We start from the raw sequence: 282976 nt of genomic DNA on the forward strand, positions 1-282976 counted from the left end.
CCTGCGGGGTGGGGACAGGCTCCCTGCGCGGAGAGTCACAGCACAAGTACTTTCCTCTTGGCGGACGACAAAGACAAAACCGAGGCAATCCTGCAGGTGCTCAGAGGACTAGAGACGCAGCCAGTTCCCGCGTGGCCCGGACACCGGAGTTTCAGAAACAGGTTTTTTCTTTTGGTTGTTCTTCCCCCTCTTTAAGGGCCGTAGACACCATCCCCAGCTCACGGGCTGCACAGAACAGCTGGCGGGCCGGCTGGAGTCCGCTGACCCGGGCAGGAAGAGGGGTGCAGAGCAGAGGGTCTGCAGGGGGAGCGGGTGCGGGGCTCGGGGCCCGGGCTCTGAAGGCTGCCGCTGTCTCTGGCACGAAGCCCTGTGTGGCTCCCAGCTCCCTGCTGTGGGGCCTGCGCACAATTCATGCTCGCTTATAGCAATTCTTGCTTATAAATAAGTCTCGTTTATGACTAAATTACGCTCAAAAAGTTTTTTTTTTTTTTTCGGTTGCAAACCCTGGCTGAAAAAACATAACGGGGCTGAATCAAAATGGGGCAGTCGTCTGTCCCTCACAGAACATGCAGGGAACCCTTGTCCCAGGCGGGTTCTCACCTGGCTGAGGGGCAGACCGAAAGCAGGGAGGGCTCTGGGTGGTGGTGGCCGCCGGGGGGCGGAGGTTAGTCTGGAGAAAGGCTCATCTCGCTCCCATCCTGGGCGTCAAAGGAGAGAAAGAGTCGCACGTCATGCTCAGCTAGTTTGCAAGTGAGTACGCAGAGCGAAGGGGGAGCCCCAGGCGTGGAGGGCCCCCGGCGGCCCTGCCTTTCTAGAACCCGGATGCTTCCACAGTGAAAATGCACAGAAACGGTCTCTGGTTCTCCTGGTTCTCCTGTCCCCTCACCCGGCTCTGGGCACCGCTACTCCATCACCGATAAAGCTGCCGTGACTTATGACAAAGGACACGTAGAGTGCACTTTTGTGTTTACTGTGATGTGATTTGTAAGGAGAGTTTGAGGCGCTTTGCAATGAGGTAACACGGTTCTAGAACTGAACAGAAAAACCTTGTCTGTGGCCTTTCCCAGCCCACCAGGGAGCAGGGGCACCACGCAAATGACTTGGATCTTTAGGCATAAAACCTCGAGTACTGCTCAGAAAGACGTTGGCCAGAGTTGGCTTCCCTTCCGGACCAGTGCTTTGCTCTTTTCCTGCCTTGTGAAGATTCTGGATGCTGGGATGTCTAAGGCTGTAGGTAGAACATTGAGCCCCATTTCCTGATGTATGTCAAGATGAGTGAAGACCAGGGGGTAGGCAATGACCCAGGGGCACAGGGGGAGCCATCGAGCTGCTCACGGTTCAAGGACGGAGAAAGCAGATGATCCACAGGACTTGAGAGTAGGAGGCTTTCCCTGAACTTCTTTGGGAACATGGATATTTACTTGTGTTCCCGCTGGCCACTTAGAGCATGTGAACACGTCAAAACTCCAGAGATAAGTGGTTTTCTTTAAAACGAAAAATTATTCTTTTTCTGTTTAAAAAAATTTTTCTTTATGTTTATTTATTTTTGAGAGAGACAGAGCATGAGCAGGGGAGGGGAAGGCAGAGAGGGAGACACAGAATCCAAATCAGGTTCCAGGCTCTCAGCTGTCAGCACAGAGCCCGACGCGGGTCTCGAACCCACAAACCGCGAGATCATGACCTGAACTGAAGTCGGACGCTAAACCGACTGAGCCACCAGGTGCCCTGAAATGATCCTTTTTCTACCAGAACAATGTGATTGCCGGAAATTCTAGAAGTGGACTTTTAAAAATATACTTCTTTAAAAATAAAGGAATTATGTCATAACCCCGAGATATGAAGCTACTTTAAAATTGAAGATTAACATATGCTCCAGGAGAAAAGTTCCTGCATCATGGGCAAGCTCTGGGTCTGCTTGGCTTTTCCAGAAGGAATTTGTAAAAGGCTTTGGGGAAGCCTTTGGGGAAGAAACGATGCCTCCCCCGGCTTCACGTCCCCAGCGCTGAGCTCATACTGAGCGACTGATGCTCAGTATGTTCGCTAAGACGAAGAAATGCTTGGTGAATAAATGCGTTAGCACTTGTCACCTGGAGGGGATGCTGTACTCACATCTACGGCTTGCGATATTCTGTGGTTGTAATTATCATCTGCAGGAGCGTGCTGTCACGAGTCATTTCATTTAAAGCTTCACAAGAGCCCCAAGAAGTAGGAGCGGGCGGTATTCTCACCTCCTTAACAGGTGCAGAAACCAATGCAGAGGCACTTCTGCGAACATCTTTGTGTATCGCAATGGCTCCACAGTTGGGATTTTCCCCTGAGGTGGGTGTCCTCAGAGGGGACTGTCGGGCCGCTCTCCAGGCCCAGCTGTGGAAGAAGCTGTCCTGCTAGGACCCCAGGGCTGGAAACCGCTGGCCGTCCCCTGCCCAGAGAGCATTCTGTGTTTTCCAACATTTTCCTCATCTGAGACTGAACATCGATGCCCTGCCTTCACGTTGTGTCTGTTTCGCTTGATTCAGAATGTTGGGTTTTCAGAGCGAAGAGAGCAAGCAGGGGTCTCGCCCGAGGGTGACACCTGTGGCCGGAGGTGACACTCGGGGGGGGGGGGGGTGCGGGGGCCCGGGACCCTCCCTCCTCCTCTGGACGGGTCTTCCGCCCCTCCCCGGGAGACAAGGGCAGACGGTTCTGATGTGTTGGAGCCCCCGACAGGCTCGTTCTGAAAATCAGAGCAGGTGGGAACTGCCAATGTTTGGAGTCAGGCGGAAGCCCGATGTGGCTCCCGCCCTCCCTTCCAGACTACGGGCCAGCGGGAGGCCCGCTCCTCTTAGCGTGGGCACGGCGCCCCCTGGCGGCGCGCCGGAGGCTGCAGGCGCCGCCCCCTGGGAGGAAGGTTGGAGATGGCCTGACGGACCCCACCTCACCCCACTCACTGCCTTGTGCCATCAGGCGCGGCCGGTCCCCGTGGGCTCCCCTCCCCGCGCAGCCTCTGCAGAGGCCGCCTGCTGACCACACGTGGCCCTCGGCCTTCCTGCCGCCGCCTTGCCTCCACTCCTTCTCCCTGCAGGTTGGGACCCAGGACCGGGGGTCAAGCTCAGGCCCGGGAAGAACTTTCCCCCGACTTTAGACCCGTTGCTTCGGCTCCTCAGGCCTCCGGCCCCTCACTTGCGGGCGAGTGAGCATTATCCGTGTCTGTGCCACGCGATGCTGTGCCACGCGCCGGTCGGTCAGCCTCGGGGCCTGGAGGAGGCGGTGTGCGCTGACCTCTCTTTCCCTTTGTTCCACCTCCTTAGAGACCCTCCCCCTGCAGGAGGGGTAGGGGGCCCAGCTGGGGCGGCCTGCAGGTGACAGCCACGGAGACCCCCACTTGCCACGGCCGCGTGGAGCAGCTTGCCTGCGGGGTGCGGGCCCGGGGCTGGGACTGGGGTGGCCCCTCGGAGTCGCCCCGCGGGCGTCGTGCCCGCGACAGCAGCTTAGAGCGCCATCTACGATTGTCCCCGTTTTTGACGGGCAGCGTCCCTGCAGCTGACCGCCTTTTCTTTCCGATAAGAAGTTAGCTCGCGGTGGAAAACCGGCGCGAGAGATGAAGCCAAGGTGATCGCTCTTCTGGACTCACGACGCTCCTCTTCCCCTTAACCTCCCTGAGCCTGTTGCGGTTTCGGGAGAGGAAACGGCCACCGGGCTGGCTAACGGGCGGGTCCCTCCGTCCTCCGTGAGCCCCTGCTGGGGGTCAGACACTGTAGGAAGGAAAAGGAAGCTGTCCCTCGGCCACACGGCTTCCCCAGGGCTGTCCTGTCGCGCCATTTTGTTCCCTGTCTGCGTGTTTATGGTCCACCCCTCGGCCCGCTGCTCTCGGTGGGGTCCCTCCCCACTGCCTCACGCCTCTGGTGCCCGGGCCACCTTGCCGGCCACGGCTCCTGTCCCCGCAGTGCCCACACGACAGATGTGCTCCTGTCTTGCAGGGAGAGACCAGCTCATGAGGGCGGTTATGATGGGTGGTCACTCCCCATGCTCCTTCCCAGGTCATTGTCCCCTAACAGCCCCCTCCGTCCGTGCGCCTGCTCACGCGGGAGGTCCTGGGCATGGAACCAGGTGGCCCCGAGCGCAGGCGGGCCTGTGAGGGGCACCTTGCCTGTCACACCGGAGGGGACGCATTACTCAGGAGTTTGGCCTTCACCTGTGGCAACGGGAAGCCGGTGGGACAGCATAACAGGGCTGTTTGGGGATGGGACACCCCACGGGGCCCTGTGGCGCTTGGCTGTGAGTGGGGGCGGGTGCAGCCGGCGGAGGCAGGGGGCTCGCGGAGATTGTTAGGACAGCGGCGGGTGCGGGCGTGACTGAAGCGTGGCGAGGGGTGAGGGAGCGGGCAGACCCAGCCGTCGGTGGGGTGCGGATGTGGATTTCTGGCTTCTGAGATGGGCGGCTGGAGAAACGCACAGTCAGGGTGCAGAATGGCGACGTCAGAAAAGGTTGGAGGAAGAAAGTACTGGGGAGTGTTGTGGGGGGTGAGGCGCGTCCAGATGCGGATGCCCGGCCCGTGCTCGGCTGTGCGGCGTGGCTGGAGGACAGGGGTGCAGACCGTGATCGGGAACCCGTCAGCCCACAGGGCGCGATGGCCAGGATCCAGGAGGACGCCGAGGACCAGGGGAGGTCGGCCAGGGGAGGGCGGTAAGAGGGGGGGAGTCTGCCCCGCAGGGGGGAGGGCAGAGATGGGGGTGGCCGGTGGTCAGTACAGGAGACAAAGACACGAAGGCCAGAGGCACTGGGTCCCCACACACAGCATCAACACCCCTGGTCACCTCAGGGTGAGCACTGTCTGTGGGGTGAGACCACCGAGCAGCGGGCGAGGGGGTGAACCGTAAAACACGCAGACGTGGGACAAAACGGCGTGGACAGGGCAGCCCTGGGGAGGCCGTGCGGCCACGGGACGGTTTCCTTTTCCAGCCGGCCCTCCCCTCTCCGGCTGGTGGGTAGGAGGGTCTCCGTGGCAGAGTGGCTCGGGGCGGGGGGAACACATGGGACCCCGGCAGGGGCAGTCCCCACTTGGGGGAAGAGCTGAGGACCCCGGCAGGGGCGGGTGGGAGCCGGGAGCTCTGGGCAGCTTGTGGTTCCTTTCACAAGACAAAATTCTATTTCAAAAATCTCAGTGTCACTTTTCACTCGCGTGCCACTGAAATCTAGACGGTCTTCACCTCCGATGCCGGTTTACGACAAAACGCCACCCGCCAGAGCTGGTGCCCGGCATTACCTTGGCTTTGCGGCTCCCGCCCTCCTGGAGGCAGGTGCCTTCCCAAGGTGCTGCTAACGGGGCCGTCCTCACGTCGTGCAGCCAAGGGCGTCTGAGCACAGGTCTCTGAAGTTCACACTCTTCTCTGGATTGAGCCGGGGCCGTGCGAGAACACGCTTGGAAAATGCGCAGATCACAGGTGCCACGTCTAAGACTCATGGGATGTGGTGTTTTCCAGGCTGGTGATACCTCTTTTAATATGAAAATTCAGCGTGGGGCGCCTGGGTGGCTCAGTGGGTTGAGCGTCCGACTCTCGATTCTGGCTCCAGGTCATGATCTCATGGTTCATGGGTTTGAGCGTCAGGTTCCACACTGCTTGGGATTCTCTCTCTCCGTCTCTCTCTGCCCCTCCCCTGCTTGCACGAGCTCTCTCTCTCTCTCTAAACAAGTAAATAAATAAACTCAAGGAAAAAAGCTGTGTTTTTAAAAAGCATTCAGCAATTGCCTAGTGATCCAGTCAAAATAAATAGCCAACGTGTACTAATCAGACGCCAACGTTTTACGAAAAAGGAGAATACTGTGAATTTACTCAGTGAGTACCCACATTAGCCATTTCTGTTTGCCTCTGTTTTATACGATTTGGTGACCACAGATAAATGCTCTTTTTTTTTTTTTTAAAACAATCTGGTTTTTGCATGGTTGTTAACGCTATTCAGTTGCCTTTGTATTCTAGAAAACACATACCATATTATTAATGACAACGTATTGCTTCCTTACGATATTAGTTATCTACTCTGTACAATTATTTCTCATGCAGAGTTTGGTTGAGAAGCTGGTGGCTCCGGCAGGTGGGAGAGCCTCTGTGATTCACGGAACGGAGTTCACATCAGCAGGTGTTTCCAACCTGAGCTGGCTGCTGAGAGGACTCTTCTCCTTTGTGAGCTGGTGAGTGCTGGGCTTCTCGGTTAAACCACCCACCCTAAGGTCTGGGGTTGGCTGAGGGCAGCTTAGGGCGATCGATACCTACATTTTAACACGAGCTGTTCTTTTATGCTGACAAGGGGCCTTCCAGTGATTTCTGCGTTGTTCCCCAGGTGCCCTGAGGAGGGCGTGTGTGCACTCCATGGTCCTGTGATGTCCTCCGTGTAGAGGGGAGTGCTCTGTGCACCTGCTGTGTCTAGGGGGTCTTTGGAAGGAGTCAGCCCGTAATAGGAGAGAGAAATGACTATTATAAACTGCTGTTGGACATCAGGACTTTGGAAAAGCAAGGGAAAAAATGACGTGCTGGTTTAAGCAGGGCACACACGAGGCTCGGGGGACAGGTGGTCAGCACACGCCAGAACCAGCAAAGAGATGCCCTTCTTTCTTCTTCCGGGACAAGAGAGTTGGCTGGCTTTTTTCCAGAACAGAAGGCGGATGCATTCAGGAATCCCAGCTTTTTGGAGAAAGAACAAAGTGGCTTTTTTAAAAATGACATTTAATTTTAGGGGCACCTGGGTGGCTCGGTCGGCTAAGCGTCTGACTTCAGCTCAGGTCATGATCTCACAGCTCATAAGTTCGAGCCCCACATCCGGCTCTGGGCTGACAGCTCAGAGTCTGGAACCTGCTTGGGATTCTGTGTCTCCCTCTTTCTCTCTGCCCCTGCCCTGCTCACGCACTGTCTCTCGCAAAAATAAATAAACATTAAAAAAACCGAAATTCTTTATTTTTCAAATAATGACACAGTTACAGGAAAGTTTTACCATGCAAAGAACCGTTCATTCCTGAAAACAAAGTTGCCAGCCTGAGCCCCTCCTCTCACCCCCCATATGCTCATCAAATGCCCACCAGCCCGGACGAGCCCCCGAGTAGCCACGATCCCCGTAGCACCAGTCAGGAGACGGGCACCCACCCGCCCCTGAGCCACGGACCCAAATGGAGCTCTGTCTGCTGCTCGACCGCGTGTTTTCCAGCAGGGGATCCAGGCTGAACAACCTCGGGGTGGCTCGTCATTTTCCCGGAGCCTCTCCTTGGGTCCAGAGCAGTTCTGAATCTGTCTTCGATTTGTGACTTGGGCACCTGTGAGGATCAGAACGCCGTCACCTTGGAGGACGCCCCACGGTGCAGGTTGGGCTCAGGCCCCAGGTCACAGGCAGTGACGCTGTGCCCCTGCCACACCTCAGGGACACACCATTTCCCTGTCTCCCTGCTCGTGGTGCATTTCACACTTGCTGAAGGTGCTGGCGGCCGGGCTTCCCCTCCGTGAGGTTTCTTCTTTCCTGTTTGTAACTAATTAGTAAATCAGGTCTTAATGAAGTAAAAATCTTCATTGCTTTGTACATTTGTATGCTTGTGCAGAACATATTGGTTTCTTTTTTTTAAATTTTTTTTTCAACATTTATTTATTTTTTTGGGAGAGAGAGAGACAGAGCATGAACAGGGGAGGGGCAGAGAGAGAGGGAGACACAGAATCGGAAACAGGCTCCAGGCTCCGAGCCATCAGCCCAGAGCCTGACGCGGGGCTCGAACTCCCGGACCGCGAGATCGTGACCTGGCTGATGTCGGATGCTTAACCGACTGCGCCACCCAGGCGCCCCAAAACATATTGGTTTCTAACGAGATTAACAGGATTACTTTTTGTTTTAGCTTACGATGTACCTATATTTGTTTCAAAATTATATTACCAATAATTTTCTAACAATACGATGACTGAGTGAGTTTAAACAAAACCCTTAGGGATACATGTGACAAGCCATGTGAAAAACCTATACAACTAAAACTGTAACACGTTGCTGAGGGAAATCAAAGATGATGTGAATGGACGGCGAGATAGATCTTGTTCCTGGGTCGGAAGAGTCACTATCGGTAAGATGCCAACTCTCTCCAAGTTGAGCTACGTCTTTCACGCAATTCCAGTCAAAATCTCTGGATTTTTTCGGTAGAAACGGACAAGCTGGAAATACAAAGGGTCTGGAACAACAAAACAGATTGGAGAGAGGAGAACAAAACGCAGAAACTCACACGCCCTCCTTTCCACACTTACTACAAAGCTACAGTCATGGACGCAGCGTGCTGTCGCTAGAGAGGCGGGCAGACGGGTCGATGGGACACAGTCAAGACTCTAGATGTGGACCCACGGATATGTGGACATTTGCTTTTTGAAAAGCGTTTAAAGACCATTCAGTGAAATAAGGAAAATCTTCTCAGTCAACAGCGCTGGAAAAATTGTACATCACGTGCCCCAAACAAGAAAACTTTGACCCATGCCTTTGCACCGTATACAAAAATTAACTCAAAATGGATCAGAGACTTCGATGTAAACACTGAGACTACAAAACTCCCAGATGAGAACAAGAAAATCTGTACGACCTTCGGGGAAGCAAAGATTTCTCAGATGTGGTACAAAAGTGTGATCTCAAACAGAACAAAGTAAAATATACCCACACGTGCACACACACACACACACACACACACGTTGATAGACTGCGGGAGGAAGGAGGTCACTTCCGGCCCGGCCGCCTGGACGCCAGGGGCCGCGGAAGCTGTGTTGGAGGAAAGCAAAGGCCCAGGGTTTCTCTGTTCAGACGGAGCCGTGGGCACGAGCCTGGCAGGGCTGACCCTTCCCAGGGTCTATCCAGGGCTCCCGTGGGGGGCAGGGGAGGGGGCAGAGGGGCTCCCTGGAGGTTGCTCGGAGACGCAGACTATCACCGACTCCCTTTTTGGGGAAGGATCTGCTCCCTTTTTGTGCACCCACTTGGGTTTCTGGGTCAGAGTCCAAACCCAGGGCAAAGGTAAGAGCAGCGACGAGAGACAGGAATAAGGCCGCCGGGCAGACGCGGTCCTGCTTCCAGGCCTATTCTGTGTCATGGTCTTAATCCCCGGAGAGCCGACTGGCACAAGGCCAACACAGTCGCACTGCGCCGCCTGCCTGGAGAGACGGCCGTCTTCTGCCCCCACTTCTCTCCCTACGGGGGCTGTGGGGGGAGGGACCCGGGGACTGTCGGTCTCCCCGCGGCCAGAGCTGGCTTCCGTGGCTGCCTTCCCCGGCCACACACTGAAGCCCACCCTGGCTAACCCTGCACCTCACTCCTGCCCCCGGCTGGGCACCACGTCCTGCCGCTTGTGACGCCGGACCCTTCTGGCCCTCCACCCCAGCGGGGCGCTTCTCCTGCCCGTCCACCGCAGGCCGCCTGCCCGCCCTGCCCGGACCCCCCCAACGTCCCCTGCAGCCTGCCCGCGGCCACACTCCCGCCCCACACTGTGCAGGAGACGCCCTGCTGTCTGCTTCTCACTGTCCCCCTGTGTCTGGAGCAGCTAGGCCGTGGGGGCCTTGGGCTCTTCCCTAGGTGGCCACAGGAGCCGCAGCTTCCTTCAGTGCTGTGCCCCGGAGCTCCTCCGAGGCCCCGTGGGACTTACCTTAGGACACGTGTTCACTGTGCTACTTGCTTGCACTTTCCAGGGCCCGGAAAAAGCACCCATGCTTCCGTGGCTATTGACTCCCGGGCTCCTCGGCTGAAAGCAGGAAGGGGTTCGCAGGACGGATAAGCCCCCCGTCTGCTGAGACACTGAAAGCTGGTGGGTGGGCCCCAGGTTCCTCTAGTGAGCTCGGTGCGCACTAAACACAGACTGTGTGTTTCCTTATCACATCACGTGCATCAGAGTTGGTACAAAGACGTTTACACTCTGTGTTGCGGCCGAGTCTGTCCCCACAATATGAAATTAGAAACAGCATAGGCTCTAAATCATTTATGTAAGTGAACCATCAGTACGATGTTGTATCTGATTGCTGGCAATTTACGTGTTTCTAGGGTAAATATATTTTCAGTGCAACGGGAAATGAACAGAAGCATGAGCAATACCTATAAACCTGTTTAATGCTTGGCATTATTTTAACTTCTTGATAATATGAAATACCGCGTTTTTTTTAAATGTCTCAGGGAAGGGTACGAGAGAATTTTCTGCTGCAGGCCTCATGAATTGACATCAGCCCCTGAGGAGCTGCGGTCGCTTCGTTAGAAATTCATCAAATTGTTTGCGTGCGGGTGGTGGGATCCAGAAACCTCCGTCAGATGCATGATCACACGGGATCGTTACTTTTAACTTTCTGAGGACCCTCCACGCTGTTCTCCAGAGCGGCCGCAGCAGTTTGCATTCCCACCAGCAGCGCACGGGGGTCCCCCTCTCCGCATCCCCGCCAACACCTGTTTCTTGTGCTGTTGACGTTGGCCAGTCTGACGGGCGTGAGGCGCTAGCTCAGTGTGGTTTTGGTCTGTATTTCCCCGATGGGGAGTGACGGTGAGCGTCTTTTCACGTGTCTGTTGGCCATTTGTGGGTCTTCTCTGAACAAACGTCTTTTCGGGTCCTCTGCCCACTTTTTCATGGGATTTTCTTGCTGTGGAATTGTTTCTGAAAAGATACAAGCACCCCTATGTTTATCGCAGCATTCTACACGACAGCCGAACTATGGCAACAACCTAAGTGTCCCCTGATGGACGGACAAGGTGTGGCACAGATACAGTGGAATATGGAGCACCATGAAAAGGGAGGCGACTGTGCCATTTATAACCACATGGGGAGACCGGAGCGTATCACATAAGTCAGACAGAGAAAGACAAACACCGTGTCACTCACGGGTGGGACCTTTAAAACAAAACAGATGAACAGACGAACAAAAAGCAGAATCAGACCTGCAAACACGGAGAGCAAACCGATGGCTGCCAGGGGCTGGGGGAGGGGGAGGGGCGGGGGGGGGGGACACGGGCCTCCAGTTACGGGGTGGGTGGGTCACGGGATGAAAGGCACAGCATGGGGAATAGAGTGAGTGACACTGTGACAGCGTGTGCAGTGACAGGGGACGGCTCCCCTTGGTGAGCACAGCGTAACCCATACGGTTGCCCAGTCACGACCTGTGCGCCTGAAACCAATGTCACGTGTCTGGAGGCTTGATTAAAAAGTTCAAAAACGGCAGGATTCCCAGCCCTGGACGGTGCAGTGCCGCCGCCTGCCACCAGGGGGCAGCCCCGGACCGAGGGCCTGACCCGTGGGCAGAGGCCCAAGACGCCCCTACTCCGCAGCTTATTCGGGCTGCCATTTCTTCCTGGCAAGGAAGCGCGGCACCGGTTTGTTCCTAAAGTCACGTGGGGCCGGTGGCGGGCGGGGGGAAGCCAGTCCTCCTGATTCTGGGTCCACGCAGCCCGCCCCCGTGTCGCTCATCACGGAGTTCCGCCTTCGTCCTGAGTCCTCGACGCGCTGTGCCAAGTGTCCCTTGTCCCGACGGTTGTCTTCTGGGCCCCGCGCTCCTCAGCCCGGTCCCTGCCCCGCGTGGGGCTGTGTGGCCCCACAGCCGGTTCCTGCTTTGGCAGGACGGAGGGGAGCACAGCGGCGTCGTCCCCTGGCAGCCGCCTTCCGAGGCCAGGAAACACCCGCAGAGAGAGCGGACTTGCCCGAGGCTTTGGAAAGCTCTGTGCCGACGGCGGCGCTGCTCCGTGGCTGTGGGTCGGTCACGCTCCGTGTCAGGGGTGCTGCCTGGGTCCTTCCCCGCGTGGTGCGCCCACGCGGTCCCCGGCGGTGTTCCCGGTCCCTGCGCACCCCGGCCGGCCCTCCCTTCTCCGCACGCCGGCTCCCCGCCGCCGCCCCGTCTCCCCCAGGGGCCCGCGCCCACCGTGCGGGTCAAGCTCCCTGCCCGGGAGGGCAGACACGCAGGCTCCGGGGCCCAGCTCGCAGGTGGGCAGGGCCGTGCTCCCTCCGAGGCTCCAGGGAGGGTCCGCCCCGCTGCCTCCGGCCCCGCGGGGCCCCGGGTCCCGGCTTGTCGCTCACGGTGCCTCTCCCGGGTGCGCCTGTCTCTACCCTGTCTCTGCCCTTCCCGGAAGGACGCCGGCGCTGAATTCGGGCCCACCTCCTCCAGGGTGGCCCCGTCTTCACCCGGCAGCGTCTGCGCACATAGAGTCGCACTCACAGGCACCGTGCTGGGACCTGGGCACCCCTCTCTGGGGACACCGTTCGCGCCATAACAAGAGAGAGGCTGCGTGCACGCGCTGGCGGGTGTGTCCCTCCCTCGGACTTGGTTTCAGGGTCAGAGCCTGGGGAGGCCCTGCAGGAGGAGTCGCCACCTGATGGCGCTGTTGTCCAGGGCTGTGTGGCCGCTCTGGGCCGGTTCCCGCCCCGCCGTCCCTGGGACACTGGTCCGGGGGAGGAAGGGCCCCGCCCACCTCCGGCTGCGCTCAGCTTCCAGCCACTGGCCGTGGCCTAAGGGCCCGCTTTCCTCCCATCTGCTCGGAGCGCCCGGTGCTGCAGACCGTGGCCTCGGTGGGGGCCTGGTGCCCGCGCGTCTCCGTGCCGTGGGTGCTGGAGGAGTGACCCGGGGCGGCCCCTCTGCCAGCTCACTGGACACGTGGGCCGGCCAGGGTGCAGGGAGACTTCGGGTCCCCAGGAGCAGCCTGGGTCAGCAGCCTGGGTCACGGACGGGGCTGCAGAAGATGACCGTGTCTGAGGGCACAGCAGCCAGACGGTCAGAGGCACGCAGGTGCGACCGTGCACACACCTATGCTCACACACCTGTATCTATGTGCGTGCACCCATTTACAACGTCCACGCACGTGCACACACGTGCCCGTGCGTCAGGAGCAGACCCCCCGCCTGGGGCACACCACAGTGCAGCTGTTTCCCTGGGGCCACGGTCTTTAGGCGATGGAGGGAGAGGAGGCCGGGCCCTGGTTCCTGTCCCCATGGCCTGACATGTGTGTCTGGGGTCCTGAGTCCATGGCAAGCATTCTGGAATTCTCCACCGGCCCCCTGGGGCATCCTGAGTCCATGGTGAGGGTTCTGGAACGTTCCACCGGCCCCCTGGCACACTTGCGCCCCTTTCTCAGAGCAGCTGGGTGAACGTCCACGGCCGACGCGGGCTGCCTGTCGAGGTAACAAAGCCTCATTCACCCCTCGCATTCACTTTTATGGCCGTCGTCGGGTTTCCTGGAGGACGCCGCGGCTTTGATGTGAACGTTTGCTCCCTGAGAGCAGACGCCGTTGATCTGGAGCCACGGCCCGGTGGCTGAGCTCCCGGGGCGTGTGCGGTGGCCGTCCCAGCAGCCTTTATTGCTTTACAGGTGCCTGCAGCCGGATACGCCGGGCACAGGAGGCAGTTATTGATAAGGAGGTTTAATGCCTCCCGAGCTTCCTTCCCGATCCAGGCGGGCCGGGCCCAGATGTGCGCCAAGCAGCGGGAGGCCTGGCTCGAAGGGAAGCACCCCCAGCTGCCTCCCGCCCTGAGGGAGCGCCTGTGTGGACTTGTTCCCCCGGGAGTGCCCATCTCTCCAGCAGCGGGACGTTGCATTTACCCAGAAAGACCAGTATCTGCGGCTACCCTTTTCATCAGAAAACTAACAGCGTCAGAGAAGATGACTGTTTTTATTCCCAAGTTAGGCCCGTGGTTGAAGGTGTCCCTTCAAGGGAGGCGACTTTAGTTGTGGCTTTAGCTCAGCCCTCGTCACTCAGGCTGAGACGGGCACTGAGGGCTCCCGATGGGGCCCCGAGCCCGAGCTCTGGTCCGCTGGTCCCCGGGAGAAAGGGGTGGGGGCAGCAGGTGCTTTCCTGTCCTCCTCCGTCTGGAGACCCGCTCTGGGGGCAGCGGCTCCCGAGGGCCACTTCTGGGGGGCCCCGTCCCCTGAGGCTCCAGCCGCCTCTTTCTTCGCCTCCGTGTGCCCGAGCGTTTCCCGCCTGTGACGACCCAGGACTAGTTTGCAAAGCAACTATTTCCCCTTTTTTTTGTTATACACTCTGGGACTAAATTAAACACACGTTAGAATGGAGACGACAGAAATCCTATGCTTCGAAACCCACTCTGACAGTAAATTAGGGGAATGTTTTCGTGTGAGAAGTGGTTGAAGTTGTTCCTTCTCGCACAGTTGTTCAAGTCTAGGACGCGGCACGGATTTCCAGGTGGCGATGCGGGCGGTCTGCGGGGGGAGGACTGAGCCACCCGTGCCAAGTCACAGACGCGGACGTGGGCTGGGAGCCGGGCTGTGGGAGGCACCGGGAGCCAGGAAGGCCCACCTGCTCGGGGCCTGTGTCCCCACCTGTGTCCCCACCTGTCCCGGATTGGTGGGCACCGGATGTGGACGGTTATGGGCTCTTTCTCTCTCCTGTGGCTCCAGCCCCGGGACACACGCTCCGTGTTTCCAGAGGTAGCTTCGTGGCCGCTTCCCCCAGAAACTGCTCAGCCTGACGGGAAGGCATAAAGCGACCGGCGGCCTGACGGGGAGGGGAACCAAACGCGGACCTTCCTAGCAGGCCGCGCTCCAGAGAAGTGGAATTCGGAAGAAACTTGACTCCTTCCCACGACTGCCCGTCCTTCCAGCTGCATGGGCTGCCGGCGTCCCACTTCCTGTGGCCTCTGGGACAGCGGCTCAGTCCAGCACAGCTGGGCGGACACGTGATGAGCTGGGTGTGGCACGCGGAGCCAGGGGACAGAGCCGCCAAGGGGGACTCCAGGCCCTGGAACGCCCCAGGGAGTGGACGTCTCCTCCCTCTTCTCCCAGAGGCCGAAGTGGAGAGGGATTTTGTTGCAAGGGGATCCCTGCCGTCTGCGGAAGGTCCCCCCTGCCCCCAGCGCCTCCGCGCCGGCTGGAGAACTACCCCCACACTGGGGCGGCTTCGCTCTGATTTGGGGGACTTGGGGCGCGTCTTTCCTCAGGCCGTTTGTGAGGACAGAAGCCTGGGCATGTCACTCCTATGTCCTCCTCGGTACGACGTGCCAAACCCGTGCCCTCCCCGGCGGCTGCCGAGATGCCAGACCATGCGGGGCTCCGAGGTCCTCTGAACTCCTGCACTTCCCCAAGTGTCTCAGGTGGGGCCCTCGGAAGAGGTCCGCCCATGCCCCCAACCGGAGCGGCTCGCCCCAACTAGATCTCTCTGCCCCTGCATGTTTATTTTTGGGGTTTCAAAGAATAATGTTTGCACAGAAGACTCTGATGCCAGGACCCTGTGAGTCACTGGCCGAAGGGCTCTCGCATCAGAGGAAAGCCTGGGTTGCCCATTCACAGAACCACAGGGCAGGAAGGAACCCCAGACTGACCCTCCGGCCAGCCAAGCAAAGCCACCAGCTTCCCTGGGAGAGCAGACAGGGCCCCACACTCTCCCCTGGCCCAGGCTAGCGGTCAAAGCCACGGTCCCGCCCGGGTGCTGGGTCAGGCCATGGCGCTCAGGGGCGGGGTCAGGCCAGGTGGATCCGAACGTCGTCGGTGCTGTTGCTTTGTAGTTTTGGGAACTTGGACAATCACCTGACCTCTGGCGGGTTCAGTCTCCTTATCTGGGGAACGAACGTCATAGCCGGTCCTTCACAGCACCGTGCCTCGCAGGTGCGGGGGTGGTAAGGGTGACACACCTGCCAGCTGAAAGCAACCCCGGGAGGCCCCGAGCAGGAGACCGCAAGCCTGCTTCCTTTCTCCGGTCTCCTGACGCAGACAGCCCCCGGGGGGAGCCTGGAGCAGCCGCTTTCCGGAGCCTCCCCCCTCACCCCCCCCTCCCCCGCCCCCGCCAGGCTCATGCTGCTGTCTCCTGCTTCGTGGGCTCAGGGCACCTGTGCTTACCCCGAGGCCCATGTGCACCGGGGAGTCTGGGGGACAGGGGTCTCCAGCCTCTGTCTTTCTGTAACGGAAGTATGTTTTAAGACGGCATTATTATCTGACGTCTATGTGAGCTTGTGTGCGGAGCAGCAATACAGAAGCCGTGGGGAATGCTCCGCCGAGACTTTCTGCCTCAGGGTCAGAACGAGGGTGACGTTCTGTGGGTGGTCAGAGATAAGGTTCAGTTGTGAATCCGGTGTTGTCTTCAAAGCCAGGCTAACCACGGTTCATTTTGAGCTGCCTTTTAGATTTGTAAAGGGTGAGCTGTCCTGGGGTGACGTGACTCAGGCGAGCCCCCCGCGTGACCTGCCTGCCTCACCCGGCCTCCGTCCGTGGCTGGCTCCCTCTACCAGGTGGCATCACTCCTAACAGAGCGACTCTGTGCGAGAGCTCATCACCCTGACGATGAAGAACCAGAATAAGTGATCTTCCCTGCTTTTCAAACCCTGCTCTCCGTGTGTCTATCTGTAAAGTCTTTTTAAAAATGTTTTAATGTTGACTTATTTTTGAGAGACTGAGAGAGACAGAGCGTGAGGGGGGGAGGGGCAGAGGGAAAGGGAGACACAGAATCGGGAAGCAAGCTCCAGGCTCCGAGCCCGCCACGGGGCTCGAACTCACGAACCGTGAGATCGTGACCTGAGCCGAAGTCGGGCGCTCCACCGACTGAGCCGCCCAGGCGCCCCCTCCCCGTGTGTCTATTTGTAAACATACGTTCGTCAAGTAATGGTGTGCTCGCACCGATGATTTACGATATCTAAGCTAATACAGCTTTCTCCTAGGGCCTCATAAAGCCTGACATTTATAATCTTTCTGCAGTTACAATTTCAAAATGAAAGGCTGGTGCCATCACGGTGGTCCTAGCACATGTGCACATGGTTAAATGCATTATTTATGTTTTTTAATAAAGGCATCTCTCTGGGTTTTTTGTTGTTGTTGGTTTTGTGTTTTCATACCGCAAGATGCTAAGTACTCTGTTGAATTTAGTAAAGTACCCATTTAATCCCCAAAGAAAACTCTAAAAGCGTTTGTGTAAAAAGTGGCAAGGGCGTGGGACTGAATGGAGGAACAACTGCCCCAGGCCCCCTGCCTTTCCCTTAGAAGTGTGGAGAGTGCGGAGTCCCTGGTGCGTTTCCTGGAGACCTAGAGACGATGTGTGGCTTCACGCAGGTGGCTTTCCCCACGCTTCCTTAATCCTGGACGGCCGGGAGGCCCCGTGTTCCAGGAGGGCCGGGGGCAGACCAGTCAAGGTCCCTCAGAACACGTGGGGTTTATGACTCTACGTTCCTGGTGTTCTCTGTTCTTCCCGGCAAACTTCCGTGCAAACGTAAGAGGAAGAAATCAGTGAATTCTTAAATACGATGGGCGCTTAACAACGCCTTGTTGTGCCCCGGGATCCCACCACGGAGATACTCACGTGCCCGGCCGGGGCTGCGGTCCAGACACTTCTGACCTCCGGGCCGTCTCACCCGCACGCGCTCGCGGAAACTCAGCATCTGCCTGGCTTTGCCCCTGACGACGCCTCCCCCAGGCTGGGACGATGTCGCGTTGGGGGATGGGGTCCCTGCAGCACTCGGGGGCCGTCCCCTACAGGCCAGGCGGCGGGCTTGCCCTTTCTGGATGGAGGCGTGAGCCCCTCTGTCCCGAAGTCCAGTCTGACGCGCAGGTCGTTGGAACTTCCTCCTGCCCTCGAAGTGACACTTCCTCCTGGTGCAACCGGCCAGATCCCGCCAGGACTCGGGGGGCGAGCACCTCCACTCCATCTCTGACCCCTGGCCATCCGTGGACCCCGGTGCCTCCGTCCCCCTGAGGGCGAGGGCCTCTCCAGGGCCACGAGAGCTCGTGGTGCACGTCCTCTCAGGCAAGCCCACCGCCCTGTCGCCGACCCCCCGCTCGGCGGACCGGCGGCAGAACCGGAGGCAACCGCGAGGTGCTCTGCCGCCGCACACCCTCCACGTCTCCGTCCCGACAGGATGTGATTTGCTCCGACGCCCCTGGAGTGCGGGCGTGTCGCTCAGAAGAGGCGGAGGCGGCTCAGCAGCAGCCCAGGCGGCCCCGGCCTGTGCGCAGGAGCCCTCGGCGTAAGGCAGCCGCCGGTCTGTAGCTCGTCCGGCAGCACCGTGGCCCCTCCGCCCTCTGGTGCCAGGACCAGCCCGCCCCCCACCTGCACCCCCTGCAGAGCCGCTGGGGACAGAACTGAGCCCTGCTGAGAGCCCCGGTCCCCGCCGACCGTGACAAGCCAAGCCTCCTTTCAGAGATCTTTCTGAATGTGCCCGTGACCCACGCCGGGCGATGATAGGCGAAGACAGCTTGCTGGGGGTGACATGCCAGAAGAGGTCCCCTCTGTCCCCTGAATGTTGTCCAATTCTGTGCGATGCGGTGCCCAGGAGAGCCGTCTTGCTGCTGGCCTGATAGACACGGAATGGGGGCAAAGCCAGTGAATCCAGGGGAGCGGAGTCTGAGTGGCCAGGGCCCCTCCTACGCGTGGGCGTCCTGGTACCTGGGCCACCGGAGTCTCTGGCTTCTGCTGGAACAGACCCGAGGGCTGAGAACAGCACAGGCGAGCTCTGTACAGTCCTGGGGGCCGGGCCTCTGGGACCCGCCTCGCCGGGTGGCCGGCAGTTCCCCCTGGAGGGCCCAGGGGACAGCGTGCGCCCTCCCACCTTTGGAAAGGGGCCGTGGCCCTTCCCCGTCGGCAAAGCCCAACCCTTCCTTCGCCGCCTGGCCAGCACCTTGCCGGCTCTCTCCCGTGATCACGTCTTGTACGGACTCCCGACGTCACAGTCACAGACTGCAGGGCCGTCCAAGATGAAGTCCCCGCCTCGGGACCCCTAGCCCGGTCGCAGCTGCAAAGCCCCACACCTTCACGGTTTCAGGGATCGGGGTGTGGGCACCCTTGGGGTCCTGACTCAGCCTACCGCCCGGGGTCAACTCCTTCCTCAGTGTCTACACGGAGGCTGTGCGTGGCTGATGATGTCCCACCGCAGACCTTCCATGTTGATGCTGTGCGCCCGGAAAATTCCAGCGGCGCCTTCCCAGCCATTCGCCCAGGATGCGCAAGGCAGGCTCTCCGAACCTGGCCTCGTGCCACTGGCGCCTCGAGTCCAGGCTGAGCGTGCCCATTTCACGTTAATTTTTATTTTCACTTGAGTGTAGTCGACACACGATGTTACCTTCGTCACAGAGGCACAGACTGTGACCCGGCAAGTCATATGTCATGCTGCGCTCACCACACTGAGGCTGCCCCCGTCACCGCACGACACTGTCACAGTACCATCGCTCCGTTCCCTGTGCTGTGCCTTTCATCCCGTGACCCACCCACCCCTCCCCTCTGGCAGCCATCTGTTTGTTCTCCGTATTTACTGGTCTGATTCTGCTTTTTGTTCATTTATTTATTTGTTTTTAAAACTTTTTTTAATGTTTGTTTATTATTTTGAGAGAGAGAGAGAGAGAGAGACAGAGCACGAGTGGGGGGAGGGGCAGAGAGAGGGAGACACAGAGTCCGAAGCAGGCTTCAGGCTCTGAGCTGTCAGCACAGAGCCCGACGCGGGGCTCGAACCCACGAACTGCGAGACCGTGACCTGAGCTGAAGTCGGACGCTTAACCGACTGAGCCACCCAGGTGCCCCAAGTTTATTTAAATTTAAAGAGAGAGAGAGAGAGAGAGCACAAGTTGGGCAGGGGCAGAGAGAGAAGGAGACACAGAATCCAAAGCAGGCTCCAGGCTCCGAGCTGTCAGCACAGAGCCCGTCGTGGGGCTTGAGCTCACGAACCGTGAGATCATGACCTGAGCCGAGGTTGGACGCTTAACCAACGGAGCCACCCAGGCGCCCCTATTCATTTGTTTTATTGCAGCATTATCTACAACAGCCAACATATGGAAACGACCTAAGTGTGCACAGACAGACGAATGGACAAGGAACATATGCTACACACACACACACACACACACGCGCGTGTGCACACACTGAAATATTACTCAGCCATAGAAAGAATGAGGCCCGCCATCTGTGACGGCAGGGATGGTCCTGGAGCGTATTATGCTCGGCGAAATAAGCCAGATCAAGGATTCTCACCTAGAAAGTTACCTGCCTCCAGGGTGTAGACTGGGGGCACTTACGTGACACTGAGTGATATTCACTGGAGGGAGTTTAAAGGGTCAAATAAAGGGGCCACGAATCACTTGCTGTTGTCACACGTGCACCGGACATCCTTGGGTGAACAGGCGGCCTACTGAGCAGGAACTGTGCTCGTAAGTAACAACGCCAGTAAGCGCCCCGACTGGTTTCTTCCGGAGTCTCCATGGGCACCCAGCCTGATGACCACCGAGGGTGTTTGTGTGGACTGCTCATGTCTACGTGGATTGTGCCTTCACGGGACACTGATGGGTCTTCAGATTTTTCTTATTAAGTTTGGAGACGGACCAAGAACCACCTTTGCCGCAAGGCTGGGTTGAGGCCCCAGGGAAGAAGACAAAGTGAGGACGCCCCCGGTCTCTTCTCCCTCTTTGTGTCTGTCCTCCAGGCTGCGTGCGCTTGCTCTGTGTCGTTACTGATTTCCGACACTTTGTCAGGTAACGTCTCCGGGTTGTGGACGTTTGCAAGTACCGTCCGGAGATCTGACTCAAACCCGCGGGCCCGTGCCGGGACCTGGCCGTGTCCGGCCGCCGAGCTCTCCACAGGGAGTCTGCTGCCCAGTTATTTTTGATGTCGCCGTTCCCTCCTCCCAGAATTGTGACTGGGTCTGTCCGTTCTCCGAGGAGCCTCCGCTCCTCCATCAAAGGCTCTTGACGGCTCCCTCCCGTCAGCAGGAAGGCACTGGCAGCGCCACTCAGGGCTGTCAGTGGTCGACCAGCACTCGGGTCCTCGGGGCGGTTCTCGGGTCCACGTCTCCACCTTCACCTGGACGATGTCTGACCGTGCCCCAGGCTCCAGGAAAGTCTCACCTCCTCCTTCTCGTGTCTCTGAGCCCCGCGACCCCTCACCATGTCCCTCCACGGACGGTGAGCTCCGTGAGTACGGGTGTCTGTCACCTTTGCTGTCCCGGGGCCGGTGCCCGGCTCCCAAGGGGGCGTTCGGTGATGGTGCGAGATCGAACAAATGGGTGAGGGGAGACGGCCCACGTGCAGCCTTCTCCCTGGGCCGTTTTCTCCTCTCCTTGCCCGGCACTCGTCCCCCTGACGTGACCGCTCCCTGCCGTGAGAGCTCAGGACGCTTCACCTGTTTCTCACCCCTCAGGCAGCACATTCTCGGGTACATGTCCTCGGGCACCTGGGCCCCACTGGGAGCCCTTTGAAGGGGAGCTATGTCTTAGCTGTCTTGTAACCGCTGGAGCCACAGCAGTTCTTGGCCACGGTGGACATTTGGTTAGTGGTTCCGGAACAGACGGGCAAGAAATGAATGCAAAAGTACCAGGTGCTTTGATCAGAGGCTCAGTGAAGTTCACCTGACGCTCAGCCCACATTCTCCGCGTGTGTGTGCACTGGGCACGTGTGTGCACACCCTCGTGGATGCCGCGAGCTCTTGGAGTAAGATTCCTGTTAACCCGGTAAATGTGACGGAAGAGAGATCTGGCATTATTGCAGAATGGCACAACTTTCTGTCCTAAGTTCTCGGCTCCTGGGGACGTGTGGGAGGAGGGAGGCAGGCTGACCATGGCTCACCACCCACCTTTTGGGTTCCACAGTCCTCTGCCTCCAAGATTAAACCCGCAGACGTCATCCTCGAAGCCGTGTATGAAAGTCAAAGCCCTCAAGCCTGGTGAGTGGATGCGCAATGTAAACTGTGGGACAAAATTCTGGAAGGGACTTCACCTGAGGTCCGTGAACTCACCCATTTGGGAATTAAGTCTGTCCAATGGACCATGATGGCCCCAAGTCATATGCTGCGTGCAGGTGACTGTGGGAGGCCACGCTGCAGGTGCCACAGGTCTGGACAGGCCCGACCTCTTCTTGAATGTGCCCCGTGGGGATTCTGTTAGCCAGGCATGCAGGGCACTGAAGGCAGGCGGAGGCAGATTTTAGGAGACAGAGGCCACGACCGACATAGAGTGGGCCCACCCCTTGGAAAACGCCAGAGAAGCCTATCCTGAACAATGTATTTTGCAGCATCCCTGCCCATCCCCCTCACTGCCAACCCGTGATGATGGCCATCACCTGGCAGTTACATAAGGTGACCTTCCCCTCAAGGGACACACCCCTCAAGTGTGTTAGAGGACAGAGGGTCCCAGCCCTGAGCACCAGAGCGGAGCTCTCCGGGAAAGGCATCTGGTGGGTTTCCCAGGGATCGAGCCAAATATTTGCTTTCACGCCCGGGAAGTAACCCAGCAGGTGGAGTTTGGACACCGAAATATTGGCACCCGTGGGGCATTCAGGTGATTTTTGCGTGGGCGCAATAGCACAGGATGGTGAAAATATCAAACGCACGACCAACAGAAAACATGGCCGTCAGTTTTGGCAACGTGTACAAGTTCAAGTAACCGGCAACCTCTGCTTCTACGGAAGAACGGGTGGACAACACCCGCTGAAAGTCTGGTCAGTGTTGAGGTGGTCCCGGGGGAAGGCTGTCTGAGCACCAGGCCCCGCAGGATGAGGCAGCCTCAAGTGTGGACGTGGGGGGGGGCATTGGCACGGGGCCCCTTGGACGGCCTGGACGCTGACTCAGCCCCTTCACTCTGTGTGGATTCCCTGGCCCCGAACCTCCCCTCGAAGGAGAGCCAGCCGCAAGGGACAGGGTGAGGAGGGCCCATCGCTGGGGACGCCCCCAGCCCCCCTGCGGCGGCCACAGCCCTTCCCCGGCCTTGCCTGGCCTCAAGGGAGAGGACTCGCGTCTCCCTTGTCTGCTCTCCCTCCCTCAGCACAAGACCCTAACCCTCACCTGCAGCGGGAGGAGGGGGCCGGCGCATGGGGTGCGGGGCACACACGTCCCTCCCAGCCTCTGTCCGACCTGAGCTTTCCGTCCGTCAGGGAGGGGAAAATGTGCTTTTCCAAGTCAGAAACCGCTCGAAAATCATGGGTTCTAAGTTACAACAACAACAGTTCAATGCCGCTCAGATCTGGGAGGCATGTTCACCCTGCACATATTATAGATATTACAGACTCTCTGCAGGGTCAGTATGTCCCTGGGCAGGACTGCTTCCTGCGTGTCCCCACCAGGGCCCCGGGGAGGGGCGGCAGGGTCACTCTGGAGGAGCCGGGGCCAGCCCTGGGCACCCGAAGAAACCCCCCAGCCCCCGGCAGCCAGCGTGGACGAACAATGAGTGAATCAGAAATGCATGGCTTAGATTTCCCTTAAAATAAATATATGCTAAAAAATTAGAGGGAAATGCAGTTGGCCAAATGCATTTGGGGTTTTAATCAAACCGAAGCTATGTGAAAAACATGCCGAAACACTCGAGTAACAGGGGCCACAGAGGAGCCACGGACGGTCTGCATCGACGTGGGTGCCTGTGTGCGCAGAGGACACCCGGCTCGGGTCTGAGCTGCCCCCCCCCCCCGACCCTGGCGCCTCGCCCTGAAGCACGGGAGACAAGTTCATAATTCTAAACCGGAAATAAACACACCCACGATAAATGTGGTTGTGTTTTCCCCCAGCTTTCCCTTTTCGGGGAGGCCCCAGACGATGGTGGGCACGGCTAGCCGTCAGGAGGAGGTGGAAGCCGAGTGGCCCACAGACCCGTCGCCGTGGACCTGGGTGAGCGTGGACCCGGTACCACAGATGGGCCAGCTGTAGAATGGGCAGACGTGGCCCCGCAGAACGGACACCTCGGAGAACATCTCGGGGCCCGCCCCGCGTTTGCCCTCGGATGCGCGGCCGGGCTGTGGGGAACTCCGAGGCCGCGGCCGGCCCCCGGCGCTGCGGGGAGGGCTGGGATTCGGTGCCCCGGCGGCTCTTGGAGCACAGCCCATGCCAGCCCCAGCCGGGCCTCCGCTGGCCGCTTCGGGGGTCCAGGTGTCTGCAGGCCAGGCTCAAGCGGGGAAGCCAGACCAGTCTCCGGATTCAGGTTTGGGGAGACGAGGACCGTTCTTGTGGGGAAGTCGTCTAAACCCACCCTCCCGGCAAGCAGGAAACAGCTGGCCACAGCTTCAGACCTGAGAGGCGGGCGGGGAGGGCACCGTCCAAGCTGCTGGCGAGGCCCCGAGGCCCGGCCGAGGCGGCGAGGTGGGTGGGCCGGCCCGGCGCGCGGCGCGTCTGGCACGGCCCTAGGGATTGCTCTCCCCCGTCCTGCCCCCTTTGGAAACCCACAGGGACAAAGGGCCCTGGACCTGGGGGCTCGCCTGTCTGTGAGCGGAGCGCCGCGGTTCTGGGGAGACACCGAGCCCGCGCCCGTGTGCCGGGCAGGGACAGCAGCCCTCCCAGAAGCCAGCAGTGTCCTTAGTCCTGGGTCATAAAAGACCCCAAACCCGGCTGCGGCTCGCGGGGCTGCCTGCCAGCCGTTGGCCCGGGTTTCCCGGTGGATTCCTGAGCCTGGATCCTGCGTCCTCGGAGGCTGGCCCGCTGCGGCCTGGCAGCGCCGGGGAGGCTGGTGGGGCCGGGAGCGCACCTGGGCTGATTTACAGCCCCGACTGGGAGCCACGCCGGAGCCACGGCTTTCCTCTCTCTCTCAGGGAGGGTGAGGCCGGGAGAAAAGACGGCTTTGGTTTAAAACCAGGTGAACTTTCCGCATTTCTTGTGTCCCCAGGATCCAGAGGTGGTTCCACGGAGGCGAACACATGGTTCAGCCAAACCCAGAGAACGGGGGGCACAGACGCGGGCCCTGCGCCTTCCCACCCCGTGGAGAACGGCTTCATGATTGCACGTAAGGGAGCGTTTTCTGTCTGACTTCTCAGGCTTCCCGGAGCAGCACGGCCTCCGGCATTCTTCTGTCTAGTTTTAACTTGTCGTATGTACTTTCCTAAATGACACAACCGCGGGCACATTTCGGCCTCCCACTGTCTGTAACGCTGTGCACGTCCGAGGTCAGGGCTGGGCATGAGCCGTGCGGATGCCTGGGGCCCGGGGCCCCATTCCCCCACACCCTCCCATCTCCGGCACCAGCACATTCCGGGAAGGTGCCCGTGCACCGCAGCCTGAATGCCAACGCGGCCAGGTCCCTGAGCGTTCCTTGTCTAATGCACAGGTTGCTGGTGAGTGCCCCCTGCGTGGCCCCCTGCGTGATGTGGCCTGGCTGCCAGCTGTTGACCGAAGCCTGGGAAGGACATCGGCACCACCCTGCCCTCCCAGAGCTGCCGGGGACAGCGAGGCGAGCAGGCCAGGATCGGGCACCTTCCCGTCGCTCTTGTCTGCGGCTCACAGGGCAGTGGGACCAACAGACGGCCCACTGACGGGCCCGGTGGGCAGGACGCCCTGGGGGGTGGCGGCCTGGCCCCTCGGTCCCGCGGGCTTCTGGTCTGGTTAGTGCCGGCCGTGCGGCTGTCTCCGCAGAGGCTCTCAGAGCCTGTGTCCACATCCCTGCATCCCCTCAGAGCCTTGAGGTCCCCGGCAAAGGCATACGGCAGCCAGGCCTCCTGTGCCATCACGGGGGACAGCCCTACACTCTCTGCTCCTTGTGTCTGCCTTTCTGGGTGAGATTTCTTTTGAAGAAAGGAATCTGAATCTGAGGCTAAAGAAATGTCTGGAAACCCCTACTTTAGTTTCAGATGGCTGCTGTATACTTACTGGGCTAAAATAAACGCTGTTTGCTCCATTGTGTTTCGGCTGCACATACATCAACTGACCGCTCGGTCTCCCTGACAGTTGCTGGCCTCACGGGAGGTTGGGTTTGTGCAGCGGCCGCCAGGCCTGGCCACCCCAGGGGCCTGTGTGGCCTCGGGACACTGCCCAGGAAGTGAGTTGTGAGTGGAGAAACCCAAGCTTGAAAGCCAATCTAAAATATTACAGACAGAATATGCTGGAACCATGTCCAGGGGTAAATAAAAACCTGGGCACATCCGACTAACCTACTTTTTAGAACACATCCATCACATTCAATCTTTGCTGGCAACACAAATCGAAAACAGGTTTGGTCCCTGCCCTCAAAGTAAGACAGATGAAGATACTATTCTGTTCTTGCCAGTATTTTAATCCCCGATCCTGGTGCGTCTGAAAAGGAAGTTATTGCCGACAATTGCTACACAGTGACATTCTCTCTGGGGAGGCCTCTTCCCTGCTGGCCTGTGCGTGCTGACGGACGTAGCCGGCTTCCCGGGCTACCCCACAGATGCCGTGTCTGCCTGGGGCCGCCCGTCTGCGGGGGCCGCTGCCCCGGCTGGAGGCCCAGGCCCTGGCCCGGGAGCGCCCGAGAGGCGGGTGGCGGTCTGTAACCCCCCCCCCCCCCCCCAGTCTGCTTGCCCGGGGCTGGGAGCTCGTGGGACACCTTGCGTCCTGCTCCCAGAGGCCCCGGCGGCACGGGGCTGGCGACTGGAGACACCCCTTCCTTCCTCCTGCTTGGGCTCACCCCACACCCTGCGCGTGTCTCCTGGAGTCACCTCCCAAGGTAACCACTCGCCCCCCCCCCCCCTTGTTTCTGGGTCCGCCCGGCAAAGCCAACTAGGACACACGGGCTCAGCCAGCCAGGCGAACGCGCGTAGTCCGCGGCTCGTGCGGGTGAGCCAGCGGCGTTCCTCGCGGAAGTGCAGGCACCAGGCCCAGCCCCCGCCCGTGGGTGGCAGATGCGCAGCTCCCCGCGGAGGCCGTCGCCAGCACCGCTCATGGGGCTGGACGCCGTGTCCCGCCTCAGAGCGGACTCCGGAGCGACACGGAGTGGCAGAGGGCAGCGGCCCCGGGTGCCCCCTCCGGCACTGCTCGGTGGAGTCACATGCTGACCACTGTCCAGGCTGGAGGGTTTCAGGGCGTGCCCGCAGCCCCTCGCCTGGCCTGGGGGGGGGTGTCCCGCTCCTGCTCCCGGAAGCCTTCCTCCCCTGCGTCTGGGGAGAGTGCTCCCAGCATCAGCTAGAGGGCCCAGGTCTCTGTGCCATCACGCCCACGGAGGTCTCCAGGACAAGATCTGGGCTGATACCCCCGATGCAGGAAACCGACCAGAAACCAACCCATCCCGGCCCAACCAGGCCCCTCACTGTGGGGCCGGAAATTTAAGACGATCGTCACCTTCCCTTTGACGAGCAACCTGCTGTCTGATGACAAAACAATGCAGTCCTTTCCTGTAAGAAAAGGAGAAGTTAATACAGGGCGGGAAGGATAGAAGGAAGAAAAGGAGGTGGGGGGAGAAGAGGGAGGAGGGAGAAGAGGGAGGAGGGAGGAGAGGGAGGAGGGAGAAGGGGCAGGGAGGAGGGAGGAGAGGGAGGAGGGAGAAGAAGGGAGAGAAGAGGGAGGAGGGAGAAGAGGGAGGAGGGAGGAGGGAGAAGAGGGAGGAGAAGAAGGGGCAGGGAGGAGGGAGAAGATGGAGGAGGGAAAAGAAGGGGGGAGAAGAGGGAGGAGGGAGAAGAAGGAGGAGGGAGAAGAGGAAGGAGGGAGAAGAGGGGGAAGGGAGGAGGGAGGCCCTTCCATAATATGACACCTGAGACTTGAAGTTTATCCCTTTTGCTACAACTCACACGTGCACACATGCACACACTTGCACACACATGCAAACACACACTCCCACATGCATGCACCCAACACACACAAGAACACAGGTGCATGCACACACTAACACATGCACCCACGCAGCACACATGCACACACATGCTCACACAGCACAAATGCACACGTGCATACACACATGTGCACACGTGTTCACATGCACACGTGCAGAACAAGGCACACACACTCACATTCACACATGCACGTGCAGGCTCACACGTGCACACACATACGCACACACACGTGCAGGTGCAGCACGCTGGAGAGGCACTGCACTCACGTGTCATGGTCCCCTGGGCTGAACTGAGGGGTCAGAGTAAAGAGCACTTTGGGCTCCGGGGCTCGTTCTGAAGCTGGGCTGGAATTAAGTGAATAGTGAGAACGTGAAGTGTCGAGAGATGAGAAACGTGAGGAAAGCACGCAGGGTTGCACGGGGCCCGTGCTCGCGGTGAGCTGTGGGCGCGGACACGTGGGTGTGCAGTGTAAACACGCCTAACACAACGGCACGGAGAACACCCTTTTTCTCATCGCGGTTTGAACATTTCTCTGCGCTGCGTGCGGGGCGTTTGTGGAGCCAGTCCCCTGTCGCCCAGGGCAGCGGGAGTTTTCTCCGGTAAGCAGAGCTCTGAGCTTCCGTGAGGGCCTTCCCAGTGAACCACTGTGCATTCTCTGGCTGTTTCCTCGGCCGCTCGTTCACAGCCTTCCTGTGTGGCGGCGTCGTGGCACGGGCCCGGGAGGTGCGTTTCAGGCGCGCGTGGTCCGGCGACGCTTTGGGAAGCGGCGACGTCCCGGCATCTCCTGCCGGCCGCACACCTTCTCCGCTGCCGTCCTGTCCCCCTGCCGGCGGTCCCCTGGGCTCCTGCGATGACGGGGACCAGCGTGCACAGGGGCTTCAGAACGGAGCAGGGTGTCCCTTGGTCCAGGGAGCACCACACGGAACTGAAGGCAAAGGGCTCGATGAGGCAGCTTCCCCGAGCTGAGCTTCTGGACGGGCGGGGACAGAACCGAGAGAGCAGCAACCCAGCATAGCTTCGAGACGGACCTTAGTGTGTTTTATTGTGTGCGTGTGCCTGTGTGTGCATGTGTGTGAGTGTGTACACATGCACACGTGTGAGGGTGTGCACGAGTATGATTGAGTGTGGCCGTATGCCTGGGTATGGGAGCATTGTGTGCACGAGTGTGTGCATGTGTGTGCACCTGTGTGAAGATGTGAGTGTGCATGAGCCTGTGTGTGCATGTGTGTGTGCATGTGTGAGGATATGCATGAGTGTGAGTATGTGCATGAGTATGTGTGAGTGTGCACGTGTGCCTGGTGCATGTGTGTGCACGAGTGTGTGCATGTGTGTGCACCAGTGTGAAGATGTGAGTGTGTGAGCCTGTGTGTGCGTGTGTGCATGTGTGAGGATATGCATGAACATATTGCATGTGTGTGTGTGTGTGTGTGTGTGTGTACACATGTACATTTGTGAGGGTGTGCACGAGTCTGAGTGAGGGTGCACATGTGCTTGGGGCATGGGAGCATGTGTGTGCACGAGTGTGAAGATGTGAGTGTGTGCACGACTGTGAGCATGTGTGTGCACAAGTGTGAAGATGTGAGTGTCCGTGTGTGTGTGGGGGGCGGTGAGCTCTGCACCTCGGGAACGTCCAGGCGGCTCTCGGCAAGGTGAGTAGTCAGGACCTCCGTGGGGAAGTTGGAACCGGGAACACATTTGCCACATTTATAATCTCCCTCACTCATTGCAGACTTCTGGTTTAGGGCCAAAAATGGACTTTTTTGATGTTTTGTGTTTGTTCACACTGGGCAAATCACAAGCTCCTGCTCTCAAGAGAAAAGGATTAAAAGGCCATTAAAGGGCTCTTTGACATTAAAGAGCTTTAGTATTTCGAGGAGGTAAATGCAGATAAATCGGAATCAGACGCGAGGCTTCGGTCAGATCCGCCACACTAGACGCGCAAGGGCCGCGCGCCCGGAGGGGGCAAGATGCCTGCTGAGGCCTCAAGCCCCCCAGTGAGATCAGAATTCAGAGCTCGGGACGTGCTTGTTCTCTGCGCGTCCACGCGGCGCTCTCACGCGGCTCCGGGACAGACGCGGTCACCGCGCCTGCCAGCGGCCCTCCCGGGGCCCCAGTGCGGCCACGCGGAGCCGGGCCCGTGCCAACGGCTCTTCGCCCCGCGGTGTGAGACCACGTCTGTCCCCACGGAAGTTAGGAGCAGATGAGCTTTCTCTGTGAGTGTTCCTCGTTCATAAAAACATTGCCAAGTTTAGGCAGAAAGGAGCCGACCTCAGACAGGAAGGCAGGCGGCTATCGGATCCAGGCTCCTCGGCCGTGCGGTCCCCGTCCCGGCTCCTCAGACGGTGGCCCACGCGCCACCTGCCTCCAACCTGCCTGGGGCTTCGTCAGAGGGCCACCCCAGCCCCCTGCCCGCTCCCAGAGTCTGGAGGTGAGGGGTCCCAGAAATGCCGTCTTTAAACAGGTTTCTTCGGGGACAGACCCAACAAAGTTTAAGAACTGCCTTTTTGTGGGTAGCTCTGTGCCCGAGGGAGGAAGAGAGTGTCCCAAGTGCCTCTGAGTCCTTAAGGGCTGGGGCCAGTCTGATGAGGTCAGGCCCACCCAGGACATTTTTCCTTTTGTCTGATTCACCGGATCAGGGACCTAATCAGGGGAGTGACATCCATCGTGTTTGCAGGGTCTACCCTCATGCAAGCGGAGGGCTCATCCGAGGGTGAGGTTCCAGGGTCACCTTAGATCTCGGCCGCCCTGATGGTGTCCACAGGAGTCTGAATGAATGAAGGAGAGAATCAGTGATCATTCTCATGTTCCTGGTGGCCCACTGAGCCCCCGCCCCTCACCTGCCCCTGGCTCACTCTCACCTTCTCCTCACCCTGCCCGGACTCACCCCTGCTCAGGTCCCATCATCTAAGCTGAGCTGTTCAGATGCTTTAGCAACTGGGATGGCGGGGCCACACCCCATCTAACCCCTGGCAGTCGCCTGTGCCCAGGGTCAGCGGTGGGGACCACCCGGTCCTGCAGGCAGTTCTGTGCGGTTGCTGGGGGTGGACGGCAGCGCTGGCTCGTCTGGAGCCTCTGCTCCCCCCCTCCAGAGGGGCCACACGCCCCCGACCCCCTTGCTCCCCACCGGTGCCCGTGCTCCTGTCTTTTCCCCATAAACCCAGGGTGCCTCCCTCTTCACCATGGCGAAGCTCCAGGCTGGCAGTCTGTGGGACCTGGGAAAGACCACAGAGACCCTGGGCGACCATGGGGACCCAGGACAGACCAGTGAGACCCCGGGAAGACCACAGAGACCTGGGGCAGACCATGGAGACCCCGGGAAGACCAGGGAGACCCTGGAGACCCTGGGTGACCACAGAGACCCAGGACAGACCACAGAGACCCTGGGCGAACACGGGGACCCAGGACAGACCAGGGAGACCCCAGGCAGACCACAGAGACCTGGGGAAGACCATGGAGACCCCGGGCAGACCAGGGAGACCCTGGAGACCTGGGTGACCACAGAGACCCAAGACAGACCACGGGGACCCAGGACAGACCAGGGAGACCCCGGGAAGACCACAGAGACCTGGGGCAGACCATGGAGACCCCGGGAAGACCAGGGAGACCCTGGAGACCCTGGGTGACCACAGAGACCCAGGACAGACCACAGAGACCCTGGGCGAACACGGGGATCCAGGACAGACTAGGGAGACCCCAGGCAGACCACAGAGACCTGGGGAAGACCATGGAGACCCCGGGAAGACCAGACCAGGGAGACCCTGGAGACCTGGGTGACCACAGAGACCCAGGACAGACCACAGAGACCCTGGGAAGACCTTGGAGACCCCGGGTGACCACAGAGACCCAGGACAGACCACAGAGACCCTGGGCAGACCATGGAGGCCCTGGGCGACCACGGGGACCCAGGACAGACCAGGGAGACCCCGGGCAGACAAGCCAGTGGTGTTGGGCCAGTGTTAGGAGCACCCAGCTATGGTTTTGTCCAAACCCTCCACTGTCCCCATTACCAGAAGCATCCAGGGGGCCACTGCTGGACATACTGTTGTGGGATACTGTGGGCGGGTCCTACTTAAGCAGCAGGGACACGAGGCAGGTTCTGAGATCCTTTTAAGTCTAAGACCCTACAGTTATAGGAACCCAACCTAGAAAGGCTCTTTTACATCTTTGGTTAGGTTTATTCCTAGGTATTTTATGATTTGTGGTGCAATTGTGAATGGGATCCGTTTCTTTATTTGTCTTTCTGTTGCTTCATTGTTAGTGTATAAGAACGCAACTGATTTCTGTACATTGATTTTGTATCCTGCAACTTTGCTGAATTCATGTATCAGTTCTAGCAGACTTTTGGTGGAGTCTGTCGGATTTTCCATGTATAATATCATGTCATCTGCAAAAAGCGAAAGCTTGACTTCATCTTTGCCAATTTGGATGCCTTTGATTTCCCTTTGTTGTCTGATTGCTGATGCTAGAACTTCCAACACTATGTTAAACAACAGCGGTGAGAGTGGGCATCCCTGTCGTGTTCCTGATCTCAGGGAAAAAGCTCTCAGTTTTTCCCCATTGAGGATGATGTTAGCTGTGGGCTTTTCGTAAATGGCTTTGATGATGTTTAAGTATGTTCCTTCTATCCCGACTTTCTCGAGGGTTTTTATTAAGAAACGATGCCGAATTTTGTCAAATGCTTTTTCTGCATTGATTCACAGGATCATATGGTTCTTATCTTTTCTTTTATTAATGTGGTGTATCACGTTGATTGATTTGCGAATGTTGAGCCAGCCCTGCAGCCCAGGAATGAATCCCACTTGATCGTGGTGAATAATTCTTTTCATATGGTGCTGAATTCAATTTGCTAGTATCTTCTTGAGAATTTTTGCAGGAGTGCTGATGCATAGGGGCGCTTGTACCCCAATGTTTATAGCAGCCAAGTTATGGAAAGAGCCTCAATGTCCATCCACTGACGAATGGATAAAGAAGATGTGGTTTATATATACAATGGAATACTACTTGGCAATGAGAGAGAATGAAATCTTTCCTTTTGCAGCAACGTGGATGGAAGTGGAGGGTATTATGCTAAGCGAAATAAGTGAGTCAGAGAAGGACAGATACCACATGTTTTCACTCCTATGTGGATCCTGAGAAACTTAACAGAAGACCGTGGGGGAGGGGAAGGGGAAAAATAGATACAAACAGAGAAGGAGGGAGGTAACTGGGGGGGAGGGGCAAATGGGGGATGGGCAGGGAGGAGGGCACCTCTTGCGATGAGCACTGGGTGCTGTGTGGAAGCCAATTGGACAGTAAATTATATTTAATAATAAAAAAAAAAAAGAACGGCCCTGTTGCTCTGACCCACGGCACCGGTGGCTCATCCCCTCGCCCCTGCCTCGTCTTCTGCACGTCCACGTCCATCATAGCCTTGCTCCGCGCCCCCTGCCGCCAGTCCAGTCACGTGACTGCGCTCCAGTGAGTCAGGTGTGAGCAAGGTGCTGTGTGGGCTGTCGGGGTGCTTTCCTAAAAGGCAAGGGTAGGGTCCCTTGTCCTTGGCTTCAAACCTCAAGCCTTCCAGGGTGCCGCGTAGCAACCCACTGAGCACAAAATCCAACCGCTTCGGCCAGAAGTAGCCGCCCCCCAAAATTCGTGTGTTGCCGTCGCAGCCCCCAGCCCCTCAGATCCTGGCCTGACTTGGAAAAAGGGTCAGTTCAGATGCAATTCAACGAGAAGAGGTCACGATCGGGTGGAGTGTCCTTACGGGATGAAGACTCAGCTGCCGGGAAGGCACCGTGTGAACGTGGAGGCAGAAAGGCGACGCCCCACCCACCGAGCACGCCCAGGAAGCCAGCAGACCCGCGCCCAGAAGGGACCGCGTCTGCCGCACCCCCGTCCCGCACCTCGGCCTCCAGGCTAGGAGGGAGGGGAGTCCTGCTGTTCAAGGAGCTTTGTCACACGGCCCTGGGTGCCCCACGCGCTGTTTCCCCACCAGCTCCGTGAGCACACGTTGAATTTCCCACGACCTTCCGGACACAGTCGGGGATTTGCCCTCTTGCTGAGCTCTAGATTTTCCTCTTCTATTTCTCCACCCGTCAGCCTCCGGTATCCTCAGATACCGTATCTGCTTATCTGCGAAGTCGGACCCAAAGTCTCCGGGCAGGTGTGGTCCGTGGGTTCCCGCCACGACTTTTCATCACATGCGGGCTGAAGCCTAATTTTGTCAACCCCTTACCCCTGCCTCCTCATCACGCGGTTCAACAGACATGCTCTGGTCACAAGGACAACGGGGGTAGCCCTGTCCTGCGGTGTAGACGGAAGGGGACCATCCAGGCAGCTTCAGACCAGGATGACCGAGCCAGGCTCAGGAGGCGACCCCTCCAGCTCCCTGTCCACAGACCCTGAGGGTCCTCTCCTCGCCCCCAGCTGGACGGCCCCCTCTGGTCCCGCTCTGGAGAAGCAGACGTACTAGCACGTGTGCTGGGGACCTCCGGAGCCAGGCTGAAGCCCGGGAGCGTCCAGACCACCGGCCAGACGGCCAGGTGTGGGCCTGGACGGCGAGACCCCCCGGACCCGTAGTGTCCCGGTCGGGGGACTTCACCCCGAGCGGTGCCGGTGACCATGTCGCATGAGGCGTGGGCATGGGGACGAGGCCGAAAGCCAGCTGCCCAACGTCATCATCTCAGGAAGGTGGCCTGGCGGAGTGATCACGCTCAGACCACTGTGTCTAATGCCACGCTGCCTCTGGACCACGTGGTCTTGGGCAGGCGACCTCGTGTACGAGTTTTCTCTGGCTGACGTAACAAAATACTTCAGAGTGAAGAGCAAATCGAACCACGTAAGCGTATCCCCTCACTGTTCTGGAGGCTCTGAGCGCGAGAGGTAGCTGTGGGCAGGGCCGCGCTCCCCGCAGGCTCAGGGAGGGGTGCTCCGGGCGCATGGCCTTGGCCCGGATTCTGCATAGGGGAGCACTCCTCTCCCTCCCCGTGTGGCTGCCCCCAGTTCCCCTTCGTACGAGGCCACCAGCCCTGTAGGGCCCCGAGTGGCCTCATTTTGACTCGATCGCCTTTTTCAAGGCGACCTATTTCCAAATAAGGTCGCGTTCAGAGGAATGTACGAGGGTCAGGGCTCCAATGAGCCTTATTTGGGGGGGTCACATTCAGCTCACAACACCCTCTAATATCCAGTGACTCCCCCCCAGAAAGTGTAAGTGACGGTCTGTAACTCACACGATTCTTAGAAGCATTTAATTAGATAATGGGTATAAAGTACTTAATTCTGTTCTGAACACAGGGAATCTTAGCCGTTCTCTTAGAGACGCTCACATGGGGCGTGGGCTTGTCAGCACAGGCCACTCAGGCTCTAGCACCCACTTTCTACCACGAAGACCCAAACTCTGAGCCCCGATGCCTGACCAAGCTGAGAGGAGAGATGAACGCAAAGAAGCTCCTATAATTTAACGTCCAGAAGCTGGACCCTCGGCGTCCTCCTCGGGGGATTTCTGCTCAAGAAGTTCCTGACGATGTAACTATTCGCAGGCGGGACAGTCATGGACATGAAAATCTGATCGTGGCTAGGACTCCCGGATAAAGGTAGACAGATTGGGGGGAACGTGTGTCGTTACACCAAAGCGGGGGGACTGAACAATAGAGACGTGCGACGAACCAGACAAGGCAAACAGACGTTCTTCTGTAAACGGCGCATCTAAAGGTCTTGCAGATAGAGCCTGTGGAGTGTCGGTGTGGGAAAACTTCCAAGTGATTTTTGTATCCAGTGCTGTTGAGGTCAGGCACTGGCTATTTCCTGTTAAATAAAAACCCTGAGATGTGCAACCGATTTAGAGCAAACCAAAGAAGTTATTGAAGCTGATAGCTAATTCTCTGAAGGCCGAGTTTCTGCATAGATGGGATTTCGGCCTCAGTAAGGTCAAGGGCAGCCAGGCGGCCAGGGCGCTTGGCTTTGGTGCCAGAGGCGCGTAGACACCACTGGGGACGATGCTGTCCTTGTATTTCTCCACACTCACCTCCCGGCAGAGCCTTTGGAGGGTGTTTGTCTGATGTCAGCGGCCTGGACAACAGAATATATTTTGGCACAAAAATACCCTAACTTTACCTGCCGACACAGGCGACCAAGCCGCAAACAAATGTGCCCTCGATACGCTGACGCAGATTCATCTTCAAGCTGGCATGGGCGTCACGGGTTTTTCCAACAGCAGAAATGCATAAATCAATCTAGCTTCATTTTCTCAACTTATGATCAGTAACGTGCACTTTGCAGGTGACTGCCTGGGGTCAGGAGAGTCAGCTGGGAGCAGAGGGAATCCACCCACCCGTCTACAATGCATTCAAGATGTTGCAGGAAATGAGCAAATGCGGATTCGCCTACTCAAAACGACGAGTACTCAGTTCTATACTTTAACCAAGGAACAGACTGACAATCCTTCTGTGGAATGCCGTCATATGCATTTCCAGAAAGAAGGGAAAACACTCGCGCCTCCAGGCTTTGAATCCCTTTCTCTAGATTAAACCAAGGTGAAGCATCTCTAATTCGCTCGCTCTGGGCCACCTTTCGGCATGCTTTAGCCAACGAGCCAATCAGACTGTTAGAGTCCTTTCCAGCTCCCCGAGCCATAGCATTAATCTCTGCTCCGTGAGCTCACGTCCGTGAATTGGACCTGATCCAACTTTATGTTCTTTCCACCCTATCCCACGTGTTCCCTGGATTCCTGTCTGTGTAATTAGAAAACTCAAGGAGGGAGGAAGGACGGGGGAGAAAGACACACACACACACACACACAGAACGATAGAGACCGGGAGAAAGACAGAGACTGAGACGACAGAGGGTACACAGAATCAGCTCCTGTGATGGAGGCTGAGAAGTCTCACGGCCTGCAGCCCGAGGAGAGCTGATGTTTCCATCTGAGTCTGCAGGGAAAATATTGCTGTCCCAGCTCAAGGCAGTCAGGCGGGGGGGGGGGGGGGGGGGGGAGGGGAAGGGGTCTCCCTTGCTTGAAGGAGTATCCCCCTTTTTGTTTTATCCAGTCCTTCAACTGATTGGCTGCAGCCCACCCACAGTAGGAGGGCAGTCTGTGTTTCTCAGTGTACTGATTTAGAGGGTGCTGTCACCCCAAAACGTCCTCATAGACACGCTCAGCGTATCTAGGCTTCCGGTCAAGTTTATTCATAAAATCAACCGTCATAGTGACCTTATTTAGCCTCTTGGCTTTAAATACCACTGGATGGGACAACTTCCAAATTCATAGTTCTAGCCCAGACCTCACTCAGCTCTGAATTACGAATTCATGTATTCAGCTGATGGCTCAACATTTCTCCTCACATGTCTAATAGGCCCAACCCGTGATCTCCGTCACCCCACGTGCTGCTGCTCCCACGGGCTAACCTGCACCATCAGTGGACAGTCCCATCATGCATCGGCAGCTCCATCGACCACGGACAGATACATCATCCATGGACGGCGCCATTCTTTGAGTTCCGTAGGTCGGAAATCTCTCATCCGTGACTCCTTGCTTTGTCTTATGTGCCACATTCCATCAGTTTGGATGTGCACTTGGCTCTTTCTTTAAAACGTATCCAGGCTCCAACCAACCTTCATGCCTTCACCGCCACATGGGCTAGAGTCACCATCAACTTTTCTGGAACACCGTGGCTCCTCTTACTTGTACCCTCACTTGCCCCATGCCCAGGCCACTTGCCTTCCGTTCACCCGGCTTTGTTATCTACACAAAAAACAGGATGATATTTTAGAAACAGAAGTCGCATGATGTCAGTGCCCTGGTCAGAGCACTTCAGTGAGTCTCAGTACTGTAAGAATCAAACGCGAAAACCTTAACGTGGCCTCTCTAGAAGCCTGAGTGGGCTGTGTTCTGGCCGCCGGTCACCACCTGTCCCATCACTGCCCCTCTGCGGGGTCCATTCCAGCCACAGTGGCCACCTTGCGCTGTTAGCAGGCAGGAAGACTCCTGCCTCAGCACCTTTGCCATTTAAAAAAATATTTTTTTGATGTTTATTTCTGAGACAGAGAGAGACAGAGCATGAGCAGGGGAGGGGCGGAGAGAGGGGGAGACACAGAATCCGAAGCGGGCTCCAGGCTCCGAGCTGTCAGCACAGAGCCCGACGCGGGGCTCGAACTCACAGACTGTGAGATCGTGACCCGTGCCGAAGTCGGACGCCCAACCGATCGAGCCACCCAGGTGCCCCAACGCCTTTGCCCTTTCGGACCCAGGGGCTGGAAGGCTCTTTGCCTGGCGTCCGAATGGCTCTTGCCTTCGCCGTCATCATCGGGTCTTGGCTCAGATGCCACCTTCTAGGTGAGACCTTCTTGGCTGCCTACTCAACAAGCAATACTCTTGCCTGTGGCACCTTCTTACTCCTTTTCCAGCTTTCCCCCCACCTGAGTGCTCTGTGTGGTCTGTGTACCCCGTCCGAAGTCAAGTCCCAAGGTGGTGAATCTGTGGCCTCCAGCACGTCCAGTTCCGGCTCATCAAAAACGCACCATTAATATTTGTTGAGCAAATAAGCGAACGCGTGTCAAGCCAGCCACCGTTCAACGTGGTCTGTGCAGCAGTAAGAGAACACGGAGGAATGTCTGTCTCACCTCGACGGTGGACCCGTGTACCTGTGAGCAGCCTCGCTGCTTCCCTCAAGCTGCCCGGCCCAGCAGCGAATATGTTGTATAAGATGGCAAAATACGGAGGACCTACATTTTCCAAAATTCAGAATCACGATGGCAGGGAAAGGGGTGTAATGGGTACAGTGCGACCACACGAAGGGGCGAGAGTCGTGCCAGGTGCCGGCGGGCGGGAGAGGAGAAAAGGCGGGGCGTCCGGATGGGCTCGTTCCCTCAGGCTTAAAGGGGGGGACGCGACAGGCTCCACATTCGCGGCACCGAACACAGAAATTATCGAACGTTGGTAAGCGACGGCTGAGGGGGAGTGGGGGACATGTGTTAAACTCCTTCGCCTCTGTAAGCCGTTAGACCGCTGGGTAAAGTTGGTATGTGGATAAGTAGGTGTGCTCACCCCCTTTAGCGGCCTTTAGAGCCCCGTCTGTCACAGTACAGAGGCGTGCCGACAGCCTCGACCCGGTAATTCCGAAAATCCGTGGAATTTACCCTGGGTCCTTCCGCACGTGCTACGATGCATGACGGCGGGCTCTCCGTGGGGCTCGGGACGGGGGGGCCGTGCCAGTGCACGCGGGCCCCAGGGGGGCAGCCCAGGATCCCGGATGCCAAGGCCTTCCCAGAGCTGCCGTGGGTCCTTCAGAGGGCGACGCGCCCTCACTCCCTCCCTCAGAGGCGAGGCCGGCGCGGGGAGGTAGGTCTGCTCACACAGGGACTCAGACTCGAATTAAGGGGTGGATTTTCAGATTTATACAATAGAGCAATTGTCTCTTATTTTCTTCCAAGAACCCCAGTTGGTGGCTGACCGCTTAGCAGAACATCACCCCACATCACCCGGGAGTGAGGCCGCGTCCGTGCAGGGAAGGGGGTGGCCTTGCCTTCCCGCCCCACAGGTGTCCGTGCCAGCCACACGGCCACCACGTGTTTCCTCGGACATGGGGCTCAGACCCCTCGGGAGCGAGTGTTTATGGAGCCCGGACAGGCATGTGGACGCTCGGCGAAAGCGGGGGCTCCTTCAGGCCCTAGAGGACAGCCAGCCTGGCGCCCACGCCTCTGCGGCCAGGCCATTAGCTCCTCACCGAAGTGTCCCCTCTGCGCGCGGCGACGGTTCCGGCTTCAGGCGGTTCGCGCTGGAGTGCTCCTCCCGGCATCGGGCTCCTCCCTCCCTCCACGCTGTCCAGTCCTCCCTGAGGGAAGCGGCTCCGACGGCCAGCGTGGCTCTTGCTCTCGTCGCGGTGACCCCAGGCAGGGCGTTGCTGAGGTGGCCCAGCCTGGGACGCGTGGGGCCGGAGGGCCCGGGCTCAAACCCCTCTGTGAGTCGGGCAAGCACGCTGTCCTCCGCGGAATGATAACCAGGCCCTTCGCTTCCCGTATTTTCTTTCCTGACGGTGAGATGGCGCACCTGAAGGGCTCAGGACAGCTGCCGGCGAGGCCCGCGCTCGGCGACGACAGCGACACAGCCGTGGTGGGTGCCGGAGGCCACGCGCGTGGGGCGTGGGGTCCGGGCGTGTGCGCCCACCTGCTGCCCACCTCACACGGGGGCGCGAAGAGAGGCCCGGCCGCAGAGCGCACACAGGGGGAGACGGCTGCGGGGCAGCAGGCCACGGGGCCGCCTTCCTGGCCCGGGAGCAGGGGAGGGGGTGGCCGTGGGCAGAGAGCGGCATCACCCCTCAGGGGACAGTGGGTTCCTTGCATTGAGGACCGAGGCCATGCCTGCTCTCACTGAAGTGTGTACCCTCCCAAGGCCCGTGTGCCCCGAGTCGGCTCGTCTGAAATGGGGTCTCTGGGGACCAAACTTAGAAACTGGAGAAATGCACACGATGCCCCTAACTTTTTTTTTAGTTTTTGTAGTAAAAGGTGGTACCCAGGGGAGGACAGCAGAGGGGGGACAGTGGTAACCGGGGGAGGACGGCAGAGGGGGACAGTGGTACCCCAGGGAGCACGGTGGACAGGGGTGGAGGGCATGCTGTGGGTGGGGCCCTCTCCCCCAGGAGGCCTTCCCTTGTGCTTCCTTGCCTTCCCTGCCCTGCCCTGCCCTTCCCTCCCCTCCCCACTCCCTCCCTGCCCTTCCCTGCCCTCCCCTGCCCTACTCTGTTCCCCCCGCCCTCCCCTCCCCTCCCCGTTCCCCTCCCCTCCCCTCCCCTCCCCCGCCCTCCCCTCCCTAGTCTGGGTAGAGGGTCACCTGAGACATCGCACACGAAAAGTCAGTGTTTGGGGATCTTACACACCTACTAACTTCAGTACCCTCACACTGGACGCACACTCGTCTGCGACAGCGTCCAGGCGGGAAGTTGCTCTTGGCCAGATATCCGAAGCATTTCCCCGTTTCCTTTCCCTGACTGTAGGGACGCTGTGACTCTTCTGAGTCCCGTGTTTCCTAGGGGGCTGTTTCCTTTCTCCGCTCTAAGGTCTGGCCTCTTATTTCTAACCCGAGTGCACGTAAGCCTCACGCGGAGTGTCCTGACGCACCGACCCCCCCAACTCTGGAGGTGTCTGTAGCTGCCCAGATGCCGGTGCTGGAAAGTCCTCTGGCTTCTCCACCGAGTGCTCCGTCCCTGTTGGTTCCCGGGGGACCCAGCGCCGGGGTCTTGGGGTCTCTGCCCGGCCGGCCAGTGTCCAGGGAAGTGCCGGCCGCCAGACTCCGCAAGCCAGACGGGGGGAGACGCAGGGGCGGTGTGAGGCATGCCGTGTCATCGAGCCCCCCGTCCGCGGCATGGCCCCAGCCCGGGGACCTCTGATGCCCCAGCCGCGCCCGGGGCCCGGGGCGGGCCCCAGACGGCCTCTGATGGGCGCCGTGCCGTCCAGCCTTCCTCTGCCCCCAGGTCCAGAGGTGCCCGGCGCCCCCCCGTATCCACCTGCCCGGGACTCCACCGTGAGAGCCGGGGCGGCCTCCGGCCTCCGCCTCAGCTTGCGGACGGCGTCCGCCTGCTGTCTGGGAACTTGCTGTGGCTGTTTCCCCCTTTGATGACAGACACCGTTCGGAGGTCCTGCCGGCCGAGCGGGGCGTTTGCACCGAGGCTCAACCCATGATCTCCTGGCCCAGCTTCCTAGGACATCTTCACGTTCACGTCAGGGTCACGTTACCAAGGAGCAGATTATTAGGGCAACGCAGCGACTTGCCGAACGTCTCAGTAAGAGCTGAACGTATCTTCAGGTAAAGGCTGTGGGTCCGTGTGGGACTCACGGCCCCTCACTGATGACGACGGAGCTCTCGGGCCCGGCTTCCCCCCGCACGGCGCTCGGTGCCGGGGCGCCCCTCCCGTGTGCGCAGGGGTGGGGCCGTGCGGGAGAGGAGAGGCAGGCGTCTGCCTGAGGGAGCCCCGCTTCGTGGGGAAGACGGCCTGGACCCTCAAGAGGACCCCCCGCCCCCCGCCCCCGGGACGTCGCACCAGACACGCCTGTAACGCGGCCTGTCGTGGGGAGGCGGGTTCCCAGGGGAGGGGGCTCCCGAGGCCCAGCGGGGCGAGCCTTGTGTGGGCCTGGGCACCTTTCCTCTCCCGGTTTCCCCCGTTTTTCCTTTTTTATTTTTAGTTATGGTAAAAAAACAAAAAACAAAAAACACAAAACCACCACGACATAAAACTCACCGGCCCAAGCATTTTTAAGAGTGCACTTCAGCGGTGCTAAGTACAGGCACCTTGTTATGCGACATGTCCCTTTTCGAAACGCCCCCAGACGCCGCCGCGGCAACCGTGCTCTGCGCTCCCGTCCAGGCCCCGGGGTGAGGAGCCGGGACCTGGGTTCTGCAGTCCAACAGCCGCAGCGGCCCCTCTCCTCGCGGCGTCCTCGTCCAGGGGGTCCCGCCTCCGCTCGCCTCCTCTGCGGACCCCGGGGGTGCAGGTGTCTCTCAGGTACGTGCTCGGGACTCTGTCCGGGCTGCTGTCTCTTCACGGTGTCATACTCACCTGGCTCCCACCATGCTTGCGGGGACATGGGGGGTGCCAGGTCACGCCAGCCTGTTCCCAGGACGCCTTCATTCGTGGGCACGGCCCCGGAGACAGGTGCCATCGGGGGGGGGGGGATTTGCAAACCAGACCCTTCGACATCCAGCTCATCTCAGACCTTCCCCATCACGAGGCATCTTCCCCTTGGAAACTAAAGAGGTGTGGACGCTTGAACATCCGTGCTTGGGGGCCCGGCACGCCGAGCCTCCCCCCTCCCCCCTGCTCAGAAATCACACTGGAGAGCAAAGAAGACGTCTCTAAAATTCTCTCTCATGACTCAAAAATAAAACAATTTTGTTCTGCCTTAAACATCCATACAAAATCGCCTCTTTGGGGGAAAAAGAAACCGAGACTAAATAGTTTCAGCCAGAAAGCTTTCAGAGAGTTACGGGTCACTGGGTGTCGGATTATAAGGAGGGTCTGTGGGCACCCCGAGTAAAGCCCAGTGTTGCGTGTGATGTGGGGTGTGGGGGACTCACACACGAGCGGGGAGGGGGTACCGCGCACCCGCCGGACGGGGTTATGCTGATCTTGGCGCGTCCCGCGTTCCACTCCTGGCTTGCCGGCTCGTGTCTGTTACTGGAAGACCCAGCTCGAAACCCAGCTCCTTCAGAAGCCTCCCCAGACCGGCCAGTCCCCCAATCTCTTCACGCCCCCCCACACCCCAAGCAGCATGTTGGGGTTTTTGCTGTGACATTTTGCAGCTGCCGACACACGGTCACGAGAGCACTTTCTCCCGTGGCCACGGGGGCTTTGTGCCTCATCACCTTATCGCTCAGATTTATCTTTCTGTCTTTGTGTCCCTGCCCCCCACCACAGTGCCGGGTTCACTGGCCCGCTGGGTAGGCACTTGGGGCGGGCTGGCTGCAGGTGGCATTCTCAGCGGGCACAGAGCGCCCTCTCTCTCGCCCTGGGCCCTCTGGCACATGCTGGCGCTGCCGCACGGTGCAGGGGGGCGGGTACCCGCAGCTCCCGGCCACCCGAGAGCTGCAGCATCTGTGACCAAAGAGGGAAAACATGTATCCCCGCGCTGTTCCCCTAGGGAGCTCAGAGGACCGCATGCTGGACCCCGGCTTGCTCTTCCCCAGACTGCGGGCGACCCCTGGGCTGGGTCACGGCTCCAAGGGTGACGCCCAGGGAGGGGACTCGTGCTCCAGGCAAAGACGGGAATTCCTAGCCCTGGGCAGCACTCTGTCTGTGTGAGGCGGGGGGGTCCACAGGCCCACTGGAGAGCTATGACCAGAAGCAGCTTCCCGCCTCGGCCACACTCCCTGTCCCCTCCTGGGGTTCACCCATCAGCGTGGGGGGCAGAGACCGCGTGTCATCCGGTTCTCTCGCTGGTGGCCCTGGCTGTTCCCAGAGGACAGGGTTGCAAGGGGGCAGCAGAGAAGAGGGTGTGGAGCCTGAGGCGGACTCCCCACGGGCCCACTGCTCCAACCTGACCCTCGGAGCGGAGGTGCATCCCGGATGCAGAGGTGGAGGCCGGGGGCACGGCCCTCTGGCAGGCGGCTCCTTGCACGTGCTGCCCACCCCGCCTCCCCCCTCCGCCCCTTCCTTCCTCCCTGCGCTGGCTGAGCATCTGTCCCCCACCCCCTGGCTGCACTTGGACCGGTCCCGGCCGCAGAGCTGCCCACATCAGAAGCGCTGGTTCGGAATCGGGCTGCAAGGTCCTAGCGAAGCAGAAATGCGTCTATATGATGAAGCCACTGACGTTTCTTGGGCACCTGACGTCTTCATTAGGTATTTATCAGATACTTTCAAAACCGGCTTGGAGCGATGCCTGATTTCCCAGGAAGCGTCCTCAGTGCCTCTGAGAAAGGACCGTAGAGGCCGTCTGAGGTTCCCCACACGCGGCCTCCCTGGAGGCCGCCTCCTCGGCTTCTGACAGACGCCGGGCTCCGCAGGAGGCCTTGGGGACACGGGCGACCTCGGGTGCATGGGGAAGCACGCCGGGCTGTGTCCCCACGTGTGTGGGGGGCCCTCCCTAGCAGCAAGGACCCCTCCAGGGTCATCACGCCGAGAAACTCAGCAAAAATAACAATGAAGTGTGGACGTGAATGGGACACATTAAAACACAGTTCTACCATTTAAATGGATTTCCCCATTTCGTCTTTCTCTCTCTTTCACACACGGGCAGACACAGCTTATCTGTCTTTACAGGAAGAGAGGTGTTACCCAACGCTGAGGGATAATTCAACGTTTATTTTTGAAAGGCACTCTGAAAACAGGGAGACTGGGGGTTGCCAAAGACACTGAACAAAGTTCCTTGAGGCGTCCCTTAGAGTCTCAGGCCACCAGGGGCACCGTGGATGTGTCTTCACATGGTGCAGAATCAAACGGTGGCATCGGAACGTTGTAGAACCCGGGTGCCCACGTGGAGGCTGCTACGGTGTGGACGGCAGGCCCGGCGTGGCGGAGGGCCCGTGCTCTGTGGCTCCAGCCTTCCGCGTTCAGCTGTTTGGACGGACACGGGAGCTCCGGGCGTACAACAAACCTCCTGAATCTCGTGTTTCTCCTCCTCAGTTCCCATCAGTTTTGCAAAGCAAACTTCCCCTAAGACATGTCAAAAGCTGTAGGTAGGCATCCCAGGTGGGCCAAAGAAGAGGCAGAATTGGTGTGAAACGAGCCAAGAATTTTCATTTGTTGATGAAAGGTAAAGTCAAGCACCTGGTGCTCGCGGCACGGCTGAGCCGGCAGGGAGGCGGCTTTCTCTGGCCTTTCTCTAACTGCGTCGGTTTTTCTGGGCGAAACAGAAACGCTATTCACATCTGGCGGCGCAGACCTTATTTCCACTTTCCCTGGACGGGCTCCAAGCCTGGGCTGAAGGCGCTCGTCCCGCGGGCCCGTGCTCCGATTCCGAGGAGATCGCTACTATTTTAGGAGGGAGTAAACATCTTCTGAAGTCTTTTGTTGCCTACAGCCAAGAAGTGCACTTGAGTGTCCTGAGAGCACAGGCCGCGGGCAAGGGAGGCCCCGACTGACGGCAAAGTCCGGGGGCGGCGGAGGGGGGAGGCTGCGGAAACAGCCTGGCTCTCCCAGGAGCCCCGTCCAGGGTGGGAGTCGCCTCTCTGAGTTACTGTGGGCTCTGCTGTGGCCGTGTTAGAGGTGATGGTTCCTTGGGGCCCGAGGGCTAGTGGAAGCGTCCCTGATTTGCCTTTAACGAGGAGCTCCGGAAAACTCCTGAAAGTGCGGCCCTCGGCTGTGTAAGCCAGCAGCAACTCTGGCATCCGAGCCACCGAACGGCCGCGCTCGAGGACGAGGACGCAGTGGACGCGGACGTCGGCGCTGGCCGGTAGTTGGGGTGTTTGCTCTGCCTCGAGTACGAGATGGGCGGTTAGGGAGAGAAGAGGAGGAGAGCAGGCCAGGCTGCTGACAGCCCCTGCGTTCGTCCCTCAACAGCAAATCCCCAGGGTCTGGGGACAGCACAGGGGTGGAACCAGCAACGGGAAGAGGCCAGCGTCCCCCCGTGTGACTAGGCGGGACTCTTACCGGGCAGAAAACGGGGCCGCCTCCGTCCGTCCTGGCCGCTAACGTGGAAACACCTCGGATCAGGCGGCTTCAACAACAGACATGCGTTTCTCACGCGTTTCCCATGGTTCTGAGGCCAAGGCACCCGCACAGTCCGTGTCTGGTGAGAACGTGCTTCTGGGTTCAGAGACACGGTCTTCTCCTTGCCCTCACGTGGCGGAAGGGGCCCGGGGGCTCTCAGGGCTCTCCCAAGGGGGCTCCACCCCACGACCTCATCACCCCCCAAGGCCCACCTCCTAACATCATCACATCACATTGGGGGTCAGGGCTTCAGTATAGGGATTTTAGGGACGTGTGTCCTTGACAGGGGACAGTGTGGTAACAAAAGCAGCAGGTGGCTTTTGGGGAAATGACAGTCCTCCATTTCAAAATTTACAATGAAGCTGCCAGCAGACTGGGGACCTGTCACCTTCCCGCAGCCCGCAGCGCCCAGCCCACACCATGGGTCCGCGGGACAGGGCTGCACCTGAACCTGAGGCTTTCTAAACACGGACACGGACAGGACTGGGTCTCGGTGGTTGTCTGGGCAGCTGGGGCTTTCGCCTTTGGGGTCGTAATTGCACAGGGCCGGGGGGAGAAGGGGGCACGCGGGCTCCTCGGAGGGCCCGGTGACACAAGTGTGACCCCTGGCCCCAGGCCCCGCCTCCCATGCAATTGGAAGCTCGTTCCTCCGGGGCTGGCACCCGAGCTCCCTTCCTCCGCACCCTGGCCCCCCGCGCCGCCTTGTGCCAACCCTGTGAACACCTTTGTCGGGACAAGGCCTCGAGGGCCTGGCGAGTCAGCGTGTGCTCTGCCCAGAGGGGCCTGGCGTGGGCCTCCCGCACCAGGCTCTCCCCGTGGCCGCGGGCACGTGGGGGCCCTGGATCTGGGCCTCGGCGACGGGACTCAGAAGACGGGGAACTGGCAGAGGGCACAGCGTGGACGCTGGTGCGGGCCGAGACACTGACGTGTGGGACGATGTGGGGCACAGCAGGTGACCTGGGGCCGCCGAGCGGGCTACGAGTAGCGACCCCAGACAGGAGAGGTCAGAGGGCACGGGAAGGGGGAAGGGAGCGTGGTTTTCATGTGCTGGCCCGTGGAAGCCACAGACATGGCGATGACTCGAACCCGATGAAGAGAACATTCAAGATGCTCAGGAGAGAGTCCGGCGGGGAGATGAGCAGGCCACGGCTGCACTGGCCAAACGTGGGCCCGGGGACCTGCCCGCGCTGTTCCCGCCTGGGCCGAGAGGGCCTTCTTCCTCCAGCCTTGCTGCTGGCCGCCGTGGGCTCCTCACCCGCTCCGACGGTGCCTGCTGGTGGTCCTGGGGGCTGATGATGCGGGACGTCTTCCCGTCGCATCGGCGTATCTTCTTTGCTGAAATATCTACTCACGTATTTTGCCCATTGTTAGTTGGAGTTTTGTTTTCACTGCTGGGTTTTGCAAGTTCTTTGTGTATTCTGGTTACAGCCCTTTCCTTTGTCAGATATGGGGTTCGTAGGTATCTGGGGGGCAACTTAATTGTACTACGCTCCATGATGAATCGTCACCAGCGCAACATCCCCGAAGAAAAACGTTCAGATACTAGACAAAATTTCAGTTGGTAAATGGAGACGAATGATTGAGAGGCTCCGCGATTGTCATACGACGCGGGGCTCTCCGGAACGGCCGACCCCGTGGCGCTCACGTGTAAACGGCCTCGTGCCAGCTGTGAATGGCCCCCGTATATACTCGAGGCCTCCAGACAACGCTGGGTACTGACTGGGACAGGAGCCCCACGCCTGCAGGGGCGTTTCAGCGTGAGGCCGTGCTCCGTGGCGAGCAGGTGCGTGCGGCTGGAAGTATGATGAAAGGAGCGTGTACGTAAGCGGTTTCCGGACGAAGGAACGCAGCATCCCGGTCCCGAGAGCCGCTCCCGTCCTGCTCCGTCCTCTCGCTGGGAGCGGACGTGGCTCTGACGCCTCTGGTTAACATCGCCCTGTTTTGCTCTGGGCGTGTCCTTCCACGACGCTGCCTCTTTGTGCGCTGAAAACAGTGTGCTGGGTTCACTGCTTCTGCTACCGCGGCCAGACTTGCCTACGCGTCCCAAAGAGGCGCGGGCGTGACGGAGCGCAGGTGCTGGAAGTTACAGTGACCTAGTCTAGGCTCTGTCTGTCTCATCGTGTCAGGCTCATCACTGCACGTCAGGAGAGGCCCCGCAGGGCTGCTGCCCTCCTGAAGCCCTTTGACTGTCCGTCCTCCCTTCCCCAAGCTCGTGAGGAGCAGGGAACGTCAGAACAGCACAAGGCAAAGGGCGCAGAACGTCCTCGAAACGAGCTGTCCTCTGCAACACCGACCGTATCTTCTCTGCTTTGTCGTGCCTTGGAAGGCGGGGTCCCCGCGCAGCAAGGACCTCGTGCGGCTCCAGAGGCCTCCCGCTGAAGAGCCCCCCCCCCCCCGCCGTGCTCCGTGTGCTGGGACGTCCTTTCCACCCCAGGAGCACGCACCGACTGACGTGGCTGGCCGTAGCAGCCGTGCGCCTGGGTGTTCCGTCAAACCCCCATCTAGATGCCGCCGTGAAGCTATTTCTAGATGAGATTGAAGTTAGTCAAGTCTGAAGAGAGCCGCTGACCTTCCACGCAGAGGTGGGCCTTGTCTGATCGTCTGAAGGCCTGAAGAGAAGAGCGTGAGGTTCCCCAAGGAGGAAGGGGCTCTCCCGCAGACGGCCTTGCTCCCACGGCAGCATCTACGGATCTTGGACGTGTGGGGCCCGCGGGAGCCCAGCCCCTACCATCGGCCTCTCTAGACGGAGGGATCGACCTGTTCTCTGGGGAACCCTGACAAGTACAGCCGCTCTCTACCGCTTGCCACAAAACCAGAATTTTTCTGACCCGACGCTCGACTACATCAACCGCCACTTCTGCACGAGCGTGTCCGTTCGGGCCGCGCGCGTCTTCTCAGGGCTCAGCTCGCGCCTCCGGGAGCCGTCTTCCTGCAGATGGAGGGCTTCTGGTTCACTTTTCCTTTCTAAACTCCCCTGTCCTCCAAGAGTCATCTGAAGCCCCACGTCCTCTGCGATTGCATCTGAGTCAGTCCACGGCCACATCGACCCCCCCAGTGCCCCAGTCACGCCTCAGTTGCTCCTCGCAGAGAGCGTGTGCGCTGGGCACCGGGGACGCGGGGACCCAGTGCGTGCCGCAGGGCTCAGGGCACGGGAGGAGGCCGGGAGGCAGAGTCGTGCTGGTTCACGAGGCCTGGCCTGGCAGCAGGCAGGGGTGGGTGAGACGTGCACCCCGGAGGGCTGGGGCTCCCTCGGTGCCAGTACGGGCCCGGCTCAAGGAGCCAGAATAGCAGACGTGTTAGTCAGAGGCGTTCGGGAGCCAAATTCTGGGGAAACCCAGCCAGGTCTCGAGTTCGATGAGTGCACAGACAACTCAACAACAGACAGTGTGGTCTTTGGCCCGGGGGGGCAAGAGACCCTTTCCCCAGAGACAGAGTCTCTGTCTCTGCGGAGACTGTGGGGTGGAGGCGGGGCCGGCAGCCAGAACAGGGAAGACCGGCAAGAAGGCCTGTCCTTGCAGTTGGGGTGTGGACGAGAAACCGAGGGCCAGAGGCCCAAACCCTGGAGGGAAATGTCAATTCTAGACGCGCGCCCAGCTGCCAGGGAGATTTTTCGGGGACTTATCTCGGCCGCACATCTCTCGCCCCTGCAGCTGCTCCTGCTGGGCAGGTATTTGAGTTCCAGACGCCTGTGTGCTGAGCGCGGCAAGCAGGGACCCGGCGTGGCTCCAGCACTGCATGGCGACATCACAGGGCAGACTTCTGGGGTGCTCCCCTCTGTGGCCCTCGAGGGGGGGCCGGGAGAGCTACGCGTGCAGGCAGGAGGGAGTACGCGCACAAACGAGCAGTCCCTTGAGGACGCCAGTGGTGCCGACGGGCGACAGGCGTAGGAAGGGAGAGACGGGCGTCCCTGCGGGGAATGCGGGCCAGGGAAGGAGGAAGCGCCCGCGGTGTGGCTTCCCGAGGGCCCGGAGCCGGGCCCCAGCTGGTCGCGCGGCACACGGTCTCACGTCAACCCTGCCCGGCCGCCCCCAGTGTCGGGACCCCTGTTTTCCTCTCCTCCCCTCTCCCTGGCAGGGGCCCCGCTGACTGGAAGTGTCATTCTGGGCGAGGGCTCAGCCCATCTCTGTTTTTACGCAGGTGGTCTCTACTGTGTCCCTGGTTCTGTGGGAAATTATTTAAAATGCTGTTTTCTTCCCTGAAACTCACAGCCCGCAAGACGGATCCCTCTTCGGTGTCCTTTCCTTGGCATCTGTGACAGGGGAGCCCCCGGTGGGGGCAGCCCCTGGCCGACGCAGAGGGACCGCTCCAGGATGGGGCCTGGCTTGCCGGCCACAGGGCTTTCTCAGGTGATTGAGCTGAAAGGAATTGGGAGGGTATGTGAGTGTTTGTGTGCACGTGTGTATGTGTATATTTGTGCATGTGTTTGTGCACACGTGTGCAATGCATTGTGCACACACGTGTTTGTGTGCACGTCACGCGTGTGTGCACACATGTGTAATGAGTGTGCACATGCGTGCTGTGAATGTATACACACGTGTGCTATGGATGTGCACACATGTACTATGTGTGTGCATGTGTGTGCATGTGTGCATGGTTTGTGTACACGTGTGTGCTGTGAATGTGCATGTGCGTGTTTGTGTGTGCATGTGTACTCATGTGTACATGTGTGTACTATGAATGTGTACACATATGTGTTGTGAATGTGCATGCGTGTACTGTGTGTGCATGTGTTTGTGTGCATGTGTGCACACGTGAATGGTACGTGTACATGTGTATGCTACGTGTTCACATGCATGTTTGTGTGTGCATGTGCGCTCATATGTGTGCACGCATGTGTGCTGTGAATGTGCATGTGTGTACTCTGTGTCCCTGTGCACTCATGTGTGTACATGCGTGTACTGTGTGTGCACTCGGGCTGTGAATGTGTGCTCGTGTGCTGCATGTGTACATGCGTGTGCTGTGGATGTGCACATGTGTGTTTGTGCGTGGGCACTCGTATGTGTGCACACGTGTGCTGTGTGTGCATGGGTGACTCCCCTGTCCCCACCTGCACTGCACTGCTGACGAGGCTGAGGCATCCCTGACTCGGGCTGCTGTGAAAATATGTCTCCTTCCCTGTGGGCATTTGATTTGTGGCCCCTGAGGACGTGCCTGGATTCAGACTATTTTCCTTCATTTTTCTGAGCACTGGAGGCCCCTTCAATCTTGAAAAATGTTGTCCCTGTTTGGGAACGTCCTAGAGCTGTTTCTTTGGGGGCGTTCTCTGTGCTGGGTGGGTGGCCTCCACGAGAATCGCCCACAATGCCCGTGTTTCAGGGTCGTGGCTGGGAGCCCCCTCCCTTCCAGGGCGGCTGGACCTACGGACCGGCTCAGGACGGCTGGGGTGCTCTGGAAAGGACAGCTTTCACCGTGAGATCAGGCTGCGCGAGGGCCCCCTTGCCCTCTGGAGGTCGCGAGGGGCCCTGGCGGCTGCCAGTTGCGCGTCCTGGAGTCCCCCAGGCAGTGCCTCCTGGACAGGGGACTTTGAGCGTCTGGCCGCAGGCGGTGGCCGACCCGCGGGGAGGCCAGCAGAGTGTGCTACAGCTGCAGAGCAGGGCCTGGCGGGGAGTGGCGGATGGCACCCACCGAGTTAATGGTCTGGAGCGCGTTTCCTTCCTGGAGCCTCTGTGTCCCGGGAACAGGGTGTTCAGCCCGCGCACTGGGAAAGGGGAGCAGGCACGCGGCTCTCTGGCTCGGGTGTCTGGATTGGCTTCCGTTTGCTCAGAAGCCCGGGACAGAGAGCCGCTGCTCTCCCTGGGCCCTGCTGCTGCGGGTGCTTACCCCGGAGAGGTCCTCAGAGCCCCCAAGGCCCCAGCCCCACCCCTCTACGCCCGTCACAGTGCTACCCTGGGACAGCGCCCTCCCCTCTGTGCCCCGAGCGCCCCTGCACGGGTCTGGTAACAGTGAGGATGCAGGAGGGGCAGACGCCCTTCAGTTACTTCGCAAAAGCGTGTTTAATGGTGACGACCTGCTTGTCCCCATCAGTGTCAGGGGCCTGATTTTGTGTCTATAAATACATCAGCAAGCAAGCCAGACTCGGGGGTGTGAGTTCTCGTTGAAGGTCTCAATACCAGTAATTCCCCTAGGTGTGCAGAAGGCGCTTGTGGGAGAGGCATGGGCACTCGGAGGGGGGTCCCCGATTCTTTGCCTTGGTTTAGGGGTTGGGGGAACAGGAGTCTCCCCTCAGCTCTTGGCCTCGGAGCTCCCGTCTTTCTCCAAATCTTGGTGGGGGGGGGGGGGTCCCAGGAAGCCTCCTTCCCAGAGGCTGGCCTGTCCTTGGGAGCCGTCCCTCAGAAAGGCTGTGGCAGAAGACAGAGCTCACTCTCCACCGCGGTCACACCGGCTCCCCTCCCAGCCGCAGACCGGGAAGCAGGCTTCCCAGCACCTGGCCCACCGGTTGGACCTCAGGATGGAGGGACAGACGAACCGGTCAGGGAGTCTGGGCCAGACCCGTGGGCCTGTCCCAAGTGGTTCTGGCCACTGTTTCCTTGGGCCACATTCCTCAAGACCAGGCTGGGCTTCTGCACGGATTTGGGGGGGGGGCAGTTGGACTCCCCTCCCAGCCCCGGAGGGGTCAGCGAGGCGGGGGTGGTCTCCCCAGACCCGCTTCCTCTCCCCTTCTCAAAGGCCTGTTCCCAGGGGAGCAGGTGACGGGGGCTGGAGGAGGCTGTGTTCTCTCGGCCCAGGTCTCCGATCACCCCCGGTTTTCTCTCCCGTTTTCCAAGTCGGTGCATTTTCGCCTGGCTTTCTTCAACCACTGTACTACATTTTCCATTTCTGCTAAGAGAGTACGTACTGCCTTTTCCTATTTGAAGTTGCTTTGAAAAAAACCCCAAGCATCTAGTTCCTGCCTGTTGGATGTGTAGACTGCTCGGAGGCGTGTGTCAGAATACGTCCTGGGGCCCTGCTCTGCTCTCTCTCCTGCAGGGGCACCTCCTTCGGTCGGCCGTGGGCTCGGCCTCTCGGAGGAGAGGCTCCCCGCCACTGCCCCGTGGTTCTTGTTGACTGTCCCCTGGTACTGCGGACGAGACATTAGTAGCGGTTTGTGGCTCTGAATGTGTGTGTGAGGCCCGCCGGCCGTGGTTCTGAGGGTGGGCTCCCTGTTTCCACCACTATCGGTATCTTCACGCTTCCCTTTGTGCCACAGGCCACCCTGGAGAACGTTCTTCCAGACCCCTCACCGGAGGGCACAGGCCTGCCTGTGATCCCTCAGGGAGTGAGTCGGGACAAACAGCTTTTCCGGCATCTGTTACACAGACTTGCGCTCCATTGCACGTGCATCCCGGACAGTCCCAGGTGTCCAGCGATCCGGGCGCCCGACACTCGCTGCCCCCTCTGCTCGGTGGGACAGGGACAGGGGCTGTCTCTGGGCTCCTCCGTCCTTTCTCAGCCGCCTGACGATTCCGTGATGGGGCCGGGCTTCCTCGTCTCTGAGTCGTTTTCCACTTGTGTGTCTGCTTTCCAGCTTCCGCGATTTTCCTGCACCTCCCCACCTCTTCTGCTCTCCTTCTCCTTGTAGATTTATGGCTTTAAAAGCTCCACCAGCCTCGCTTTGGAGGTGTTTCTGTAGAAAGAGGGAGAAAATGTATGCATCCCAACCATGGTCACTAATTGGAGAACTCTGGGTGTTGTTTGAATTCTTCTTTTCTTTCTTTCTTTCTTTCTTTCTTTCTTTCTTTCTTTCTTTCTTTCTTCTTTCTTTCTTTCTTTCTTTCTTTCTTTCTTCTCTAGTGGTTATGTATTTATCTTACTTTGAACAAAAATAATAAACCTAAGTACAAACCAAGCCCATTGTCAGCAATCACCATTGTTCCTACAGCAGAGAGTGGACTGTGAGTCCGCTGAGTATACTGAGTGTATACGTGAACGTGTGCCCTTTCTCCACATTGTGGCATCTCCCAGCGGCACAGACACGTAAGACCGGGTCATGACTTTCTCAGAAGGTTGTTTCCTTTCATGGCAGCTGATAAAATAGTGGCATGTTTCCAATGACGGCCTTTTCTGTGTTCCGATATGTTACAGGTGGAAATAAATTACAAATGTAAAGAAATGCCGAAGAGTCATAAAATAATCTGACAAATTCTTAAAATGGCACAGAAATCCTAAAAAGAAAAGGCTGGCAAATACCTCTGATGATCCTGGTCACTAAATAATAAACAAATAATGAAATTCAAGGAATTTTTTGGCTAAAAATTTCAAGTACAGTTTCATGCTGACCAGCGTTTCAAATTACTGTATATTGATTTTGTGTCCTGCAACTTTCCTGAGTTCATTTATTAAACACTTGTCTGATGGAGTGTTTAGGGTTGCCTATAGATAATACCATGTAATCTGCAAATAGTGACACTTTATTTCTACCTTTCCAATCTGGATGCCTCTTATTTTTTTTCTTGCCTAATTGCTCTGTCTAGTACTTCCAATAGTATGTTAAATTAAAGTGGTGAGAGTGGGCATCCTTGTCTCGTTCCCGATCTTAGAGGACAAGCTTGCAGCTCTTCACCATCACTGAGTGTGCTGTTAGCTGTGGTCATGTCAGGTATGGCCTTTATTATGTACCTCCCCTCTATACCCATGTCGTTGGGAGGTTTTATCACAAATGGATGTGACATTTTGTCAACTGCTTTTTCTGCATCTGTTGAGCTGGTCATATGATTTTGTCCTTTATTTTGTTACTATGGTATATCACACTGGCTGATTTACAGGCATTAAACCGTCCTTGCATCCCTGGAATAAATCCCACTTGATCATGGTGTGTGACCCTTTTAATATACTGTTGAGTTCAGTTTGCTAGCATTCTTCTGAGGATTTTTGCATCTGTGTTCATCAGGGATGTTGGCCTGTAATTTTCTTTTCTTGTAGTGTCCTTATCTGGTATCCGGATAATGCTGGTCTTGTGAAATACGTTTGGAAAAGGTCCCTCCTCTTCCATTTTTTGGAAAAGTTTGTGAAGGATTGGCACGAATTCCTCTTTAGATATTTGGTGGAAATCACCAGGAAAGCCATCTGGTCCTGGACTTTTGTTTGTTGGAAGGTTTCTGATTAATGATTCAATCTCCTTACTAGTAATTGGTCTGTTCAGCGTTTCTTTTTCATCATGATTCAGTCTTGGTAGTTTGTATGTTTCTAGCAATTCATCCATTTCTTTGAGGTTGTCCAACTTGTTGGCGTATAATTGTTCACAGTAACCTCTTATGGTCCTTTGTATTTCTGTGGCAGAGATGTCGTATCTCCTCTTTCATGATGCTATTAATTTGAGCTCTCTTTCTGTTTTCTCAGTGAGTCTGGCCAAAGATGTGCCCATTTTGTTTATCTTTTTAGAGAGCCAGCTCTTACTTCATTGACCATTTCTGTTCTTTTTAGTACCTAGTTCATTTATTTCCGCTCTGATCTTGGTATTTCTGTCTTTCTACTATGTTTGGGCAGATACATCTTAATATTATGCTTAGAGCTGGGCGATGCACAGGGTTTGGTACAGTGTTGTGCTGGTGTGTGTGCTGGGCCAGGGAAGGGGGGGCTGCTGAAGGCAATCGGAAGCTTTCTTTATTGGGGTATCTTTTTACACTGCTTTCTGCTGGTGTAACTCCCATCCACGTGGGCCACAAACGGCAGAGTATTCTTAGCAAGCCGTGTTCCAGTTGCCATTTAAAACCTTTTCCCCTCCTAAAGGCAGTTCTCATGTGAAGAGAGGAGGAAGGGCCCCCTAGACTGTGGTTAAGGGGAAGGAGAATCCAAAGGCAGTTTTGAGCTGAGTTAGGAGCCGTTGACTGGCTCGAGGCCTCTCCACGCTCGCGCCTTATGCCTCCATCGGTCTTGGCAGTGACGGGCTTTCCAAATGATCATTGTTTTCAGCTCTATAACTGATACATTCTGTTAAGTTTTGTATCGTAATAAACGCAGTTTCCCAGATGGCAAAAACAGCTTCTGGATATTATGGAAACAGATTTCAGTAAGCCTGTGCTGTGTCTGTGGTGGTAGCGGGGTGATGGCATGTTGGGACCTGAAGTTAGATGAGTTGTTGGATTGAGTGGATCTCTGGCAGCAGAAACACATCCTTGTGGAGTGGCCCAGGCATCTCCTGTCTTACAGGGAATGTTCTCACTGGAAAAGTAGCAATTTTGCATTTGGCTTTAGAGCAAGCTTGTATTTCTTTGGAAACATTACATCCCACCTTTGGAAAGCGCTCTAGTTGGGTTGAAGTATTACTGATAAATCAAGGACAACTATAAGGTGCTTTTTTTACTTGTTAGGTAATGGATCTTAATGTGCAAACCAGTGCACGCCAGGGGCGCCCGGGTGGCTCAGTCGGTCAAGCGGCCGACTTCAGCTCAGGTCATGATCTCACGGTTTGTGAGTTTGAGCCCCATGTCCGGCTCTCTGCTGTAAGCACAGAGCCTGCTTTGGATCCTCTGTCCCCCTTTCTCTCTGCCCCCCCCAACTCACGTCCTCTCTCCCTCTCTCAAAAATAAATAAATGGTAAAAACATTAAAAAAAAAAACACAACAATGCCAGCCATGGATGGTTCACCTGTGCACGTGCTCAGCAATGTCGGCTGATGTGGAAGAGAGGTGTGGGGGAGGCTGGGTTCTGCTCCTACCTGTCGTCTCCCAGGTCCTTATTATTACCATCTGGAAAATAATCACATTGCAGAATTTCTGCAAGAACTAATTAGATAATTAATATGTATAAAACACTCAGTATATTTCAATTTATTCAGAATTTCCATAATGTGCCCTTAAAGTGTTGTCATAAAACTTGTTATAAGGCATCTTGAGAAGGAAGGACAAACTTGTCTACATGATTTTTTTTTTTAAAAGAAACATTTATTAAGGCTATAGGATACAGTGGGAATGTGTTGTTTTTGTAACATCCCTCCCTTGCCTCCTATCTCCACCCAAAATGCTCGCTTGTCCCTAGGGGAACCCTTCCTTCCATCTTCATTCATGTAATGTGGGAAGGTCAGACTCTACCCCTGCCCCCAAGGGAGAATCCTGCCTGATTCTACATGATTTTATTGAGAACAAAGACAAGTTCAAATGATCTGTTACTTTCATGTGTAAAAATAAGGAGACAGCCTCCGAGTTGGGCAAAGGGTTCACGCAGTTGGACCCTGACTGCTCTCCAGCGCGACCTGGCTGTGCTCACCTTGTCTCACGGTCCTGGCAAAGGCCAGCTTCCCCAGCGCTGTCCATCTGCCTGACCGCTCAGCTCAGTCTCTCTGTGACTCTTTTTTGGCACACAGGTCTCTGGAGTCGAGGCTTGGGCGAAAAGCCCAGAACTGAGGTGAGAGCACATCACCCACAGTCTCCCGAAGGGAGGGAAACAGTGCGCCGGGGAGACCTTCTTGCCAGGATTAAGTAGAAGCTGGGAGAAGCATCAGTAAAGTCAATGAGCGGAGGGGGCCGGCGACGTGGGGTCTGCTCCCCGACCAGCGCTTGTTCAGTCCGGAGCAGCTGACCGTCAGCGCGGGGACTCTGCGGTGAGCTTGGGAGGACACGATCGCAGACCTTTGGTCAATCGCCCTACATTGGCACGTCGAGGTGGAAAAGAGGGCTGACAAGAGCGTTTGGCCAAACACAAATTAGCCAGAAATAATAATTAAATTCTATCGTGTCTCCAGCAAGAATAAAATCCCATCGCAGTGTTAGCATAGTAAAAGAAATAAACAAAGAAAGCCGGTGCGCCTGATAAGGCGTTTTGCTAATGGTCTAAGTGGGTTGGAAATCCGAGCATGGCTGGCGTCCTGGGCCCTGACTTTCTCCTGCTCTTCTGCATTGTAACTTCCATCAGTGACAGGGATTTAAACCCTGGATCCATAAGGCATGTTTTAGAATGACCGCTTAACACTTACTACTTTAAAAATCCCCACATTTCCAAGAGAAAGGAACTTCTGCGGACTGCTCTGTCCTCCAGGAACTGTTTGGAAAATATTGAGTTATTTCCTGTCTTAATTGTGAAACACTTACATGTATACGTGTCTTTCCTAATGGGATGTTTACCTGGTATTCATGCCAGTAATAACTTTCTGGAGATTTGAGAGTGACAGACAGACATAACCATGACCTAGTGCTTTAAATAAATGTGTTGTTTTTTGCCCCCCTCCCGCCCCCGCCCCCAAAGAAAAGTGGAGACTGACTGTGTCTCCAGACTCTATCACCAGCGTCTGTAAGAAAGCGACACTTGGCTCTTGGGTCCCGTGCTCTCTTCCCGTTGTTAGGGGGGCTTTGAAGGGCCCAGCCCTGCCTCACCCGTCAGAAACGTAGACAAACCCACTGCACGTGTCTTTCTGGGATCCCCAGAGGGTCTGCAGGTGATGTGTGACAGACACGTTGACACATCTTTCTTGAGTAAAAGGCTTTGAGAGTCACGTTTTCTTCTGTTCCCCGTCGCGCCCGGTGCCTCCTAAGGAAGGGAGAGAGGATTCCCAGGACCACAGGTGTGGGCACCTCAGGTCCGGTCCCGATTTTGTTGCTTGTGAGATTGGGCTCGGGCGTTTGACCGCCTTGCCTTTATCTCTCCTCCATAAAATGGGAATAATTCAGGTTTCTCCCCGTAGGCAGCGAGGGTGACAGCACGGGCATGTTTTCAGTCTTCCGAGTTCGGGAGAAAAGTGCACGCGTCAAACAGTCCAGCTATTAGCTCGCGGTCCCCGAAATCGAGTAGAAAGTAAAAACAGAATTTTTAGAAGGAAGTGCTTTTCAAAGGATTTATGTCCCATCCGAATGCAAATTTTCTCTGGATGATCTCACAGTTAGTGGTATACGCAGTGTTTCCTTCTTTATTTCTGCCTTAATTTCCATTAATGTTTCCTAATTGCATTCCTTATTTACGTAATCATTTGCAGCTGCTTTGCTCACCTGTTTCTCAGGCCCCAAGAGTTTTATTACAATTTCCTCTGAGCCCTCCGGCCAGGAGGAATGCATCTCAGTACTCAGCAGATTCTCAGGGCTCTGGAATCTGAAGGGGACTTCCTAGTGGATTTCAGGAAGACCCATTTCTTCCCCATCTTCCCCGGCCTTGTGTCCATCACTCCCCGGACAGAAATGAGACGCCCTCTCCCCCCGCAGTGTGGGACCCTGTGGTTGGAATACCAAGCTTTTGTCTCAGTAACCCGTCGCAGAATTTGCTGAGACAGCCCCTCTTCTGGCCAAAGCTTCAGATTAAACATCCGATTAAAAATCAGATTTGGATTTTCTGTTTTGTTCTTTTTCCCCGTGCCCCTGACAAGTCAATTGAGGCATTGTTCTTGAAAATCCTCACTCTGGTTTTCTGTGCGCGCCAGAATTAGCTTTTTTTTTTTTTTCCTCCTGTAAAGTTGTAAGCCAAGGCTAAACTATTTCAGCAATGTCGTCTGCAATGGATACTATGCAGAGTCTGGGTGTGCACAGTTCGCTGCGTTTCCAACCGGTCCTCGCTGCGGACCCTGCAACTTGTGCCACCCCTGTGCTCGCTGCGTAAACACCTGAGCCGCCTTCACAGAGCCGCTTTACAAGCAGCCGCATTCCTGCCACACTTGCCTCGCTGTCAGCCCCCCAAGTTCGACTCCGAAATTCGCCCCCAAGTGCATTAATCTGCTAAAAATGCCAAAGGCGCACCGCCCTCCGTGAATTTTCTGGACCCTGTGGTGTTGATGGTGCCTCTTGCCGGAGAGCCAGCTAATCCATCAGCAGATTTGAGAGGCGACCTTCAGGACTGGATGCGGTAGCATCAGAATCCACAGGTCTAGGACAACCGCGGGGGCTGGGGACTGCCCTGGGCTCGTCAAGTGGTGGGTATCGCGGGGCCTGTAGTCAGTGGAGCGGGTCGCTGCTCCCGACACGGGGAGGGGAGGAGGCACAGCGCGTCTTGCGGTTGTGCCGGGCACTCTCCTAGGGCGCGCGCGCGCGTGTGCACGTGTGTGCGCGCCTATGCATGTGTGTGCGCGTATGTGCACGTGTGTACGCGCGTGTGCATGTATGCGCACGTGTGTACGCGCGCATGTGTGCACGCGTGTGCATGTGTGTGCACGTGTGTGCACGTGCGTGCACGCATGTGCGCGCGCAGGGAAGCCGGCACGCTCGCGGCACTGACTGGCGGCGCAGCCCCGGGGACCCGTCTCCACCTCCCGCTCCCGCAGACCCGCGCCCGGGGCGGCCCCCGGCCCGAGCGCGCAGCCGAGCGGAGCCGAGCGGGGCGCGGCGGCGGCGGCGGCGCGGGGGTGGGGCTGGAGGAGGGAGGGAGGGAGGGAGGGACGGAGCGAGCGAGCGGGAGGAGGATCCGGGAAGTTCGGGAGTTATTTGACAGCCGCCGGCGGAGCCGCACGGGACGCGGAGGGCCGCCGGGTGCGGAGGGCGGCGGGTGGAGTCGGGCGCCCGCAGCGCGGGGACAGGACCGCGTGCCGCGCGCGTCACCATGCTGCTCCCGCAGCTCTGCTGGCTGCCCCTGCTCGCCGGGCTGCTCCCGCCCGCGCCCGCGCAGAAGTTCTCGGCGCTCACGGTGAGTCGTCCCGCGGGGACGCGATCCCCCGCCTCCCCTTCCCGCGCGAGCGCCCGGGGCGCGGGAAGCAGGTGACCCCCGGGAGCGTGGCGCCGCCTCCCGCCGGCGGGGTGGGAGCAGGTGGGGCCCGGGCTGGTGCCGGTGCCCGGGCGGCGGCATGGGGCTTCTGGGCTCTTCCCGCCGCGTGGGGGTGCCCTCGGGGTCCCGCGCTTCCGGCTGGCGGGTGGACAGGGCCCCGCGCGGACCCCGGATTGCCCCGAGGGCCCCCCCCCCCCCCGCCCCGGCATTCAGCGGGTTGCGCACTCGCCGGCCCCGCCGGCCCCGGAGCGCGCTCGGCCTTGCGCCCCTCCATCACCGGGGCTCCCCTGCGGGGAGTGGGGTGGGGGGGCGAGCTGCTGTCCTGGGCCCAACTCCTGAGCCCCCCGTGCTTCGCCCGCCGGCCCCAGAGACCCTCCCTGAGGGAGACTAGGAGGAGGCACGTGACATTAAAAAGAAACCCTATTTTCGCCCGTCTCCGCGGGCACAAGTCGAGTCCCGCGGCCCCTCCTTCCGGGCCCTCTCTGGGTCCGGGTGCTGCGCGCAGGCAGGCGCGCTCCCGAGCGCGTGGGTCACCGCGGTTGACCGCCGTGTGTTTTTCTTTCTTAGCCGAGACTTCTCTGCAGCAGTCTTGGCCGGCGGCGCGCGGGGCCGAGCCCGGAGCTATGTGCGGGGCCCGAGCCAAGCCACCGGCCGCCGGCCCAGGCCGGGTGTCTGCAGCCCCCAGCTCGGGCGGACCTCGTGGGCTCCGCAGTGTTTGCAAACCCGTAATTAATGCAATCTGCAGAAACGAAAACATTCCACTTAAATGTGTTTTTGAACAAGTGCTTGAGAAAACACGAAGGTGGAGAGAACACCTCTGGTGGAGAGATGCCTTTTAAGTGGCGGGACTTGTCCTCAAGGCGTTTATTGTATCGAAAATACCGGAGGTTTGAAAAGAGCTGTGCTTCGGTTCTGCTTTTCAGCAAAAATTTGAAGCAGTCCTATGAGCCTTTTTTCCCCCCTCCGAGTAGTGTGAGGGGGGAAAAGACGTTACTGAGTTAGTTCACTGTTCATACCTAAAATTCTTCTGGAACCCTCTTTGGGTCCCTGCCTTGTGTCTTGCAAATGACTTGTAGATTAGAAACTGCTCCCTGGAAGCTGTAAGGAGGTTTTCACAGGCTCAGCCTTCCAGCAGAACGTTGATCTCCGGGAGAGGCCATCAGACACTGTTTCCTGTGATTATCCCGGTGTCTACCTCTTTGGCCCGAACACGCTGAGGGCACAAGCTCCTCACAGCCAACTCCTCCCCGCGCCCCCCCCCCCCCCAGCAGCTCGCTGAAGGCCACAGAGAAACAGACCGGTTCTCAAAAGAAGACACTGGCATTTCCTTCTAGAGCTGTGGCCGCGGCTTACCTACCCTTGCCGCGATTTTCTGAGAGTGTAAAGGGTGTAAAGGGTGGAGTCCCGTGTGCCCGCTCCCCGGGGGGGATTTTAAAGCCCTCAAATATTTTGGCCTATTCCTCCCCATCCCGCCCCACCATCTGAGAATTCAAGAGGTTGGCCGAAGGGTCCCGGGGAAGTGTTGGGAGCCCTGGATCCGGTGTAGGGACCATCTCTTTTCACATCCCTGCCTCGTATTCGGGGAGCTTTTGGTTCCTCTGCAAGATTTACATCTGATCTTCATTAAATCCGAGAGACAGTCCGGGAGCCCGGGAGTGGCGTCTTCTGGATGGGTGACGACCCTAGACACGTTACTGAGGTTTCTTAATCCCCAGGTTGCTTATCGGTGTCGTGTGGACAAAGTGCTGTCTGATTAGCTTGCGGTGAGGATTAAAGATAAGGCTTTTCACATGCGGGGGATCTCTTCTCCCATTCACCTTGCTTTGGATGGCGCCCGTGCCTTGGGTCCACAGGAGGTGGTTTGAGAGACCTTAACTATCGGCTGTGGTGCTGTGTCCTTCGGGGGTGAGGGCACTGGCCTTTCGTGGATTCCCCGCCCGTCACAGGGTGCTTAGGACGCACCGCTTTGCTCCTGGCAGCTACCTGCGTTTAGTTGAGTTAAATTGTGCAGGGCTGGACAACGTACCGTCTCTCCCACATTCTCTTCTCAGCTGGAGACCGGGATACTCCCCACCTCTGTGGGTCAGAAGCCCGTCGCGCTTGGCTTCCCAGGACCGTGCACCTGCCTGCCTTCCTCCCGACGCCGCCTGGTCTGTGTCTGGGTGCCGTGCGGTCAGAGTGTCCCTGGGTTCGATCACCTCCACTGCTCTGTGTCCAAGGCGAAGGGAATCTGCTTTGCTCGACCATTATCTTTTTTTTTTTTTCCTTCAAAGTTGTTCTTTAGAAATGGCACCAATAAGCCCTTTCTGATGGCTTTTATGATCTCCTGGTCCTCAGTGAGACTTTCCAGTATTATTGCCGATCAGCAGGTGGTGTTAAGTGATTAATCTGCCCTAATTGGGGCCACTTGTCTGCCTTCCTTTAAAAGGTGGGTGCATTCTAAGGCCAGACGGTGTCCCTTTCTCGTGGGAATGGTTGACTTGTCTGGAGCTATTTCTGTGAAGGGCTGAGACTGTGGCACAGCGTGGGCATGTGCGATCCGTCTTCTTTCACTTTGTCACAAGTGTCGTCGTGTGGGTTTGGACAGACGGACGGCCAGCCCGTCCCTGCAGGTTTCCTTCGGGGCGGCGAGGAGGCGCGTTACGCGACCCCCTTCCCACGGAATTTGAGCTGGGCCAGCGGGCTCGCTGTGGAGCAGACCAAGTGCCCACGCTTAGGGGGCAGGCGTCTTGCCACGTCTCGTCGCCAGCGGGTGCCATCTCCTGGGCTCTGCCCGGAGGCACTGGTGGCGGCACCGAGCGCCTCCGTGCCCCACACACCCCGTCAAGGGCATCTTGTGGGTGCTCCTCCTGTGTGCCCTCGACAACCTGCCCACAAAGGTTCTGCCGCACCCACGCTGGAGAGTCAGGGAAGCTGCCCCTGCCCCTAAGCTGATCCAGCTGTTTCCAGATTCAACCCAGAATTATTTTCCTTCCCTTGGGGGACGGGCATTCCCTGCTCTAATTTCGGTGACAGCTTCAGGGACTTTATAAGTCGCACTCTTTTCCCTCCCACCTTCCCCCTGGGGAGGGGACGTGCTCCGGACTCATTGGTCTGGGGGACGTGGAAGGACAGGGTCGAGATGGCTGTTTTGTGCCCCACGTGTATTTCTTTGCTTTGAAAGAGAAGAGGGGGGGGAAAGGAATGACAGTGTTTGCTCATATATACATTTTAAAAAGTTTTGTCATTAGCATGTCCCCGAGAGGGTCTGACAGCAGCGTTTCTGAGCCATGGCGGCGGGGGTGTGTGTGTGGGATGTACACGGTCCCAGCATGAGACGTGCCCAACAGGCAGTGATTCTGCGTGTTTTCTCCCACTGCACATGCTCTGAGTGCACGGTGCTCCGGGAAGGCCGGGTTTCATTCATCAGCAGAGTGGCCACGGAGGCGGCGAGGGAGGAGAGAAGTCACCACAAGCGACAGTCTCCAACCTAGAAGCCTCAACGTCAAGACCATAAATAAACACATAAGCAGCCTCAGGCCCCACGAGGATCGGGTGGTAAATGGGCATCGATGTAACGATGACTCAGAGCAGATTTCCAGGCAATTCTATATCAAAAGAAGCCTTCCCGACCCCCTAGGATGTTAGGACAGAGGCTGTTATTAAGATGGGCAGAACAGTGGGACAGAGCGAGGTAACACCTCTATTTCTGAATGACAATTGCACTTTTCTCCACATACGAGACAAAGGCTGAGGATGATGAATCTCCAGTGGGATTTGGCATTAGGGAAGAAAAATTAGAATGAGAAAGTTAGAATTGTCCCCCCTCTGTGTCCCCGCTTGATGGGGTTGGTAACGGGGTAGGATCCCGCTATTAACATCCGTACGTGCTTGGGGTCTGAATAACGCTCGATACGTTAAGTATTTAACCAAAGCCCACAAGAGGAAAGAATTCAGAAAATAAAATCCTAAGTTCACATGGGCTGAGAAGAAATTATTCTCAAAGTATTACTAACAGACATTTTTATGTGGTTTTGCAGTCCCAGGCCGAAAATCAAAGAGCAAAGATTCCTAATAAAACGCAAAAAAAATGGAACCAAGTAAAACGTTAACGCATTTATATCGTCAGAATTAAAAAAAAAAAAGAAATAATAAATGGAAACTTGTGGACTATCTGGCTAAATTTAACGAGAACTTTTGACAGGAGGGCAGTCTTAGAGTGACGACCAAAACCACGATTCTGCCCAAACTTTGCCGCATATGACATACTGTGGCAGGTGACGGACGGGGCTGGCGCAGAGGAGGTGAAGTGTCCCTACGGTGAGTGCTTCCTTCCTCCGGGAGGAACCTTCCCTCACCTACTCGCTTTTCCCTGGTGGTCTTTCTCGTCCTCCTTCTGCCCGAATCATGGCGGGCCCTCTCGGCGTCTGTCACCAGGACACCCGCCATCCGTTCGGCCGTGGCTGCGGTAGCTGGCCCTGAAATCCAGAAGAACCTTCTGATTGCTGTCCCCCACAGTCCCTCCTTGCCAGCGCTGGTGCGTCCCCTCCTCTCGGCTCTGCCCTGGTGGTCAGCTTGCTGAGGGGGGGGGGCCGGCTGCCATCCTGTCCCCCCGCATCATGTTACGACCCGTCCGTTAGCAAGCCCCACGCCTTTGGGGGGGGTGGTAAGCCAGCGCTTAAGGGTTGAGGTTGCTGGCACGGTCTCTCCCGATAATAATGAAGTTTCAGAAAGCATGAAGAGTTTGAGGTCAACACAATAACGTGCGGTGTGTTTGATCACCGCTTGAGAACACTTCAGTGCGGCCTGGGCCGTCAGCTCCGCTGCATTCTGGATGTTCGCAAACTTGTTGGATTCTGGTCACTTCTTAGAGAGCAAGTTCGTCGGGTTGTTGGTGAAACGGTGCCCAGCCCAGCCCATGACAGGCAGATGGGATGATGGACGTGTCCCGGGCCAGGCCGAGGTGCTGTGCCGTGGGTGAGGGTTGGCGCTCGGGAGGCCATGCTGAGGCCTCGCCGTGAGGGAGGCCGTCTTGGGCCCTGTCCCATGAGGACTGCATTGGGGAGCCCTCGCGGCGGGGTCCCCACCTCCCTCAGGGCGGCAGGGGAGGGCACGGGGCACCTGGAGCCTCGGGGAGACTTTCTGGCCGTCCCATCTGCCCCGACGGCGAGGGTCCTCTGACCGGCGAGCAGATCTGCCTCTTTGCAAGGGTGCCACACTTTTGTGTCTGGGTGGGAGGTGGCCGAGAAGTGTTCGCACGCGCTCCGAGGCAGGACGGACGGTGCGTCGCTGAGCGGGCCGACTGATGATCTTAATTTCTGAGGGAACCTGGTGTTCGTGAAGGACCCGATTTGCCTCTGGGGTTTGGCAGGCGCCCTTCCCCAAGACTTTCCAGCCACCTGGGAGCTCCGGGTGCTGGGGTCCGGCGGCCCCCCTGTGGCCCAGAACCTGACCCCAGCGCGGGGGCATTCTCGTTTTCCTCCCCTTCTTCGCTCGTCAAAGGACTGGACGTCGACGTGCCCTTTCTCCACGCAGCTGGTCTGTTTCTGGTTGACTCTGCACGGGGCAGCTTCCCTCTGCGACCCTGCCCTAAGGATTCCTAGAGCCCTGAGAAATATTACGGGTGAACACAACTGTCACAGAGCCACCCTCACGGCTCCCCGGCCGCAGGGACCCTTCCTTGCCTTCCAAATCAAAGTGACATACAGGCTTCATAACATGCAGTCGCCCCGTGGAGGAGAGCCAATCACGCTGAACTACGAAAGGGAAATTTCAAGATAATAAATTCCACAGACGCTGGTAATTTTGAAGACAATGCTCCAGATTCGAAGGAAGGTTTTAGAGCAGAATTTAGTGCATTGTTTGTTCTCAGCTGTGTACTGATTCATTCCACATGGGGCTGGGGAGTGTGTGACTGAGATTTTAAATATATGTACAATTAATGGAAAAAAATAGATCTTTGGGAGACCGAAGCGAGTGTCCCGCCAGTCTGTGGCGGGCAGGCTTGAGGCCGCCTCGCGCATGGGAGCGTGGGGGTTCCTGGGGGGTTGGGGGTCGGTGATGCTGACGGTGTGTCCCCTGTGTGGGGCACAGGTGTCCCTGACACGCTTTGGTGATGTGCAGTCCCCTCCGGCGCAGTGAAAAATGACGTTGTGCTTTCCCATCATACTTTCTTCCCCAGAGATCAGGCACGTTAGGTGCGTTATTAAACTGTAGCGTCTTCACTGGAAACGGAGCTGAGACGGGCCCGCGGGCCCACGGTCCAGTGTGGGCTCTGCACGGGGCTCGGCTCCCCCCGCCTCTGCCCTGCCCACGGGCCAGGCGTGGGAGGAAGGGGGAGGGGACGGGGAGGCCCCCGTCTCCCGTGGAACTGGCCGAGTGCCAGGGCGTCACGGCCCAGAGTCCCTCATCTTTGGGAAACAGACACATGCAAAGTTTTACACGTTGAAAAGAGAGAATAGAAACGTCTTGTGTCCTGCTCCAATGGCGTCCACTACGGAATACGATTTGTCATCAGCAGGATTCCCTCTGGAAGGGCTTTGGTTTTAACATGGGCTGAGAATCACGCAGTCTTTAACAATTCGTCTGGGGGCGCCTGGGTGGCTCAGTCGGTTGGGCGTCCGACTTCAGCTCAGGTCGCGATCTCGCGGTCCGTGGGTTCGAGCCCCGCGTCGGGCTCTGTGCTGACAGCTCGGAGCCTGGAGCCTGCTTCAGATTCTGTGTCTCCCTCTCTCTCTCTCTGCCCCTCCCCTGCCCGTGCTCTGTCTCCCTCTGTCTCAAAAATAGATAAAAACATTAAAAAAATTAAAATTCATCTGTATCCAAATCCACAAGAATTTACGTCATCGGTTTGCATGGGCCATTCGTGGAGGTGGTTAGAGAAGATCACTGGGTCTTCTGGAGGCCAGACCCCTTGCTTCTCAGGCCTGGGCTGTCTCTCCAGGGTTTAGAGAGCTCTGAAGACAAAGGAACTTGTCCACGTGCCCGGGGCGCCGGCTGAGCACTGCCCCGAGTCTGCTGTCGGCTCTTCTATGGGGATCCGCGGGCCTGAGGCTCCCGGCTTCCTTTCTGGACGGGCTCCATTCTGGGCTCTGGCTGACCCATATCCTTTTAGGAATATGGCCCTCAGTCTAGATGCAAGATCTCAAAAGCAGTCGGTCACTAAGCCGCCAAGCACGACCTTGTCTGAGGCAGTAGTGGGGTGCATCTGGGTTCTCCACGTGGTGACTCTCCCTGTCGTTGTGGTAAGTGGTCTTTTCTGTGTTTTTCCCGTTACAACTAGATTTGCATCCTGATCCCATCATCTCAGATGGGGACTGTCCCCTCTGGCTTATGCAAATTTGTTGAGCACTCCCTCCTCTGTCTTCCTGTAAGAGGGTTGGCCTCCATGCACCCGAGGGACAGGCTAGGATTCAGTCCCGGGAGATGAGACACGGGCACGTGTCCATTTGCCGCATGGGTTTGCTGTGCCAAGGAAGAAGCCCCAGGAGCTCTGGGTATGTCTGTCCCCTCCTCCCCCTGCCCTGAGAATCAGTGCCTCGGAAATCAGCGAAGCCCTACATCAGATGCCCAAGTACACGTTCCTGTGAACCTGGCTCCAAAAAACCCCGATAACTGACAGTTTGTGAATAAGGTCATTCAACCAGCTACGGATACTCCTAATTGTTCTGCTTCTAGCTCTTTGTACACAAGATATCTCCCGGAGACGTGGACGTGGTCTTCTAAGCGTCAGGATGATTGTATGTGGTTCGTGGGACTGGGAGTTCCGTGTGATATAATAACTTGTTTTCACACTCTCTTTCTCTCTTCAAATAGACAGCCAGCTTCCTGTGCTCCTGCGATGTTATCTCGCGTGTCCTCATACTGGCCCTGCCAAGACGCTATATATATTTCGTGGGCGTGTATATTTTAGATTTTTGTAAGCGCCTCAGGATAAGGAAAGTGAGTAACAGCTCTGACCTGAACATACACGTTTGCTAAGGTGTAGCTTTGCCGAATCTGCAGATATGTGTTCCTGATAATCAGGTCTTCATTCTTTGAAGATTGATCTTTTGGAGGGAGTGGTCGCAGACGGATCATTCTTTTCATTCAGAGCTGTAATCCAGGTGGCGTCCCGGAGCCCTTCCTAGGCACTCTGGCCACCGGGGCCACCTTGACACCCGGCTCAGAGAGCACAGGTGTGGTCGCTCCGCTGGGTTTTATGCTCAGGTGCTAACGTTCCGGCATCGGCCACAGGGGGGAGCCCGAGAGCAGCCGGGCTGCGGCTCCAGGAGGGGCTCCTGGGTGGGCTTTGGGGTTTGACCACCGGCCGAGCCCCCGCCACCTTGACATCGAGAAGACCCCATGGGCCGCTGCCACTTAGTGTGAGTGCAGGCCCCACATTCAACTCCCCAGTTTTAAAGATTTGACTCAACCTGAGGAGATGCTAAATCAGGGAAGGGAGAAACAGGGACCCTTTTAGCTGATGTTTCTGGAAGCTGTGTTTGGAAGTCTGGGATCAGCCTGTTGAATTCGGGCTGTTGCTCAGCTGTGGGACAGGCGCGCCGTGTTACTGGGGTAGAACGGTGGCTCTAAGCAGCCAGTCGGGGGCGGCCCCCGCTGCCCCCGGGACGCTGCGAGATGGGCTCACTCAGCGCGTCCGATTGTTATCGGAAGCAGTGGCTTCGCTTACTTTGTCCTAAACTGTTATTTGCTGTCCTCGTGCTCCAGGGACGGAAGCTCTCAAACAGACTACTCTATGATGGATCTTCCCCAGAAAACGATCGTGCCCCTTCCCCAGCTCCGCGGGCTCTTTGCACACGCTCCTGTGGACCGCTCACCTGCACGGGCTTGGGGGCCATTTACATTGCTTTGTGGCCCAAAATCGGAAGGACATTTAGAAAAGTCTTTGTTGGCCCCATTCTCATTCATTTCTCCGTCCCTCCCCTTCCTTCGTGTCCAGACCTCTTCTCTCTGCGCCTTCTGCCGTCGCTGGGTAGCCCGCAGACTGGGCTCTGGAGGCCGTCAGGAGGCCATGCCCACTGTTCTGGGGTTTTCCAGACCTCCACAGCGCTCGGTGTTTATTCCAAGCTTCCTGGAGGCTGTCAGGGTCCCTGTGTGGTGCAGGGTAGCCCTGCGGGTTGCTGCTGGGACGGGGGGGTCTGTCCCCGGGCTCTGGGAGTCCTGGAGTGCGGCCTGGGCCACGAGGGGCCCTGGCCTCTGGTCTGCGTCCCTCATAGGGCTGTGCACCCACGCCCTGGGCTCGAGCAGGCCCTGGACGCTCAGGTGGGGCAGCCTGTGTCCTGCAGAATCCGGGCTGAGCAGCTCTGAGTCCAGTGCCTCCCTGGGGGCGGGCACGTCCGGGCCGATGCTTCCGGGGTGCGATCGGACAGGAGGCGGGCCAGCAGCCTCCCAGAGCTCGGGTCCAGCCCCGGGGCAGTGCTCCCTGAGCACCCTTCCTTCCCCAGCGCCTTGGCACCTCAGCCCCTTCCCCCCATCCTTGTTCTTCTTACGTAAACCCCAAATTTAGCAAAACATGACGAAATAACTGGCAAAGCAGAGTTAGGGGTTCATCGCTGTCTCTCTCTCCCTCCCTCGGTCTCTTTCTTTATAGCTGTCTCTCTGTGTCTCTTATGCATTTCTATCTCTGTCTCTGCCCTTGGGTCTCTTGACGTCGGCAGTGTGCGTGGGGTCACTGCCCCCCCCCCCCCACCCCGTCCTGGCCTCAGGCCTCGGCTGCCTCTTTGCATCAGCAGGGAGGCCCCACAGGGAGGATGGAGAGGCCCCTAGGTCGTCGGGCTCCAGGAGCTGAAATGTCTGAGAACACATGAACTAACCCAGAACTCGTCTCCGCCAAATCCTAACCGGGTTTTGTTTTAAAACATCGCAACTTTTGAAGTTAACTCTCTCTCCTTTACTTTCTGGGCTTCCCAGTTTCTTTGAGAGCTCAGGGTAGCCCTGCGTGCGTCTGCGGCTGTGAGGTCCAGCTCCGGGTGCTCCCAGGGGCGAACGCGGCAGGGTGGGTGGGGGAGCGGCCCCCAGCTGTGCCCGAGGTGCCCGTGACCCACGTGCCTGCAGCCCAGCGCCCCATCCACGTGGTGGGGGGGCCTCTCAGCGCGCGTCCCTTGGAGCAGAGGATGCCCCGGGGGACGGGCCCCGCGCAATGTGTAAATAAAGTCGCGACACGGCGGTTCCGGCGTCGGACGTGCTTGAGGGCCGGGGGGCGCGTGACAGACGTGCAGCCTCCCCCCGGGCGCCTGGTGCTGCTCCCAGGTCACCGTCCAGCCGCGGGGCGCTCCGTCGTCCTGCAGACGAGACAGCTGTGCGCCACGCAACCCGTGTCCGGCTGGAGGCGTGGCGGGGGGGCAGGGGCCACGGGAGGGGGTCATTGCTTTCAGAAATGCTGCGGGAGGGCGGCAGGGGTGGGGGCGGAAACTACCAAGACAGGCTCCTGGACACGGGAGAGGGTCTCATGAGCCCCCCACCCCTGCCCCGGGCTGCAGGGGTCGGGGAGGGTGGGGAAGAGCAGGAAGCTCCCCGAGAGGGCAGGCTGGGCTGCTCCGGGAGCCTCCAGGGGTGTCAGCAGGGGTGCAGCTGCGGTGCTGGGGCGGGGGTCCCTGGTGCCGGCTCCTCAGCTGTCTTTCGGTTAGGGTTAGGGCGGGAGCTCTCCGCTGCCGGAGCCTGGACGGGCCATTGGGGTGGGGGGGGGGGGTCCGCTTTGGTCTGATTCTCTTGTAGGAGTTCTTTTGAAAATAGGCCAACGTTGTAACAGTAACAATTTCCCGGTGCTGCCTTTCATCCCAAGAGTTGCTGTCTCTGTGCAGAGGCGGAAATGAGAGCAGGAGGGGGGCAGGAGGAGGGGGGAGGCGGGAGGAGGGGGGAGGCGGGAGGAGGGGGGAGGCGGGAGGAGGGGGGAGGCGGGAGGAGGGGGGAGGCGGGAGGAGGGGGGAGGCGGGAGGAGGGGGGAGGCGGGAGGAGGGGGGAGGCAGGAGGAGGGAGGCAGCAGGGCCGGCTCAGCCCTGCAAGCCCAGGTGTACCCGGAGGCTGCTCTGGGTTCCCCGTCGGGAGAGGCTGGCTTCTCTCTCATCGCCTCAACTTGGAAACGTTCATGCTCTTTCTCCTTTCCTCCTTAAAATTCACTTTCCGAAGCATATCTGAGACCGCTTCACTTTATGGAGGTTACCTAACAATCAGGTAAGACGGTGTGGACAGAAGGGCGCAGATTTCATCATTGCTCCTGGGGCCTGACTCAACGTCACTGGTGTCAGATGTCCCGGCCCAGCCGTTGGGTTGGTAGTTAAGCTGTGGAGACAGGAACCCCACAGTGAAGGAAGAGTGAAAAAACCCTGAGGCCATCCTGATGTCACCCAAATGGAGGGAGGACCCTGGGGAAGCAATTGCTCTAGACTCCCCAGTGCGCATTCCGAGTGTGGTGCCTGGAGGGCACGCAGGGGTGCAGGGGCGGTGCAGGGTGGTGCCGGGGCACGTGGGGGAGGTAGGGGCGCCCGGGTGGCGCAGGGGCACATGGGTAATGAGCTCGGGGTCCCCGCCAAGTGCCTGTAGGGGCCGCACGTGGCTTTCCAATTGTGGAGGGCGGCAGGGCCCTCTGGCCGGCCCCTGAGTGTGCGGATGCCAGCGGCGGACTGGGGGACAGACGTTCATGCGGGCAGGTGGGCCTGGCCTCCCGTGGCGGTTTCACGATGTGAGGGCTGGTTTGTGAGTGCTGCTAAGCCAGGGGCCATTTGAAAGCTTGTGGCACACGTCACTCTTGAATGACACACTTGTGAATGGTCACAGCTTATGAGCAGGGAGGTGGCTAGGTCTGTGGGCCCAGCGAGCCCTGGGCTGGAGGAAGGCAGGTGGGTGGAGGGAGGTGGGGCTTGAGGAGGTGGGATGTGGGCGGAGGTGGGGTGGTCGGGGTGTGGAGGGGGGAGGGGCGTGGAGGGAGGCAGGGTGGGCGGGACATGGGCTGGGTGTGGGGGCGGCGGGATGGGTGGGGAGGGTGGGGCATGGGGGGTGGGCGGGGCGTGTGGAAGGTGGGGGGGTGGGTGGGGCGTGGAGGGAGGCAGGGTGGGCAGGACATGGGCGGGGTGTGGGAGGTGGGGTGTGGGGGAGGCGGGGTGGGTGGGGCCTGGGGAGGTGGGATGGGCGGGGCATGGAGGAAGGCGGGGTGTGGGCGGGTTGTGGGAGATGCAGTGGTGGTCCTGGGGAGAGGGGTGGAGGGCCCTGGCAAGCGTGGGGCGTGAAGGGGATGGGACTCTGGGTGGGGGGCATTCCCAAGGGACGGTCCTTCCCTGGTGTTAACCTGCATCCCGTGGCCAGGTTTGGATGCACAACAAAGCTAAGCTGCGTGGAGGGTCCCTCCCACGCCCGCGCTCTTTCTGTGGATCGGGACCCCCGCGGCCCCCTAGCAGGGCTGCTCCTGGACACGTTTCTTGCTGCTGCTGGGTGGTGACAGTGACTTTTGGGTGTGGACTTCGTGTTTTGGCGATGGTGGAGACAAAGCGTCTACTCCGCAGGGTCGCAGTGTCCTTTACTTACGGGTTCTCTGCGCGGAGCTAGATTGACCAGTGCGCTCAGGACGGAGGCGGGGAGAGCAGGCTGGTTTTAGTTTCAGCAGGGTGCCGGGGGCTCTGGGGACAGGTACTGTTAGCAGGAGCGTCTTGGGTCTTGGTGCACAGCACAGGACCAGGGACTAGGAAGTGTCACCAGAGAGCAGAGGGAGGGGGCAGCGGGGAGGGAGGTGAGTGGCCCATCGGGAGGAAAGTCTGTGAGCTCAGTCTTCCTCCTTCTGCCCCAGCCACGTGAGCTTAGGTGGGAGTCAGGCGGTAGGAGGTGAAGGGTCCGACCGGGAACAGGTGCGCACGCATGAGAGCGAGGTGGCCGTTTTCTGGTCACGCTCAGGTTTTTCAGCGTGGCGGACCGTACACAGTGTGGAATGAGCCAGGCCCCGCCTGGCGTCCTCAGTCTCCCGGAGGCCCGTTGCGGGCGGCTGGACCCATCCTGCTCTGTCCTGTAACTTGGACAGACCTGCGGGTCTGGACTCTCACGTGAGGGCCCAGGTGGGGGACACGTGTAAACACGGAACAGAAACGTGTGTGACGCATTCCACCCTTTACAGAGTATAAACTGGGACGGGCGCCTGGGGGGCTCAGTCAGTTGAGCACCCGACGTCGGCCCCAGTCATGGTCTCTCGCTTTGTGGGTTCGAGCCCCGCGTCGGGCTCTGTGCTGACAGCTCAGAGCCTGGAGCCTCCTTGGGATTCGGTGACGACTCCTCTCTCTGGCCCTCCCCCTCTCATGCTCTCTCTTTCTCTCTCAACAATCAATAAACATTACAAAAATTAAAACACAAAACAGAAACAAAGTATAGATCAGAGCAAAGCTCAGGGCAGCGCGCGGGTCCCGGTGTGGCCACTGCCCGTCTCACCCGGGAGTGACTCCTCATTGGGGGAGGGCCAGGGGACTGACGGGCACAGTCACAGGGGGCCCCTGTGCAGGACTCACTGACGGCCCGTACCGACCTGTGGGTGGCTCGTGGTTGTAAAGTGACCGGGAGACGTCACGTGTAAATGCGCAGCACAGATTCTAACGTTACCTATGTGGGTGTGACAGGGGCTCCTGGACCCTGCGTAGCCAGCCTCCTCTGTGAGCACTGCCAGGGTCACAGACCTGCCGGGCGCTGGCCACGCGCTGCTCCGGCTGTCGTCTGGGGGCCGGGGACCCCCGGCCTGTCTCCCGGGACGAGCGCACTGGAGATCAGTCTAGCCCAGGCGACAGGGGCATCGGGCCCAGCAGAGGGAGAGTGCTGGTCTCTCCAGAAGCTGGTCTCTCCAGAAGTTGTTCTCTCTTTCTTGCCTGCTGTTCGGGAACTTCCTAACTGGTCTGATAGTGACATCCCGTTCTTCTTGGTCTCAGTGCTTTCACGGCCGCGTCACCTCACGTGTGCCGTCCTCCCCTGCTGGCCCTCGGGGTACGACACGTGGCCTACCCTGTTCACCCGCCGGAGAAATGGACATTGGGGCCCCTCTCGAGACAGACTCTGGCGTGGGATTTAGCGCCACACGGGCCCCCGGGCTTGTTCTGGAGGGACCCCTGGGGACGAAATCCTGCAGGAGGGCCCCTCGCTGGGCCCCTGTGGTCAGTGGGCAGGAGGACTCAGTCTGGTCACGAGGTGGGGGGGCGGGGCCGGCCGTGGAGTCTCAGTCTTTGGTGCTGCGGGATGGGAGGACGTCCCCCTCTGTCACCGTGCTTGTGATCGCTGTCCCTGTCAACACACGCTTCCTCCGCCGCGGTGGCTTAGCGTCCAGCTCTTTGAAGAGAGACCAGGCGTCTTGGGCTCGGCCGCGACCCTCCACGTGTCCACCCTGCGCTGGGCTATTTGCAGCGTGGCCTGCTACGCCCTTGCTGTGCCGAGCCCCACCTGCACACCTGCCGGGCATCCTGTGTCGGGGTGCTTGCTTGCTCTGCCTCCCTCACTTGCCAGAATCGCCGGCTCTTCCTCCGGGAAGCCTTCCGGACCCTCAGGTTGGTCTGGGGCCAGCTCCGCGAGGAGCCGCCCAAAAGCTGGGGCGGCAAGTCAGGCATATGCTTATTACTCTCACTTTGTAATAATTAAAAGCGAACTTATTAAGTACACCTTGGAAACCAGTGGACTAATTTTTTATTTAAAAAAAAATTTTTTTAATGTTTATTTATTTTTGAGACAGAGAGACACAGAGCATGAACAGGGGAGGGCCAGAGAGAGAGGGAGACACAGAATCTGAAACGGGCTCCAGGCTCTGAGCTGTCAGCACAGAGCCCGATGTGGGGCTCGAACTTGCGGACCATGAGATCATGACCTGAGCCGAAGTCGGCCACTTAACCGACTGAGCCACCCAGGCGCCCCACCAGCGGACTAATTTAAAAGGAATTGCAGAGTGCCCCTCTTGCTGGGACCGCTGCGCTAGAAACACTACTTACTGGGACACCGATGCCCCCTTCCCTACAAGCGGTGCCCCGAGGGGGCTGCTGACACTGCACTTTGTGGGGAGCAACTGGGGGCCCGGATGGATTAAGCGTCAGTGGGTGCGTCGTCGGGGGGGGCGCTGTTGCCGTCTGGGGGCCCAGGCTGTCGTGGGGGGGACCGTCCAGGGTCTCCGTGGGGCTGCGGGCCAGACCTTTCTCCCCGCGCCCCATGGTCTCGTGTGCGAGTCACGTGAGTCCCCCAAGTGGAGGTGTTGGCCTCCGAAGGCTTCGCGGTGCCTGTGTCTCGGGCTGCCAGTGTGAGCTCTGCAGGTCCCCTCGGGAGGCACCTTCGGATGTGATGCGCATGGAGTGTAGGTGGGTGGAGGTCACGTTGCCGGACTGATGTGCCAACAAGGTTTTCTCGGGGGCCCTGCCGTTGCCTCCGACTTAAGTGCTCACGCCCCCACGACCATTAAGCACACGTTTAAGGGGCCAGAGGCCGCCTCCAAAGAAGAACGCACCCCAAGCCTGGCCCCGTGAGCAGCTCTTTACGGAGACAGGACGGGGTGTCCTTCCTAGGAGAGTAGAAGACGTTCTAGAAACGACATAACCACATAACAGACATTTTGAGAGATAACCCTGCCGACCCACACGGTGCCTCCGGACACGTCTGCTTGATTTTGCTGAGTCGTCTTCAAGACTTTCCCACCTGGTTTTGAAAAACGCTTTTGCGATGAGAGTGTTTAATCTCTTTATTCGGTAGCGTCGAGGCGTTGGGGAGGCGAGAGAGAGAGAGCAAGTCCTGTCACCGGCCTGGGAGTTAGAAGGGGTCGGGGGTCTGCTCACCCTCTTTGCTCCCTTGATGTTTAAGGTGAAATCTAAGGCTGATTTTTACCAAAAATGATTTCAGCACTCAAACCTCCACAGCGTAATCACATCCATTATTGTGAAGGACTTATTTTGGTGGAAATGTGTTAATAGACAATAGAATCCATTTTTGACATTACGGGTGCAAAACAATATGAATGCCCCTGGGGCTTTTTTTCTCTTTAAATGCTTGTTACGGGAGGGGGAGGAACAATCTGGCCCCGGGAGAGCACAGGAAGGTCTGTGGTTGACCCTTGGCCTTGGCCGCAGACCCTGGGAGCCCTGACATATGTCTGTCTGTAGGATGTCCGTGCTTACGTGGTAATATGGTTGGAGAGGGAAAGTCTGAGCTCATGCCCTTGGTGCTGGGCACACTGTGAACTTAAAAGGAATCACTTGGCAATCTTTTGGGGTGTTTTTTAGAGACTACCTAGAACGATAATGTGCAGGGTAACCTTTTAGAGGTTCACCCCTTCTCGCACAGCATACTGAGTAAGGTTTACTCTTCTAGTGGCTTTTCACTTGACCATCGTGTTGGCTTTTCTTTTAATATTTACTGAGAAGCTGGGGTTGACTTGCAGTGTTTAAAGCCTTCGGGGTGTTACCTGGTCTTCTCTCCTAGCATAGCTAACACGGTAGGATCTGTGCGGACGTGTGGTTCTGGTGACCGCACCTGGCATCTGGCACCCAGCGGGAAGTGAGGTGCACGCCGGGCGTCCCCAGTGCCCTTGACTCTCCGTGGGGCTCGTGCTGTCCTAAGTTTTTTCAGGACGCTACCATCTGACGTGCGACATTCCAGCTCGGGGCTTCGATGCGGATAAATGGAGGCCCTTGGCGAGGAGATGGTGTGTCAGCTTTGCAGGAGCGTGAGCCTGGTTGCTCATTTCACGGGAATCCTTGATGGTGCCTCTTGTCTAGACCAGCCAGGAGGCCTGGGCTGTGCCCTACCCCTCCCCCCTTAGCTTTCGACGATTCTGGGTCAGCAGGTCCATTGCTTGAGCCCGCTTTGTGGGTAACTTTGGGTTCTCGTTCCGTCGAGTATGATGAAGGCGGTTCCCGTATTCTGAAGCTCGTGCCAATCTTTGACAGATTGGGGAAAGTTTGACACTTGCAATGGAGTCGTCAGTGCGCCTGGGTTAGAACTGCCCAGTGGCCGTGGATCAGGTGGTCCCTTCTGCGCTGGGCTGCATCCTCCTTCTCCCACTGCCCCTTCTGGGCAGCCTCTGCCCTGAGGATTTCGGGCCCCTCTGAGCTCTCCGTTTGCTTGCAGAACCCCGAACTCTTGGTGTTGGACACGCATGAGGCTCTCACCTCATGCTTTCCCATACCTCTGCAGAGATGTTTAGGGAGGGGGAGTGGAAGGGGAGCTTAGAGGCCGTAGGGAGACAGGAGGCTCCAGAGATGGGGCGCATCAGCCTTGGAAATGACCTGACCTCAGGGGCTCCCAGTGTATGCTTTATGCCCGCCCCCTGCCCGCCCCCCTGCCCGCCACCCTAAGTGCTATGTGACCTGGTGAGACTGAACGGTGGGGGTGTTCCTGGGAAGAGGGCCAAGTGGGTGACCAGGTAGCGGGAGAAACTCTTCTCCCCACAGTTTTGAAGATTCAAATGACTTTTGGCCATGTTGGTCGTGATCTGTGAGGCACTAAGCGGTGTGTTATTTGGAGGTCCTACGTTTATCTGCGGACGCTGTTGGGGTCCGGCCCTGCCGGACAGTGGGGGTGGCTCTCGTAGGCTTGCTCTGTGTCACTGCATCACCAGGGACATTACCGCCCCTCCCTCACCCATCCAGCTCTCAGGTGCTCTGTCTCTAAGACACCCTACTGACCCAAACTTGAAAAACAGAAAATCATAAAGTGCTACCTTGCCCACCGACCTGGAAAATTACCGCTGTCCTAATGGTCATTCTCAGGTGACCACAGGGGACGTCAGTGTGGGCCGGCGGGGCCCCGGGGCGTTGCCAAGGTCAGAGGGGCAGGCGCACCTGCAGGGAAGGGGTTTCTGTGGAGGGAGGCCGGCTGGAACGGACGGAGCTGGGGTCGGGTTCCACATCACGACCTGGGTCCACGTGGGCGATAGCTGTGGCCGCTGGCCTCGCGGCGACTCCTTCCAGGATGACCTACTGGCAACCCGTTCATCCAGCTGGAGGGGCGGCTTGTCCAGAGCTGTTTCTGGACGTGTTCTGTTCCCTGGGGAAGCGCTAGACAAGTCCTCCCACGAGGATTGTCCCAGCCGCCACCAGTCCCACGCGTGTTCAGTCCTTTTTGCCATTTCTTCCCACGCCCGCGCACCCGAGGTTCAGAGGTCCGCGTTACGTCCCGTTGATGATGACGTTCCCACAAACCGCGGATGGGCAGACCTGGAGATGTCACGTGCCACAGACTTTCAACATATTTGTTATTGAACTCGCAAGCAATAGTATTTTCAGAGTTCCCAGGTTTCCCTCAGGATTGTAGTAGTCAGCTCTACTCTGCTGTCGCAGAAACAGGAAACTCTGGGACAGTATTGTGTTAAGAAAGCCAGTGGGCAGAGGAGTAAAAGTGTGAGCCACCGGGGAAGGGAATTCGAATCAGGTAGTGTCTACACAAGTGCCCGTGAGCCTGCCCAGGTTCCGACTGTCCGCAGCCCTGCAAGCGTGTGCCCCCCACGGCGGTCACAGAGGGGGCCCAGCGGCCCAGGCGAGGCCCCAGGGACCCCAGCAAAGCCCTGCCTGGGGTGGGGGCTACCTATTCCTGGGATAGATCCCCCCGGGCCAGACTGTGTTTATCAGAGCTGGGTCCCGTCCAGCGCGGGGAGAGCCCAGCCCGCCTGTGTGGGCGGCAGGCACTGCTGCTTTACTTAGCTGCGACGTCTTGCCAAATCTTCAACGCATTCCTTCTGGGTTATTTTTTTAATAAAAAACGAATTTCCATGTTGGTTTATATGGTCTCGACTCAGCAAAAAACAGTCGTCAACCCTGCAGCTGTCATTTTCTATAGTTTCCTCGACTTCAGTTTTTTATTTTTATTATTTATTTCTTTATTAAGAAGTTTTTTTAACATTTTTTCATTTTTTGAGAGAGACAGAGACAGAGGGTGAGCAGGGGAGGGGCAGAGAGAGAGAGGGAGACACAGGATCGGAAGCAGGCTCCAGGCTCCCAGCTGTCAGCACAGAGCCCCCACGCGGGGCTCGACCTCACGAACCATAAGATCGTGACCTGAGCCGAAGTCGGGCGCTCATCCGACTGAGCCACCCAGGTGCCCCTCAGATTTAGATTTTATAGTTTGGATTCTGGGTTGCAGATGGAAGGCCAGCCTTCGCTCTTGTGGGCGGTGAGAGAGCGGCTCCCAGCCCTTTGCTCAGCCCAGAACTTCCGAGTGCCCTCCAGTGGGCAGGGCAGCGCCGGGTCGGGAGGGTGGCCGTGGCCGAGGGTCCGCTGGCCGCAGTCTGTGTCCGTAGGCGAGGTAGGAACGTCTGCCGGAGGCAGCTTCCAGAAGTCTTCGGAAGAAAGCATACTTTTCATAGCATGTGTGCACACGCATCTGTCCCAGAGGATGAATTCTCCAGGCCCGGGCTGGAGGCAGGGGACACCTGCAGTGTGTTTATGTCCTGTGAGGCAGGACGGCGTGGGAAGGAGGCTGGAGCGGGGGGGGGAGGGAGGCCGGACACGAGGTCCTGCTCCTGGCCCGGCCTCCCCACAGGTGCCGGGGAGGTGTGGGGGGGACGGGAGCTGAGCCAGGCCTGGGCCCGGGGCTGCCCCCCGACCCTCTGAGGAAGGGGGCTCCGGCTGGGGTTTGTCTCAGTGGCCGCTGGAGGCTCTGGAGTGACGCGTGGGTCACTGAGCGCTCGGGCCGTGTCTCCGGGGTCCTGCGGCTCCTGGCCGTGCAGCCTGAACTCGTCAGCCCCCGAATCCGCGCAGTCTGGCTGAAATGCAGATTGTTTCTTGTGCACGTGAACTTTATAATATGAGGGCTACACGTCCACGAAGCTGTGAAAATTGTATTTCACTTTCAGTGTCTTACTGAGTTTATCCAGACACTTTCCTGTCGATGAAAGATATTTTCCTTTTGACGGCCCTGCCGTGGGTGACTGTTTTTCAGACTTTTCTTAAATCCCGTGTAATACCTGTTACATGAGAAGATTTACTGTACGTGTGATGGAATTATAGGAAAAGTTGCAGGCTCCTGTGTATTCTGAGAAGGCAGCGATTATGTTTTCTGCTTAAATAACAAATGCATTTGAACAGATAGATGCTTCAGAGCACCTCCAGGGAGCTCTCCGTGTGTGCTTCTGTTCCGTGGCTCAGCTAGCACATGCTCGTTTGCTCAGTGCCGACACTGAACAAAATCAGAGGCCGGAGGTGAGGGCCAGGACCCTGACCCAGGTTTGTGCCCAGGCCGACGAATGGAAGCCTCCGGGCCGTCCTGTCCCACCGTGGTTAGAGCAGGTGAGGAGTGTGTGAGGTCCGCCTGTCTGCAGCCCTGCTGTGCTTTGAGACGCCCGTGGTCGCAAGTGCGTGTGGCTGCTGCTGGGGTTAGTGACCTTCAAGGCCCTGCTCTCAGCTCGTGGAGATGCTCCGTGGAGACCTAGACCCGCCCCGGCGTCTCCCCGGCACACGGATGGCCCGCCACCCTGCAGCGACTCCGAGCGTCGGTGTTGACTCTGGAGCTCTTTAGCACAGCTCTCACTTCTGCGCACGCGGCAAACGTTTCTGAAGTGCCGCGTTAGTCTTACTGATAATCCTGCTTTCCCGTGGTCTCAGAGAAAACGAGCCGTGGTGTAACCAGCCGTGACAGCTAGGTCCTGTCAGCTCGTGTTCTGGACATCTGTGTAGGGCAGGTCTGTGCCCGCCCCCCCCCCCCCCCCCGCCCCCCGGCCCCACTGACTATTAAAGGAATCTTGACCCCGAGCTAAGGATCTTCCAGGGTGTCGTGTCTGGCTTTTGTAGGAACATCAGGGGGAAGTGGTTTCAGTAGTGCCTTGGGAAACCTTCTGGAAATTTCTAAGCGAGCAGTGTGTTCCCCAGTGAGGAAAGTGGAGCAGGGCCCACAGTGGGTGGGCCTTGCTGGGAGTGACCGAGAGTGTGTTTTGTAAACAGATGCGGGCCCACCGGTTTACACAAATGTGAAGGTTTGGCTGGTTGAGGGCAGGAGGGCTTTAGAATTCACAGGGTCAGGGTTTGGATTCGGAAGCGATTTTCTAAATCTTTCTGTTTGTACGTGGTGTCCTGAAATCAAGAAACGTTAGCCGCTCCGAGCACCGTGCAAATTCAGGCCCTGCACCAAAACCCACATCACAGGCCTTTGTGGTAAAAATCAGCAGGGCATCAGCCTCCCTCCCAGCGTAGCTGGTTCTCGAGATGACATTTAGGAAGACAGAGAGCGTCTCCCACATCGCGCACGCTGCCAAGATTCCTGATCTGCAGTCTCACTGGAAAGGCTTTCTCATCCCTTCGAGAAAATTGAATGGAAATTTCCAGGCCGTTCAAGGAAATCGTGCCTGTGTCTTTTTCCTGGTCTCGGGGCTGGAGGGCTGTGCTAGACAGTAACGTTCTCTAAGCTCGACGTGCTCGCGGAAGATACGTACACGACTTGGGGATGTCCGTTTCTTCAAAGCTGGCCCGAGCGAGCACGTGCTAGGCTTGTGAGAAGAGCTGCTCACAGAGTGAGCGGGGGCTGGTACCCCCCGGCCACCCAGCCCCCCGCCGTGTGGAGGCGACGCGGGCCTGCACCCACGCTGAGTGCCCCGAATCGGGGTCTGTGGGCTGGAGCCGGGACACCCTTCACGTGGGGTCTTCTGGGGAACCCTCGCGACTTGACAGAAACAAGGCTCTCGCCCTTCCCTTTGTATGACACCTTTTCCTTTTCGTGGAGAAGACCCGCCCGCGAAGCCACTTTGCCACATGGGTGGTTTGTTGTTTTAAAAACCCAGTTTCTAAACCTGGCCCCCGTGACGCTGCTTTGTTCTGTGTTGGACAAGTATCACCAAAGTTTTGAGAAATGTTTCTATTCCAGGATCCCACAAAGTGTCTCTCTGACATTTTATTTTTCAGTGAAGTCATACTGAATGCATCTAAGGCCGCAAATCCCAAGACACTGAAGATTAGCAAGAAATCTGGATTCTCTCCACGGCCGTCTGGGGCACTTCCAGAATAATTTTTACCAAAACATAAAAAAGGGCAAGAAATAGCAAATGTGAGGTTCTAAGAGCGCCTTATATGTGCACCTTGTTGTCTCCGTTCGGTTTTATGGAAGCGCTGACGTGTCTGTGCAAATAATTTGTTAAAGGGCTCCCTCCTGGAGCGCAAAGGCACCGACGTGAGTGGTGGCCGGGGTGGCAGGGGCCGCCGTGGCCTCCGGGCGTGGCTGCTGCAGGCAACCGCCTCTCACACGGACTTCGTGAAACTTTACGCTTTGTCGTGACAGCAGACTGCTGTGGCCTGTGGCGCCTCGATCTGCCGGTGACGGTATGATAAGGCTTCTGCCGAATGAGATCTTAGACGTGATCCGCCACGCGACCGGCTGGAAACGCAGGCCCTTCCCCTCCAAGGCGTGAATGGGGCCACGCTGCAGAGAGAGGCTGGTTTCTTGGGAACAAGATCATTTTTTGCGTGTGTTTCACGTTTTAAGCTAACACCGGAGGGCAGACGGGGGAATCCCCACCTCTTACTGGAAAGGACCGGACGGGAACGCGTGTGCCCGGAGAGCCGTCTGGTCCCGGCCCCCTCCGCCCCTGCTGCGGGCCCCCACGCTGTCCTCTCTCTGCTTCGCGGGTCACCAGGGCGAGCTGCTGACTTCGGGCACGGGCCGAGTCTGTGCCGGCTGTTGCCCCGGGACCGCGACTCCCCCGTCCTCTCGCGGACGCGAGTTTGGCATGTGAGGTCCCCGGTCTGGTCCCCACGCCCCGGGGTGACTGACGCTCGGGTGCCGCCCCGGCCCTGACGGGGGAGGGTGGAGGGACCCAGGTCGCGGCGGCCCCCTGGGAGGGCGGCCGCGGGCAGGTGGACAGGGCCCCTGGTGACGGAGGGGGGGGGGGGGGGCGCGTGACGTCGGGAGCTGCCGCTGGTTGGCGCCCGGGGGGCCTCCCCTGCTGCGTCCGCCGCCCGTGTTTGTGCCCATCCGCGGGTCCACGCGTCCTCACTGCCGCCTTTTCTCCCTCCTCTCCAGGTGTGCGTGAGCGTGTGTCCGGGTGTGGGCGTGAGCGCGTGTGTAAGGGCGTCTCTCTGCGCCCTGCGACCGGCACACACACCGCGTGGGGCCGGGTGCTGGGTCACGGGCACGGCCCCTCGTGCGCCGGTGGCGCGCCGGCCGGTCGGCCCCTTCCTCCCACGATATTAGCACCTCCCAGTGTCAGGAGGGCCGGCGCTGGGAGGAAGGCGGCCCCAGCCCCTCCTTCACGCGTGGGTCGCGGGGGGACGGCCGCCTCCTGAGTGTCACAAGGGGAGGGCGCGGCTCACCGCCCCGCTGGACCCTAGTCGTGCGCGAGGCTGAGGCTCTGGGGCGACTTCAGCGAGCCCCCGGCTTCCTTGTTCTGAGGTTTCCCCGGGGCCCCGTGGCCACTGCCCCCTCCCGGTGTTTGTCCCAGCCCCGACGGGTCCTGTGCGCTGAGCCCTCTCCGCCCTCTGTCTGGCGCTTGGTCCTGGCCCCTGTGCCCCCTGCACACCCTACCCCGTCTGGTGTTTAGGCCACAACGTCCAAGTCTTCAAACAGCACCTGCCGTCGGATGATTTCCAAGCTTGTCCACGTAGCCCAACTCCGGATACGCATCCAGCCTCCTCTTTGACAGCTCCGCGGCCAAGACCGCTGTTCACAGCTGCACGGGCTGCACACTGGACGAGTCCGGGGCGTGTCGCTGACCTACACAGTGCAGCACAGCGGCGAGTTCAGGGTTGCGGCTTAGAAGGTGGCGGCTGTCGTGACGGCTGTCGTTCAACTTAGAAAACCTGGAGCAGAGGACCGAGTTAGCCGTGAGCATCCCCTCAGCCTCCCGAGCCCTGGACACCTGCCACTGCTGGGACGTGGCCGCGCGCAGAGCGGTTCACACGCTGTGGCCTCACGGCTGGGACGTGCTAGTCCTTCTTCGTTCCCCTTGCAGATGGCACCGCGCTGCTAACTGCACGGAAAGCCAGCATCTTGTCCCAGGACTCAAGGTTCAGACACGCTGGTAAACAGAGAAAAGGAAGAACGTGAGCCAGATTCGGCCGTAATTTCAGATCAGACCACGTTGTACGGAGGGGCCGCTCACGATGCGGACTTAGGTCGGATCACGTCCCGTTTCAGAGACCCGTGGAGACCGGAGACGTTGGGGTCGGAAAGGCTGAGGTCCCCGTGTGGCTCTGCCCCGGGGGACGTCGGGCTAGACAGCTTCTCACGTCCTCGGACTCCTCGCGCGAAGAACCCCCGTGGCCTCTCTGGTTCTGGAGACGTCGCACGCGGAGGGCAGCTGGCATCCTGTGCAAACATCACATTTTAGTGCCTTCTTCCTCTTCCCCGTGGAAGCCGATTGAGCTCGCCCGTGTACGTGTGTGTGAGACATTTGTGGCTGTGCACGTGCACGCAGCAATACCCGATGAAAACCACATCCCACATCCCACTCCGCTCCCTGGTGCACGGGGTGAGCGAGTCAGATGTGCACGCGGAGCTCGGTTCCCTAAAAACCCGTGGGAGCCTTGGGAGGCGAGGCGTTGAGGTCCTGCCTGGGAAGGCGGGGTGCGTCCTGGGGGTGACGGATGGGAGGCCAAGGTTAGCGTGGGGATGTGGGGGCCCAGCATCCCAGCTGGCGGGGGGTGGGTGCCCTAGACCCGGTGGGACCGGCAGGAGGGCAGGAGGAGGAGGTGTTTGGGACCGGGCTTTGGGGGTCTCGGGTGTGATGGCCAGTGTCTGTGGTGTGATGCCGGATGCCGGGCTTCTCGCGCGTTCCGTGTCCCTTGACTCCTCAGCGGAGCGGCGGGGAGTTCACGGACGCAGAGGAGCTCGCCTGCGTAACGGGAGAGAAGGGGGGCTTTACCCCACATGCTTGCGTTTGTTCTCGGCCGTCCCAAGCTGTAGGGGGCAGCTGCAAAAACACGGAAGAGTCGGCTGTGTGTCAGATTTGGGGGGTCCATCCGGATCTGGTGGTGACAGGGCTGACACCAGTGTGTCTTTGGCACGTTTTACCGTGCGTGGTTAATCACGCGTTAGCTGAGATGGTGACTCGAAACGTATTCGAGGGGCGCACGACGTGAGCCTGCCCTGTTTCACCGGGCGTTTGGGGCGTTTGTTCTTTGCTGTTGCTTTTAGTAACTCACGCTTTTTTCCTACTTTGCTATCGACACACGTCCACTGGGTGATGGGCAGGCACATCCTTACCTATTTGCCATAGGTTCGAGGTGTTTTATGAGTTAAAAATAAAGCGTATAAAGAATGGTGTTTTAAAAGAGAGGGAGCCCAGATCCACTGCGGGTATTTGGAAAAGAGAGCACGTCGATCTCCTGTGTTATCGTTACCCAGAGACTAAACACGGGTAGAACTTTGCAGGGCTGACGTGTTGCGGTCTTGTCTAGTGTGCGTGTGAGCGTGGGGTGCGTATAAAATTGGGATCCATTCTTCACTTGCAGTTTAAATATTCTCGTTTGAAACTACGCCTTTGTGTGATTGTAATGGATTACCATACTTTTGATGCACACACTTAGAGCCGTTTGTGTATCCGCGCTCTCTTGTTGGGTATTTAAGTCTTTCAGGTTTATTTGGCTATTCGAAAGAATACTGCAGCGAGCAAAACTTGCATGAATGTGTGCCTTTCTGATTTTTTCTTCGCATATACTGCGGTATGGAATTGCTGTGATCAACGTTTTGAAGGCTTCTAATACACGTTACAGAATTAGTCACGGTTTCCGTGTCTGTGAAGCATTTGGCACCGTTGGCTCTGCTTGGAACAAGTCACCGCTTAAAGCTCAGAATCAGCAAGTCTGGTTTCCTTGGTTTTTGATCTGAGAATCTATGTTTATTGTAGACTTCTGTGTGCCGTGCCGCTGAGGACTTCACACCTTAAAAAAAAATTTTTTTTTAATGTTTTATTTCGTTTTGAGACAGAGACAGAGCGTGAGCAGGGGAGGGGCAGAAAGAGAGGGAGACACAGAATCTGAAGCAGGCTCCGGGCTCTGAGCCATCCGCACAGAGCCCGACGCTGGGCTCGAACTCATGCACCACGAGATCGTGACCTGAGGGGAGGTCGGGCGCTTAACCGACTGAGCCCCCCAGGCGCCCCAAAAGGACCTCACACCTTTAACCAAGGTTGAACCGAATCTAGTTATTTCTGGGTCTTAGTTCAGGTCAGTGAGCTTTAGAAGCTCGGCCCCCGCAGTTCGATTCCACGCACTTTTCCAATCCCGGGTCACTTCGGAGCAGGGGGGCTCAGACCCCGTCAGGGCAGTCTTTCCTGTGGGCACCCCAGGCCACTCAAGGACCAGACTGGGAATTGCACAGATCGACATCCAGATCCGTACGTGAGGCCACTGACCACATGCCTGCTCAGTCCTGGCCTCGTACCTCGGACCCCAAACACCGCTGTGCACCCGTTCGATCTGCACGTGCAGATGTGTAGTTTGGGCCCATCGTGGGTGCTTTGTCATGTGCTGCATATTTAGATGGGCTTCCAATCATTTCTTTCTCATTTATAAGTGTTTTTATAACTTGCTTCCTCCACCAAGAGAGTTGACAAGTACAGTTGGAAGTTTTGGACACATAACTGAGCGCTTTCTCGTTCTTTTGCGGACGTCTCCGGGCCTGGTCAGCAAAGAGGTGAGGGGGCAAAGCACACGTGGTGAACAGAGGTTATAGCTCTTTGCCGCGTGCCCTGCTGTCTGCTGCGGGGATGGCGGCCTCGCGGAAGAGAGTGTGTGTGTGCGCGCAAGGGAGGGTGGGGAATGTTCTAGACGTGATGTCCTAAAAGCGCTCTTCCCGAGGGGCACCCGGGTGGCTCAGTCGTTTGAGGGTCTGACTCTTGATGTCAGCTCAGGTCATGATCCTAGGGATTGAGCCTCATGTCTGGCTCTGTGCTCAGCACGGCGCCTGCTTGGGATTCCTTCTCTTTCTCTGTCCCTCTGCCCCACTCGTGTGTGCACTTTCTTTCTCTAAAAAAGGAGAAGGACCCAGTGATTCATTTTTGCTTTTAATTCCCTTGCCTTTGGGGATGTGTCGAGTAAGAAATTGCTACGGCTGAGGTCAGAGAGGTCTTTTCCTGCTTTCTCCTCTAGGGTTTTGATGGTTTCCTGTCTCACATTCAGGTCCTTTATCCATTTTGAGTTTATTTTTGTGAATGGTGTGAGAAAGTGGTCTAGTTTCAACCTTCTGCATGTTTCTGTCCAGTTCTCCCAGCAACAGTTGTTGAAGAGATTGTCTTTTTTCCATTGGATGTTCTTTCCTGCTTTGTCAAAGATTAGTTGGCCATACTTTTGTGGGTCCAGTTCTGGAGTCTCTATTCTATTCCATTGGTCTGTGTGTCTGTTTTTGTGCCAATACCATGCTGTCTTGATGATGACAGCTTTGTAGTGGAGGCTAAAGTCTGGGATGGTGATGCCTCCTGCTTTGGTCTTCTTCTTCAAAATTACTTTGGCTATTCGGGGCCTTTTGTGGTTCCATATGAATTTTAGGATTGCTTGTTCTAGTTTCGAGAAGAATGCTGGTGCAATTTTGATTGGCATTGCATTGAACGTGTAGATAGCTTTGGGTAGTATTGACATTTTGACAGTATTTATTCTTCCAATCCATGAGCAGGGAATGTCTTTCCATTTCTTTAAATCTTCTTCAATTACCTTCATAAGCTTTCTATAGTTTTCAGCATACAGATCTTTTACATCTTTGGTTAGATTTATTCCTAGGTATTTTATGCTTCTTGGTGCAATTGTGAATGGGATCAGTTGGAGAGTGTGATGCTAAGTGAAATAAGCCATATAGAGAAAGACAGGTACCATATGTTTTCACTCTTATGTGGATCCTGAGAAACTTAACAGAAACCCATGGGGGAGGGGAAGGAAAAAAGAGGTTAGAGTGGGAGAGAGCCAAAGCATAAGAGACTCTTCAAAACTGAGAACAAACTGAGGGTTGATGGGGGGTGGGAGGGAGGAGAGGGGGGGTGATGGGTATTGAGGAGGGCACCTTTTGGGATGAGCACTGGGTGTTGTATGGAAACCAATTTGACAGTAAATTTCATATATTGAAAAAAAAAAAGGAGAAGGAGAAGAAAAGGGAAGGGAAAGGAGGAAAGAAAGTGCCTTCCCCGAATACGCTTGCTGTTTTGAGATGAGATAAAAGGCCTCTGAGCAGAAGTAGCACAGCCACCTCACCCCCTCCCGCAGCCCGTGCTCCGCAGACTTGTCCCATGCCTCTTGGCCCAGCTTCTCCGCGAGAAAGACATCTCCCCCAACCCCACCGCTCTCATTTCTCCCCCAGCACGAAGGACATTCGTCATTCTTCATTCTGTGGATGTACGGCAGCCACGCTCTCCCTGGCCTCCAGTGAGGCAGAGTGGGGCCGTGTCACCTGTGTGCCTTAGAGCTGCCGTGTGCCTGTTGCTGGACGTTAGGAGGGATGCGTCGAGTCTTAAGCCACCTCTCCTGGACTTGGAGACCTTCCGTCCAGTGGGGAGAAAAGGCATCAAGACACGGAATGAGCAGAGAACGGTCTGGAGTATCTCTACGTCCTGTGTGCTTCGCACCGTGACCGTCGAAGGAATTCGGATAAAGACAGGGTGACTGTGGTTGGGCTGCCCTGCCATGGCATTGGGGAGGGGAGGCAGAGGGTTAGTGGAGCCGTCAAAGCTGTGTGACTTCTGCCCGTACGGAAGGTCAGCGTGAGTAGGTAGCTTCGTGAGGCAGGCAGGAGAGTGGCCTGAAAATAGGTGTTTCTAGAACGGGATGGAGATGATATGCTGGAATCCAGTGTCCGTGTGTGTGGTGTGGCCACAGGCTGACGAGAACGGGGTTCGTCTGGGGCGACAGTCCGGCTGTCCTTTGAGCACCACGAGCCGTCTGCGGGACAGAGAGTAGCCGTGGGGGGTCGGCTCGCCCTCTCTCTGAGCTCGGAGAGAGAGCTGGGGCTCCGGTGCCCGACGACATCTGGTTTTGAACCGCTCGGGTTTACGGAGGATGGTCCCTCCGTTGACCAGCAGGTAAAGATCCTGTGCTTGATTTATATTAGCGAGAACTGGAAGACCATCGTGCGTAGTTGATCATTTATATCAAAATGTATTTATAAGCTACATTTACGAGGCGTCTCTGCTCCACAGAGTAAAGGGAATCAAGAGGCGGAGAACGTTAGCAGGTTCTGTGTGTCAATACTACCATTCAGGAGTTTCCCTACAGGTTCCTCTGACTCTTGGTCAAATCCGGAGGCACCGCACGTAAGAGATGAATTCTGTGATGTTCTGAGTAGTGCCGAGCCACGGAACGTCTCGGAATGAAGGCAAGACTCAGGACGGTGCTCCCCTCCTCGGTGGATCGTGCTGGGCCGTGAAATCTCCGTCGTCCCCGAGTCCCGCTGTGTGTTCCCTTGTCTCGGCAGGGCCCTGGGGCCAGCCCAGTGTTCACCAGAGGGACGCGAGTAAGGGAATGGCTTGCGAGACCAAAGTGGCTGAAAAATCTAACGGCGCATCAGGAAAATAAAGTCGACAGCTAGTCGGCTCTGAAAGCCACGCTTCACCCTTTGCCTGCGACCCTCGCATCCCCTCCTCTGTTCCTGCGTGTCCCTTGTCACTTGCGAAGACAGGGAGCCCAGGTGGCGAGCAGGACCGCGGGGGCTGGAGGTCTGGGCTGGAGCGGCCTTGGTCTGAAAGAGTATCAGTCTTGGGGTCGCCCCTGTGGCCTCCTGCCCCAGAGCCACGACTACACGTCCAAACCCGTGGTGAGTCACCGGTGAATCGGTGACAGTGCTTGGGCCCACCCGTGAAAACCTGGCTCCCTGTTTGCTTTGCTCAGATTCTGTTGTGGCTGGCAAGAAAAATAGCCCAGGTTCCAGCTCTCTGCCGGCCAGTCCACGTCGTGACTTTTCGTGGCAGAGTAGAAGTCCAGGGCAGGACCTGTGCCTCTGCGGAGCTGCCTTTCCCGGGGCGGGGGGGGGGGGGGGGTCATGACACCAGCCCGTGGGGGGCGGCTGGCACATGGTGCACTTCCTAGCACATCACCCCCACCCCCCCCCCCCCCCCCCCCCCCCCGCCCCAGTAGACTTCTGACGCAGCAGTGTCTGGGCCAGGGCACGGCAGGACTCGGGGACAGGCGGTTGGCCAAGAGAGGTCTCGGATTTTGAAACCTTGTGAGACCTGAGAAATCGCCTGATGCCCCAGTTTTATAAATGATGAAGTCCGCCTGGAGGCGGGATAGACCCATCCCAGGGGCAAGTCAGGTGTAGCGAGGGCAGGTGGGTACACACGGGTGCCGAGCTGCTGGCTTGTCGGGGAGGCAGCCGGGGGTGGGCACACGCTTCTCACAGGGCATGTCCCCCTGCTCAGTGCCCTTTGCCTCGGCCACACACGCACAGCAGCCAGGGCCGAGGGGCTCTGGGGTTTGCATTCCCCTCTCACGCTGGGGTGGGACGTGGAGGGGAGCCTCCCGCACCTGCCTGTGTGTGTTCATGCATCACTCGAACAGGGCAGGGAACATTCTTTCCTCGTGAAGGGTGACCCCGCGTAACTCTGGGTGGGTCACGCCTGAGACGGGAAATATTTCTGGATCATCTTGTAGGATCCAAAGCGGGTCAGGCCAGGTCACTGCAACTATTTCTCATATCAGGCCTTCCCTATCGTGTATTTGAGCTGCGCGGTGTTCTTGATCTGGGTCCATGTGACGCCGGATGAACTAGATTAATGAAGAAGCCAGAGATCAACAACGCTGAACGGAAAATGGACTTTATCTTCTTAAAATCACAGCATAACTTGTGTATGTGAAGTAATGGCTTAACGCATGCTAAGGTAGTTTCCCAAGCACACGGAGACCGGCATGAGAGTCAAGGGCAAGAAGGATGTGTCTTTCGGCACCGGCGTTTGGGGTCAGGGAGCCCTGAAATCCTCCTGCGTGACTCCCACTGAGTCAGGCCGAGCTCGTGCGTGTTCGAAGATCAAAAATGTCATGACTTGTGATAAAGCGTTCAATGAAAACTTAAAGCAAGGCATTGATTGGATGCTCGAGTTACAATACATGCGCACGTGAGCCGCAGGGACATTTCCGTCTTTCCAGACACGGATGCAGAAAAGCCGTTTGAGTGTACGGAATTGTGGTTTTACCTTGCGATTTTCCAAGAGCAACTGTCCTGTTGGCCGTATTAGAAATACTGAAGCCAGGTGGGAACTCACCGCGGAAGATTACAAACCCGGGGAGAGCGCTCTGCGCCCGGTGGCTTGTGTCTTTCCTGGAGCAAGTCTGGACGCCGCTAAGCAGTCAGCAGTACCTTCCGTGACGGCCGGAGCACCAGGCACATATCCCCCAGCCCTTCTTCAGTGAACCGCTGTCCTCACTCGAGAAGCGAGTGTCCTAGTGTATGAAATTCCTTTGATTAACGAATCTCTTTGTATTTTAGTTCCTTCTGGTGTTGAATTGGCCTCTGGAGCTACGGATGAATTTACTTAAACACAATAACGTTTTCTTTTACTCGCGCGTGAAACACCGCAGGTTGTGTTTGAAGGGAACGTTCCTCGTGGAGGCAAAAACAAGGCCCCTTCCATCTCAAGCGGAAATGCCCCCCGTCATTAGGGATGTGGGTTTCAGCTTGCCCTTCCCGCGAGAACGCTCGGGGCCCGGACGCTGTCCCCCTTCAGTCAGAACGCGCACAGGCGCGGAGTCCGCGGGGTTCACGGACTCTCCTCTCTTCCCACGCTGGCGTCCCTTCCAGCTCCCGGTACGTGTAGATCCAGAACTCTCCAGAGGCCGGAAGGCAGGGCCACCCGGGCCCAGCCGGTGTCTGCACTCACACCCCCTTCACGGCTCCCGGCTGATCAGATCTGATTAGTCGGACGCCGGCCAGGTCCGTCCTCAGGGTTGAAATCAGTGACCGCCCAGCACTGGAGGGGCCATGCCGGCATCCACTGCCCCACGAGATTAACTGAAAAAGATTATGGAGCGAGGTCGGTTTAGCGAAACAGGCTTCTCTGTTGGTTCTGGGAGGACAGTGGCCACGGCTCAGCGACACTGAGACACCACGCGCAGGCGGCAGGGCGAGGTGCTCCCCCGCGGAGCAGCGTCTCCAGGCCGCCGACCGCACCGCGAGGGGCGTCTCTTGATGTCCCCGTGTGCCGCCGGGCCTTGCTGGGGTCCAGCAGGACCATCCAGGGGAAAATGCACCCGGGACATTGTCCTGAGCCGTTCGTATGTTGTTGGGAAGGTAGTTCCAAGGAGACATCACAAGTTGGAACAAAGACGACGCGAATGGAGTATTTAGATGCTCGGAAGTGATCTCCGGGAGGGACACGCGCTGAAACACTGATCCTTGCTGGCAGGGATTTGTTAAAAACCCAATTCCCGGGGCGCCTGGGTGGCGCAGTCGGTTAAGCGTCCGACTTCAGCCAGGTCACGATCTCGCGGTCCGTGAGTTCGAGCCCCGCGTCAGGCTCTGGGCTGATGGCTCAGAGCCTGGAGCCTGTTTCCGATTCTGTGTCTCCCTCTCTCTCTGCCCCTCCCCCGTTCCTGCTCTGTCTCTCTCTGTCCCAAAAATAAAATAAACGTTGAAAAAAAAATTAAAAAAAAAAAAACCCAATTCCCATTACTTTGTGTCAGATACTGCATAGCTTTGCACAGTGGTGACAGTTGGTGTTTTATGAATGGTCTACAACTCCGGGTGACAGGTTTCCAGAACCAAAGGAAAACTTCGGAAAATGACCAAGTATAAAGATATCTACAGAACGGACACTGCTGTGAAAAGATTTGGCCCTAGAATAGGATCATAACTTAAAATTACATTAGTTTGAGGTCTTGATATCGAAGTTCTAGGTATATTACCCCTTGGTTACTTAAAATCAGTGTTAGACAAGCAAGTTGCTAACGGGGGGATGAGAGTATGTAAATCCTGGTTTTCTTTCCCCGGTGAGATGACAGCTAAGAACACCTATCTCACTGGACCCGTGTTCTAGTCTTGAAGTGCCTTTGTTGCTGCTGCTGTCCTCACTGGGTTTGCCGACCGGGGTTGTGTGACAAGAGCTCCTCACGGAATCACCCTTCCGAAAATGCAGCCGGACCCCGTGCGGCGGCCACGCCTGCGGGTTTTGTGCGTCAACAACTGCGGACCGGTAACTGTGGCGTGTTACAAGTGTGGATCCATTCTAACGCTACCGGACCAGTCCTAAATTGAAGTTGTGTCTCTGTTTCCATTATAAACCTCACCGTCTGCTCGGTCTGACATGACTCCAGGCGTGTTGGTCCAAATCTTGGCGAGTCTGTTAAATAGTCCTACCAGATGCTGTTCAGAGTGGCTTTCCCCCCGAGACGTTCCCAGTGGGTGTATTTTCGGTGTGATGGCAGAATGCAGCGTCGGGGGCCAGGAGGCTGACCCGTGGGGCGGGCACCGTGGCAATCCCGGTTCCACCCTCATTAGGAGACCTTCAGGGACACGAGTCTTCTCTTCCTCCCTCCCCTACTTCTCCGAATTAAAAATTTTTTTTTCAACGTTTATTTATTTTTGGGACAGAGAGAGACAGAGCATGAACGGGCGAGGGGCAGAGAGAGAGGGAGACACAGAATCGGAAACAGGCTCCAGGCTCCGAGCCATCAGCCCAGAGCCTGACGCAGGGCTCGAACTCACAGACCGCGAGATCGTGACCTGGCTGAAGTCGGACGCTTAACCGACGGCGTCACCCAGGCGCCCCCTACTTTTCCGAATTTAACACCTAGCATTTCTCTGGACTTTCAGTGAAATGCTTTACTACGGAGAAGGAACCTGTCAAAATCTTTTTGAATAAATGAACCCACGCTGGAAATATTTCCTGGACACATCGTCATGGCCAAGAAGATGGGAGAAACTTGATGAGGATGTTGGAACTTAGCAGTGCCTCTGACTTAGGGTGGAACTGATTTTCTGGGGCCGGGAGCCCCAGGACGCGGAGCAGACGTCATCTGAGGGTGTCTGTCTCCTTATGCTGCTGTTCTGTGCTGCTTTCTCCCAAAGCCAGTGCAGCTGCAGGCCGGAGCAGTCCAGTCCCCGAGCCAGGCCACCAAGGGTACAGCCGCTGATCGGCCCTGACCCCCCAGGGCCTGTCTGGGAGCCGGAGGTCCCTTGGCCTTGCCAATTCGGGGCATTGGTTCCTGGCCCCTAATCAGCCAGGTGTGTCCAAGGATGTGTAGAGCCCATGTGGATGTGGACTTGCCTCCCGGCAGGAATTTCGATCTCTAAGTGAGGCACAGAATTAGGGACTCTGTATACCGGGGACACCCCCACCCCTCCCCTGCTCTCAGGACTGTGCATGTCTGGGAGCACCCCCACCCCCGCCCTCGGGACTCTGCATGTCCAGAGAGCACCCCCACCCCCACCCTCGGGACTGCACTCCAGAGAGCACCCCCACACCTGCCCTTGGGACTCTGCATGTCCGGGGAGCACCCCCACCCCCATCCCTCGGGACTGTGCATCTGGGGAGCACCCCCACCCCTGCCCTCGAGACTCTGCACGTCCGGGGAGCATCCCCACCCCCCACCGTCAGGACTCTGCACTTTTGGGGAGCACTCCCACCCCCCACCCTTGGGACTCTGCACATCCGGGGAGTATTCCCACCCCCCTACCCTCGGGACTCTGCACATCCGGGGAGTATTCCCACCCCCCCACCCTCGGGACTCTGCACATCCGGGGAGCACCCCAACCCCCCCACCCTTGGGACTCTGCACATCTGGGGAGTACTCCCACCCTCCTACCCTCAGGACTCTGCACGTCCGGGGAGCACCCCCACCCCCCACCCTCGGGACTCTGCACATCCAGGGAGCACCCCCACCCCTCCCCCACCCTCGGGACTCTGCATGTCTGGGGAGCACCTCCACCCCCTCCCTCAGGACTCTGCATGTCTGGGGAGCACCCCCACCCCTGCCTTTGGGACTCTGCGCGTCCGGGGAGCACCCCCACTCCCCTACCCTCAGGACTCTGCACGTCCGGCGAGCACCCCGACCCCCACCCTGGGACTCCACATCCGGGAGTTCCCCCCGCTGGAGGCTGTGGGCTCTGGGAGACCCATGGTGGTGGGTTTGCTTCATGACCTTGCCTGTCTGGCACTGTCTGATGTTAACCCAGGGCCACGGCGGCTGATCCCAGTCAACACCGTGGGGCTGGCTTCCAGAGTTCTGACATTTTCCTCCTTGGAGAAACCCGAGGTTTTCTTTGTGTCTCTTCGGGACATTTAATTTCTCTGTAAAAAGTGGACGATGTGCGTGTTGCTTCGAGTGCCTCGTGGGGAAGATGACTGGTCGGCAGTGACCACGGGGACTTCTGGGTGTGTTTCCTGAGTGTCCCCACGCTCACCCAGGCCACGTGAGGCCCCCAGCCCCCTGGGGCAGAGTTTCCTCTCATCCCGGCAGGCCCCCAGCCGCCCCTCACCTCGCTCGCTGCTCCTGAGCTCAAGCCTCAGCCCTGAAATGCCCTCGCGTCCTGCAGAAACGACTGTGGTCCCCTGCAGTCCCTCCCCCTTCCCTTTCTCTTCCCTTCTCCTCCCCCTCCCCTCCCCCTCCCTTCCCTTTCCCTTGTAGTTAAGGCATTTCTCTCTGCTCTGTAATTAAAGGTGTTAATTTCAAGGTAATTTTTTCCAAAAGAAGATTCTTTTCTCGGCATCCTGGATTTGCGTCATTACCAATAGAGCCACGAACTGATTTTCATTTGTGTTTTTGCGACTGTTCTAAAAATTGGGCTTTAGGGAGCAAGGGGAGGGACGAATTCTGCTCTACCCCCTCGCTTCTGGATGGCACTGTGGGGAAGCTGTCCTCAGCGATGGAAACGCTCTGTCCCCTGCCTTCAGCTCCACACACAGGTGCTCTGGGGGACTCAAAGCAGCTGTGCAAGGGAGCCCCTGGATTTCAAATCCCGTCTAATTTTGGTTCATCTCCATATAAATGGCTGCCCATGGCTCACGGTTTCTGTCCTGGGCTGTGCCGCTCCAGAGGGCCGCGGGCTGCGTGATCCAAAGGTTCTGGGCGAATTGCAGGTTCGTGCCTCCCAGCTTTCCAGATCTGCTGAAACACGGTTTGCCTGTGGGATGTAGGAAGCCCGCAGGCGAGGACAGGGAGCCGATTCTCCTGCGTTCGCCCCTCGGGGAGCGGGATGCCGACGCCCCGGGCCGAGGTGTCGGGTGACGGACTCCAGAAGCAGCCGCAGCTGGCGAATGTGGGGCTTCCAGAACCGTTCCCACCTATCTCAGAGATTGTACTGGTGCATTTCAGCGATGATGATAGTTTTCGATGGTGGCATAACTGCTTTGCAGGTTTCAGATGCTGCATTTCAAACGACTGCGAAGAGAATTCCCGTGGAAGGATCCCATGCCTTGGCTATCTCATAACATAAACCAAGACTGTTAAGAAATGTGAGGAATCTGTTCTAATGTGTAAACCAAGGTGAGAGGGGAAAAGCCATCTCCCTCTTCTGATGATGCCTGACATGAGCCAGCGCCCATCAAGCCAGAGGATGAAAACCCAGGAGGGAGGCGGACGGAAGGGCCACTCTGTCACCGACCCTCCAGCCCCTCCTCCACGCTGCCGTCTGAGGTTTCTTCCAGAAAACTGGTCCTGTGTGTGGGGTGGATATCGTAGCCCCGGGGTCAACGCCTGGAGAGAGACGACCCAGCCCCGGAGCCTGCGGGTCAAGGACCCTGCTGTGTGTGCTCATGGTGTGACCTCCTCTGGGACCCTCTGTCTCTTCATCGGTCACATGAAGATCTGAGCGTGGTGTCCTCTGAGAGCCTTGGTCTCTTCATCGGTGCTCCCGAGGGCTTTCCCCCTGACCTCCAGGCCCTGGCAGTGTTCCTTCTGAAGGGGACGCCTCTGCACTTGCCCCTTGGGCATGCGAGCAAAGGGCATTTGGCTCTTTGTGTCACGGGGAAGGGCTCTGGCTTTTTTGCACTGGTTTCTTTCACCTGGGGGTGTGGGAGTCGTGTTGGTGGAGGCGAGTACGGGAGAGATGAAGGTGTCCTTGTCCGCTCTTTTCCTCCATGGAGCGCTCCCCGCTTGTGCCCCGGGAGCACACGCCTGCCTCCGTGGTGGGTGGATCAGGATTTTTGCCTCCCGGGACCCGAGCGGGCCGTCACGGGAGCGCTCGACGCCACGGGAGCGCTCGGTGCCCAGCTCACTCACGTGGCACGTCCTTGTTAGAACCTGCTTTGTGCGCGGGCTGTCCAGAGAGCCCCGCGGGAACCAGGCCCGTGACCTTGTTAGCAGCTGAGCGTCCCTGCTGGCCGAGTCCGTGTGGGGCGCACGTCTCGTCCCAGAACGGGCGAGGTGGCGAGCACGGGGCAAATGGAGGGCTCGCTGCAGCAGGGAGCGTAGGCGGTATTTCGGACACCGCGTGGGTCTCGAGACGCTGGAGTTCGGGAACCGGGCCCTGCTCGGTCTTCATCCGGAGATCGGGGGTCCCTGCCCCTAAGGCGAGGTACTCACCCTCCGCGCTTGAAGAACGCAAACGCGGGAAGCGTGTGCGAGGCTTCCTGGCTCGTCCCGTCCCGCACGCCTGCCCGGGCGGGCTTCCTGGGGCCGCGTGGGCAGGTTGTGTCCCGCGGGCCCGCTCTTCCTGTCCCCCATCCCCCTCTGGCCGCGTCTGCAGCGGGAGCGGGTTCCCTGCGGAGCGCGTGGTCCCCGCGGAGGTCTGGCTGGGGAACGAGTGATCTGGTGTCTCAGCTTTGGGATGCGCTCCCCCTGCCTTGCAGGCTACTTGGTGTCCTCTAACATGCACTTCAGTGTAATTTGCTCTAAATGCTTTGAAACGAGCAGGAGCCTGGAGAAAGGAACTGGCCGAACGCCTCGGAAAATGTCGTTTTATCAACGGAGTGGATTCGATAGCCCTAGGGAAGCGGGGGCCCGAAGCACCACAGCCGCGGCCCGTGGCCCCGGTTAGCTGCCTCCCAAAACGCTGGGGCTCCTGGGGGCTCCGGATCGTCCGGAGCCCGTCTCCGAACACCGAGGCTTGGCCGTCAGGGTTGCACGGCAGCACCGTGGACACCCGCCCGCCGGCTTCCCGCTGCCTAGCCGGGGAGCACCACCGAGAAGCAGGGTCGGGGCCCCGCACACGGGCGATTCCCGGCACCCCCCCGGGCCTGCAAAGCAGGGTCTCGCTGCTGGGGCGGAGGCCAGGCATCCGCTCGGTCAGCCAGCTGCCCAGCTGACCGCGGTGCCGCCGAACTGCGGGGACTCCGACGTGCAGACGGCCAAGGTCAGGACACCGGCTCTGACATGGGCCCCGTCCGATTCCCAGGTTGATATTTTTTTCTTTTTTTGAGCTCCAGGAACACATATTTTATGTATGTATGTATTTGTTTTTATTTTATTGTATTTTATGGTATGTTATTTTATTTTATTGTATTGTATTGTATTGTATTGTATTTTTTACTTTATTTTATTTCATGTTAGTTAACATGTGCCGGGGTGTTGGCTTCAGGGGTGAAATTCAGTGATTCATCACTCACATACAGCACCCAGTGCTCATCCCAACAAGTGCCCCCCTCCCACCACCCACTTTCCCCTGCCCCTCACCCACCTCCCCTCCGTCAGCCCTCAGTTTGTTCTCCATAGTTAAGAGTCCGTTTTTATCTTAGTTTATTTTTCCTTCCCTCCCCCTATGTTCATCTGTTGTGTTTTCTGAATTCCACATAGGAGCGGAATCGTAGGATACTTGTCTTTCTCCGGCTGGCTTATTTCACTTAGCACAATACCCTCTAGTTCCATCCACATAGTTGCAAATGGCTAGATTTCGTTCTTTTTCATCGCTGGGTAGTATTCCATCGTGTGTGTGTGTGTGTGTGTGTGTGTGTGTGTGTGTGTGTGTGTATACACACCATATCTTCTTTATCCGTTCATCCATCGATGGACACTTGGGCTCTTTCTGTAGTTTGACTGTTGTTGATAGCGCTGCCCCTTTATGTTTACACGCTTCTCACTTAAACTATTTTAACCTCTCACTGGGAATTGATCTCCAGGTAGGATACTTGTTTTGGTGCCACTACAGGGCAGATCTGACGTCTGGGCTTCTCTGTGCCTCAGTCCGGAGATGTAGGAAGTGCCCACGAGATAAGGAGTGTGCCTCAGAGGGTGGCGGAGAGACCGTGAAGGTGTCAGGGTGCAACCCAGGCTTGCTCGTTCTGATGCGGTCACAGCAGACAGACAGTGCCCAGTGTGAGTCTCCCCTCCTGAAGTTCGAGTGTCTGTCTGTGGCCTTGGCTCTCCATCATCCCTGCGCCCTATGTCAGTTTGCTCGAATACCTTCTCCTTCCTCTGCAGTGTGTCCTAGTAAGTCCGTAATGGGTTTCCCAGAGGTATATCAATACAAGCATTTATTGAGCACCAACTGTAGACCAACCGTGTGGCTGGGTTGCCAAGGCTGCACAGACGAACATACATCGTCTTTACCCCGTCCCGGGGGCTCTGAGCCGTTGATCGGATGTCCACTGTCAGGGTTTCCTATGTCCCAGCCTTGGCCTGTTTCTCAAGGCGGGAGCCCAAGAAAAACACGTAAATCGTTGCGTATTCATTTGGCACGGTCCTCGATGCTTCCTGGGATTCTGGATAAAGAACTGGGACTTGGTTGTAGCTTAAACTAATGAAGATTGAGCCCAAGGTCCAGTGGACCTTCTGTAAACGCTTTGAAGTGATCCAGATACGGTGAGACCGTTTGGTGAGAGGGTGTGATGTCTAAGACTGGGAGTTTGGCTGCATGGAATCTTTATGGGGTGTTTGTAGAATCCAAATCTGCCGCGGGCAGACAAGTCAAATCCAGTACTTGGAAATAATGACAGATGTTGACTAAGGTGATTTTTTTGTTGTTCCCAAAGTCTCGCATTAAGGTTACACCATCTGCACGACATATATTTTTTTTTTTATTTAAAAAAAATTTTTTTTCAACGTTTATTTATTTTTGGGACAGAGAGAGACAGAGCATGAACGGGGGAGGGGCAGAGAGAGAGGGAGACACAGAATCGGAAACAGGCTCCAGGCTCCGAGCCATCAGCCCAGAGCCCAACGCGGGGCTCGAACTCACGGACCGAGAGATCGTGACCTGGCTGAAGTTGGACGCTTAACCGACTGCGCCACCCAGGCGCCCCTTATTTTTTTTTTAACGTTTATTTATTTTTGAGACAGAGAGAGACAGAGCATGAATGGGGGAGGGGCAGAGAGAGAGGGAGACACAGAATCGGAAACAGGCTCCAGGCTCTGAGCCATCAGCCCAGAGCCTGACGCGGGGCTCGAACTCACAGACCGCGAGATCATGACCTGAGCTGAAGTCGGACGCTCAACCGACTGAGCCACCCAGGCGCCCCTGCACGATATTTTTTTAAGAAGAATTTTATAATAACCATGTTCTCATGGAATCTCACACAAATATAAATCTGGAACAACGAATAACCCAAGAGACTTCTTGACTTACCTCCGAGAAGTGCTAAAAAGAAGCAAAAATACATGAATATTGCAATTGCTATTGACGTGGAAGCAGGCGAGGAAAACAAAGAAAATGGAGGTGTTTGGGGAAAGGGAAGAGATTTGCAGAGCAAACAGTTCAGCACAACACGTGGCCGCCCTGAGTTGGGGGCTGGAGCCTAAGTCTCACCGTACGGCAGGTGGGGTCCATGAAGGGGCTGGAAGAGCTCCAGGAAACAACAGGTCTGGGGACCAAAGCCAGCACAGAGTCTCTAAAAACACGGAGAAAGTCTTCTGTCAGGGCGCCTGGGCGGCTCAGTCCGTTGAGTGTCTGACTCTTGATTTTGGCTCAGGTCATGATCCCAGGGTCGTGCGATCAAGCCTTGGGTTGGGTTCTTCACTGAGCGTGGAGCCTGCTTGGGATTCTCTGTCTGTCTGTCTGTCTGTCTCTCTCTCTCTCTCTCTCTCCCCCTCCCTCCCTCCCTCCCTTCCTCCCTTCCCCCTCTGCCCCTACCCCTCTCGTATTCTGTCTCTCCCCACCATCCCCCCAAATCTATGTTCACTCAAACAGTGAAGGCAGCGTGGTAAAAAACAAGAAAGATAACGGTTTCTAGGCCTCCTGATTCCATCACAGTGTGTTTCCACATCACTCCCAGCCATAAGAAGCGTCTAGAACCTGCGTGCCTCAGCGTCTCAGCGAGGCCGTGGGGACTGCGTTTCCCCTGGCTGCTTTCAAGTCTTGAGAGGTCTGTGGTGGTCCCACACAGGGTGGAGAGTTTTCCTGGGGTTTGCTGCTCACACACGTGGCCTCAGCCTCTGTGTCACCCCATCCCACATCTGTCACCCCATCTTGGGTCCTCCTGTCACAGCACCCCTCTGCATTGACCCTGAGAGAAGGACTGACCCTTCATTTTCTTCCTGACTCTTCCTTCAGAAACCTGATACTTTCTCTTGACCTGGTGCTCACGGGTGGCCCTGGATGGTGTGGTGATTACGGGTGGTCCCAGAGGACCTAGTGATCATGTGTGGTCCCAGATGACACGGTGACTGTCTGTGGTCCTAGGTTTGCTGCCCTCTAAATTGTAAATTCTACAGGGGCAGGCCCTCCATTGAGCCCCACCTTCCTGGAGATGAGAGGAGGTAGGCAGCAGTGACTGAATAATTATTAAGTAAGTTCAATTAAAGCTGCATCTGAATTGGCTTATATTACTTTGAGGGAACGAATGAATGAATGAATGAACGAACGGGTGATTGAACGCAACGGCAGTGTCTCCGGGAGAAACACCTACAGTGGGCTGTGCTTCCCTTCCCCGTTGAGCGCAAGTCGTAGACTTTACGAGATCGCCACGTCGGCATCGTGGGTTTCCATTCTCTCATTTGCTAACGGCAGGGAAGGCTCAGGGCTGAAAACGGAGACGTTGCTCCTTAGAACGGGCTTGCGTTTGTGACCTCTCACACCTGTCCTTCAGTTGCTCTCAGAATTGCTTCCTCTGACGCGCCAGCCAGCGGTGTGCAGGCGTCCCCACCCCCTGACCGTGCTTCTGTCCCGCCCGATCCCCAGGGTCAACCTCGTCTGCAGAGGAAGCAAACACACTTAGGAGCTGAACTCACTGCCTAGTGGCCTCCGGGTTAGAAAGTTGATGCTTTTGCGAATCTTGCAGCTGGAGACCTACGTATTTCTTGATGTTATGCCATAGCGTAAACAGTAGAAAGAAGTCTTGAATCAATCTCACTGTGGGAGGATCCACCATATGCAGACTTAAGGGATGCTTTAACCCGTTCCTTTAATGTTTGGATCTTGTTCTAACTTTCCCTCCGGCTTACACCCTTGCTTTAATCAAAATATAGACCACGTTTTTGACCCATTTGCATGTGACCTGTCTGGCGTCCACGCAGGATCTCTCCCTCGGTGTCTGGACAGAGACGGCGCGGGCACCCCCTGCCGCTGTCCTTGCTGTCGGGCACACAGCACTGCTTTGTAAAGATAAATGACATGGGGACCCCTGCAACTCTGAGGTTTTCCTTAAAATAGTGTCGCTCAAGGTCCTATTGATTCCTTTCTAAACTTGGCAAATTACCTTTTATCTGAACTAGTTTGAAGACCCTCAACCAAGTTCTTTTAGTAGAGTGAGTTCTTGGGGTGCCTGGGTGGCTCAGTGGGTTGAGCACCCGACTCTCGATGTTGGCTCAGGGCGTGATCTCGTGGTTCCTGGTCCTGAGACCTAGCCTCCTGTTGGGCTCTGCACTGACATCGCGGAGCCTGCTTGGTCGGGATTCTCTCTCCCTCTCTCCCTGCTCCGCCCCGCTCTCTCTCTCTCTCTCTCTGAATAAATAGATGAACTTAAAAAAGTGAACAGTGAATTCTTTAAACTAGGACTGTTCTATTTCCCCTTAAGTGGCCTTGTTGAAGAACACAGCCCCGGTAAGTGCACTGTCTCCTCGGAACATAATTGCTGTTAAAAATGGGAAGGGGGAGACACGTGCGTGAAGTGTGTGTTCTCTTATTTCTGACAAAGAATGGCTCCATTGTTAGTTCTGCACCATTAAATTATCAAGAATTATGGCCAAATTCCAAATGCCCGAATACTAGGCTTTTTTTTATTATTGTGCCTGGGGGCGGGGCTGGTCCTGAGATCTCACAGGCTCACCTGTGCTCCTTGATTCCTACACCGTCTCTGTCTCTCTTTCTGTCTTGTGTCTGCCTCTCTCTCTCTGTCTCTCTGTCTCTCTGTGTGTCTCTCTGTCTTGTCTCTCTGTCTTTGTCTCTGTCTTGTCTTTGTCTATGTCTCTCTCTGATTATCTCTCTGTCTTGTCTCTGTCTCTCTGTCTTTTCTCTGTCTCTGTCTCTTTGTATCTCTGTCTTGTCTCTGTGTCTCTCTCTGACTCTTTCTCTGTCTTATCTGTGTCTCTCTCTGTCTCTGTCACTCTGTCTTGTCTCTCTGTCTTGTCTCTGTCTCTGTCTTATCTCTGTGTCTCTGCCTCTGTATCTTTGTCTTATCTCTATCTTTGTGTCTCTCTTTGTCTCTGTGTCTGTCTCTGACTCTGTCTCTGTCTTGTCTCTGTGTCTCTGTCTCTCTGTGTTGTCTCTGTCTCTCTGTCTCTGTGTCTATCTCTGTGTCTCTGTCTTGTCTCTGTCTCTCTGTCTCTGTCTCTCTGTGTTGTCTCTGTCTCTTTCTCTGTCTCTGTGTCTACCTCTGTGTCTCTGTCTTGACTCTGTCTCTCTGTCTCTGTCTCTCTGTGTTGTCTCTGTCTCTTTCTCTGTCTCTGTGTCTGTCTCTGTCTCTCTGTCTTGACTCTGTCTCTCTGTGTCTCTGTCTCTCTGTCTTGTCTCTGTCTCTCTGCCTCTCTGTGTCTCTCTGTGTCTGTGTCTCTGTCTGTCTGTCTCTCCCACACGACACTGTCAGGGCCCAGCTGTGTGGTGTGAGAGGAGGTCTGTCTTCGCGGAAGCACGAGGCAGGGACGGAGCCCCGAGAAGCTGGGGGTGACATTTCCGGGGGGCCGTTCTCCCTCCGGGACAGCAGGCCGACGCGTCGGCACCTCCCAGGAGCTGGGTGGCCCCCGGGGGCGGGTGCGCCTCTGGTGCATTTTGGGCAAAGCGGAACGACCGGGCCCGGAGACTCTGTGGCCAGAATTCAGTCAGACGTTCTTCCGCGCTCGCTTCGCCCGGGTTGAAGCACAGGAGCACGTTTTGCACACCCCTGGGAAAGCGGCGACGCCTTTCCGCTTGCTTTTCTCTTCCTGGTGAGGCTCCCTGGGCTTCTGACCCATTCCCGCGTGTCCCCCATTGCGGACTCTGAAGGGGACAGGCCCTGAGCACGGCGCTCTCTGGCTCCGCAGGTGTTTCCGGGACAGACGACGCCACGTCCACCTGCTCACACGTACGCGGTGCCCGCGGGAGGCGGTGACCACCGCGGCTCTGCCCCCGGTGTTTTCCTTCAGCGCGGGGCTCGTGCTCACAAACCAGAGAAAACCCCACGCGGGGCGGGGGATGCGCCCGTGGCCACGGGCGCCCGGAGGTGCCGTTTATGCCTTGGTACAAAGCCGTCGCACGCTGGACAGGCGTGAGGTGGGCCGCCTGCAGTGGGACCGTCCGCGGAGGGCCGGCGTGGGGGCAGCCGGACCACTGGAGGGCACCGTGGGCTCCGTGATGCCGCGTCGGGATGTCAGCAGGAGCCGACGCGGGATGGGGAACCCCTGTGAGCGCGGGCGCTGGGGGGCCGCCGGGCCCTCTGCACTGGCTCCTTCGTGTGGTCCCAGGCTCGCAGCCCCTGTGGCCCCGGGCGGGCAGACCCCTGACTGCTGGGCGTGCCCCGTGTCCCGGGAGCGAGCAGCCCCCCCCCCCCCCCCCAGGGCCCGGGCGTTTATTCAGAAAACAATAATCTGAGCAAGTACGCGGGAGGTGGTCGCTGGGACAGGGAGGTGGTGAGGCGCCACCGCCTCCTGGCTCCTCCGGTGCCCTCCTTACGGTCCTAACTTCCAGGGTGACCATGAGACGTGGCGCACGCGGGAGGGAACTAGCAAGTGAATTTACAGATTAAAATCCCGGTCGCGTGGACGATGGAGGTGAAGCGGGTTTCCCGCACATCCCACTGCGGGATGGACCGTGTCGTGCACCATTGAGTCCGGAGCTCCGGGATCCAGCCGCAGACGCTGGCTTGGAGACCGCGGGCCGTCGACCTCCCTGCTGGCCCGTGGCTCAGAGTCCTCGGGCCCCCGCGATGTCTCTGACCGCCGTCGGTTGCGATCGGCGGTGGCCTCAGGCCAACGTCCGTCTCCCGCTGCTCTGCAGAAACGCCTCTTTACATTTGTCTGGCTTCTTTTTCTTTCCTCCCCCAAGTTTTTGCGAGTGGATCAAGACAAGGACAAGGACTGCCAGCTGGCGTGTGCGGGTTCCTCACAGAAGCCACTGTGCGCGTCTGACGGCCGGACCTTCCTGTCCCGCTGCGAGTTCCAGCGTGCCAAGTGCAAGGACCCTCAGCTGGAGATCGCTTACCGGGGCAACTGCAGAGGTGAGCCGTGTCTGATCGTTCGCTCAGAGGCCGGCCGATCCACCGCTAAGCGTAAGGCCGAGTCGTTTGTTCTCATCTTCGCTACGTTTTTATGCGTAAAAACTCAGGGATTCCAGGTTTGTGTCAGGAAGGAGGGAAATTTCGGGGACTCAAGGGCAGAGGCACCTTTTACCTTGTTTCGTGTCTTTTCTTAGGCTGGTTGGTGCCATCTCGACACACGCGTATCGGCGTTTCACAGAACACTTTCTGAGTGTTTTATTCTCACCAAAGTTAATCCTGCTTCCATTGGCCCTGTCTTGTCCCCCCTTCCAGCCAGTGGGACGTCACACAGCACCTGTGGGGTGGATGGCGATTTCTTTCGTGTTGATTTTACACGTGAAATTTTCGATTATCCTGATTTAGGAAGCAGATTTAGATTTAACTAGCACGCTCCGAGCAAAACACTGAAATACTTCCTATGTTAATGAAGGGTTTGTCTCCGCATAGTATGCTGATGCTTTGAGCCCCAACAGAGTTGCATTCAGAAAGAGACAGGGCACCAGCAGGGGAGGGGCAGAGAGAGAGGGAGACACAGAATCCGAAGCGGGCTCCGGGCTCTGAGCTGTCGGCACAGAGCCCGACGCGGGGCTCGAACCCACAAACCGTGAGATCATGACCTGAGCTGAAGTCGGGCGCCCAACCGACTGAGCCACCCAGGTGTCCCTCATATGCTTTTTACTAGGAAAGACGGTGTCTGGACAGTTGTGCGGGGATTCAGATGATGTTCATTTTTCGAGATACGTCCCTGGAGGCAAGGGAAACAAAAGCAAAAATAAACTATTGGCACTTTATCAAAATAAAAGGCTTCTGCATGGCAAGGGAAACAATCAGCAAAACTAAAAGGCAGCCTACGGAATGGGAGAAGATATTGGCAAACGACATATCCGATAAAGGGTCAGCATCCGAAATCTGTAAAGAACTTATGCAACTCAATACCCTAAGAACAAATAATCCAATTAAAAAATGGGCAGAAGGCACGAACAGACACTTCTGCAAAGAAGACATCCGGATGGCCAACCGGCACATGAAAAGATGCTCACCGTTGCTCGTGATCAGGGAAATACAGCTCAAAGCCACACTGAGATACCACCTCACACCTGTCAGAATGGCTAACGTTGACAACTCAGGAACCAGCAGATATTGGGGTGTCGAGAAAGGGGAACCCTCGTGCACTGCTGGGGGGAATGCCAACTGGTGGAGCCACCCTGGAAAACAGTATGGAGGTTCCTCAGAGGTTCCGGAACTACCCTAAGATCCAGCAGTCACACTATTAGGTATTTACCCAGAGAATACAAGGACACCAGTTCGAAGGCATTCGTGCACCTTAATGTTTCTAGTGACATCATCTACAACAGCCGGATTATGGAAGCAGCCCAGATGTCCGTTGATAAGTGAATGGATGAAGCTAATGCGGCATGTATTCAGTGGAATATTACTCAGCCATCAAAAAGAATGAAATCTTGCCATTTGCAGCGACATGGGTGCGGCCAGAGTGTATCATATGGAGCGAAATAAGCCAGGCAGAGAGACACAAACGCCATAGGGTTTGACTCGTATGTGGAATGCAAGAAAGGAAACAAATGAACAAAGGAAAAAGAAAGAGAGACGAGTCCGAAACGGAGTCTGAACTACAGAGAACACAGTTGAGTCACCGGAGGGGAGGTGGTGGTGGGGGGGGGGGGAAGCAGGAAGCGGGTAAAGAGGACGTGGGTCGCGATGAGCACCGAGGGTATGTGTAACTGCAGAATTGCTATATTGTGCACCTGAGGTATAACACCGCATGTTTACTGTGCCGGAACTTAAAAGAGTGATTTGCAGTGGGTCTGGCCAGAAACGGCAAGACCACGTCTCACGGAAAAGTGGCCTCAAAGAAAAGCACCCGCGTGAGGAGTTCTGTTCCTCTCTGCTCTGTGTCTAATTTCTTTACTCTCGTTCTGAACTCGCCAAACTGAGAAAAATTTGGACGCCTCGATTATAGTTTTACACGTCAGTTATCTGTGCTGAGAAAGGAGAGGCGATTTAGGAATAGATTCAAATATCAGGCGACTTGGTCTTCAGGGAAGCTTCTAGAGGCTGTCGCCTGTGCCGGCCTTGCCCGCGGAAGCATGCTGTGGGGGCGGTGGTAAAGTTTGAGTCAATGCTGCTTTCTCGTGCCACGTTCCTGTAGATGACCCCGATCAGCTGTTCTGCCGGAAGTTCCATGGGGGAGCTGCCGGGGTTAGTCTCTGCCTTTGTGATCACCAGCGGGCACCTGGGGGGCGTTAGTTAGACCAGGGCCCGGGCCCCTGTCCTCCCTGGGTGGAAACCTGACGCAAAGGCCTGCGAGTCCACACCTCCCGAGGTCGCTCTCCAGAGCCCTTGACTCGGGGCTCCGCTCTGCCCACCGTGGCGTCCGTGCTGGGCTGCTTTTGGACGCGTGTGTCCTTTTTGATAATGTCATCGCTCCCCTCTTTGTATTTGGATCCAGCCTAAGTTTTCTGGGAAATTCCCTTGGCTGGGATTCTCATTCACTCCCCTCAACCAATTTCAGACCATAAATCTGTGACACAGAAAATGTGCTAAGGGGAGTGAGCAGACATAAAACTCACTTCACAAAAGCTGGTTCCACTGAAATCCAAGGGGTTAGAATAAAAAATAAAAAAAATCTACGGATGCCCGTAGATTTCAAAGTCAAGTTTGTTTGGTGCTTCAGCTGGCAAGGGTAGCGAATATGAAGGTTATTGACAGCGACGTTATTAGTCACACGTTTGTTTAAAATAACCGGGCGTCACGCACCCCTGATACGCGTGATGCATGATTTGGGAACAGCCCTCATCTCGTAGGGGACAGGAACCTGTGCCGCGCTGGGGGCTGCCCTGGAAAGGGGCTTGCAGGCTGCGACGGGACCGTCCCTGCGGAAGCAGCCTTCCGCCTGGATCCCGGCTCACGGTGGCGATCGGCCCCCGTCCAGGGGATGGGCTCCTTCGTATAGACTGGCGAACTGTGCCATCGCTTACCAACGCCGTTCCCCTGCCCAGGGCTCCAACAGGGAGGAAACGGTTCACGGGGAGTGGGAAGAGGTAAAAGGGAGCCCCGGTGCGGATGGGGGCCAGAGACAGGAATCCTGCCGGACTGGGGAAGTCATGGTAGCGCCTACGTCCCTCTCAGGGCACAAGTACAGCAGATTCGACAGCACAGCCGGGTCAGAAGCCCGCGTCTCCGAACGGAAAGGAGGGGGCACGAGACCGAAGGTCCCCTTGCACCGCTTCACGTGCTACAAACAACCGTCTGGGTTTTTCTCACATTGTCCCTGGGGTTGAAATAGTGCCAGTCTGGCAGATGGGCAACCGCATATTCTGAGGACGTTGGGTGGGTGGCAGTCCCACTGGCCTGTTTGGAATGTACTGGTTTGAAAACAACTAAAATGTTTTAGTCCACGTTTCATTAAGCTGGATTAAAATATTTTATGCATTCGATGTCATGATCTAAGTGTTGCCCTTGAATAGAAATGCAGTGATGGGCACCGATGGATTTTTCTCCTATTTTCTTAGAAATTTTGTGGAGTTTGGGTTTTCAGAGCTTAGCAAACGCATTAATATTTTCCCTTTGATCTGAGTCCATTGGGGCTGTCTTGCTTTTCGACAACATTTCTGGCATCCAGTGAAAAAGCCAGAAAACAAGGAGGAGGAACGGTCCAAGGTCAGGAGGCGTTGGAGCGACTTTGGGATTTCCAGAAGCAAAGTCATAGCAGAAACGTGACAGAAACAGCCCGTCTCGGGGATTCCGGGCCCCAGGAGTTTCTAAGAAAAGGAACGTGCTTGCAAAATGCTCCCGCTCTCTCCCCATTCCTGTTTGCTGCCAGTGTCTCGTGGTCCTCGTCGTGGCTGGCTGAGCGAGGCCACGGTCTCCCCGCGCCACGGTGAGCACACGGCACGCGGGCCGGACGTGCGGGGCCTTGGCAACGTCCGTGTGGAGGCAGAACTGCGTGCCCACATCGGGGACGGACGGATGAGTGGTGGTTGTTCTTCATGACGATTGTGTTGCATGAACCCCGAGGGACACACACCCACAGGGTTTTCTTGGACAAGCGGCGACTGTAAGTAGAAGCCAGAACACGTGCTTGTGGGGCCTCCGTCCGTGGTCAGTCCCTGCCGGGACAAATCCCGGGTCATAGTGCTGTCTGGGGAAACCTGCTGGCCCATCCACAGAGGCCTCCCGCCACGGCTGCCTGCTCGGACCCTTCCCCACAGCCCTGCAGAGACCCGTGGTCCCTCTGGGCCTGTCGGTGGCGGTGGGAAAAGCCACTTGGGGTGGCGCCTTGGAGAGTGTTACCTCGTAGCTGGCGAGCTGCACCGGGGACCCTCCCACGATGGGGAACACACAGCAGAGCCCGCGGCCTCGATGGGGACAGACCCTGGCGGCCCCAGCGCCTCCCTCTGTGGACGTGCGGTCCACGGGCTGCCCACGGAGGGACTTCTCGCTGACACTGGGCTCTGAGCGGCCAGACCCCCAGGAGGGCAGCCCAAGCGCCGGGCACCTGTGTCCCGGAAACCCAGCGGGAAGCAGCGACCTGCAGGGCAGCGTGAGCGGGGCGTGTCGTCCCCGAGGATTTCTGCGGAGCCCGGAGGCGTCGCTCACCCCCGCTGGGCTTGGTGTTGGCGTCTCTGATCGCCCTCTACCTTTCCGTTAGTTTTGCTAAAAATGTGATGTAACTGCCCCGCAGCCCAAGACTCCTCCACGGTCGCTGGCCTCTCCTCTCCGCCTGTTTGTCCACGTGGGCGCTCGGAACGCGGACATCGGGGCCCCCGAGGGGTGGGGCGGTGCCGGGAGGTCCCAGCACCTGCCCTGCACACTTCCCAGTGCTCTGAAGCCCGCTCAGGTGTGAGAACTGCAGACTCAGCCTCAGTTTCTCTCACCGGCTGGCTGGGGCCGCATGTCCACACCAGCCTTCTCGTCTCTAAAACAGGGCGGTGGGGCCAGGTGAACACTAAGAATTCTTTCTGGTCAACCATTTTCCTAATCATGAGAAGGCCCCTAACAAGCCTTGATTTACACGCGGACTGTAAAGAAACAGGCTCCTTTCACTTCAGGGGCGTCACCTTTGGGAGGCCAGAGCCGTCTGGATGTTTCCTGTAGCTTCACCAGGAGGCTTTGTGAACCCACAGCAAGCGTCCGGTCCCAGAGTGTGGTTCGGCTACGCTAAGTCAGCTCTTAGCCTGCTATTATTTTCTTCAACAAAACAGAGATTTCTGTAAAAGAAATCTACGCGGGATGTGTGGAATGTGTGTGTGCGCACGACTATCTGTGTATGCATGTGTGTGCATGTGTGTCTAGTGTGCACATGTGCATGTACATCTTTGTGTGTGTTGTGTGTATCTGTGTGTATGTGTGCATGTGTGTATCTGTGCATGCACATGTGTGCATATATATGTGTATGTGTACATATGCTTGTGTTCTGTGTGCATGTATAGGTAGCTGTGTGTATTGTGTGTGCATATGTGTGTATATGTGCATGTCTGTGTGCATGTGCATGTGGGTGTGTATTGTGTGTGTGCATATCTGTGTGTGTGTGTGCATGTGGGTGTGTATTGTGTGTGTGCATATCTGTGTGTGCGTGTGCATGTGGGTGTGTATTGTGTGTGTGCATATCTGTGTGTGCATGTGGGTGTGTATTGTGTTGTACGTGTGCATGTGGGTGTATATTGTGTGTGTATATCTGTGTGTGTGTGCATGTGGGTGTGTATTGTGTGTGTTTGCATATCTGTGTGCGTGTGCATGTGGGTATGTATTGTGTGTGCCTATCTGTGTGTGCATGTGCATGTGGGTGTGTATTGTGTGTGTGTATATCTGTGTGTGCGTATGCATGTGGGTATGTATTGTGTGTGTGCATATCTGTGTGTGCGTGTGCATGTGGGTGTATATTATGTGTGTATATCTGTGTGTGCGTATGCATGTGGGTATGTATTGTGTGTGTGCATATCTGTGTGTGCGTGTGCATGTGGGTGTGTATTGTGTGTCTGCATACCTGCGTGTGCATGTGGGTGTGTATTGTATGTGTATCTGTGTGTGCATGTGCACTTGTGTATCTGCATATATGTACGTTGTACCCACGTATGCATGTGTATGTGTACATGTATGTGTGCACGTGTGCATCTGTATGCACAGATGGTATGTGGGTGAGTCGTGTGTGTGCATATCTGTGTGTGCATGTGCATGTGGGTGTGTTGTGTGTGTGCATATCTGTGTGTGCATGTGCATGTGGGTGTGTATTGTGTGTCTGCATACCTGCCTGTGGGTGTGGGTGTGTATTGTGTGTGTATCTGTGTGTGCACGTGCACCTGTGTATCTGCGTATATGTACGTGTACCCATGTATGCGTATGTATGTGTACAGATGTGTGTGCATCTGTGTGCACAGATGGTGAGTAAAAACCTCTGGGCCACCAGACAAGAGGAGAGATCAATCGTGCACTGTTCTAAAAGGAACTGGACAGCAAGGGAGTTGTCTGTGTGTGTGTGTGCAGGTGTCTCTGTGCGTGCACATGTGTGTGTACACGTGACTCTCTCCTGCATCCAGTCTTCAGGCGGGCTCCTTGTTTGTGCTACGTGCCGTGTCGAAGCTGCGCTTCCTTCCCACAGGCAGGCCACCTGAAGTAGCCGTTGCAGAAAGCGGTGTCCTAGGACTTTCGTCACATCTGTGCGTCTCTCTTGCAGAAACCCTACGCCAGTCACGTTCACCTTCACTCTTTTATGGCGTTCTAACAGGTCTGAGGTTAGAAACGTCCTTCCTTGCGGACTAAAGTAGACACGACGGGAAGCAGCATCATTGCTCGCACGTTCCAGCCGCGATCAGAAGCACAAGACTCTTTGGAATGTTGCGTGAAGAACGGTCTTCTCTGTGCTCCACCCACACGCGTGTTCCCGCAGTGCTGGCTCACCAGCAGAGCCGCGAGCGACAGCGCAGCGCCGGGCCGGGCCGGGGGCGTGGCACTCAGACTCCGTAAAGGGGATGTGGTGACGGTTGCGCCGTGGTCTCGTTTGATGCCCTGATGCTCGCGGTTATCAGTTACCCGGCAGATGGTTGTGACCGGTCGTCTCCTGTACAAATGTTGCACAGACTCCGAATACTTCGATACATTCTTGCAGCAGCTTGCAGCGCATGTAGATTTTTTCCTGTATGGCTTGGCAACCCCAAGCATGTACCCGAGGTTTTCCTATTATAATTTGTTTCTGTCTTTCTGCGTTTGAAATGATAACACTTACGTAAAAGGGAAACTCTGTTCCTTCCCCCTCCTGCTGCAGAGCGCCGCGGTCACGGAGTGGTGCCGGAGGACGTACGGCACCCCTGCCCTCGCCGACCGGCAGTGGCTCGGTGGACGGGGCGCCTTGCTCGCCCTTCTGGTCTTGCATCACCGCACGCCCACCGACGTTAAAGAGGCACAGAATGTTCTATTTATGCGAAGAGCGTGGTGGTGCCGAGTCCTCCATTTCCCTCGGAGTCTGGCCTTTGAAATTATGGGTGGATAAAATAGTACAACCTTTGAAATCCCGCGTCTGCCTTCACTGGATGCCAGCAAAAATAAAAGTGTCTCATAGGGCCATCATTTCTGAGGCCACCGCCCAGGGAGAGTGTGCCTCCTTTGTCTGGTGGCCTCTGCTCATCCGGCTCCCTTGCCCTGAGGCCAACCTCACCCGGGCCGGGCCTGTGCCGGGCATGGGCACACAGCCGTGAGGGCGTCTGGACCTCAGAGAGCACACGGCACCAGGCTGAAAGTCAAAACCACTCGGTAGCCATTCCAGACCGAGTCACCCGCCAGAAAAACATCCAGCGTCGCCCCGCATCTTGCTGGGCTGAACACTTGGATTTCTGTAAAGGGGGGCTTTCGATTTATCCCAAGCATGTACACGTTAACAAGGTAGGGGTTTAACGTGACCTTACGGCCGTGGCGGAGAGCGTCAGCGATGCGGGATCACCTGTAGTGCTCTGTGGCGCGTGGAACCCAGAAGCACTTGCTGAGGAGGTGGGTCTTGTGTGAAATGTTCTGACCACGATGAAGGAAGTAATACGCTGAAGAGAGCACAAGGGAGGCGTGACTAATTTTGAGCGAAATCCCTGGCATTTTGCATATCTCAGGAGCATTGATCTGGTGGGTGCCGTCCAGACCCTGCTCAGTCGTGAAGACCGTCATTCAGAAGATCTAGGAAAGGGACACCAGGCCGGCGGTGGGAGACGGACGGCACGTTCGTTCGGTAGGTGGTCACGGATTTAACTTCGGGGGGCATCTGATGCCGACTCGGCCGTTCCGGGCCTCAGAGTCCTGTTTCCTGTGACTACACAGCCTGCCATGTGCCAGACGAAAACTTGGAATTTAGTCTCCGTCAGACGTGAGCGCTGCCTGTCCGAGGACGTCCGATCAGCACTAAGCGCAGAGTCTTTGAAGGAAGTGCGTCCAGGCCAGGAACGAGGCCCACACGTTGTTTGGAAAATGTATGCTCTTCTGGCACGTTCCACGATAGTTCAAGTATCAGAAATGATTTGCGATTCCGTCGGGACCCTGGTGGAGACCGTGCAAGCTGGAACTCCTGTCGCTTTTCCTTTTAGACGGTCAGACCACAGGTTGTGCTAAAAACACGAGGACACAAGTCCAGCAAAGCGGTGATTTGTCCTCAGCTAAAACACAGGCTGCATTAAAACCACATGTTGCCGAGTGCCGGCTGGCCGGGCCAAAGCGGAGATCAACACACGAGCACCAGCCTGGAGGGAAGAGCGTCTTCTGCAGCGCGCATGCCCGTGACACACGGCGCGGCCGGCGGCCCGGGGTCCGCAGAAGCCGGGGACGGGGATGTTCGGCAGCAGAGTCTGTATTCAGCAGGCCGATGCCGCTGGGGCCGTGGCTGTGGCCCTGAGCCCCGCAGCGGGCGCCCAGAGGGCACGCAGTCAGGGCCAGCAGGATTTGCTACCAGACCACGAGAAGTCGCCATCTAAAGCCGTTGGCCAGGGCACACGTTTGAAGAAGCAGCTCTCGGAGTCCAGAGGCCCTTTCAGATCAAGACCGCCTGTTATTTAAATCTGGAAACACTTGGGGCACCTGGGTGGCTCAGTCGTTTAAGCGTCCGACTTCGGCTCAGGTCATGATCTCGCGGTCCGTGAGTTCGAGCCCCGCGTCGGGCTCTGTGCTGAACAGCTCGGAGCCCGGAGCCTGCTTCGGATTCTGTGTCTCCCTCTCTCTCTGCCCCTCCCCCGCTCATGCTCTGTCTCTCTCTGTCTCAAAAATAAATAAACGTTAAAAAAAATAAATAAATCTGGAAACACTTTAGAAACACGGGGAAAGCCTGTCTTTTCAAGCTCTAAAACTCACATGAGCTACGCCGCACGGCGGCCCAAAGAAGGGAGCGTGAACTTGTGGTGGCGTGTCGGGGGGCGAGAGGCCCGTGGGCGACGCACGTGGGTGCTTGGCCACGCACGCCGTGCTGCGGTGTCCAAGGGGCTCGCGCCCCGGAGCCCATGCCGGGAGGCCTGGGGCCCGCAGCGGGAGGCGCTGCCCGCCAGGCCCCCGTGTCGCACGCAGGCCGGTGCGGGCTGCGGGGGGGGGGGGGGGGTGGCGGAGGGGATGGCGGCCTCGCGCACGAGCCGCCACGTCCCTCGTGCACACCCGCGTGCCCGTGATTGGTTTGAGGGTGTCCGTGTCCGGATGCAGACGAGACGCACTCGGTGTTTTTAGCTGCTTCCCTTCTCACCGACTTACTGGGTCGCAGGAGACGGCTTCCTGAGGAGCAGTAGGAACTGGGTGCTTTTTATCAGGTTCTGCCGCAGTATCGCTAATGCCAACACCTGAAAGTCTGGGACAGAGCAGAGGGCGGGCTGAGGGTGTTTGGCTTTTCATCTGACGTGCTGTCAGATTTTCCTCCCGGAGCTGGAGGGGGCAGGACCTTAGTATCGCTTTGAGACCCCGGGACAGTGCGACACACGCGAGGGCCGTTGTGCAGGTCCCGCCGAGGCGGTCTTCAGGTGGGGCGGGTGTCCCGGGCCGGCGCGGTGTCCGAGGGCCCCCACGTGCGGCCTGGACCCGCAGAGAGCCCTCCTGCAGCCGGCCGCGGCCGGAGCTTCTTCGTTTCCCAGGAGGCAGCACCTGCCTTTTAGCAGGACGGGCAGAGTGGCTGCTCTGAGCCTCGGCTCCCTCGCTCATCGAGTGCAGAGCAAACCTGCTCCCGTCACCTTCCCGCCGGGGGCGCTGCGGCCCCACGCCCCCACGTGGCCAGGTGGCTCACGCCCTCATGGGTCCCGGTTGTGTAACTGGTGCATATGCTGTGCTCTCCCCGCAGACGTGTCCAGGTGTGTGGCCGAGAGGAAGTACACCCAGGAGCAGGCCCGGAAGGAGCTGCAGCAGGTGTTTATTCCGGAATGCAACGACGACGGCACCTACAGCCAGGTGAGGCCCTTGGCCCCGTCCGGTCCCCACAGCGTCTGCTCCCAGCTGCGGGGGGGGGGGGGGGTCCCTGGGGGCCCCCGTGCACAGCTGGGAAGGGAGTTCCCGGCGGGGCTGACTGTCACCGCTGGCGGTGGTCCTGGTGAGCTCACTCACTCACGCCCATCCCGGCGCAAGTGCCCACGTCGGGGCCATGCCGCTGGCCGCTGTCCCCGGGCGCTGGCCTGGCCCAGCCCTTCCGGGAGGCGAGCGGGCCCCACTGACCCCGGGCCTTCCGTGGGAAGCAGTCCTAGTTTACCACGCCTGGGGCAGGTGCGGGAAGGCGCAGGCCGCCGGTGACCCTGGCGCGAGGCGGGTTTGTGACTTTCCTCCCACCTTGTTGGTCAGAGTCAGTCAGGAAAATAACCCAGTTCTCTGTCTTATGTGTGGCCGAGTCTTTGCTGTCAACACCACTGTTCCCCATAAAGGCAAAAATCCCTGAAGTGCGGGGCTAATGAACACAGCCCTTCGCAGAGAAACAAACAATCTGCTGTCCGATAGTGACATGAACGCTGTGCTTTTATATCACTGGGCCTCCGGGGGCCTGGCAGGGGGCTGGAGCGGCGGAGAAGTGGGCAGAGGCACCGACAGCAGGGGATGCCCTCTCTGGAGCATGTCTGTGTGGATGGAGGAGTGGGGGTGGGGGGGGGAGGAGCCGGGGCTGGGAGGGATGCTGTGGAGACCCGGGTGAGGGGCAGGGATGCTGGGGAGACCTGGGGGTGCAGGGGAGGTGGGCGGGAGGCTGGGGAGACCCAGGGAGGCAGGTGGGATGCTGAGGAGACCCGGGTGGGGGGCAGGGATGCTGGGGAGACCTGGGGGTGCAGGGGAGGTGGGCGGGAGGCTGGGGAGACCCAGGGAGGCAGGTGGGATGCTGAGGAGACCCGGGTGGGGGGCAGGGATGCTGGGGAGACCTGGGGAGCAGGTGGGGTGGTGGGGAGACCCCAGGGCTTGGAGGTGGGTAGGATGCTGGGGAGACCCAGGGGGGGCAGGGGGATGCTGTGGATACCCGGGTGGGGGGCAGGGATGTTGGGGAGGTGGGAGGGATGCTGGGGAGACCCAGGGGGGCAGGTGGGGTGCTGGGGAGACCCCGGGGCTAGGAGGTGGGTAGGATGCTGGGGAGACCCGGGGGGGCAGGTGGGATGCTGTGGATACCTGGGTGGGGGGTGGGGATGATGGGGAGACCTGGGAGTGCAGGGGAGGTGGGCAGGATGCTGGGGAGACCTGGGGGGCAGGTGGGGTGGTGGGGAGACCCGGGGGTGCAGGGGAGGTGGGCAGGATGCTGGGGAGACCCGGGGGACAGGTGGGGTGGTGGGGAGACCCCGGGGCTAGGAGGTGGGCAGGATGCTGGGGAGACCCAGGGGGGCAGGTGGGATGCTGTGGATTCCTGGGTGGGGGGCAGGGATGCTGGGGAGATCTGGGGGGCAGGTGGGATGCTGGGGAGACCTGGGTGGGGGGCAGGGATGCTGGGGAGACCTGGGGGTGCAGGGGAGGTGGGAGGGATGCTGGGGAGACCCAGGGTGGCAGGTGGGGTGCTGGGGAGACCCCGGGGCCAGGAGGTGGGCAGGATGCTGGGGAGACCTCGGGGGTGGGATGGACGCCGTCCCTCCCTCCTCATCGTGGTCTGGGCGCTGTGGGGAGACACCGAGCCTGTCTCGGGACTGCTGGGGCCCGTCTCAGAGGCGGCGAGCCAGCGTGAGCGGCAGAAGCGCCTGGGTCGCCTACAAACCCCTGGGTCCCGGGGCCGCCCGTCTGCCGCTGTGTCCAGATGCAGCCAGGTAAGAGGCACGTGGCCTCCTAGTGGGGCTGCCTCGAGCACGGCAGCGAGCTGACCCCGTCCTGCCGTCCCGCAGGTGCAGTGTCACAGCTACACGGGATACTGCTGGTGCGTCACGCCCAACGGGAGGCCCGTCAGTGGCACGGCCGTGGCCCACAAGACGCCCCGGTGCCCCGGTAGGTGCCCTCGCGTGCCGCGTCCTGACCCTCCACGCCTGTGTGCTCGCGGTTCGGAAGAAATGCAGTGTAGGTGGTGGTGAGGGCTAGCGGGCGCTGGGCTCGTGTCGCCGACAGAGCCTAAAACAGGACGAAAACGGTTTCAAGAGCCTTTCCCAGCCGAAGCCCTGGTCTGAAGGTTGGTAGGTTCTTCGACTCAGGGTTCTTAGTCTTTTAGGAACGACCACAAGGGCTGTAGTCAGCAGTGCAAATCCCCACGTGTTTTCTTTGGCAAAAAAGAAAAAGGAAAGTTCTGGTTTTATGTGTATACGTTTGCAAAGAGAAAGAGGACCGTTCTTCACAGGTCCGTCCCCAGATGGTTTATTTGTGTTGCTTTATTACTCATAAGAGAGCTAACACACCGAAGGTAATCTTACCGGCAGGAGAGTAACTTACGGGATGGTCCGTTTTCCACTAATATTTTACCGAAAATGATACAAATGATTCATGTCATTTTTATTTGAGAATGTTTTTCAGCTTGAGTTGTGATTTAAAAAGAATTTTTTTTAATGTTTATTTATTTTTGAGAGAGACAGAGTGCAAGCAGGGGAGGGGCAGAGAGAGAGGGAGACACAGAATCGGAAGCGGGCTCCAGGCTCCGAGCGGTCAGCACAGAGCCCGACGCGGGGCTCGAACTGTGAGACCATAAGTCTGAGGCTTAACCGACTGAGCCACCCAGTCGCCCCTTGAGTTGTGATTAATTGGCCGAGAGGACCTATCGGCGCATCTGTGAAGGGGCCCCATGACCTTTGCATCACGGTCCCTAGATTAGACTAGTAGAACGTAGCCGCGGTGATAATAAAGGACAGAGCCTAGTCCTCATTTTTCATGTGAAATATTGAAACGTTTGCGTTCAGGATTTACTTCTAGACTCATTTTTTTATTTAAAGGTCAGGCATCTTCTAATTAGGAATTCTGCTCATGATTCAGACGCTTACACCAGCAGCGAAGGCACAGGCCAGAACTCATAACCGCTGCAGCCTGATGACGTCTGTAATTAACAGCGACGCGAAACCTAATATTTCCAGTGACTGGTCATCGCTTAAAAGCCACGGGGTGTGCATAACGTGAAATTAAAATATATTTATTTCAAATAACTATTTTGTTATCCGAGAGCTAAAAATTGCTGACAAATATTTTTAGCGAGCTAACATTTGCACCTAATAATTCTTGTGCAGACTCGTGGAGTAAGGGGGGGATGAACGCACACGGTCGGCCTCCGTGTGTGTCCCTCGCTCTGGGACGTACTTTCACAGACTTACTTCACCTCCGGCGTGTGGCACCGGCTTGCACTGAGCCTCATCATACAAAGGAGAAAGCCGGGGGATGCCCGTTGTCTGTGATTTTAGTGGTACCGTTTGAAAAATTAAGCTGCGTCTGAAAGATCTTTATCGGGAAGGTCTTTATGTACAGAATCGGCTGAATTTCTTACATTCTCCAAACAGTCCTTTGTTTTTGGAATCAAACCGCTGTACTGGGCGCTGACGTATTTTTCCAGGCAGGCATCGGTAATTATAATTTGACTCTATGGATATGCTCCGTTTTCTCAGTGCCCGTGTGGGTTTTCTGGTCCACGGGATGGATGATGGAGAACAGTCTGCTCAGAAGTCCGGTGTGTGCTGTGTGGGAACCGCAGGAAAAGCCCCGTGTTTCAGGGCAGAGTTGGGGTGAGGACGGGGCCGGCTGTCCTCTCAGACCCTCTCTCTGCAGGTGAGCGTCCCTTTCCACTTCCCCGGGGTTGGGGCTGTGACCTCAGGGGGCCTGGCCAGTGGCCAGTGAGGCCAGTGGCCTCACGCCTGCTGCTGCCGCTGGTGCGTTGAGTAACTTCCAGGCAGCTGCGGAAAAGGCCCGTCAGCCCCCTGCCATAGCCGCACTCTTATTCTGCACAAACGTGAACGTGGAGAGCAGGTGTTGTGCTCAGAAGCTCTGCAGGTCGTGGGGATTGTTGAGAAAGTCAGACCAGGGAGCTTCCGGATGCGGGAGCCGACGCCCACACACGTGATGCCCGGTCACGCTCAGTCACACACACACACGCACACACACACACACACACACACGTGGACAGTTTATGACGGACTCTTCCACAGCGTGGCTTAACTTCTTCCCAGATGCTGACAGAGCCTCCCAGGTCATGCAACATGGCAGGGCGATAGGGCGGCGCTCTGCATGGGGCCGTGACACTGACACGCACCACGGAGGGCCGAGCTTTCATGTGCACACAGCCAGGGACTCCCTCTCCGCGTGTATCCCCCTCTCTCCACTGGTCTCGTAGCTGGTGTGCCTCGTGGCTAGGGTCCCTTAGCCACGGCTGTGAACGATGGCCATGGCCCCCGCCTGGTTTACTAAAACTGGGTTAGCCTCAGTGTTCAACAGTTACCTTTCGCCCTGGAGTTCACACCAGGCTTATCCTGTAAGTTCATGCTATAAAAATGTAAACACTGGGAGAAGAGATTTAAAACGTAGCCACAAAGAGTGACTGTCACTTAGAACGTGCACGTGTGTGTGTTTGTCGTGAACACGCCCAACCACGGAGGCAGGCCGCAGCGGAGGGAGGCAGACATCCGTGTGTTGGCGAGGATTCAGCGGCACACGAGAGCCCCTGCCCCCGATCCTCCTCCTCCCTTCTCCCAGGAGGACCTTCGAAAGAAACATATTCCATAAACATGTATTTTTAAGCCATTAATACAGAATACCCAGGCTCCTCTTACTGGATAAGAAAAATGAGACGACTCTAGCCAAAAGGGGTCCAAAGCCTTAAGCAGGCAGCACGTTATAAAGGAGGGAAGCTAATGGCCAGCGAACGGGAGACGGGGTTGAGACTCACACAGCAGGGAAACGCACGTGAATGTTACAGTCGGGTCCCCACACACCACTCCGTTAGCCGCCAAGAAAAAGCGATCCGTGACGTGCCCGCGAGGCCGTGGAACCACAGAACCTCCCACGGCTGCCGGAGCCACCGGTGCAGAACCCACGCGCCCTTCCCGTGCGGGCAGCAGGACGCAGAGCGGCTACGGAGGAAAGCACTCACGTCTGCGGCAGGACAGAGACTGGCACCAGGACGTCCGCAGCAGCATTTGCCGTAACCACCAAATCCGGGCAGTGGCTGGATGTCCGTGGTTCCTGTCGTGGTTCGCTCGGGTCGTGCCGACATGGGGCTCCAGCGTGGTCCCCAGTGGACGCACTGAAACACAGGACACACGGGTCCATTTAAAATGCAACACCAGACAAAACTCACCCCTGGCACTTCGAGAAGCCTCTTTGGGTGGGAAGCCGCAGAGGCAGACGAGGAAGGGGTGATCACACCGCCAGGACGGTGACTACAGGTGCAGAGAGGGGTGTTGACTGGAAAGGGGGTTGGACGTGGGGACTCTCTCCTGCCCCGGAAGCTGTTTCTCTGCGTCTTTGACAACAGTCCATCGTGCTCTGCCGGTGTGTTTATGTTCTTTCAGGCACGAGTGCAGGATTTCACGGACTTAAAAAGGTGTGGAAAGTTAAAGTGCGTTAAATTCCTCGTGAGGTCACACATCTCCCGGAGGATCTTCCCGGGGGGAAAGGGCGGGGGTTTAGATGCCTCGGGAGCCCTGTGAGGATGGCCGCACCGAGGCGGGAAGGGAGGCTGGGACAGGTGTGGATGAGGATTTGGGGCCGAATGGCCTCAGCGTCTGCCCTCCGCGATGTTCTGGGGGGTGGCAGGCCTGGTGGCCGCCGCTCGTGGGGCCCCGCCATGTGTTGGGCGTCACAGCAGCCTGGGTGGGAGGTGGGCTTATCTTCTATGTTACAGGTGAGGACTGTGCCCAAGGCCTCCGTGCTTTAAGGGACAGAGCTAGGACTTAAATCTGTCTTTCTGCCTCCATAGCCCACATTTTCGGCCACATGCAATAATGTCAGTCCATGGGCCTTGAACGCCTTGCTGAGAATGTGTGTAAGTCCCTGTTGGAAATCCACGGCCACGTGGAGGTTCTGTCGAAGGTTCTCGGAGGGCAGGAGGCTACTTGCGGCCCCCCAACCACATTAACACCTCGGTGTTACTTCTGCAGACCTGCCGTCTATAACCAGCTCTGGTCAAGGATGGTCCCTTGGGGTGAGGACGCCACTCAGATTGTCACAGCTAGTGGGTGGTCTGCTTGGTGTTTCCAGCCACGGCCGCCGGGTGAGCGGCGCTCGGGCTGTGAGAGGCAGAGGCTTCAGGGGATGCGGTGGCCCCGGCCCTTCTGCCCAGTTGGCACCCCTTCCCGATGACTGGATTATTGAACCTGGCGAACCCCTAACGCAGTACTAACATTCCGCTTTAGTAAATCGTAGTGTGCGTGACCTGTAGCCTAGGGCTCACGGGGCACGTCCAGCCGTACCTTTCTCCCGAGGAGTCCGTTCGTTGTTATCGCTGACTAATTTATCTGTTGTTGAGGATTTGCCAGGTAAGGTGTGTGTGGCGTTGAGGTCTCTGCAGACACGCGGTCTCGGGCCAGGAGCTGCAGGCACACGGCAGGGGTGGACAGGTGAGGGAGAGATCGTTCTGGGAAAGTCTGGCATAAAAAGGGAGTGGAACGGTCTTGTTCCCACCGTTTATTCTAGATGGTTCCTGCTTCTTGCTTTCCTCTTCGCTGATCCTTGCGCCGGAGGCAGGCCTGGAGGATGGTGGGAGGTCTCTCCCTTTGTGCGGAGAGCGTGAATGTCCGTGGCAGGCAGCATATGGCCTTGAGAAGTATTGAGGACCAAAAAGCTGCTCTTTGAGCTGCATCCAGGTGCACTCCAGGCCTTGCTTGCCAGAAGGCGGGTGTTCCTTACTCATGGCTTGGGGATTTATAGCTCACCTTGGCCTGTTGATCGAGACTCCTGGGTCTGCAGACGGCTTTCTGCACAGGGTCTTTCCCTGCACGGGGACGCTCCGGAGGTGAAGGAAATGACAGGGAACGCGCTGAGCGTGGCCCCCGTCGTCTGTGCTGGTGAGCGGCCAGGTCAACGTGTCTCCGTCTGAACACCGCTGGTTTGTATTTATTCTGTAAGGGTGTGTTCTCTTCCTCCTTCTAACGATTTGAAGAGTAACGTTGCTGGGGGCCAGGTAGGAGTCAGAGACAAAGGACTTTTCTCCGAGGGAGGATTTCTGTAGCTCGCCTATTCGCTATTATTTGGAAATAGCTTCAGGGTTTTTAATCGCATGTCCCTTCCGTAACTGTGCCCCGTGGCCAAGAGCTTATTCCCGGCAAGAGTACAAAGTGGTTTGAGACCCTGTAAGCTGAACCTGTGTGCACGATTTCTTCATATTTCAGTACCCCCAGAATCTTCGTATGTAGCTCAGCTTGAGGTATGTGTTTGAAGTCAGCTGCAGAGTTGGGGATACAGGGGCGCGGAGGGGAGACATCCCGCAACCGTGACTGAGGCCCTCCTGGGATCCGCCCGCCCCACCCCGTCTTGCTCCAGGGTGGGTTATGGGGAGAGTGCTCGAGTGCAGGACGGAGATCCTGTTCCACCTGACGTCGCCACACCCCGTGTCCCAGCGCCTTCTTGTGGCGTGGGACAGAAAGCCACCTCTCCGGCCCTGATTATTTCCTGGCAAGTTTTGTGACAAGTGTCATCTCTCCCTCCGTGGCAATTATCGGAGGCTTTGCTTTTCCCCGGACGGGAAGGAGTAAGTTCATGGTCCTTTCCTGGGGCCGACGGCACTCACACGTTCCGATTACTTACCTGGGCAGCTTACACGTTTGGGTTTGCGAAGAGGACGTGGGGTTCCGTGGAGCCCCTCGGTGTGTCTACGTGATACATGGCAGGCGGGTCTGCGGTCCCCCCGTTTGTCCACAACGCCTGCCGTTCTGGCCTCTGCCTGGAGTGGAGGAAATTCACATTTCTGTGACTGTGCTGATCATTTCTGAAAATTTGCACTACGTTCATAGAAGCTAATTGTTCGTTTTTCACTAATGAATTTCCCTGGCACTAAGTTAAGGACCCTGCGCAGCTGAGGAATTTGAAGGAAATATCCAGCACGACCGAGTTTCCAAATACTGAAATCAACAGCTGCAGCTGGCTGCTAACGTCTCTGAAGCGTTTCTTTATGAAAGGTGCGGAAATGCAAGTTCAAAGCTGCTTTGTGTGAATTGGAAAGGTCACCGATCAGAAGGAGCCCCCTTTCCCCCCCTCAAAATGGCCTTTTCTTAAGGCTTAACAATCCTCTTCCCCAAAAATGATAGCAAAACAGAATGTTTCGGTGCACACTGGCAAGGGACCGTATGCACAGACGGCTTTAACGGAGGGGAAGTTACACTCGGAGGGAGCGCGCCGTGCCGTGGCGCGAAAACCAGCCGGCCCCCCTGGGCTGCCGGGCTGCTGTGTAGACGCCACTCACCAACATGTGTTTCAGAGAAAAATACAAATCGTCGGGGACCCCTGTGACCGGTTTTGAAGCGTTGAGGAAATTTGTTTTACATCCCTGGTGAGGTGCAAGTGGTCATGGGATACAGCCGACACAAGGTACGTGAACGTTCTGATAAACTTTCTGAAGGTAGTGGATTGATGCTGAAATTCTCTTTAAAAAACGAAGCCAACTATTCAAGGAGAGGGTCACGTGGTGTGGTTTTTACACCAAACAGGACTCCGCAGCCTGCCTGAGACTCAGTCTGAGGACCTGTGGGTCGGTGGGCTCTGGGCAGCAGCGGCCGCGGCCCGGCCCCTCGTGCGGAGTCCCGGTGGCCGCGGGGGCCTGGCTGGCTGCTGCCCGTCCCCGCTGGGGGCCTCTCAGGGCCCTGCCTTGGGTCTGCTCACCCGTTCCTTGTGAATTTGGACTTGGTATTGAATTATTCAACTACGTGCTGATGGTATTTTATTGTGGTTACTTTTCCTTCTTGGAAAAATACTTCATGCTTTTGCTGTTAATTTTCCTTTTGGGGAAAAAAGAGGGCTTTCAGGTATCTGATGCTTGCATTTTTAATTTATTTTTTAAAACATGTTTATGTACTTATGTTGAGAGAGAAAGAGAGAGGGAGAACACAGTGGGGGAGGGACACAGAGAGAGGGAGAGAGAATCCCAAGCAGGCTCCGCACTGTCAGCACAGAGCCCAAGGTGGGGCGGGAACTCACAAACCGTGAGATCGTGACCCGAGCCAAAATCAAGAGTCGGATGGACGCTCAACCGACTGAGCCCCCCAGGTGCCCCATCGCGTTTTTATTTTTGTGTTACAGTCTGCTCGATTGTTGTACTTGACTGTACATTTGATATGGTGGCTAGTTTGTAATTGAGACTTTCACGACTTTAGCACTTTAGGGTGTCCTTTTCCACACCTGTGCCTCAATGGCTGTTCTGTCGTGTTTTCTAATATTTACTAAAACTGTGAAAGAAATCAAGAGGTCCTGTCAGAGTGATGGTCCCGAGGTCTGCGTCCCACCCCCAGTGGCTGTGTCCTTCCAGAGACATTCTATGCAAAAACAAACAAGGATGTGTGTTTTCTTTTGAATTTTTTTGAACAAGTAGAATTTATTTTTATGGCACCTGTGTGTGCGGCGGCCGAGCTCCCGTGCCGGGAAGCCGTCCACGATGCCGCTGGGCTCTGTGCCAGCGACGTACCCGCTGATGTGCGTGAAATTGAGACTCCAGAGCATACACGGAGGCATAGGAAACAGACATCACAGGCATTACAGGGACGCCAACGGAAGATAAATCCAGAAAGATTCTCTCGGGCTGCGTGAAGAAAGACTTACATACCCCTCCTCTGCCATCGCAGAGAAGGAAGCTCTCAGCTGCGGGACCGTCGGCGCTCAGCCCGGCAGACGGCACATTCAGAGCGTTCCTGGTCTCTGACGCTCCTGCACACGGGAGTCCGGACCGGCCTCGCCGCACAGGAGACGAGGCCCAGGAAGGCCACCCCAGCGCCACCTGCACTCTGTCCCGCGGGGCGAGTCCCAGGGAGGCTCGGAGCTGTCACCTGGCCCTCTGGCCACCAGTGACCACCGACTGGCATGGCTATGGCCCAGAGGGGCCCTTGTAGCCCAGGGTGACCAATGCTGCTCTCCTGGGCCATCGGGTTTGTGTTGTGCCGGGGGACAGGGCGCAGGGGTTCGTGTTGTGCCGGGGGACAGGGCGCAGGGCCCCAAATGCAGCTCATTTCTGCTTTCCGTCTGCCCAGCACTGTCCCCGGGCCACCCCCACCTGCTGGGCATGGCTCAACCTTAAAGGATGGCTGGTGGGGGTGGGGGCTGGTCAGGGGCCACTCGACCTGTCCTTGCCCAAGGTTGTGGGGACGAGGAGAGTGGCGGACCAGGCCCTTTCTGCATCTGAGGCGCTCAGAAAAGACTCGTGGCTCTGTCAGCCTGGAGGGGACAGGGCTCACTCTCGTCACGGCTCCCGCACACCACCCCTCCCCCCCCCGCTGTCCACCGGGACCGAGGCCCGCAGGCGTCTCCGTCCCGGGCCCGGGGGCGGCTGCTGCAGACAGAGGGGCTCCCTTGCTGGCCTCCCCAGGGGCCCAGCCTCACGAAAACCTGCGTTAGGTTAGCGCTCGCCGCCCTCTCGGGGGCCAGTGGGGTTCAGGGCTGCATCACACTACAGGTGGTGTGGTCTCACCTGCAAGGAAACCCGGGAAGATCCGGGGGGAGCGAGTCACCTTCGCCCGTTGGAAGCGAGCCCTGATTGTGAACATTGCACTCCCGGTCACCCATGGGACCTGGAAGTCCATAGGAAGGGCAAACTGAGGCAGGGGCTAAAAATGCAGAAAGCAAAAAAAAAAAGCAAAAAAAAAAATGCAGAAAGCTCTGCGTTTCTCTCTGCGGTTACTCTAAAGCCTGGTTCCTCAGGCACGTACCAAAAGTCTGTGGTCATTGAAGTCGTGTGTGGAAAACCATCGCCATCTCGTGTCAGGTGATCTTCCCGCTGTTTCGTTCTGCGCGCAGTGGGTATATGACATCTAGTCTTACATCCAGGAAAGACGAGGGATTCGCTAAGCGGCTCCTGCACCACCTGCCAACACCCAGGCAGCGTCATAGTGGGGCTGGTTTTAAACCGGATCAGCCACTGCCGTGAGGACGAGCAGCCACGCTCCCCGAAGCAGGTCCCGTGGGGCGGGAGCCAGGAACACACTGATCGGCACGGGGTCCTGCCAGGGAGGGCAGCACGCGGGCCTGGGGGCTGCCTGCCGGTGCTCTGCAAACTCATGGAACGATCGCGAAGGTCATGTTGTCTCTGGACCGTCCAGTGTCTCAGCCCTGACGCTGGCGTTAATGGGGTCGGGTGTCCCAGCGACCCGAGGAGGGAATGTGGGCAGGGGCCCTGCTCTACGGGTTTACTAACAGTTGGGGGCAGGCGGGCCCCCCCCCGCCCCCCCGCCCCTGCACCTTGGCTCAGCCATGTGTCTACGCCTGGCGCCCTCTGTAGGGCAGACCTTTGACGGAAGCGCGATGTGGGGCTGGCGGGTTTCTGAGCTCTCTGATGCCAGTGTGGGTTTCCGTCCTGGGCCTCGGCACCCCCTGCATCTGACGCACGGCCTCCCTGCCCCCGCTCTCCACCCCTGGCCCGTTCAGCGCCAGGTCAGCGGGTCTGAGGGCAGGACGTCTGGAGCCGGCAGGGTTTCGTCTGCCCTCACAGTCCCATGCAGGCTGCCTCTTAACCCAGGCTCTTCCACTAGGCTCTGTGGAGGCCGAGGTGACAGGAGAGTCCCTGCCTGGGGGACGTGCACAGAGTGATGGGGACCAGGAGCCTGCGGGGTGCACTCGAGGACCCAGGCGTCCCCTTGGACACGCCATGTCCCCACTCACCGCCAGCCCGCCTCTCACCCCCCCACCCCCCACTGCCTCCTCTGCCAGGGCCTGTTCACCCCTTCCTGCCTCCACTCAGCCCCCCCAGGGCTCACGGCTCACACATGGATGCTGCTACGTGACTCGGGCCCGTGAGACACCCGCCCAGATCTCAGTCTCCTCATCTGTATAATGGCATCACGATGAGACCTACTTTATAGGGCTCTTGTCAGCGTTAAGTGACTTCGCGTGTCGCGTACTTAGAGCAACGAGAAGCACACGGCAGGAACTGTGTTGATTAGCCGTGCACACAACTGCCGTGTACTTTATTCCAGCAATTTCCAGTTAGCCCTTGTCTCCCCAAAGTAGACGAAACCTTTCAGGGCTGCGTCTCTCCTGTTGTTTGTCTAGCAACACACGAGAGCGTGCCCGGCCTGACCACCTGCTCTGAGGGGAGGCCGCGGGGCCCGCTGGGGCGCACGGGCCGTGTCACCCTCCGCAGATGAAAGCCTCCTGTGTGAAGACAGAGGCCCCAGTGGCGTGGGCACCAGGCACCAGGCAGGCGACAGAGCGAGCGTTCCCCATGTGCCTGTCGCCTGTTGGTGTCCCGTCTTTGCTCAACCGGGAGGGGGCGGGGGGGGGGCCCCGATGCTGCCCATGTTGCGGATGAGGGAGCCGAGGTCGGGACGGGGAAGCCGCCTGAGCAGGTGGCGGGGCCGGCAGCTGGCAGGGTTGTTCTCTGGCCCCGGTTCCGCCTCCTCCCTGCACCGCGTGGTGTCCGTTCGGGGCGGGAGGGCAGAAGCAGCCGGGCGGCCCCTGAGCAAAGCCCGCTGGTTTTCGCCGGACGGAGGAGGGGCTGGTGGGACGCAGGGGCCCGTCTCTGGGCGCAGGGCCTCTGGGCCTCTGCTTCGAGAGAGCTCGGCATCGGCTGGATTCTCAGACTCACGGCAGAGATGGGTGAGCGGGTGTCCAAGCCGAGATGCGTGTCCGCAAAGTACAGGAGGAGTGGGGCCTGCCCTTCCTCTGCTCCTTTTCTCTCTTTCTTTTTCCCATTCTCTCTCGCTCTCTGTTTCTGATGTTGTAAATCTGTCCCTGGATGTGCAGTTTCCAGCGAGGGGTAAATCAGCGTGGCTTGTTCACCTGGGCCCTGAAGGAGCCCCGCGCCCTGCCTGCTGGACACGAGCTGGCCCGCTGCGGGCTGACCTCAGGAACCTCTCCCTTCCGCCGGAGCCGTGCACCCAGCCCCCGCCTCCTTCGCGGTTTCTAAGGAGCGGTTGGCGCTGGGGAAGGGGTTTGCTGAGGGCACCCGCTCTCAGCAGAACACGGCACCCGCCATCAGGGCCGCTCTGGCAACGGGTCGGTACTCCCGAGGGCAGCTGCATTGGAACCGGGCGCCCAGAATGACGGGCCTCGCCTTGTTCCCCTTACGCCATAGATATCGTGCTCCCTGCATCGTTTTTGTGGTTTCCTCCACCAGTGACGCGTACCCTGATTGCAGAAAAAGCCACCTCTTTTAAAATATCTTTTTAAGTGTATCTATTTATTTTGGGGGGGGGGCACAGGGAGGAGAGAGAGAGAGCCACCTCTTTTCAAATAGCATCAAATGATTTGTATCTGTAGGAAACGACGATGTCAAACTTACCTTGCCGTTCAGTCCACAAGGCAGGTAAGCCCTGTCCTTGTGATGTGTGCCTTGGATCGATATGGTGCCGTATGCCAGTGATCTCCCAACAAAACTGAACAGTAAGAGAAAAAGCAAAATAGCATTGAAAGGGGATGAGATCGCACAAACGGAGGGAATTCAACTGTGTCCTCTGGAACGTGAATGTGAGGGCAGTCTTTGTGACCGTGAGCAGTGATCAGGCCTCGAAGGTTCAGCCGAGCAGCTCATGGTTTGGAAGCTGTTCGCTCTCTCCGAGCCCCCCGTTTCAAAACCCCTTCCTGCGCCCACGTCTTAGAGTTTCGTCGGTCCCACGCCCTCAGGAATTCTCCAGCAAGTCCTTATCTCTGGAGGGCTGTAATGGCAGATAAGAGCTGCTTTCTGGTTCTGGCTTCATGGATTGGACTCAGCATAGCGGTGTTGCTGCGTGGAGAGCGGTGCTTGGCCGTTTTCCACACCCTTGGGGACGGGATGTCAGGGAAGGCGGTGAAGCTTGGGGAGATTTTTGTCCAGAGGCATTCGGAAGGTGCGGTGATTGGGACCTCTTCAGATTCTGTTGCAGAATCCTTGAACCATGGAGCAGGCTAGCAGCGACACTGGACTGTGCTTTAAAATCATTTCTTACGTACTGAGAACAGGACGGAATTATCTTTGCGTGGACTGGTGCAGGGGCTGGTGAGCAAGCCTGGCAGAGGTTGGTCTGGGAGAAAGCAGGCCTGCGGGCGGAGGGAGACCTTTCCCGAGGCCTCTCAGCCGACTGTGAATCCACAACTTATGGTCCTCGATGGTTGCGTTACAAAATACTGTCCTCAATGCTGTGGAGAAGCCCTCTCGTGCGGGGCGTCGGATAATTACGGAGGATATTCACATGTAGCTCAAAATGTTAACGCCTAAATATTCGGACATATTACTGGAACACTACCATTTTCAGGCAAAAGTAGAAAACATTTTTTGACTCATTGCAGAAACACATGATAACAGTAAGCTGAGGAGGAAAGACAGTTAAGCTCCTTGAGAAATCGAAGAAAGGCAGGCCCCAAAGGCTTGAGGATGAGGCCACGCCGTGGGCCCCTTTTATATCCCAGGGAGTCTTGCCAAAAGCAGAATCCTGTGTTTTGAAGCCTGGAAACCATGTACCTTTTCCCCAAATGGCGGGAGGGCGGTAACCCGGCGTGGTCGTCCGTAAGCAGTCCTGACGTCCTACGGAGAACGAGGTCCTTTCTGTCGCCTGGAGAGCAAAGCTTCCAAATGCACATGACTCCGTTATTTCACAGAATCAGGGCTGGAGGAAGAAGCGTGTCTCCTCCGGAGCTGGGGGCCGACGGGGCGCACTTGCGGCAGACCCGGTGGGCTTCCCTGAGGTTGGCGGTGCTCGAGAAGTGCTTATCGTGACCGCCCGTTGTCCCTTGCGGTAAACCTGCTGACTTCCGTCCGGCTTCCAGGGAACCAGCGGTATCTGCGAGGTTGTGTTAACGCCTGTCCCGTGAGATACTTTCCTACAATGACCTGCTTGGACGTCTCCTACTATATTACCGTCATGGCCCAAGAGACAGGGTAAATAGTCTCAAAACACCATACGGTTTCCATCTTTAGTATAAGTGATGGTTTGTACGTCAAGGTCACATTCAAGATTGTAAGACCAGCGATGGGTCTCGCGTCTGTGTCTGTGATGTCCGCACTAGGTACGCAGCCCAGCGTGTGACTCTGGCAGTCCTCGGTGAGTCCTGCACCGACTGTCCTCACCCCACCAGCAGGTAGACTCCAAATTCGTCCTGAGCACAGTTTTTTGTTTTATTCCTTTGGGGGAGGGCATTGTAATGGTGCGGGAGGAAGTCGTGCCTGTGCTGTGTCAAGCTGCCAGGAAGAGAGCACAGGGCCGCCCATCTCTCTCACGGATCTCTCGGTGTATCAGAGACATCCCAAACACTCCGCGAATTACTCGGTCGGCTCTGAATTTTCCTGCATTCTTCTACAATCTAAGATGGCTCCTCAACTTTCTTTCCTGTGGAACGAAATCCAGCCGAAACCAGGGTTTCAAGTATCTTCGGTTGCGTAACTTTTATTGCTTTAAAAATGTTTCCTTTTTAATTCTAATTCATTCTGCTGCCCCAACGTGGTGATGTATGTGAAGGGGATGATGACGTCTTTCAAGTGAAGAGACTGACGTGTTGTATATTAAAGAGTGTGGGTCTCAGGCACGTGGCCGACTAGTTAGCAACAGGAGTAGGAGCTAATCTTTGGTTTACTAGCTTAGGGCTTGTGACGGCAGATGACGTGGTCACCTCTGGGTACTAGGTGGCTTGTGCAGCCTAATGAGAAAGTGACAAGCACGGTGAACCATTGGAAGTGGAAGGAAGCGTTGTGTAACAACTGTGGATGGGCACTTGGGAGCCAACGATAATTTCTTCCTTCTTTCCCCCCTTAGGTTCCATAAATGAAAAGTTACCCCAACGGGAAGGCACAGGAAAAACAGGTAACTATCTTAAAATAAATTTTGATGATGATAGTATATTAAAGCTAATTCAGTCTATGCCCTAAAATAGCTCCTCAAGTTAAAATTTAAATATGGACTAAACGATACGAGAGCTGACAGGGTTCATTACATATTCACTCAACGCACTGTGTCATTCCTGCCTTTGGACCTCCAGGGTCCTGTAGGTGTGGGGCACGTAACCCACATATGCCCCCGGGAGGACCCTTCCGACGTGGCTTGTGTCGGGGCCACCTGTCCATGCTGCTCGGTGCCACAGTCTCTGCCTGGGGAGAGGCTCATGCGTGGTGTTTGGGTTCCCCGTGTAATTCGGGAGTGTAATGCTGAGGGCCACCGAGAAAGAGGTCTCAACTCTTCCTCATGAGAAAGAGGAATGCTTCTCCCCATTGTGACAGTCACCTCCCCTGGGACCGGTAGCGACAAGAGCCAGGTAGAGCAGCGAGCCATTTCCGTAGCAGCCGGGTTCGTCTTGCGCAAACTACAGCGCGCCCACCGTGACCTTGCAGGAGCCCCACCTTCGCCCTTCCCACAGCCATCATCCTTTAGACCCAGTGACACTTTTTTTTTCTCTTTGTGTTACATCGACCTTTAAAGTCAGAAGTCATTTTCAAGACAAAATTGAAAAAAAGAAAAGGTTTTAGTACCAACATTGTAGGCAACTCTTTTTTTCTGATGTAGGTTATAGTATAGGAACCGGTGGTAAAGAAAGGGGCATAAAGCCGGATAGAGCTGAGTTCCAGTCAAGTACGTTGCCTTCAGTGTGTCCTGAGACTACGGTGGGCACCGTGGCTGCCCTGGCGGGATGGTAGAGCTGGGGGCACCTCGGGTGCACGCTTGGGACAGGCACCGATTGGCACACGAGTGGGCTCATGAAAGGGGAGGTGCTGGTGGCCACAGAGGGGGTGGGAGAGGGGACAGGCATAACGTAGAACAGAAGAACCTCGTAGTTGAGGGAAATAGGGGAGAGACGTGATGGGCAGCCATAGAACACTGGCTGGAGCGAGAGTTTACGTTTGGAAAAGGGGATAAAGTCGCCTAGAATGTTAGATGAATGGCTTGGATTTGAGTCTGTAAGATCCTGAGGTGGGCGTATCGGTATTTTTTAGAGAACAGGAAGGGGCAGTATTTATGATTGCGAAAATCTATCCGGTGCTCAGGGGAGGAGGAAAGGAAAGGAAGCGCTATTTCAGAAGGTGTTTCCTAAACCTGTTCCTTGCAACGCACGTTGAATCCCCTGTAAAAGTGAAACAGAAATCCCTAGGGAATTGGTACGTGGGCACAGAAGTTCACGTAGGGCAGGAATATATTCCTTCTACTGAAGCCTCTTGATCTCTGGACGTGCACACGACAAGAGAAAATACCTGAGATTAGGCAACAGAACTGGCTTATGGATAAAAACGAGACGTTACAAACGCTAGTGGGAAAAACAAAAAGCACACAGCTGCCCGTGGTTTTGTTTCATTTTCTCAAGGCCGAGTTCAGTAGGTGCCCACGTGTTTGTTATGTTGGGACAGAAGTCTACAAGGGACCAGAGCATGGCCAGTGATGTGAGCAGGGTCACGCTGACAGGAAGGGCCCCTGGAGTTGGTGGGGGGTGAGGGAAGGCCTACGGGTGGTCACTGGGTCGCCGTGAGTGGGCCAGTCTGAGTTTTCAGGCTGCCAGTGATTCGGGGAATGGGCCGGTGGCCCCACAGAGGTGATGTGTCCAGGCCTCGGTGAAAATGTACAGCACTTATAACGTGTGTGGTTGCTGTAGATATGCTCCCCGTTTCATCGTAGTTTCTGGAAGGGATTACACAATCTTCAACGGTTCACAGTTGCTGTTCCAGTGTTAGAACTTGAGTTTCTCGAACAGGCGACATTACATTTTGTCAGCGTTCTGACAGAGAGCAAGCCTTTTTTCAAAAGATTGTTCAGTGTTGAAGTTTTGTGAAAAAGCCTTTTGGTTTGCCCCCAAAAAGAACTTATGAGAAACTTCATTTTTATTCCCCAGACATCTGGGAAAGTCATGAATCACAGATAAGCCTCGTGGCTGGCCCTTATCTCCCGCACTGTTTATTGTATTTTAATCCTCAAATTATTATATAACGAGCTCACATGAGCAAGCTCGAGCGAGAAACAGCCCCACAAAGTGCCTTGTGATTGTGTCCCTGACGGGGGCCCCGCTTACCGGGGGCAGACTTCCCGTAGCTCATCCTCCATGCCATCCCGCCATGGCTCGGAACTCTCTAGAACCTGACGCCGTTCCAGGGAACCACGGTCTTTCTGCTAATTAAAGATTATCCACTGCAGCCTCAGCCTCTAGAGAAATGGCATTAGAGCAGCTCCGTCACCCACACCCGTGTCCTGCTCTGTGATGTTGACTCTTGCTCCCCGGCTCCCGCAGGGGTGACAGAGGGGCTGGTAGTGCAGGGGTGCACAGGGCAGCAAGTCAGGGCCCGATCCTTAGATACCTGCCCTGGCAAAACGGGGTGGGGGGGCAGAGCAGGGATATTGGGCTCCCCCAGCCACCCCAGTCCACCCCCCAGCTCTCTTTTGTCTCCGGGCACCCCAACCCACCGATTTTGTTGACGTGAGCCCCCATTCCCACTGCCGTGGCCCCTTGCTTAGGTCATTTGTCTCTCCCTCACAGGCCCTGAGCCACTCTGGCTCTGAGGGACAGGAATCCCAGCACTTCCCCCCGGGGCCCGGTTTGCAGCCTGCAGCAGCCGTCAGGTGGCTGCTCGCCCAGGCGCCCTGTGCCGTCTCGGTCGGGCTCCTGCCGGGCCCCGCGTCCCTGTGCGCCCCGGGGCGGGGGTGGTGGTGGTGGTGGTTTGGCTGGTGTGTGGGGTGCATGCGAGCCCTCAGCTTCCATCCCGTATACACACTTACTGAACTTACTCTCATAATTGTAGTCTCCTTGCAAATCTTTTCCGTTCTGAATTCAGATGATGCCTCGGCCCCAGCGCTGGAGACTCAGCCTCAAGGAGACGAAGAAGGTGAGCCCGGCCTAAAACAGGGTTCTGCTGGGGGAGGTGAGCCCAGCCCGAAAGCGGGTCCTATGGGGGAGGACCGCGGACGCGCTGGGGCAGCTACGGACGGGCCTGGGACGTGCAGGCAGGTTACCTGCCGGGAGTCCTCTCAGAGTGGACTGGATTTGGCCACTTCCAACTTTATGACACCTGCTGTCTTTCCCGGTGGCTTCGGGGCACGGCTTGTGGATGTGGCCGTGGCATACATACAGTACGATGCAAAAGTCTCTCTTTCCCACCCCCCCCCCAATCAAAATCGAAGAGTTGAAATTTTATAATTTGGATAATATAAAATGTATATTTCAGAAGCATACGATAGCATGTGTCTTGTTCCCTGCTCGGACTTCGTGTCTTTCGCATCTCGTGCTGGCCACGATGCGGCACCGGAGGCAAGCTGTGTAAGGTCACGTGCGTGAGGATGTTTCTAAGGTGTTTTGAATTTTGTAGTCACGACAAAGACGGATTTTCCCATTCTTAGCCTTTAACAGATCGTCTGAGGGACTTGCCAAAGTGTCACAAATTGTCAGGCCAAAGGAGTGAGGGTGCGCAGGTAACAGCGACAGCGGTAACGGTGTCTTCACGGCACGGGCTACCCGGTGTCATTAGCCCACCGAGTCCTCAGATGCCGTTTCGCAGACGAGAACTCGTCTGAGGTTCCGGGCTGATCGTGGCCAAGGGCGGCCGGGACCGAGGCAGCCTCTCCCGTGTGTTCTCGGGCCCGCGGTGTGACTGACCCGCTCGGCGAATACTCGGTGGCTTGTGACACAGTACTGCTGAAAACGAAGTGTTCCTGAAGTGTTTTACGCACAGTTGCATTTTGCATAGCGTAGTCTGTGATGAATCTTTCCTGAGCGAAACGTCGTGTGTTACTGTGAATCTTCAGGGCGCGGGGACATGTTTCCGTACATTGGGGCTTTTCCCTGAACCCCACTCCTCTCAAGCAGAGCCACTCTGGATCCACAGAAATTTTACTTATGCTTTTGGAAGAAGAAAGAGAAAAAAAACATATACTAACATGTTATGCACGTACATTATTCTTTCCTTTTGTCTCAAATATGTAATCAGTTTAACAGTATCTTTAAAAGTGTGGAATATGCATTTATTTAGCCCACTGACTTTGCAGCTTTTAGGCTCCCCACTGAGGTCTTTAACTGAGAGACTGTGTTTTCATGATGATTAAAAATAATCATCGTTTTGTTTTGTTTTATTAGACATTGCGTCCCGTTACCCCACGCTTTGGACTGAGCAAGTTAAAAGTCGGCAGAACAAAACCAATAAGAATTCAGGTAAAAAGGGGCCCGACGTCGCTTTGTGAGGAGGGATTTAATAGGCGTAGGAAGTGGTTTCTCTTTCTGGAAGTTCAGTGTGTAGAGTCCGTCTTTTCCCTCAGTTTCCAGTGAGTCATGCAAATACTTCTTGGGACCTGACCGCCAAAATGTAGTTCAGATTTTGGTGGTTTTATTAAATTTCCTAAGTTCTTTAAACGGTTTCTTTGCGTATGCCAAACAAACTATAGCTTCTGGTATAAATATAGCAATAATTGATAACAAGTATTTGTTTTTGACCAACTTTCAGAGATGACCAAACCCTTGGCTAATTTAGTTCCAAATCCTGAAAGCTGCGTGGATTGCCTTTGCTACGAAGGAGTGTTTGACCGACTTTTACGTGTTAAAGCCGACTGTTCTGACATTTGTGGGGAGGAGGTGGGCTGCCTGGCATCTGGTTAGTGGCGTTTACAGGTTTCGTGAAATCAGATTCTGTCTGTAATCTTCGTTCGTGCTTAGTTGGTTGCGTGTGTGCTTCCTCGGGCCTTTTCAGATGTTGCTTTTTTTTTTTTTTTAAAATACTTACCGAAAGAAAGTGTCCTTCTGGGTTTAAAGTATTCATCTGCTGAGGGTCCACAGACTCAGTAATAACGCGAATATTCTGTGATCAGCCTCCAGTGAAAAAACCGTAAACGTTCACAAAGGCAGCCTGAGATCACAGCTCTGTGGCCTGTGCTTGGAAGTGTTTTTTTTTTCCGAGTGCGTTTTAATGTCCATTTACGAAAAAACCAAAACAAACCCCTCAGATTTCTTTAAGTTCAGGATACTAAGAGTACTTTGAATCTCTCCCGTGACCTGCGTCCTTACCCACCCCTTCTGGAAGGACTCTTGAGGGGAGGCCCTGAGTCTTGGTACGTTCCCACCACCCGGAGGCCCCAAGACACGCTCTCTGTGACAGGAACGGTCACCGATTTACAGCCTGAGAGGCAACAAGCGGGATGAGCCGTGAAGGCTCCAGAAGAGGGTTAGGGGTGGAGTCGGTCTGATGTGTTCTTGTGTGGCTTCTGTCCCTGAGGTTCCCATCGCTGTCCCCAGCCCCACGTGTTACTGCCCGGGACGGGGCCCTCATCCCTCCTGGCGGCGGCTTCCCTGGGGCTGAGGTGAGAAAGGGAAGAATCCAAAGGTTTGCCCATCAGATACGTGTGCACAAGTGGCAGGGAAATCTAAAACATGTTTACCAAATTTGAAAATTATTGCCTCAGAAACGATTGGGCAACGTTTTACCTTGTGTATAAAGATGCATAGTTCTCTTAGGAACTTCCGAAATGGGGGAGTTAGTTTTGTTCAATCTTGTCACTGTATTTCCAGAGGTTAGCTCATTAGATTTTCTTCGGAAGCACACGATGAGCACGTGGGAACTGGACCAAACACGGCATGTTTCGGGTTGACTGCTGGATCTTGGAAGCTTCCCATGCAAGGGCGGTGTGGCTGTGCCCACGCTTTCCCTGAGGAACACGTATCAAATTATTCTGAACGATGTCCCTGGACGTGTGCATTTTTCTATAAAAGCAGTCTGAATTGTCAGAGGTTTCAGGTTTTGACAGTAAGTACATAAGCTCATGGGCGAAGCACATTTTTGTGTCTCGCTCCTCACGGGCTGTTACCAGTTTCAGGCCTTAAGTGACCCGTCGATTATAATTAACCAACAGTAACCATGCAGGCTTCCACCGTGTCGTGGGACTGAAAATGATGTTTCAGGAAATGCCAGTTTACATAAGCTACCCCATGCTATAATTTGATTTAAATCAGCCTAAATGGGCAGGACACAAAAAGACGACGTTCAGTTGATTTATGGACGTGGGGCGCGAAATTACTGGATTCTGTTTGTTTCTTGTCAGTTGTCTGGATGCATGTTCTTTCTGAGGGTCTGAAGAAAGTCAGATCAAATCGGTATTTCGCAGTATTAAAAATAGTACTTTTTTTTCATTTTTTTTTTAACGTTTATTTATTTTTGGGACAGAGAGAGACAGAGCATGAACGGGGGAGGGGCAGAGAGAGAGGGAGACAGAATCAGAAGCAGGCTCCAGGTTCTGATCCATCAGCCCAGAGCCCGATGTGGGGCTCGAACTCATGAACCGTGAGATCGTGACCTGAGCTGAAGTCGGACGCTTTACCGACTGAGCCACCCAGGCGCCCCTAGCTTTTATTTTTAGCAGATACTTTTACTAATGACCTTCTCCGATAGAAGTAGGCACATTTAGCTAACAAAGCACAAGTGGTGATTTGTGTATTATTCCCAGATTTTTAGAAAATTAGCTGTTTGTCTTTAACTCTTGTGTCTTTTCCTGTAAGAGGCCAGACTGGGCACGGATTTCTCTTTTGCTCGGGTGTTTCTTTATGAGTTAAAATTCCCTCTATTTTTTGCTTCATGAGTTTGTGCTGAGGTAACATAATATTACTCGTGCTGTCGGGTACGTAGAATACGATTGCCGTGCTAATGAGTGTGTTCCCTGTGCTGTGGTCAGTACACTTTGGGGCATTCGGTGGTAGGAGTCATTAGAAGGGACCATTCCTGCAAAGGAAAATGCAGCACCCTAGTCTGAAAATGTACACGTGCTGGGTTCTCCATGAGTGTTTATTAAATCCGTAAAGAGTTTTGCCCTCGTATGTTCATTGGTATTCTGACGGTATCATTACTTATTTTCCTAAAACAAACTACAGGAAGCAAACAACAACAACAAAAAAGCCAAATAGATAAATAACCAGAAAACAATTAATTTAGGTGCAGTTTGACGGCTGAAGTTTTATTAATTGAAATACAATATAAATATAAATGACATGGTCTCCTGGTGGTTCATCCAGCAGGAGGAGCATCACTCTTGTTATGTGAGTCATTACACATTAGTGAGTAAAATCTAGAACTGTATTTTGGTTAAGAAAGCATTACTCAGGGGGCGCCTGGGTGGCTCAGTCGGTTGAGCGTCCGACTTTGGGTCAGGTCACGATCTCACAGCTTGTGAGTTCAAGCCCCGTGTCAGGCTCTGTGCCGACAGCTCAGAGCCCGGAGCCTGTTTCAGATTCTGTGTCTCCCTCTCTCTCTGCCCCTCCCCTGCTCACGCTCTGTCTCTGTCTCTCAAAAATATATAAATGTAAAAAACATAAAAATAACAAAGCATTACTCAGTTTCCCTCTCAATATAAAATTGAGCGTCAGCTACTTTCTCGAATCATTTTACTCACTGTTTTATTTCTATCTAGGAAGATATCAAAGTCGATCACCAAATTTTACCAGATAAGAGGTTTTGTAACTTGCCGTCTTTGAATTATACAAAATTAGTCTATAGAATCTAAAAGAAGTAGGAGATGGTTTCTGAACACGAAATTCCTCTAAGAATGTTTTGTTTTACAAAACAGGAAGCCAGTATTCTTTGAGCTGTGGGCCACTAGTTAGCACAGGGAAGGGGTTCAGGGAACAGAGGGGAAAACGGATAGATTTAGATGAGGAGGACCATTCAGTTTTATGGCTGGAAGGGACCCTAGGTGTCGTGTAGCCCAGCCCCCTCATTTTATAAACTAAGGGAAAAGGGAAAACGAAATACTGAATCTCAGGGAAATGAAGAAACCTGTTCATCACCGCAGCTCAGGGGGGTGACTTAGTGCCATTTCTGTGATTTCTTCAACTTAATGGGTAAGTTTCACGAAGAAGCCACGTTTTCGGAAATGCTTTGCGTATTAGATAGGAGTTTCTTTTTTCAGTTTACTTACTGATTTTGAGAGGAGGAGCAAGCAGGGGAGGGGCAGAGAGAGAAGGAGAGAGAGAATCCCAAGCAGGTTCCACGCTGTCAGCACAGAGCCCGACTTGGGGCTCGGATCCGTGAACCGTGAGATCGCGTCCTGAGCCGAAATCAAGAGTCAGACGCTTAACTGACCGAGCCACCTGGGTGCCCCATAATGGATAAGAGTTACTGGGATTATGGAATCTTAAAACTAAAAACCAAGCCACGGAGGCCACCTGACTCACCCCATTTAAGTGAACAGTGGAAGAAACGGACGTCAGGAGGGACCAAGTCGTTCGCTCAAGGGCAGCACAGGTGTACGTGAATGTTTGTCAGATGTTCTGTTCGGTAAGAAGCCAAGTTGCATGGACATAACCGTCCTCACTCGGAATGTTCTAGCAATTCGCGAGCCTCGTTGAGAGGGTGAGCCCCACAGGGTTGGGGTGGCCCCGGTGGATACTGACCCTGGACCGGGCCATGAGGGTGTGTGGTGTTGTTGGTCAGTCCTGGTCCTCACCACGCCTCTGCTCCGGGTCCCCCTCAGTCCACGTTCCTCTGGGAACACGCAGTGCTGCCCGCCCTGGGTGCTACCACCACCCCCCACTCACCCGCTCCGGGACGCTGGCGTGTCCCGTGCCCCGGCCGAGGGTCGCCCTTGCTGCGCCAGCCCTCCTCGCGGCCCCCATAACTGACACCTTACGACTCCTGTACCTGGTGGGGCACAGGCTGGGCTCCTCATAACTTTTGGCCACAGTTTGGTACTTTCTCGGTTTATGAGCAGATGCACGGACCTACTCATTCCCGAAATGGCATCGTGGCACGGCAGCCGAGGTGACACGGCCTACACACCGCCAGCAGCCTCGTACTCTGGCTCCCGTAATAGCGTGTGCACGTGCAGGGCGTCCCCCAAACACAGACGTGGTCTGGGGTGGGGGTGACTCTGCCCCACCTTTGAACTTGCAGAGACTGTTTCTGACTTTCACGTCGATGTTAATTTCGCATGTTTCCCTCAGGTCTTTTTCTGGAAGTATTTTTACCAAAGTAAGTAAAAATTTCGTGCTGTGAAGAAATGGCCTGCCATCAGAGGTTTCTCTTTATCTCTTTATTAGCTCAGGAAACGACGGGTTAAGTTAACAATCAGTAACCATGACTGTCTGCTCGATGTCGTATTAGGCTCCATGACATCTGAGTGACCTCCTTTTTTGTTTAATGTTTATTTATTTTGAGAGAGAGAGAGAGAGAGTAGGGGAGGGGCAGAGAGAGAGGGAGAGAGAGGATCCCAAGCAGGCTCCAGCTGTCAGCACAGAGAACGACATGGGGCTCGATCCTAGAACCATGACCTGAGCTGAAATCAAGACTCAGACACTCAAGTGACTGCACCATCCAGGCGCCCCATAATGATCCGCTTTTGACACGCAAATGGAGTCACCGTGCCCACGAGAGGGCTCTGCTGGGAAGCGTGATGAACGGGAAGTTTGGGGACAGCGAGCAATTATCTGCTGACCGCCTCCCGAGGCTTCTTGCCCCCCGTGAGCGGTAATGACAGTGGCAGGGGAGCCTTGTCCCTGCACGCGGCTGCCTGCGAAGTCCCTCACGTCCACTCGGTCCTCGCAACAGACCGGTGGGGCGGGCGTGTCCTGCGTCCGTGTCACAGGCTCAGATGACACATCCCAGGCTCTCGACGGCGGGCACCGAAAAGGCACCTGACCGGCCCCAGCCATGCTCCTCACGCCGGGCTTCTCACGGAGTGAAGACAGCCGTCTGCCCCCGTAGGTGCCCGTGGGGGATTCTCATATCTCTGGCAAGTCGCGGAGGCTCCTGTGGACACGCAAACGTCACACACAAAGCCGTGGGCACGCACGCCCGCACGGACACATACGCCGTCTTGCAGCTCTGTCCCCTTGTTGCTCCCATGTCCTCCAGGAGACTCTTGTCCCTGACCCCTTGTCCCCAGATGGCCCAGAGCAGCCCTGCTACGTCTTGCCTATGCCTCTGCTTCACGTGATGGGTCGTCCCCCAGACCCCGTTCCTCATGTGCAGAGACCCCTGCGTCCGCCAGCCCCTGACCGCTCGCTCTCCGTACCCGCTCCTCCTCTCCAGGATGCGCCTCTGTCTTCAGAGGTACGTGTGTTTCTTGGCGTGTCTCTCTCTGCTCGGAGTGAGGTCTCATCGAGGGTAGAGATAAACCTTGTTCAGCCCCGGGGTGAACCCAGCGTCTCCAGACCCATCTGGGGTCCCCTGGTGGCCCCGACGTGTCAGCCCCCGCGCGTGCGGAATACGACGAGGACAGCGCTGGCCTTCACAGCCCAGCCGTGGGCCGGGGCCGTGAGCGTGCGTGAGGCCGCGTGTGGGGGCTGGGGGCCCGTGGACTCCTCGTGTGAAAGGGGTCGTAGGGGCTTCTCGGGGTGCAGCGGGTCCTGACGAGGCTCCCCAGAACCTCAGGCCCCAGCTCTCCGCTTCCGGAAAGTGCAGGGCCGGCTACTCAGGCTTCACTGGGGGCCTCAGGACGCCTGGGGCTGGGCCCGTGTTTGCCTCGCACCGCGCACGACTCCCGCCCCCCCCACGCGGCCGCACCCCCACCCCCCAGCCCCTGGGGCGGGGCAGCGTCTGCAGAGAACGCAGGTGAGACCGTCCGGCCGGGGTCGCTTCTGGTGGGGCAGAGTCCTGGACAGCCCGTGTCCCCCGCGGTCTGCAGGAGCCCGGCTAGCACTGTGGCCCTGGTGGCGGCCGCTCCGCACGCCCGTGTGTTTCTGAGGAGGTGCCTTGTAGATACACATTTAAATCGGCCGACCTTGAGGGAAGCGGGTTCCCCCCGAAAGTTCGGTGGGCTCGTCCCAGCAGGATGGGGGAGCCCGGGTGCCAGGTGCGGGCCTGGGCGTGGGGGGTGGCGGGCGAGCTCTGCACGGCCGGGCAGGTGACCCGTCTGCTCTCTGGGTTGGGGAGGACCAGGGAACACGGCCACCGCCTCCTCGGGCCTCGTGTTCCGGTCAAGTCCTTCTCCCCCGTGGACCCCGATGACGTGTCCCCAGTGTGACATGCCACACCCAGTGGGGCCGAGTGGGGCTCGGGCCATGGTGGGTCACGCTCGGGGCCTCTGCCGGAGGGTGTGGGTCCGGCATCAGGGACACGCCCGCTGCCCTGCTCTGGGGCAAGGTGAGGGCTCAATACCTTTCTCTGTGTTGAGGCCACAAGCTGACCCAGGGCGCCGTCCCCGCCGGGCCTGTCTGTGTGGCCCGGGCAGCAGCCCTGGGGGCAGCGGGCAGCCTCCCCCAGTGGCCCAGCCGGAGGGTCGTCTCCCATCCCAAGCTGCAGGCGCTCTGTGTCGTTCTCTCTGCCTGTGGCTCTTCTGCCAGCCAAGGTCGGGCCGCAGTGCTGGCCCTTCGGAGACCCCAGGGGAGAGCCCCACCGGGGCCACGCGGCCCACCCTGGAGGCCTCGGGTCCCACCGACCTTTCCACGGTCGGGATTTTCCAGTTGTGTGTGTGAGCTGAGGGCACGCGGGGCCTGTTTTGTCGTCTCTGACATCCCCTCCCGCTTGGGAGAAAAATGTTCCTTCCTCCCCGAACTCTCCCAGACAGCTCTGTTTTATATCCAGGAGACGTCCCCGATGCCAGGATGCGCCTTGGTTTTATGGGACCCCCGCAGTGGAAACATTCTTCTGCTTTCTTCAGAGCTGATAATTTTTGTTTTATTGCACATATTAAAATTAGTGCCAAAAGATAATTATCGTTTGATTCTGCTTTAAATCATGGTAAATTGCATTCCCTCCCGGGGAAGAGTAATACCCGTTATTTTTTCTTTCTTCGTCCCTAGGCTTTAAAGTATCAGTTTTACTTTTTATTCCATTTTTCAAACATCATTTAAGGAGATTCTTAAGTGATAAAGTTGCAGTCATTCGAAGAGATTGGCGCGTTAAACCAAATCCAATAACTTCTTTTAAACGTGGACTGGGAGATTGTATTATTTAAAAAATGTTAATTAATCTACCTAAGAGTGTGCATACCTGGATTTATTCAGTTTTCCTCCTTGTAAAGGGGAGTTTTCATTTCAGTCACGTTCAGTTCTTCGATTTCTGTGTCCAAGGTGGGGTGAATAATCGGGATGCAGCATTTCAGTGTAAGCACAGAACACAGGTAACGGAAGCAAGCACATTACGTCCCAGCCGGTTGCGAACACACACCGGCCGGGTGTACGTCCGGACTTGGGGCCCTCGGCATGTGAAGACGTGCATCTAATTTGCCGCTGAATTGATGAGGTCTCATATTAAATAGGACCGTAGCTACGATTTGTAGAAAGCTCGTGATGCGTCAGGCAGAGTGCTGTGTATTTCAGTGGATAATATAGTCTAATTCTTAACTCACCGGGAAGTATATTTTCAAAATCTCTAAGTGGCAGAGTCTTAGATTCAGCCAAGATTTTCGGCTCCGGATTTCCTACCACTGCTTTGCAGATCAGATGGGTGTGGCCTGTTCCACGGCTGGCGGGCGCACCGTGAGATGTGTCTGGCCCGATTCTCTGGACAGTGGACCAGGAGGCCCGGCCGCTGTGCCTCTGCCGTGGGCTCTGAACGGGTGCTGGCATTTTGCGCCTCTCTGGGCCTGGACCCCGGGGAGGGTCTGGCCGCAGAAGTGACGTGATGGGAAGAAGCACTGGCCTAAGTGTGGGTCAGGCCACAGGCTTGAGGACAGGGCAAGTGGCAGCCTCCCCACTCTGGAACCCGAAAGCAAAGTCATGCCCCCCCCCCCCCCCCACCGTTTCCGTGGGAAGGGACGCACTGGACCTGGGGAGGTGACCAGAGAGAGAGGCACCGTGTGCCGTGAAGGTGCTTTGGGACGCCGTGTGCCCACGTGGTGTGTGTGGGGACACGGCCAACGGGGCAGTTTCGTGTGTGACCGTCCCTTCCCCGAGGGGCCGAGAGTTAGCCGCGGCCTTTCTTCCAGCAGGATCTCAGCTGCTGCTGAGGACCTCCGCGGCCTCTGTGTCACTGGGGCCGGTTTGGGGTTCGCTCTGCGGGACCCTCACCAGCTCATCTTCCTTCCTGCGTGTCACCTTCAAAGTGGCGGCGCTGTAACTCCCTGGCACGAGTGAGGCCACGGGTGTGAAAGCCCCGTGGCCCATTGGGGCTGTCCGTGTCCTCCACTCAGCAGGACAGGCTTCGTGTCAATTGTTGGGGTCGAAGGTCAGTCTTAGACTTTGCAAATAACAAAAGGATGGTCCTTGAGCATCCCGAGCGTGTGCGTGCGTGTTCGTTCCGTGTGGAGTTCTAGAGACGCACGCTGAGAGTTCAGGTGCTGGAAACCATAAGGATGGGACCAGCGACAAGTGACGGGTGCCCCAGGAAAGGATTGCTGGTTGCAGCGAATGCCCATGTGGTTTGCAGCCTGACTTTGAATGAGGTGTCTCTCCTTGCTTTTCACACTTAGGATTAGAAACCTGACAGGACAGACCCCGCTGTGGTTGTTTCCGTGGTCTTCCCGTCAGTTACATCAAAGACTAAATCAGAATCAATTCGGCTCGTGAACAACGGTCTTGGAGATGACCCACGGTTGACAGAGGTTAGGCTTCCTGCCTTCACCCCCAGGGAGAGCAGTGCGTCTTGTGCTGCCCGCGGCTCTCGCTCACTCGCTGTGGGCAGCGGTGTTGGGGGAGCGGTGTAGGGTCTTGCCAGCCCAGACTGTTCCCATTGGCACAGCTTCCCTCCAAACGGGCCAGAGTCCGTAACACAGAGGACATACCCCCACAAACGCTGGATTGATGCGTGACTTCTGGCCCTGGCCAGTGACTTGTGGCAAGGTTAAAAAACCTCAGTCCATTTGCGAAAGCATTTGGGTCCCTCCCCAAGAATGACGCGACGTGTGCGTATGTATGTGAACAAGCATCTGTATACAAGCCAACGTGTTAAGTATTTACTTTTCTCTGAGAAACGCTTTTGTGCTTTCCACGGATGCAACCCTTTTCCTTACCTTTGCTCCTCTTTATATCGGTTATCTTTTTTCTTTAATATGTCTGCGTCCTACATTTGTGTCCCAGATAAATCCTGGTCTGGAAGTATTTCCCCGTGTTTTTTGCCAGAAAATCCCACTGGTGGCTAACGCCAGAATACATCAGGCAATGGTATCTTGGATGGAAACGCAGACCAGGAAGTCATTTAAAAAGATGTCGTTTAAGTTCTGTGTTAAATAACTGTTGGCATCAACACACAGAATATTTAAGTCCTGTTAAGGTTCTGTGGGCCAACCAGTAAGGCTTCAAGGTCATACGAGTTTCTTCTCGAGGTACTCCAGTAACTGAAGACGCAAAGTGTGTGTCATTCGGGACCTGCCTGACTCGCCCCGGACAACGGCCTCAGCTCTGAGCAGAGGAATTATTTCCAGGCCGTCCTCACTTGAGGCCTATGAGAGGATCTTGTTTTCCCTTTCTACACGTGAGGGAAGTCCCAGAGTTCACCGAAACGGCAGATCCAGGCGACCGGCCTGACGCTTCCGTTTACTTGGCCCTGTGCCGCCAGTGACACCCCTGGATTTACCAGGCGGGGTGTTGGCAGTAACGCCCCTGCTCGTCAGAAGTCTGCCTTTTGCTCCGGTGACCAGCCCCGGTGAGCACTGGTTTTCCGGGCGGCCTCGCCGGGACCCTGGTACCTTTTGTCCTCTAGGCCTCGTTTCCGTGGGGGCGGTTTCGGGAGAGGAGGAGCCTACGGAGGCGGCTCGCGCTCCCTGCTGAAGCCCCAGCCTGGGCCGTGGCCACCACCTTCCCTGGGGTCCTACCGCAGGGACCTTAGTCCCAGGGCCTCCTGCCCGAGAAGGAGTTGGGCCTGTAGACTCGCGGCCCGCCGCGACTCTCCACCGAGCTTTGCCGTGGCAGGTGCTCGCGGAGCCCGGGATGTAGTCTTTGGGAGAAAAGGAAATACGATTATAACCTCACCACATGGATTAGGTCCTGGTCCTGGATTAGGTGGTGCTGATCGTTTCTCAGCGTTCACGTGGTCATACGCACAGACGTATGTATATACACATGGCTGTGTGGGGATGTGTGCGAGGCTGTATTCATATCCTATACATGCGTAATCGTTCGCTTCCGCTAAAAATTTCTGTGCACTCGTGCCCCGTCTCCCCAGCCCAGGGCGTACCCCTCGGCGACGCCAGCGTGCTGCTCACCCCCCTTCTTCATCGGTCCTCTGTCCTCCTGGGGCAGTGCCTGTGTCATCCAACCTAGAATCCTTAGCACACTTGTGTCTCGTTTGTCCTTCCCGGAGTGGAATACCGGAGTCTCGGGTGTGAGGTTTCCAAAGCTGCGTTCTGAGCAGCTTCTCGGGTGATTTTTCTTCTGAGGGCTTGAGCATTTTTCATTAAGTGTTTAATTTTAATGACCATATAATCAACATACAGCGTTGTGTTAGTTTCAGGTGCGCAGTATAGCGATTCGGCAATTCCATACACCACTCAGTGCTCATCAAGATAAGTTTGCTCTCTTTTAAAATGTTTATTTTTGAGGGAGAGAGAGAGACAGAGAGAGACAGTGAGCAAGCAGGGGAGGGGCAGAGAGAGAGGGAGACACAGAATCCGACGCAGGCTGAAGGCTCTGAGCTGTCAGCACAGAGTCCAAAATGGGGCTCGAACTCATGAACCACGAGATCATGACCTGAGCCGAAGTCGGATGCTTAACCGACTGAGCCACCCAGGCGCCCCATTACCATCTTTTAAAACACCAATCTCAGCAGTGAGTTTTGAGAGAATTTTCGATGCTTCTACACTTCCATTTGGATTGGAATGCCAGAAATTGATACTTTGGTTTCAATAATAAGATTTTTTTTCAAGGAAGAACTTTCAACTATTTGTTTCCCACACTTATTTTTTTTAAATCTTTAAAACATTTTTTTTTCAACGTTTATTTATTTTTGAGACAGAGACAAAGCATGAACGGGGGAGGGTCAGAGAGAGGGAGACACAGAATCTGAAACAGGCTCCAGGCTCCAAGCTGTCAGCACAGAGCCCAACGCGGGGCTCGAACTCAGGGACCGCGAGATCGTGACCTGAGCCGAAGTCGGATGCTCAACCGACCGAGCCACCCAGGCGACCCAACATAAGTTTGCTCTTTAATATATGGTGACTTTTTTAACATTAAAATTTAAGTACCACAACAAACATGTTAACTACTATCAACAAGGTTTTGGACATTTGACTTTTGTTTCTTACACATTTATGCAAAACAAAACACTAAATTTCACAAAGGCATCTGAATCTCGGGGTAAGGTCGAACAACACGAGTCGTCCTTGACGCAGTTTCCCTGACCCCTTGTGTTCAGTTCCGCAGGCCAGCCTCAGCGTCCTGCACTTGAACTCTGTGTGCCACGTTGGTGGCTGCCCCTCTCCCTGAATCGCGGGCTCATGGCACCTGGGTCACCGCGGCGGACCCCGGGTCTCTGTGCATCCTCGTGCACCTGTCGGCTGGAGTCTTATCCACATGCAGCTTTCTCAATGCTGACCTTTAAAAACACGAGCCCCTCCTCTGTTCAGGCCTCTCTGTTCAGGTGAGATGGTGCCCCCGTCACCTCATACGGCCCGAGGCCCGTCCGTGGCCTCCCGCCGCCCTCCTGCTGCCTCCTCGTTCATCCACACGCCTCCACGCTCCACGCCGCGAGCTTTCTTTAAGCAGCTGTGTGAGGTCTGGTAAAACTCCCACGTGTGAAGGGTACAACTCAGAAGTTTTCAGCGTCGTCCCTGTGTCGTGCAGCATCACAATGCTTCTAATTCTGGAACATTTCCATCCTTCCCACGAAACCCCAAGCCCCGTATCCATTGGCAGTTCCCCACGGCCACCCCCAGCCCCAGATGGCCGCCAGTCTACCTCTGTCCCTGTGGACTTCCTCATTCCGGGCCCTTCACACGGGTGGAGCCTCCTGTGTTTACTCTCTCGTGACTGGCTGCTCTCACTCAGCGCCATGGTCACGAGGACCGGCCACGCTCTGGCGGATGTTGGCGTTTCATCCCCGTTGGTGCCGGAATCCTGCTCCACGTTTTATGTGTCCGTTCCTCAGCTGACGGACGTTGTCTCGTTTCCATGGTTCTGTGAACATTTGTGTAGAGATGTTGTGTACACGTCCTTTTCTCTTTCCTGAGTGTCTACCTGACGGCAGAATCGCCAGGCCGTCTGGTGACTCTGTTTAGCGTCTTTGAGAACCGCCAAAGTGCGTGCATCGGGTCCTCACCAGCATCGGGTCTCTCATTTCTCCTCTCATCCTTTCCAACGCTTGTTACTTTCCATCTCTTAAAAAAACTGCAGCCACCCTATGCGCGCGGGGCCTTGCACTGCTGCGGTTTGATTTAATGACCGGTCGCGCGCACTCTCACGTGGTCACGTGCGTGTCTTGTTGGGAGAAACATGTGTTCAATCCTGTGGACGTTGTGATACTGGTTACTTGCCATTTTATCATTGAGTTCTTAGACTTCTTTGGGTGTTCTAGATGCAAGTTCCTTATCAGATACGTGGCTGGCAAATATTTTATCCTGTTCCGTGACTCGTCTGCTCACGTTCCTGATGGTGCCCTGGGAATCACCAGGGCTTTTATGTTCGATGAAATCCACTTTATCTATTTTCGTTCTATTGGTTGTGCTTTGGTCTTACATGTGAGGAACTGTAAGGCTGGAGCCCCTTCCAGGGAAGAGAGTGAGGTTCACCCTCCATGGGGGGGGGTGCACAGTCAGAGGAGAGCAAGGTACATCCTCCGTGGGGGGGGGTGCACACAGTCGCCCCCAGCAGCAGGTCTCACGCTGACCCCCGACATGCCCGCCCTTCACACCTTCCTCTTCCGTGAGATCAATCTGAACCTTGAGGTTAATTCTGCTGGATAATTTCCTCTCTTCACCTTGAACTTCTTTTTTAAAGCAAGTGTATCCAGTTAAAAGTTACATCAATAGGAACTCTGGATGGGGGAGGATTAAGAGGAAATGGGATAAGAGAAAAAAATACAAATTTTGCGTGGTATGGACTTACCGTAAATTCACATCTAACCTGGCATTCCACGTTTTCCCTGTCAGTCTGCCCATGGGTGAATATTCCCGGCGCTCAGCCTTTGTTTAGCTCACCTGAACAGAGAACGTTTCCTCCGACTCTCTTCAGCAATCAAATGTTGACACAGGGTGCTCACCTGCTAGGCCTGTCCTCACAAAATGCCACGGACCAGGCGGCTCGAACAACGGGAACTTATCCCTCACGGTCCTGGCGGCTGGGAGGCCAGGACACGGGTGCAGCAGTGGGCCCCATGGGAGGCTCTCCTGGGCTTGCGGATGCCGCCCTCTCCCCGAGTCCGCTCCTGCCTCCTCCCCTGCAGGTGCACCTCTCTGGCGTCCCCTCCTCTTCCGGTAAGGACGCCGGTCAGGTCAGAGCAGGGCCACCCTCCTGACCTCCAGCCTCAGCCCAACTCCTTAAAAGGTGATTATATTCAAAACCCTGTCTCTAAAAGCAGTTACACTGGGGAGCAGTCGGGGCTTTCACATATGAATGGGGGGGGCACAATTCAGGCCATAACCTACAGAACAGAATTATTTTAATGTGTCTTGAATTTGGAGGTATCGCACTAAAAACAAAACCTGTTGGTAAAAAGGCTCCACCTGGAGGTGACATTCACCGTGGGAAGGTCTCCCTGTCGGTGGGCGTCTTCGACCACATACCTTCCTCCTCTACTCTTTCTGTGGTCACCCTCGAGTCTTAAGTTGCCTATTAAAAAGTTCCTTTCCCACAGGAATGGTTTTGTAGGCAGTAAGGAAAGCCATTCTGGTAATTTCTCATGCACCTTTGATACAAGTTTCATTTTGACCCACGATGACCTTGATTGCAGCGAATCAAATTTTGGATGAAGGCGATTGAAACTTTCACACAAATTTAGCTATTGCTTTTGCTACCGCAGGTATCTTGTATACAATAGCTATTTTCGGTTGGTAATTCCCCGGTCCCCACGTTTGTGAAAATGAGCCAGGTACGGTTCACATAAACTAAGAAAAAATTCACCTGTTTTATTAAGCTACCAAAATGTTTTGGCCGCTTCTGCCCGTGGGGACTTTTCCCCGATGCTTCCTGTGTCCCCAAGCCTGCCCTTGACGTGTGCGGTTGTTGATGGCGTACAGAATTCCCGTGCACTTCTCGGTGACACCCACTGTGAACAAAGTCATCGTCTGAGGTTTTATCGCCAATCCTTGTACTAGATGATTGGCCTTTACTTTGTACATTTGCGGATTTAATAACTTAATAATTACGGATTTAATTTTAGTTTCAGGCTAAAGAGTTGCCTGCCTTTACCGACGGTACTGGGCACGGCCAGCACGCGTGGGACCGTGCGGGGCGTGGTGTGACACACTTGGTCCTCTGGAAGGCACACCTGCTGGACACGTGTGGGGGAGACAGTGGGGAGAAGGCCTGGGGGGGACTCCCGCAAGTAGGAGGGGTCAGAGTGTTCCTTCACCGGGAGGACTGGATGAAGAGCACACAGAGGGAGCACTCTCCAGCCCGCATTCGTGCTGCTCGCAACTGTGTGAACTTGACTTGGGAAGGAAGGTCCAAGACTCGTCCTGGCTAGCTGGCATGTTTTCTCTCTTGTCTGGAAACTTGGAAATAAGTTTGTTTTCATGTTTTGTGTGACTTTGCCACAAGAGATGGGGGGGTATTTTCTTCATTTTAGAAGTCCGTTTTTAAAACTTTAAAAAAAAAAAAAGAAAAAAAATCTCTAAAATGTTTGGTTGGGAAGACAGTTAAAAAATTTTTTCTTTTAAATCTTTATTTATTTTTGAGAGAGAGACAGTGTGTGAGCAGGGGAGGGGCAGAGAGACGGAGAGACACAGGATCCGAAGCAGGCTCCGGGCTCCGAGCTGTCAGCACAGAGCCCGACGTGGGGCTCGAACTCAGGGACCGCGAGATCATGACCTGAGCCGAAGCCGGACGCTCAACCGACTGAGCCACCCAGGCGCCCTGGGAAGAGGTGTCTGTTCAGGTCTTTCGCCCATTTTTTCATCAAGTTGTTTCCTTTGCTTATTTTAGACGCAGTCTTTTATGGGATATGTGTTTCGCAGGCACTTTCTCTGCGTCCTGTCCTTCTGGGGACGGTGTCGCTCACGGAGCACACGATGGCGGTGTTGATACAACCCGGAGTCATCGGCCATCTCCTCCCTGGCTCACACCTCTAGTGTCTTGTCCAAAGAGTCTGCACCAAACCCAAGGGCCCCTAGACTTTCTCTGCGCTCTCTCCAGAGATGTTACATTTTTACAGTTCACATTCAGGTCTGCGATGTGTTTTGAGTTATTTCGTGAACGGTAAAGGTCTGTGTCTAGATTTGTTTTTTGCACGTGGACGTCCAGCTGTTCCAGAACTCTTGTTGGAAAAACTGTCCTTATTCCTTTGTGTGTCTCAGCTTCTCTTTCACACGTCCCTCAGGTGTATGTGTGGGCATCTACTCCTGGGCTCCAGAACAGTGCTGAGACTTCAAAACGTTCCAAACCCGGTGACGGGCCGAGTAGCTGGCTGGAAATGGGGTTAGTGGAGAGCAGAGGTGAGATCGCGGACGCGTGTTGAACAGGAAGGTGCCGCGGAGATGTGCCCTTCTGGCCACGTTTGCTTCTGAGCAACCCGAGGAACTTGACCTAGGAGTCCGAGTGGGTCCCAGGGCGCTCCCCGCTCCCTACGACTCACAGCCGTCCCTCCAGCGTCCTCCGTGGGCTGGGGCTCCGCTTCTGCTTCTTTGCAGGGAGAGCGGGCAGCCTGCAGGAGGAGGTCCGAGGGGCGAGGAGGGGCAGCTCCTACAGAGGGCCTTGTCCCCGTCAGGATGGGGGGAGGGGGTAGGGAGGACATCTGCAAACCTGGGAGAAAGGCTCCACGTGACTCGAGAAGGAATTTGGAAGGAAAATTTGAGGAGAGGAGACAATTGAAGATAACATAATTTTAGTTACTGTTTTAAACACTGTCATAGTTGGAAAATTTAACACTGCTATTTCTGGTAGGAACATTTCTAATGCTTCCTTGCATTTTTTTAAAAAAAAATTTTTTTAACGTTTATTAATTTTTGAGACAGAGAGAGACAGAGCATGAACCGGGGAGGGTCAGAGAGAGGGAGACACAGAATCTGAAACAGGCTCCAGGCTCTGAGCTGTCAGCACAGAGCCCGACGCAGGGCTCAAACTCACGGACCGCGAGATCATGACCTGAGCTGAAGTCGGCCGCTTAACCGACTGAGCCACCCAGGCACCCCAATGCTTCCTTGCATTTATTTCTGCTTTATTTACTTATTTTCGGCAGGGAGTTTTGGGGAAGTCTTTCTTCTTCCTTTCTCTCTTCACGGCTTCGTCTTCCCCAAGAGCATCTTGCTCGAGGGATATTCATCCGCCACTGAGGTGCCCGGGGAGGGGGTGCGGGTATTCAGGGGCAGGAAGCAGAACCCTCATGTTTTTTGTTAGACCCACACGGCTGCCCTTCATCCACCTGCAAGGGAGCTCTGCCCAGGAGCACGCAGGCCTGGGTTTACACTAGCAGTCGGAAACGTTTTATTCTTTAAAAGAAATTTTTTTTAATGTTCGTCTATTTTTGAGAGAGACAGAGAGACAGAGCATGAGCGGGGGAGGGGAGGGAGAGAAGGAGACCCAGAATCGGAAGCAGCCTCCAGGCTCCCAGCTGTCAGCACAGAGCCTGACGCGGGCCTCAAACTCACGAACCGCGAGATCACGACCTGAGCCGAAGTGGGACGCTCAACCTACTGAGCCACGCGGGCGCCCTGGTCCAAAGTTTTCAAATATTTATTGTAGGAAATATTCGCAAACAAGGAAAATAAAACAAAGTAACGAGTGGACTCACAGTCCGGAGGTAAGTGGAGGGGACAGCATCCGAATGTGCATGTGCCTCGCACATACGACCTCCTTCTGTGCTTCGCAGATGGCAGGGAGCGTTTTCAGTGTCTCCAAACACCGTCCTGCCGCGGTTTTTCTTACGGCACGGCCCAAGCCCATCCCAGGTGACTGGAAAAGTGCAGGTCCCTGGGCTGGTCTGCTGTGTCACCGGATCTGCATCTGGTGGGCCCCGGGATTTGAAGCCTTGTGCAGTTGTCCAGATGAGGGGCGCCCGGGGGGCTCAGTCGGTTAAGCATCTGATTCTTGGTTTCGGCTCAGGTCGTGATCTCACGGTGGCTCGTGAGTTTGAGCCCCACGTTGGGCTCTGCGCTGACAGCACCGAGCCTGCGTGGGATTCTCTCTCTCCCTCTGTCTCTGTCCTTCCCCTGCTTATGCCCCACCCCCATCAAATAAATAAATATTAAAAAAATAAAGTTCTCCGGATGATTGTTTTCCACAGTAACATCTGTGAAATGCTTTCTACGGTATTCTTTTTATTGTACCACGTGTGGTGGGGCATAGTTTACAGAATCAATTTCTTGAGAGCAGATTCTTGTAGGAGTGTTAGCATTTTGCCACTATTAACAATTCTTTAAGGAACACGTTTCTTAGTTTTCTCCACTTTTGCGATTATGTCCTTGGCTTCCTGGGGATCCTGGATCCTCTGGCTGACGGAGACGTGTGTCTTCCAAGCCCCGGATGCCCGTCAGCCCAGCCTGTGGACGTTTGTCCCTTCACTCAGCATGTCGGCCTGTGGCTGTCGCTCGGGGGTTCCGGGGATCTGGGCGAGCTGCCTGAGCGAGGCTGTGCGTGAACGGCACCCGGAGTCACGTCGGAGCTCGGGTTCCGGTTCGCCGAGCGGGGGGGACCTGCGTGTCTGACGGGCTCCCAGGGGACGCCCGGGCCGCCGGCCCTGGGACCGCAGATGGCCTGGCTGGGCTGGGGAGACAGCAAGGAGCGTGGCTCTCGTCCCCACGGCTTCAGCAGCCAGTGCCCGTGGCACAACTGGAACGTCTGACCGTTGGCCGTGGTCCCGGTTTGCAGCTCGGGGGGTTTCAGGACCCACCCCACGTTGTCGCGACCTTGTCCCCCTCCTGTCCGTTACCAGGTCCGTTAGCAGCTCCGTTACCAGGTTAGCCCTCCTCCACCTGCGGGCACTGGCGGCTCTGCACAGGCCGGTGGAGTTTTAAAAAATAAAAGTCCCAGATGCCGTGTTCAGCAGACTGTGTGGGACCAGTCGCCCAGCCCTGACCCAGTCACGGGCCAGAGGGATGGGCGTCTCACTGGCCGTGCCGGGGGCCGTCGCTGCAGCCAGGGAGAGGGTGGCTGTGGGCCTCGAACCCGGTGCACGGGCTGACTGTGGGGCGATGGTTCCCTCATCCTCCAAGGCGAGGAAGGGGTGCCCGCAAGGAAACAGGCGTTATGGGGGTCGCTGTGGCCCTTCTCACAGGCAGGCTGTTTGTGCAGCTGGAAAACCTAGTTTGGGGTGACCTGGGCTCCCGCACACGGTGCAGGTGAGGGCCGGCCTGGGCCGGGGCGGCAGTGCTGGAGGGTCACCTGGCTCATGGTGGGGTGGGTAAGGGACCTGCAGGCCTGCGTCTCGGCAGGACGGTCTGGGTGCAGGGAGGGGACACGAGACAGGAGCCCGCAGGACTGCGTCGTGAGGAGGTGACACGCGTCCTGGGCGCCCAGATCCCCTCAAACTGCAAGACTAAAGTGGAAACGCCCAGGAGGGAGCAAGCCACTGAGGTGCAGCCCCGGGCACAGGTGGAGGAAGGGGAGACCTGTTTTCTGGAAAGTTCCAGCTGAGTGTCCAGAGCTCAGGTTTGCTCCTGAGGGTCTCGGACCGTGCACCCCATTCAGGGAAGTAGCCTGTGTGGTGGCCCGATGGCTCGGTGCCAGGTGACCAGGGGCAGGTTCGGCCTCTGACTGCCGTACCCGGGGTCCTGGCCTCCCCGGCCTCCAAGAAGCCACGCTCCGTGGTCTGTCGCCGGAGATGCCGGGAGGGCTCCGCGTTGCAAATCACACCAGGCGCCCCGAGTGTGATGTGTGTGCAAAGGCGGCCGGCAGGCCGGCCGCCGCCCTTTGCATGAACTACAGCAGACGCTGCCTTATTAGGTGACTCCGTGCCAGACCCGCCGTTTCCTGTGCGCACTGTGATCTGCAAAATGTTAAATATTTAGACTCGGTTCTGTTTGAACACTTCTGCCAAAACGTGTTTTTGGGTTCTCTCCCCTCGGCAGGGAGGGAGGGCGGCCAGCGCGCAGTCGTCCGGCCTCGGGGGACGGGGCCTCCGGGGGAGGTGAGCGGAGGTGGCCGGGGCGCGGGCCCGGCCGCGGTCCCCCAGGGGCCAGCCCGGCCACGCTCGGTTGTCACCAGGGCGGGAGGGGGTGGTCCACGGCCCCACGCCTTCAAACAGTGGCTCTGTGAAAATTACAGTGGGCGTCAGGTCGCGAAACGAGCCGCAGATGTGTGTCCGATTCGCCTTCAGGAAAGTCTTTCCCTCCCCGGTTCTAAGGCCTGCACGCCTGTTCACGCCCGGCGGGGCGCACACACTCAGAGTGTCCCTTGGCCAGAGGCGCCTCTGCGCGGGGACACCCCCGACGGCGACAGGAGGGCGGGATGTGGAGGAGGATGGAGAAACCCGTCAGAGGCTGAGTGTCTGTGAAGGGAGCAGAGCCAAGCGGGGGGAGGAAAGCAAAACACAGCAGAACCGTTCAAAACGGCTGTGAACACTGAAACATAAACTCGGCTGAACGCGGGCCATCCCCCGGCCGAGGGAAGCCTTCCGGGTGTCGGGCCGCCCCCCTGCCTGGTGCAGGTTTGGGGACACGGCTCGCCGATGCAGCCCCGCCCCCGTAAGCGGCCTCTCCCATCGGGACCGCTGCCGTCCTGGGTCCCTGCCCCCTTGGCCACGTCGTGGGCCTGTCTCGGGGCCACACTGACCACTTGGACTTTACTGACTTCAGCTCTCCGCGCCCCGTACAGCCGCTCATCCACCCCTGCGGGCACAGCATCCGCGCCCCGCACAGCCCCCACATTCACCCCTGCCCACAGCAGGTGCGGGAGCCGCGGGCGCGGTGGCTTGGCCCGTGTGTACGTGAGGCTGAAGCGGTCAGACGGTCCAGTGGGGCGATGATGGTGGCTCGCACATGGCCGCGGTGAGGACCCAGACGGGCGGGTGGAACAGGGCCGACTGCACATCGCACGCATCCGCCGTTATCGGGAGAGTCCAGAAACGCACGCCCGGCCCGAGGCCCTGCTCAAATAACCAAAGTGTGTGGTCTAATTCAGCAGTTCCCAAGCTTTTTGCTGTAAGAATCCTTTTTACTCTTAAAGCTTATTGAGGACCCGAACAGCTCTTCTTAGGATGGGTTCTATCTGTGAACATTTACGGGCAGTATTCAAGCTGAAAAGTGTGTAATCCATGGGGCACATTCCGTCTGGCATCATCATCACACGTCACTCATGAGAATCAGAAGGCAGAGGACACGGTAATATTTTATGGAAGCGGTTCTGACCTCCTTGGCTGTCCTGGCGGTCCTGGGGCCCCACTTTGAGAACCGCTGCTCTGGAGTAGGGACACGATGTAGACATAGCACGAGCAGGCAGAGAAGCCTGCACGGCCATCGCGATGGTTGAGAAAAAGTGGAGTAGCTCAGTGGGAATTCAGACGATGGGAATCCCTTGCTGGTGGGGAGTCTTGGGGGGATCCCCTGAGAATGTGGGACAGAGTGAAAGAAGGGGTTTTGTGGCCAGGCCTCGTGAGCCCGGGACCCACACACACACAGCCTACATCCCCAGGGAGACCACTTGGTGCCTCAGCCCCAAACATCTACAGGCAGGGCCTTTAGATTTCTTCTCCGAAAGCAAGTATGGGGATACGCTTTGTGTGCGGAGCGTGAAGGGCCCTTCCTGAAGGTTTTCCTAGAAAAACAGCCCTGGACAGGGGATTCAAGCCACCGTATCCTTGGAGATACTTGTTCTGAAATGGCCATTTACCCATTGAAATCTGTCCATGTTTAAAACAATATCTTGGGGCCCGAGTTCATGTACGATGTCCTCTTCTGTCCGAACACTTCAGCGTCCGTCCCCTCAGAGCCTGCCGGCACTCACTTCGTGACATCTGGCTTTTCCTCTCTTGCCCTGGTTACAGATACTGGTTCTGGTTTCAGTCGTGATGGCTGTTTTGGGTCCAGGGATTGGAAATCTTTGGAGAATGTCAGAATTTCTCAGGGGGGCCAGTCTAAGAGAACACGTTGTACATGTGTCCCGGCCGCCCTGAGGCTGGCTGCCAGCACTTTCTGGTGAGCGGAAGGTGTCGCTGTCCCGCATCTGGCCCTGGCAGGACCCTCAGTGACCCGGAAGCCATCGGCTACATTGTCACGGCATGACTGGCGCTCAGGTCTAGGCTAGGGTCAGGCACGTCCCCGCAGACAGGGCCCCAGACGGAGGGCTGGACGAGGCCGTGGACGGGATGGTACAGAGGTGCTTCGTGTGTCACTGCCTGTCCCCTGAGCTGAGCCCGGGGCTGGGAGACCAGCTGCTGGGAGACCACAGTGGACCCCACTGGCTCCCAAGAGGAGTGGAAGCTCCTCAGGAGAGGAGCTTGAGGCTCCTGAGAAAGTGGAAGCAGCATTGACTAGGGATTTAACAACCTGGCTCGTGTCCTGCTTCTGAAACCATTATTGTTGTGCAGTCTCGGGAAGCCGCTAAGCTTCCCTGCGCCCGTGCCCACCCGAGGAACCCGTGGGTGATACAGTGCTCGCCGTCCGGGTGCTTACGATGGATGGAAACTACCGGGTGCTTCTGGTGGCAGCGCTCTGGGTGGGACGGCCTGGTCTGTGTGCCTGCTGTGCCTGTGCAGAGCTGAGGGAGCCGGGGCAAGGGGTGGAGTCACTCTGTGTCTCGTGTCCTCACCTGTAAAATGGAATGAGAGCAGCTTCTAAGCTGAGTATCTGTGAGTATCTGTGAGTATCCATGACTGTCTGTGAGTATGCATCACCATTTGTGAGTATCCGTGAGTATCTGTGTATCCATGACTATCCGTGAGTATCTGTATCTATGAGTATTCATGACCATCTATGAGTTTCCATGACGATCTATGAGTATCTATGAGTATCCATGACGATCTAGGAGTATCTATGAGTATCCATAACTTTCTATGAGTATCCATCACCATCTGTGAGTATCCATGAGTATCTGTGTGTATCCATGACTGTCCGTGAGTATCCGTGAGTGTCCGTATCTATGAGTATTCATGACCATCTATGAGTTTCCATGACTGTCTATGAGTATCCATAATGATCTATGAACATCTATGAGTATCCATAACTTTCTATGAGTATCCATCACCATCTGTGAGTATCCATGAGTATCTGTGTGTATCCATGACTGTCTGTGAGTATCCATGAGTGTCCGTATCTGTGAGTATTCATGACCATCTATGAGTTTCCATGACGATCTATGAGTATCTACGAGTATCCATGATGATCTATGAGTATCTATGAGTATCCATAACTTTCTATGAGTATCCATCACCATCTGTGAGTATCCATGAGTATCTGTGTGTATCCATGACTGTCCGTGAGTATCTGTGAGTGTCCATATCTATGAGTATTCATGACCATCTATGAGTTTCCGTGACCGTCTATGAGTATCCATGACGATCTCTGAGTATCTATGAGTATCCATAACTTTCTATGAGTATCCATCACCATCTGTGAGTATCCATGACTATTCATGAGCTCCCCCGAAGCAGTTAGGATAGTGCCCAGTGTTTGTTGACCCCTCTGCAGTCCTCAGCAATTAGAATTGAATAAAATACATGAATGGGAGGTGCTTCTATGATGAAAAGGGCTGTAGAAATGTGACTTTATTTTCTTTAAATCCTGTAGAACCCCTCGGAAGACCTAAACGGTTCTCGGGTCCTGTCTGCTCTAATTGTATACAGGTTGTTCGTCTCTGAATAATCTCCTTGCAGGCACAGCCCACACCCTCCCCGATCAGCCAGGCTCCAGACAAACACCCACGGGGTTGCCTTCAGGTGACAGTTTCCCCAAGAACAGAAAAGGCTCCACGTGGTGTTTTCGAAGAAGGGAGAAGAATTCTACTAGGATTGAGTTATTTCTGGTGACACCATATCGCTGGTCCTGAAAGAGCTGCTTCTAACGTCATTTTATATGTTAGTCTCGGCAAAAACACCTGTTACAGTGAACTGGCTGTTGATAGTGGTGTTTGGGGGCATGATTTTCAGGCGTCGGAATACCACTTCTCCCTGGTTCTAAGGGTGAAAAACCATTAAGTAGCAGTCTCGTCGACCTGCAGGAAAATGCAGTTCTACTGGCCTAGTTCTGTGGCCTCGTGTGCTTTCTTCTGCACCCGTTAGACAAAGGGATAATAGGTGAGCATAGGACACTCTGTGTGACGGGATTTGTGTCTATCAGGTTTTATCTCTCTGTCACAATGATGAGGTATGGGCTGTTGTTCTCGTTTGGCAGTTGAGGGACAGACTGGAAAGTCAGCTCGAGAATGCACAGTTAGAGGGTTTGCACTGTTCCCACACGGGACACGTCTGGTACGCCAGGTTGCATCGTGTGGCACAGGGACGTGGTTCTCAAACATCTGTCGTTTGTGTCAAAATGCCGCTCTGGCTTTTCCTTTTCTCATCTCTTCTTTCCCTTACCGAAATGCAAAGAAAACTAGTTTGAAGAAAGTTGGCCAACTCTGGACATTGGCTTGAGTGGACCCAGTGTGTTTTAAATAAGATGGCGGGATCAGTTTTGTTTGTAATCAGCTGTGTTAGATAAAATCACCCATCTTGATGGGGGACTTTTCTGGAAAATGGAAAATATTCTAATTCTGTGTATGAGGAATCCAAATATAAAATCTGACTACTTTTATTGCCTCCCTTTTAAGAAAATCAGTGTGGTACTCTGCATAACGGACGTTGTTCAGGAGACTGCGGGCGAGGGGTGCCGTACTCACCGTCGAGGAAGGCTTCAAGGGGTTCGTTAGCAGTGGCTGGGAGGGTGGGTGCTGGGCAGGGCTGCTTGGTGATGGCTGTGGAGTTCCGTCCCATGAATGTGGGAGGGACAGTGTGGTCCTGTGGGGGCTCTTGGTGCGGAAACCCCGGGGGGGGCACTGGAGAACAGGGGAAGGATCTGGGGAGCACCTCAGAGAGTTAGGCTCAGGCTGGAAGAAAAACAAAGAAGTGGGTAAGGGGTCACTGTGGAGTGACGTTGGTGTAATTGTGACTGATAGAAGGCTTGGGTGAGGTTGACTTTCATGTGGATGAACCCTCCGGAAACACTGGGGCACAGATGGGAAGGGGTGTGATTGGGGATCATTCGGCATCACGGGGCCCCAAGATCCCGCTGAGGTGGCTTTTCCTTGTCTTGGCTGTGTTCTCCTCCTCTCCCGGGGGCTTTGCTCATGTTTCAGAACGGGAACGACTTCTAGGTCTCCAGTTACTCAAGTCTGGGTCTGTTGCTATGGGTAATAAATATGGGAAACAATCATCAGAATGGACACCCGTGGTCACTATTTTCTTTGCAAAGAAACTGGATCCATGAATCGCATCCAGATCTGTTTTTTCGAGACACGAGTTTGGCTGTGGTTTCCCATATTGTGTGTCTCTCGAGAGGGCGGCGAGGGGCGGAGGCACCGTGGCTGGAGTGTGGGTTTTGCGCCACCGCGTGGGTGTGGGTTCCCACTCCGCTCTCCCTAGCTTTGCCGTCTCGAGTAAGCCGTAGGCCTTTCCGGAGTCTCCGTTTCTTCACTGGAAAAACTCACGGTGGGAATACACGTCCCTCGTTCTGTGCTTACCGGGATCGCAGGACAATATGCGGAAGCCGAGCTCCGTGCCTGTGATGCCTGTGAATATTAAGGCAATGACTCTGGATTAAAAAGTTAACCTTAAAAACCTTCCTTTGGAATCAAGTTGCGTGGCCGGTGACACATACGTGCTGCTTGTGGGCAAAGCCTTAGCACTGAGAACCCCGATTGGTGGCTTCCTGAACGTGGACACGCGGGTAATTGTATTCCATTTATATTATGAGTTTCAAGGTTGCCCTCTGCCCAATCCGCCATTTCTAGAAAATCAAACTGTAAGGGTGCATTTCTCATTTTTTTTTTCTTTTTTGCCTTCTTTGATCATCTGTTGTGTAATTAAAAAGAAAGCCACAGGCGTTCCATGACTGATGAAGACAATATGAGTACAAATCAGGGAATCGATGCTAAGAACACATGGAAACCTCTCTGTTGACATGTGCGACAGATGAAAATATATGCCTGCTTTAGCATTATGTGGCAACTTGTCAGAAGTGCTCACCCCCGCCCAGCACTTTGGTTCCCGGCTGTCTCTGTCGCTCATTACCCAGATTGGGAAAATAATTTACCTTCTCTGATTCCGTCACTGAATTTGTAAAACGATTATGGTAATCCCCCTTCACAGAATTAACATGCAACCAAGTAAATGACTACGTGAAAAACCTATAGTCAATCTCCAGTCTCTGCTCATCTGCAAAATTCATATGGTTTTACAAGTGGGATTCTACCGAACAAACTTACTGTTTTTTTTTTAAATTTTTAAATATTTTATTTATTTTTGATAGAGACAGAGCACAAGTGGGGGAGGGGCAGAGAGAGAAGGAGACACAGAATCCGAAGCAGGCTCCAGGCTCTGAGCTGTCGGCACAGAGCCCGGCACGGGTCTCCAACTCACAAATTGCGAGATCACGACCCGAGCCGAAGTCGGACGCTCAACCGACTGAGCCACCCAGGCGCCCCAGCAAACTGCTCATTATTTATCTCTGAAATACTTGTGTGAGGTGTCCTTTTTAACCCTTGAGATACTTTACTGACCTCCCTTCAGGTAGCAGTGAAACTCAATGTCCACAGGTTAGATGGTAGGTGATCACACAGAGTGGTGGTGTGGCCAGTATGACAGAAAGTAGCTTACATTTGGTGAGCCCCCGTGGCTTACGTGCCCTTTAAAACAGCAGAACAAAGGTGCTAGGCTCACTGTTGATTTAGTGCGTGGACCGGGTCGGTGTGCACCTACAGCTGAGTGCTTCAGGAGGTAAATTGGGAGATCTTTGGCCTTCCAAAGGACAGCGGTCTATACTTCTAACCGGGCACTTGGTCGTTGCTTGCATTTGTGCTGAATTATCTATGTACTTTTATCCGGGCTTCCTCATGCTTGCAGTGTCTGTCACTTAATCTCCTGTGCGTCTCATATTTTAAGGCCTGGGTACCCTAGTAGGTAAGGTAATGTAAGATAGCCTCAAGTCGGTCCTCTAGAAGCCCGCCACCAGGGTTCCTAAAGTACAGATACGATCGTAGCAGTCTTGAAAATCTTACAAGGCTTCCCGTGCTGTGGGAACCCCTGAACCTGGCTCAGGGGTCCCTCAGTCTGGCCCCTGCTGCCCTGCATGTCCACCTTTTGTTGGGGACCCTCCCTCTACAGCCATTTGCATCCTTGTGTGTGGCCCAGTGCCCCACACACCATGTTTGCTGAGCACAGGTCTGTTCAGTGAACCTGTGGTTAATTGTATGCACATTAAAAGCAGGGGTCATAAGCTAATGAGGGAATGTGACCAAATGCTTGGAGAGGTAAGATATTTGGTATCTTAATTAGGAGTATTTGGGGGGTGACTTTTGAAAATACTGTAAGGAGAGGCAAAAAAAAAAAGGAAGAAGATACTGGTTTTGGAAGCTTACGCTGGAATGACTGTCGTGTCAGAGAGCTACTGCTTCGCAAGAAATAACCCCAGAATGTTCGTGGGAATCAGCGATCAGTGTTTGTTTCTCACGCACCTGCTGATCTTGGCTGGGCTCTGCCCCACGTGTCTTCTCCTCCTTGTGCGAGTGAGAAGGGGAGAATGTTCTTCTCGGAGCAAGAGTAGGGGTGAGGGAAGCGGTTCCGTGCACCTGTCCAGCCCCAGCTTGTCTGATGCCTGCAGACGTCCTCTGAGCCAGGGAGCTCACGTGTTTGGACCCAACGTGACGCCCTGCCCGTGTGGAAGTGCTGGCGACGGGGAGGGAGCAAGGACGGGCCAGCAAGGTCATCTGTTGAGTCCCGAAGTTAGTGTGTAATTCTCCTAAGTGGGAGGCCCTGGAGGATGTGAGGCACAGTCGGGGACGAGAGTGGGAATCGGCTGAGGAGACAGGCATTTCTAGCCTTCCGGGCTGCGGTTGCAGTGGTAACTGGGACTTGGCAGAGGCCATCAGGAGTAAACAAACTCTAGTCCACGCACGTCAGAGCCGTGTGGCAGGCCCACGGGATCTTGGGAGTCGGGCCAGCCAATAGTAGTGAGATTTCAGGCCAGCAGAGGACCCTGAAGCAGGACAGTGAGGACGGTACCAGGAAGCAAAGAGGAGGGGTGGACGCAGGGGTTGTTCATGTGATACATCCGATCAGACGGGAAAACCGCTTATAACTTGGAGGCTCTTACAGATTAATCAGGACCCTTTGGACACGGGGCCAAACAGACTTTCTGCGGGTCTTACGCACAGCTTTTAAGGGAAACTTTCTTCAGCCGGTTAAGTCAGTCCTTGGAGGCCCAAGAGCCATTATGGACAAAGCTACCGCCGCACATGTAGAGTCACTCGGCCTGTAGGTGCTTCTGTCCTTTCTTTATGCCGCATTTCATGGTCAGAGTTCTTTGTTTTGTAGACAGCGTGCACACCAAGTCCTCTTGGAAAAAAGGAGGAGGAGACGAAGCTTTCGTTAAGTGCCACTTGCTGGGGACTGACTGTGGGCTTTCACACGTGGTTTGCACATCATTGAATTGAGGTACCACCCTTCATAAGACACACTAAAAAAACAATGTGTTGCCAATAAAACTGTGACCAATATTTTCTCGTCTCTTAGAGTTCCTATTTTATTCTTTTTTTTATTTAAAACAATTCTTTTTACATTTATTTATTTATTTAAAAAAATTTTTTTAATGTTTGTTTATTTTTGACAGAGAGAGAGAGAGAGAGAGAGAGAGAGAGAGAGCGAGCATGAGCAGGGGAGGGGCAAAGAGAGAGGTAGACACTGAATCCAAAGCAGGCTCCAGGCTCCGAGCTGTCAGCACAGAGCCCGACGCAGGGTTCAAACCCACAGACCGTGAGATCATGACCTGAGCCGAAGTCGGACGCTCAACCGACTTGAGCCACCCAGGCGCCCCTCCATTTATTTATTGTTGAGAGACAGAGAGAGACAGCGTGAGCAGGGGAGGGGCAGAGAGAGAGAAAGACACAGAATCCGAAGCAGCCTCCAGGCTCCGAGCTGTCAGCACAGAGCCCGACGTGGGACTCGAACCCACAAACCGTGAGATCATGACCTGAGCTGAAGTCGGACGCCCAACCGACTGAGCCACCCGGGCGCCCCCTATTTTATTCTTATTTTGAAAAATTTTGAAGATTCATTTAGGTATCAGTTTGTTTATTGAGGATATTTTTATACGGTGAGATACACAGACCGTGGTGCTCAGTGAGATGAGCTTAGCTCTGGCAAGCAGGAATGCCCATGGAAGTCACATCCTTCAAGACAGAGAAGGTCTCCATCACCGGGCGAGCTCCCTCAGGCCCTTCTGGGTCAGCGCCTTCTTAGAGGCAACTACTGTTCTGATTTCCATTATCCCATGGTTCTGTGTTACTCTTACCTGGGCCAGAATTTCATATAAATGGAATAATGCACTGTATGCCCCCTTGTTTCTGTTTTGCTCATTATAATAGTTTTGAGATTCATCCTTATTGATTATCTATATTACCCATTTATTCTCTATAGTTTGTATGCATAATTGCATATTGTATGCATACTCCACAATTTGTGCACTTTCCACTTGATGGATGTTTTATTTGCTTCCAGGTTAGGGTTCTTACAAATAAGGTGCCATATATGTTCTTATATGTTATTTTATGGATGTTTTATCCATTACTCTTGGGTATTTACCCAAGAGTAGATTTCCAAAGCGTTCCTATCATTTGCATTTGTGTGAGAGTCCCAGCCCTTGGCTTTGGATTTTTACTTTGAGCCAGTCTAGTGACACATAGTCCTAGACCATTTTTCAAGTGTTTATTGTTCAGTCACATATCTTTGAAGTATCTATTCAAATATTTGCCCAATTTAATTCTTCATCTTTCTTTATTAATCTGTAGGCGTCCTTTATATAGCCTGAATCTTTGTCGGATGTATGCCTTAGGGACATTTTCTCACAGTCCGTGGCCTGGCCTTTTACTTTTTTCTTGGTGTGTTTTGGTGAGTATATGTTTTCAGTTTTAGTAGAGTCTAATTTACTACATATTTCTTCTGTACTTAAGGCTTTCTATATCGGACCTAAAAAGTGTCTAACCCAGTGTCACAAACACAGGCTCACGTATTTTCTTTAGATGCTTTATAGTGTTTAGCTTTTATGTTGAGATTTCAAAGTCTTTTCAAATAAATTTTTGTGTGTGGTGTACTTTAGACTTTGTGTTTTTTTTTTTTTTATTGGAGCGTAGATAGCCTGTCATTCTAGAATCATTTGTTGAAAAGACTTTCCCTCTTTGAATTGCTTTGGTGCCTTGTTAAATATCAATTGAACATGTATTCTGGGGTCTGTTTATGAAGTCTTTATTTTTTCCCATTATCTATTTAGCTATCTTGATTCCAGTCACGTACTGTCTGGAGAGGCAGCTTTATAATGACCTTTAAAATGCAGCAATGTTAGTCCTCCAACTTTGTTCTTTCAAAAGAGTGCTTTGGATATTTCCGGTCTTTTGATTTTCCAAATACATTTTAGAATGAAAATGCCAATTTCCACAAGAGAGCATCTTAGGGATTTGTTGGACATTATGTTGAAACCACAGACAGTCTGGGAAGAATGAACATTATAACATCACTGAGTCTTCTGGTCCATGAACATGGTACATCTCTCTCCACTTGTATTGTTTCCTTTCATTTCCCTCAGCAGTGCTTTTTCAATGTCTTGCACATCTTTTCATAAACTTATTTCATGTTTTTGATGTTACTGGAAATGCCTCTTAAAAATGGTCTTTTCTAGTTATTCCTTCCGACTACATAGACAGGTGATTTTTGCATATTGACATTGTATCTTGAGGGTTTGCTATATTCACTTATTAATTCTAGCAGTTTTTTCTTCGTAGATGTTTTAGATTCTTTTTACGTACCTAATTCTGTCATGTGTGATTAGAGAAAGTTCTACTACATCCCCCCCCCCCCAATCTTTCTGTGTTTCTATTTCTTATCTTTAATACGTTGCTCAGGACACCCAGTATAATGACAAGTAGGAGTGTTGACACAATTTCCAATCTTAGAGTGAATGCATTAAGTCTTTTATCATTAAATCTGATGTTAGCTGTGCGTTTTTAAAACATATGCTTTTCCGGTGGCTCAGTTGGTTAAGTGTCCAACTTTTGGTTTCAGCTCAGGCCATGATCTCCCGGTTCATGAGTTCAAGCCCTGCATCAGGCTCTGCGCTGACAGGGCGGAGCCTGCTTGTTATTATCTTGCTCCCTCTCTCTCTGCTCCTCCCTTGCTCACTCTCTCTGTCTCTCAAAATCAATAAGTAAACTTTAAAAAATTAAGAAAATAAAATATATATACTTTTTATCAGATAGAGAAAGTTTTCTTCTAATACCAGTTTTCTGGGCGTTTTGCCATTTAGTGAATGAAGTAATTCACCTTAAGAAGAATAACACCTAAGTTTTCTTTGCATAAAAATGGATAGTTTTACTGTAACTGAAAACATTTGCATTTAGGGTATAATGTTACTAAAACATCTAAAGGAGTTACTGAGTATTATTTCTAGTATTTTCTTAAAAAATTTTTTTTAATGTTTATTTATTTTTGACAGAGAGAGAGAGAGATAGAGCATGAGTGGGGGAGGGAAAGAGAGGGAGACACAGAATCCGCAGCAGGCTCCAGGCTCCGAGCTGTCAGCCCAGAGCCCGACGCGGGGCTCGAACTCACAGACCGCGAGATCGTGACCTGAGCCGAAGTCGGACACTCAACCGACTGAGCCACCCAGGCGCCCCTCTAGTATTTTAAATAGTCCCTCAATTTTGAAAGACGCCTTATCCTTCTTTCTACATACACTCATATATTATTCCATTAGCTCCTCTGACCATCTCAGGAGGCAGTTAGACTGGTGTGATACTACGTGGCAAGCGATTCCATCATTTACATGACTTCCCTAAAGCCATGGGCCAGGTCGGACGAAGCAGTCTTGACTCTGTTTCTTCATATCTTATTCAGTCTTCTCTACTTCACATCATGCAACCTGCCATATTTTGGGGAGGATTGCCAGAGATTTAAGTAACGATGCTGACTTTGAAAATTAAATTTTCCTCATTGTTTCTTCCTTTATAGAACTAAATGAGAGTAAATGGAAAATAGAATCTGTCAGTATAAAGTGGATATGAATTAATGCAAATACAATAAGCAAGAGCCATTAGGGTAATGTATAGGCACACTTTCAATACCTGCAAATCGTTTCTGAAGAACCCTTATGGCGTTGGCTGCTGTTGAATAGCAAATTTATGTGATTCTTTAATATGAGGTGTGTCTGGGAAAACAGAATGTTCCAAGAGCAGATTATCATGTGGATAAAGGGACACAGGGTCCTTTACAAAGAACAACCATAACCATCCAACGACCCACCATCTGGGCATCACTCGCCCCCACGACACAAACAATGGAAACCCTGTTGTGGAGAATTTGGGACCTGGAGTGGCGTCCTTGCAAACTGTGCTGACAGCTAAGGGTGGAACTGAGGAAACTCGGAATCAAGAAGTTTCCAGCTGGAACCGCCTGTTGACCTGCTGGTGTTACAATTCTGCATCTGTGGTGGTGGGCACCCAATGGGCAACAGCTTCAAATATTTTGCTTTTTAGAAAGCTTCCCAGGATTCTGTGCCTGTCGAAAAGTAAGCAGCGAAACCCTAAATATTAACGTGAAACTCTTGGAAGGTGAGCTAGCCAAAACTTCCTGCTGCAGCCTGCATACCCATGAAATATGGCCGAACCCAAAGGTCTCTTGTCTGTCTGTTTTTTGGAATGGATGTAATTTCTTTAAATGCATTTGGGGCATCATCATACTAAAATCAAGTGGGGCGTACTTGATGAGATCATTAATTAAGTGCTTTTTTTTTTTTTCTTTAAGTTCAAAAATGTCCTGCAGCCATTTGTTATAATCTGACTTCCCTCTGGTCGTCAGATTATTTGAACACACTTTCAGACACATTATAAGTCACTGAAATCTATTGATGGTTTGGGAGATAAAATAATTTTAAAAGCTAGCTAATTGTTTTTAATCCAACCAAATCTGCAGAGGTAGTTTTCTAAAAGCACAGAGTGCTTATACGACTGTAGAAATAAAAATTTACAGAGACAAGTTGGCGTTGCACTCATGTTTCTACTTTAATATTTTCATGAAAAAGGACTGAGGCAGATTACCTGCGAAGTGCTAATTCCCTCTGAGGAATCTGCTCAGCACGGGGTGCGTGGCCCAGGAGGCCACGTGTCTGAGCCACCCACACACATTGGCAAGCACGTGGAGTCGGGCACAAATGCGCCTGTGTGGAACCGCACAAGCGTAGATGGGACGGATTGTGGAAGAGAGAGCGGTGCAGTCACCACGGTTATGTTGGGTCAAGTGGCTCACGGTATCAGCACGGCGTGCCACGAAGCCATGGCGAGAGGAGAGCCATCTAGAGTACCGAGAGCCAGTGGCCTGGATGAGAACGGACTCGACAAACTGAACGGAAGGCTGCTTGTTTGTGGAGGATGTTGAGCTTTGCCGGCATGACGGGTTGTATACGCCAGGTTGGAGGGTCGAGAGGCGTCTCCGTGACCAGACACAGAAAGTGCTGGATGGACGCGTGGCAGAAATAGCGCTCTCTCTTTCAATTCCTATCAGTCACCTGAGGCTTCTTTACGTATCACTGCTTGGAGGGTTAGGTAATTAGTAGGCTAATGTAAGGTGAACGTGGGCGTTAATGAAACTACTAGTTACAGAAAAGTCTAGGATTTCCCCATTCTGATGCTTGAATATGTGATTGAAAAACTCTACGTGGATGGTATTGAAAGTATCTAAATTTTCTTTGGGGCTGTGAGTCTAGTTCTTTATAGGACCTCTTATCTTTGTGTCTCTGTGCCCGGTGGGTTCTGTAAACCTTGTGCTCAACATTAATAATACTCCCAAGTTTGTGTAGAACCTATCACTTTGTAGGTGTTGTGCCGTTCGGTCACACAGTCCTCCTGGGAGGCAGGATGGGCCTAAATGAGGATTAGATTTTTGCTAAAGTTGGTCAGACAAGAGGTTGAGGGGCCGAGGAAAGCTGGGGGCCTGACTCCTACTCCTGAACCTGACCTTTTCCCTAATGACATCATCCTGGCTCAGAACAGCCATCCCATCCTGTCCCATCACCCCCACAGCTGCACTGGGAGTTTTCTATTCCCTTTCTTTCTTTCTTTCTTTCTTTCTTTCTTTCCTTCTTAACTTTATTTATTTTGAGAGGAAGAGAGAGAGAGCAGTGGAGAGGCAGAGAGAGAGAGAAAATTCCAAGCAGGCTCTGTGCTGACAGGATCGTCGGCACAGAGCCCGACCCAGGGCTCCAACTCATGAACCTGAGCCGAAGTCAAGCCGACGTTGGATGCTTAACCCACTGTGCCACCTGGGCACCTCCTTTCCTAATGCTTTATGGGGCCTCCCTCCATGTGTTTCCGGGCCTTCCTTGAAACCTATTTCTGTGGGGCCCTTTTAAAGCCCTGCTTCTGTGTCCCAATGTTTGAAAGTTTCTGGATTTGTGGTAAAATAAGCTTTGTTCCGTGTTTATCTCCACTTATAAGTGCTTCGTGCCCTTTATGAACAAAGGGTGTCTGTGTCGTCTCCCTGTGGCCCCAGCGTGAGCCGAGGTCAGGTCCCCTGGGGCTGGTGCTGCCTTAGGGAGGGAGAGCCACTTTCCAAAGCAGAAATCGAGTTTCTGTTTAGCCTCTGTTCCCAGGGGTTGTCATCGGTTTGTCTAAAGGCCTTCTTCCTTCATCATGGCCCTTAGCAATGGAACACAGAACTGCATTTCTCCAACAAGTTTGAATTCCCCACATGGAGCCAGACTTACCAAATAAAATTGCTTAATTTAACATTTCTAACTGACCAGGATGTTTATGCAACAAACACGAAATTTCTTCTGACTCAGCTATAATATCTTCTACATTTTACAACGTTCTTTGGCAAATTATAAGAGATTGTTGACTTAATCTTACTTTGCTTGTGATGAACCTTCAAATGTGAAATAAAATACTCCGAAGGGACATTTTGAGAATTTCCCAGAACCATTTCTATAGATACAGAATGTCCTTGGATGGAGCTTGAGAAGTATTTTGTGCCCAAGTAATCACACCATAAATTCTGTTCACTAATAAAACTTCTGAAAAGGAACCAAGTGGACGCTCACAGTGAGCAGTGTGTTTTCCAGGGGTGCGTGCTGGGAATCAGCTCTTCTCCCAAGTGTGTGAGTCCTTGTAGTCACGGGCTAACTGCTCTGAGGGTTTCCTCTGAGAAGGTGTGGCTCTGCTGCACCTTCCCTGGTGACTTCTCATGGTCTCAAGTGACTCACGGGGCAATGCGGGCCACAAGTGCCAATCACTGCCCTTTTTTTTCTCGCCAGTTTCCAAGTTGTGGTTGGAGCGAAAGCTTCCTTATGATGACCGTGTGAGCATGGGTGGATTTTATTTATGGAGCTGTGTATTTGCTGAGCGAACTCTAGCGTATGCAGAAGAGGACAGAACTTACAGGGAACAGATTGAAATTTTACAGAACTGCGTGGTGGTGTTCTAAGAGATGCAGTGGCTGTGAGTTGTTGTCGTGGATTAGAGATGAATTACATCTTTAGAAATCACCCGCACCGCGTGGGTCGCCTCGCCGGCACCTGGAACGGTGCCTGACGGGATCTTCGGCCAGGTGCGTCGGGCACCCCGATCGTTGGAGTGTTATTGTTGAAATGAAAACCAAATGCCCGATCCTAATGTTGGGCTATTTTAGGATCAGAACATTGTTGCTTAAAGGACTTAATTTACAGCCAGAAAACTCTGATTCTGGGTAACTGGAGCCACAGGGGATTTATTGGAAATACTTGGAGGCCTCGAAGAGTGGGAGTTGCACAGCCAAGTGTTCCCCAGGGTCCCGGAGTGGGTTCCTGTGGTCTGGACAGTCCCGCGGAGACCTTCTTCCGGCCTCCTCTGTGTTCACGTGCCAGGGACACGGCACCCAAGTAGGCACGGCTGTGCCCGGGGCAGGAGTCTGCACCCTGGACTCGGGGCTGATCGGGCCACTTCTGTACTTGGCCCGGAGCGCTTGCCGCTGGGACCTTCTGGGTCCCAGGGTTTCTGTACCAGGACCGGAGCACTGGCTGTTGGGAACAGGAAGTGTGCTGTGCACCCAGAGACCAAGGTTTTCCTTCTGCCTCTTGCTCATGACCGTGATTTTGGCATCTACTGTGACATTGGAATGATCTATGGCCTCTGTGATCATCCTACAAAATGTCCACCTGGACAGATACGCTGATTGATGAAGCCGCAGTCGTGCTCATCCGGTTTCAGGGGTCTGCGTCCGGCCCAGGAGGCCACGGCAGGGAAAGCACTTTCTAGTGGGAACACAGAGGAGGGTCTGAAACGCAACACGTTAATGTTTTTTTCGAGGGGGTACACGGAAATTTGTACGGTTTTTAACAAGTCTCCTAGCATTTGGCAATACAGTCGGTAAAGGACAAGTCACGAAATTCCACACGGGAGGGTCCTCGTGTCGTCATTGGAGTGGCCAGAGGAGCTGCAACCTGGGTCCTTCTCTCACTGTTGGTACCAGAACCGCTTATCATCTGAAGAGCGGTTCCTAGGGGCGCCTGGGTGGCTCAGTCGGCTCAGCGGCCGACTTCGGCTCAGGTCACGATCTCACGGTCCATGAGTTCGAGCCCCGCGTCGGGCTCTGTGCTGACAGCTCAGAGCCTGGAACCTACTTCAGATTCTGTGTCTCCCTCTCTCTGACCCTCCCCCGTTCATGCTCTGTCTCTCTCTCTCTGTCTCAAAAATAAATAAACGTTAAAAAAAATTAAAAAGAAAAAGAGCAGTTCCTCGAGGGCCTGTTAGGTGCCAGGCCATCCCAGCTGACGCTTGGGAAGCACGGTCCTCGTGCTCTGCTCGTGCATCTAACCTCCTTCGTCCTCATGGGGCCCCCTGAGTTGGGTGCTGGTCCCCCACGGCACGTTCTTTCTCAGCTTCTCAGCGGTCCCACCTGCTCGATGTTACGTCGACAGTCGCAAAGTCCCTGTGAACTGCAGTCAGCTGGTTCCGAACAGACTAAAGCGTGGTTTATGGAAAATCGCTTCATAAGCAGGAAAGTGCTATAAAGATTTTATATCCACTCAAGGCATTGTTCTCTCCGTTTCCTTCCTTTGGAGAAATGCGAAGGCAAAAGAATGCCATTGCTCGATTCCACAGAGAAGCTCAGGCGGAGGACAGGTGTGCTCCCGGGGCTGTGGGCCTGGGGTCCCTCGGGGCAGCTCAGGGGGAGAGGGCCCACAGCCCTGGGGGGCCCGGAGCCGCCCTACCGTTAGCCACGTATGTGACCGGGGACACAGGGCTCTGTTCTCTGCAGTGATTCCGTGAGTGAGAGCCCGACCGGTCCCACCTCCGACACTTCTGTGATCGGCCTTGACCTCGAGCCTCCTGGGGTCAGGGGGTGAGTGGCCGGGTCTCTGCATGTCCACTCGAGGGGCTGAGTGGTCAGAGGCCACTCCCGGAGAAAGCCCACTGCGAAGACAAAGTGCAGACAAGCGCACACATTTGGAATTCTTTAAAATGGGGGAGGAGGGAGATTTAATTTGCCGGTGTTAATTTTTACCCTTTTGTGTTTAGGCCGGAATTATCCAGAACAGGAGTGTTTGGAATATGCTGACTGTTTCTAGATTGTATTTCAAACCGTGTGTGACTCTACAGCGAAGGATAAAGTGCTCCCCAGGTTTTACTTTGTTGGGCTCGAGTTCCTTACCCTCTGAGGATTATGGAGTAGACCGCACTCACCTTGTGGGGGTGCTGGAGTGCGGATAGCCCCGGGCAGTCGGCTTGCTTGCAGAGCTGTTTGTCCTCCGCATCTTCATTTAAGTTCGGGTTAGTTGACCCCCGGTGTGCGATATAGTGATTCAGCACCCGGGTCGCACCTGCTGCCCACCTCCCTCTGGTGGCCGTCAGTGTGTTCTCCCTAGTTGAGAGTCTGGTTCTTGGTTCTCCTGTCTCTCTCTCACCCCGTGTTCATTCTCTCTGTGTCTTAAATTCTACATGTGAGCGAAATCATCTGATAGTTGTCTTTCTCTGACTGACGTATTTTACGGAGCATAATACATCCTAACTCCATCCACGTTGTTACAAACGGAACGGAAAGATTCCATTCTTTTTTATGGCCGAGTAGTATTCCATTGTGTATATGTACCACATATTCCTTACCTGTTCATCCATCGATCGACACCTTGGGCTCTTTCCATCATTCGACGATTGTCGATAACGCCGCTATAAACATCCAAGGGCATGTATCCCTTTGAACTCGTGTTTTGGTATTCTTTGCATAAATACCTAGTAGTGTGGTTGCTGGATTGTAGGGTAGTTCTGTTTTTAACTTTTTTGAGGAACCTCCATACTGTTTTCCGGATGGCTTATTTATTTATTTATAAATATTTAATTATTTTGAGAGAGAGAGAGAGTGTGTGTGCATGAACAGGGGAGGGGCAGAGAGAGAGAGGGAGAGAGAGGGAATCCCAAGCAGGCTCCATACTTTGAGCCCAACGTGGGGCTCAAACTCACGAATTGTGAGATCATGAGCCGAAATCCAGAGTCGAACGGTTTACCTACCGAGCCCCCCTGGTGCCCCCAGGAGGCATATTGAAGTCAGTGTCAGACAGGGGGCGCGAGAACCACATCTGCCCGGAGGCCGGAGGGGTGCAGGCTGACAAACCGGTCAGACCTTGTGCTTCTGAGTTTGACGGGTCTGGATCTGAGCTCTGGGTCCGCCCCTTCCTAGCTTCCTAGCCGCGTGGCCTTCCCCCAGTGGCTTATCCGTGCCTCTGTTTTCTCATCTGCCAAATGGCTGCCTGAGAAAGCCCATGAAATGAATCAGGGCAGGTCTAGCCCTTGGAAAACCCTACGAGCAGCTGCTTGTTACATGAGTGGTGGATGCCGTGAGATTGTGCCTCTGTCACCGTTAACAGCAAGCATCTTCCACAGTCACCGGTGCCATCGTGTGCTGTGGACACGCCCTGTGGCTGTCGCAGCCGTGTGGCCCCAGGCCCGCCGTCTGCCGAGACTGGGTTCCTCAGTGCTCGGACATAGGCTGGGCTTGTGTACTTTCACGTCCTTTAAATAAAAGTTGGTGACAAAATTGAAAGAAGTAGCAACTAATCGATAATTATAGGTCCAGCACTGATTTGCAAAAAAAAACAACAAAGTAAGTTTGCAAATACTGACAAACGGCCTCAGTTTTTACAACCTGGGCTGAAACCTGGGTGGGGGACCCAGGCCGATGCTGCCGTCCGGACTGTCCTGCACCCGGAGCTGCCCCTCCTTTCACAGGTGGCTGCCGGTCACCTGCGCCCACCGTGCCTCCCTGAGCCCTGCTGACCCGGCCCCCCTCCGACTGGCCAGCCTCCGCCCCTGCCTCCCCGGCTTCCTGCAGCCCTCCGGTCGCACCCGCGGGCCCCGCGAGGGACCCGCTGCGCTCACGCCTCTGTCCTTTGTCCCCAGTGTCCTCCTGCGACCAGGAGCAGCAGTCGGCCCTGGAAGAGGCCAGGCAGCCCAAGAACGACAACGTGGTGATTCCGGAGTGCGCCCACGGCGGGCTCTACAAGCCGGTGCAGTGCCACCCGTCCACTGGCTACTGCTGGTGCGTCCTCGTGGACACCGGACGCCCCATCCCCGGCACGTCCACCAGGTAGCGCTGCGCCCGCGGGCCGGGAGGCGCGGGCGGGAGGCCAGGGAAGGCGCGCCTGCCGTGGGTGCCGCCGTCACGGGTGCCCGGCCCCAGACCTCGCTTTGCTGTCCGGACAGCGCCGTGGGGCCGCCGCGGACACGAATGGCTCCAGCCGTCGGCACCTGGAGCACGCTGCCCCTCCGACGGCCCCCGGGAGCTGCCAGCGCGCAGCGGGGAGCGGTGACGCCTGAGGCCTCCGGGCCCCGATTCCGGCCGGCTGCAGTCGGGGAAGCGGGCTCGGTATCCAGCAGGACACCAGCAGGTGTCCACGGCGGCTTCCCCTGCTCTGCCTGCGGCACGGGGAGCCCCGCGTTTTCTAAGCCGAAAGAACCGATCGCCCCAAATGGCTTTCTTTTTTCTGTGTGTTTTTTCCAAATGGCTTTCCTTAGCATAAAATCAAGACAGTGTGCTAAAAGCGAGCTCAGCAAGAGCTGTTCAAGGGTCTGAGATGCAAAAACATTTACTCCCTCGTATTGTGTGTGAGTTTGATCCAGGCGGTTTCGTCATCGCGCCCGAAGCGCACGAACTGCTCGTGGAACTTGGATAGACACGAGTGAAGATGTGTTTGCAGTCCTTTGTTACGTGAATTGAGTTTGAATTTTCGTAGATTGATAAGAGAATTCACCAATGTACAAAAATATTTCAAAAGTCATCCAATTCGGCCGCTGGTTTCATATCTAGCACCTAGGCATGAGCGTTTTGACGCTTCCGGAATGATTTCCCCCAGTCTTTCAAGGGTGACCATGACACATTTAGGGGAGGAAGGCGGCCGAAGGACAGGCGACCAGCTCGCAAACGTCTGGTCGACGTGCAGTGCGCCCACACCTGGTCCCCGTCCGGGACAAGCAGGGGTCAAATTGGAAGAACACAGTAGAATTCAAGCCGGTTCTTGGTGGCCAGCGAGTCACCCGTTCTGGCCACACGCCTTCTGTGCCCGCCCAGAGCAGACCCCCGCCCAGGCCTGCAGGCCGGCGAGGGGGGTTCGGCGACTACACGGCTGCCGCAGGAGAGCGTCCACACAAGTGTGCCCTGCACGGCTTGAGAAGAACGTAAATCTGTTTAGGGTGTTGGCGTGAGTGCTATGTCTTGGTTCCCGTGCCCGTGTGTGTAGGGACTGTTTCCTAAGAAACCTTTCTCAGGAAGCAGTATTTCTGCCTTTAGAACTCAGGCTTGTTCACTGTGCATTTAGATTGGGGCCTTTGCTCCCCAGGCCAGGCCTTGTGCTGCTGCCCTGCTGGCCCCTCGGCCACACCTCCAGAAACGGGGGCCAGGCTCGCCGGGAGAGGCTTTGTTCACACTGGCCAACGGAAGTCCTTATGCTGTCGAAACCAGAACTGCTCGTATTGGCTCTGAGACGACCAGACCAGGGTTTACGGTGCCGTCCCTAGGGGACCTGTATGCATTTTTATCATAATCGGACAAGCAGTGTAGGAACCCCTCCTCCCTCCTGTCTGTCCTGATTTCTTTCTGCCCAGACTTTATCGTGGCTTCAAAAACTTCAGGGAGAACAGCATCAAGTTCTCATTTTCTCAGAATTTGCCTCCAGAAGGGAGTACCTCCCTCTTAGAACTTTGACTTCCAAGAAACAGCATTAAATTAAACCCAGTGAGGAAGACCCTTTGGATGCCCGCATTTCTGTCTCATCCCTCCACCCGCCCGTACATCCGTGCATCTGTCCATCCGTCTATCCTCCATCCGTGGACATAAACAGTGAGGGGCTACGTTTACCTCAGGTGAGAATCACAGAGATGAAGAAAGCCGCATTTCAGCTGATGCTATGATTTGGTGATGTCGCTGATGACACAGGATCTCCCAGGTCTTTACTTTGACATCCTCGCTGTGTTGTCTTTACCCTTGAATGGACTCTTCTCATGGTCATAAGATGGCTGCAGGCATCCGGGCATCTCATCCAGACACCACAGTGCTCAGAGGATACACAGCCCGTTTCTTTACCGGGAGTCCAAACAACCTTCCCGAAACGTTACCTAGCAAATTCAATTCATGGATTGTTGGCCAGAACTGGATCGCACGACCACGGGCAAACCAACCCATGACTGGCCTGAAAAATGGACCTGGTTTAGACTGATCTCTAGAGAGGCATGGATGTTGGGAAATCAAAATTATCCACCTTAAGGGATATCTGATAAGCTGCAGGCCAGCCTCACCCACATCTACGACTGGCTGTACTGTGACTGGGCAGGAAGCCTGCAGAAAGTCCTCTTCCTGTCGCATCGATGCTATTTTCTTACGGTTTTCTGAAACAAGCAGTTCCAGGGAGATACTTTGTAGTTTCGCTGTGTATTTGTGTAGATGGTGCACGTTTTTTCCCTCAGTTATCCTCTATATTTGCCGACAGGAAGAGTAATTTAAAGCTCCAAGACAGAGAGAAGGCACAGAAATAAAATGCGCCGTCGTGATAAGCCAGGTAGCTCCCTTTTCCTCGTCTCACCAGGCAAGGTAACGAAAACTCCCGGATGTTGGGGCCGGGGACAGTAGGAGTACGTGTTTGCCTGCCAGCGTGGAGAGTGGCTTCCGTCCAGCACAGAATTTCTGGTTCGGATGATCATCGGGGCGGAAACGGGATGGGCCACGCGCCGACGTGCCTCTTGGTTCTCCTGCCCTTCGGTGTCACAACTGGCATCTGGGCTGTAGCGTGGTGATTCCCGGTGGGCCGGGGCCCAGGCACCCGCGTGAGCCCACGCCCTGCGTGGTCCAGTGGGATCTGGGAGGAGAGGGGCGGGTTCCAGCCGGCCCCTGCTTCGTAGTGGGGAGAGCTGAGTGGGCCATCCGATTATCCCACTAAGCGTGGATCGGGCTGGTGGCCAGCTTCTACGTTAGCTCCCAGAGCAGAGCCAGGTCTCTTTCGCTTTCCTGATGGCCGATGAAGCATTCACCCATCTGCCATTAGACTTCAGGCTGTTCTTTTCTTTTCTTTTTTTTTTTTAATATTCATTTATTTTGGGGAGACAGAGTGCAAGCAGGGGAGGGGCAGAGAGAGGGAGACACAGAATCCGAAGCGGGCTCCGGGCTCCGGGCTGTCAGCACAGAACCTGACGCGGGGCTCGAACTCACGAAGCGTAGGATCGTGACCTGAGCCAACGTCGGACGCTTACCTGACTGAGCCACCCAGGGGCCCCAGGCTTCAGGCTGTTCTTACCTCGCAGTAGGGCAGCCCCCCCATTCCCAACCCCAGAGCCCGACTCTGTCACTGGCCAAGTGCACGCGAAATCACCCTTCTCCCCAGCGGACAGCCTGGTATCTGACGGGCAAGCAGACAGTCGAGAGATGCTCATTTTTACTTCGCACAAGCGAGCGAAACGCTACTGAAAAGGATGTGAGGGGCGTAAACACTGAATTTGAGATTTGTTTTTACTGGAGACTTCAAAGGCGTTAATTCTGTTCCTTGAGATCGCCATTTCCGCAAGTTACGGCGTGTCACCATCCTCTTAAAAGAGGCAGAATGCTGTCGTGTCAATATACATGTTTGAATCCACACGTGTAGGATTCTTAAGAGCTCTCCAGTGAAACCTGGAACCAAGCCGGAAGGACGAGCGTGGCTGGCTTCCAGGCCGCTTCAAAGAAAGGCTCGGAGCGGGGGACTGCCACGCGGAGGCTCCGCACAGAGTCCACGTCATGGGTTAGCCTCTGACCCCACAGAGCGGCCCGTGGCTGTCCCCGAGGGGCACCCCCCAATACTCCCGCAAACAGGACGTGCCCTCAGTGGCCGGGCACTTGACTGTCCACCGGGAGTTCCGTCCCCAGCTCCCACCTGTCCCGTCAGCGGCGGGGGCACACTTGCTCGGCTCCTCCCACAGCCGTCAGCTGTGATGGTGTCAGTTCTCACACGGGCACCGGCTCCAACCTGTTCCAGCCCGCGGACGCGGGCCGGAGCCTGCGATAGAGACCTCGAGCTCTGCAAACGTCACCCGTGAGAACGGGAGCTTAGCAGCAGTCCCTCCGACCGCTGGCTTCTTTCGCTCGCTCACTCTGGGTGCATTTTGGCTCCCCTGTGTCCGCTGCGGTTCCAGTGTGGGGGCCACCCTGCTTGAGGCGGGTCCCCTCGCCTGTGCTCACGGTCTCGTGACTGTGGGCCCGCTGCCGTCGACGCCGAACCCCACCGCGGTCCAGGCGAGTGTGAATGTGACAGCTTAACTGTGCGCCTGAGTGCGTGGGGGACGCTTCAGGTTCAAAATCAGCGTTTTGAAAAGTCTGTTTCGTTTGTGTGAGTGAGTGTTGACTTCTCTGGCATCAAAGAGACTTTTCGGGATGGGGGGCGGGGGACTCGGGTTCCCCCTGGCGCTCGCTTCCGGCCGCAGCGGGTCGTCCCCCCGCCCCGGACTGGGCACCGGGGAGACGCTTGAGTTTCTCTTGTTCCCTGTGGCGGGAAAACAAAACAGCGAAGAGAAAGAGGAACCTGAAGTGACCTGTTAGAAGGAAACGTGGTGCCCCGCCCCTTCCTCCCGGAGCGAGGAAGGAGACCACTGCAGAATGGACGCTGGAACCTCGATCGCTTCCCTGAGTGTCAGCAGGGTTCAGTCCGGAACATTCCACCTACGTCCCCTCCCCCGGCTCACACCGTCCAAGACCCTTTCCAGACCCGGCGGACCGCATGGGTGCTCAGGGAGGCAGGTCCCGCAGGTAGCGGCCCCGCTGCACGGGGGCCGTCCTCCCTGCGGCCTGGGTCTCCACTGCCGGTGCTCCCACACACGTTCCGGAGGAGCCGTCGGGAGGCCCTCGGGGGGCCAGTGCCGGCTGCCGGCCTGGCATCAGAGCCCTCAGCAGAGGTGCCCGGGGGCCCGTCAGTCAGTGCTAGAGCCCCCCCTGCACCTGCTCTCCTGAGGGGGGCGTCAGCGGCAGCCACAGCGCCTGCTCCACGCGGCCCCCACCCACCTGTCCGTTCTCCGCGCTTTTCTGTCCACTTGATGGGGGCCGGACATAGTGTTTTCTTTCTCCTTCCCTTCCTTCCTCCCTCCCTCCCCCCTCCCTCCCTCCCTCCCTCCCTTCCTCCTTCCCTTCCTTCCTCCCTCCCTGCCTCCCTCCTTCCTCCCTCCTTCTCTCCTTCCTTCCTCCCTCCCTCCCTCCCTCCCTCCCCCGCCTTCCTTCCTTCCTCCCTCCCTGCCTCCCTCCTTCCTCCGTCTCTCCTTCCTTCCTCCCTCCCCCCTCCCTTCCTTCCTTCCTTCCTTCCTTCCTTCCTTCCTTCCTCCTTCCCTTCCTTCCTCCCTCCCTCCCCCCTCCCTCCCTCCCTCCCTCCCTTCCTCCTTCCCTTCCTTTCTCCCTCCCTTCCTTCCTTCCTTCCTCCCTCCCTTCCTTCCTCCCTCCCTCCCTTCCTTCCTTCCTCCCTCCCTTCCTTCCTTCCTCCCTCCCTCCCTCCCTCCCTCCCTCCTTCCTCCTTCCCTTCTTTCCTCCCTCCCTTCCTCCCTCCCTCCCTCCCTCCCTCCCTTCCTTCCTTCCTCCCTCCCTTCCTTCCCCCCTCCCTCCCTCCCTCCCTTCCTTCCTTCCTTCCTCCCTCCCTCCCTTACTTCCCTCCCTCCGTCTCTCCTTCCTCCCTCCCTCCCTCCCTTCCTCCTTCCCTTCCTTTCTCCCTCCCTTCCTTCCTTCCTTCCTCCCTCCCTTCCTTCCTCCCTCCCTCCCTTCCTTCCTTCCTCCCTCCCTTCCTTCCTTCCTCCCTCCCTCCCTCCCTCCCTCCTTCCTCCTTCCCTTCTTTCCTCCCTCCCTTCCTCCCTCCCTCCCTCCCTCCCTCCCTTCCTTCCTTCCTTCCTCCCTCCCTTCCTTCCCCCCTCCCTCCCTCCCTCCCTTCCTTCCTCCCTCCCTCCCTCCCTCCCTCCCTCCCTTACTTCCCTCCCTCCCTTCCTTCCTTCCTTCCTCCCTCCCTCCCTCCCTCCCTCCCCCGCCTTCCTTCCTTCCTCCCTCCCTGCCTCCCTCCTTCCTCCGTCTCTCCTTCCTTCCTCCCTCCCCCCTCCCTTCCTTCCTTCCTTCCTTCCTTCCTTCCTTCCTTCCTCCTTCCCTTCCTTCCTCCCTCCCTCCCCCCTCCCTCCCTCCCTCCCTCCCTTCCTCCTTCCCTTCCTTTCTCCCTCCCTTCCTTCCTTCCTTCCTCCCTCCCTTCCTTCCTCCCTCCCTCCCTTCCTTCCTTCCTCCCTCCCTTCCTTCCTTCCTCCCTCCCTCCCTCCCTCCCTCCTTCCTCCTTCCCTTCTTTCCTCCCTCCCTTCCTCCCTCCCTCCCTCCCTCCCTCCTTCCTCCTTCCCTTCTTTCCTCCCTCCCTTCCTCCCTCCCTCCCTCCCTCCCTCCCTTCCTTCCTTCCTTCCTCCCTCCCTTCCTTCCCCCCTCCCTTCCTCCCTCCCTTCCTTCCTCCCTCCCTCCCTCCCTCCCTCCCTCCCTCCCTTACTTCCCTCCCTCCGTCTCTCCCTCCTTCCTCCCTCCATCTCTCCTTCCTTCCTCCCTCCCTCCCTCCCTCCTTCCTCCCTCCGTCTCTCCTTCCTCCCTCCCTCCCTCCCTCCTTCCTCCCTCCGTCTCTCCTTCCTCCCTCCCTCCCTCCTTCCCTCCCTCCCCCCTCCCTCCCTCCCTCCCTCCCTCCCTCCTTCCTTCCTTCCTCCCTCCCTCCCTTACTTCCCTCCCTCCGTCTCTCCCTCCTTCCTCCCTCCATCTCTCCTTCCTTCCTCCCTCCCTCCCTCCCTCCTTCCTCCCTCCGTCTCTCCTTCCTCCCTCCCTCCCTCCCTCCTTCCTCCCTCCGTCTCTCCTTCCTCCCTCCCTCCCTCCTTCCTTCCTCCCTCCCTCCTTCCTTCCCTTTCTCCCTCCTTCCTCCCTCCCCCCTCCCTCCCTCCCTCCCTCCCTCCCTCCCTTCCTTCCTCCCTCCCTTCCTCCCTCCCTCCCTTACTTCCCTCCCTCCATCTCTCCCTCCTTCCTCCCTCCATCTCTCCTTCCTTCCTCCCTCCCTCCCTCCCTCCTTCCTCCCTCCGTCTCTCCTTCCTCCCTCCCTCCCTCCCTCCTTCCTCCCTCCGTCTCTCCTTCCCCCCTCCCTCCCTTCCTCCCTCCCCTGCTACTGGGACAACCTGTAGTAGCTTCATAAATTGGATTAAGATTTAGTTGGTCTCTCAGATATAAATAAAAAATTCGGAGGTTCTTTCTGAGAGTTTGCATTCTCTCCTGGGACGACAGCCACTGCCCTCACCTGCCCCCTCCCCCTCCCCCTCTGAACCGTAACAAATCCTGGAAGAGATGGGGTTGGTCTTCGGCAGCCGCCGTGTAAGATTTGTCCCAGAAACTGCACGGAGAGGTGGAGTCTTGTGCAATGTGCTCCTTCCTCCCGACTGTGAAAACTAAACTTTAGTAAATTGTCACAGAGGTCACGGAAAGTCCTCAGTCCTGAGAAGTGGACACCACAGATGCGCTGCGGTCCAAGGACGGGGGCCATCGCACAACTGCCTGGGAAACAGAGGAGAGCACCGCCTTCTGAGTCTGAACCCGCTTTCCCTTCTGTTCCCTCACAGGTACGAGCAGCCAAAATGTGACAACACAGCCCGGGCTCACCCGACCCGAACAAGGGACTTGTACAAGGACCGTCCGCTGCAAGGTAAGCGCCACAGAGGCGTGGTGGGCACGCCTCCCCCAGCGCCTGAGCTTTCTCGAAACTTCAGGATGAGAAGGAATCTCTCCTGCTCTGTCCCAAGTGGGCACCTGCGGGGCGGGGCTCACACGGGCTCACACGGGCACCTGCCCACGTCAGCACCTGTGGCCGGCGAGGCCGGAAGGGCCGAGCCTAAGACCCGGCCTTTCCGAGAAGCGAACAGCGTCTCTAAAATCAGAACTTCTAAACCAAAAGGATCCTTTGTTTTACCTAAAAGAAAGTATTAAGTCAAATGTCATGTTCTGACATTCCTTTAGAATGGAATCAACTGTTCAAGGAGCTGAAGTTTAGGTTTTAGTAAAACATGAGCTCGATCTCTGTATCAAGCATGTTTAGTCGCAAAGAACCGTTTCGAATTAAACAGAGGCGGTGAGTTAAACGCTGTAATTATTGAAAATACATTCATGAAAAGGCGGTGTCTTTCAGCAAAGAGCGTGTCAAGTGTTGGTGATACAGCAAAAATGATGCCTTCGACAGGTCCACCTGAAGCCTCTCGTGGGGGCCGCGTCTCCCCCGGAGTTTGCGGGGGATTAGGGGAGAGGGCCGCGTGCCGGCCGGCGGGGTCTCGGCGGCCGGGCGCATGTCATGAGATCAAGGAGTTCAGAGACGAAGCTCTGACATGGTGTGGCGCTTCAAAGCCAGTTCTGTTTTATTTCATTGGGGTCTTCTTTTCTTCTTCTAAGCATCTCCAGATTGTGTTTCCCCAATGCCTCAGAGACCGTGAAAATCCTTCTCGAATGTCCTTTCGCCCAGAGCACATGTTTGATCTTGGCCGTACACAAAGTCCGTAAGAATTCCGCTTAGAAGATGCGGTTCTTGCGTTGTTTGTCCTAGTATCAGGGAGGAGGGTTTTAAACTCTGACCCGCAAAGATGTTTTCCTGTGTATGAATAAAGAGAGAAAAGACTGGCGCATCACCGAGACGCGTCTGTTACCCAGCCAGCACTGGGAACCAAAGTTCCTAAGACAGAGGGAGGAGAGGAGCAGCTTCCTCCGTGAGCACAGCTCTGCCCGTCGCCCTCGCTTCTCCTGAGACGTCCGCGTGGGGGGCTGTCCCCCAGCTCCCACCACTGTCTTTTGACACAGGTCCAAGTAGCCTGCGGGAGACCCGGTTTTTGTCGCACGGTGTCTGTCTCTGGGAGCGGTCTGCCTGCTTTGTGTCTCTGGGATCAGGCTCCCGCGTCTTGGGAGGGGGAGGGCATAGAGGTGCGGCCGCAAACACCCACGCAGATTCCCAGTTAAGCGCCTTGTGCATACATGATGTCTTACCCTTACAAGGAGCTCAGTGAATTGCCCAATCGCACGCGCCCTCATGTTCTCGGACCGGAGGGCCTTCTCTCCCTCCGTCGTCGGGTGCGATCTCTTGCCCTCTGTGGTGGACAAGACCGTTCCTCACAGGAAACAGTGAATCTAGCAGGCGCTCGGTGCACGGAGAGCCCTCGCTGTGTTCAGCTGGTCTTAATGCTGTCTCATAAACGTCAAGCAGATTGTTTGACTTTGGCTCTGAGGGTCCAAGACGCTTACCTTTTCCTTATTTGATAATACAGAACTGCACTACCTCTAGCTAGAGCGTGTGTGGTTTCGACCGGGTTCGTGATTCAAGACGGGAATGGTCGTTTGTCTCGTGGAAGCAGCTGAGGGTCCAGCTGAGAAGCACGGGGATGTCTCACTGGCTGGTGCGGCCGTCACAGCACCTTCGGGAGTGTCAGGGAACACGTTGGGAGGAGGCGTCCTCGCAGCTGGACAGCCTGTCCCCTCGGCTGGGGTATCGGGCTGTCACGCAGAGATTCCCCCCCCTCGCTCATACCTTAAATAAAAACCAGCCTCCAGACACACAGGCCACTGTATGCAAACCGTGTAACATTCTGCTTAGTACTGCTCATGACCACTTAATCATTTTGATTTTTTGGAGACAGTTTTCCTTATTAGGGAAAAACAAGTAGGTCTTGAAATGACTCCAGGTTAGAGGCTATTCTTGTCGAGAGGAGAAACGTTTCCAGAACAGCACAGTGGCAGGCCCGTGGGCAGGCGCTTCAAGCCACACTGAGGCTGATGCATTTTCTTCTTAAAAGGTACAGTTTTCGTTTCAACTGGCTTTCTACGCCCCGGCCAGTAAGGGCCCTTTATTTTCTAAGACACGCTGTAATTTTCTCATTCACGGTCCACGTTTTTAGAGGGTCTGTTGACTCTCAGGTAATTATTCCCACGGTTCGTGGGGCGGTGAGCACGTGCCCGGCTCTCACGAGCTGCCGCTCAGTGATGACTTCATCTTTGGAGGCTGGCGCTTTACCGTGTGGAGGGAGGTCAGGATCCCGCTGACGGGTGCCCTATTGAGGACTGGGTCATTACTGGGGCTCTTTTATTCCATGAGTTTCCTTACAGGACGTGTCATAGCGTCCTGAGAGGGGTAAACACCGAGGGTGGCGGCAGTTTTAAACAAAGGCATTAAACTGCCCCTTTCCCATCCACGAATTGGTCTGAGTTCCTCCTGTCCTGGCATCTGGCTGTCACGTCTCTTTACGCGTCCACCCGGTGACCTCCACCCGCCGCGTCCCCTGCAGAGCTCTGCTCCCGGGGCTGCTGGCACGGAGCCTTTCCCCGGGGGCAGCTCTGTGCCGTCTATGCGGCTCCTTAGGGAGCCTGTCCCGGACACCTGTCTGCGGGACACGGCCACCGCATGTGTTCACGTGGGCTGTGTGCAGATGGCGCATATGCCCTCGCGTCTTCCGGGGGGCGGGGACTGAGCCTCCCGGGGCCCCGCCGGCTGGCACAGCGCCCAGCACAGAGGAGGCGCTCGTATGTGGCACAGAGTTTGTAAATTAAGGGCACGAGGCCGCGTTTCTCCTCCTCTAAGCCTCTTGGCTGTTCCGGGCCGAGTGACGTTGTGGACTTCGATGTAGCAAGCGGTTTGCAGACTGTGAGGTGTGCAGTGCGAGTCCTAGACGCCCGGGCTCCTGACGTGGGGGGAGGATGGCCTGGTGGATGGAGCTCGCTGCTCCTGCCAGACCCCCCGAGGGCTTGCCGCCGGCTGAGGGGAGGAAGGCCTGTCTCCTCCTCCTCCTCCGTTCTGGGCAGAGCCTGCGGCATCGTGACGAGACTGACAGACCCACCCCGCCGCCCTGCGCCCCCTCCCCCCACCCCCGCCGACGTGGCGCACAGGCTTACTGCAGGGACAAGATGCGGCAGCCGCCAGCAGCCGGGGGCCCCTGTCCCCAGAGACCCCAGAAGGGGGTAGAACCACAACACACAGTCTTTTCAAGTCTACGGAGACAAAAAGCCCTTTGAGTCCCTGGTGACTGCAGGTGCAGTGGGATCTTTGACTCAGCTAGGAACCCTAAAAGCACCCCTGCATCTCTCAAGTACTATGCTCACAGTACTCTAATTTTTTGCAAAAGTAATTATGATTTTCTAAGGTAAGATAAAATGATCCTCACTTTGTCCTGAGAATAGCAAGTATATGTGTGTGTATGTATGTGCATTTGTGTATACATGTGTGTGCACGTGTATGTGTGTTCACGTGTGTATGTTTGTGTGTATGTGTATATGTTTGCATATGTGTGCGTATGTATGTATGTATGTATGTGTAATTATGTGTGCTCATGTGTGTATAGGTTTGTGCATGTGTGTATGTTTGTATATATTTGTATATGTGTATTTGTGTATGTGTGTATGTGTGTGCATATGTGTGTGTAATTATGTGCATGTATATGTGCACATATGTGTACAGTGTGTACGTTCATATATGTATGTGTGTGCATATGTATGTGTGTGTATATATGTGTATATTTGTATATGTGTGTATCTCTGTGTATATGTGTGTATGCATGTGTATGTGTGTATTTTTGTGTAGTTATGTGTGTGTGTGCATGTATGTGTATGCATGTATATATGTATATATGTGTGTATATGTGTACGTGTGAGTGTATACATGTGTATATGTGTGTGTACGTGTGTCTGAGTGTATATGTGTGTGTATGTGTATATATATATGTGAGTGTATATGTGTGTGTATGTACATATATGTGTGAGTGTATATGTGTGAGTGTATATGTGTGTGTATGTATGTGTGTGTATGTGTGTATGTGTGTGTATGTATGTGTACATGTGTCTGAGTGTCTACGTGTGTGTATGTGTGTGTATGTATATATATGTGCGAGTGTATATGTGTATGTATGTATGTATGTGTGTATGTGTGTCCGTGTTTGTATATATGTGTGTATGTGTATGTATGTGTACGTGTGTCTGAGTGTATATGCGTGTGTCTGTGTATGTATATATATGTGTGAGTGTATATGTGCGTGTATGTATGTGTGTATGTGTGTATGTGTGTGTATGTATGTGTACATGTGTCTGAGTGTCTACGTGTGTATATGTGTGTGTATGTGTATATATATGTGAGTGTATATGTGTGTATATGTATATGTGTGTATGTGTGTGTATGTATGTGTACGTGTGCCTGAGTATCTACGTGTGTGTATGTGTGTGTATGTATATGTGCAAGTGTATATGTGTATGTATGTATATGTGTGTATGTGTGTCTATGTGTGTCTATGTGTGTATGTATGTGTATGTGTGTCTGAGTGTATATGTGTGTGTCTGTGTATATATGTGTGAGTGTATATGTGTGTGTATATATGTGTACATGTGTCTGAGTGTATACGTGTGTGTATGTGTGTGTGTACATATATGCGTGAGTGTATATGTGTATGTGTGTATGTGTGTGTATGTATATGTGTGTATGTGTGTGTACATGTGTCTGAGTGCCTACGTGTGTATATGTGTGTACATGTGTGTGTCCGTGTGTGTGTGCGTACGCACACACCACATCCTCTCCGCTCCTGTCTGGACGGACACGTGGGCTGCTTCCACGTCTTGCCTGTTGTAAATAACGTGGTAATAACCCTAAGGGCACATCTTTTCAAATTAGCGTTTTAGTGTTTTCATTTTCTTTGGGTAAACACCTACTGGTGCGGCTGCCGGGTCGCACGGTGGCTCTGTCTGTACCTCTCTGAGGAGCCTCTGTACTGTTTTCCACGGGGCTGCGCCAGTCTGCGTTCCCACCAACAGTGCACGCGGGTCCCTTTTCTCCTCGTCCTCACCAGCACTCGAGATTCTTTTCATGCGTCTGTCGGCCGTTTGCCTTCTTTGGAAAAATGTCTGTTCAGGTTCTTTGCCTGTTGTTAATCAGATTATTTGTTTTTCTGGTGTTCTTTATATATTTATGATGTTAAGTGAAGTAAGTCAGACAGAGAACGACGATTACCATATGAATTCACTCATATGTGGAATTTAAGACGTGAAACAAAGAAGAGAAGAGACAAACAAAAACCCAGCCTCTTGAGCACAGAGAACAATCTGGTGGTGGCCGGAGCGGACGTGGGTGGGGGGATGGGCGAAGCAGACGACGGGATTAAGAGGGTGGAAACAGTTGCAAAAGCGGTAAGTCACTGGGCACAGCACAGGGGTAGGTCGTAAGACGGTAGCGTTGGTGACCTTCCGGGGCGAGCACGGAACCATGGGGTCCGACGCGAACACGGCGCCGTGTGGCAGTTCAACTCCCACTGAACAAAAGGGTCACTGGACCCTAAATGCAGCACCTGGAAAACTCCAGAATTTACCTTTCTTCCAAAGGGGGCTCTGTGTGTGGCCTTCAAGGCCCTTTCGAAGAGAATACCAGATGTCAATATCTCACCCACTGGAAACGTCAGCATCTCTGACTTTCGTGTCAGATCACGTACCCAATTCATAGCCACGAGTCTGCTAAACTGCAGCTGGGCTCGGAACAAAGCGTTTCATTTGAGATGGGCGGCCCCGTGTCCCTGCAGACGCGGCCAGCTCGGGGCTGCGACACGCGTGCTCTGTGCCCTCGGCGGCTCAGTCTTCCCGGCGCCGTCCCCGGTCAGCCGCGGCGCCGAGAGGCTTCCTGCCAGCTGCCTGCTAACAGGGTCGGGGTAGAGGGGGTGGAGGTGAGAGCAGGTGCACTGAGTGGGGAGAGGATTTCGAGGACACAGTGCGTCCTGTGCCGAGCTCTCTGATGAAACCTTCCGTAAGTCGAAATGGGTAAAGTGAAGAGGCCATTACTGTAAATTTATACAGAAGAGTTCTTGAGCTCTTTCTGGGACCTCGGGACACAGCTTGCTAACAGACGCACAACATACACCGAGACGATGCCCCGATGCGCCCAGACACGGTCCTGGGCTCTGGGGGCTGGAGGTGGCGATGCTGATGTGGTTCCGGGAAAGGGGGTGCCCGGTGCCCGCCGCCCGTGTGCCGGCTCGCTGCGGACTGGCTATGGGCGGGGCTATGGGCACTTTTCGCCTTGTTTTCATCCCACCATCTTCAGACCGCCTTTGGTCAGTGAACACGGCTTCTAAGGTAGGCCTTTCCTAAAGGCGAGGCGGCGTGTGGCAAACTTGAGAAAGTGGGGTGCCTGCACCCCGTTTCCTAGGAGACAAGCTGGTGGGGTCCTGGAGGTGCAGAAGACATACACGGAGCCAGGACTGAAAAGTCGTAACTGTGCTGCACTTGGCGGGGTTCCTGGTGAGATTTTTTATTTTGTATTTTTTATTTTTTTAATGTTTATTTTTGAGAGAGACAGAGACAGAATGCGAGTGGGTGAGGGGCAGAGAGAGAGGGAGACACAGAATCCGAAGCGGGCTCCAGGCTCCGAGCTGTCAGCACAGAGCCCGACGCGGGGCCCGAACTCACGAGCCGTGAGATCATGACCTGAGCCGAAGTCAGACGCTCCCCCGACTGAGCCACCAGGAGCCTCGTTCCTGGTGAGATTTATTTATTTATTTATTTATTTATTTATTTAAAAAATTTTTTTTTCAACACTTATTTATTTTTGGGACAGAGAGAGACAGAGCATGAACGGGGGAGGGGCAGAGAGAGAGGGAGACACAGAATCGGAAACAGGCTCCGGGCTCTGAGCCATCAGCCCAGAGCCCGACGCGGGGCTCGAACTCACGGACCGCGAGATCGTGACCTGAGCTGAAGTCGGACGCTTAACCGACTGAGCCACCCAGGCGCCCCATGAGATTTTTATTAGAATATGTATTTAGTTCAGTTGATATTTTTCTCCATTTTTAAGAGAATGAAGATCAACTGGAGGAGGTTTGCTGGAAAATTGTGGGAATTACTCATTCACAGTAAAATAAGAACAAATTAAGGCCAAGTTAAAGAAGCAAAGGTTTTTTTTGTTTTGTTTTGTTTTGTTTTTTGGTCTTAACACGCAGAGGAAGGAATCCTAAAGGTCGACTGGAAACTTTCAGTTACTTACAAGAAAGTCGGACGCTGTTTCCGAGTATTAATGCTTCGGTACTGAACCAACTGAGAAAGAGTGTTAAGGCGGTTCCTTGCCTGAGTCACCGAATATAAAGAGGAGCTTCTTGTGCCTGAAAGAGAGTTGAGAAATCTAGTTTGCGATAATATTTGGATGAAAATGTAGTTTAAAAATGCAGGCGCGCCTGGGTGGCTTGGTCGGTTAAGCGTCCTACTTCGGCTCAGGTCACGATCTCGTGGTCCGTGAGTTCGAGCCCCGGGTCGGGCTCTGTGCTGACAGCTCAGAGCCTGGAGCCTGCAGCCTGCTTCGGATTCTGTGTCTCCCTCTCTCTCTGCCCCTCCCCAGCTCACCCTCTGTCTCTCTCAAAAATAAATAAAACATTTTAAAAAACAGCTACTAAAAATGCAGGAAAGTGGAGAGCCCACTTCTTTCGTATCCTCTCAGATGGATATTTGTGACTAATTGGTTAGAAGCGATGTTCACTCTTGCCCGGAGCCTCACAGCTACTTGGACACCTCCCATTTTCAGCCTCGGATCCTGTCACCTGTCACCAGCTGACCTCAGCTCTTCCCTGGCCAGGTCCCCAGGTGGCCCTCTCCCTCGTCGGCACCTGCACCTGCGGGGTCTAGGAAAGCACAGGCCTGCCATGTGGTGCCACTGGTTGTAGGGTCCCCTGCTTCCAGACGGATTCAAAGCTGCCTGCGTGTCACAGAGGTGAGGCCCATCGAAGCCAACACCTCACCTTCCCGAGAACCCTGTACCCCAGGATTCAGTCATTGGCTCCAGAAAAGAAGGCACCTGTGTCTCAAAGTCTACAAGTGATGCAGCCACCCCGTCCTGGCTGCCCGGTGAATGCGGTCCAGCAGAGATACGATGATCTGAGATCTGGGTACCGTTAACCCCCCCGTCTATTTCTTGTCCAAGAGAGCGGACAGGTTTCACTACCCTGTCTGCCTCGGACGTAAGTATCTGGGCAGGGATTTTATCAGCAGCAGGGCCGGCTTCCTGGGGGCGGCCCGGGTAACCGTCTGCCGGCACCATCGTGAGCGTCCTCGCATGTTTTGAATATGAGGCCCCACAGTTTTCGGGTTAGCCGGGTGTGATGTGTGGGAGCACGTTGGTTGGTCTGGCGTCCAGTCACGAGGAGCCGGAGCCGGGCCGCGAGTGGTAGCAGTGGACCAGCCAGTGGGACGTGGACGCGGGAACGCAGGCTGGGGCTGGGGCACACGCACCGGGCAGCGGAAGGGACTGGGGACAGTCCACGCCCTGCACCCCGGACGTGGGGCTGTCACCGCGGGCCCACGAGGGTCGTGCGTGGCCGAGAAGGCAGTAGGAACCCCGAAGCGTCACATGACCCACAGCCCCCCCCCCCCCCCCTTGACCGACGCTGGTAAACAGGGTTCCTGAACTGGAATCACAGTGACCCATGGTTAAAAAGGTCGGCTCCTTTTTTTTTTTTTTTTTTTTTTGAAGTTTTTAATCTCTAAAATTCACAGCTTCTAAGCCGGTCTCTAGTTTCCCGGTGTAACAGCGCGGTAAGTATCTTTGTCAATATCCAGGCATTGGCGGAAACAGCGGAGAACCCGGTGTTGGTGAGCACCTCGCCTGAGGCCGCAGGAGCTCTCAGGGCACGGCTCAGGCCAACACGGGCAGCTCGGGCGTCAGGCACCCGGAGTCATTCGCGAAGTCTCGGTTTTCATCGAAAGGGCCGATTAAACAGACTCTGGGACAGTAGGGAGTGTTGTCCGTGGCGTTAGTGTGCTAGCTCCTCCTTGGCTTGGCCTCCGTTGCTTTGGAAGTCACGGTTCTGCGGGGGAGAGAGGGAGTGGGGGTTAGAGCCGCACTGACCGTGAAGAAGCACGTGCCAGACCGACTGGGGGGGTAAAGCGATGCTTCGGAGACAGTTTAGAGAACTCAAGAGGACAGACTGTTCTCAAACACCATTCAGTAAGTTAAAGTCGTCATTAAACAACTGTTACTCCGTGATAAGCAGTTTTGTCCAAAATAACCGCTCGGAACACCTTCCAAGTAGGGCGTATGCTCGAAAATAACAAATTTGCTTTTAACTGGCCTGCAACTCGCTTTCCTTAACTTCGGCTTCCTTCAGAGCTGAGCCGCGTTTGGTGACGTTCTGCCAGAGTCCGATGGAAGTGCTGCTGTAATGCAGACTCATTTAAACAATTTGCTGCAGTAAACGGCACGGGCGTGGCGCCCCGGAGCGAAGGGTCTGAGGGGTCCGTGCGCCTCCCGGCCAGCGTCTGGACTCACGCTTCTTCCCTTGTGGAACTTGGCATCTGCCGCAGAGGGAGGGCTCTTTGTTGCAGTCCTGCGTGTTCTGTGTCCCTGGGCCTTCTGTGGTAAATGCCAGCCCCCGGCACCGGCCCCTGCGCCCCCTCCGAGACGCCCCGACCTCTGCACCTGCCGGCCTCGTGTCCCGAGGGGCTGCAGGCGGGCCCGGGGTCGAGGGCTGCTGGGACCTCCCGCCCTCGCTCCCAGCCCTTTCCTGAGTCTTTCTCTTCTGTCTCACTTCCCCTCCTGGCCCTCTTGTTTCTGAACCCAGAATGGGTCAGAACGCTGAAACTGTTGTGCCCTCTCATTACCCCTGAGAAGTCCTTTCTTTGCCAGTTTGTGAGCCAATATCTGTGCGTGGCTCTCGTGCCGATGGCCCGGTGCCGGAGGCTGGGGGACGCCCAGGCACTTAAGACCCGCTTCTGTCCTCGGGGGCAGGAGCGAAGGTTGCAGTTTATGACCCCGGCAAGGATGCTCTTAAACAAGAGAGCAATGCGATAAAAAGTTAGAAAGGCTAAGGAAGTGGAGGTTGACGCAGGATAAAATCCCACCTTTATGTCTGAAAATGTCACGGTATCGTTAAAAGCTCTTCTCCAGGGGCGCCTGGGTGACTCCTTCGGTTAAGCGTCCAGCTTTGGCCCAGGTCATAATCTCATGGTTCGTGAGTCCGAGCCCCGAACCGGGTTCTGCGCGGAGAGCCCGATTCGGACCCTCTCCCTCTCTCTCTCTGCCCCTCCCCCGCTCACGCGTGCCCTCTCTCAAAAGCCAATAAGCGTTTTAGAAAAGCTCTTCTCCAGGGTTTGTGCCAGTGTCAGGAGCATTTCTCCCACGCCCCAGGCGGCGCTGCTGGAGCGAGGACTCCCCGGCCACCGCGTGGTGCTGGGGAGTCGCGGTGAAACGTCACTGCTCCCCCCGAAATTCCCAAGGGAGTGCACACAGGCAAAATCCAATGATCACAGCTGGACATTGGCCAGAGCACTGGGCTTTACTTCGAGCACGCAGGCCCGACTCATGGAAACGGCACAGCTGACAGCAGAAATGGACTTCGGTTCTTCCCGATAACTTAATTCTTCAGGAATTTCAGTGGACAAAGCAAGAGCGCAGCGCCCAGATTCATAAGCTCCTTGTCAGGCTGCTGGGACGCTCCCAGATGGCCAACGAGGGGAGGAAACGTTCAGAACCTGCTTTATAATGAAGAACAGCAGGCCATGGAAACTTCTGGAATATTCTGCCTGACAGGATGATTTAATTTTATTCTTCGCTCTCTCCTGACTTGTCAGATCAAGAGCAGTTTTTCAGAAAAGTCAGTGGTTTCTGCCTCTGACGGAAAAGGATAAATGGGCCGTGCCTTGGTTTTCAGGTAACTTTTGGACGTGCCTGGGATAGATTTTTCGCGAGTGATTTCCTGCAGACTACTTTAGAGCTTTGTGCTCTCATTCCATCTTTTCTCTGTGCTTTTGCTTATTAAATTAGGTACCTTATTGGAAGCGCGTAACGTCCTGTTTCCAGAGGGGAATCTGAGGCATCCGTGTGTTCAGGGTCCGACTTCTTGGGATCTGACCGATCGATGTAGAGTCCTTAAATTCAAGAAGTTCTAGATGTCTGGTTTTTTTTTTAATCTCCTGAGAAACATGCATCATCTGCTATGAAATAGCACTTTTGGTAGCATCATTTAATATGCTCTGAAAAGTCCAGTCGAAGTCAATAGTTTATTTAACACTTTACACACCACTTTTTATTTATACGGGGTGAATTTGTCTATTCAAATGCAAAGGACTAGGAGTCATGCCTTTGTAATTTCTGTAATGAAGAAATTATTTTTGACGCAAAGGAAGGAATCCAGCAGGTGTCAGAAAGACAAATGGACGCCTATGCACGTCTCAATTCCTTGTGACCCTCCCTCTTTCTTCTTGTCACAGCGTGTCGTTTGTTGCCATCACTCTTTGTTGTGAAATGAACCAGCTCTTCTGGCACATGCCATCTTCCCAGAATGCACCAGTCCCAGAGTCTACTTCTGCACGGTTTCTGATTGACCACTTCACACCTAAACTCAACAGAAGTGAAGCGATCGCCTTGCGTCAAGGGAGCCGACAGAGAGTCGAACAGTCCTCCTTTTCCCACCATTAATTCAAAGTCCTTTCTACTTTATGGCATTGTTTCTGATGTCAACACGGCTACACAGAGTTTCCTTCACAAAGGAGCAGCTGAGGGGCACCTGGGTGGCTCAGTCAGTTAAGTGTCTTGACTCCTGATTTCGGCTCAGGTCTGATCTCACGGCTCATGGGATCGAGCCCCTTGTTGGGCTCTTCACTGACAGCATGGAGCCTGCTTGGGATTCTCTCTCTCTCTCTCTCTGTCTCTGTCTCTGTCTGCCCCTCCCCTGCTCATGTGTGCTCTCTTTCCCGCTCTCTGTCAAAGTAAGTAAATTTAAAAAGAGAGAGAGAGAAGCCAGGGAGGGCTGTTATGCCAGGACTCGTGAGAGTGCTTCCCCCACCTCTGAGCACAGGACAGTTCCAGAAGGCAGGAACCGCTCAGGGTGAGTGTGAGAATGACCGTCCCGACAGCCGGCCTCACGAACACGGGGAAGAGTGATCTTTTCAGGAGCCCTCTCGACACACAAGGGTTTAATTTTCATAGCTCCTGTGTCTGGTCAGTGACTTAGCTCAAGTTTTACATAAAGGACTGTGGATCCAGTGATCCCTTTCATTATCTGCTGGTGGTGCCGTCTGAGGCATTCCTATAGAAATGCCTTAAATACGTGAAGCCAGAGAAGCTGGATTTGTGAAGCAAACTGAGGTTGCCACGTGATCCTCTAAAAGGAGAAGACAAGCCTGAGGTTTGGCAGGATTCAAATCAGGTCCCATTAAGGAATTTGGACGGTCTCCTGGACGGGTTTTGTCCAATGAATTTTTTATTAAAAGGCATCACTGACAGGGCTGTGGATGGTGAGTCAGAGGTGCCCAAGACTAAAAAGCACGATAGCACCAAGAACCACGCTGGCGTTCGTGCGGGGGAGCGTCGACTGGGGACGCGGAAGGTGTGAGTGCAGAAGCTTCGCGTGTGTCCGCTCGGCCAGTCTTTAGAGCCGTCCATGAGGACAGGTCGCTTTGCGCTGTGGATGCGTATGTTGACCTGAAACGTCCCAAGTCGGTATAGTTCAGGCCTCACCACGGTGGTGCAGCGAGCTGCCTCTCCGGGCTCGTGCAGAAGCCATCAGGGATCCACGTGTGCGTGCCTGCACACACGGGCACGCACGCTCACGGGGATTTTACTAGAACAGAATTCTTTATAACATGACACTGGTTGTAAGGTGGGTCCTGTTGAACGCCTTCTGTGGTTTATGACTAAAGGAACCAAAATAAATGATAATGTAATTATCGCTCCGTGCCGTGGAACACACACACGCCACCATCGCCCCCCCGACTGCTGTCACCGCCACCACGGCCAACGCCACCTGTGCCCCGTTGGAATGAGGCTCCGCTTACCAAAGTTAACACAGGTGTCTCTGCGTGTTCTCCCACCTCTCTTCCCCGGGACCCTTGCGTAGGGTTTGCTTCTAGGGGTAGCGAGATACCCGGGCCTCGCAGCCACTGAGGATGCTAAGCATCCCCAAGTGAGCTGGGATCCCGCCCTAGCTCTGGCTCATGACGCACACATTCTCGGAAGGCTGGTCGTGTCAAGTGATGGGCCCAGAGACCCAGCTTCCCTTCTGCCTGTTCAGGTTTCCAGCCAACGGAGATTACAGGATGCTAGAGAGGACGTTGGCCTGGACAGCAGCCCGTCCGGGCACTGCTCTGAGGTGAGGACCTTAAGGTCCAGAGCGGTCGTGTGGCCTGCACGAGGTCCCGCAGCCAGTGTGGGGTGCCTCTTGGACTGAAAGTCCGGCTTTTGTCCGTGTTATCAGGCTCTTAGTTTCCTTTCATGATGGCATTGGCTTCTGTGGCTATAATTTTCACGTTCTTTCTTCTTTGCTGAATGACGATGCGGAACACAGGCTCAAACACAGGAAGCGACTGGCTGGCCGTAACTTTGCCACCTGGTTTCATGTACCACCTCCCGGAAAGCTTCCTTTTCCTTTGTGAGTGTGAGAGAGTGGACACAGCAAAGGTGGGCTGAGATCTGTGTCCCCCGTGGCCCCTGGCCCTGAGGCAGATGGGTGTGGCCCGCCCGCCAGGCTCCCCTGGCGTCTCCGAGGGGCAGGGTGCCCGGGGCTCCTCGTCAATCCGTCAGGGGAGGCAGCTTGTGGGCCCAGAGAGCGCAGACACACGAGCCCTGGGTTTTGTCAGCACGGAAGGCAAGGAGCCCTTGCAGGAGGAAGTGAATTCTTTGTTTATACTTTTAACAGCTTGTCACACACCTTCTTGGGCGCTGGAGTGAAGACATGATCTGGCTTTCATGTCCTGCAGGCGTTGTTAAGACAAGAGCTGCCTCGCTGAGAACGCTAAAAATCGAGGCTGTGACTTTGGTAATTGGACAAATCACTCCGACGGGCCTACCAGAGGCGAGGTGTGTGTACGTGTCGCATTAAAGAGCTGCGTCCCTGACGCTGGTTAGGAGAAGAAGTCCAAGTTCCAGAGGGAAGACTCCCCTCCAGCATCGGGGAGGCCAGCCGTCGTCCGCCTGGCACAGCCCGCCCGGCCCCGCCGCGGCCCGGCCACGTCGGCAACTGGCCGTGCTCAGGGGCTGGTGCTGGGCTTGCCGTGTGCGCCCCGGGTATGAGGCCGCTGCGGCTCGGGCTCCCGCGAAGGATTCAGAACCTCTGAGCTCTTACGTAGCCGCTGCTTTTTCCCTCTTTAGAAATAATTGGCCATGTGTGAGAGGTTTCTGCAGGCACGGCTCGGATTACCCGACGTGGTTCAGGGGCGTCTGGGACACAGCTGCATTTTTATGTACATTCTATTAAAGAATGAGAATAGACACCGTTAATAGGACTTGGCCATAACATTTCCACAAACGTGCCTGTGGCCACTTGGGCTCCGTCTTTGCTGGCTACGGCATTCTACGGCAGTCTGCACCGTTCGGGGCCATAAAAGGCAATGGTCCCTACTCTCTAATTACCGCCCACAAAGAAGGGCTGTAGGTTAGTCGTTCTGAAAGTAAGCATTACCACTTGCTTGTGTATAGTCAGCAAACTTAGGTGCCAGCCACACTCATCGTGTTACCTAAACGTGTTTCACGACCTACCTGTCTGAGGGGGTCCCCAGAATCAGCACCTGTACTGGGACTCACAGTAGTGGCTATGCCAGCTCCCAGCCTCTTGCAGGCTGGGAATCTGGCTCCGGAAACTCGGGACCTTGATCACCGAGGTCCGTGGTCTTGAGTGGCCCCAGACTGCTTTGTGAGGAGAATCTTGACTTGCGACTTCTGTAGGTAAGGAACGTTCCTCTAGCCAGCGTGTGTTATGGCCAGACTCCTAACTGATGTGATTCTCAAAGCAAACAGTTCCTCATTTAACCAACTTCGGAGAGGAGATGGAATCCAGGCCCCCAGCATCTGGAGGAGCTCAGTTTCTCAGACCCTGAGAAAACAGAAAATGTGCACGGAAGAAATCCACACTATTTTGATCTTCTCGCGCGGGGACTTCGGGCGAGTGGTGAGGTGGTTGTCCGTGCAGACCACCCGATTCTCCTGCCTGCCGTGAGAAGAGCTTCTCAGCTTCCGGCCCTGCTGCGGCCCGCAGCGGGCGTGTCTCGTAAAAGTAGTCCTTGGAAGCCGTGTTCTTCGTCAGGACATCGGCGAGTATCCGGCCGCCGTCACCACGGGGCCCTTACGTGAGGCACAGGAAGCATTTCTCTCGTTTCAGACTCAGCAAGTGGCCTCGTGTCTCCCTATGGTCTGGTTTATGCTGTGTTTCCTTTCGGGGGGACCTTCCTTCAAACGCGTGGCTCCATCCACCCAAATGTGCCTTCTTGTATTGGCCTAAGTCTACTTTCTGCCATCCTTCTTTACCATGACTCTTGGTCTCTGCGTTGACGTCTTTCTCATTCATTTACACTTGAATCTTACCGCGATGCGGTGCGTGTAGTCTGGCAAGCTGTAGCATCCTGGGGAGTTCAGTAGTAAATCCGTGCTTACGTAAACACACAGATCCCAAACCACTTCTCATCTGTGCTGTCCTGTGAAATCTGTAGCCTTCATCTCCTGATTTTATTACATTTTACAAGAGGAGAGATGCAAAGGGTGCAGACTGACATGGCCCTGGAGTCCTAAGAAAGACCGCTTTCGCCCAACGTGCTTGGTGTTACTACAATCGTGGGCATAATGTTGACGAGGGAAACGTGTTTCTTAATGCAAAGCGTAGGATCGGGCGATTCTGCTCGTTGTGCAGTGGCGTCCCATCTAAGCAAGGAGTCCGGTGAGGATTTCCCAGGCCGATGGGTTGCTGTGTCGCCGTGAGGCCTCGCGGGAGGCTCTGGCTCTCGGGCCGTGGTCCTGGCCCGAGGGGAGGGCAGCCGTGGGTGTCCAGCGGGCGCCACCGTGGTGGACGTGTGGCTGTGATTAACTGCCACCCGAGGGGCGTCCCGCGTGGTCATGAGGTGAGTGTGCACACGGCCCGTTCAAGCTCTGTCACCATCTGTTGAGGAAACAAAGCGCCTGCAACCGTTCTTGGAAACACAGCGATAAAATCCAGCTACCCTCCGGGGAGAACCGTTAGCCATCTGTGGCTACCTCTCAAGTAAAAATATTGGATTGTAGGCGATATTTCTGCCTTAAATTAACATAACCCGGAAAAAAATATGCATTGAAACATCGAGTGAAAGCATTTCATTCCAAAATGAAACGATTTGTTTCTCCGTGTGGCCGCCTACGGGCCCAGCCTCCGGAAAATCTGTAGGAGATAATAAACACGAAGCTGCTTTCAGTTCAGTATTAAGAAAGGAGCAGAGCGTGTGATTGAGAGAAACGGCCTCCGTCTGAAAACATGACACTAGAGGTGCGGTCCAGTAATGAATGATGCTGTCCCACATTCCCGTCCGTCAGTCCTCACCCCCTCGCCTGTGCTTGTGAAGTTAGTAGGGTTTCCAGAGGGTTCATGGTCAGCTCCCCAAGCCACAGGTCGGGTCCTCAGCGGGGTCACCCTGGCCTCGTCCTGCCCTTCGTAACTGCCTTCCGAGCTCTGCACGTGGCTCCCTAGAGCTGCCCTCGTGCACACGCGGAGTGCCCGGTGGGGAGGGCATTCATCCAGGGCGCTCGTCCCGTCCCGCAGAGACCGCTCGGAGGGGCAGCGCCAGCTTCCCGACCCGGGGCGGCTGGGATGCGGGTGGGAAGCAGGACCATCAGCGAGGTGTGCGCGGGTCACGAGGGCACTGCCCTCAGCCTCGGGGGGCGGCGGTGTCTGCACCTGCTGAGAGCAGGTGCCCCCGTCCTACGTGCCTGGTGCTGCATACCTCGGATGTCAGGTGGGGTGCACTCTGTTCTCTGACATGCTCCCTCTGTCTGCTCTTCATTTTCCCGTGTAAAAACCGAGGGGGGAGGGGGGCCTGGAGAAGCCCTCGGGTCCCTTCTGACACAGGGCTCTCAGGGCCTCTGCTCGCCAGAAGGCTCTGGGTTCTGGGCCCGGGGTCGTCACGGGTGTCAGCGGGCTCCCTGAGTGCGCATTTCCCAGGCGTTAACTAAATCGCTGTTTGTCATCTGGGAAATTCCGATCCATCTGAGTTTACGATATACAAGTCATTCAGCCCGAGTTTCCGCAAGAGGGACCCTGCAGGGCATGTCACTGTCTGTGCGGCAGCCCTGGGGACCCCGAGAGTCTTCAGGAGGTGGAAATGATTGCTCAGACCTTTTATTAAACAGACGCTCTGCTCGGTGGTCAGCTGGACGGGCTGGTGGGTGCAGGGAGGAGCCGTTCCCGTGTATTTAACGTGCCGCGTGTAATGCCTGTCATCGTTCCATGGCTCCATATGGTCGTTTTCTTTTTAATATGAAATTTATTGTCAGATTGGTTCCCATAAAACACCCAGTGCTCCTCCTAAGAGGTGCCTTCCTCAATTCCCATCACCCGCCCTCCCCTCCCTCCCACCCCCCATCAACCCTCAGTTTATTCTCAGTTTTTAAGAGTCTCTTATGGTTTGGCTCCCTCCCTCTCTAACTTTTTTTCCCCCTTCCCCTCCCCCATGGTCTTCTGTTAAGTTTCTCAGGATCCACGTAAGAGTGAAAACATATGGTATCTGTCTTTCTCTGTATGGCTTATTTCACTTAGCATCACACTCTCCAGTTCCATCCACATTGCTACAAAGGACCATATTTCATTCTTTCTCATTGCCAAGTAGTATTCCATTGTGTATATAAGCCACAATTTTTTATCCATTCATCGGCTGGGGGACATTTAGGCTCTTTCCATAGGAGGATGCTGGGCTCACCTCGTCCATATGGCCATTTTTAAAGCCCTGCTGAAGTGTAGGTGTTTCCAGTGGTCATGAAGCTCACCCACGTGGCTCGTCAAAGCTCAGTCATTCACTTGAAAGTGGCAGGTGACTTGGCGTGGTCAACTTTTGGGAAGCATGTGAGACCAGGCCATGCCTGTGGTTGGTCTGCCCTGAAACCTCACTGCTCAGGACCTCCGGATCAGGCATCTGGATAAACGACTTGTTGGGGGAGCATCTTTTTCGTCTCCAGCTTGGGTGTTTCCTTCAAGAGCCCCGCCTTGTCACAGGTTGTACAGTAGAAAGAATCCAAACACACATGGCTTGATTTCCTAAACTCAACACAGAGCTGTCACAGCAAAACGCACTCGTGAAGCCCCGGGGATGAGCTGCACGAAGGGTCTGGTTTCCAGTGGGCGTGGTCCCGGCGGGCGTCGTCTCGGTGGGCGTGGTCCCGGCTGACGCGGTCTCAGTGGGCATATGGCTGCTCCAGGCATTGGAGAAGGCAGTTCATGCTTGCTGAACTAGGCAGTGTTCCTGAAGAAGGTGAGCTTTGAGCTACTTCCTTTTAAAGTTCATTTATTTATATTTAGAGAGAGGTGGAGAGAGAGGGAGAGAGAATCCTAAGGAGGCTCCGCGCTGTCAGCACAGAGTCCGACGCGGGGCTGGATCCCAGGAGATCTCTCATGAGATCTTGACCTGAGCCAAGATCAGGAGTTGGATGCTTAACCTACTGAGCCACCCAGGCGCCCCTGAGCTACTTTACTAAAAAGGGGCAGCACTGAGTAGGCAGAGAATGGACCCTGCTCAGGGGTGGGGGTGAGCTCCGGGAGCAGCCAGGCACAAGTATAAATTATGGTTCACAATTAATACACCTAAGGCATGTGTTTGGGAAGAGCTTATATTCAAGGAAGACAGAAAGTGATGTGGTTTCTTTGTTTCTGTTTTCCTATCCCATCGTACTGTTAGGCTGTTTTCTAAGGAAGATAGGATTTCCAGTTACAGTCATTGATTGTGGCTCCAAGGGAGAAGCATGTGTGTAATCTTTTCTTCAAAGATTCTGCCATTTACCAGAAATCCTGTGCTGGAGCCACAGCCTCGCGAGCCAGGCTCATAACTGCTGGCAGGGTCGGTGGGACGGCAGACCAGGAGAAGGACAGAACCCCTCTCCAGCTACCAAAATAGACCTTGGCTCGCAAACACAGTCTTAGGAGATCAACGTGAATCATAAAAATCATTCACGAACACCGTGCCCCTCTTAGCATCTCCAGACTTGACGCTTCCTAAATATGAACTAAAACAGACCCTCCAGAATCTTCAGACACCTTCATAGGAGCTCTTGAAATGACGGGAGGCTTTGTGACACCTAGCTGATTAACGGTTGGGTGAGTTGGTTAATAGTTAATGACTTAACCCAGGCATACGAGAAGTAATATCCCATATTGATAGTTTATTCCGACAGCCAGTAGGTCCTTAATTAGGTCAGTTTCTGCCAACTTTTAGCCATACAAACCGGAACAGATTTTTCACAGTGTAAGTGCCAGACATCAGTAACTTTTCTCTCCTTGTCAATTTATTTGTGAAATACTGTTTTTAAAAGTCCCAAACCAGGGGCGCCTGGGCGGCTCAGTCGGTTGAGCGTCTGACTCTCGGTTTTGGCTCAGGTCACGATCCCAGAGTCATGGGACGGAGCCCCGCATCGGGCTTTGTGCTGACGGTGTGGAGCCTGCATGGGATTCTCCCTCTCTCTCTGTCCCTCCCCAGCTCGTGCACACACTCTCACTCTCTTTCTAAAAAGAAAAAAAAAAACTTAAGTACGAAACCAAAAACCAAGTATAGAAGTGACATCTCGTGTCTTGTCCCCTTCCTCTGTGCCCTGCCAGACTGAAGGCTTTTCCGTGCCAGCTGGTGGATAAGATTGGGTGGCCGGCCATGGGTCTTTAGCTCAGCGTTTAGAGTCCATGATCCCTGGCTGTATACGGTGCCGTCCAGCCTGTACCTGCACAGACACACCGCGAGCCTTCCACCTTACTTGGGGTTGGCTCAGTGTCCGGACCCCATGATAATTTTGAGTCATGATTTTTAAAAGTCTCCTATGTAGCCTGTTACAACCCATCCGTACTTTCGTGCTATTTCCAAGCTTCACTCAGCATGAGTGTCCTTCTCCGTTCGTGCCATCGCAAGGGTGTTTTTGAAAATGAGAGAGCTGAAGGCAGGTCTCGTGGCCCCTGCAGAACTCACTTGACCTTGACCTAGTCCTTTGACTTAACACCTTGACCCCAAAGCTGCAAGTCACTGACCTCTGTCACCTGAAGAGAGGTCATCTTGTCTTTGCTCAAAGTGAGAAAAGGTGGCTCCAGGTGAATCCTGGGGGGGGGGGGGGGGGGGGCAAGCATTGAGTGCCATCTTCCCCTTGGAACGGAGGCCGCTCCGAACCGTGAGGCGTTCGCACGGTCTTCTGAGCATTCTCGTGAGCAACCAGGCTGATCCCGTCGGGGCTCTTCAGAGAACATAAATCACAGTGATGCCATTTGTCTCCTTTGGATAGTTTTTCCTTGTGTGTCGGCTCTCCTGGGGGAATAAGAGGGAGAAGGTGACATGGGAAATGGACTTTGGGACCCTTGCTGTGTTCTGTCCATCACGTGGACGTGGAGGAGAGAACGTGTACGGAATCTGTTGACATTTGAAAACTGCAGAAACCACGTTAGACCTGCGCCAGAGAGTTTGGTCCCCCCATGTCTTCGTTCCTGGGGACAAAGCCTACATCTCAGAAATGGCAGGAAAGTGAAGCCAGAGAAGGAGGTCCCCGGCTGAGCGGCCAGCGCACAGCCGCTCTGAGGTGTAGACTGGGCTGTGAGAACGTAGACACGTGGCCCTCGTCTGCATGGACTCGACCTCCGTTAATGAAAGTGAACAACCGGACGGGATCCATTCAACAGTAATTGCAGAATCAGCCGGACGGGAGAAAGTGCCGAGGCTGTCACAACACGGGACACGGTGCACGGCACTTGCCGTGGAGGTGAGCGGGAAGCCAGGCTCCGTGCGGGAGGTGCAGGGAGGGTGGGGACCGTGCGGGGAAGCGGCAACGGCCAAGGCGTGGAGCCCGTCCCCAGAGCAGAGGCCCCGTCGTGTCGGCCCCGTGGGGGCACCTTTTCCGTGGTCGCAGCCGTGGGCTCTGAGGTCAGGCCCAGGACTCAGGAGCCCAGCGCTGCCCCCGCCCAGCAGTGTGGTGCACCGTGCTCATTGGCGCAGGGGGAAGGTGGCCGCGGTTCTCGTGGGACGGGCTGACGCCGTGTCGGTAAGTCGGCTCAGCCCCGGGCTCCGCGCACGGAGTGGAGACCCACGGCCCGAGTGCGCTGTGATGACGTCGGCTCGCCGACGGCCGCGGCTACGAGGACGTTCTCCCGAGGGTGTCGGGGACCTAGGGGCGGGCAGGGGTCTCGGCGCGCTCCCACCCTCGCCCACCCCTCGGCTGTCTGTCGGGGGATACCCCGTTCTGGAAGAGAGGGCAGCTGCTGACCCAGCGTCGACGCTCTGGCCGCTGCGGCCGCTTCCCCGAGGGCTCGGCTTCTGGGGCAGCGCCGGGCAGGGGTGTGGGCGCCCGGGTGCTTTGGAGAGTGTCCTGCACAGCGTGTCAGAGCCGGGCCGGCCGGGGCTGGGCTGTCTGGAGCCTCTGCTTGAGTTCCAGGCACGCGGTCAGCCTCACTTCTGGTTTCCCTCGCCTCCTTAAAGAATGCGTGTAGCTTTTAGTCGGTTTACGAGCATGATTTCAGCATGACTTTATTGTGGTTTTACAGAACGGGCTCTGCGATTTTTGACTGCGGGGAGCCGTGGCTTCCCGCGTCTCGGACGTCCCCTGGCAGCACGGGCCCTGCTTCAGTGACTTGCGGTGAAGGCCCGATGCCACCAAGTGCAGGGTGAATGCCTGTGGCCGCAGAGCAGACAGCCTGGCCCCCGGAGAGCGGGGGCTGCCCCTCCGGCCCTCAGCGACAGCTCGCTGAGCCCCCTCTATGTCAGTGGTGAGAGCTGCGTCCCTCAGGTGCCATGGGGCTGGTCAGAGACCTCTGGAGTTTTACAAGCCTCCCTCTGTGGTCTGTGGTCCAGGTGATGCAGTACTTAAAGGGCAGGACGAATATTCAGCGACGTAGAGTGTCTCGCTGGGAGACGTAACGTGCAGGAAGCATGGTGCCCGTGCCCGATCCTGCAAGGCACAAAGCGGATATTTGTGTCTGTGTGCACGACAGGGACAACGGGACGGGGGGACCTCCATCGGCCGTGTGTCCTGCTGTCCGGGTTAGCTGTTCTTGGCCAAGCACAGATTCAGTGGCTGTGTTTTGGAGAGGCTTCCAAACTCCAGGCCGTTCCAGACAGTAGCTCAAGGTCGGGAGAGCAGCGTGGGTGTTTCAAGCGGAGCGGGATGCAGGGATTACACGCTCCCAACATGTCAGAAGGGCTCGGGACAGAGGGCGAAGGCTGCCACCCGGGCACATCTGTGTTGCTCGTTTCCGAGTCAGGAAGCCCCTGACCCTGCCGCTGCTATCTGACAGGACTGCGTCCCGCGCCAGGAAGCCGCGAGAAGGGCCGAGTCGGGTGGTTGCACCCGCCGCGAGCCTGCCCCGCGGCGGCCCCCCACCTGCCTGCACCGGCGCCCCTCACGGCACCCGCTCCACACGGCTGCCCCGTGCTGGTTAGCGATGAGGAAGGTGACAGAAGTTGTCTTCACCCAACCTTACGGTGCCAGGAAACACTTCCCTGCTCTTTTCCGGTGAGGAGTTTAGCGATGGCTCTTTGTAATCACATCAAGGTCGTTGGTGCTATAAAATGCGATTTACAAGCACTTCATAGATTGGAAGCTTAGTTTTGGTGACAGCCAAGGATGGACTTGCACAGGCTCGCAGGTTTTACACATACGGGCGGTCTGTCTCGTGCTTAAGGCTCGTGTTCTTTCTTCACTTCCTCACACAAGATATGAAAGAGGCAATAACGAGGAGCAAACTATTGGAAGTAGAAATAAATGAGCTAGTGGTTTAAGAAAGTTTTCTCTAGGGGCGCTGCAGGGCTCAGTGGGCTAAGCCTCTGCCTTCGGCTCAGGTCACGATCTCACGGTTCGTGGGTTCGAGCCCCGTGTCGGGCTCTGTGCTGACAGCTCGGAGCCGGGAACCTTCTTCGGATCCTCTGTCTCCTTGTCTCTCTGCCTCCGCCCTGCTTGGGCTCAGAGACTCTGATCCTCGAGTCCCACAGGCACTGGCCCAGTGCCGATTCCCAGCACACGTCATGGTAACTAATCAGAGCACAGTCGCCAGCCTGTGAAACTCTTTGTTTAGAATAATGAGAAAATGTTGGAAATACGGAAATATGAAAATAAATATATAAAATAAGTACAGAGAAGATAGGAAAACTAGAGTCAGTACGTAAGAGTCGAGATTTTGTTTTCATCTTAAGATTGGAAAGCTTCGTGGGTGGCTGGGTGGCCAGTCCGTTAAGCATCTGACTTCGGCTCAGGTCACAATCTCATGGTTTGTGAGTTCAAGCCCCGCGTCGGGCTCTGTGCTGACAGCCCGGAGCCTGGAGCCTGTTTCGGATTCCGTGTCTCCTTCTCTCTCTGCTCCTCCCCTACTCACGCTCTGTCTCTCCCTCTCTCTTTCTGTCTTTAAATTTAAATAAACTTGGGGCGCCTGGGTGGCTCAGGCAGTTGATCACCCAACTTCAGCTTAGGTCATGATCTCGCAATTCGTGAACTCAAGCCCCACGTTGGGCTCTGTGCTGACGGCTCAGAGCCCGGAGCCTGCTTTTGATTCTCTCTGCCCCTCTCCAACTTGTTCTCTGGCTCTCAAAAAATAAGCAAATGTAAAAAAAATTATAAATTAAAAAAATTTAAAAGATTGGAAAGCTTCGTGCTCTCCCCCGAAGGCTGTGTTTGCGGGTAGGCCCTTGCTCGTGGCCACCAGTGTGGACTGAACAATGGTGAGTAGGCCTGGGCCTCGCAAAAGTCTTAATGAGGAGGTGCTTCTCGGTGGCAGGGGACTTGTGCCTCACGCCTTGTCTTGGCACAGCGCTCAGACCCAGGGCCAGGTTGTATCCTCACTTCCTGCTGTGGCCGCAGGACAGAGCCTTGAGTCCCTCTGGAGGACAGATGGGCTTTCAGGACTGAACCTAAGCCTGTGTCCTGCAAAGGACGTTCTCTGCATACTTGCTGTGTAGACTGAGGCCCATTTAACCCAGGCCGGGTCCCCCAGAGTACCACGTCCTCCCTGATGCCCCCTGAGCTCCTCCCTGGACCACAGGCAAAGCCCGGCCCCCTGGGCCCCCACAGTGCACGTGGGACACTTGAAGACCATAAGTCGGATTGTGTCATCCTACAAACCCCCCGAAGGCTGGTTTCCCTGCAGATAAAGTCCAAGCTTCTTCCAGTGGCCCCCGGGACCCCGCAAGCCTTGGGGGGGGGGGTCCTCCCCTGTCCTGCTGCCCTCCTTCCCTCACAGCAGCCCAGGGCCACAGTTTTCCAAGCGTCTCTGCTCTGTACGAGCATCAGCGTGTACGATGTTTCCTTCTTTGCTTTGTCAGAGTCTGTGTTTTAAACGATATCAAAGCAACTTTATTTCTTGTTTTTATTTTTTATTTATTTGATTTTTTATTTATTTTAATGTTTTTATTTATTTTTGAGACAGAGAGAGACAGAGCATGAGCAGAGAAGGGGCAGAGAGAGAGGGAGACACAGAATCTGAAACAGGCTCCAGGCTCCGAGCCGTCAGCCCAGAGCCCGACGCGGGGCTCGAACTCACGGTCACGTGAGATCATGACCTGAGCCTAAGTCAGACACTCAACCGACTGAGCCACCCAGGCGCCCCTGTTTCTTGTGTTTATAAATGGCCGCCTACATCGGTTTCCTATACATTTGAAATAATAAACATAAAAGCAGGCAGCCAAAACTTCCTGCCAGTCACTGTTAGATGCTCGAAAGCCGATTCGTGTCGGCACCCCTGACCCTTCCCACCCCGCAAGGCCACTTAAAAGCGCAGGACCTGTCAGTAAGCCTGGCCCCTTCCGCTTCCCTGGCCCGGAAGCCCGTGCAGTCGCCTGTTGGTCAGTGCCCAGCCCACACCCGGGCGTCAGCGTTGGCTGACACGGGTCCAAAAATAAGGATGTCGTCATGTGATGCTTTCTCTTGATGATGTCCGAGGAAACCTCCATCATCCTGCTTCCTTTTGGTGGCGGTCCCGAGAGAGCCAGGTGGCAGGACGGACGTGAGTGCTGCTTAATGCACAGGGCGGTTTTTGCACGTGACTGAGGCAGCATCCTGAAGATGCATGTTGGTATTTGAAAGGAAAAGGGAAAAGAAGAAATTCTAATCTCTATATGAGAAGCTATCTTTTATTTATTTTTATTTATGTGTTTATTTATGTATTTAAATTTTATTTTTTTAAATGTACATCCAAATTAGTTAGCATCTAGTGCAACGATGATTCCAGGAGTCGATTCCTTAGTGCCCCTCCCCCATGTAGCCCATCCCCCCTCCCACCACCCCTCCAGCAACCCTCAGTTTGGTCTCCGTATTTAGGAGTCTCTTCTGTTTTGTCCACCTCCCTGTGCTTATATTATTTTTGTTTCCCTTCCGTCGTGTTCATCTGTTTTCTCTCTTAAAGTCCTGATATGAGTGAAGTCATAGGATTTTTGTCTTTCTCTAATTTCACTTGGCATAATACCCTCCAGTTCCATCCACGTAGTTGCAAATGGCAAGATTTCATTATTTTGATTGCCGAGTAATACTCCAGTGTGTGTGTGTGTGTGTGTGTGTGTATGTATGTATATATGTATGTGTGTGTGTATATATATATATATATATATATATATATATATACACACACACCATATTTTCTTTATCCACTCATCCGTCCATGGACCTTTGGGCTCTTTCCATGCTTTGGCTATTGTCGATAGTGCAGCTGTAAACTTAGGGGTGCTTGTCAGAATGGCTAACACGAACAACTCCGGAAACAGCAGGTGCTGACAAGGATGCGGAGAAACGGGAACCCTCGTGCACTGTTGCTGGGAATGCACACGGGTGCAGCCGCTCTGGAAAACAGTGTGGAGGTTCCTCAAAAAACTAAAAATAGAGCTACCCTGCGACCCAGCCATGGCACGACTAGGCACGTATCCAAGGGATACAGGTGTGCTGTTTCGAAGGGACACACGCACCCCCATGTTTATAGCAGCACTATCCATACGAAAAGCTCCTATTTTTTAAAAGAAGGACATTTCATAGAAAGCGAAGAATGCGTTCACCTTAAGAGTCAGCAAGTGAAATGGTTTTTCAAGTGTCCCCGTGTAAACCAGGCTCCGAGACCCCCAGTGCGTGCGGCAGACGGGGCGGCTGGCTGGGCCCGTCCGCGGCTGCACTGGAGCCCGGGGCACGGCCCTGTGGCCCCAAACCAGGATTAGTGCTCAAGTGTCTTCACGGAAATTGCACTGAGCCCCGAGGGTTTTACTTGGATTCTGCAGATAGACACAGGATCAACAGCATCGTCAGGCTAAGCTGTAGGCTTTGTTTGGCCACAGATTCATAAACAAATTGCTGTAGTCATTCTCTTCCAGCTTTGAAAAGGGCAGTCTGGTTTCCTCTCCCTGCGACGTTTCTCTAAGTGGCTGTTAGCCGTGTGCCTGTGGACAGCAGGACGCTCGCCCTGCCTGCTCCCTGCGGGGCCGCCCCTGCGCTCCGCGGGAGAGCTCACTCGTGCGGACAGCTGTCCCCGTGTGACTTTGTGTCACGTCGCGGAGCCTGCAGGCTGTGGTTTAAACAACACAAGATCTAGGGCAGCCGTCTAGCCGCCCCAGGGGTCACCGTGCAGGGTGAGCAGGAGGCGAGCCAAGGAGCAAGGGCCCGGCCAGGAGTGGCCGTCCTGTCAGCACGTGGCCCCCCAGGGCTCCCCGCCGCCCTGGCCCCGCAAGCAGTCTGCAGGCCCCTGAGAAGGTCTCGGCCCTCACTGCCACCCTGGCCTGTCTGCTTCCGACCAGTGGCTCTGTCCCCGAAGAGTGTGCGTGTCTGTCCGGGTCACGGCGCCCTGTCCCCGGAGAGACCACCCGTCTTCCCAGCAGAAGCCCCCGAGGTCTGGGGGCGCCTTGCTTCTGTGTCAGGCCTGTTGCTGCTTTCGTGTATTTCCAAGGTCTGGTCCACTCCATGGTGACATTTCCATTGTGTACCTCTGTCACTTCCACGCAAGGAAAACCTGCTCAGTGGGTTCTGAATTTTTTCTGATTTCTTCTCATTTTGCGTTTTCATTTGCTTTGTCTCAGAACTGGCTTTGAGCAGCAGCCCCCATCACCCAGTGGCAACCCTCATCCCAGGGTGACTAGGACGGGGTGGGGGGTCTCCGCTCTGCTCCCGGGGGGAGTCCTCTCAGAAGCAGCCCCCGAACACCGCGATAGACGCCGCGCAGATACCACAAACCCAGGCCGGCTGCTTTCTCCGGGGCCTCCCCACCTCCACCCCTCAGTCTCAGTGACCTGCGGTCCTGCCCATGTCCCGACTCGCGGGGATCGTGGGACCGTGCTCCCCGAGCCCTCGTCGCGGTGAAACCCACTTCCCCACTGATGGGGAGTGGCACCCCCATTCCTGTCTCATTAGCTGTTACCCTCGGAGTGGTGGCCGCGTGCTCCCAGAGTCTGGGGTAAATCAGGACTCTGTGGTCCTGTCGGCTGAGGCGGGGACTCGGGACGCTCGCTCTGTGTAGGTGATTGCGGCCACCAGGCCCAGCGCCTGCACGGGGGCTCAACAGTGTCTGTGGAGGAAGGGCAGCAGCGTGAGCAGGACCTCCTGTCTGCAGGCAGACCGTGTGTGTGTGTGTGTGTGTGTGTGTGTGTGAGAGAGAGAGGTCCAGCTAACCTCACCCAGAGCGCGTGTGCACAGCATGGGACCCAGTGTGCTTGAGGACAGTCTTGCAGGTCTGGTGGCTTTGTCTTTGTGAGACGAATGCATTTCTTATTTTCTTTATTTAAAATGAAGTTTACAAAGGGGCGCCTGGGTGGCTGGGTCGGTTGAGCGTCCGACTTCGGCTCAGGTCGTGACCTCACAGTTTGTGGGTTTGAGTCCCGTCTCGGGCTCTGTGCTGACAGCTCAGGGCCTGGAGCCCGCTTCGGATTCTGTGTCTCCCTCTCTCTCTGTTCCTCCTCCACTCATGCTCTGTCTCTCTCTCTTCCTAACCACCCCCATCGAGGCCCCTGTCCTCCCAGCCGGAGTGCAGGGGCTGTGGGAGGCTCCCTGGGTTTCCGAATCACGTGCGACTCACCGGCAGCCCCCAGAGGGAAGAGCTAAGCAGATCATGATGTTTTCTTTTTTTTAATTTTTTTTTTTTCAATGTTTATTTATTTTTGGGATAGAGAGAGACAGAGCATGAACGGGGGAGGGGCAGAGAGAGAGGGAGACACAGAATCGGAAACAGGCTCCAGGCTCTGAGCCATCAGCCCAGAGCCCGACGCGGGGCTCGAACTCACGGACCGCGAGATCGTGACCTGGCTGAAGTCGGACGCTCAACCGACTGCGCCACCCAGGCGCCCCTCATGATGTTTTCTTGAGAAGGAACATTCTCTCAATGGTGTGTGTTTTCCCTGTGGAGTGGGATCTAGTTTTTTGGTTCTCTCAAAGGGGAATAACACTGCTTTTTTTCACTGTTAACCTCCCCTCCCCCCGGTGAGGACTCACATCTTTTCTCTGATACATGTACTTAATGAAGCGCAGACAGGCCTGAATGGATGCCTGCTGTAGGCAGCCAACACATACTTGCATAATAATAACCACAACTCAAGTGTCAAAAGGAAAACCAGAGTGTGTTTAACCGCATAACACGTTGGTCTTTGAATGACTCACCGGCCCTCTCACTGAACCACCGTCCGACCCAGGCCGAGTCTTCTGACCTCTCCAGAGCCCGGAAAGGACGCACCTGGCCCGGCTCTTGTCCTTGTCCCGGAACAGGATGGGGCGGAGTGTGGCAGGTGCGGGGGCCGGGGAGCTGCAAGTGGCGTGAGGGTGGAGAAGGGGGCTGCCGCTAGGCGGTGCCTTGCGGGTTAATAGATTGAGGGAAGCCGAGCTGCCCGTAAGCCAGCCACTCTGCGCCTGTGGGGTCCCCCAGGCCCACCGGGACAGGTGTCCGGCCACGTCCGTCTCCAGCAGGGACCTCGAGCGTTTCCCGATGCCCGCAGGCACCAGGAATTCGTACGTAGTGTTGGCCAGTAGGGGTGCCGCCCGGGACTGCCGCTGTGGATATCAGTGCCTGCGATCTCTGAGTCCCGTGTGGCGACTTGGTAAGTGTCAGATGCCATCATTCACGAAAATCAGGACCCCACATCAATATATGTGTTGCCATGTGTTCACATGAGCTCACTGATCCTAAGGTACCCCAACATACTGATTTCCAAGACATAAACATTTCTTTTCATCACAGGGAAAGATCTCTTCTATTCTGTGGGTTCTGTGAAATACGAGCAAAAAAAAAAAAGATGCTGACTTTCTTTTTTTAGGTTGTCCGGGTGCCAAAAAGAATGAGTTTCTGACGAGCATTCTGGACGCGCTGTCCACGGACATGGTGCATGCCGTATCCGACCCCTCCTCCGGCAGGTACGTGGCAGGGTCCGAGGAGGGTCAGTGAGGGTCCGAGGAGCCTTGGTGATCGCCGGCTAGAAGCTGGTGCAGCCGTGAGGCATCAGAGGCATGGTCAGCATAGGAGGACCCTGCGGGGCTCATGGTGACGGAGTGGGGACCCTGTGGGGCCCACGGGGACAGACAGGGGACCCTGTGGGGCTCATGGAGACGGAGGGGGGACCCTGCGGGGCCCACGGGGACAGAGAGGGGAACTGTGGGGCTCATGGGGACGGAGAGGGGACCCTGCGGGACTCACGGGGACAGAGAGGGGGACCCTGCGGGGCTCATGGTGACAGAGGGGGGACCCTGCGGGGCCCATGGGGATGGAGAGGGGACCCTGCGGGGCTCATGGTCACGGAGAGGGGACCCTGCGGGGCCCATGGGGATAGAGAGGGGACCCTGCAGGGCTCATGGTGATGGAGGGGGGACCCCACAGGGCTCACGGGGACGGAGGGGGAACCCTGTGGGGCTCACGGAGCTCACATATCACAGTGGGTCGAGCCAGAACCTGGGATTTCCAGTGGCTGCACCAGGCCGTGGCGGGTGGGAGGCGGGAGAGGAACGGAAAGCAGGGCCCCAGTTCCGACGGCTTTATGCCTTGGAGTTGCATTTCAGAGCCATCGAGTCGATTTTCATAGTTTGAATTAAGATGTTTGGTTTCACGTTTTCAAAATACCGTGTGTCTATTGTAGAAAAACCCAAATACGTAAGATTTACCATCTCAAGTGTACAATTCGGTGGCATTCGCACTGACACTGCTCACGGTGACTTGCGAAACTCTGGACGCGGGTGGTCTGGTGCCGTGCAGGGGGTCGGGGTTCCGGGGCTCTGGGCCGTGCTCCCTGCACCCTCCTGGGAGCGTCCTGACGCCGTGTGCTCCCCACAAGTAACCGCAGGCGCCAGGGGACCTCCCAGCGCTGCCTGGACGTCGCATGGCAAGCCCTGCGTCCCCCTGGGAATTAGCAGTAACTTCTTTCTTTTTTCGAAGAGCTTTTTCCGAGGGAGAATCTTCCCGTGGTTACTTCCTTAGAGTGCTGGCCTCCCTCCTGAGTATCTTGTCTCCTAGATCTTAAAATACCAAACTTTTCTTGAAATCCAAGGGTAAATGTCTGGTTACCACTTCAAGATGTATTTTTATTTGCATCCAGCAGTGTCCCTGTGGTATAAAGTGCTATGTATGCCTGTGCGTCACATTTAAAGGAGTTGGGAGCCTCGGGGTCCCAGTGTCTGTAGGGCCATGGATGTGCGAGCTGACCCGCCAACCCCACGGAGCACCGAACCTGGGACCCGGGGCTTCTGTCTTCAAACGCTTGGCCGACACCAACTGTGTAATTCACATGCATAAATTCATTGTGTCGTTGGCCGTTTTGAAACCAACTTGAAATATTTTTTAAAGCCCTTTCTCTAAATTGTTTTTAAACCTCGTTATATGGAACGGTGAATCTTTGCTGGCTTAGACGCCGGCACCGTGGGAGTGACGGGCAGGGCGCCCCTCTGGGGGGGCTGGTGCGCACGGCGTGCTTTCCGTAGACGGGCAGGGGCAGGGAGGTGACGGCGGTGTGGCCGCGGCTCCTGACGCCCTTGTGTGTTCTTGCAGGCTTTCCGAACCCGACCCCAGCCACACGCTAGAGGAGAGAGTGGTCCACTGGTATTTCAAACTACTTGATAAGAACTCCAGTGGGGACATTGGCAAAAAGGAGATCAAGCCCTTCAAGAGGTTCCTTCGGAAAAAGTCAAAACCCAAAAAGTGCGTGAAGAAGTTTGTCGAGTACTGCGACGTGAATAATGACAAGTCCATCTCGGTGCCGGAGCTGATGGGCTGCCTGGGGGTGACGAAAGAAGAAGGTAAAGCCAGTGCCAGGAAGCGCCCCAGTAAGAGCCTTTCTCGTTGTTCTGTGCTTTGCCACGCACCGGGTCCCGACGCCCGCTCCCGCGACTTCTTGCGAGGGTAGATTGTCCTTTGGTCTGAGGGTGAAAGAAAAGCCTCTTACGTGTAGCTCATTTGTCCGTAGAAATGACAGCAAATCGTCCACAAGCGTCTGAGGGAAGCCGGTTGGAAGGGGAGGAGCTGGGTGTTGTGTGAAGACCAGTGTTTTATTGTTCCGACCGCGGCGGCCGGCTTTCCAAACGTGTCCTGTCGTCCTGTGTTTGAGGTGCAAATCCGGGGACCGCATCTCGACTCCCACCGGACGTTCAGGCCGGCTTGTAAGCAGTTCGGTAGTTCCTGTTATGCAGACCCACTATTGTGATGGCTGGAAACGTTATTTTAGCTGTTTTGCCAGTCGAGTGTATGTTTTCGTCGGAGGCTGGCCTGACCAACCAGCTGTTGTGGAGAAAGAGGATTCCCCGCAGTGGGTAGATCCCAGCACCCTCGGCGGGCAGGATGCATGGACCTCCTGCCTGCTGGCTGCGAGTGGGACTTAATGGCCTCGTTTGTTCAGTGTGGGTGCCGGGGAGGGTCACCAATTTCAGTAACACCTCTGAGCGGGAAACCAAGTTGGATGGAGCTAGAGAATATCATGCTGAGTGAAGTAAGTCAGTCAAAGAAAGACAGATAGCATGTGATTTCACTCCTGTGTGGAATTTTAAAAAACACAACAGACGAACATAAGGGAAAGGAAGGAAAATACGATAAAAACAGAGAGGGAGGCAAACCATAAGAGGCTCTTAAAAACAGAGAGCAGACTGAGGGTTGCCGGAGGGGAGGTGGGTGGGGGGATGGGCTAGATGGGTGACGGGCATGAAGGAGGGCACTTGCTGGGATGCGCGCTGGGTGTCGTGCGTAAGCGATGAACCACTGGGTTCTGCCCCTGGAACCATTATCACACTCTATATTAACTAACTTGGATTTATGTGGAAACAAGAAAGAAAGGGGCGCCCGGGTGGCTCGGTCGGTTGAGCGTCCGACTTCGGCTCAGGTCATGGTCTCACAGTCCGTGAGTTTGAGCCCACATCGGGCTCTGTGCTGACAGCTCGGAGCCCGGAGCTGCTTTGGATTCTGTGTCTCCCTCTCTCTCTGCTCCTCCCCCACTCATTCTCTCTCTCTCTCTCTCTCTCTCTCTCTCTCAAAAATAAATAAACATTAAAAAAAATCCAAAAATTTAACAAAAAAGAAAGAAAGAAAGGAGAAGTCAAGGCAGGGCGTAGACGAGTGTTGAGTTCGTCGTGCTGGGCTCGGCCATCCTGTGTCTGCAGCCCGGCTGTGGAACACGGAGCCCCGAGCAGCTGGCCACGTGCGGGTTTCCAGAAGCAGCGGTTCCCTTCTGTCTTATCGTCCCTGTGTCCTTAGCCCTTGTCACGGGGGTCCCCCAACACTACTCAGCTACCAGGCTCCAGGCCAGGTCCGTGTGTTTGTGTCCCGCGTGTCTGAGGGCACAGTGGGAGGAGTGTGGCCTCCACGCGAGCGGGACAGTGACCCCGCCACCCCGGTCGCGACCCGTGCCAGGCCAGCAGTGGCCCCGAGCCAGCTGCACGAGAGCCCACAGGACTCATGACCCGTCACAACCAGCTCAGGCGCTGTTCTTTTTTTTTTTTTCAACGTTTATTTATTTTTGGGACAGAGAGAGACAGAGCATGAACGGGGGAGGGGCAGAGAGAGAGGGAGACACAGAATCGGAAACAGGTTCCAGGCTCCGAGCCATCAGCCCAGAGCCTGACGCGGGGCTCGAACTCACGGACCACGAGATTGTGACCTGGCTGAAGTCGGACGCTTAACCGACTGCGCCCCCCAGGCGCTGTTCTTCTCCCGGCTGTGCCTACTGGTGGCGTGCAGGCCACAGCGTCCCAACTGTCACTGTCACTGGAGCCGGAGTCGGGGGTCTCCCGGGGCTCTGCAGCCGGCACCGGCTTCCACCCCGTCCTCCCTGCGCAGCGGCCTCAGCACCGAGCGTTAGACCCTCACGGCCGCCCCTGCCCGGGCTGTGCTTTCTGTCAGGCCCCCTGGCCCACCGCAGGCCGGCCCGCAACCTCCGGAAGGCACTGGTGTGAAAACCAAAACTCCGCCTCCGGGCCTTTGCACCAGCACAGCCCCCACCCCCGCTCCTTTGTTTGCGGCCTCGGGGTCCTTTCTGGCGCTTCTCCGCCGCTGCTTGTGACTTCCTGGACCGGGACAGCCGCCCTCGCCGCGTCCCTCACCTTGTCTTCGACTTCGGTTCCCCGAGGGCCCCCGGAAACTAGGGACCCTGTGCGGTTCTAGCCAGAAATGCCAGAGCCGGGGCCACTCGGAGGCCTGCGGGGGTCGTCACGGGAGCCGGTGGGCAGCAGGGGCCACCCGACCCCGCGGCTGCGGCACCAGGGCACCGTCGGCCTCCGCTCCGTGGCGCTCCCGCGGGGAGAGACCAGGGCACCCGCCCCATGACCTGTGTGCCGTGGCCGGATGGGCGTGGTGCCGCCTCCCTTTGGAACCCGTGTCCAGGTCCTGTGGCTGCCACGAGTGACCTAAGTGCGGGGTCAGCTACATGTGCAGCCTGCTCTTTCTAGGATCTTCCGTGTTGCCCGTTTCCGGATCGCACAGACCGGCCCACTGTTCGCAGGGAGCCCTCCCCTCGGCATCTGTCTGGTGGCCTGATACGTGACCCCGATCTGGAGCTGAAGGTCCGGTGGCGGCACGTCCGTTGAGGCGCACCGTGCGGGCCACAGATTCCGGGCACCCCCGTGAAGGGGGGATGAGCGCGGTGAGAGCGCCCAGGCTCTGAGACGGAGCGGGGTCTCCTCCCGTCAGGCGGTGACCCTCCCACCCGCACAACTCTGCCTTCCTGCGGAGAAGCCCGCGTGCTCCCCGACCCGCGCGGCTCGGTGCACGGCGTGACCGGCCGTCTGCGGAGGCGCTGGGCCTCGGGCGTGCGCGCTTCGTGTCCAGCCGTGACCGGTGCAGTCTGGCTCCAGGTGATCCCCGCCGGGCCCCGCGTCTCTGCGCTCTTTGCCCGGCTTCCGAAGCGGCGTGAGCTCCCGCACCGGGAAGGTGAAAGCATCACCTGCAGCCAGCCAGGGGGCCGCGACCTCACGGTGATGTTGTCCCCGTCGCCTTCTGGAGCTGCTTTCTCTGGGGGTGACGGCCTTCATTCGCGCGTTTGTTCACTCAGCAAATGGCCGAGCGTCTGCCATCAACTAAGGGGCGGACAGAGAAGCTGAGCCTCGGAAGTTCCAGTTGACAGGAAAGGAGCGAAAACGCCCAGCCGGGGGAGCCACGGGAATGGCAGCGCGTGCAAAGCGTGGCCGGCGGCCCGGGGACACGGCACCGGGCTCTGGCTGAGGAGCTCGGCGGGCGTCTCGGTGGGAGTGATGTTGAGCGCAGCCCTCGGGGTGTCGGGATGGAGCCCGGGAGAGCTGCCGTCGTGCCTGAGGGCTCTGGGGCATCTGAGCGTCCGGCAGTCTCAGCCAGACTCGGCCAGAGGAGGGCGGCCTGGCAGGAACGGTAGCTGTGCGCGTCCCCGAGAACAGCCTCGTCTGGGCAAACCCGTGAGAAACCGCGGCTTCTAGAGGATTCCACCGAGTGGTTCAGCCAAGGCTGCCGTCTGTGGAAGAGACAGGATGGGAAGGTGCTCTTCCTGCAAACGCTGGCCCTTGCTTTGCTCCGAGGAGGGACCGCCGTCGTCCTCCCCCCCCCAGAGACCCTCACCTGGAGGGGTCAGGCCCTTGCTTTGCTCCGAGGAGGGACCGCCGTCGTCCTCCCCCCCCCCCCCCAGAGACCCTCACCTGGAGGGGTCAGGCCCTTGCTTTGCTCCGAGGAGGGACCGCCGTCATCCTCCCCAGAGACCCTCACCTGGAGGGGTCAGGGCGCTGAGGAAGCTGGCACTCTGGGGTCACCCACCTGGTTGGTGATGACCAGCAATTGTCTCAAAATCCCACCTCCCTGTGAACACTAGTGCTGGCCTTTGGAGTTGGGTTCGAGTGCCTTAATCGATTAAATATCCTGTGGTTTCAAAACATAGTATGTTGATAGAGGATTTGAGGTATATTAGGGCCAACAGGGCAGGAGACCGCTGCCATGGGGAAGACAGTCTGTAACACGCGGTCCCAAGAGAAGGGGGCACAGCACAACACGCAGGGCCACATGGGGACCACGGTCAGTCGGGGCAGAGGGAAGGGGGGAGACGTGGACAACTTCCCTGAGGTTTCCATGGGGAGGGGCACATGAGGCAGGTTAGCAGGTTCAGGACAGACTGGTTTGAGTGATTGCGGGGGGCTCTGGGGTGTCAGGACTGCCCCAGGTTGTCCAGGACCTGCCCTGGGGTGACCGGGTGGGGGCCTAGCTGTCAGGATGTACCCTGGGGTGACAGGTGGGGGCTAGCTGTCAGGACCTGCCCTGGGGTGACCGGGTGGGGGCCTAGCTGTCAGGATGTACCCTGGGGTGACAGGTGGGGGCTAGCTGTCAGGACCTGCCCTGGGGTGACAGGGTGGGGGGCTAGCTGTCAGGACCTGCCCTGGGGTGACCGGGTGGGGGGCTAGCTGTCAGGACGTGCCCTGGGGTGACAGGTGGGGGCTAGCTGTCAGGACCTGCCCTGGGGTGACCGGGTGGGGGGCTAGCTGACAGGACGTGTCCTGGGGTGACCGGGTGGGGGACTAGCAGACAGGACCTGCCCTGGGGTGATCAGGGGCGGGGCATTTGACACCCTCATCCTTAATAGAAAGCCCTGTCACCGTGGAAGCTGGAGTGTTCCATTCCTCAGGTGGCTGCAGGTGAGCCGATGTCCTGAGTTGAGGGCCGTGTTAGCCACCAAGAAGAGGGCTGATGAATCCCCTGGAAATAAGCTAAAATGTGGTCAAAGTGGCCGTTTGGTCAAAAGTGAGCATTGGGGATTTAGATTCATATCTGATTCTACAACCCTTATCTTCCTTGAAGAATTTCTCTTTTTTCCTACTGTGATTTTCATTTTCAGCTTTATTATCAGCTCCTTCTCCCTGCCACGTGTGATTTGAAGTAGGTTTTGAAAAGCCAGAAAAACCTGCACATTCGGGAGAGGGTTAGATTGGACGTTCTGAATAGGCCAACTGTTACCGCTATCTTTTGTTTCCTTCATCTCTGCTCACAACTGAACAATGCATGTCTTATCCTAACAAATATCAGAAATTAAATAAAAAACAGATAACGTGGCTTTTTTCCTCAGACGTAATGAGACCCGTACATTCCCCCGGAATGTCTGTATGTGTGCACACGCACACACGTGCCAGCTGTGACGTTTCACTACAGGATGGGGTCGTGACACATCTCCTTCCTGATCACACTTAGTTTAGGAAATTACACAACAGTTTACCTTTGAATTATTTAACTGAAACGTATTAGCGGAAGCTGTGATCTAGATTTTCACTATTACCAAAAGAAAACAGAAAAAAAAATAATAACTGAAACTGTCGATAAACGATAAAAACAAGAAAGGAAATCTTCCTGAAGGTTTCAGGAAAAACATTCACAAAACGTTGCCTCATTCCCTCACGAGTCTCCAAAATGGCCGTTGCACAGACACTCAGCAATGAAGAAATAATTCATTTTTGACCAAATTAGCTCTTTCCACCAAATTGCCATGCTAGCCGCGTCCCTTCTAGGCGTACTGCCTGACCACAAACCGCCGTCCGCCGGGTCACCTGGAGCCCTCCGCATCGCTTGTCACCAGTGACGTAAACTGGTTGCCAGTGGTTCCTGAACGCTGTGCCCGTTGGGCACCTGGGCACCAGTCCCCTCTCTGTGTAGTCCCCTGGGTTTAGTGAGGTAGGGCTGCCGTGCTCCCTGTTGCTGGGGACAGCGCTGTGCTGTCCAGGGGCAGGGGAGGGAGGGAGGAGGGAACCCAGGAAGGTGGAGGGCCATCTTGGAAGCAGGGGAGGAAGGCAGGTGCCCGGGAACTGGACCCAGGAGTGCCCGCAGGATGGGGGATGTGACCTTGGGGGCCGGGTCTGAGCCTCCCGCCTGCTCTCCCACCACGGACCACGTGGCGAGGCCACAGGACAAACACTGTGCGTCTTTATGTGTCTCCCTCCACCTTCCATTTCCCTCGAGGATTTGGAAAAATTGTTTTGAGCCAAATACGCTAGTTTCTTATGAGTTAAATATAAAACCAAAACGTGTCAGGGAACCGTGTTGCACCCTGCCTGGGGCCTCCTTTCCCCGGGGAGAGTTTAAGAAACACGGGTCAGAAAGGTCTCGGGTTAGTAGATGTTGCTTTGGAAGTTTTGGTAAAATGAAACCTTCTTCTCCAGGTGGACTGGAGCGTTTATTGTTAGAAAATTGTACGTCGTCACTTTCGAAGCCACTGCTTATAATCTGTGCTGTCTCCCTCTAGACGTATTTTCTCATGTGAAAAGTGTGTCAGTTGACGACACTGTCCTAAAGTGATTTTGTTCCCTTCCTGAAAAGTGATATTGAAATTTTCACTGAATGAAGAGTGTTTGGTTTTTAATAGTGTCTTTTTTTTTTCTTTCCTCGTTAGCCCCCAGAGTTAATGCTGAAAGCACTTCTAATAGACAGGTAAGTATGTTCTCTCTATTTTAGCGTTAATAACTTGTTTAATTATAGGCAATGAAAACTCGGGGTTCTGGAGATTTGGAAAGTAAAGTGCCTTCCCAAAACAGGAGAAGCCACGTTTCATATACATACCCCAGTGTGGCCAAAAGAACCTTGCAAAATTCCATCAGAATCATCAACTCGTTAAATCATCAACTTAAAGATTTGTCTTAATTTTTTTTTTTTTTTTACTCTTTGAAATTTCATTTTGTTATTTTTAGAAAAAAATGGAGTCCTATTGTTTTGTGGAAATTTAAAAAAAAAATAATTGTCTGGGATTTGCAACTTATATCTTAACAATTTGTTAAGGAGATCACAGGGACAGGAGACCCTCTGGGCGTTCAGGTGAACATTTTCTTTTCATCTGGGGATCGTAATGAGACAACTCTTCTGCTCCAAAAGGGATTTTCAGCCTCCCCCAGTGTGTGTTTAGACACATGTTTCTGTGTTTCTGAATCCTGTTGTCTTCACACGTGCGGGTAAAGTAGGTAATTGTGTGGACTCTCCCCAGCATCCCAAGCCACACCCATCGAAGTCTAGAATATTTTCCAGAGGGCAAACGTGAGTGGGTACGTTTCTCCCTCCCTCAAAGCCACGACAAAAAGCCTCCCTCCTTAGGACCGCTGGCCCATTCATAAAATCAACGTTCCCAAGGCATGTCCTGCATCTGGTGTGGGTTTTAAGCGGAGCCGTCGAAGGCACACCCTAGATGTGATTGAAAGCCAATTTTCTTAGGAAAGACGTGTGATACGGTTTCCTTTGTTTAGCGAATGTTTACGGCTTTAACTTTTTAAGTCCTACCACAAGTCACCTCCGCTTTAGAGCCAGGCTGGTCTGAAAGCAGTCACCCCAGCCGAAACTCCCGCGGAGTGTTGTCATTACCCAGCGGTGACGATGGCCACGCGCGCGGTAAACTCGGTTCAAGACGCGAGCCTCCCTCTTCAGCTATTTCCCAGGAAAAGAAGCCGGAACAGCCGCTCCTGCTGTTTCTATGGTGTCGGGATGGCTATACTGACTTCCATGCCTTGGTTACAAGGGCTGTTACTGTAAACCGTGATTCTGGGATTAAGTCCCTTGCGTAAACCAGCTGTGGCTTGCACGTGATGAAATAATGGAGGGCCGTAGATCTTTCTTTGAGGAATAAAATATTTCTGAGCGCCAAGATCTTTCACCGTCCGAGTAGCCGCAGACAAGAAGCGTTAAACAAAGGGGAGCTAGGAGGATTCAGGGGCCCGTAGTTATCCAAGAGCGAGGCGTCTTTCCTGATCTCTTCTGCATTTCCCGGCAGGATTCAGACACGATCAGAGCAGTGCCCCCACGCCGACGTGGACGCGGGCCAGCCTCGTCTGCTCCAACAGTTGTGACGCGTTTCCGTAACTGTGAAAATACTGATGGTTTATCTTCGCCCACAACTAATTAAAACAAAACTTCCCATTAGCTCAGACGCGGGAGAGACACTCTTTTTGTTCTGACCACCTACTAGTGTGTTTATCAGGGGAGGAGAGGCAGCCTGGAAGCCTCCTAAGTGTTTACGTGGATTATTTTAGATAACCAAACAGGAGCATGGATCGATTTACACTGGTAGGAATTGATACACTTGGGAAGACAAATCTCGAAGACTGTATCTCGCTTCTCCTTTTCGTTCCAAATGGCTTTTAACTGGCAGTCGGGGTGCAGGATGGCAGTGGTTAGGAGACAGACTTTTCAAGTTGCATTTCTTCTCGAGAGGTAAGTTAGTACATGGAAAGGATGAAAAGGAAATTTCAAAAGTCAGTGATGCCTTTATCAAATTTGAAGCATGAATTAGATTCTTAAAAGTATTGGGGCGCCCGGGTGGCTCAGTAGGTTAAGCGTCCGACTTGGGCTCGGGTCGTGATCTCGCGGTCCGTGAGTGCGAGCCCCGTGTCGGGCTCTGTGCTGACAGCTCGGAGCCTGGAGCCTGCTTCCGAGTCTGTGTCTCCTCCCTCTCTCTGCCCCCTGTGCCACTCGCGCGTGCACGCTCTCTTTCTCAAAGCGTGCACGCTCTCTCTCTTTCTCAAAAAATAAATAAACGTTAAATAAAAAACTAAAAATAGTTATCTTGTATAACAAATCAAATGACGGGAGGCTGCAGAACATTGAATATATTGAATCTACTTAAAATACTTAAAGCAAATGCTAATTTTTCTCAGCCAGTATGTTTCTCCTGATAGTCCTGATCACTGGAAGGGAGAGGAGGGTCGGAAGTTAACGTTGGCATCGTGTCTTTGTTAATCCTTATGCCCAAAGTGATGGAACCAGCAGTGGTTTCTGTTGCATGCATTTAAAAATACAATGCAGTGCGATACAATAAAACAGAATACCAAAACCTGTTATTAATAAATCACGATCAGTGCTAGGAAGAAAACTAAACTAAACTAAACTAAAAGTAAATAAACAGAATACCAAAACCTATTATTAATAAATAACGATTAGTTCTAGGAAGAAGACTAAACTAAACTAAAATAAAAGTAAATAAATAAACTGAGCCTAACCCCTAAAAAAAAAAAAAAATACTGCTTTACCCCTGTTGCCGACAGGTAGATTAACGCCAGCCCTAGGAGGCAGGCTTTACTCCTCACAGATGAGGGATGGAAACTTCCTAACCATGTCTCTATTTCTGTCTTTTTTTTTTTCAGCCAAGAAAGCAAGGGTAGCGGCTCACACATCCAAGGCGGTTCCTGGACACGTGGGAGACTCCCTCACCAAAAAGCAATTAAAAAAACCCCAAAACACATAGTATTTGCACTTTGTACTTTAAATGTAAATTCACTTTGTAGAAATGAGATATTTAAACAGACGGCTTTAATCTGTGAAATGGAAGGGCTGGCTTCAGAAAACTAATCACATACAATGTATGTGCCCTCTTTTGGCCTTGGAAATCTGCACTTGGTAGAGATGTATCTTGAGTGGCTTTAGGCTTCATTTCTTTATCCTGCACATGCTGACGTAGTAGAGCTGTGAGCCGCGGCCCCGACCCCCTGCCCTCCCCCCCACCCCTCCCCGGCCTGGGCAGCCGCCCCCCACAGGCCATGCTGGCGACCTCTGAGGTCCGCTGTGCCTGCGGCGTCTTCGAATCTGCGTCGGCAGCTTCCGCAGAAGTTTGCAGTCCTCTGCCGTCCTGTCCTCATCACGCCCTTAATGAGCGCATGGGTTTATTTGCTTCTTGGGACTTTGTGTCGGTGTGTTTTGCTGTGCCCTCCCGAGATGGCGTCCTCCCGATGAGCCAAGCGGGCACCGCGGCGATGCGCGGAGTCTGGTCAGTGCCCGTAGGGAAGGCCGCTTCCAGCCTGGCTTTGGGGGCTGCTTTTCCTTCTCGAGCTTCGGTTTGCGCGTTGCCTTGGGCTCAGAGTAACCACGTGGTAAAATACTAGGGATTGCCCCTGCCGGCCCGAGGCAGCCGGGAGAGGCCCGGTGTCCAGAGAGGCGGCTTTAGTCCCGCGCCCCGGCCAGCGCTGAGTGCCCTGCTTCTGTCCTGGCACGTGGCCGCTGCCCACCGTGCCCCGGCCGGCGCTGGGCGTCCTGGGAGGTGACCGGTCACCTGAACGACTCGGGAGCACCCCCCACAGAGACGGCTCAGCCGGCGTCCGCCGTAGCCGGGATGCTGGTCTCGGCCGGTCCCCTGCTCCCGCCTCGTCCTTCTCTGTGGCCTCAGGGGCACAAGGACGTGCCCATAGGGGATCCACCCGAGTGGCCCTTGTGAGAGCAGGTCAGGAGCTGAATGCCCACGCTGTGAGCAGCGGGGCCGGCCTGCGGTGCGACCGTGGGCACCCAGAGCTGGGCCCCGACACCGCACGCGTCCGCTGGCTCGACCGAGCCATTTGGAGGCCGGGCCGACAGCTGTGGGAGCCGGGTTGTGATCCCGTTTCGGCTCCAGCTTTTGGTTGGAAAAATAATCTCCGTGGCCCCAAGTCCCCCCGACGCACGTCATGTAAGACGATCTCTGTGCATGTGCATGAAGATATTTTGTGAGGCTTCTTACTTATTTAAACTGTACGAAAGTAAAAACCGAAACTTTGGAGCCCCAAAACCAGCTTCGGTGTCTGTCACGTTGTTTAAGAAACAGTTAGGATCCTAAATTTATTGGATAATCTTTGATATTTCTGAACTTTGGATTTAATCATTTTTCGTAGATTCAAATAAAATATGCTTTCCGAACTCTGCTTGTGGTGTCTCCTTACCAGCAAAGCACAGCCCTTTAGCACTGCTTAGTCCCAGAGCTGCCTGCGGTCAAGAGGCAGAGGCAACGGTTCTTGGCCCGAGTGAGCGATCCCGGCCCTGCCCCTCTGGCTGTGTGACCGGGACGCGTGACTCCAACTTTCTGTGCTTCCGTCCCCTCCGTAAGCCGGGGCCGGTGGCCGTGCGCGCCTCCGGGTGTGGCTTGTGTGAAGGGCGCAGGGCCCCGGCACAAAGGATGTGGGGTTTGACCCTGTCGTGTGAGGCAGTCACTCGCACTCAGTACTGACTGAGCGCTGAGGACCCCGCATGCCGCGCGGCCAGGGCAGACCACGGCAGGAACAAGGAAGGATCTGACATTGATCGAAGCGATCGGTCAGGTCCCACAACTCTCCTTTCCTCTCCAGTCCCCTGTTCCGTCCCAGGCCAAGCCCTCGTATTTCACTGGGACCGTCGCAGGGGCTTCTGACGCGGTCACGCTTCTCCCACAGTCCTCTCCTCCCTTCTGGTAGATCCCGTCTTGCACGCTTTTTTCTCTACTCAGAAAAGAATGAAAACTAATAGTGGCAAGTCAATTGTGCAGAAATGGAGCTAGGAGACGCACAGCCAGCCATCCGGAAGCTGGGGTAGATGGGGTGGGGCCTGGGCGGGCTTCTGGAGCAGGGAGGAGGGGCTGAGGCCGTCCCGGGAGCTGCAAAAGCTCGAATGAAGGCCGGTCGCGAGAGGAGAGTCGAGGTGGGTCCGGAAGGGAGTGAGCCGGCGTGCGTGGCCTGAAGCGGATGGTTCTCATCGCCAGGCACGGAGACTCCAAATCTAAGACGGAGCTCTCCTTCCTTACATACCTCGGGCAGCTGTTTTTAGTGACAGCCGCCTCCCTCCCCAACCCTGCCCGTGTTTGAAAACAGTCTCCTGCATCCTTGTCAAAAACTCCCGAGTTCGAGACTTTTCAGAAGTGTGCTGACCAACTCGGAAATCGTGCCCATGAGTGTCCCACCTGGAACTTTTTTTCAGTTATCGAGGTGAAAGCTTTTTTTGAATCAGTGAAAACGACTGATAGAATCACGAACTGCCAAGCGGACAGAGACCTCGTGCAAACCGCGGAGCTCCCCCAGAAAGTGAGAACGCACGTGGCTCTAAGGTCAGGGCCTTGTGGTGTTGGTGGCGATGGCGGTTTTCTTCTGAAACACTACATAGACCAAAACTATCAAAAGCATTTTTGACTAGCTACTTAGCCATTGTTGGTATTTCCTCACTTAAAAAGTGACGTTTGCCATCTTTTACTAAAATGCTGGGAACAAGCAGCCCTGGAACGCCGTGGCTTAAAACAGCCCTTGTGCGTCCTTTTTCATGCTCTTGTGCCGGCCGGGGCAGGGCAGTCTAGTCTGGGCTGGGCCCGACCTGCCTCTGGGCCTCTCACACTGGGTTGCAGGTCTGCCCCATCCCCTCGGCGTGGGGACCACGTCAGGGGCGTGTCCTCGCAAGGCTGTGCGTGAGACGGAGCGGGCCTGGCGGCGTGAACCCGTTCCAGCCTTAGTTTGTGGCCCGTCGGCCCGTGTCTGCTGCCGGAGCCCATCTCGGGGTCGGAAACGAGTTGCGGGGCGGGGAAAGGCACGGCTCCCAGCGAGAGGTCACGGCAGCGGGTGGGGGTGGGTCCCTACTGGGGAAAGGGAGCCCAGCACCTGGTCTGCACTCTAGAGGCGCACACGTGTGCCCTGAATCTCCCGTGGGCAACGCTCGGTGTTCAGAGGCGTAGCAGAGCGTGTGCACAGGGGATGCGTGTCGGGGTGCGACGTCAGACGCGGCGAGAGCTCAGACCATGCTGTCGAACAACCACACAGAGCTGAAGGCTTCCCCGGTTATGGACGGTGTGACCCGTTTGGTCTAAAACGGGCATCAATCGAAGGCATCTTGAACTCAAACTTACGGGTCAGGCTGGTTTGTATCAAGTGGGTCTGAGCGTCCCCCTGAAAGAAGCATCAAGGACAGGGAGGCCCGGATCCGAAGCCCAAGGGGGAGGCCCGGATCCGAAGCCCAACGGGGAGGCCCGGATCCGAAGCCCAAAGGCACACAACAGGGTACAGATGGCAGGTGGTTCCTACAGAAGGAAACTCACTAGAGGTGGAAACGTGGGAATCTTCTCGTTGGGAATTGACTTCATTGGTAAGAAACAGAGGCTAGGAAGCCAGGTCACGGTGATGTAAGGGCCGTTTTCCTGCCGTACGAGCAGGCGGGCCGCAGGCAGGCCTGGCCGACGCAGCCAGACCCCTTGGGGTCTGGGAGCGAGGCTTTCCTGGAGGCCCCCAGCGTCTCCCTGTGTGTCAGCGGACACGGTGGAGGGCGGAGGGTGCCGGCAGCAGGCCTGTGGCTGCTGAGCGTGGCACGTCAGCTGCCTCGCGGCTTCCCGGAGCCCATCCGGCGGGTTTCTTGCCCCCGGTGTCCCTCCCTTGCGTCCCTGGCTTCGGATTTTATCACCACGTTTGCCGCCAGGGACAAAACGGGAGCTGGGCCGGAACGGCCGAGGGGAAGGCGTTCCTGGCAGGCGGCTGGCAGGTGTTTGCCACAGCCGCCCTCCGACAGTTCCTGGAACACTCGCAACGATTTTCGTCCCGGCTTATATACGTTATGTGACGCAAATACCTTCTTTTGTGCCCACTTTCTCTGGAAGCCCGGAGGTTAAGTACTGGTCAGGTGGACAACTTAATTCCATTCGTGGGTGTTTCGCAGCAGCGGGGTTTTATACGTCTTATTATTAATTTTTTTACCTTCAGAACAAATATTTTGTTTCCTTACCTTCCGGTTGAAATTATGCTGAGTCGATGTGTTGTTTCTTTGCTGAAAAAAATGGAATTTTTTATATTCCCTACCAACCTGTGCTTACGTGGCCTTTTCAATTAACTGCGGCTACGGTAGTTAAGAGACATGCCTTTTTATTGCTTCTGAGATCTTGTAAGTGTGCCTCGGGGTGAGACTCCGAATGCTTTAGTTTCGAGGTTCATATTCATGATTCTCTGAGCATTAGAACAGAAGGACTGCGTTTTATGGCTTAAAACAGGGCGAGTCTGTTACTTTTTCATCAACGAAAATGGTCTTTCTAATTTGGTTACTAATTTTATTAACTGGCTCCTGTTATGATAAAAGACACATATTTCTAAAAGCGAGATAAAATAAATCATTTCAATGTGTTTTAAGATGGGCTTGGGATTGGGTTTCGCAGTCCATTTATTTCTGATGTCGAAAGAAATAGCTCAGGGACGCGGGGGACACATAGGGCGACGAGAGCTGAGGAATGTACAGAATTCGGGAGCCCCTGTTCTGTACGCCTGGAACTAATGTGCCGCTGCGTGTCCATTACACTCGAGCGAGAATTTAAAAGGAAACGGCCTTTCTGACCCGTTAGTCCCGCTGTCCCTGGGGCCGGGCCGGTGTGAGCCGGGGTGGCATCTCAACAGCGGACTGACTTCCCTCCGACCTTGATCTAAACCATCTCCACAGCCGGCAGCTTCCGGACGCTCTGACCCCGGACTCCGCGCCCTCTGCGCCTCGCGGGAAGCTCCTTCTCCGGCTGGGAAAGAGGAACGAAGTAGACGCAGAACGTTCTGGTTCTGACATTCAGACCGGCGCTGGAAGGCGGTTCCTTCTGGGGCCCCCGCTCACATACCAGAAACGCCGCAGCCCGGTGAGGGAGCCCTTCCTGAACTTCCCTTCTGCCAGGTCCTCGAGGCAGAGCCTGTCACTCAGACCTCCCCTTCCCCGAGGCACGGGGAAGTCGCATGGACACTCGCTCAAAAGCTGCTGTCTGGGTGGACGAAGACGGTCCCTTTGCTCCATGAACACTGTAGGGAATAAATGTGAGATCACGTCCTCTACTGCATCCCTGGCTCTCTAGAGTTTTCCAACTATATTTGCTTGGAAAAAATGTCTATTGAATGAAATATTTAGAAATGAGTTGCATCCTTGGGGCACCCGGGTGGCTCAGTTGGCTGAGCGTCCGTCTCTTGACTTTGGCTCAGGTCACGATCCCAGGGTTCCTGGGTTCAAGCCCCACATCTGGCTCTGCGCTGACAGCAAGGAGCCTGCGTGGGATTCTCTCTCTCCCTCGCTCTCTGCCCCCCCCACCGCCCCCGCACTCACGTGTGTGCACGTGCTCTCTCTCTCCCTGTCTCTCAAAATAAATAAGTTGACTTTTAAAAAAAGAAATAAATGATAGCCTGTCATTAATTACAAGTCTCAAGACTGTTCCAGAGAAAGGAAAATAAAAACAGAGGATTGAAAACACTGGCCAGGAAGCGAGCAGCTGATGTCGAAGTCCAGTGTGAGGGGCGTGGGAACTTCCTGCTGCAGTCACAGCCCCCACGCGTGGGTCAGCCCACACCGTGCTGTCACACTGTCCCAGACTCACGTCCGGTAATGTCATTCTGGACTCACATCGGCTCTCCACAGTGTCGGTCACTATAATTATTCTTTGGCCAAATTTGAGCAATCTCACCCTTTTCTCATTTCCAGAACTTGCTGTTTCTGTGTTTGTTTTCCCGAGTGCTTGCAGCGTGTGGGTGGGGCTCGCTGTCATTCACTAGACACCCGTGGGGGCCGCTGAGAATTCCTTACGTGTAAGTTATGGCATGAATCCACCCGTCCGTGATTTCTTCCTTGAAGTCTGAGAATCCACATGCCAAGTATGTCTCTAAAGGACATACGTCCAAAACCGTAGATCATATTTGCAGCAAACACCACTCGTGTCATGAAATTCGCTCACGGTTTGCTCACCAATTAAGAAAAACTTCGCTTTCCCGAAGAATTGTCTGTATTTTAGCACTCACATCAAATCAGTACCTCCTCCGTGATTAAATCCACGTATTTCCTTCTCAACAAGTTTATTTCCACTCTCTTCGGGTATGTCTCTTAGTTATCAGAAACTTTTTCTTCTGATTTTTCTATTTTTTGTACGTTTACTGTGACACAGAAATGTCATCTGATGAATTTGCAGCCCGCACGCTATTTTTCACGCTCCTTGGTCTTTCAAATGCTTGAAAAAACTGGGGGAGAACTTATCTTGCCATTAAATGTTAAACACGCCTATGTTTTGCAGAGCCTGCTTCTTCGGAGAATGGGGCACAGGGCTGTGTCCCATCTTGCTGATGAAATGCACATTGAGTGTTAAAAGCAAAACCGCTCATGTAAATAAAACTTGGGAAGGAGGAGCGTTTAACCGTGCCAGATGGCTACCTTTAGGGTGCTGAAAAGCCCCATAGATTGATATGCTCTGGCAGCGAGCCCAAAGTATTCTTATTTGATTATAAACTGCACGCATTCAATCAGTTAAAGCAGGTTTTCTCTTCTGAGACAGACTCACAGGGGCTGACCGGGAGGTGGGCACCAATCATACGACCTCTGGGCACCTCTTCCAGTGCCAATCCAAGGGCTCCCCGCCAGCATTCCCGGGGCGGTACTGAGGACACCGGGTGCTCTCCTAGTACTGTTCTAGCACAGCACGTGCACAGCCCAGGGCTCCGTTCACGTTCGCGGAGTGCTAATGAACCATCGACGCCATTTTCAGAGAGAAGGTAGTGGAAGACGTGTGCGGTCTTTCCTGCAGGGCGACGGTGATTTGGGGAGGGCAAGTGTGACCCTGCCGGATGCTCTATTAGTCCATGACCCTGGGCAGGATCTTTAGTCCGGCCTTCAGGGCCCCCCTGGACCATGAGAACATCAACGTCTGTCTCATGGGATTGCCGATAACCAGGTCCCAGCGGGAAGGTCAAGGTTTTCCCGACTTCGTGCAGCCTCCGGCACCCCAGGCCTTCCTCCTTGCAGGGACGCTCCTGAGGGTCTCCTGGCTGGTCCCACGCTGTCTCCCACAGCATGGTGCCCGTGTCATCCTGGGCTCCCGCGCACTTCCCTTGACTATTTAGCGCCTGGCTCACAGTTTCGATCTCCACCCAACGCCAGATCCCTGGTTGTTTCTGCAGTGAGCCCTCCCTCCCCCACGGTACCCGTCCCCGCCGAGACACCGTGGAGACTCCATCCGGACAGCGCTCCCGCCGCGCCTGCATGCGTGCACCCGATGCCCACATTTCCTGGAAATGCCCCTTCAGTCCCCGGAACCTACCCCCCCCCACCCCTGCTCCCGCATCCATCCCAGTCATCAGCCACTTGCTACCTTAACTTCCCGCCCTGCACGGGTGACCGTCCATGGCTTGTCCTTAGAATTACCCTCTTGCAAAAGTCCTCAACTCTTTGACCGCATTCTCTGGGACCTTCGTGGGGAAAACTCCAGCACTGAGTCAACCTAGTGACAGGACCTCTGCTTTCACGCCCACGCAGTGGAGCATTGCTGCAGGGAAAATACAAAATTATGCCGACTCCTGTCACCGTTTGAAAATCCTGGGCTGCTCTGTCTCGACTCTGTCTCCCATTCACTCCAAGGTGATGCCACATCCTTCTCCACATCTCCTGCCACTCCCTCACTGTCCCTGCTCCTCCCCTGGCTCCCCACCTCCACCCTGCACCCCTTCAGCTTCTCACCCTGTCACCTCAGGACCGCAGGCAGAGCCCCCCCCCATCCCCATCACACAAATATGTGGGACCCGGTCCATCCCCCCCGTTCCCGTGGTTCAGCGGAGAGGACGTGCCTCTTCCTTTTCCTTTAGTGGATGATGCCCTCTGTGCATGCAAGGTCCCTTCCCTCCACTGACACTGGTGACTCTCCGCTTCCTTTCTCCTCTGCGCCTGGCGTCCTCTGTCACTTGCGTTAAGCCCTTAGGGCTTCCACTTACGGATTTTGAGGGGACACAGTTCGGTCCATAACTTCTCCATATGGACCATTTGGAGTAAGCTCATTAGGAAGTGAGGAGTTAGAAGTAAACTTGGGAGGGTCGGGTGAGACCTTGGGTAGACACTGTAGACAAGTGACGACAGCTGAAGGAGGAGGTGACGCGCTTGGTGGTACCGATGGACAGCAGGGACAGGCGGGAATGCTGGAGAGGGGACAGACAAGTAGAGAGGCTTGAGCACGGGCAACGCGGGGTTGAATGTGTGGAGGGAGCCCCTCAGGCATTCCTGGAAACTTACCCTCCCCTCCACTTGTGCGTCTGACTCTAACTTGCCTGTGTACGGACATGCCATTTATATTAAAGCCCAGCTCCTACTCCCCATGCAATGCACATGTGGGCTAGGTAACATTTAATGAAAATTTAAAGGAGAAACCAATATACATTTCCAAATTAGCAGCAGGCTTCAGCAGAATGAGGAAATCTGAACCACAACAGACATGAAGTTCTCTTTGTAAATTTAAATATTAAGACTTTAAACAAAACTTCATTCCATAACATTTTTGAAAATTGTATTTCCTCTAACAATAGACCCTTTGAAGGTTTGGCTGACAGAGTACATCTTGTTTACTTATTTATTTAGCAAACACATTGACAGTGAAGGAAATGGCGAGTGTTCCATTGTGTGTGTGTGTGGGGGGGTGCTGAGATTTTTGGATGTGTAGTAGCTAAAAAATACAAATAAGTATTTCTTAAAAGCAGAAGTTTCTGCGGAAGTCACTTGTATCACAGAGGTGCCATTGGCGGACTTGACTGAACCCTTCTGGCAGCTGAAGGCCCCCCCGTGACGGCCTTGCTCCGCTAGAAACTCTCAGCACCGAGGCTCAGAGCCTCCGTGAGCAAGGCGTGATCCGTGTAAATGGTTTTCCCCGAATCACGTTGTCTCTGCCCACGCCAACCCCACAGGCACCTTCAGCTCCCGAGAAGCCCCGTCCCTTTCTGGAGCCCGTTTGCTCTAAGAGTCTGAACTTTCTGTGTCTGTAAACTGTGCCCAGATCAGTGTCCCCCACCCCCTGGGGGGCCTCGATGGGACATGATACAGACAGCGCTTGGAAAGATAAACGGCACCTCATATCTACGAAACGAAAAACAACTGTGAATGTTGACGCCCGCCGGCCCTGACCGTTCAGATACTCTCAGATCACTCACTGAAACGCTTACACGGACGTGTGTCACAAGCACGAGATTGCCCAGCACATCCGTGTGTGCTTCCGTGGCTCACACGCTCGGCCGAGGGGCAGAACTTGAATTCCGATCCAGTCTGTCTGGCGGAAAAGTCCGTGACGTGTACGTGGCGCCAACCGCGTCGGGGGAAAGCCTTGCCATCAGGGAAGAGCCCGTCTCTGGGGACCATCTCCTACTGTGCTCGGGGCAGGGTAACTGGCTCCCCAGCACCCCGCCGCGGGCCCGAGGCCACGCTAGCTGCAAGGCCGTGCGGAGGAGACGTGCCCGCTTCCCGGGCCCCCAGGCTCACAGCTCCTGGCCCTGCACGGAGAGGGACGGACCCCGGGCGGTGGCGCGTGGCCCGCATCCGTGAAAATCTCAGCTTCCAAGAAATCAGGCAGGGAAGGAAAAGGCGCAAAGATGAGGAGGAGGCAGCCGGCAGGGGGAGGGGAGCAGGGGAGAAGTCCGGGGAAACACGGAGAGGTAGGGGAAGTCCCCGGGAAAAGAGGCAACGAACTCTCGCCAATTCTGTTTCTCTTTCGAGAGCTGTCCCCTTTCAGCTGTTCGGTCCCCCCTCCTGCCCTCTGGTGTTTGACTTCCCGCAAACGCAGGGGTCATGTGTGAACACATCCTCACGCCTGACTTCTCTGAGGACCTTCCTGCCCAGGGGCCCCGGGGCGCCCGGCCGCACTGCCTCCTCTCTGCAGTTCGCAGGAGCTGTCCCCGCACATCCCTGCGGGACGCTCCCCGTCTCCGGGCACTTCGCCTCACCCTGCCACCCGCTGAGGACGCGCACCGCTGCGTCTCGGGGGAACCCGCGCCTCGCAAGTGGTCCAGCCGCGGCCCGAGCGGCTGGCGAAAGTCCCCCGACCGTGCCCCCTGCCCGCGCTCCGGGATCATGACGGCCCGGGTGACTCATCTGATTCTGTTCCGCTCAAGCACACGTCTTATGACGACAGTAGGAACAGTTAAGCTAGTGTTTCCGTAGGAAACTATTCTGAAAGAGAGGAACTTCGCTGCATGGGTCGCTAACTCAGCATCGCCTCATCCGTCCGGCTCCTTGTCAGGGCGCTGGAACCCGACGGGTCCCTGCCGGCGGTTCCAGCCTCCGGACCACGTTTGGACGGGTCAGTCGTTGACATTTTGTAATAACACGACACGTGCTTCCTGCCGAACTCCTGGTACTTCTCCGTCTTCACTCTCGTCCTGAACTTGAGGAATACTACCGGTCGGCCTGTTTCTGTCTCCCTCAAGTGTTTACACCCGCGAGTCCCCGCCACGTGGGAGAAGTTTGGATGGAGAAGCAGAGACTGGCAACGTGTTTCCCAGGGAGAACGTCCTCCCAGTATGCGAGGACACAGGAGCGCCTCTCCCCACAGTGCATCCACGAGCCACGAGGCCCCTGTGCACGCCCTCTCTGGTGCCCTCGGTGCCCGGGCCCCACGGCCACTCAGCCTCCAAGCACAGCTCGAGCTCCACCATTGGAGAAGCTCTCAGCTTAGTGGGCTGCGTGTAGCCCCGCATTTAGCACGGCGACGTCCAGCACAGCCCGGCTGAATTCCGTGGCTCCATCTGTCCCTGATTAAACGGGAAGGCCGTCAGGAGGCCACGTCATTGTGGATGCCTAACTGTGTTCCTGCGCTCCCTCTGGACACAGTGATCAGGCTCAGCCTCTCCCATTCTTATTGCTCTAAGAAGGCCGCCTCAGCCTCATTCTGGTGGGTTTCAGTCCGATCTCTAACTAGACACAACCAGTGAGCGCGGCTGACGGCACAAGGCACTCCAAAGCGCGATACTCTGGACGGTTGTACCAAAGGCTGCCCGGTGTTACGGACCACAAGAGAACATGGTTAAAAGACAATGGGTTCCATATTTCTCGGCCCTGGAATTCTCTAAAACATGCAAATGTGGAGCAAGTGTTCATTGACAGCTGTAATTGTTTTCAGTGTAACTTTGTTTTCGGTTAACGTCAATCATGCGTGTACAACGTGAGGCATACGGCCTGAATTATCACATGAGCGTTAATGCGGATTTTTCCTGGGTCTGTTTTTATGTTTAAATGCTCTCCTGAAGCCTCATGTCCTGCTGAAGACCGAGAGGTGAAATAACAGCGGCCTCCCTACCGCCTTGAGATTCTTGTCAAAACATTGCAGCGGGAGGGACCGCCCGGGACTGTAAAGGCATCGGGCAGCACCGGCCAGGCTGATGGTAAGCGGAGCTAAGCGAAAACTAGCAGATTTCCACCGGCTTCCTTCTAGGACGCAGCACACTCGGGCCGTGGGACTCCATCAGACGGCCAGAGTCAAGGTTACAATTAGCTTCTTTTACGAAGATGAAAGGAGTCAGCGATGGGAAGGGTTTATTACAATTTTGTCATTCTTCTGTTGTGCTGGCATCGCCCATATGGGATGTCCTGGGTCGGCCACATCTTTAAGCCAGGCTTGCGATGTGCGTGCCTGAGCGCACTGTGTCATGATTACGTATCCATCGCAAGCGTGTGTTGGGAACTGCGGGGACAGGACAACCCGGAGGGTCCGCGTGTGTGTAGGAGGGGCATGGGTGTCCTTCCCGGACGCTGTCGGCTGGTGCTTCTGGGCCTCACACCCCTCCAAGGGTGCAGAACGGCTGCCCACTGGCCAGGGTCTCCCACCACTTGACCTTCACGTACACGGCAGGGAAAGTCCGTGTCTGGCCCCAAACCTCTGGTCCCATCCCTGTGCTGCCTGGGGCTCCTATGTTTTCGTGTGACGTTATTCTGTGTTTCAAAGAAGGGAGTCTCTGTCGACACAGCGGTGGGGACGGGCTCTCACGGAGCCGTGGGGCAGCGGCCGAGGAAGGACGCCAGGGGCCCGGGACCCCCCCGGCCCCCCGCTGAGGCCGCCGAGCTGGTCTGGTTCCCACAGACACACACAGCTCCACACGGCAAGTGCGGTCCTCTGAGCTCTGCCAGGGGAGGGTCCCCGACTAGAGGCAGGGCTTGGGGGCCGGGGTGACCCCAAAGCCATGAAGGACGGGGGGCGGTGAACACACACCCAGTTTCCTCAACACAAAGTGGGCTGATTCTGAGAAGCGTTTCACAGGATTCTCCGAGAGGCCTCCCTCCCTTGCCTGTGCTACGTTCCCCGTGTTGTCACTGGGTCACTGGGGCCGCTCCTCGGGCCGACCACGTGCACCTGTGTCCTCGTTCCTCCTTCCACGTTGGATGAGGGCGGCCGGGACGTGCCACCTGCGTTGATCCCTCCAGCAGTGTCACTTAGGGCCTCTGCTGTGGCATCAGGACACATCAGGACGCTCAGAGCGGGCGGCGGAGATGAACAGAGCGGGGGCTGTCTAGTTACGGGCACGCCCCTGTCCCCGGGCAGCTGAGCCGAATGGGCTCGGACACCAGCACCTCCCAGACCTGCGGGCGGCAGTCAGCGTGATGGCAAGGCCACCTCCGGGGCGAGAGCCCCAGCAATCGTCCCTTTAGGGAAGGCTTTCACCCGGTTCCTGCTCGTTGTGTTAGTCAGAGGGACACCCGGGGACACAGAACCCAGAGGGGGTGTGTGCACATCGTACAGGTGCAGACCCGGGGGATGCTGAGAGGCTGGCACACTTCCCTCCTCCTCCAGGCAGCTCAGGCTTGTCTCCTACAGCCTTCACCTGATTGGATGAGGCCCATCCACCTTACGGAGGACCATCCACTTATCACAGTCTACTGATTCAGATGCAGCTTTATCTAAAAAATAAACGTCCCATCAACATCACTGACATCATAGGTAAAGGCTCCAGAAAGGAGCAGAAAGACTGGAATTGTCTTGTTTTCTATATTTAACTCACTCAGCTTCTCCCGGTTAAACACACCCACCATGCTGGTTATCAGTGCTCGTGACTGGACCACGGGGATCACAGAGCTGCAGAAGACAACGAATTCGTGTGGATCCCATGAGGGAACCGAGCCCCAGAAATGCCTCGTGGCATGCCCGAGTGGCACTGCCCACAGCCTGCAGGTCCATTCTCGAAACCCATACGCCCAGGGGTCTGAAGAAGACCATTTTCAGGCTTTGACACTTGCACAATGTTTTGGGCCTCTGATACGGGAGTCCTCCTGGAGGCTGTGGCACTGGAGCCCTGGCAGGGGCTGCCGGAAGGGGCTGGCGCATGGCCGTGTCCCCGAACACCGCATGGATGTGGTGTTGAGACGGGCTCCCCGTGTCCTGGGGGCTCCGGGCACCCGGTCCTGGTTGTGCCACTCAAGCCGGCCATCTGCTGACCTGTCAGACCCGAAATGACTCAGAATAATCAGGTGCGGCCCTCGGAGCCGGAGAGTGCCTGCGGCCTTCTCCACCGAAATGTGGGGTCGGTGCCTGTTGGCCGATGCACAGGACACTCAGAGCCCAGGGGTGAGTGTCTGGACCACTCCGGGCTGATTACTTCCAGCATTTTCACTCCACTGCCTTCTCTGGCTCCGACGAGCTCGTCGTCCACACTGGGGTCGGGGGTGGGGCGTCTCGGCAACCGTGAAGCAAAGACGTACAGGAGCAAAATAGGAAGGGAACGTGCTCCTGAAGGAAACGGGTCTGAACTGGGCGGGCGGCGGTGGGGGGTTTTTCCTCCAGACTCCGTTTAAGCCTGCTAAAAGAAATTCCCTTTTCTTTTTCGTTTATTTATTTTGAGAGAGGAGAGAGAGAGAGTGCAAGCAGGGGAGGAGCAGAGAGAGGAGAGAGAGAGAATCCCAAGCAGCCTCCATGCTGTCAGCACCGAGCCCGATGTGGGGCTCGAACTCAGGAGCCATGAGATCATGACGTGAGCTGAAGCTGGCTGGTTAACGACTGAGCCCCCCAGCGCCCCAGAGGAATTGCTCTGAGGGCAACAGCAGTTTAACAGGTCGCAGAATCACACACGGCCGCCGTGGGCACGGTGTCCACACGGGAGGAATGGTGCCCCAACCGTGTCCTTCCCGCAGACCACAGAAGCTCAGGAAGGTAAGGCTCACGACCCGGACGTGCCCCGTCTGTCCCGAATGCGTCCCGGGACCGCCATGGGAGCTTCACGGGCGGAAACACGCAGACCCACGGCCAGCATGTTCCAGATGATTGTTTTAATTGGGACCATCGTGTGGTTCCAAAACACGGACAGACCTACCGCCCGGTGTGCCGTCGCGCCCCCAGCACAGGACAGCTTAGCGAGCGCTCACGAGGGCCAGTGACACAGAGGCCCCTCACCCACTCGCTCTGGCCTTCCCGTCATTCACTCGGTGCCTCTGCAGAGGTTCTTTAAAAGCAGGGAATGAATATCGAACCTGCCCTGCAGTCCAGGAATGAACCCCACTTGATCACGGTGAATAATTCTTTTTATATGCTGTGAAGTTCGATTTGCTCGTATCTTGTTGAGAATTTTTGCATCCATATTCATCACGCATATTGGCCTGTAGTTCTCTTTTTTTTGCTGGGTCTCTGGTTTGGGAATCAAAGTAATGCCGGCTTCATAGAAAGAGTCTGGAACTTTTCCTTCCCTTTCTATTTTTTGGAACAGTTGAGAAGGATAGGTACTGTCTCTGCTTTAAATGTCTGGGAACTCCCCTGGGAAGCCATCTGGTCCTGGACTCTTCTGTGTTGGGAGATTTTTGATAACTGATTCAATTTCTTCGCTGGTTATGGGTCTGTTCAAGTTTTCTATTTCTTCCTGTTTGAGTTTTGGAAGTGGGTGGGTGATTAGGAATTTCTCCATGTCTTCCAGGTTGCCCAGTTTGTTGGCATATGATTTTTCATAGCATTCCCTGATAATTGCTTGTATTTCTGAGGGATTGGTTGTAATAATGCCATGTTCATTCACGATTTTATCTATTTGGGCCATCTCCCTTTTTTTTTTTTGAGAAGCCTGGGCTAGAGGTTTATCAACTGTGTTTATTTTTTCAAAAAACCAACTCTTGGTTTCATTGATCTGCTCTACCGTTTTTTTAGATTCCATATTGTTTATTTCTTCTCTGATCTTTCTTATTTCTCTTCTTCTCCTGGAAAACAGTGTGGAGGTTCCTCAAAAAATTAAAAATAGACGTACCCTATGACCCAGCGATAGCACTGCTAGGAATTTCCCCAAGGGATCCAGGAGTGCTGATGCATAGCGGCACTTGTACCCCAATGTTCGTAGCAGCACTCTCAACAATAGCTAAATTATGGAAAGAGCCTAAATGACCATCAACTGACGAATGGATAAAGAAATTGTGGTTTATATACACAATGGACTACTACGTGGCAATGAGAAAGAATGAAATCTGGCCTTTTGTAGCCACGTGGATGGAACTGGAGAGTGTGACGCTAAGTGAAATAAGTCATACAGAGAAAGACAGATACCATATGTTTTCACTCTTGTGTGGATCCTGAGTCACTTAACAGAAGACCATGGGGGAGGGAAAGAAAAAAAAAGTTTGAGAGGGAGGGAGGCAAACCACGAGAGACTCTTAAAAACTGAGAATAAACTGAGGGTTGATGGGGGGGAGGGTGGGTGATGGGCAGAGAGAAGGGCACCTGTTGGGATGAGCACTGGGTGTTGTGTGCAAACCAATATGACAATACATTTCATAATAAAAATAATAAAAACATAAAAGCAGGGAACGGTGTCCCGAAGCTCCGTCTGGGGGAGCCTTGGGAGAAGGGAAGCAAACCCTCACAAATACTTTATGAACACCAGCGACTCGATCCAGCCCACAACAGGTGTCGTGTTGCATGAGGAGAAACCTCCCTGCTGCCTCTGCCCTGGTCCCTCCCGCGCCAAGTGAGACCCGGCCTCCCTGTGCTGGTCATGTTAGAAGAATTTTAATGGTCACTTGGAAGTTCAACCAAATTCCACTGTTTTATTGAAGTTTGGGTTACTTCTCAGAGACCGTGGCTGGGCCGGGATGCTGTCTGGCTGGAAACTTCTGGTCGACCTCCCTGACCCGGGTCCTGTGTGGTCGCAGCTTCCCAGTGAAGTGCAGAGTGCATCCCGTGTCCTGCTAGGGGAGGGGCACCCAGCTGTCCTCCGTCGCGGAGTCGAGGGAAGCCTCCGGGGAAGCGCCCGCTCTGTGGACCCGGCAGGGCGAGTGGCAGCTGGCTCGGCCACGGCGGCGGGCAGGGGACCTCTCGCCCACAGGGTCTCGGGCCACAGCTGCGCCGACTCAGGGGCCACCCCGCGGCTGTTCCACATTCTTTCAGGGCAAGAGCCCGCACAGTGACTGTGCAGAGATCGCCGGAGGAGCATCTGTCGAGCACAGACACCATGCCGTCTGCTTCACCGACAGCTCTGATCGGGACACGAGGGGACCCCAGGCGACCTGAGACAAACTCCCACCTCCAGGCCGGCGGGACGCCTGGCGGACAGGTGGGCGAGGGCAGGGAAGAGGCGGGAAGGCCACGTGCAGACGACAAAAATAACCCATGGCTTGGCACGTGCAGAGCGCTGGGGTCCATTACTTCCTTTTCCAGACACTGTTACCAAATTCAACGGGGAAACAGGCTAAGTATTATTTGCGGTTTTCAAATGGGGACACACACGGCTTGTGAGTTTGATCTATCTGTCCAAGGTCTTGGAGTTGACAGCTGGGGCCTCCGGGACTCAACCCCCCGTCTTCTTTCTTAACATCCTCTGCCTCGGGGCGTCCAGGTTAATGTGGGGACAGCAGCCTGGGGTCCCCTGGGTGCCCCGTGTCCGCAGATGCTTCTGGAGCTCCCCGGCGGCTCCGATGTGTGCCTCAACAAGCGCACAGTTTGCAGTGGAGAGCAACACGGACCTCTAACGGGACCGCCCCTCCCTGCCTGTGGGGATCAGAGACATCAACTCGCCAGGTTCTTGATTTGGAGTAAGAATCTCCTTTTTGCGAAAGAGATAAAGAGGAAGAGAAAAAGCACTTTTGTCTGTGTGAGGCACCTTCATCCAAGTGACTTATTACATTAATTTCTGCTTCTGAGCCCAGTTATCCCGAGGGAGTTCTAATTTCAGGGTGACTGAGAAGGAAGCCTTTCAAGTACTTTCAATTTCTGTGCATTTCTCTCCCTTGCACTTGGGAGCAGAAGGGTGACCTGCCCCCCCCCCCCAGGGAGGACAGAGAGAGGAGCCCCCCCAGTGAGGACAGAGAGGGGAGCCCCCCAAGTGAGGACAGAGAGGGGAGCCCCCCCAGGGAGGACAGAGAGAGGAGCCCCCCCCAGGGAGGACAGAGGACCCCCCCAGTGAAGACAGAGAGGGGAGCCCCCTCCCTTGTCTCTACCCCCGCCTCTCACTTTGGGAGAAACAGTGCCTCTCCTCAAACACAACGTGGACATCTGTGGGGACCGAATCCTGTAGAGGGCAGGCCCCCGACCCCCGTCCCAGCGCCTGGACCTTGCCCGTCACCGTCCCCAGCCAGAGGGGGTGCTGCTCACGCGGATGCACAGCCCCCACGCAAAGCTGAAGGCCGGTCTCCTTGTTCCCCACCTACGGTGCCACATGGAAAACGGGAATTCGATGATTTAATCCTCAGCTATTTGTAGAGAATAACATTTGCTCACGTATAAAAGTCATTGCAAACCTCATGAGTTCAGAGTTGAAAAATGTAGGGTTTTGAGCTAATTGTTTTTCTGAACATAAGGTCCTGACTTGGGGAAAACAGTTAAAAGTTCAAAAACTTTCAGACATCAGATAACTATTACAAAGCAACGTTAGATAAGTTTCAGCAAGAATAAGAGAATTAGAAACATATGAGTCATAATTTCCTTTAAAACCCACTTGCATTTAAAGACCAAGGGGCAGGGAGACACTGATTAACCAAATGTGTTCAAGGACTCACTGAATCCAACCTATTTAAAGCTTGGTGATGACATTTAGGCAGAAAAATAGTGAATTCTTCCTCAGCTCCGTTCAGGCCGTGCAAATAAAGCCGTGTTTGGGGAGCTCCTCCCCGCGTGTCCCTGAGCCGACGTGACCTAACTCAGGCCATGAAAACGTGGCTGGTGCACGGTCACTGCTTTTGCGCGACTTTCCGCATCTCCGGTTAGAAAAGCCACCTGAGGGGCGCCTGGGTGGCTCAGTCGGTTGGGTGTCTGACTTCGGCCCAGGTCACGATCTCACGGTTTGTGAGTTTGGGCCCCGCGTCGGGCTCTGTGCTGACAGCTGGGGGCCTGGGGCCTGCTTCGGATGCTGTGTGTGTCTCTCTCTCTGCCCTTCCCCCACTCGTGCTCTGTCTCTCTCTCTGTCTCAAAAATCAGTAAACATTCAAAAAAATGGTTTTTTTTAAAGAAAAAAAGAAAAGTCACCTGAAGGTTCTCAGAAGCAGCGAACAGAGGTGCCCGTGGCCAAAAAACAACATGGCAGGTTCTTCACCGTTCCCGACAAGCCAGCGCCGCTCACCGAGATCGAGGGCCTGTTGATGGGGCTTCCTCCTGTCAAAGGCAGGGATGTGTTTTTCCCCAGTCGGTGGCCACCCCGTATAAAACTGCTCCTCCGCTTACAAGACAGAATAGCGGCATCGGGATGAACAAGTCACAAAAGGGCGCAAATAGAACACAGATTTAAGAGCAACAGAAGCTCAAGGTGAAGCTGGGGGAACAACACGGCCAGGAAAACGGGCTGCAAGCTATTTCCAGTGACCGAGGTGGACAGATGCGGACGGAGGCGACACAGGTGAACCGCCAAGCCCAGCAAAGCACGGCAGGCGGGAGGGGAGGCTCCGCCCCCAGGCCCCGCCCCAGCCCCAGCCCCCAGGCCCCGCCCCAGGCCCCGCCCCCAGGCCGAGGTCGGGAGCAGCGAGCACCCAGATCTGGCCGCTCGCTCACTTGGGTCCCGCCCATCCCGTGTCTGGCTCCGGACCGAGAACGAGACACTGTGGGGAGTAGGGCGGACGGTCCATGCCGCCGTCTGACGTTCGGATCATCCCCTTCCAACTGCCCTCTTGTCCGGTACGGGCCCCGAAGGCCACTGGTCGCCCTGGAGGGACCTCGTGCCCGCCTCGCGCCAATCGTGAGAACTCGTGTTTCCCCGACCCCTCGGGGCAAGTCCCGTGTGATGCTGGGTGTACTCTCTTTAGCCCACGACTGACACAGCGGAGCGTCTTCTAGCTTCTGAGCACGTGACGGGCTTATGCCAACTTTCGCTTCTAACATTCCACCAATGCCACCCACCTAACACGCTTCTAAAACCGGGTGGCTCCCCCACGGTCGAATGTGCCCATCAACCGACACCAGTCAGACCACCATCCAAGCCACGGCCCGGCGCACGTTCTGCCACAGTTCCAGGGGGTCCCACCAGCCTCAGCCCTTCCGGAGCCCCCTCCCAGCTCTCTGGCCTCGCTGGACCCCCGGCTCAGAGGAGGGGCCCGGCCGGTGGGGGAGTGAGGTCCATGGTGACTGAGGCCGTGTCCTGGAGTATATTTGTTCACGCTTTAAAATTACTGCATAAGGGATGTGTGTCCGGCGGGTTCTCTGAAAGTCACAGCCCGGGGCCTAGAGCCCCTGTAACCTCCCCGTCTGTCTGTGGGGCACATGGCACGTGACCTTCCTTCCACGAGATGCATTTATCACTTCACCCCGGGTAATGCAGGGTTGGGGTTTGCTTCTGTTTTTTTTTTTAATAAAAACAATTTCTGGAACCCAGAAGTCGATTTGAGGGGAGAAAAGGGGAATTTTTTTTTTTTTTTTAATTTTTAGAAGAATGAACACACCTTTGCAACCGGAAGAAAAAAAAAGGTAGTGATTTGAAAGTAACATGGACTCTTTTTCTCCTCTGGGTTTAGAAATGTTCTTTCAAATTCTTTCATGAAGGAAGGAGAGAAGGAAAAAATGTCAACTATCTGCACCATTAAATAATAATTAATATTACATATTTTTAAATGTTTATTTTTGAGAGAGAGAGAGAAACAGAACTCGAGCAGGGGATGGGCAGAGAGGGAGACACAGAATCCGAAGCAGGCTCCGGGCTCTGAGCTGTCAGCACAGAGCCGGACATGAGGCTCGAACTCACGAACTGTGGGATCGTGACCTGAGCTGGAGTCAGATGCTTAACCGACTGAGCCACCCAGGCGCCCGAAGATATTTTATTTTTTAATTTAATTTAATTTAATTTAATTTAATTTTTTAAATTTTTTTTAACGTTTATTTATTTTTGAGACAGGGAGAGACAGCATGAACGGGAGAGGGTCAGAGAGAGAGGGAGACACAGAATCAGAAACAGGCTCCAGGCTCTGAGCTGTCAGCACAGAGCCTGATGTGGGGCTCGAACTCATGGACCACGAGATCATGACCTGAGTCGAAGTCGGATGCTTAACCGACTGAGCCACCCAGGCGCCCCTAATTTTATTTTAAAGATACGTATTTTAAAATTACTTCAAAACATAAGTGATTGAATAGACAGTAACACTTATTAACTCATTTATTAGTCATTAGCTCACAGGTCTCAAAAGGCCTTTAATGTATGCAAGCATTTCCTTCTTTATTTTGCTTTTTCTTCATTTCTTGAGACCGTCCGTGCCCCACGTAAATTCATAGAATTAGCGAGCAGACGTCTAGAAACTTTGAAATAATGAACAGAAGGGGAAGTTATTGATGGATTGGGTATGAATGAAATAGTGCTAGTTAGATGCAGTTAGCAGACTTCCTAAATTTCTTCTAGGCTGACCGTTCAAACGATCAGGGGCATAAGTCCCGGAGATCCCATCCTTCTGGGTGCTCGTCTGTGTCAAACGTGGACACGGTTAATGAGAATCACGGCTGAAATGTGCTCTACGTCAGCACGTTGGATTTGCGCATCTTGCTAGGAACTTACCTGTCGACCATAACCTTCCCGGAAGACCCCCATTGTCCTGCGAGGGGCCTGTGGCAGGTGTCATCCTGGAGACCAGGGCTCTGAACTGATGGCCAGCGGAATGTCTTCTTTCCCTCCAGATCGCGTTTCCGGGTTCCGTGTGCGCCTGGCTCCGCTCAGCGGCATCAGCTGGCTGAATTCTTACCTCCGGAGCGAGGGGCTCTGGCGTTTCCGATTCCCTCTGCGGTCCTGCGGTCCCCGTCCCCGGCCCTCTCCTCCACCTGACGGCGTCCCTCACAGGCCGTACACACGCGTGCACACGCATACGGGGAAAGGGGAAAGACACGGAGTTTAATGTTGCAGAGTAAAAGGGAACTAAAAAGACCGATTACCAGCGGTGATATTGGCAGCATTTGGGATAGAATTTAAAATGGACTTCATTACCCGCGTATCAAGAGCTACCGTGGCGATTCCACTTACTAATACGAAGTTGAATAAACACTTGACTACTTTTTTTTGCCAAACTCTTTATTATTCATAAAATGAGTTTACTCCCTGGGCTGCAAACATTATTCGTTGAACTGCATTGTTCTTCCGTACATGTTTTCACTGACGGTGTGTAGCTGCCTGAATTCCATCCACAGAAAATTCTGCGGAGGAAGAGAAAGTACGGAGAGAGTCGTCCGTCTCATTTCCGCCACTAACGGCTTTATCTCCAACAAGACACACTACTGATGTGGCTTCACTCCGAAAAAGACGAGTATGCCTCCCGCGTGTACTCGGTGCCCCAAATGCCGTAATTACAGACCCGCGTGCCTGTGCGAAGATCGCGTGTGAGACGCTTCTTTCTCTCTCAGGTGAACGCTGGCGTGGGGTCTCTCCAGAGTGTGGTCGGTGAGGTTTCAGAAAGAAAGAGAGTTCTAGGACCTTGGAGACGAGCTCACGAAGAGGAGGGGCCACCAGCCTGGGTGGTGACTGAGCCATCTCATGCCGCATGGGTGCGGGTCACGGGGTCTCGGCAAGCCCCCCAGTGTGCTCGCTGGCGGGGCTCTCGGGGCGTTTCTCTAGCGCCTCGGGGCCTCCCCCGCCCTCCAGAAGAGGGACCAGAGCGGCCGGATTGGATCACGGTTGACTCTGTGCTTGCTCAGCAGACGGGCCGATACAAACAAAACAAAGCAAACGTCTCGAAGAAGCCTACACTTCTCTTCTGTTCCCCAAAGGTAATTAGCTCATAAGAGCAGCAAAGGCGCGAAATATCGAGTCGATGGCCAGTTCATTCTAAGTCCCGGCCACCCCTTAACGTTGGAGGGTGTAGGGTCATTCCTATACCCGCTAGGTGTGATTTTCCACGGCGGTTGGGGTGTGCCCGCTAAGAGAGCGCTGGTCCAGGTTTCCACGGAGGCAGCCTGGGGCATGTTAGACCTGATGAGGGCTTGACGACTTCCCAAGAATTTGAAAGCACTTGACTTTCACTCAGTGTTTATTTGTCTGACTCCGGAGGCCCTGGGTGACAGCGCGGTCCAGGCGGCACAAGCTGCTGGGAGCAGACGGCCTCCTTGGACATCCTGTCAGAGCTCCGATGAATGCACCTTCTGTGTGGCTCTTGGCTGCCGGAGGCCCTGAGGACGCCACCTCGCGCTGGAGCCCTTGGCTTTCAGGAGACGGCTTTCATCTGGAGCTAGCACGAGAACACGGCTGCTTCTCGGCTCCAAATGGGAACCGCATGCCGGAGCCCGAAGGCCTGGAGAGCAGCGCGGGCTGGGCCTCGCCCTGGCCTGCGGCCGGCTCCCCCGGGGGAGCTCGGGGAAGGCACGGAGTCAGAGTGGCAGCGTCCGGCCCCGAAGACGACACCAGGAGCTGGTGCGGGAGATGGCCGGGACGCACGCAGAGGGGGCAGGGTCCTGCTTATTCTTTTTCGTTACTATTTAAAAAAATTCGGTATTTTAAAAATTCATATCAAAAATTTTTTAATGTTTATTTATTTTTGAGAGAGACAGAGAGACAGAGAGACAGAGAGACAGAGAGAGAGAGCGTGCACCAGCGGGGCAGGGGCAGAGAGAGAGGAGACACAGAATCAAAGCAGGCCCGAGGCTCCGAGCCATCAGCACAGAGCCCGAAGCGGGGCTCGAGCTCACGAACCACGAGATCACGCCCTGAGCTGAAGTGGGACGCTCAACTGACTGAGCCCCCAGGCGCTCCAGGAACCAGTTCTCAGTGTTGAAGCGTCCTGGCGTGGCTGCACTGCACGTCTGGCTCATCAATGTGCTAGAATAGATGGAAAACAGACCTACTGTTCACATGTTCTGGAGAATTCCAACTCCCTGCTTTCCCTTGGCACTTCCTACCGTATTCCAAAATCCTTCTCGTCCACGAGCCCGGTCAGCAGTCAGCAGGCGGCAAGGTGAGGCAGGGGCAGAGTGGGATGACGGAGGGCTCCCCTCCCCCGACCCCAAGCCCGGCCCACCTGTGGTCGCTACATCCACTGTTTCTCTTCCGTTGCTCAGCGCCCTTGCTAAAATGGGGATACAAACCCCTGCTCCATAGCGTTGTTGGGGCTTTTGCCTGAAATTATGCATGCAGTCGGTGCTTAATTAACGTTCTCCACTTCCTGCTCAGCTTCCCCAAACAACAGCCACAGCAACAACAAAATCAGTGGTCCAACCAACCTACAAACTTCCTAGAGGCTCATGGGGTCCTGCCCTGTCCTGTGGTCATTATTCTGGAATGTTCCGGAGGCCCCTTTTCTCGGCAGGGTCGTGTGAGCACGTGACCCACGTGTGAAGGGCCTAATATCTGCCATTTCAGTTCTCCAATATTAAGATGCTTTGAAGCTCTGTTTCAAAGGAACAAGTCGTTTCCTTTAAATCAGCGAACACCGTGATAGAGTTCTGCTGTGCGGCAAAAGGTGGACCCGCATCCAAGCTCGTGTCCGGGTCGGGTCAGGTGAGCATCGTGGCGCACCATCGGAGGACCCGTGTGTGGTGCACGCCTGACCTGGACGGGTCCTTCCAGAGCCCGTGTGGCCCCCCATGGTGCCTAACCCGCCACAGGCTTGGGCCGGGAAGATCAGTTTGGTTTAACCCTGCGCTCACACTTGGTGTGTTTTGAATATACACCTTCAGTTATAACTCGTACTTCAACTCGTGTGACTGAGTGAAAATGTCTGCTTCATGGTTTGGCTCAAATGACACACTTTTTTCCGCTGTGGGTGTATTCTATCGATACGTGTGGTGAGAAGGAGGACGGGGTGATTTGTTTCCACACGGCACAAGTGTCTCTACATGTGTATATCTGTCCACTCTCGCCAAGGGCACATTCCCCAGGACGGAGGTCGGACTAAAGGGGGCGCAGCCCAGGCAGTCTGTTTTCAGCGAAGGGCCACTGAACGTCGAGGCACAGGAAGGTCAGACTGCAGCAGCCACGAGAAGGAAGCGAGGCGCCGGGTACCCCAGACGTGAGCACAGGACGAGGAAGAGGCAGGTGGCATCGAGAGGAGTGTCAACCACAACGGCCTGAGATGCTGGGGTACCAGGTGCGACCTGGCTAGAAAAGGCACAGGCTTCGGGGCTGGGAAGCCACTCAACATGGCGACTCGCACAGGGAAACGTAGTCCAGGCAGCTTCTCGAAGAAGGAAGAGAGTCAGTGCCATCAGGGACAGCTTTCCCCTTGACCAGCAAGCAGAGGGTCACGGGTAGCTAGGGGACGATCTGCTCTGCATCTGAGATTTTCCCGGCTGGACAAGACAAGTCCTACCAGAGGCTTCCTGTGGCTTCTGTCCTCACACTCGGAGCAGACCGGGCTCAGTCCATCGGGGAGCAGAGGTGTGTCTGGTCCGGAGGTGATCTGGAAACATACTATTCCCTCAAAAAGGCAGAGGGAATCATTCAAGGAGCCGATGAGACCTGATTGATCTTAATGGAACCTGAAGTGTAAATTTTCCCAGCTCTGCTCCATGGTTTTATACATTCCTTCTCTATTTTATGTTAACAGCATCTTTCCATAGGTTTTCTATGCTCTGTGAATCAATAGGCTCCTAAATTCCCAGTCAAAACACGTTTCGTTTTATTTTGGGACATGAAAATTATCTTTCTCTTTTTCACCATTTCTCTGGCAACCAAAAATGAATCCTTTTCCTTCAAATTCCAAAGGCATAATTTTGGAGCTTGGCAGACCCATTTGCCCGAAGTCTCAGCTCCTGTTCTAAATTCATTTCTTGATCTTGGCGAGTTTCCTTAGAGGATGCGTAGCTGATTTGTGCCATCAGATTATGGGGAATTGAGCACAGTTGGTCTTCCTGAAAATAGTATGTTTCACTTACTGGTAAACACTGTGTGTTATAGATTCTCTGTTTTAAAGATACAATTCCATAAATAAGTTTCCAAGCATAAAAGAGATTTCTGAAGGAATATTTGTAGGAATTAATAAACCTCAATAACGTAGCTGGTTTACACTGCCGATTAATTCCGTTACTCGATGTAATTACTTGTTTACAGTGACTCATCAAGGGGCTTATCATTGGTTTGGTGAAGAAGACGAACCCGTGGCCCAAGAAGACCCACGAATGCCCAGGTCTGATCCCTGCACGATTTGTTGGAACCTGAGTGTTGACTGTTCCCTGACTGGTTCTGTCCCTGACGATAATTGTGCTGCTGTTGGCCCAATGGAAACAGTGCAGGTTGCCGGTGGTGTTTTCACACAGCTTTCTCGTGTACAGCAGGGCAAGGTCTGGTCCACTATGTGTGACTTGTGTCACCTTTTAAAACCTATTTTGAGAAGCAGTAAAACTGTCATATTCTTTTTTAACAGCCTGGTGGATTGATTACTTGGATCGCGGGATGTTCTCTTCATGTGCAAACAGACAGCAGCTCCTGAGCCTTCACTAAAATCCATGTCGAGTCACTTACTCTTGTGTTAAATCTTGGCTGCTGCTGATGACAGCCTTGCTTGCTTCTACAGGAGGAGTCTGGGGAGTGAAGGCGGAGAGGGTGCCTTCGAAAGTCAAGGTATTTCTTATTGAGAATGATCATACTTCCTTTTTTTAAAAAATTTTTTAATGTTTATTATTTTTTGAGAGAAAGAGACAGAGTGTGAGCAGGGGAGGGCAGAGAGAGAGACACACACACGGAATCCGAAGCAGGCTGCAGGCTCTGAGCCATCAGCACAGAGCCCGAAGCAGGGCTCGAACTCATAAGCGGTGAGATCATGACCTGAGCTGAAGTCGGATGCTTAACCGACTGAGCACCCCAGGCGCCTGGAGAATGATCAGACTTCTTTACCAGAACTGCTAAAGACACTCACTGGGAGCACCAGGCGTGGCTAACTGTTGTTAAGTCAATGCTGAATGAATGAGCTTCACTGACTTGCAAAAGTATCAGAAACTCCCCAAGTTGTGAGCTACTAAGAAATAGTGAATGTTTACTGCTCTACTTACAAGAATATCGAAATCTACCCAGAGAGACCACCGACATCTGTAGGTGTGTGTGTGCACGCACAGGTATCTGAGACCTGGAAGGGGTGTGGCACTGATAACCTAAGCGGGTGTGACCCTGACTCTACCTGGCTTTGTGATCTTTTATTGGGTTTTTGAATGAGTTTTTCTTTCTGAAATATATTTTGCATTGATTAAATTATCCATCCCCTACCCAAAGTAAGGATCGGTCAGCAGGAACCATAGTTAACCATTGAGAGAATCCTACATGAGACTTCTTCTAAAGAGAGAAAATTAAAAAAATAAAACTCTCATTACGTTAGGACCAAGGGGTTTTGATGAAGAGGGGAGGTAGAAAATTAGCATGGGTACTGGTCGGTGCCTACTTTTCAGGCTTTGGCCTCTGCTCTCACATGTAAATAGAGCTTATTGTCCATCCGAAGTCACCAGCCCAGGCTGAAGTTTGGAGCGGGCTGTCGGGCGGCTGGTGGTTTATGATCGATGCTGGCTTTCTGTCCACACTCATTTGTAATGTGCGGCGTGGACGGCAGGGAGTCGCTCAGGGGTTTGCAGGGTAGGGGCAACCTCGTTCCGTCACCCCCCATTCCTCAGGACTGGACACGGGACGCCGTGCGGCCCAGGGTTCAGATGGGAGCGAGGGCTTTTCCAGGCCTTCTTCAGATCTGCTACAATTGCCGTTTGCTGCGAAAGTACACTTTGGTGTGAATGTTGTTTATCTCGCTTGAAGAGGCAGGCTCGGGTGTGGCGTGAGATTTGTTTACTTCTTCTTCCTGAGAATAAAGATCGGAGGGAACGGGTTCAGGTTCTAGGGCTCAACTGCAAGAGAACCAGAGGCTGTCACAGACTTCAGGCAACGAAGCAACGCAGAGTGAGAACTCCCAGGAAGTAGGCAAGGGCGCATGAAACAAATAACAGCACTAACCAGCCAACACGAGGGACAAAGGAAAAAGTAAAAAAAAAAAAAAAAAGAAAAGAAAAAAAGGAATTTCCATTGAAGTCAACAGGATAAACGTGAGAAAACTTGCACTACGGAGAGAAGAAAATCAGGTGGGAAGTTGAGCGATCGTTTGAAGATGCCTGTAAAAGAAACGAGAGCATGTGGGAACCCCTGTTCCATGCAGCAATTTAAAAGAAAAGCAGCACTGGGGCACCTGGGTGGCTCAGTCGGGTGGGCGGACGACTTCGGCTCAGGTCACCATCTCACGGTTTGTGGGTTCGAGCCCCGCGTCGGGCTCTGTGCTGGCAGCTCGGGGCCTGGAGCCTGCTTCGGATTCTGTGCCTCCCTCTCTCTCTGCCCCTTCCCCACTCACACTCGGTCTCTCTCTCCTTCAAAAATAAAAAAAAAAAAGACATTAAAAAACTTTTTTTAAAGGCAGCATTGTCTTTAAAAATGGCCAAGTGCACCAGGGTTCGGTCGGCAGGGAAGAGCCCCGCGGAACCTGCCGCGGGAGTCGTGTATCCCGACGGAAAGCGGGACACCCACCACAACGTGGCGACGTCTGCCGAGGAGACCGTGGCTCACGCGATGGGTGGCTCCGTCGGCCTCCGTGGGTGTGCTCACACATGTCGGCTGCCTGGCTCTGTGACGAGGAAGGGCGTCCCCTACGATGGCAAGTACAGCAATCTGGCTCTGCTCTGCGTGCCTCACGTTCCGGCGGGATCACACCCCTGCCTTGTCCCCGCCGTGGCAGAAGAGAGCGCCCGGGAGTGAGCGCCTTTCACACCGCTGCCTTGTCACGCCCGAGAAGCGCGACCTGCCGTGTCACACGCAGAGCCACGTGCAGAGCCCAGTGCCGGGAACGGCGCGGGAGCTGGTGACATTTTTAGATTACTGTTCTGGGAAGACTCTCCTCCGTGACGAACAGCCCGGACTCTGGGAGCTCTGCGGTGCCGTGGGCCTCTTGACACGTTCTGCGTGCCTTCGATTACAGGGTGGACGGTGTCTGTTCGCCTCCCGTGTCCTGGGGCCTCAGCAGAGATGAACTCCAGTGGCAAGCGGCGAGCTACGAGGTGAAGCGGCGTCTTGCTGTTTTGCGAATTTTCAGTTGCTTTGGCCGCCAGTGGCCAAGGCCAGTGGAGACCTCACCCCCTGTGACCCAGCAGGACGCTACTTGGGGACGCGGAGTGGCACGCCTGGCAAGGAGAAATTGAACAAACTGGTCCTAGGCCTTCCAGAATGTGCTTCCGGGCCCTTTGAATGACTCGTGTCACCCTTTCATTCTGCCCGGTTCGTGCAGGGTGAAGACGTCCAGGCGGGACGGTTGAGAAGGTTCTCGGTGTTCGTGTGCTTGGAACCTCACGCCTCCGTGGGCGGCGGGCAGGCCGGGGACCCACCCTGTCCTCGTCATGGCACCGAGCCGGCTTGTTAGGAAGCACGCACCCTGCCGTGGCCCTGAGCACCGGGACCGCCCACCCACCCCTGGCGGGATCTGGCCGGACCGCTCTCCGGGCGTCCCCCTCCGAGGGGGCCCTGCCGTCCCCTCGCCTCATCTGACCCCCCCTCCTGGACCTTCGAGCCCAAATCTGGAATAACTCTCCGCAGACACGGCCCCAGCGAGCATGTCTAAAGTGATTTATGAGGCTTTTTGAACTTACATTCCTGTGTTCTGCCGTTTGCTGCAGGCGAGAATTTTCTGACAGATTATTATGAAAACAGCGTTTCTATTAGAAGCTGCTGCTTTACTTTTCTGAGCCGCGAAGCAGTGTTTCGTCGAGGGCTTTTATTAGATCTGCGTAACTTTTACATCTGCTTCGTTGCGTGTGCACGTGGAACTTCGTAAATATAACGGGAGTTCTGTATTTGCTGTATTTGTCATTTCAGCGACACCCTGAGCGCAGACCTGAGCTGGTGACGCCATTTACGTGTGGGTGCTCGCCCTCACGAGGGTGTCTGTTCGCTTCCTCTGGAGGCGTCGGTGATCCTTAGTCACGACGCAGCTGAGCTCCCAGTGGCCTCGCACGGGCACGAATCATCTCCCCAGCGCAGGAGGCGGAGGGCTGAGATGTGCCACGGAGCGCGCCCGCTCGCTCTGTCCTTCCCCGGGTGCAGAGAACCCCTCCACCCTGCCGTCCCGGAACCAGGGTATAGACTTTAACCTCTTCACACCCTCGGGGGGAAGAGTTCAGAAGCAAAATCTGCTTAGCCGCTGCGGTGGAAACGGGCCTCCACCTCTGACAGGGCGGCTGAGCGCTAAGGCCTCCCCCCCCTCCAGGGGGCTGTTGTCTGCTTCCTCACTGGACGCGGTCCTGTCTGGTCCCCCGTCTGGTCCCCCGAAAACGACTTAAGGTGAAGTAAAGCAGACGGGTACGAGAAGACATTCAGACGTTGTCCCTTCCTGTGTGAAATGTCGTCTCTTCTAAGCTCGCCCTTAAATCACTGCAGAACACGCTGGAAGGAGCTCCAAGGGACACGGCACAAACTCACAAGCCATTTCGTAGGCCCTGCCTGTTTCCAGGACAGATTTCTGGTTTGGATGAAGTCACGTTGGACACTAATGCGTGTTCTCTGCTTAGCTCTTGGTGATGAATTTGGGGGAGGATATGTCCCTGTATCATTTAAAATCCTTATAGTGGCATGATAATTTTAGCAAAATAAGGAAGTAATTTAAATAAAAAGACGTTATGCTATGCCCTCTTCTGGAAATTTCCTTTTTGTTTGTCACCGCTTTGACTCAGGGACCAATGCTGGCATGGTCTGGGTGATAGTGAGGCAAAGGGGAATGTTTGGCCGGGGAACGTGGGCCGGCAAACTGCAGCAGCTTCAGCCGAAACCGAGCCTGCTCCGTAGGCTGCTGTGAACATTCGGCTGTCGATAAATAAAATTTAAAATCTGATATTCCAAATTCAATCAGTTAAACAGCTGGCAGAACCCAGAAGAGTGCCGGAATAGTTAAGCGTATTAACAAACATAAACCACAGGAGTCGTTATTCCAGAAGGACTTGTCAGTGTTGTCAAATGCCACACAGATGCTCGAGGGGATGCCTGAAAACACGCGACGGGGGGTCCAGAACCCGGAGCAGACATGGGTGACGGGAGGAGAAGGGCGTTCTGGGTGGTGCCCGTGAAGTCACACGGAAACGCCCTGCTTTCTCAGGTCCTGTCACCAGGCCGGCCCATCAGCAGCCTCCTCGCGGGAGGCTGACCCGTCACACGGCACGCGTCCGTGCACACCCACCTGTGACACCGCTACCCTGCAGAGCGCCACTCACGGCCATCGGGCTGGGTCTCCGTGAGGGGCTTTTCTTTGTGTGTGCCTTTCTGGGGCTCCCTGAGCCCCGGCCTCCTCATCCCCCCAAAGCAGACTAGCTTTGCAGGCTGCCTTCTGGTCGCTGCCGTGCACACACGCGTTACATTTTGCGGTTACTTTGACCGCGACGTCCTGATTGTGCGCTGGAAGCCGGGCCAGCATGTGATGCAAGTTCACGGGGCCCCCAGCTCCCCCGAAAGCTGAAGCGATGGTCTTCTCTCCCACCTGCTAAGGAGAACGGCACACCGTGTGACTTCTTTGCTACTCAGTGTCAAGGAAATGCTCCTGCTTTCTCCCCCTCCCTCACTCGCGGATGGACTTCCTGAGGACATGGGATGGAACGGGATGGAAAGACCAGCAGGAGGCTCTCCAGAGAGCCCTGAGAACGGGACTTCCTGGGCGCCAAGAACTCGCTTCTGTGCTCAGGGAGAGAGTGGAGCTGACAGGCCCACACTCACCGGGGAAAGCTCGACCTTAGGTCCTGCCGGAGCGCGAGATCTCTGGGACTCTTCCCGGGGGCTCAGGGGCGCAGGGGGGTGGGGAGCCTGAAAGAGAAGCCGAACGGGGGGTGGAAATTCGTAATCTAGACAGAAGATCAGCTCAGCTTCTCCTCCCGTGATTGGCCCACATCCCTGCTTCTGTCACAAGAGCACGTTGTCCTGAGTATTGCCGAGTGTAGACTTCTACTCGCTTACCGACCCGGGTGATCTGAGTCCAAATCCACTGTCTCGCTCTGGGATAACAGACCTAAAAGGTGTGCGGCCATTTCCAGGTGTTTACGGGCTCTTGTGTGTCCCGATGGCCACGGTTTTCATAACAGCCCCGAGCTGGGTGTTGGAAGTCTATGTGCACAGAAAATCTTTCTGGCTGAAATGTTTGCAGACCAGACTGTGGTCCAAGTTCCATTTGCACACAGCAAAGGGCAGACTCGGTTTTAATAATCGGAGGTGAGAGTTTCAATGAAACTGTTGCATTTGGAAAGCACACACGCAAATATCCTGGGAACGAGGCCGGGGGCTCGTGTCTCCTGTCGTCTGCCCTCCCGCCCGCGGGAGCTGGGCCAGCCGAGCGTGGGGCCGAGCCTCCTGGAGAACAGCTTCGGTGCGGCGGGCGCCCTGGCTGCATCTGGAAATTCCGCTGCTGCGTTTTCCTACTTCTCGGAATATTTATTAAAGATAATTTTCCGTAATCTCCAAATGCAGCCTGGGACCCTGCGGTGGGCCCCACGGCAGCCAGGGATGCTCGCCTCTCCAGAAGGGGCATCGGCGACAGTGGCGTGTCAGTCCCCGGCTGCGGGACACGGCGGGACGACCCCCACACACTGGCTGGTGTGGTCTCCAAACCGTTCATTTGGCCTCCAGTTTCGCTTTTGTCTTAATTTGCGTGGTTTTGACTGAAGTCATATGGCAATTCTGAACCTTGAACAAAATCAGCGGATTTCAGCCGACATTATTGCATATAGGTTCATGGGGTTTTGTGGTTTCTTCATCAAACATGTAGTTAAATGTTACAAAATGAAACCATAAAAACCTTGTCTAGGAAAAATTCATGTCTCTCCAGAGGCGCCAAATGTGCTTTAAGGCTAAACCGTTGGGGAAAGCTGGAAAAGGTTGCTCTGAAATTGAGTAAACTTGCTCAGATGAGACATTAAATCTAGCAATTAGATTGTTTTTAATAATTTTAAATTTTGAATAAAAATAAACTTGGAAAAGAGGGCTAGCACAAAACAGCAGTGTCCTTCTGAATATTCCAGACGCCCCAGAGGTCAGATCTGAATACAAGCTTTGACCCACGTCCACGGGATCCTTTGACATTCAGGAAATAAATCAGCATTACCCTCAGAGGTGCTGATTCTCAGCTCCGCTGCTGCTGGCTGCCCGCGCCGAGCTCGGGTCCCTCCTTCTCAGACCCCGCGCTCTCACAACGAGAACTTTGTGCTCCTTGTGCACAGCGGAACATGCAGGTCCCAGGAGCTGTGTGCGTCCCGCCTCTTCTGCAGCTAACGTGAGGCAGGGAGAGAAGCTTCTGGCCGACCGTGCATCCCAGCAGTGGGAGAGCCCGGTGCGCAGGGACCGCGGCCGCCTTCTCAATCCTCGTGTCCCCGCGACTTGCATTTCTCAGCTCATTTCATTAAAAAGTACGCCTTTCACTTTATTAACGGAAAGTACGCCTTTCCACCTCGAAGGCCATCTGAAGCACTACACGCCTGTCTGTTGCTTCTCTGACGGGAAACGTGTATTTCACCCCTGGAGGATTATTCTGGGCGACTGGACACTCCATCGCCGTCCTCCCGGCGTGTCCGTGGGGCACCTGCCGCCACACGCGTCCGTCCCGCTGAGCCCTCCTTGCTGCAGAGACCGAGCGCCAGTGTGGCTGCCCCTCGCGGCTGCTTCCTGACAAAGGGACAGAGTGGACATTTGTGGCTGGAAAATGATAAACCCTTGGTACTGAATACCCAAGAAACCAACTGCAAAGCGATCAAATCTCGGAATGAAATACAACCGTAAAAATCATCAGCCCCAACGCTTTTCCGACATCTTCGCCATAACATCCCTTTTCCGAAGTAAATTTGGTGAGGAAGGCAGGCTGCAAAGGCATGTGTCTGCCGGCGGCTCTGCTCGGAGAGGGCGGACACGTGGAAAGTTGTGGGGCCACGTGGAGTCCTACTCGTCACATCGAGGACCGTAGTTTTTCACTGTGAGGTTTCTTTTTACAACGCTGTTGATTTAATGTTTATTTATTTTGGAGACAGAGAGAGACAGAGCATGAACAGGGGAGGGGCAGAGAGAGAGGGAGACACAGAATCTGAAATGGGCTCCAGGCTCTGAGCTGTCAGCCCAGAGCCCGACGTGGGGCTCGAACTCACAGACCGTGAGATCGTGACCTGAGCCGAAGTCAGACGCTTAACTGACCGAGCCACCCAGGCGCCCCACAACGCTGTTGATTTAGAGGTGTTTGCAGATGCTCCTAAATAATAACGGCCAAAGCAGAAATTTTCAAATGACAAATATATTTTGGTAGAAAGCATCAGGGCCACGTTTCTCTTGAAGAATGGGACCCTGCCATCTGACCCCAAGTCTGGGACCCAAAATTTCAGAAGACTCCTTTCCTCTTACAAAGTCCTAATAACAAGTCTGAAATTCAAAGTGACTGAGATTTATCAGTTCATAGTTTTAAATAACGGGGCTGTGTACTTGTATCCACAGCGCTTTTTACGGCGACGTGGGACCAGCTCGAAGGGAGCCGAGTGTGAGTGTTTCTGGGTCGCGGGATGATGGGTAAGGGCCATCGTCCTGACCCCACGTCTCCTCCCCGCACCAGTCACAGGTCTGAACAGGCCGCCTGTCGGAGGCTCACCAGCCTTCCCAACGAGCACCTGACCTGGTGCCCACAGACGTGTTGCGGCCACGGACCTTTGCAAGCATTGATCCATTTCTCTCCAGACCCCCGAACCGTTCATTATTCACTCTAATGGGAGGGATGTGTCATGCCCGCAGAGGTGAGGGGACAGGAGCTGGCACTGTTCTGTCATTAAGGGTTTCAATGGGCGGGAAGGCTGAGGGGCGTCCGTCCCTGGGGAAATCATGACGACACATCACCTGGCCGCCTGTGGGCGCGGATAGCGCTTCCTTCCCAGACTGTGCAGATCTGCGCTTTCTGGGCCCAGATTCCCTGAGCGACACCAGGCCGTGGGCTTTCAGGGCCGTTCTGGCTTCTCACCGAAGCAGAGGGTCTGCGAAGCGTTTTAATGCCTATGGAATAAAGCCCACGCTTGTAATCATGTAAATTTTCAAACAGAATGAACCGCTTCTCAGAACCAAGATTGAAGGAGTCCGTTCTGATTATAAAAGTTCTTCCCTAATAACAGCACTTGAGTTTTCGGACTAGCGCACACAAAGTTCAAATACACGGACGGAGTGGCCTGAGCTGCCGAGAGCAGGACAGCGGCGGGTGCGGCCTTCAGAGCACGTGGGGACAGTGGGTACGTGGCGGCTAGAAACCCCAGCTTCCAGATTTGCTCCTGCTCTTCCTGTTTAGTAATCCACAACCGCCACCCCCCCCCCACCCGCGCCCAGACAAGCGTCTCCCACCCACCGGGAACCAAGCCCTCCTCTCGGCGCTGGAGCCCCGGTAATCTCCGAGCTCGAGGAGTTGACATCACAGAGGAAACGATGGACCAGACTCGCCAGTGAATCAGCGTTGGGAATGTCAGTGCTGTAGTGGGAAATAAGGGGACAGTGGGGCCAAGGACAAGGGGTCTGGGGGGCGGATATGTCAGGGGGGTCAGGAAGGGCCTCTGTGAGGAGGTGACTTTCGGGCTGACACCCGAATTCTAGGAAGACACGAGCCGTGTGCAGCCCACATGCCTGCAATCGCCTGGGGTCTGTTCTGATCGAATCCGGCTCCGATCGGTGGAGACACGGAGCCTCTGCCCCTCCCCGCCCCCACACACAGGGTGAGGGAAGCTGTTTCACCCCCGAGAAAAGTCACGGCTGGGGTTGGTCGGCAGATCAAATGGGGTCGTCGCATTTCTCTTCCGAGGAGGAGGATGGAAGTGAGCCGCGTGCCTCGATCACGGCGCCGGGCGTTGTACAGATCAGCAGGCCTGCCTGTTTGGGGCCAGAACGCCTCACCCCTGCCCGCCGGCGTCTGCGGTCCCGTGACTGGGAGCCACATGCCTTGTTCCAGGCTGACGGACGATTTAACGCGGGACAACATGCTGGCCGTCTCAGAGCGACTGGCTCACCTGGTCCATCCGTTCCGTGGGGACCCATCAAAGAGGGGGGCAGCCGCCCGTTAACTTCAGGAGGGAGAGGAGAACGTGTGTCCCGTGACGCCAAGGCGCTGGGCGCTCCTGGAAAGCAGCCGTGACCGTGTCCCTGAGCTGCTGGGGCCCCGACGACCGCAGGTGCACACGCCTCGTCCGCACAGCTGGCCTCGCGGCCCCGAGGGCTCCCCCGCGAGGGAGGCCTCCTCCAGCTTCCGCGCCCGAAATTCAGACTCCCTTGATCCTCCTGTGCCGGTTCAACATCAGCGAAAAGCAAAATGTGACCCAGCCACTGTGTGTGGGGGGTCCGACCCCGGGTTTGTGACGCGCGCCTGCCAGGGGGACAGTAGGATTTCAGCGAAGCACCTTGCCGACTGGCTCTTTGCTGTGCGACCGGCTCCTGAAGACAGGAAAGCAGCGATCCCGGAGTCTGCTCTCCTCTTTCTCTTCCTCCCCCACTTTTGGCAGCAGCCTGGCTGCCGGGCACCTGGGGGTGCGGGTGGGGGCTTCCCCAGCCTCCTCCCCCCCCCCGGTTCCCCGCCGCCGGGAACGTGTGGCGTTGCCGCCTCCCGACACTGTGGGTGTCTGCGGCTCGTGGGCATCCGGGCACCCTCAGGAGGGCGGGCACAGGTGGCTCCAGCCCTGGGCTGTGGCCCCAGGGGACACGGCGCCTCTTGTCGGCACCGCCGTGGGGTCTCCTCGCAGTGGCCACAAAGGCCCCCCCTGCACCACAGAGACCTGTGCTCGGAGATTCCCTTCTGGCTTGGAGCATTGAATACCTTCCACCAGCCTCGGTGGGCAACCATGGCCCTGACCCCCTGTGGGTGGGGGCGAGAGGGGAGCGCGGGCACCCAGGGTCGGGTAACTGGGTTCGGAGCCTGGCCGTGTTTGCGCACAGGAAAACCCGCGCAGCCCGCGGCCTCCAGAGGCAGTACGTCCTGTCCCGATGACGACACCGGCGTGACCTCCGAGTTTGTCCGCTGCGTCAACTGTGGGAATTACCTGGACACTCTGAAGCTCAGCGTCTTCGTCGGGAAAGCACAACCTGCTGCTGTTGGGTGCACTGTGCCCCGCCCCCTTCACATGGGGGAGTTGGAGCCCTCAGCCCCAGACCCTCAGAATGCGACCTTGTTGGAGGCGGGGTCTTCGCAGAGGTGGGTCCTCGTAGGAAGGGGACATTTGGACACAGACGCAGACCTGCACCGAGGAAGATCCTGGAGGCACACCCGGAGGAGGTGGTCACACATGTGGAGTGACACATCCACTCGCCGAGGGGTGCACACCGCACAGGGGAAGAGGCGCGCACACGTGGGTGTGGCTGGGTGGCCCTCGGTGGGCAGCCGTCACCCCTGACCCCGCTGTCCCGAAACAACGGGGTACCGAGTAGCGACGAGCAAGATGAGGTTGTGACAATACAACAGACAGCACTTTCAAAAGTCAGGAAACGGACAAGACGTCCAGATGGCCAAGCGACACATGGAAGGATGCTGGACGTCGCTCCTCGTCAGGGAAATAAATACAGATCAAACCACAGGGAGATGCCACCTCACGCCGGTCAGAGTGGCTAAAATGAACAAGTCAGGAGACTATAGATGCTGGTGAGGATGCGGAGAAACGGGAACCCTCGTGCACTGTGGGTGGGAATGCCAACCGGTGCAGCCGCTCTGGAGAACAGTATGGAGGCTCCTCAAGAAACTAAAAATAGAGCTACCCTACGACCCAGCAATCGCCCTACTAGGCAATTATCCACGGGGTACAGGTGTACTGGTTTGTAGGGACACATGCACTGCCACGATTATAGCAGCCCTATCGACAATAGCCAAAGTATGGAAAGAGCCCAAAGGTCCACTGACTGACAGACGGACAAAGAAGATGTGGCGTGTATACGACGGGATGTTCCTCAGCCACAAAACAGGATGAAATCCTGCCGTCTGCGACAACGTGGATGGAACTGGAGGGAACCGTGCTGAGCGAACCAAGTCAGTCAGAGCAAGACAGATTATCACAGGATTTCACTCCCATGATAATATTTCTAACGGCAAACTTTCACGGTAGAAAAAAGTCTTGGGTTTATACCTGGTAAAAATAATTTGCTTTAGATTAGCACCAACACGAAGGAACAATATTTAAGAATTCTCCAGGGCCGTGACCTGTACGAATGCTATGGCCCAGGCCTGTAACACGCCCAAAGCTAAAGCATTTTCCGGCTTCAGTTGGGCAAAGACGGGGGAAGCCGCAAGCCTCGAAGGACAGCGCTCACCAAGCGCTAACAGAACTTCCCGCCCCTCATCTCTGGCTGAAATTGAAAAGTAAGGACAGCACGGGGCCCGGTGGGCTCAGGAAGTGTCCCAGGGGCTCTGTCTCCCGTCCAGGCTCCAGCTCTCTCCCCCCCCGGCCCCAGCGGCTCCAACCCAGGACCACCCTTGCTCTCTGACCTCGGCCTGGCTCAGCGAGGACGCTCTGAGGTCGGAGGGTCCTGTACCGCCTCACCCCACGACGTGGCTCCAGACTGTGTCTCCCTCGGGGACACGGCCCCACCACGCAGCCCTGCACGCCTTTGAGAATCTCCCCCAGTCAACCCCCCTCACAGACCGCTCGGTGTGTGACGGGCCCTCAAAGGTCCGGGACAGACACACAGGCTGAAAACAACGCGTCCCCTGTGCCCAGCCTCCACCCTGTCAACAGAAGCTCAGGCAGTGAAGGAAAAAGGGCCACAGCAGGCGGCCCCACATTTACACGCTCTTGGTGGGGGACACCCCACACGGATTGACCAAGGCCGGGAGCGCCTTGGGGCCTCGGGAAGCAGGAGTCGGAAGGACCATCGCGCCCCCTCTACTAGTCACCTGCCGTGACCCGCAGTGCTCTAGCCAGTGAGCTGGTCCGGAGCGCGGACACAACGGTCCCCGGAAGGGAGCGTGCGCGTCCTGCGGCGGCTGCGTGAGCACTGAGGTGGGCGCGAGCCCAGCCTGCGTCCTGCCCTCCTCTCTCCCGGCGGCCCCAGAGATAAACTTAATCACCAAGACAGAGGAGGAAAGAAAAGGATCTGAGAGGTTGGGGTGTTTCTCTATGACCAGTTCTGCCTCTTAACCAAATTCGTGTGTATTTCCAGTATCTTCTCCCAACCCCGTCTTGGAGGGTAGACAACATGGAAGCAGCTTTGAGCGCGAGGAGTCTGTCCCGTGCGGGGCGCAGCGGGTGGTCAGCTGTTCAAACACCTCCGCACCCTCGCATTGGGAGGTGCGAGTATCTCTTTAAAGGTGCACAGCAGCCCAAGGGACCGGACCTCGCCCACCTCCTCCCCTGTATCTACGCAGGCGGCACCCCAGCTCACCAGGCGATTTCGAAGTCTGACGTCGCTTTCCCTTGTCTCCGTTGTTTTGTCATTGTCATCCGTTTTACGACATCGTGACCCGCTCTTCCCGAAAAGTGGGTCAATGCCTGTATTCCAGCAATCAGTTTTGCAGACGCGATTTTCATCCTAGGAACAACATGAAGATTTCTGGGACTGTGTGTTCCCCACCTCGTGAAACCAGGGGTTCCCTCTCACTCTCTCCCGGGCAGCCCTCCGTCCCGAGAGGCCACCAGGTCGGCTCCTCTCAGGACACACCAGGGCAGTCTCGCCGGTGACAAAAGCAAAGCAGGTGCCCTGTGCCCGCAACACGGCAACGCTGACCTCCGGGCCACCCCCCTCCAGCCACCCTGAGTATTGTAAACTCGGCAGCGGCAACCTCGGTAAAGCTCCTGGGAGCAGAGAGAGGAACCCGCGTCGGGTGCGCACACACGAGGCGCTTCCTGCGGCTCAGGCCTTGACCGTCACGTTTCCCTGTGAGGACGGAATCCCGGGCGCCTTTCGCCCGCCGCGAATGCGGTTCAGACACCCACTCTCCCGCCTCCCCACGACGCCCCCAGCCAGGCGAGGACGACAGCGCACCCCCGTTTGCATCCGTGCGCCCGTGGAGGGGGGGGGCACCGCCCAGAGTGGCCCGTGCCGGGCTGAGTGGGGGCGGGGGACCCCGCACAGGTGCGGCTCCTCTGGGCAGCGCAGCGGGCGCACGGAGGGACGGTGGCCGCGGCGGACCCGTGTCTGCAGTCGGGGCTCGGGGAGGGGTCCCCAGCCCCCCACAGACAAGCCGGGCTCGTCGGAGCGGGTCCTGGGTGCACACGGCACGGCATTCCTGTTGCCTGATTAAAGGAATTTTCTTTTGTGGATTAAACCGCACTCCATAAACCCCAAATTGTCCTGGCCAGCCACACATGCAGCCACCCCCAGAATGCTGGGGGCCACGGGGCCAGGGCCCAGACCACCCGGCTTCCAGCAGCTTCTGTGCCTCCGTGGGGAGCGCCGGTTCCTGCGTGTGGGGTGGAAGCGATTCAGCGAATCGTGGGAACAGTTACAAGAAAAGCTCATTTCCCTGCTCTTTTCCATAATTGCCCTTTCTCAACCCGATATGATTGAAATGGAAAAAGCAAACGCGTCCATTTGGGTTGCCGTGTTCTCCTCCCCCTTAATATTTCTCCTTTTGTTTAGAGTCAATAAAGGCGGCTGTGGCCGGTGACTGTCGTTAGGCCCGCGCACCTGGGGTCCTGGCGGGAGGCTGGGGGGGCCGCAGAGGGGCCGCGTGCGTGGTGAACGTGGCGCCCGATTCCCGCCTCGTCTCCCTTCGCGGTGCGCTGGGACCGTGTCTGCCTCCTGGACAGCATCGCTCTCCCGAGTCGGGCTTTCCGGGCTCAGCGGAGAAAGAAACACAAGCAGGAGACTCCGTGCCCGGCTCCTTCTTCCTCACCAAGCCAGACCCTGACCCCAAGTGGCGCTCGGGGTGACCTTGGGGCGGTCAGGAGGGCTGGCTCCTAACGGAGAGACACAGAGAGACGAAGGCCTGGGACGAGAACAGTCTTTCCACCCCAGTGTCCTCTCGAACAAGGCTGACTTTTCCCAGGATAGCGGTAAATAGTGACAGAGATGGCGCTAAATACACCCAGAGGTTGTATTTCCTCATTTAACACAGCCCAGTCATGCTAGGCCGCGGGTCGGGCTCGGGAGCCCACGGCCACGCTGCAACAGGCCACGTGCACAGGGACCGACCCTGGGGTCTGGCGGTGTGGTTTGGAGCACGTGGGGAGGAGGGTCTGCGGACGCCTGGGGGCAGGCTGCTGCGGGGGTGACGGCCACAGCGCGGGCAGGGAAGGTGCTGCGTGAGGAAGGGCGCACGAGGTGGTCCTTTCACAGGGAGGGATGAAGTGGGAGGGGACGGGGACCACGTTCGCCCGCCTGGCGGAGACAGGGGAGGAGCCACGTTCCAGAAGAGTCAGCGGGATTCCACAAGAAACGTGGCCACTCTGCACAGGCTTGAACCCCGTGGTGGCCGACGTGCGTCCACGAGGCGGCGGTTGAGCCCGTCCCTGTGACTTCCTCCTTCTGCCCCTCTCTGTGTGTGCCTCTCTGTGTCTCTCTGTGTCTCTGGGTGTCTCTGTCTTTCTGTCTCTGTCTCTCTGTCTCTCTCTCTGTCTCTCTATCTGTCTCTCTCTGTGCCTCCACGTCTCTCTTTTTCTGTCTCTCTGTCTCTCTCCATCCATCTATCAGTCTCCCTCTCTGTCTCTGTTTCTCTGTCTCTATTATCTCTGTCTCTCTCTGTCCATCTATCTCTTTCTCTGTCCCTCTGTCTCTGTCTCTCCCTCTGTCTCTCTATCTTTCCCTCTCTGTATCTCCATGTCTCTCTTTTTCTGTCTCTCTGTCTCTCTCCATCCATCTGTCTTCCTCTCTGTCTCTGTCTCTCTGTCTCTATCTCTGTCTCTCTCTGTCCCTCTGTCTCTTTCCCTCTCTGTGTCTCTCCATCTCCTTCTCTCTGTCCACCTCTCTTTCTCTGTCCCACTGTCTCTGTCCCTCCCTCTGTGTCTCTCTGTCTCTGCCTCTCTGTGTCTCCAGCAAAGCGGGCATTACATTCTTCTGGGAGGCTCTGGAAGGAGCTGTGGGAAGAGAGCAGGGTGACGGTGGCCACACGTCCAGGAGGACAGATGGGCTGAACCACAGCACGAGCTGACCGCTCTCCCCTGAACACAGTTATTTATACCTCAGCTCTGTCTGCTCCCGAATGCTGTAATTATGAATGTCACTTAAAACTTACGGTCCCCTGTGGTCACCGCCAAGTCTGCTGCTGGCTGGTGGGGGGCCTCCTGGGCCGCACGTGTCTGTCGGCACCCGGGAGGTACAGGTCCCCCCAGGAGCCCATGTCATCGTGGTCACGGCCCGGGGATGGTCCTCGGTGGCACCGACCACGTGTGACACGGGACCGGGAGGCCAGAGAATCTCACGGCTCTGTCCCTCCTTCGTCACGGTCTCCGGGCAGCCTGGACGGCCCGCCTCTCAGCAGACCCTGCAGGCTCTCAGGTACCTTATGTTTTCAGACTCTGCCTGAAAGATTAGGAGCTAATTTTGAATTCTGCCCCGTGCCCGCTGTCCCCCGACGCCCCTTTATGAACACGGCTTCTAGGACAATGCGCGTTGACTGCGTCGCCTGGAAAACTGTCAGAAAGATGTGCCGAGAAGGCAGACATGTCGGGGAGGCTAAAACACGCACAGCAGACTGGGGGCCAGAGCTCGGTGGGAGCGGGCGCCTCCTGGGGCCCTGCGGGGCCTCGGGTCACAGCGCCGGCCAGACTCGGAAGGGCCGAACTACACCACCGAGGACACGCTGACGTGGCTCTGGGAGCGGCCAAATCCGCAGGGAAATTTGAGATTATCCCGAAAGGCCACGTGCATATAAAAGCATGAAGAGCTAGCTAACAGATCTCTGTTCCCCGAAGACATTAAAGGCGCCCCGGAGAAGACGTGGGGCCCGGGGGCCGGCACTTGGTGCCGGGGAGGGGAAGGCGCACACCCCAGCTCCAGCCGGGCTCTCCTCGCGTGCGTCTCGGCAGACAGCCGATTTGGGTCCCCTCTCTCCCTCTCTCTGTCCTCCCCGCCTTGCTCGCTCGCTCGCTCTCCAAAATAAATCCCCCCGGCGGTCTCCACCCCACCTGAACGACCGGCTCGGGTCCCCTCCGCGTCTGTGCTGTGGACACCCGGTCTCCTCTCTTACGTTGGAGGGTTTGAGGTGCTTAAGGAAGGTCGCAAACTGGCGGCATCCGCTTTTCCCGTTTGTTGTGTCGCACGAGGCAGACTTCATGGTGACTCTTTTACAGGCTTAAGGAGGAGGTAAGTGAACGCTCTGCCCGCCGACCACCGTCAGAACGGGAGACCGGACAAGCTGCCCACATCACATCCCCGTGATGGTCAACCAAGTGTACAAGCTGAAGAGAGAAATCTACATTTTACAGCTTAAAATCAATGCTAAACAGTGGGAAACACTTGTTTAGACTTTATCTCACCACTGCCTGGAAACAGTTCCCTAATAATCAGGTTCATGTGTGCCCTCGAGGCCGCAGGGTGTCCGTTAAGAAACTCTCTCTCCGCCGGGCAGAGGGTGTGGCGGGGGACAGGAGGTCGGCCCTACCGAAGTGTTATCCCATGGGTGAAAGAAAGTCACACTACCCATTCCCTAAACACGTCTGGGTGTCTGCTCAAAAGAATCCCTCGGCTGAATATTACCTGACATGATACGCACAGTGGTTTTATAAGAAGAATTTCTTTTTACCATCTGGATGCTCTCAGAACATTCTATTCAACCGAGTGAGAGAATAAAACACCTCATTTTGTAATGCACATTTAAAATAAAAAGTGAGGGATGCCGCGGTGGCTCAGTCGGTTAGGCATCCGACTTGATTTCAGCTCAGGTCATGATCTCATGGTTCGTGGGTTCAAGCCCCAAGCCAGGCTCGTGGAAACACAGAATCACTCCACACCCCTTTCCGATCTGTGTGGTGTCCTGGGGCTGAGGAAGCAAAGACCCCCAGCCTGGTGGTCCGGAACAACCAAAATCTGTTCTCTTATGTTCGGGAGGCCAGCGGTCAGGAGTCAACCTGTCTCGGGTCATGTCCCCTTCCGTCCGAGCCCCTAGGGAGGCTCCCTCCTGCCCCTGGGGGCTGCAGTCAGCAGCTAGGCCTCGGTCCTGCCCGGTACCCGGTGCCCGGGTCCCAATATCCTCTCCCTAGACGGACACGGGTCATGTTGGGTTAGGGTCCATATGACCCCATCTTACCTGGCCCACAACTGCAAAGACTCTATTTCCAGATAAGATCCCGTTCATAGTCCCTGGGGGCTAGCGCTCCAGCCTTGTGGGGACACGACTCCCCAGGACGTGCCCAGGCTCTTGCATGCCCCGTCCTCCCACCACCAGTGCGTCAGAGCCCAAGGGCAAGGTAAGGTGTGGCCTGAGGGCCTGCCCTCGAGGGCCAGTCCCACCGCAAGCGGCAAGAGCCGGGCAGAGCTCTTCACGGCCTGGCTTGTGTGGACACCAGGACTGCGGGTTCCCTCCTGCCCGTCACGGGGTCACCAGCATCCCCAAACCCCTCCCCAGCCATCCAGAACGGGAGGGAATTTAGCGCCAATAACTAGTTTCACAGAGATTGCCCGGAGCACCCCCCACCGGTCTCCTTCTCAGTCTCTGCCTCCTCTGTCCAGTCCCCCCGGGTCAGGCCGGGCCCCAGGCAGAGCTCGGCCCCTCCCCTGCTCCGCATCCAGTAATAAACCCCCCTGCCAGGCCTCGCGAGTGTTGCGACTGGGATGTGCAAGTTTTCGAGGGGAGGTAGTGGCTTCCAGAAGCCCCGCATCCTACATCTTCCAGGCTCTGCGGGCTCTTCCTCCTCCTCCCCCTCCACCTGCTTCCCCTCCCTTTGGCCCCTATGCCAGCCTCCCTCTCCCCTCGCAGAGCATGTCCACACACAGCGGGCCCTGGTGGCCTCCCCTCTACCAGGGTGTGTGCCCAGGCCCGTGGCCCCCCCGGACGCAGCCACGCTGGCCGCCCTGCCGTCGGATGCGGGGCTCGCGGTTGTGCGCAGGCCGGGGACACCGTGTGCAGGAAACCGATGGAGCGATGCCCCCGAGACAGAAGGCGTCTGTCTAGCTGCGTGACCCACACGGGCAAATTGGGGATGGGGGGAGGAAATCGTAACATGTGGGTGAGGCTGGGCTCTGAACGGAAGGCGGTGAGGACCGGAGCGGGAACCTCCGGGCCGAGCCGGTCGAACATTTACGGCCCCGAGGCGTTCCTGATGGGCCGTTTGTTTGTGATCCCAATAACATCATATGCGCCTTAACCACACAGATTTTCCAGTTCAACCTACATTCCGCAGACCAAAAGCAAAATTGATGTGGCTTAATGGACGTGAGTAAGTTTTGGAAAAAAACGAACGTTTAAATTCATTTTTCCATTTTTAAACCCAAACGATGCATGAGTGCATCCTTGGAAACCTCAGAGGTTTTGCGAGAGGTGGGAGAGTCCATTTTTGACAAGCAACAACCACCAGAAGCAAACCCCCGAACGGAGCAGAATCCCCCAGACTCCTCCCTGCGTCCCTCAGGGCCCCCGACCCTCCGACCCCTGCTGGGGCAACTTCCGGGCCGTGCGGACCCGCAGGTGACGGGCCTGGACTCCGTTCTGAAGTGAAAAAGGACTCATGTAAATCATTCTAGAATTCTCTCTCACCGGAGACTCCCCAGATTTTTCTCTGTGCCCTTACTAGGTGTTCTGCTGGGGTAGCAGACAGATCCATGGCCGCTGTGGGGCTCCCCGGGAATTGTGGCACCAGCTGCCCCAGGCCACCGCACCTGCGACGCGGGGCCAGGCTGCCACTGCTCCTGCCACTGACGGAACAGAAGGGGCTCCCTCACTGCCAAGAAACACCACGATTTCCTTACACTTTAAAGGAATCTGGGGAAAAGTCAAGATTAGCAAGCGAATACTGTTCTGATTCAAAAACTTATCAAAATTGCCTTTTAGGGAAAAAGATCTGTTTTTCAACGAATCTGTTATCTTGTTACAGATGGTAAAAAATGGATTTAATATCCTGATCTCCCGACTAGGAATTTCACTGGTTGCCTGACGTTTTTATAGTCCTACCAAGAAAGTAGAAGAAAGTAGTAATTATTTTTGTAGCTAAAAATATTTTTCTGCAAAATATGATTGTGGTTTTAAGCCAATGCCATGTTTCTGAGCTCTTTCTCTGGAGGCTTTTGAGGATTATTTCATATTCCAAGAGTGTAGGTTTGGGGTGGCATTTTTTAAAATCTCTGACTCATCGTATAAAAGTAGGTATGTATGGTCTTTTTTAACTCATGGAATACAGTGGAAATAATAATTATGACATTTGCATTCTGATAATTAAAAAAGCATATTGTCTACTGAGATAGATCTGAAAAATGGGTTATATCACGAATACAAGGAGTGGTAGACAAAGTGATTTCTTTTTTTTTTAATTTTTTTTTCAACGTTTATTTATTTTTGGGACAGAGAGAGACAGAGCACGAACGGGGGAGGGGCAGAGAGAGAGGGAGACGCAGAATCGGAAACAGGCTCCAGGCTCTGAGTCGTCAGCCCAGAGCCCGACGCGGGGCTCGAACTCACGGACCGCGAGATCGTGACCTGGCTGAAGTCGGACGCTTAACCGACTGCACCACCCAGGCGCCCCCAAGTGATTTCTTAAAGATGAGATTTCATGGACTCGGAATCCGTTGATCCATGTGGAGGCCAACACATAGTGCCCATTTCATTTTCTTGTTTATTTCCTGATTAAACATGATAAAGAAATGTACTCGACTATCATCATTATTTCATTTGACGGGGAAAAATAACCCAAGAAGGAGAAAAGGTAGATTCTAGGCAGCAATAATAATATTTTTACACTGAGTAAATTCAGCATTTCTTTGCCTTACTTTGCCACAGGACAATGAAAGTATTATGCATGCGTTCAAGTCAGTGAATTTGAATTTGGGATCTTGGTTGTGAATCTTGGTCCTTGGTCCCTTTATGAACTAACAAGAAATAGGGCTTGCTACTGAATGTCTCGATGTTTCATTTTGCCTCAGAGATTGGGTTTGAACATTAACTGTAGAAATGTGTGTCAACGTGATCGGCACGTGGCAGGTCTCCAGAAAACGCCAGCTCCCGTGTCCTCCACTCTCGAGGCCCTCCTGCCAGCTGCCTCGAGGCACTCACCGCCGTGAGTCCGCTCTCTGTTCCCAAGACAACCTTTGGACTGGAGAGCTTTCTGAGCAGTAAATACACCCCCATGTTAGTAAATCAAATTAGAATTAGAATTTTTAAGCAGGCTTCATGCCCAGCGTGGAGCCCAGTGCAGGGGCTTGAACTCATGACCCGGAGATCGAGACCTGAGCTGAGGTCACGAGTCGGACATTTAACCAACTGAGCCACCCAGGCGCCTCTATAATTTTATGTTTTTGAACGCTCATCTAGTTAATGCTTCTCTTCTGTTATAAAATATAATAGTTTTACTTCTGAGAAATGTTCACATGCTAGTGTAATTTTAATAGATGTTAAACATATTTTTATAGGATCTCAAGAGCATTGCCATTTTCTCATCTTCTGTCATTTTTGAGGCCCTTGATAGTTACCTCCAGCTTCTTCTTCTTCTTCCTTTTTTTTTTCAGTTGATTTATTCATTTTGAGAGCGAGAGAGAGAAGCAGGGAGGGGCAGAGAGACAGGGAGACAGAGAATCCCAAGCAAGTTCGCGCTGTGAGCGCAGAGCCCAATGTGGGGCTCAAAGTCACGAACCGTGAGATCACGACCTGAGCCAAAATCAAGAGTTGGCTGCTTAAGCGACTGAGCCAGCCAGACGCCCCTTGCCTCTGGCCTCTTATTCTGCCCTGAATCGAATGATATGCTTTTCCTCTCAGATTTTTGAGTGGCCGCTTCATAAAAGTGTAGACACTATTAGCTATAACTCGGGGTCAAATTCAAGTTTCATACTCTTTACATGGGCTGCTTAGAACACTATTAATTAAATGGAATGGATATTTATTTACTTCCTTATTTAAGATTCATATCAATCTCAAGAGGACTCACAGAATGGTAATCAGTAAAATAATATAAACAATTATTTAACAACAAATCGGAACAGCCCATTGAAAGGAAGGATTGAACGTGCATTCTGGTAACAGAATTGAGCGTGTTTCACCTGGGTTTATTTCACACTCTTCATCTTCTGAGATTGAGAATATTTTAAACTTACCTGCAACAGATCAAGGGAAACAAAACAGCACTTTTTCCCCCCGGAGACGAAGTTTATGCAGGGCAGATATTTTGTTCTATTATGCAAAGAACATGAATGAGCTAGTAAATATCAGTGCCAGGAGTTTTTTTTTTTTTTTAAGCACATCTTTTGTAAAAACAGAACTCATCACATAAAATCAAAACCAGCAAAGGTATACCCACCTGGGGTCCGTGGTGATAAGTTAAGTGAACCACACGGAGACATTGCCTCTCATAAAGATGGTAATTAATCTAAGTGATAGATTCCAAGATCGTCTGTTTTACTTCATAATCGTAGAGTCATTGCTGATGGCACATTTTATTGGGTAAAAGGTTATCTGCCAAGCAGTCAATGCTGTGGGCTCACAGGTGACTCTTCCCTGTGAGTTTCTGAGCAACATCCATATAAAGAGCATTCACGGCACGGCCATCGTCCCTCGTACAGACCAAGACCATGGCCTTGTAAAAGCAGAAGGCAGGCAAATAAAAAGAGTGATGGCTTCAAATAATCAAACAAGGAGGACATTGGCCTGAGGTGGCTCTGACGCCCTGGCGGCCCACGTGAGCACACGGACACATAAGGACAACGCGTCGCAAACAGCCAGCTGGGCTTCGAGCCGCAGCCGATCCCTAACTTCCTGCTTGGTTTTCTGCCGTTCTCTGTAACAGTGTCCCCTGCTCCTGTCCGCCTTCCGTTCTCTGTAACAGTGTCCCCTGGCTCCTGTCCATGGAACCTCACTCTCCCCTTCTGGTTTGGTGCTGCCCCATGCGAATCGATTTTTGCCAAATAAACTCAACTTTTTCACCGTACTCCAGTTCACCTTGTTACGGAGGTTAATTATAAGGAAACTTGACAATTTGTTCTACAAACAGTTTTAATTTACTTTCACAGAAAGGACCGATGTCATTTCTGTCATGCAGATGTGGCCGTGTGGAACAGACGTGGCGGACCGAGCGAAAACACGACCCTGTTACGTTCAGTAAGCGCCTCGGGAGAGGGATAGTGGTGAAAATTAAATCTACCCTGTCCCTGGGTGGGCGGCCTGCACTCGGAGCGGGCACAGAGGGAGGCAAAGTCAGACTGGTCACGTAAGAAACCCGCTACTCCGTAAGCACCCCCCGGGTAACTTCCTTTCCAACATACACGGAAAGGACAGAGACAAGGCACACGTGCCGAGGACCCCTGCTGGTGGCTCAGGCGACAAGCTCCGCAGCCCTTTGTCGTATTGACTTCAAGTCAGTGTGGAGTTGTCACAAGGGGAAACTCCGCTCAGGGCCACCCTGGGCCGACTCGGTGGCCCCGCACCAGGCAGAGGGCTCTTTAACAAAGCGGTTTTGTGTCCTTGGTGACACGGTTGCACACGTATGGTAACGTATGCCGTGTATTCGTACATGTTACGAAAGCGCCTCATTATGCCCCGTGTGGCGGGTCCAGGGCGTCTCACGGATTCTCACGGCCACGCGGGAGGCTCGAGGTTATCAGCGCCTCCCACGGAGGAGCAAACGGAGATTCCGGGGGCTGCTGTGCCCCGGGCCCCCGGGTCTCCTCTGCCGGGGCGCAGGCTTGCCGTACGGGGCCACACGTGCGGACCACACGCCACGGAACCCAGCTCATAGGCACGGCGGCCCTTCTTTTGATCTCCGTCTTTACGGGAGAGGAAGAAACTCAAATTTTGCTTGGTTTTACTTCCTCATCCGGGGACGGTACTCTGTGCCTTTTTATACCACATGCAGGAGAGAGAACACCCTGTCACGTCTTCTTTTCTCCCCAAAATGTCACAAGCTTTTCTTCCCTCCCTCCTTCTTTCCCCTTCCTCCCTCCTTCCCTCCTTCTCTTTCTTCCTTCTTTCTTTCTTCCTTCTTTCCTTCCTTCCTTCTCTTCTCTCTTCTTTCTTTTTTCTTTCTTTCTTTTCCTTTCTTCCTTTTTTTCTTTCTTCCTCTCTTTCTTTTCTTTCTTTCTTCCTTTCTTTCTTCCTTCCTTCCTTTCTTCCTTCTTTTCTTTTCTTCCTTTCTTTCTTTTCTTTCTTTCTTTCTTTCTTTCTTCCTTTCATTTCTTTCTTCTTTTCTTCCTTCCTTCCTTTATTCTTTCTTTCTTTCTTCCTTTCTTTCATTTCTTTCTTCTTTTCTTCCTTCCTTTCTTTCTTTCTTCCTTCTTTTCTTTCTTCCTTTCTTTCTTCCTTCCTTTCTTCCTTCCTTCTTTTCTTCCTTCCTTCCTTCCTTCCTTCCTTCTCTTCTCTCTTCTTTCTTTCTTTTTTCTTTCTTTCTTTTCCTTTCTTCCTTTTTTTCTTTCTTCCTCTCTTTTCTTTCTTTCTTTCTTTCTTCCTTTCATTTCTTTCTTCTTTTCTTCCTTCCTTCCTTTATTCTTTCTTTCTTTCTTCCTTTCTTTCATTTCTTTCTTCTTTTCTTCCTTCCTTTCTTTCTTCCTTCCTTCTTTTCTTCCTTCCTTCCTTCCTTCTCTTCTCTCTTCTTTCTTTCTTTTTTTCTTTCTTTCTTTTCCTTTCTTCCTTTTTTTTCTTTCTTTCTTCCTCTCTTTCTTTTCTTTCTTTCTTTCTTTTCTTCTGGTGATGTAAGAAACCCACTTCTTTCTTTCTTTCTTCCTTCCTTCCTTTCTTTCTTTCTTCCTTTATTTTTTCCTTCCTTTCTTCCTTCCTTCTTTTCTTTCTTCTTTCTTTCTTCCTTCTTTCTTCCTTCCTTCTCTTCTCTCTTCTTTCTTTCTTTCTTTCTTTCTTTTCCTTTCTTCCTTTTTTTCTTTCTTCCTCTCTTTCTTTTCTTTCTTTCTTTCTTTCTTTCTTCCTTTCTCTCATTTCTTTCTTCTTTTCTTCCTTCCTTCCTTTATTCTTTCTTTCTCTCTTTCTTTCTTCCTTTCTTTCATTTCTTTCTTCTTTCTTTCTTTCTTTCTTTCTTCTCTCTTCTTTCTTTCTTTCTTTCTTTTTTCTTTCTTTCTTTCTTCTTCTCTTTTCTTTCTTTCTTTCTTTCTTTTCCTCTGGTGATGTAAGAAACCCACTTCTTTCTTTCTTTCGTTCTTTCTTTCTTTCTTTCTTCTTTCCTTCCTTTCTTTCTTCCTTCCTTTTCTTTCCTTCTTTCTTTCTTCCTTCCTTCCTTTCTTTCTTTCTTTCTTTCTTCCTTCCTTCTCTTCTCTCTTCTTTCTTTATTTCTTTTTTTCTTTCTTTCTTTTCCTTTCTTCCTTTTTTTTCTTTCTTTCTTCCTCTCTTTGTTTTCTTTCTTTCTTTCTTTTCTTCTGGTGATGTAAGAAACCCACTTCTTTCTTCCTTCCTTCCTTCCTTCCTTCCTTTCTTTCTTTCTTCCTTCCTTCTTTCTTTCTTTCTTTCTTTATTCCTTTCTTTCTTTCATTTCTTTCTTCTTTTCTTCTTCCTTCCTTCCTTCTTTTCTTTCTTTCTTTCTTTCTCTTTCTTTCATCTTCCCACAGTCTAACTGTAGTTCATAGTCAATATATAGATTCAGTATGAGAAGTTTAGACTGTGAGAAAAGAGTACTTCTGGTGTTGCCCAGGGAGCAAGCACGCTGCAGCCTGCTTCCCCTACCAATTATCAACAAAACAAAACACCAACAAAAAAGCCCCACTAATTAAAACTGTTCAAAAAGGAACCACAGGCCCCAGTTGGAGTGACTTGTGTTAAGTCCCACGTCAGCGAACCAAGACTTAACTAACACTCAGCCTAACTGCAGTTTCAGACCCTGGCATCGCCTTGTCAGCACCAGTGAGGTCATGTGCCTGACAGACCCCTTCTGTCCCCGCAGGGGGGTGACTGGGCCTGACTCAGTCCGCTCTTTGCCACAAATGTCCCATTCCTGCCTCCTTCTGCCTGTAAAAGATGCTCATTGTGTTTTGTTCTTCAGGGCTCCTCTCTGCTTGCTAGACGGGGTGCCGCCTAATTCACGAGCTGTCGAATAAAGACAGCGAGAGGTACAAATTTTACTCAGCTGAATTTTGTTTTTTTAACAAATCCAAAAAGCAACCACCCGGAGACTCTGAGAGTTGATGACAGCAGTCGAATTGTGGAGGGAGGTCACAATTTAAGGAGCCGTACTGGTCGCTTCTTTTTTTTACGTCTCAGCTTTGACAGACGTGAAGGCCGCCTAGTTGGGAGCCCACACGCAGACACTGAGAGCAAACTCGAGATTTTTACCGTCTGCCTGTCTGAGGACCAGAAGCGGGGTCCTCCAGAGACCGGGAGGCTGAGAGTCTAGGAGGAAATCTTCATTTATTTTCCTGTTTTCCCTTTCCTTCTGTTTGTTGGCTGTTTTCTCTCCTGGCCCTGTTCTTGTGGCAGCTCAAGCCCCAGGCTCCCTCTAACAGTGACAAAGCGAGAACCCAAATCCCCATGAGACTCTTGTCTTTCTGGCCAGAGGTGATGAATCGGGTAAGAGGGCCAGCGGTCGAAGATGGGGGGAAAACGCCTCTACTTATTCGTCCCTCTCTTGTCTCTGCTGCACCAAGTGGTCATGCACAGGCCCCCTCCTCCCGAGGGAACACCCCAAGGCCTTCAGAGCTGAGAGCAATGTCAGAGGACCCAGCTTGACCGGAGAACATCCCAAGTCCATGTCTCAACCGACACGAATCCTAGGTTTGCCTCTGAACTGCGCATGTGCAGGAAAGACTCTAACACCGCAGGAAAGCGCTGAACTTTGAGCACCGGACGGTGACATAGACCTCGGCCCACCTCCTGGACAAACCCCGGAGAGGCCAGTGTGGGGGACATCTCCACGCAGCACAGCTAGGTGGTCAGACAGTGAAACCGGAACTCTGCCCATAAAAGTGACACAGTCTTGGCCTAACAGGTCCAACTGCCTGTTAAAACAAAACCCACAAAATTTAACATTTTCCAGAGGATTTCAACAGGACCCAGAATTTTATAATATAATATGAAAAATTGTCGAGAATACAACCCAAAATTATTTGACATGGGAAGAACCAGGAAATGGTAACCAATACTCACGGGAAAAGACAATCAACACAGCCTGATCCCAAGATGACCCACATGTTGAAATTATCTAGGACTTTAAGACAACTGCTCACCACAACTACGTTCTTGAGATCAGGGTAGTTTCTCTTGAAATGAATAGGAAGTGAACTTCTCAGTATGAAATTATGAAAAAAAGAATCAAACAGAAACTTTGGAACTAAAAATTAAGTGGATAAAATAGGACAGTTTTCTGGATGGGCTTTCGAGTGGAATACAGATGATGGAAAGTCGGTGAATTTGAAGCCACATCAGTAACGATTATCCAACGTGCATCACAGAGAGGAAAGCAATAGAAGCAATAGCAGAGCCACAGGACCCTATGGGACCGTATCCAAAATGTAACACACGCATCCCTGGTGTGCCTGGATGAGGGGAGAGGGTCTGATGCTCAGAGAATGATTATTTGAATTAATGGATTATTTACATACGCTGGAAGCCAAACCATGGCCTCGTAAAACCTCCCCAAATATGGTGCAAGACAACGTCTTACAGATTCAAAAATTCAGTGAGCCACAACGGGATAAACTAAGAAAAAAAAAAAGGATACACACATCCCACTTATAATGCTAAAAACGAGGCTTAAGGAAAATATTTGAAAAGGTGAGAAAAATAAAGTGTTTTCACTCGGCACAGATGAACAACAGTGTCCTCGTTTTAAAAAGTCCATCTGTGACAGTTTCCCTTTGCAGAAGACATTTAAACCAACAAATAAAGTGGAGCAGGGGCACTGTGGCTCTGGGAAAGGATGTGCAAAACATGAAGTAAAATAAAAATTAGCGGGCAAGTTATCTAAATATTTGGAACCTCAAACAAATATTTGGTTTGATTTTGAGGCAAATAAACGAGCCGGCTGCTTCTTTTTTTATCCCCTCTGGCTCATCATCTGCGGTGACCAACAGATGGAAACACTGTAAGGTGAGTGATTCAGTGTCAGCAGGGCGGCTGAAGAAATTGCCTCCTGTGCTCCCGAAAGCCAGCGGACCTTGGAAGCTTATGTTAAAGGCGTTAGAACATCGACTGCTTCTTTCTCCAGCTTCCTTGATGAAAATGGCCTTTCTCAACTGAGTTCTCCTATTCGCATCCGGGGATGAAATTCATACCTGATGGGTGGTGACCTGGAATCTGTATGTCACGAGCAGGGTCTGAGTGGTCCCCACCCCAATCTCCTGTCGCACAGGGTGTCCGACCTACAAACAACCTCGTGTCTTAGGAACCACAAGTAGCGGTGGCAAAATTCCAAGTGATTTAGAAGCACCGTCCCGCAGGTGAATCTGTACAAATCCCCTGCGTGAGCAGAAGAGAGCCACTGACTGCATGAAACGCACATCCCTCTTCATCGGAGGCACTTTGTTAGCGCGTCTCCTTTATGCCTTTGAAATTCCGGTTTCCAAATTCCTCAAACCGTTCACAATAGAGAAAAGCCCTGTAACGATAAAATGAGCAGAGGAATTCAAAGCGAAATTGGATGTGAACCTCCTGTTGTTGACGCGTGGGTAAAACGGAGTTTAATTGTGTCTGTATTGATAGCAGCTGCCATGAGAGTCGCTGCGCTGAGCTGCAGGTGCGGCTGCGGGCCTGTCTGGGGCAGGTCCGCTCGCGACCCCAGCTCGCATCTGAGGACGGTGAGTTGGCTTCACGCCCAACTCGGGGCTTGAACCGGGACGCTGAGATCAAGACCTGAGCTGAGATCAAGAGTCAGAAGACCTGAGCTGAGATCAAGAGTCAGTCGCTTAACCAGCTGAGCTGCTCAGGCATGACTTATTTTATTTTGTATTTTATTTTATTTTATTTTATTTATTTATTTTATCTTATTTTACTAATTGTATTTATTTTTATTATATATATGTGTATATATGTGTGTATATATATGTGTGTGTGGGTATATATATATTTAAGGCGTGGTTTGAATTTTTTTTTAATTCAAGTTTAACATACAGTGTGGTCTTGGCTTCAAGAGTAGGACCCAGTGATTCATCTCTTACGTAGGACACCCGGTGTCATCTGAAAAGTGTCCTCCTTCATGCTTGTCACCCACTTAGCCCCTCTACCCTCATCAACCCTCAGTCTCTTCTGTGTATTTGAGAGTCTCTTATGGTTTGCCTCCCTCTTATTTTTCCTTCCCTTCCCCTGTGTGCATCTGTTGTGTTTCTCAAATCCCACATATGAGTGAAATCATATGATACTTGTCTTTCTCTGATGGACTTATTTCACTCAGCCTAATACCCTCTAGTTTCATCCATGTTGTCTCAGATGGCAGGATTTCCTTCTTTTTGATCGCTGAGTAATAATCCATCGCGTGTATACAAACCTCTTCTTCTTTATCCATTTGTCAGTCAATGGGCATTTGGGCTCTCTCCACCCTTAGGCTATTGTCGATAGCGCTCCTATAAACATGGGGGTGCATGTGCCCCCTCAAATCAGCATTTTTGTATCCCTTGGATAAATATCTAGTAGTGCAATAGTTGGGTCGTAGGGTAGTTTTCTTTTTAGTTTTTTGAGGAGCTTCCACACCGTTTTCCAGAGCGGCTGCACCAGCGTGCATTCCCACCAATAGTGAAAGAGGGTTTCCGTTTCTCCGCATCCTCGCCAACATAGTTTGACTTCTAATACATGTGAATCCAAAAGAAATGAAGCAAGTTATAACCAACGTCTACTCTCACCTGAAGAAGAAAGAACAGGTAATTTGTGATCTGCTAAATATGGACTGAGAACAGAAAGAAAACTATTTTTATCACCAGAATGCAATTCATGAATGTCCTAATTACATCAGCCTGAAAAATATTTGTTCATAGCCATGGAGAGTGAGAGCATGATGCTATTTTAATGGTATTTTAAGTGTTTTTATCATTATGTTTTTTCCTTTTTAATTCTTACTCATGAGAGCATCTGAATAAGGGCTGAGAGATTACCACTTGATAGGAAAAATTAAGGATTTTATTTTGAGAAAGGCGAGCATTACTGTTGAGTCTGATCTGCAGTGTGGCTTGGCTTCTCTCTCCTATGGAGGAGAAAGGATGATGTGGTCCCTGCTCAGTGTTTCGCATCCCTCCGCTGAAAATAAACACGAAAAGCCCGGTTTTGACATGTTTATGCATTGTCATGTTACTTTTGGAAACTGTGAGATTTATGCCAGTTAGTTACTAAAGATCACTGCTGTCACTTGTTTTCCTCTTTCCCCATAGCCCAGAACCAATACGTGTACAACTCCCCCCTCCCACTGCCACTCCCGGGACACGGGGGAGTGCGGGACCAGCACGGGTGACTCTGTGCTTGGTTCTCTAACTCTGGGTAGGTACATTTCACACATCTTACTTGCGTTAGTCAAATTTTAAAATTCTGAGAAGTCGACTGAGTCCACGTTAAATCAAATGATCGATTTTTTTTATATGTTAGCATCCTATTCTTCCAAACCCTGTAAGAGTATATGGCAAGAGAACTAGCCTGATATATCCTGATAGACATTGATTGTGATTTTGATGGGTTTTTTATGAAATAAATCATATTTTTATCTTTGTAGTTACAGATATATATGAATCTTTATTTTTTTGTCCTCACATCCAATACTTATCTGATTCTCAGTCGAGAGAACTATGGGTAAAATCATAGAGAATACGTAGAATGTAAAGTAATGTTATGTATGAACTCGAAACCCATATTGAGGTGTTCATAGTAATTTTCTTTGTTAAATCTCTTCAAACCATAATTACCTTGTGTCTCGAATCCCATTTGAAATATTTATTCTGTCTGAATTGGGGAAGTACCCAAAGCAAAGCAGAGCAGATCACCCAGCTGTTAGAATTTCCAGGAAGGGATAGAGGCTATCAGAGCCCCTCCTGGGGAAGAGAGTTACAAAACTCACAGGTTCTTCCATAGGCCAGAAGCATTCTACGTGATTGTAAGAATAGAACTATCTTACGAATATGCTTCCAGGGAGGTCAGCAAAAAAGACAGCATCGGGCTCACGGGACGGGGCCTGTCACGGCCCCACACCGGCCCCCTCCCCTTCCCGGGCCCGCCACCCACCCATGCCTGTGCTCCCAGCCGGTCCCTGGCCTGCCGGGTCTCGGGAAGCATCAGGTGGAGGCAGGATGTGATGTGTTGGCCCCGACACAGGCTCGTGCAGGTGGTGTAGGAACAATTTTCATTTGCAAGAACCTTGCGTGTTGGACTCAAGCAATTGCATTCTTCTGCAGGGACCCAGAGCCCTCAGAAAGGGGTGGGCTGTGGGGGAGAGAGAGATGGTCTCTGGACAGCCACGGCATCCTGTGACCTAGGGGACCCGACGTCCGGGCCGGCAGGGTCGCCTCGGACATTCTGCAGCTTTGGCCGAAGTGGAGGTTGATGACCACAGGCCAGATGGCGTGACGTCCTCCGAGCAGCCCCAACGGTTGTCCAGGAGAGCAGCAGACCAGACATCTCCTCCGCCGAAGACACACAGGAGACGCGCAAGCCCCTTTGGCACTTAGACGCCACCCTGGGAAGAAAACAGGAGCCAGCCTCTGAATCAGCGAAGTTCCAATGGAAATGACTCACGCTTCGACGACTGGCCAGTTTTTACTTGGACGTGAGGAGGCGAAATCTGCCACAGGAGGTATTGTGACTCAACTGGAAATCAAACTCAGATTTAAAAGAAAATAAGTTTCCTGTTTTGTAACACAAACCTGAGGTTGTAGCTCTTGGGAATCAGCCACATTTGGCTCTCTGTGGCCATCCCCACAGCGAGCATTTAGCAGGTGCTTGTCTGCCGTGCGTGGGCTCAACCAGAGAGGGACTGGGGGTTCTCAAAGAGACTCCTGTTGGGAGAAGCAGGAAACCCCGAATGCCCCCCCCCCGAAATCCCAACAGACAGTCAGTCCTGAGTCTGCCCGCCTTGGCCAGAAGTTAGCCACACATCCTGGAAAAGCGTTGCCTCTGATTCTGTGGCCTGTCCACAGGCCGTCGGGGGTGATGGAGATGTTCTCCACGAGACATATTGAGCGAAATGTCTGGTGCGATGCAGGGCCTGAATCTTCTCTTGCATTGAAGTTTCCTGCAGTTAAATAGCCATATGTGACAAGTGGCCACCATACTGGACAATGCGGAAGAAGGTCTGGGCTAGCTCGTGGCAGCTCCCGTGGAGACTTCTAGGCAGTCGGCCCCACCCCGGCCCCCAGACGCGGCCATCGTTCCTGGCTTTCCTTTGGGAACCTCCTGCTCTTCTCATTTTTAGCAGTCGGGCTGAGGTGAAGGATGCTGGATTCACTCCCTGGTCTTCTTGCAAAATTCCCTTGTCTGCACATCAGCTGCCTGCTGGGCTGATCCCAGGGGGAGGTTGGGGGACCCGGACGGGTCCTGATCTGCAGCTAAACTCTGTACTACAGACATCTCTAGGCCGGTGTTGGGCTCTGACACAAGAGGCCACCAGCCGTTTGCAAGGGGCAGTCCAAGCACCGACACGACTATGGTGAAGGGGACGGTGATGTCCTATCCCCTTCGTGCTGGAAGCCTGCTTCTCCTTCTGCTCTGCTTAGTCTCGTTGTGTTTAACAGAATGGTTGAGCGTCCGACTTTGGCTCAGGTCATGATCTCACGGTTCGTGGGTTCGAGCCCCGCATCGGGCTCTATGCTGACATCTCAGAGCCTGGAGCCTGCTTCCGATGCTGTGTCTCCCTCTCTCTGCCCCTCCCCCACTAGATCTCTGTCTCTCTCTCAAAATAAACTTAAAAAAAATAGATGATCCAGTTCATTCTTCTGCATGTCACCGTCCAGTTTTCCCAACACCGTTTGCTGAAGAGACTGCCTTTTTTCACATTGCATATATTTCCTGTTTTGTCTAAGATCAGTTGGACATATATTTGTGGACCCATTTCTGGGTTCTCTATTCTGTTCCATTGATCTATGTGTCTGTTTTTCTGCCACTACCATACTGTCTTGATGATTACAGCTCGGTAATACAGCTGGAAGTCCGGAATTGTGATGCCTCCAGCTTCGATTTTCATTTTCAGGATAGTTTGGGTTATTTGGGGTCTTTTCTGGCTCTGTACGCATTTTAAGATTGTTTGTTCTAGCTCTGTGAAGAATGCTGGTGTTATTCTGATAGGGATTGCATTGGATATGTAGGTTGCTTTGGGTGGTATCGACCTTTTAACAATATGTGTTCTTCCAATCTA

At 55.1% G+C, this 282976-nt stretch overlaps 1 protein-coding gene and 1 long non-coding RNA gene across 5 annotated transcripts; one reads left to right on the forward strand and one right to left on the reverse strand.

Annotated features, from left to right (window-relative positions):
• The first annotated feature begins 59796 nt into the window (after window positions 1-59796).
• Window positions 59797-225498, forward strand: SMOC2 (SPARC related modular calcium binding 2). Of its 4 annotated transcripts, none has more exons than XM_047859996.1 (13): window positions 59797-60008; window positions 105216-105387; window positions 115727-115833; window positions 117720-117819; window positions 131658-131705; window positions 134618-134701; window positions 135946-136020; window positions 175414-175600; window positions 183124-183206; window positions 212708-212804; window positions 214426-214700; window positions 221249-221286; window positions 223980-225498. In XM_047859996.1, exons 1-13 carry the CDS (start codon window positions 59925-59927, stop codon window positions 223995-223997), a joined length of 1368 nt encoding a protein of 455 aa, XP_047715952.1. In that variant the 5' UTR covers window positions 59797-59924; the 3' UTR covers window positions 223998-225498. The 4 variants fall into 4 exon arrangements, with proteins under 4 accessions (XP_047715952.1, XP_047715953.1, XP_047715954.1 ...); XM_047859997.1 differs by having other exon boundaries at window positions 214426-214673; XM_047859998.1 differs by having other exon boundaries at window positions 134651-134701.
• Window positions 225499-240630: 15132 nt separating this feature from the next.
• On the reverse strand, window positions 240631-243371 carry LOC125165246 (uncharacterized). The gene is made up of 3 exons (XR_007152038.1): window positions 243272-243371; window positions 242753-242878; window positions 240631-240952 (listed from the first exon to the last, which is right to left on the reverse strand). It is a non-coding gene; the product is annotated as an uncharacterized LOC125165246 (long non-coding RNA).
• Window positions 243372-282976: the final 39605 nt, after the last annotated feature.

The sequence above is a fragment of the Prionailurus viverrinus genome, chromosome B2 (assembly GCF_022837055.1).
Source record: "Prionailurus viverrinus isolate Anna chromosome B2, UM_Priviv_1.0, whole genome shotgun sequence".
Lineage (NCBI taxonomy): Eukaryota > Metazoa > Chordata > Mammalia > Carnivora > Felidae > Prionailurus > Prionailurus viverrinus.

Coding starts and splice junctions, on each gene's coding strand:
- SMOC2 (XM_047859996.1), top strand. CDS start 59,925: ATGCTGCTCCCGCAGCTCTGCTGGCTGCCCCTGCTCGCCGGGCTGCTC. Junction 136,021..175,413: donor CAAAACCAATAAGAATTCAG/GTAAAAAGGGGC, acceptor CTTTGTCCCCAG/TGTCCTCCTGCGACCAGGAG. Junction 183,207..212,707: donor CAAGGACCGTCCGCTGCAAG/GTAAGCGCCACA, acceptor TTCTTTTTTTAG/GTTGTCCGGGTGCCAAAAAG.